The sequence below is a fragment of the Salmo salar genome, chromosome 15, assembly GCF_965601325.2.
Source record: "Salmo salar chromosome 15, fSalSal1, whole genome shotgun sequence".
Classification (NCBI taxonomy): Eukaryota; Metazoa; Chordata; class Actinopteri; order Salmoniformes; family Salmonidae; genus Salmo; species Salmo salar.
Window position 1 is genome coordinate 29,175,281 of NC_138305.1, and position 270,832 is coordinate 29,446,112.

At 44.2% G+C, this 270,832-nt stretch overlaps 3 protein-coding genes, 1 long non-coding RNA gene and 1 other non-coding gene across 8 annotated transcripts; 3 read left to right on the forward strand and 2 right to left on the reverse strand.

The window, feature by feature from the left end:
- Nucleotides 1–2,069: 2,069 nt before the first annotated feature.
- On the forward strand, nucleotides 2,070–2,152 carry trnas-uga (transfer RNA serine (anticodon UGA)). Its single transcript has one exon. It is a non-coding gene; the product is annotated as a tRNA-Ser (tRNA).
- Nucleotides 2,153–26,778: 24,626 nt separating this feature from the next.
- LOC106571109 (cholesterol 24-hydroxylase) lies at nucleotides 26,779–44,814 on the forward strand. Its single transcript, XM_014143787.3, has 15 exons — nucleotides 26,779–27,120; nucleotides 27,375–27,452; nucleotides 27,537–27,618; nucleotides 27,830–27,903; nucleotides 28,122–28,208; nucleotides 28,307–28,445; nucleotides 28,724–28,837; nucleotides 29,118–29,280; nucleotides 29,509–29,574; nucleotides 32,785–32,857; nucleotides 32,951–33,035; nucleotides 34,860–34,970; nucleotides 39,773–39,861; nucleotides 43,946–44,012; nucleotides 44,195–44,814. Exons 1-15 carry the CDS (start codon nucleotides 26,972–26,974, stop codon nucleotides 44,348–44,350), a joined length of 1,533 nt encoding a protein of 510 aa, XP_013999262.3. The 5' UTR covers nucleotides 26,779–26,971; the 3' UTR covers nucleotides 44,351–44,814.
- Nucleotides 44,815–65,495: 20,681 nt separating this feature from the next.
- On the reverse strand, nucleotides 65,496–82,004 carry LOC106571111 (cholesterol 24-hydroxylase). The gene is made up of 15 exons (XM_014143790.3): nucleotides 81,622–82,004; nucleotides 81,290–81,367; nucleotides 81,124–81,205; nucleotides 80,839–80,912; nucleotides 80,534–80,620; nucleotides 80,297–80,435; nucleotides 79,905–80,018; nucleotides 79,462–79,624; nucleotides 79,168–79,233; nucleotides 75,148–75,220; nucleotides 74,970–75,054; nucleotides 73,046–73,156; nucleotides 68,897–68,985; nucleotides 66,307–66,373; nucleotides 65,496–66,127 (listed from the first exon to the last, which is right to left on the reverse strand). Exons 1-15 carry the CDS (start codon nucleotides 81,768–81,770, stop codon nucleotides 65,972–65,974), a joined length of 1,533 nt encoding a protein of 510 aa, XP_013999265.3. The 5' UTR covers nucleotides 81,771–82,004; the 3' UTR covers nucleotides 65,496–65,971.
- Nucleotides 79,967–80,683, forward strand: LOC123727246 (uncharacterized). The gene is made up of 2 exons (XR_006759137.2): nucleotides 79,967–80,069; nucleotides 80,432–80,683. It is a non-coding gene; the product is annotated as an uncharacterized LOC123727246 (long non-coding RNA).
- A 6,388-nt stretch (nucleotides 82,005–88,392) lies between the features above and the next one.
- cdc42bpb (CDC42 binding protein kinase beta (DMPK-like)) lies at nucleotides 88,393–225,287 on the reverse strand. Of its 4 annotated transcripts, XM_014143792.3 has the most exons (39): nucleotides 224,492–225,287; nucleotides 198,935–199,026; nucleotides 180,163–180,246; nucleotides 172,701–172,796; nucleotides 172,461–172,609; nucleotides 161,449–161,542; nucleotides 156,303–156,503; nucleotides 152,982–153,230; nucleotides 152,050–152,308; nucleotides 151,794–151,913; nucleotides 151,101–151,234; nucleotides 149,514–149,756; nucleotides 147,718–147,828; nucleotides 127,560–127,813; nucleotides 126,895–127,000; nucleotides 126,125–126,249; nucleotides 125,838–125,943; nucleotides 120,432–120,580; nucleotides 118,950–119,047; nucleotides 117,801–117,880; nucleotides 116,573–116,623; nucleotides 114,658–114,741; nucleotides 111,556–111,636; nucleotides 110,446–110,551; nucleotides 109,673–109,809; nucleotides 109,194–109,333; nucleotides 107,385–107,466; nucleotides 106,717–106,933; nucleotides 105,812–105,874; nucleotides 104,754–104,995; nucleotides 103,700–104,054; nucleotides 102,791–102,888; nucleotides 102,209–102,293; nucleotides 98,644–98,761; nucleotides 98,043–98,160; nucleotides 96,529–96,771; nucleotides 93,061–93,169; nucleotides 92,706–92,776; nucleotides 88,393–90,151 (listed from the first exon to the last, which is right to left on the reverse strand). In XM_014143792.3, the coding sequence occupies exons 1-39, from the start codon at nucleotides 224,664–224,666 to the stop codon at nucleotides 90,023–90,025; spliced, it is 5,454 nt and encodes a 1,817-aa protein (XP_013999267.1). In that variant the 5' UTR covers nucleotides 224,667–225,287; the 3' UTR covers nucleotides 88,393–90,022. The 4 variants fall into 4 exon arrangements, with proteins under 4 accessions (XP_013999267.1, XP_013999268.1, XP_013999269.1 ...); XM_014143793.3 differs by lacking the exon at nucleotides 116,573–116,623; XM_014143794.3 differs by lacking the exon at nucleotides 96,529–96,771.
- Nucleotides 225,288–270,832: the final 45,545 nt, after the last annotated feature.

Here is a 270,832-nt window from a genome sequence, read left to right on the forward strand (position 1 = left end):
TCTATACACAATACCCCATAATGACGAAGTGAAAACATATTTTTTTATGTATAAGAAATAAAAAACAGAAATACCTTATTTACATAAAAAAACTGAGCTCAGGTGCATCCTGTTTCCATTTATCATCCTTGAGATGTTTCTACAACTTGGAGTCCACCTGTGGTAAATTCTATTGTTTGGACATGATTTGGAAAGGCACACGCCTGTCTATATAAGGTCCCACAGTTGACAGTGCATGTCAGAGCAAAAACCAAGCCATGAGGTTGAAGAAATTGTCCATAGGGCTCAGAGACAGGATTGTGTCAAGGCACAGATCTGGGGAAGAGAACCAAAACATTTCTGCAGCATTGAAGGTCCCCAAGAACACAGTGGCCTCCGTCATTCTTTAATGGAAGAAGTTTGGAACCACCAAGACTCTTCCTAGAGCTGGCCGCCTGACCAAACTGAGAAATCGGGGGAGAAGCGCCTTGGTCAGGGAGGTGACCAAGAACCTGATGGTCACTCTAACAGAGCTCCAGAGTTCCTCTGTGGAGATGAGAGAACCTCCCAGAAGGACAACCATCTCTGCAGTACTCCACCAATCAGGCCTTTATGGTAGAGTGGCCAGACAGAAGCCACTCCTCAGTAAAAGGCACATGACAGCCTTCTTGCAGTTTGCTAAAAGAAAATTAAAGGACTCTGACCATGAGAAACAAGATTCTCTGGTCTGATGAAACCAAGATTGGACTCTTTGGCCTGAATGCCAAGCCCCATGTCTGAGGGAAACCTGGCACCATACCTAATGTGAAGCATGGTGGTGGCAGCATCATGCTGTGGAGATGTTTTTCAGCGGCAGGGACTGGGAGAATAGTCAGGATCAAGGCAAAGTACTGAACGGAGGAAAGTACAGAGAGATCCTTGATGAAAACCTGCTCCAGAGTGCTCAGGACATCAGACTTGGGCAAAGGTTCACCTTCCAACAGGACAACGACCCTAAGCACACATCCAAGACAACACAGGAGTGGCTTTGGGACAAGTGTCTGAATGTCCTTGAGTGGCCTAGCCAGAGCCCAGACTTGAACCGAATCGAAAATCTCTGGAGAGACGTGAAAATAGCTGTGCAGCGACGCTCCCCCTCCAACCTGAAAGAGCTTGAGAGGAACTGCAGAGAAGAATGGGAGAAACTCCCCGAATATGCGTGTGCCACGATTGTAGCGTCATACCCAAGAGGACTCAAGGCGGTAATCGCCGCCAAAGGTGCTTCAACAAAGTACTGAGTAAAGGGTCTGAATACTTATGTAAATGTAATATCAGTTTTCTATTTTTTATAAATGAGCAAACTTTTCATTTTTTTTACTGTTTTTGCTTTGTCATTATGGGGTATTTTGAAAATGTTGGAATAAAGCTGTAACGTAACAATAAAAAAAAGAAGCAAGGGGTTTGAATACTTTCCGAATGCATTGTCCAGGCTGCATCATTTCCGGCCATAATCTGGAATCCCATAGGGCAGCGCACAATTGGCCCAGCGTCGTCCGGGTATGGCCGGATTAGGCCGTCATTGGAAATAAGAATTTGTTCTTAACTGACTTGTCTAGAGTCTAGAGTATAAAGGTTAAATAGATTTTTTTTTTATAACTGTATATCCAAACTTTTGCCAGTAATGTGACATCTGCAAAGGACAAGAACCAAATGTAGCTAGTTGAATGTAACTAGTCGAATGAAGCTAGTCGAAGTTAGCTAGTCAATTCAGCAACTCTAGCCCAGACGTTAGAGTAGCTTTGCAGCTTCCGGTTTCATTTCCCAAATAAAAGTCTAGAGCTTGTTTTTGAACTGTGTTCTATAATGACGTTATACCAGTCGATGGCGTAGTATAGGCTTGGGCCTTCAGCAAATGACTTGTGTGTAAAAGATAGACACAGAAGAGCCTTGTCTAGAATCACCGCCTGAGCTGCAACATAGAAAGTATTCATGATTTAGCCTTGGTCTATTCCACTATCTAAATATGTCATGCTGTTGTGTTATTTAATGACCATATAATTTCATAATATATTTTTATAGCCACGTAGGGATACTGTGGTGATCATGTAAACTTCCCTGTAGCTCAGTTGGTAGAGCATGGTGTTTGAAACGCCAGGGTTGTGGGTTCGATTCCCACGCGGGGCCAGTACAGAAAAAAAAATGTATGAAATGTATGCATTCACTACTGTAAGTCGCTCTGGATAAGAGTGTCTGCTAAATGACTTAAATGTAATCTAATGAATCACACTTTGTCCAATATTTGGGAGCAGGGACTGTAGGGCTTATATTAGGCCTTTTAGACTGTTGTATTTTTTATTTTATTTAAAATTTATTTAACCAGGTAGGCAAGTTGAGAACAAGTTCTCATTTACAATTGCGACCTGACCAAGATAAAGCAAGCAGTTTGACACATACAACAACACAGAGTTACACATGGAGTAAAACAAACATACAGTCAATAATATAGTGGAAAAATAAGTCTATATACAAAGTGAACAAATGAGGTGAGATAAGGGAGGTAAAGGCAAAAAAGGCCATGATGGCGAAGTAAATACAATATAGCAAGTAAAACACTGGAGTGGTAGATTTGCAATGGAAGAAAGTGTAAAGAAGAAATAGAAATAATGGGGTGCAAAGGAGCAAAATAAATAAATACAGTAGGGGAAGAGGTAGTTGTTTGAGCTAAATTATAGATGGGCTATGTACAGGTGCAGTAATCTGTGAGCTGCTCTGACAGCTGGTGCTTAAAGCTAGTGAGGGAGATAAGTGTTTCCAATTTTAGAGGTTTTTGTAGTTCGTTCCAGTCATTGGCAGCAGAGAACTGGAAGGAGAGGGGGCCGAAGGAGGAATTGGCTTTGGGGGTGACCAGAGAGATATACCTGCTGGAGCGCGTGCTACAGGTGGGTGCTGCTATGGTGACCAGCGAGCTGAGATAAGGGGGAACTTTACCTAGCAGGGTCTTGTAGATGACCTGGAGCCAGTGGGATTGGTGACGTGTATGAAGCGAGGGCCAGCCAACAAGAGCGTACAGGTCGCAGTGGTGGGTAGTACAGTGGGGGGAAAAAGTATTTGATCCCCTGCTGATTTTGTACGTTTGCCCACTGACAAAGAAAGGATCAGTCTATAATTTTAATGGTAGGTTTATTTGAACAGTGAGAGACAGAATAACAACAAAAATATCCAGAAAAACACATGTCAAAAATGTTATCAATTGATTTGCATTTTAATGAGGGAAATAAGTATTTGACCCCCTCTCAATCAGAAAGATTTCTGGCTCCCATGTGTCTTTTAAACAGGTAACGAGCTGAGATTAGGAGCACACTCTTAAAGGGAGTGCTCCTAACCGCAGCTTGTTACCTGTATAAAAGACACCTGTCCACAGAAGCAATCAATCAATCAGATTCCAAACTCTCCACCATGGCCAAGACCAAAGAGCTCTCCAAGGATGTCAGGGACAGGATTGTAGACCTACACAAGGCTGGAATGGGCTACAAGACCATCGCCAAGCAGCTTGGTGAGAAGGTGACAACATTTGGTGTGATTATTCGAAAATGGAAGAAACACAAAAGAACTGTCAATATCCCTCGGCCTGGGGCTCCATGCAAGATCTCACCTCGTGGAGTTGCAATGATCATGAGAACGGTGAGGAATCTGCCCAGAACTACACGGGAGGATCTTGTCAATGATCTCAAGGCAGCTGGGACCATAGTCACCAAGAAAACAATTGGTAACACACTACGCCGTGAAGGACTGAAATCCTGCATCGCCCGCAAGGTCCCCCTGCTCAAGAATACATATACATGCCCATCTGAAGTTTGCCAATGAACATCTGAATGACTCAGAGGACAACTGGTGAAAGTGTTGTGGTCAGATGAGACCAAAATGGAGCTCTTTGACATCAACTCAACTCGCCGTGTTTGGAGGAGGAGGAATGCTGCCTATGACCCCAAGAACACCATCTCCACCGTCAAACATGGAGGTGGAAACATTATGCTTTGGGGGTGTTTTTCTGCTAAGGGGACAGGACAACTTCACCGCATCAAAGGGACGATGGACGTGGCCATGTATCATCAAATCTTGAGTGAGAACCTCCTTCCCTCAGCCAGGGCATTGAAAATGGGTCGTGGATGGGTATTCCAGCATGACAATGACCCAAAACACACGGCCTTGGCAACAAAGGAGTGGCTCAAGAAGAAGCACATTAAGGTCCTGGAGTGGCCTAGCCAGTCTCCAGACCTTAATCCCATAGAAAATCTGTGGAGGGAGCTGAAGGTTCGAGTTGCCAAACGTCAGCCACGAAACCTTAATGACTTGGAGAAGATCTGCAAAGAGGAGTGGGACAAAATCCCTCCTGAGATGTGTGCAAACCTGGTGGCCAACTACAAGAAATGTCTGACCTCTGTGATTGCCAACAAGGGTTTTTCCACCAAGTACTAAGTCATGTTTTGCAGAGGGGTCAAATACTTATTTCCCTCATTAAAATGCAAATCATTTTATAACATTTTTGACATGCGTTTTTCTGGATTTTTTGTTGTTATTCTGTTTCTCACTGTTCAAATAAACCTACTATTAAAATTGTAGACTGATAATTTCTTTGTAAGTGGGCAAACGAACAAAATCAGCAGGGGATCAAATACTTTTTCCCCCACTGTATATGGGGCTTTGGTGAAAAAACAGATGGCACTGTGATAGACTGCATCCAATTTATTGAGTAGGGTATTGGAGGCTATTTTGTAAATGACATCGCCGAAGTCGAGGATCGGTAGGATGGTCAGTTTTACGAGGGTATGTTTGGCAGCATGAGTGAAAGATGCTTTGTTGCGAAATAGGAAGCCAATTCTAGATTTAATTTTGGATTGGAGATGTTTGATGTGAGTCTGGAAGGAGAGTTTACAGTCTAACCAGACACCTAGGTATTTGTAGTTGTCCACATATTCTAAGTCAGAACCGTCCAGAGTAGTGATGCTGGACGGGAGGGCAGGTGCAGGCAGCGATTGGTTGAAAAGCATACATTTAGTTTTACTTGTATTTAAGAGCAGTTGGAGGCCACAGAAGGAGTGTTGTATGGCATTGAAGCCCGTCTGGAGGGTAGTTAACACAGTGTCCAAAGAAGGGCCAGAACTATATAGAATGGTGTCGTCTGCATTGAGGTGGATCAGAGACTCACCAGCAGCAAGAGCGACATCATTGATGTATACAGAGAAAAGAGTCGGCCAAAGAATTGAACCCTGTGGCACCCCCATAGAGACTGCCAGAGGCCCGGACAACAGGCCCTCCGATTTGACACACTGAACTCTATCAGACAAGTAGTTGGTGAACCAGGCGAGGCAATCATTTGAGAAACCAAGGCTGTTGAGTCTGCCGATGAGGATGTGGTGATTGACAGAGTTGAAAGCCTTGGCCAGGTCAATAAATATGGCTGCACAGTATTGTTTCTTATCGATGGCGGTTAAGATATCGTTTAGGACCTTGAGCGTGGCTGAGGTGCACCCATGACCAGCTCTGAAACCCGATTGCATAGCGGAGAAGGTGCGGTGGGATTCGAAATGGTCGGTAATCTGTTTGTTGACTTGGCTTTCGAAGAATTTAGAGAGGCAGGGTAGGATAGATATAGGTCTGTAGCAGTTTGGGTCAAGAGTGTCCCCCCCTTTGAAGAGGGGGAGGAACGCAGCTGCTTTCCAATCTTTGGGAATCTCAGACGACACGAAAGAGAGGTTGAACAGGCTAGTAATAGGGGTTGCAACAATTTCGGCAGATAATTTTAGAAAGAAAGGGTCCAGATTGTCTAGCCCGGCTGATTTGTAGGAGTCCAGATTTTGCAGCTCTTTCAGAACATCAGCTGATCGGATTTGGGAGAAGGAGAAATGGGGGAGGCTTGGGCGAGTTGCTGTGGGGGGTGCAGTGCTGTTGACCGGGGTAGGGGTAGCCAGGTGGAAAGCATGGCCAGCCGTAGAAAAATGCTTATTGAAATTCTCAATTATAGTGGATTTATCGGTGGTGAGAGTTTCCTATCCTCAGTGCAGTGGGCAGTTGGGACGAGGTGCTCTTATTCTACAAGGACTTTACAGTGTCCCAGAACTTTTTTGAGTTTGTGTTGCAGGAAGCAAATTTCTGCTTGAAAAAGCTAGCCTTGGCTTTTCTAAGAGCCTGTGTATATTGGTTTCTAACTTCCCTGAAAATCTGCATATCACGGGGGCTGTTCGATGCTAATGCAGAACGCCACAGGATGTTTTTGTGTTAGTTAAGGGCAGTCAGGTCTGGAGAGAACCAAGGGCTATATCTGTTCCTGGTTCAAAATTTCTTGAATGGGGCATGCTTATTTAAGATGGTGAGGAAGGCATTTTTTTTAAATAACCAGGCATCCTCTACTGAAGGGAGGAGGTCAATATCCTTCCAGGATACCCGGGCCAGGTCGATTCATACATAGTGAATTCCACTCTGTATGTAGGCTTGTTAAAGCCATTTGCGTTACACAACCCCATCACACAGAGGCTATATCCATATCAATAAATGAGACAACAACTAAATATCGATTAAGTCTTGGCTATAACCTGTCCTGAGCCAAATAGCCAAGTGGTCCCAAGTGGTCAAGGCTATCTACAACCTATTCTTATTGCCAGATTAGTTTTCCCTATCAGCCACTGCACGTACCTCTTTAACTATTTTGTTAAAAATGTATTTAGAGGCTATATTTAGAGGCCTGTGAGCTAAGGGCTCTTTTTAAGGAGAGCCCTATAATAAAAACTGTTATAAAACACAAATAGAGTTCTAAAATTGTTTCGTAAGACACCAGTCCCCAAAATGATAGCCTAAGTTGCAATGTCTACAAGTTGAGGCCTATTTTTTCATTTGGATAGGCCTAAATTAAACATTGAATTTTTAAAGTGATAGGCTAAAGAACTTTGGGGAATTTAGATAATTTTGAATACGCACATGGATTTCAATAAACAAATGGATGCATGGCTTCAGAAGGACATCTTCTGAGACTGAGGGGTGCTTTTCCAAAGGCGCATGGTGCTGTGGTGCTGCATAGAGATCACAAGCACTTAAACTGGACAGCAGTGTCGAGATGGAGTGAATAGCCTATATGGAGACTTCCTAAGACCACTGCAACAGAGCTTATGCCATACTAGCCTACGTTTAACCTGTCCCTTATGTTCATGACCATATTCACATAAATCATGTCAATTTATTTGTACATTCATTTGAACCCACCTACAGAATATGCTTTGGCAACATTTTGAGTGATGAAATCATATTAAAATATTCTGTAAAACATTTTTAAGAGTGACAAAGACTCCAGTGGTCATACATAATTAATAGATTCACTAAACATTTATTATAATTCTATGTTTCATTATTCCTGGTAGATACTACTTGTTATGATTCATTATTCCTGGTAGATACAGTTGAAGTCGGAAGTTTACATACACCTTAGCCAAAAACATTTAAACTCTGGTTTTCACAATTCCTGACATTTAATCCTAGTAAAAATTCCCTGTTTTAGGTCAGTTAGGATCACCACTTTATTTTCAGAATGTGAAATGTCAGAATAATAGTAGAGAAAATGATTTATTTCAGCTTTCATTTGTTTCATCACATTCCCAGTGGGTCAGAAGTTTACATACACTCAATTAGTATTTGGTAGCATTGCCTTTAAATTGTTAAACTTGGGTCAAGTTGGGTGAATTTTGTCCCATTCCTCCTGACAGAGCTGGTGTAACTGAGTTAGATTTTTAGGCCTCCTTGCTTTCACACGCTTTTTCAGTTCTGCCAACAAATTTTCTGTAGGTTTGAGGTCAGGGCTTTGTGATGGCCACTCCAATACCTTGACTTTGTTGTCCTTAAGCCATTTTGCCACACCTTTGGAAGTATGCTTGGGGTCATTGTCCATTTGGAGGATCCATTTGCGACCAAGCTTTAACTTCCTGACTGATGTCTTGAGATGTTGCTTCAATATATCCACATAATTTTCCTACCTCATGATGGCATCTATTTTGTGAAGTGCACCAGTCCCTCCTGTAGCAAAACACCCCCACAACATGATGCTGCCAGCCTGTGCTTCACGGTTGGGATGGTGTTCTTCGGCTTGCAAGCGTCCCCCTTTTTCTTCCAAACATAACGATGGCCATTATGGCAAACAGTTCTATTTTTATTTCATCAGACCAGAGGACATTTCTACAAAAAGTACGATCTTTGTCCCCATGTCCAGTTGCAAACCGTAGTCTGGCTTTTTTATGCCGGTTTTGGAGCAGTGGCTTCTTCCTTGCTGAGCGGCCTTTCAGGTTACGTCGATATAGGACTCGTTTTACTGTGGATATAGATACTTTTGTACCTGTTTCCTCCAGCATCTTCACAGGGTCTTTTGCTGTTGTTCTGGGATTGATTTGCACTTTTCGCACCAAAGTATGTCCATCTCTAGGAGACAGAATGCGTCTCCTTCCTGAGCAGTATGACGGCTGCGTGGTCCCATGGTGTTTATACTTGCGTACAGATGAACGTGGTACCTTCAGGCGTTTGGAAATTGCTCCCAAGGATGAATCAGACTTGTGGAGGTCTACAATTTTATTTCTGGTTTCTTGGCTGATTTCTTTTGATTTTCCCATGATGTCAACGTTAGAGGCACTGAGTTTGAAGGTAGGCCCTGAAATACATCCACAGGTACACCTCCAATTGACTCAAATTATGTCAATTAGCCTATCAGAAGCTTCTAAAGCCATGACATCATTTTCTGGAATTTTCCAAGCTGTTTAAAAGCACAGTCAACTTCGTGTATGTAAACTTCTGACCCACTGGAATTGTGATACAGTGAATTATAAGTGAACTAATTTGTCTGTAAACAATTGTTGGAAAAATTACTTGTGTCATGCACAAAGTAGATGTCCTAACCGACTTGCCAAAACTATAGTTTGTTAACAAGAATTATGTGGAGTGATTGAAAAACGAGTTTTAATGACTCCAACCTAAGTGTATGTAAACTTCCGACTTCAACTGTAAATATATGGATGAGCGATGGCGTGCGGCATAGGCAAGATGCAGTAGATGGTGTAGAATACAGTATATACATATGAGATTAGTAATGTAGGATGTGTAAACATTATTAACGTGCCGTTATTTAAAGTGACTAGTGATACCTCTATGTAAACAATATTAATGTGGCGTTATTTAAAGTGACTAGTGATACCTCTATGTAAACAATATTAATGTGTCATTATTTAAAGTGACTAGTGATACCTTTATTAAGTCTGTTTATTTAAGTGGCCAGAGATTTGAGTCTGTTTGTTGACAGCAGCCTCTCTATGTTAGTGATGGCTGTTTAACAGTCTGATGGCCTTGAGATAGAAGCTGTTTTTCAGTCTCTTGGTCCCAGCTTTGATGCACCTGTACTGACCTCGCCTTCTGGATGATAGCGGTGTGAACAGGCAGTGGCTCGGGTGGTTGTTGTTCTTGATGATTATTTTTGGCTTTCCTGTGACATTGGGTGCTGTAGGTGTGCTGGAGGGCAGGTAGTTTGCCCCCGGTGATGCGTTGTGCAGAACCCACTAGCCTCTGGAGAGCCTTGCAGAAATTCTTAGTTTGTGCAAACCCACAGTTGCATCAGCAGTCTGGGTGGCTGGTCTCAGACGATCCTGCAGGTGAAGAAGCTGGATGTGGAGATCCTGGACTGGCGTGGTTACACGTGGTCTGCAGTTGTGAGGCAGGTTGGACGTATTCTCTAAAATGATGTTGGAGGCGGCTTATGGTAGAGACATTTTTTTAACATTACATTCTCTGGCAACAGCTCTGGTGGAAATTCCTGCAGTCAGCATGGCATTTGCATGCTCCCTCTAAACTTGAGACATCTGTGGCATTGTGTTGTGTGACAAAATAACACCTTCGTAATGATCATGCTGTTTAATCTTTAATCTTCTTTAATCTTTAAGCTTCTTGATATACCACACCAACGGTCATCCAACTCAGAATTCCAAGTCGGGAACTCGGGCCTCTTTCTAGAGCTCCGACCTGAAGATCAATGACGTCATGATTCAACAGTTCTCAGTTGTCTTGAAAGCACCATAAATCCAGAGAATGCCAGACTTTGATGACAAAATTTGCCCACGAAGAACCATCACACCACCTTCCTTTTCAAGTGAGCACAGCACAACAAGGTGAGTCCAGAAATGTATTGTATGCTGCTGCATAAATGATGTAATATGACAGGGAGATATGTATACTGTAGCTAAGAAAGTAATACTAAGTGTATGTTTGTTACTCATGTGCCTCACCCTAATAATGTGGTCCCTTTTCTCCTCATAACTTAACCTACTGTTCTGACTTGGTGGTGCACAATTAGCCTATAGCCTGTTTTCGAAAAATGTCATCATCGAATATTGTAAGAGCTTTCATTGTCTGCTTATATGCCCCCTTTATTTATCCTTCGGTTCTGACTTGGTGTACAGGGAGAAAACTGTAAGAATGGCCCATGTTCTGAATTCTGTCACTGTACATTTCAAAAGTGCTGAACAAATATTTATATTGACTATTGAAATGGCCAATTATCCGTTTGTCGTCCCTTATGCCATAGTTTGCACCTCTGCATTGTCACATTTGTTTAAGCAAGTCAGTCATATCTGCTATGTTACTGTATTTGTATTTATTATGGATCCCCAGTAGCTGCTGCCAAAGCACCAGCTACTCTTTCTGGGGTCCAGCAAAATTAAGGCAGTTTATACAATTTTTTAACATTACAATACATTCACAGATTTCACAACACACTGTGTGCCCTCAGGCCCCTACTCCACCACTACCACATATCTACAGTACTAAATCCATGTGTATGTACTGTGTGTGTGTGTGTGTGTGTGTGTGTGTGTGTGTGTGTGTGTGTGTGTGTGTGTGTGTGTGTGTGTGTGTGTGTGTGTGTGTGTGTGTGTGTGTGTATGCATGTGTCTGTGACAATGTGTGTGTTGCTTCACAGTCCCCGTTGTTCCATTAGGTGTTTTTTTAATCTGTTTTTTAAATCTAATTTTACTGCTTGCGTCAGTTACTTGATGTGGAATAGAGTTCCATGTAGTCATGGCTCTACTGTGTGCCTCCCACAGTCTGTTCTGGACTTGGGGACTGTGAAGTGACCTCTTGTGGCAAGTCTTGTGGAGTATCCTTGGGTGTCCGAGATGTGTGCCAGTAGTTTAGACAGAAAGCTCGGTGCATTCATGCATTCATGTCAATACCTCTCATAAATAAAAGTAGGGATGAAGTCGATCTCTCCTCTACTTTCAGCCAGTAGAGATTGACATGCATATTATTAATATTAGCTCTCTGTGTACATCCAAGTGCCAGCCGTGCTGCTCTGTTCTGAGCCAATTGCAATTTTCCTAAGTCCTTTTTTGTGGCACCTGACCACACGACTGAACAGTAGTCAAGGTGTGACAAAACTAGGGCCTGTAGGACCTGCCTTGTTGATAGTGTTTTTAAGAAAGTCAGAGCATCACTTAATTACAGACAGACTTCTCCCCATCTTAGCAACTAGTGCATCGATATGTTTTGACCAAGACAGTTTACAATCCAGGTTTACTCCAAGCAGTTTAGTCACGTCAACTTGATCAATTTCCACATTATTTATTACAAGATTTAGTTGAGGTTTAGGGTTTAGTGAGTGTTTTGTTCCAAATACAATGCTTTTAGTTTTAGAAATATTTAGGGCTAACTTATTCCTTGCCACCCACTCTGAAACTAACTGCAGCACTTTGTTGAGTGTTGCAGTCATTTCAGTCGCTGTAGTAGCTGACGTGTATACTGTTGAGTCATCCGCATACATAGAAACTCTGGCTTTACTCAAAGTCAGTGGCATGTCGTTAGTAAAAATGGAAAAAAGCAAGGTCTTATGGGTGTAAACAACAAAGATACAAAACATGAGAATCAATGTTCTTGGTTTGTCTGCAGGTTCACAGCGACACCTTGTGGAGCTCAGTGATGTTTGGTCAATTACTTTATTAAAATATAGTAAATTCAATCCAACAGATGCACTGTGGTAATGTTGGTTAGGAAGTTCATCAAAGAAGTTAATATATACTTTACAAAGCTCTTCATATTATGTGATAAATGGTATACTGCATAGTAACCTTTATATTATGTGATAAATGGTATACTGCATAGTAACCTTTATATTATGTGATAAATGGTATACTGCATAGTAACCTTTATATTATGTGATAAATGGTATACTGCATAGTAACCTTTATATTATGTGATAAATGGTATACTGCATAGTAACAACATGATAAGGGTGCATTAAAAACAAGGAATCGGTACAAATACAAACACTCCTATGTCAAGTCTGTCCTAGTAACTCTCTTCATCACATAGACCCATTATATTTAAGATATTATTTCACCATTGATACAAAAAATAAACATAATTGTTCAAAATGTATTTTCATTAAAAATAGCTCGATTTTTGAATAAGACAGAGGCTATTTGCTCCACTAGGAAGTATAAGGAATAAGACAAGTTATAGAGAAGTCCTAGTCATGTTCAGATCCCAGTCAGGTCAGGCTGCGGGTGTCTGTCCCCTCTGTGTCTGATTTTACACACCACTCCACTCTTTGGTCTCAAAGATCCAGTGTCCAGGATGTCAAAGGACTGGCCAGGCAGCAGGCTGAAGTCAAACCTCTGGAGCAGCTTGGCCATCACTACCTTGGCCTCCATCTGTGAACAACAGATCTGTTTAAAGGATGACAACACTGGTGTGCTCAACTACCTGACTGGTCAACAAAAATAAAATATTAAGATGGGCAAAAGAACACAGACACTAGACAGAGGAAGATTGGAGAAAAGTGTTATGGACAAATGAATCTAAGTTTGAGGTGTTCACATCACAAAGAAGAACATTTGTGAGACGCTGAAAAAATGAAAATATACTGGAGGAGTGCTTGACGTCATCTGTCAAGCATGGTGGAGGCAATGTGTTGGTCTGGGGGTGCTTTGGTGGTGGTAAAGTAGGAGATTTGTACAGGGTAAAAGGGATCTTGAAAGAAGGCTATCACTCCATTTTGTAACGCCATGCCATACCCTGTGGATGGCACTTCATTGGAGCCAATTTCCTCCTACAGCAGGACAATGACCCAAAGCACAGCACCAAACTACAAACTATTTAGGGAAGAAGCAGTCAGCTGGTATTCTGTCTTTAATGGAGTGACCAGCACAGTCACCAGATCTCAACCCTATTGAGCTGTTGTGGGAGCAGCTTGACTTTATGGAACGTAAAAAGTGCCCATCAAGCCAATCCAATTTGTGTGAGGTGCTTCAGGAAGCATGGGGTGAAATCGCTTCAGATTACCTCAACAAACTGACAACTCGAATGCCAAAGGTCTGCAAGGCTGTAATTGCTGCAAATGGAGGATTCTTTGACGAAAGCAAAGTTTGAAGGACACATTATTTCAATTACAAATCATTATATAGAACCTTGTCAATGTCTTGACTATATTTCCTATTCCTTTTGCAACTCATTTCATGTATGTTTTCATGGAAAACAAGGACATTTCTAAGTGACCCCAAACTTTTGAATGGTAGTGTATATCTCAATATACTGACTACATATATTTACCCCAATACACTTACCTACATCTCAAATTTCTCTCTCTCTGTCCGTCCTGCAGAAGGTGACCTGGCCATCCCTGAGACATCTGACAACAGTAAGAAGCTGATGGTGAGAACGCGCAGCAAGAGCAAGTTCCTCTTCAAGGTCCCGGAAGAGGAGAGACTGCAGCAGAGGAGGTAACCTTTTTTTCCCCCACATATCCCCTTTCATACTTTTCTTGACTTTTGGAGTGTACAGCAGTAAAGTAGCGAGGGGAGATAGAATATAGGGGTTTAGATAAGGGAGTCTGAGTCGGGGCTTGAACCCCCGTCGCCAGGGGGGCACCACTCAATCAGACTCCAGCGCCAGTGGAGGTGACATCACTATAACTATACGTCTGACTTAAATGAGGAGATGATTGTCAGAAGTTAGTCTGTTTGTTTATTGTAGTACACTCACCCAGTACAACTTCAGGCGGCAGGTAGCCTAGTGGTTGGGCCAGTAACCGAAAGGTCGCTGGTTCGAATCTCCGGGCAGACTAGGTGAAGAATCTGTCAGTGTCCTTGAGCAAGGCACTTAATCCAAAGTTGCCCTGAATAAGATGTTGCAAAAATGACTAAAATATAACTATTCACAATAATACATACTGACCATTGTAACCATGTGTTTTGTGTTGACAGAGAGATGCTGAGGGACCCTGAGCTGAGGTCCAAGTTGATCTCCAACCCAATCAACTTTAACCACGTGGCACACATGGGCCCCGGCGACGGCATGCAGGTCCTCATGGATTTGCCTCTGGTAAACACAGCTAGAGCCAAAATGGCTGCCTCATACTGTATTCATAACCCATAGGAGATAGTTAAAGGACTCAACTTGGATATAACCCGTTTTAGCATGGACATTGTCATTGAGGCACATTTTCAAACATCAAAAGGAGAAGAAAATGTACTTTAAAATGGAGGTAGCCTTAATGGCGCTGCCCATGCTGTCACAGACGCCATAATGGCACAGATACAAAGAAAGATAGGACCTCTTTCCATCTCTGTCATAACCCAACTGACGTTGCAGGAAGCAAAATGGCTTCCCAACCCCATGATAACCTGACTGATATTGTAGCAGCCAAAGTGGCTGTCTATTGCAAATTAACTGACATTTGCTGTACCCAGGACAGCTACTGCAAATAACCTAACTGATATCGCAGGAACCAAAATGTCCACCCTGTGTTAACCTTCCTGAAATTGCGGATAATAAAATGGCCGCCCCTTAAAACGGGAGCCATAACAGCTGTTTTTTAACGATCGCAAGACACCCGCTGGAGCCAACATGGTGTCTCCTTGCATTTTCTGACACTAGCAGCTCCCACTGCCAACTCCACAGAATAGCACTGCTATCCTACCATCCTAACTCCACAGAATAGCACTGCTATCATACCATCCTAACTCCACAGAATAGCACTGCTATCCTACCTTCTAGATGTCACCTTTCTCTACCTATTTACCACCTCTGTCCCTCTGGTTTTTGAATCTGAGACTGGAGGTCTGGGGTACTGGTTGTTGAATCTGAGCCTGGAGGTCTGGGGTACTGGTTGTTGAATCTGAGCCTGGAGGTCTGGGGTACTGGTTGTTGAATCTGAGCCTGGATGTCTGGGGTACTGGTTGTTGAATCTGAGCCTGGAGGTCTGGGGTACTGGTTGTTGAATCCGAGCCTGGAGGTCTGGGGTACTGGTTGTTGAATCTGAGCCTGGAGGTCTGGGGTACTGGTTGTTGAATCCGAGCCTGGAGGTCTGGGGTACTGGTTGTTGAATCTGAGCCTGGAGGTCTGGGGTACTGGTTGTTGAATCCGAGCCTGGAGGTCTGGGGTACTGGTTGTTGATCGGAGCAAAGTACAGAGAGATCCTTGATGAAAACCTGCTCCAGGGCGCTCGGGACCAGTGTCTCTGTGTGTGTGTGTGTGTCTCTGTGTGTGTGTGTGTGTGTGTGTATGTGTGTGTGTGTGTGTGTGTGTGTGTGTGTGTGTGTGTGTGTGTGTGTGTGTGTGTGTGTGTGTGTGTGTGTGTGTGTGTGTGTGGTGTGTGTGTGGTGTGTGTGTGTTGTGTTTGTGTTTGTGTTTGTGTGTGTGTGTGTGTGTTGTGTGTTGTGTGTGTGTGTGTGTCTCTCTGTGTGTGTGTGTGTGTCTCTCTCTGTGTGTGTGTGTGTGTCTCTCTGTGTGTGTGTGTGTGTGTGTGTGTGTGTGTGTCTCTCTCTGTGTGTGTGTGTCTGTGTGTGTGTGTGTGTGTGTGTCTCTGTGTGTGTGTCTCTCTGTGTGTGTGTCTCTGTGTGTGTGTGTGTGTGTGTGTGTGTCGCTCTGTGTGTCTGTGTGTGTCGCTCTATGTGTCTGTGTGTGTCGCTCTATGTGTCTGTGTGTGTCGCTCTGTGTGTCTGTGTGTGTCTCTCGCTGTGTGTGTGTGTGTGTCTCTCTGTGTGTGTGTCTCTCTATGTCTGTGTGTGTCTCTCTCTCTCTGTGTGTCTGTCATGAAGGAGGTGCAGACTTTGGAGGAGCAGGATCGTCTCGAAACATCTCTGACCCAGACGGGGACTTTGAGAGAGAGGTAAAGACCCCCAACACAGCACACACACACACACACACACACACACACACACACACACACACACACACACACACACACACACACACACACACACACACACACACACACACACACACACACACACACACACCAGGGTTTCCGTTAGGAAAGTGACCGGGAAGATTTTACATTTATCGGACATTTGAGAAATGTACCGGTGGTCCGTATACTTTGGGTGCCGGTGTTTCCCCTATATCGGAATGGTAAAATGTTTTCAGTGTAAACTTGAACAACTAAAACTCTATATAAAATACGTATAAATATAATGGATCTATGTAGTTTAAAATAAGATCATCTTCTACACCTGCATTGCTTGCTGTTTGGGGTTTTAGGCTGGGTTTCTGTACAGCACTTTGAGATATCAGCTGATGTAAGAAGGGCTATATAAATACATTTGATTTGATTTGATTTGACTTTAAGAACTAACAGTCACCAAAATAAAAACTAAACAGTCAGGGAGAATCAAATTCTCAAAATGGCAGTTCTTTAAAGTACTTTAAAGTATTTTTACTTAAGTTGTTTTTGGGGGTATCTGTACTTTTACTTCACTACATTCCTAAAGAGAATAATGTACTTTTTATTCCATACATTTTCCCTGACACGCAAAAGTACATTTTGTCAGAATAATGGTCATTCACGTACTTTTTAAGAGAACATCCCTGGTCATCTACTGCCTCTAAACGGGAGGACTCACTAAACACAAATGCTTTGTTTGTAAATTAATGTAAGTGTTGGAGTGTGCCCCTCGCTATCTGTAAATTAATGTCTAAGTGTTGGAGTGTGCCCCTGGCTATCTGTAAATGAATGTCTAAGTGTTGGAGTGTGCACCTGGCTATCTGTAAATTCATGTCTAAGTGTTGGAGTGTGCACCTGGCTATCTGTAAATTCATGTCTAAGTGTTGGAGTGTGCCCCTGGCTATCTGTAAATTAATGTCTAAGTGTTGGAGTGTGCACCTGGCTATCTGTAAATTCATGTCTAAGTGTTGGAGTGTGCCCCTGGCTATCTGTAAATTAATGTCTAAGTGTTGGAGTGTGCCCCTGGCTATCTGTAAATTAATGTCTAAGTGTTGGAGTGTGCACCTGGCTATCTGTAAATTAATGTCTAAGTGTTGGAGTGTGCCCCTGGCTATCTGTAAATTAATGTCTAAGTGTTGGAGTGTGCCCCTGGCTATCTGTAAATTAATGTCTAAGTGTTGGAATGTGCCCCTGGCTATCTGTAAATTAATGTCTAAGTGTTGGAATGTGCCCCTGGCTATCTGTAAATTAATGACAACACGAAGCAGACAAAACTCTTTGGTCCTTTAAAAACCTGCTGTATGTAAAATATTGTGTGCTATAACTTGGAAAATAAATACATGTGACTCTGGATGACAACATAATGATGTTTGTTTCCAATATTAGGGCTGTTTTCCTAAAGAAGTGTAACGGCTGTCTATGGAAGAAGTGGACCAAAATGCGGCGGAGTTAGGGTTCGTCATATTTAATGTCACGAACACTATGCATTTACAAAAACAACAAAAACTGACAGCCAACACAGTCCTGTCAGGTGCAACCACATTGACAAGCACAATTACCCACGAAACACAAAGGAAACGTAGGCAACTTATGTGTGACTCCCAATCAACCACAACCCTCTACAGCTGTGCTTGATTGGAAGTCACACGGCCAAAATCAATGAAACAATAAAAAACACACACTCCCTTCTGCCACGTCCTGACCCAACTACACCCTCTACTGGTCAGGACGTGACAGTACCCCCCCCTCAAGGTGCAGACCCCGGGATGCACCTAAAAAAAGAACACACAAGAAAATCCCCAACAAAAAGGAACACCTAAACAATAAGGGAGGGAAGGGAGGGTGGCTGCCGTCACCGACGGCACTGTGCTACACCCTCCCTCCCCAACCCACCTATCCTGGAGGTGGCTCAGGTGCAGGACGTGGACCTCGCTCCACCTTCGGCGTCGCCCACTTTGGTGGCGCCGATAGCTGCGCCGGGCAGACGGGCCACTCGGGCTGACCCTGGCAGACAGACCACTCGGGCTGGGCCGGAGGGCAGGAGGGCCCCTCGGGCTGGGCCGGAGGGCAGAAGGGCCACTCGGGCTGGGCCGGAGGGCAGGAGGGCCACTCGGGCTGGGCCGGAGGACAGGCAGGGCACCCTGGCAGATCCTGGCAGGCAGGGAACCTTTTGAAGCTCCGGGCAGTCTGGCCACTCCGGCAGCTCCTGGCAGTTCCGGGCAGTCTGGCCACTCCGGCAGTTCCGGGCAGTCTGGCCACTCCGGCAGTTCCGGGCAGTCTGGCCACTCCGGCAGTTCCGGGCAGTCTGGCCACTCCGGCAGTTCCGGGCAGTCTGGCCACTCCGGCAGTTCCGGGCAGTCTGGCCACTCTGGCAGTTCAGGGCAGTCTGGCCACTCCGGCAGTTCAGGGCAGTCTGGCCACTCCGGCAGTTCAGGGCAGCCTGACGACTGTTGACTGGCGGGCAGCTCTGACGACTGTTGACTGGCGGGCAGCTCTGACGACTGTTGACTGGCGGGCAGCTATGACGACTGTTGACTGGCGGGCAGCTCTGACGACTGTTGACTGGCGGGCAGCTCTGACGACTGTTGACTGGCGGGCAGCTCTGACGACTGTTGACTGGCGGGCAGCTCTGACGACTGTTGACTGGCGGGCAGCTCTGACGACTGTTGACTGGCGGGCAGCTCTGGTGACTGTTGACTGGCGGGCAGCTCTGGTGACTGTGGCAGTTCCGGGCAGTCTGGCCACTCTGGCAGTTCCGGCTCAGGATTCACCAGGCTGGGGAGACATAACAGAGCCCTGGCTCTGGGCGCAGGCCCTGGACTCACCAGTCTGGGAAGACCCGCTGGAGGCCTGGTTTGAGGAGGTGGCACAGGAGAGACCAGGGTGGAGAGACCCACTGGAGGACTGGTCTGCGGAGGAGACACGGGCTTGACCAGGATAGGGAGACCCACTGGAGGACTGGTCCGTGGAGGAGGCACGGGCTTGACCAAGATAGGGAGACCCACTGGAGGACTGGTCTGTGGAGGAGACACGGGCTTGACCAGGATAGGGAGACCCATTGGAGTACTGGTCCGTGGAGGAGACACGGGCTTGACCAGGATAGGAAGACATGCAGGAGGCTTGGTTCTGGGCGTAGGCACAGGACGTGCAGGGCTGGGAAGACATACAGGAGGCCTGTTTCTGGGCGCAGGCACAGTCTTTACCAGACAACCAGCACGCACCTCAGGACGAGTATGGAGAGCTGCCTCAGGTGACATCATTCCCACGACACGCTCATTAGGGCGAATGCCGTACTTAATGCACCATACTAGCAGCTCTCTCATCTCTCTCTCTCCTAATTTCCCCATTAATCCCGTCACAGTCTCTGTCTCATATCCCTCGCTCACCTCCAATGTCATCCCGACTGGCTCTGGTTCCGACCTCAGCTCCACCGACTGTCCCGTGTGCCCCCCCCAAAAAAATTATTGGGGCTGCCTCTCGCGCTCGTTGCGCTCTCTCTCCTCGTAATAGCGCCTCTCCGCTCTCGCCGCTTCAATCTCCCACTGCGGGAGGCGATATTCCCCAGCCTGAGTCCATGGTCCCTCTCCGTCCAGGATCTGTTCCCAAGTCCATTGGTCCATAACGCTATACTCCTGCTGCTCCTTCCTCTTCCGCCGCTTGGTCCGGGTTTGGTGGGTAATTTTGTAACGGCTGTCTATGGAAGAAGTGGACCAAAATGCGGCGGAGTTAGGGTTCGTCATATTTAATGTCACGAACACTATGCATTTACAAAAACAACAAAAACTGACAGCCAACACAGTCCTGTCAGGTGCAACCACATTGACAAGCACAATTACTCACGAAACACAAAGGAAACATAGGCAACTTATGTGTGACTCCCAATCAACCACAACCCTCTACAGCTGTGCTTGATTGGAAGTCACACGGCCAAAATCAATGAAACAATAAAAAACACACACTCCCTTCTGCCACGTCCTGACCCAACTACACCCTCTGCTGGTCAGGACGTGACAAGAAGTTAAATCCGCTTCGTATTCTTGCCACACTACTAACAAGTATCGTGACAGTAGTATCATCCCAGCCTTACTGATTGTACACACACATTCAATCACTCACACTTTACTCAATTTCAGCCCCTCTTCCCCCCCAAATTATCTCAATACAATTTAATTCAACTCGCTTCGTGGGTATGATAAGTTATCTTACATTGCCAAAGCAAACATTAATAATTAAAATGTGTTTGTTTTGTTAAAGAGGCTAAATGTGACTTTTACCTCAGGGGTGGTCTTTATCCAAAACGTCCCCTAAATAGACAGAAATAGTGTCTAAAAATGTTTGATAGAAATGGATACACCTCTCGACACTGATGAGCAAAAGCATATATTGTCTATTTAAAACTAAGGTTATGTGTGGTTTCATGATTAAAAACTAAGATTCATATTTTTATCTTATATGTATATGAATCATCCAGCCAACAGTTGAGCCAAACAATTAGCAACTGAACTTGTTTAATACATCTTTGATGTATAAAAACACTCTCTCTGTATTCCCTCAGCCGGACTCCGACTCCACCAAGCACTCCACCCTCTCCAACAGCTCTGACCCCAGCAGCCCCCCCAGCCCCAACTCCCCCCACCGCAGCCAGCAAACACTGGACGGCCTGGAGCACACCCTGGACGGCTGAGGACCCCCCCCCCCCCCCCCCCCCACACACACACACACCTGACATACGCACACCTTACACACACACACACACACACACACACACACACACACACACACACACACACACCACACACACACACACACACACACACACACACACACACACACACACACACATAATGCGTGCTTAATCACTCAATACCTACATTCGACATAGAACTTGTGTATCGCTGCAAAGTGCCAAGAACAGACTTTGTGGACAAAATGCCACCGCTGAAGCCTTTTCTGCGTGTGACGAGCATAGACCCTCCAAAGAAAGTGAGGGGCACATGGTATTTGAAGCTAACGCTAAAACAACAAATCAGCCAGTATAGATTTGATTTTGTTTTTCTTCATTTCAGGCCATAAATGTTTCCTATGAGTTAAGGTTATTATTACTTAGTTGAAATGATCAATACATAGAGGTGAGATGGGGCTGAACTAAAAACAGAGATTACTGATGGGGGACTCAGTAATCTCAGTAAAGCATTAATGATGAACTGTCCTAATCATAGGTATCAGTTTGTTTAAAAGAAACAAAGACGAGTGTGAAATAAGTGTTGTTTTTAAAGCGTATAGTATTTTACACGGACATGTTGAGCTCGACTTGGCGGACACAAAACAGAACGGTGAAAGAAATGGCAGACTTTCTACAAGAACCATTACCCCTCCCACACACACACTTCCCAGCCCCTTCTATACTGGCGTTGTAATCCTATTGAGCTGTTCCCGGACCATTTTGAGAGCTGTACCTTCCCAGGGGACGAGCTGCCATTCAACTCAACTGACTGCAGGGGTTTTACTGTAAAGCTAAATTAGTGGGCATATTTTACAGCATTTACATCTCCTGCCAGCCTTTAACATGCATTGTTTTTAACTTGGATCTTTTGCCAGAAAACGTATAGTTGGCGCCATAGCAACCAGAAATGGAAGAAGAAATAAAAACAGAATCATGAGACTTTCATTTCTCGATATGCGGTTTTAAGTTGATAAGTGGTGGGAATCTGAACATAGCGAAAAGGACCACATTACTCATAGGATTATTAATAAGAGTCCTTCACAAGCTGCTGCTGCTTTCGTGTGCTATGTTGAAATAAATAAATAGGTATGTGTGTGAAGACCTGCTCACTATAGAGAGAACCCCCCCCGGCCAAGGCCCTCACATTTTAAATCGTTCAATCATGAGAGTGGGAAGCATTAGCGGTGATGTACAGTCATAGCGCCGTACCACCACAGGGAGGTGTCTGAATAGTTTTTCCTCCAGTGTGGGATGTTTCATTGTACAGAAGTATGAGATACAGTACAGGCATGTGTGGCATATCCAGTTTAATCACTCTAGTGTGCCTTCAGTGCCATTTTGTTTTATAGCACCTCGTTCAGATCAATTCCCGAAGTGATTTTAAACCTGCAGGCTATCGGTGAGAGGGGGGTTTTTCCAGAAACACTGTATTAAACTTGCACATGTTTTAGTCCGAGTATCATCTTTTGATTTTGTGTCAGTGATCGTTCTCGTTCCTTTTATTCTTCCCAGACTTCTGTTCATCTCTCTGAAGACGGGACATTTTTTTTCTCTCTTTGAAACACTACTGCTTTTTTTTTCCTCTTAAAAAAAAAAAGATATTAAAATCACCAGTTGGAATCTTTGTAATTATTGAATTGTTAGCAACAAACATTTGAACAGACAATAAAATAGTATCTGTTGTGCTTGTCTTGTCTCGGTGTGCTTTGTGTGTTGTTTTTATATACTCTATTCATTGTTATCAGCTCAGAACACACTGCTGATGCTATGAATGTAGATTTTATTTTTGTGATGCATAAAGTAAAGGATGAGAAATATATAGTGAAAAGTTAAGAATGAGAATTGAATGCAAGAACTTTGCTAGGAAAATGGAATGGTATTCGAAAACAAGAATGCTGCGATTCATGTCATTTTGAAGGGACAGGCTATAGTCACGGCTGATGCCGAAATTAATGACTTACAGTGCATTCGGAAAAGTATTCAGACCCCTTGACTTTTTTCCACATTTTGTTACTTTTACAGCCTTATTTAAAAAAATGTATCATCAATCTACAGTCGTGGCCAAAAGGTTTGAAAATGACACGAATATAAATTTTCACAAAGTCTGCTGCCTCAGTGTCTTTAGATATTTTTGTCAGATGTTACTATGGAATACTGAAGTATAATTACAAGCATTTCATACGTGTCTAAGGCTTTTATTGACAATTACCTGAAGTTGATGCAAAGTGTCAATATTTGCAGTGTTGAACCTTCTTTTTCAAGACCTCTGCAATCGGCCCTGGCATGCTGTCAATTAACTTCTGGGCCACATCCTGACTGATGGCAGCCCATTCTTGCATAATCAATGCTTGAAGTTTCTCAGAATTTGTGGGTTTATGTTTGTCTGCTCGCCTCTTGAGGATTGACCAAAAGTTCTCAATGGGATTAAGGTCTGGGGAGTTTCCTGGCCATGGACTCAAAATATCGATGTTTTGTTCCCCGAGCCACTTAGTTATCACTTTTGCCTTATGGCAAGGTGCTCCATCATGCTGGAAAGGGCATTGTTCGTCACCAAACTGTTCCTGGATGGTTGGGAGAAGTTGCTCTCGGAGGATGTGTTGGTACCATTCTTTATTCATGGCTGTGTTCTTAGGCAAAATTGTGAGTATGCCCACTCCCTTGGCTGAGAAGCAACCCCACACATGAATGGTCTCAGGATGTTTTACTGTTGGCATGACACAGGACTGATGGTAGCGCTCACCTTGTCTTCTCCAGACAAGCTTTTTTCCGGATGCCCCAAACAATCGGAAAGGGGATTCATCAGAGAAAATGACTTTACCCCAGTCCTCAGCAATCCAATCCCTGTACCTTTTGCAGAATATCAGTCTGTCCCTGATGTTTTTCCTAGAGAGAAGTGGCTTCTTTGCTGCCCTTCTTGACACCAGGCCATCCTCATAAAGTCTTCGCCTCACTGTGCGTGGAGATGCACTCACACCTGCCTGTTGCCATTCCTGAGCAAGCTCTGTACTGGTGGTGCCCCGATCCCGCAGCTGAATCAACTTTAGGAGACGGTCCTGGCACTTGCTAGACTTTCTTGGGTGCCCTGAAGCCTTCACAACAATTTAACCGCTCTCCTTGAAGTTCTTGATGATCTGATAAATGGCTGATTGAGGTGAAATCTTACTGGCAGCAATATACTTGCCTATGAAGCCCTTTTTGTGCAAAGCAATGATGACGGCACGTGTTTCCTTGCAGGTAACCATGGTTGACAGAGGAAGAACAATGATTCCAAGCACCACCCTCCTTTTGAAGCTTCCAGTCTGTTATTCAAACTCAGTCAGCATGACAGAGTGATCTCCAGCCTTGTCTTCGTCAACACTCACACCTGTGTTAACGAGAGAATCACTGACATGATGTCAGCTGGTCCTTTTGTGACAGGGCTGAAATGCAGTGGAAATCTTTTTGGGGGATTCAGTTCATTTGTATGGCAAAGAGGGACTTTGCAATTAATTGCAATTGATCTGATCACTCTTCATAACATTCTGGAGTATTTGCAAATCGCCATCATACAAACTGAGGAATAAGACTTTGTACAAATTAATATTTATGTCATTCTCAAAACTTTTGGCCACGACTGTACACATGACAAAGTGAAAACAGGTTTTATAAAAAACAAATACCTTATTTAATACCTGAATCCAATGGAAACAAGATTCACCTGAGCTCAATTTTGAGTCTCATAGCAAAAGGTCTGCAAAAACATTTTTGTTTTTAATACATTTCCAACAATTTCTAAATACCTGTTTTCGCTTTATCCTTGAGGTATTGTATGTAGATTGAGGAAAATGTTTTATTTAATCCATTTTAGAATAGGGATGTAACCTAACAAAATGTGGAAAAAGTCAAGGGGTCTGAATACTTCCCGAATGTAGTGTACATAGGACTGTAATTCACATGAATGGGTACTCTGGGTAAAATACATTATGGCTTTGACATATATTGCCCAGGAGGAAGGCGGGTCAGGGTTTTGCACTCTGAATGATACACCCTATGACGGCTTCCGGTGTGTTGATGGGGCATTTCGGGAAGGCACTATGTTATATACTGATCGCACTATACGTTTTTGTGGGTGTAGATATGGTTGTCCTTGTTCGATAGAGCCATTGGACATCTTTTAGCGACGCTCTTTTTGATGGATTCATTGCTAAATATTGAAGCAGACACATTTCTTTCAGTCTCTGAAAGACTACAACTTGTGTCGGAGGTGCTTTGTGCTCTGGCCCCCGTCCTTCCCCGAAGGCAGGCTTTTTTTGAAAAGCAGGCGGACACTAACAATCCTTTGGGCAAAACTGAAAGAACTTCTCAGACACAATGGCTTCCTCTCATCAACACGAACTCGACCATGGAGCATTTTATGATGCTCTATTAGCTAAATGGTGACATTCATCCATACATGTTTCAACCAGAATATAGCTAAGAGGATTCAAAACAAATGTTTGTTTTTGTACCTTTATTTAACTAGGCAAGTCAGTTACGAACAAATTCTTATTTACAATGACGGCCTACACCAGCCAAATCCAGAAAACACTGGGCCAATTGTGCACCGCCTTATGGGACTCCCAATCACAGCCGGTTGTGATATAGCCGGGATTTGAACCAGGGTCTGTAGTGACGCCTCTAGCACTGAGATGTAGTGTCTTAGACCGTTGCGCCACTCTGGGGCCCTAGTAGGATTTAGCTAACGTTAGAAGCTCAGCTACAGCTGATGCCATCACCAAGAGGGCAGATGACAAATACGGTGCCTAGCTAGCTAAGTAAGTTAAGTTATTTTTCCTGCAAGCCACCTACGTTAGCTAGCTAACTTCAGCTTATTTACTGAAACCCATATTGTGTATTGCTGGCTAATATACTACTGTGTTACAGCGGGGGAAATCAAATAATTATTCTGTTTGTTAATTTAGCTGGTTAACTATGTAGCTAGCTAACTAAACATGTTAAGGTTAAGGGCAGAGAAAGCTTGTTAGACACTAAAAGATTTGTTGTAGAGCTTATAACACAAAATTCAGGCAGGGGCCAGCTGAGTAAAAGACTATCATCTGCTTATAAATGGATGAGAGTTTCCTACAGCCCGAGCTGTGTTGTTGATGTAAATTGAGAAGAGTGTGGGGCCTAGGATTGAGCATTGGGGTACTCCCTTGGTGACAGGCAGTGGCTGAGACAGCGGATGTTCTGACTTTATACACCGCACTCTTTGAGAGAGAGAGAGGTAGTTAGCAAACCAGGCCAAAGACCCCTAAGAGACACCAATACTCCTTAGCCGGCCAACAGGAATGGAATGGTCAACTGTATCAAAAACTTTGGCCCAGTCAAGAAAAATAGCAGCACAACATTGCCCTTGATTCTAAGTACTGTAGCTGCTGTCCACTCTGCTGTTTATGTCGCTTCTGCTCAGTGCTCCCACTGCCACTTCCTTCATCGGGCTGCCTTCAACCGTTTGGCTGCCCAGAGGTTCAACAGGTTGAACTCGTGCGGTACTTGCATGATCATTGAGTGGTTAAAGCGCATATTGTTTTTTTCCCCTTTGCAAAACTTTTTGCAGGAATTCTGGCTAGTGGCTACGATATGGCTGCAACTATAATGAGTAGGCTACATCATCACACAACATTCTATTTTGCCCTGTTCTATCAAAAGTGTTGGAAAAACTTGTCAATAATCATCAGGCTTTCTTAATGTCTATAGTATTCTCTCTGGTATGCAATCTGGTTTCAGCTCAGGTTATGGATGTGTCACTGCAACCTTAAAGGTCATCAATGATGTCAACACAGTACATACAAAAAACATCACGCTCATGCGCAGAAATCTCCGTATCAATAGCCACGGTAATTCAGGTTCCAGAAAATATTGTAAAGCAGCCACTCCATAATAATTAACGATCACATTTGGGGCGTAGTAAACCCTCTCGCTTCGTCTCTTCCGCTCTGCTTCTAGTACTACAGCTGACCGAATTCCGTCCAAAATAAACGACCACATAACTGGTTTGTAGGGTCACTGCGAGATATCTAGTCTTCGGAAATATGACACTTTTTCATTTGATTGCAAGTTGGATCGGTTATTTGCTTATGTGCTTGCTTGGTTTGATTTTGATCGCGTTTCTAATTTTTTGTCTTTACATAAAATATATTCATCTGAAATATGATCACATACCGGGACCACCAAGGGATAGGTGAGTCAGTATTATGTAACTTGAATATTTATTTTAAAATGCTTTAGCTAAATGTTAGTTTCAACTATATTGAGAGACGACATACCGCATCAGATTTGTTGATAAGGAACTACAGTAGGTGAAAGTTGACCTCAACAGCCGTCATGGTCGCTGTTTCACCTGCCTTTTTCCTTTTCACAAGGTGAAGGTATCTCTCATGCCATAACCTCCTTATTTGTCATTTATGGATTAATTCGTCTCTTGTTCTCCCCTAGTTTTTTATTTGGTCATTCCCCAACCTTGCTGAGGGAGATGAGCAATGATCGAGTTGTCCACGACAAATTTCTGGAATGGTTTGTTGAATGCTACACACACACATTGAATCAAGTGTTGTTTATCATGGGACAATAAATAGAGATATATTTTATCTTTGACAGGGCTGAGACATATGGACCGGTCTACCGTATCAACGGTATGCATGTTGTGGTGTTGTGTGTGACCTGTCCTGATACCACCAAGGTAAACCTGAGAAATTACTGTAATTATAATCTCTGATGGACTGACAATGTAAACACCTGACCAAATAAGCAAGATTTTAGTTCTGGGTTAACCAAGATTAGGTGAATTATACATTTTACCATGTTAATTTCTGAAATTAAAGTGCTGTAAAATAACCCATTACCCCAATTCCCCATTCAAACCAAACTGATACTTTGCTTTGTCTCTACAGGAAGTCCTGATGTCACCTAAGTACCCCAAAGACTCACTGGTCTACAAGCATCTCTTCAACCTGTTTGGACAGAGGTGAGTCCTCTGTATAATTAATGTTATCTAAATATACTTCCTACTACAATTTATTGTGTCAATGTTTTGGTTGGTACCAACTCTTTCAACACAATCCCTCCTAATGCTGGTTATCGCCTGCGTAGCCTACAGAGCATATAGACATTCAAACGGGACAACTTGGTCACTGGTCAGTTTATTCAGTCTTAGGGTAAATACTCTGTTGTCCTTCTTCATAGGTTTTTGGGAAGTGGCCTGGTCACAGCACAGAATCATGATGAGTGGTACAAACAGCGAAGAATAATGGACCCTGCCTTCAGCAGTCTGTAAGTCACTTATCCATTTCACATGGTGTAATAATCCATTGATCAATCCATCCAGCCATCCATCTGTTCATCCATCCATCATTGCTGTGTATTGTTAGGTACCTGCGGGGTCAGATGGGTGTGTTCAACGAGAGGGCAGAGAAGCTGATGGATAAACTGGCAGACATGGCTGACTCTAACACAGCTGCCAACATGCACCACATGTTCAACTGTGTGACACTGGATGTCATCACTAAGGTAACGTTCACTTCCTGTTCCCCTCAGATCCCCACACTGCACGTACACTTTATTCTTTCTGTTATAAAGCTACATTTGTTTGTATATCTGACAGTAAAATTGTCATAACAGGCAGTTTTTTGCTTATGACAACTGATAACACACTCATTACCTAAGCTATATACAATTTAGTCTAACCAAGCCAATGTGCTAGCTATAATTAGCATAACTAGAACCAGGAGTTTTACCTTATCATGTTGTAAGATGTTGTCAATCCTCTGTTTTTATATAATCTGTAGGTGGCGTTTGGAGTGGAGCTGGATCTGCTGAATGAGAGTGACTCTCCGTTTCCCAACGCTATAGAGATGTGTCTGAAGGGAATGGTCCACTATCTCAGAGACTCCACCTTCCAGGTAAATAATGCCATCAAGTATGTTAGTGATGCTTCTCGAGAATGATTGCTTATTGAATTTATCTATTTGAAATCCTACAGTTTCATCAGATAAAATCCTATTTCATAGGAAACAAATACAGTTAGAACATTGACACTCATGAACAGTTTGTTCTAGTCTCTTGTTGCCGTCCTTCCAAGTAGGAAGCCTGTAAGATGTGGCTAAATGCACCATAATGCGTTTTACAGAGTCACAGTCCCTAGATGGGGTTTAAATAAATGGTCGGATGTCATATTTCTAGCTCTACCCAAAGAACAAGAAGTTCATCAACGAGGTGAAGAAGTCTTGTCGGCTGCTGCGTTCGACAGGCAGACAGTGGATCAACGACAGGAAAATGGCCGTCCAAAACGGAGAGGACGTTCCAAAAGACATCCTTACACAGATCCTCAAGACGGCTGGCAAAGGCATGTTGTAGTAGCCTGATCCTAGATCTGTTCGTGCTGTTTTGCCAACTCCTGCCACTGTTCAAGACAAGACGGCACAAACAGATCTGGGACCAGGGTAACATTGGAATCCTTTTACCTGTGGCTCTGCATGTAACATTGTGAGACAAGTGTTTGCTAAAACAGTCATGTTATTGATGAGGTTCAGTAGCACTACAATGCTTTAAACTGATATATCCATCATTTCAGAGGAAAACATAGCAAACGATGATGAGGAGCTTATGCTGGACAACTTTGTGACGTTCTTCATTGCCGGTACGTCTCCCTGAAACAAGTGCTATACTTATATATATATATATATATATATACATACATACAGTTGACGTTGGAAACTTACATACACCTTAGCCAAATACATTTAAACTCAGTTTTCACATTTCCTGACATTTAATCCTAGTAAAAAATCCCTGTCTGAGGTCAGTTAGGATCACCACTTTATTTTAAGAATGTGAAATGTCAGAATGATAGTAGAGAGAATGATTTATTTCAGCTTTCATTTCTTTTATCACATTCCCAGTGGGTCAGAAGTTTACATAAACTCAATTAGTATTTGGTAGCATTGCCTTTAAATTGTTTAACTTGGGTCAAACGTTTCGGGTTGCCTTCCACAAGCTTCCCACAATAAGTTGGGTGAATTTTGGCCCATTCCTCCTGACAGAGCTGGTGTAACTGAGTCGGGTTTGTAGGCCTCCTTACTCGCACACACTTTTTCAGTTCTGCCCACAAAGGTTTTATGGGATTGAGATCAGGACTTTGTGATGACCACTCCAATACCTTGACTTTGTTGTCCTTAAGCCATTTTGCCACAACTTTGGAGTATGCTTGGGGTCATTGTCCATTTGGAAGACCCATTTGCGACCAAGCTTTAACTTCCTGACTGATGTCTTGAGATGTTGCTTCAATATATCTGTCAAGTTGTGTATGGTTCACACTGCAGCTCTTTGCCCAAACTTGAAAAAGGCCTCTTTATGGACTGAAGGACGCAAGGGACAACTCAATTCTCTTCTGACTTCTTTTATTTATTTAGTCAGTTAGTTAGTTAGTTTTTTAGGTTAATAACCTTTAAAGGCAAAACACAAACATAAATATACATTACTTCAAGTAAGGTCATTTCAAATTAAATATATAATCTCAATGTAGTCATATTATCTAAATTATACTACCGTAATTTCCGGACTATTAAGCGCACCTGAATATGAGCCGCACCTACTGAATTAAAAAAAATATATTATTTTGAACATAAATAAGCCGCACATGTCTATAAGCTGCAGGTGCCTACCGGTACATTGAAACAAATGAACTTTACACAGGCTTTAACGAAACACGGCTTGCAACAAAAATATATAGGCTTTAACGAAACACGGCTTGTAACAAAAATATATAGGCTTTAACGAAACACGGCTTGTAACAAAAATATATAGGCTTTAACGAAACACGGCTTGTAACAAAAAAAAAGAAAAGAGCAGTAGGCTTTAGTTGTCTTTTTGCACTGAGTCAATTCCTCACGCTGCTGTTTCCAACGTATTATCATCGACTCATTAAGACCAAGCTCCCGTGCAGCAGCTCTATTTCCTTTTCCAACAGCCAGATCAATCGCCTTCAACTTGAAAGCTGCATCATATGCATTTCTCCGTGTCTTTGCCATGATGAGGGTGACAAAATGACTACCGTAATCAGAATGATGGGAAGTTTGAGAGCGCTCGATTTAATCTAAACAGTAAACAAAAAAGTTGTTTGACGTAACCCGTTCGGCAATTTCATTGGTCTAATGAAAGCTTCATGCCGCCAAAAAACTGAGCACGTCACAGAATGTGTTTTAAAAAAAAATTGTATTATTTTTTTTAAAATTGAAACTGGGAAAAATCCATATATTAGCCGCGTCATTGTTTAAGCCGCGAGGTTCAAAGCCTGGGAAAAAAGTGCGGCTTATAGTCCGGAATTTACGGTATACTAAATTAGACAATTGGTCTCAATTCTCAACACAAATAAACACCTAACTGGCAACAATTTTACACAAAAATGTCCATGTCCCTACTGGTTGAGTCTCCAGAATCCTAAATGAGCTGAATGTGTATGAATGAGAATCTCCTCTTCCATGAAGGACTTCCAGTGAAACTCTTTTTCACCAAACATTTCACCACCTGCTATCAAAGGTGCACCAGTATATATGTTCCCCAGGGAAACACAAGCTAATGATGGGTTCCACAATGCATACACTCTTTCGCCCCCCTGCTGGTGTTTTTTCTTTGAAATCAGTTAAAAATGTGAATGCCTTGAATATGAATACCTGTCTTTTGACGCAACAATATCCACATCATTTTCCTACCTCATGATGCCATCTATTTTGTGAAGTGCATCAGTCCCTCCTGCAGCAAAGCACCCCTACAACATGATGCTGCCACCCCCGTGCTTCACGGTTGGGATGGTGTTCTTCGGCTTGCAAGCATCCCCCTTTTTCCTCCAAACATAACAATGGTCAGTATGGCCAAACAGTTCTATTTTTGTTTGATCAGACCAGAGGACATTTCTCCAATAAGTATGATCTTTGTCCCCATGTGCAGTTGCAAACCATAGTCTGGCTTTATTATGGCGGTTTTGGAGCAATGGCTTCTTCCTTGCTGAGCAGACATTCAGGTTATGTCGATATAGGACTCGTTTTACTGTGGATATAGATACTTTTGTACCTGTTTCCTCCCGCATCTTCACAAGTTCCTTTGCTGTTGTTCTGGGATTGATTTGCACTTTTCGCACCAAAGTACGTTCATCTCTAGGAGACAGAACGCGTCTCCTTCCTGAGCGGTATGACAGCTGCATGGTCCCATGGTGTTTATACTTGCGTACTATTGTTTGTACAGATGAACATGGTACCTTCAGGCGTTTGGTTCATACTTGGGAGCAATTTCCAGACTTGTGGAGGTCTACAATTTTTTTTCTGAGGTCTTGGCTGATTTCTTTTGATTTTCCCATGATGTCAAACAAAGAGGCACTGAGTTTGAAGGTAAGCCTTGAAATACATCCACAGGTACATTTCCAATTGACTCAAATGATGTCAATTAGCCTATCAAAAGCGTCTAAAGCCATGACATCCTTTTCTCGAATTTTCCAAGCTCTTTAAAGGCACAGTCAATTTAGTGTTTGTAAACTTCTGACCCACTGGAATTGTGATACAGTGAGTTATAAGTGAAATAATCTGTCTGTAAACAATTGTTGGAAAAATGACTTGTTTCAGTCACAAAGTAGATGTCCTAACCGACTTGTCAAAGCTATTGTTTGTTAACAAGACATTTGTGGAGTGGTTGAAAGTGAGTTTTAATGTCTCCAACCTAAGTGTACGTAAACTTCCGACTTCAACTGTATATATCATATTATATCAATATATCCTTCTTAGTAATATATCTTTTCCCACTCAAGTGAAAGTTGAAGAAACAACAGTGACATTACTTTTGTTTGTTTTAATCATGACAGGGCAAGAGACAACAGCCAATCAACTAGCTTTTGCCGTCATGGAACTGGGAAGGCTGCCAGAGATATTGACGAAGTAGGACTAGTTTTCATCATTTCTATTTTCGGTATTGATCATTTCTGTAATAAAAACAGGTTGGTTGAGTTTGTGTGTCTCTGACCTCTCCAGGGTGAAGCAGGAAGTGGATGACGTCATCGGGATGAAACAGGAAATCAGCTTTGACGACCTGGGGAAAATGACCTACCTGTCTCAGGTAAATGATCTACCGGTCCCAGGTCCGTTTGTGCTGTCTTGTCATTGGCCTGACAGTGACAGCAATGGAGCTACAAACCAGATCCAGGACTCAGAATTGGAACTGACATCTATAAACAGAAACCATATTGTACGTTATACAATGTTGTACGATGGCTGATAGAATGGCACTGGAGGAGATGGCTGTCGTTTTACGGGCTCTCAACGAATTGTGCTACTTTGTACTACTTTGTAGCACAATTACTCCCCTGGAACTGGATGAAGATGTTTTCTTTAACGAGTCGTACGCAAAGGATATAATGCTGATACTCAACACTGAGGCCTCTCAGGGGTGTGTGCTTAGTCCCCTCCTGTACTCCCTGTTCACCCACGATTCCAACACCATTATTACGTTTGCTGACGACACAACAGTGGTAGACCTGATCACTGACATTGATGAGACAGCCTATAGGGAGATCAGATACAACAACCTCTCTCTTAATGTGAGCAAGACAGAGGAGCTGATCGTGGACTAAAGGAAAAGGAGGGCCGTACAAGCCACATAAACATTGACTAGACTGAAGTGGAGCGGGTCGAGAGTTTCCAGTTCCTTGGTGTCCACATCACCAACAAACTATCATGGTCCAAACACACCAAGACAGTTGTGAAGAGGGCACGACAACACCTTTTCTCCCTCAAGCAACTGAAAATATTTGGCATGGGTCCCCAGATCCTCAAAAAGTTCTACAGCTGCACCATCGAGAGCATCCTGACCGGTTGCATTACCGCCTGGTATGGCAATTTCTCAGCATCTGACCAGAAGGCGCTACAGAGGGTAGTGTGTACGGCCCAGTACATCACTAGGGCCAAGCTTCCTGCCATCCAGGACCTCTATACTAGGTAGTATCAGAGGAAGGCCCAAATAATGTTCAAAGACTCCAGTCACCCAAGTCATAGACTGGTCTCTCTGCTACCGCACGGCAAACTGTACCGGAGCACCAAGTTTAGGACCAAAAGGCTCATTAACAGCTTCTAGCCTGAAGCCATAAGACTGCTGAACAACTAAACTAATCAAATGGCCACCCGGACTATTTACATTGACCCGCTGTTTATTAGCTATGCATAGTCACTTTACCCCTACCTACATGTACATATTACCACAATTACCTTGACTAGCCTGTACCCCCACACATTGCCTCTGTACGGTAACCCCTGTATATAGCCTCGTTATCTTATTGTTACTCTTTTGTTTTTTTACTTTAGTTTATTTAGTAAATATTTTCTCAACTCTTATTTTTCTTGACACTAAATTGTTGGTTAAAGACTTGTAAGTAAGCATTTCAAGGTAAGCTGTTGTATTCGGCGCATGTGAAAAATAAAATTTGATTTAAAACTTATTACTAGTATACTAATATACTATTTTATACAATACTTGTACTATATTAACAGCAGTTGTGTGACCAACTGGATGTTAACCCGGTTGGGCTGCAAGACTGTATTAGCCGGCTGAGCTAAAGCCTAGGCATTGCATCACATTATCAACGTTGTTTCCACTTCATTTCAACCAAAAAAATCTATGTGATGACTTGGAAAACTGATTGGTTTTGCAAAAATCCTTTTAACCTAAATCGAATGACATGGTGAAATGTTTTGTTGATTTCAAGTTGAATTTACGTTTACAACTAAATCAAATGTAAATCAAAACTAGATGTTGAATTGACGTCTGTGCCCAGTGTGATTTAGCTCAGGGAGCTAACGCAAGTGTTCAAGTCTCGGGTCAGGTAACTCTTCACATGGTTAATTAATCAGCATGGTGTGTTTGATTCATGTCATCTCCCCACGTTAGGTTTTGAAGGAGACTCTAAGGTTGTACCCTACAGCACCAGGCACTTCTCGCTTCATCCCCAACGACATCGTCATCAACGGCATCCCCATCCCAGCAGGAGTCACATGCTTCGTGAGTAGTCACCTCAAAAACAATGTGATGAGTGATGAGTGTTATTGTATGTTAAAAGGATACATACTAGCAGATACCCATAGACTTCGTCATTGCGCTAACGCTAGTTAGCATTTGCTCGGGAAACTACCTCTAACTTCCTTCATACTGGACACAGAGACATAAAAATAGTATCCAGGAGTTCATCTGACTCTGGAGGAAAAGTATCCCTTTAATATCTCTAAATTTAGTTGTGGTGTTAACATGTGAAACGCTGTGGTACCTCAATGTAGTAAAGGAATGAAGTAGCCTTGTCTAAGCCAGTATGGCTCATACCTCAATGTAGTAAAGGAATGAAGTAGCCTTGTCTAAGCCAGTATGGCTCATACCTCAATGTAGTAAAGGAATGAAGTAGCCTTGTCTAAGCCAGTATGGCTCATACCTCAATGTAGTAAAGGAATGAAGTAGCCTTGTCTAAGCCAGTATGGCTCATACCTCAATGTAGTAAAGGAATGAAGTAGCCTTGTCTAAGCCAGTATGGCTCATACCTCAATGTAGTAAAGGAATGAAGTAGCCTTGTCCAAGCCAGTATGGCTCATACCTCAATGTAGTATCATTGTATCATTGACTTTTTCTCTGTTACACTGTAAACATAGAATGTCTCAAAACACCATGATTGTGTAATGAAACCATGACAGGTAGTGCACCTAAGCTGAGATCTGTGTGTTTGAATGTAAAATGTTAATACACAGAATGTGTTTTAAAACAGAAGTGTAGGAACTCTGAAACACCCAAAGTGGTTCTTCAATCTGAATATGGGTGTTTTTAAGAGAGCGTTGTGAAAACCCATTTTGGGGGTTCAGTGAATGTAAAAGGCTGCATCAAAACTCAAAAATTGTGTTTCTCATACAATCAATGGTTTACAAATGCAAGTCATTTCAATGATTTGTTACTTTAGTAAAATTAAATTAATGTAAATCCAACTGAATATGTTACTCAAAATGTAATTATCTTTTATGAGGATAACCAAAGTGAGAGACAATAGATTGATTGAACTCATTGGAAGTCTTTGGTTTTAATCACGTTGCATTTCTTATCTTGACGCATGACTCTGTTTTTAGAGGATTGTGGGTAATTTAACGTTTTTAGACTATGATTCTTTCACACAATGTTGTTTACATGTTTGAAGAAAGAAGACTATATTTCTATATTGGTATTAAGCAGTTTGTTGTGTAATGGATCATGATGAGCGGATATCAAAACTGTGAGGCAATTTGACGTTCAATGAGGACAGCACCCATTCCCACATAGACAAATGAAATGACACCAAAAGAGAAGGGATCCAATTCTGCACTAAACAGAACTCGAAACACCAAAATAGTGTTTAACCTTTTCTGTTAGTGCTCCCAGTCCCTGGCAAGGTGTTGCACAATATTTGATTTAGGGGTGTTACAACACACCATGTTATGTGTGTCAATACTCCAGCAAAGATAAGGTTTTGTCTCCTTCAAGTTGGTGGCAGCTCAGTTGCAACTAGTTTGTGTTGCAATATTGATGTTACTCATATTGATGTTACACAGGAAACGGACACCAGTTGTTACTTACTTTATTAATGTGCTGGTTGACAACATGCCTAGTAAAGTTAGCTTAACTATATATCTTTGTCTGTCATGACTACAACACAAGGCATATTGAAACATGATGACAGCGGTACTCAAAAGAACCTGGATCTCATTGATGTAAATGAAGAATACATCCCAGGCGGCAGTTTGAAAAAGTGCCGCGTTTACAGGCTAGTCATCGCGCCGAACGTCAACATTAGCTCGCTATCGTGAGTGACTCTGTGCTAAAAACTTAAAGTGATCAATCCACGCAATAAGAAAACCTACCAAGTTGAGTTCATCGTAGTCAACAAGAATGTGCACAGGCCCATTCTAGGCAGTAAGGCTATCCAGGCAATGGAGTTGATTACTGTGCAGCATCACAACATCCTGGCCATCGAGAAAACAACAAGATCCTGGACTAAATAGCAAATTAAACAGGAGTACTCTGATGTAATCCAGGGAAATGGATGCTTACCCGGCAAACTGAAGCTGGAAGTGGATGAGCAAGTGGAGCCCATCCAGCTGCCAAAGAGAAGAATGCCAGTAGCACTATATAAACCACTCAAAGAGGAGCTCAGTGGTCTAGAGAAAAGAAGGATGATAAAAGCAGTTGAAAAAAGCACAGATTGGATTAGCAGCCTGATCGTAGTGAAGAAACCGTCTGGGAAAACTAAGTGTGTATTGATCCGAAGCCTCTCAACAAGGCACTCAAGAGGAGCCATTACCCACTTCTCACTATTGAAGACGTGCTGCCACATCTGAACAGAGCACACGTGTTCTCTGTTTGTGATGTAAAAAATGGATGTTGGCATGGGGAACTGGAGGAGGAATCCAGCTATCTCGCCACGTTCTCTACTCCCATGGGATGCTACAGGTGGCTGCTCATGCCAGTGGGAATCAGTCCAGCACCAGAGATCTTTCAGAGGAAGTTGAACCAGGCAATGGAAGGTCTTCCAGGAGTCAAACTCATTGCAGATGACATCCTGCTTGTGGGAGAAGGAGACAACGATGAAGCGGCGACTCTGGACCATGACAAAAACCTGAAAATGCTCCTGGACGGATGCAGGAAGCTCAATATCAAGCTGAATCCAGAGAAGCTGCAGCTCAGGCTGAAGGAAGTGCCCTACATTGGCCACCTGCTAACATCAGAGGGGTTGAAAGTGGACCCAGGAAAAGTGACAGCCATCAAACAGATACCTAGGCCTACAGATGTGCAGGGGTGCAGCGCTTCCTGGGCATGGCAAACTACCTAGCTAAGTTCTGCAGCCACGCCACGGAGCTCTGCGAGCCACTGCGACAGCTAACACTCAAGGACTCACTGTGGGAGTGGTCAGAGAGACATGAGCAGGCTTTCAATAAAATCAGGGATACCATTGCACAGACCCCTGTGCTGAAATACTACAACCCAACAGAGCAGCTTGTACTACAGTGTGATGCTTCAGAGTGGGTTAGGAGCAGCCTTGGTGCAGGGAGGACAACCAATAGCATACGCCAGCAGAGCGCTGACAGAGACTGAAAAAGGGTATGCACAGATAGAGAAGGAGCTGCTTGCAGTGGTGTTTGGCATGGAGAGGTTCCACCAATTCACATATGGACGAACTATTGCAGTGCAGTCAGATCACAAGCCTCTAGAGAGCATCATGACAAAGCCTCTCCTCAGAGCACCAAAAAGACTACAACGCATGCTCATGAGACTCCAAAACTACGAGGTCAGTCTCCGATACGTTCCAGGAAAGCATGTGGTGCTGGCCGATACCCTGAGCAGGGCGTACCTCACAGAACAAGATAACAGAGGACCTGTGGAGGTCCAAGTGGAATCAATCAATATGATACACTACCTCCCTCTGTCAAGCGAGAGACTAAAGCACATCCAGAGAGCCACTGAGCTGGACCGGGAGCTCCAGACACTGAATAATGTGATCCTGCAGGGGTGGCCTGAAGTGAAAGGAGATGAGCTGAGTGTGCAAAATGGAGTTATCTCCAGCATTGTTGTGCCTACTGCCCTCAGTTCAGAGATAATGGGCTACCTGACATCCTTTACTCAGACAATGGTCCCTAGTACTCTTCAGATGAGTTCCGAAGTTTCAGCAAGGCTTGGGACTTTACACACAAGACATCGTCTCCAGGATACCCGCAAAGTAATGGGAAAGTGGAATCGGCAGTGAAAACGGCCAAAAGACTGATGGCAAAGAGAGCAGGTGCTGACCCATACCTGGCCGTGCTGGATCACAGAAATACCCCGTCACAAGGAACAGACAGCAGCCCTGCAATGGTGCTCATGGGAAAACGTACAAAGACACTAATAATGAGTGAAAATCTTCATAGACCGGGGATGGCGAATTGTCATCTGGAGAAGTTCAAATAAAGACAGCAGAAACAGGCAAAGTACTACAACACCTCTGCTAAGGATCACACAGAGCTGCAACGAGATGACAGGGTGAGAGTTCAGCCACTCACAGGACAGAAACAGTGGTAGCAGAGGACCACAGTAGTCAGACCTGTGGAGCAAAGGTCCTATGAGGTGAAGACAGAACAGGGACAAGTCTTCAGGAGGAACAGGCGACCCCTGAGGAAGAGCAGAGAAATAGAGGAGGATTTCCCCACTGTTGAGGAGCCTGGCACAGAGCCAGTAAACAGAGGACCAGCTGACGCCCAGCAGGGTGCTGAACACAACCTAGAGGTACACGCTGCACCTCAACAAAAAGATCCAAACATCTCAGGTCAAGCACCTCCTGATGTAATCAACACTCCCCACACAAGGTCTGGTAGGGCCATCCGAAGACCTATACACCTGAAAGACTTTGTGCGAAAGTAAAAATAATAATAATTAATGGACAGTCAGAGACAGTAAACAAATATTCAGTTCACATTCCAGTTTTTTGCAGACTACAAGCCAAAGTTAGGTGGAGTCTGCCTTTGTTGTTAAAAAAGAAAAAAGAGAACATGTAGCAATATTGATGTTACACAGGAAATGGAAACCAGTTGTTACTTTATTAATGTGCTGGTTGACAACATGCCTAGTAAAGTTTGCTTAACTATATATCTTTGTCTGTCATGACTATAACACAAAGCATATTGAAAGAGTTTTGGTGTTACAATGCTCTTCATTTTAACAGTGTAGTCAACACCTCATTAACTATTTTGGGTGTGGGTGTACTTATTTTATTTCCTAAACTGTCTTAAATATTTTATGTTTGCCTCTATCTTGTCTGTTTACAGTTCAGTTCGTATGTCTGTGGAAGGTTGGATAAGTTCTTTGAGGACCCGCTGACGTTTGACCCAGAGAGGTTCCATCCAGACGCTGCCAAGTAAGTCACACGATATGTTTTTATTGTTTTATTGTTTCTTTACAACATTTGAATTGATTAAAGTAGAACTTCTCTCGTTGAAACCGGCATACAGTACATTCAGAAAATATTCAGACCACTTCACTTTTTCCACACTTTGTTATGCTACAGCCTTATTCTAACATGAATTTAAAAATCAATTTTCCTCATCGATCTACACACAATACCCCATAATGACGAAGGAAAAAAAGGTTTTTAGACATTTTTGCAAAATTGAGCTCATGTGCATCCTGTTTCTTCCATTGATCATCCTTGAGGTGTTTCTACAACTTGTTTGGAGTCCACCTGTGGAAAATTAAATTGATTGTACATGATTTAGGAAGGCACACACCTGTATATATAAGGTCCCACTGTTGACAGTGCATGTCAGAGAAAAAACCAAGCCATGATGTTGACGGAATTGTCCGTAGAGCTCCGAGACAGGATTGTGTCAATGCATAGATCTGGGGTAGGGTACCAAAAAAATGTCTGCAGCATTGAAGGCCCCCAAGAACACAGTGGCCTCCATCATTCTTAAATGGAAGAAGTTTGGAACCACCAAGACTCTTCCTAGAGCTGACCACCCGGCCAAACTGAGCAATCGGGGGAGAAGGGGCTTGGTCAGGGAGGTGACCAAGAACTCAATGGCCACTCTGACAGAGTTCCAGAGTTCCTCTGTGGAGATGGGAGAACCTTCCAGAAGGACAACCATCTCTGCAGCACTCCACATTTACATTTTTTTACATTTTACATTTAGCAGACGCTCTTATCCAGAGCGACTTACAGTAGTGAATGCATACATTTCATGCATTTTTTTGTACTGGCCCCCCGTGGGAATCGAACCCACAACCCTGGCGTTGCACACACCATGCTGGCGTTGCAAACACCATGCTCTACCAACTGAGCCACAGGCCTTTATGGTAGAGTGGCCAGACGGAAGCCACTCCCCAGTAAAAGGCACATGACAGTGCACTTGGAGTTTGCCAAAAGGCACCTAAAGGACTCTCAGACCATGAGAAACAAGATTCTCTGGTCTGATGAAACCAAGATTGAACTCTTTGGCCTGAATGCCAAGTGTCACGTCTGGAGGAAACCTTGCACCATCCCTACGGTGAAGCATGGTGGTGGCAGCATCATGCTGTGGGGATGTTTTTCAGCGGCAGGGACTGGGAGACTAGTCAGGATCGAGGCAAAGATGAACGGAGCAAAGTACAGAGATCCTTGATTAAAACCTGCTCCAGAGCGCTCAGGGCCTCAGACTGGGCCGAAGGTTCACCTTCCAACAGGACAACGACCCTAAGCACACACAGCCAAGACAACGCAGGAGTGACTTCGGAACAAGTCTCTGAATGTCCTTGAGTGGCCCAGCCAGAGCCTGGACTTGAACCCGATCTAACATCTCTGGAGAGACCTGAAAATAGCTGTGCAGTGACACTCCCCATCCAACCTGACAGAGCTTGAGATGATCTGCGGAGAAGAATGGGAGAAACTACCCAAATACAGATGAGCCAAGCTTATACCCAAGAAGACTCAAGGCTCTAATCGCTGCCAAAGGTGCTTAAACAAAGTACTGAGTAAAGGGTCTGAATACTTATTTAAATGTAATATTTGCAAAAATTTCAAAAAACATTAGCTTTTTTGCTTTGTCATTATGGGGTATTGTGTGTACATTGAGGGGGAAAAAACGAATTAATCCATTTTAAAATAAGGCTGTAACGTAACAAAATGTGGAAAAAGTGAAGGTGTCTGAATACTTTCCAAATGCGCTGTATGTGACATCGATATTAGTCAAACATTTATTCCAGTGCCAAAATTAACTAAAAAGTGCAAGTAGGTTAACCTTTTACTGCAGTTGGCTAGATCAGGGTCACACAGAAGGATTATTGGTAGTATTAAACAAATTTACTTTGAAACAAATGTATACACCTCACACACATGGTTATGGACTTAAACAAAGAAGACACCTGTACCATATCAGATATAGAGTTGAAGTGTATTACATTTTAAGTTTGCAGCCCAATATTGCACTGTATATACATCACAGAAGACTGAAGTATAACATAACATAGAAACACCAGATTAAAAAAACACCAGTCTCAACAGTGAAGAGGCGACTCCTTGATGCTGGCCTTCTAGGCAGAGTTCCTCTGTCCAGTCTCTGTGTTCTTTTGCCCATCTTAATCTTTTCTTTTTATTGGCCAATCTGAGATATGGCTTTTTCTTTGCAACTCTGTCTAGAAGGCCAGCATCCCGGAGTCGCCTCTTCACTGTTGACGTTGAGACTGGTGTTTTGCGGGTACTATTTAATGAAGCTGCCAGTTGAGGACTTGTGAGGTATCCATTTCTCAAACTAGACACTCTAATGTACTTGTCCTCTTGCTCAGTTGTGCACCGGGGCCTCCTGCTCCTCTTTCTATTCTGGTTAGAGCCAATTTGCGCTGTCCTGTGAAGGGGAGTAGTACACAGCGTTGTACGAGATCTTCAGTTTCTTGGCAATCTCTCGCCTTCATTTCTCAGAATGGACTGATGAGTTTCAGAAGGAAGTTATTTGTTTCTGGCCATTTTGAGCCTGTAATCGAACCCACAAATGCTGATGCTCCAGATACTCAACTAGTCTAAAGAAGGCCAGTTTTATTGCGTCTTTAATCAGAACAACAGTTTTCAGCTGTGCTAACATAATTGCAAAAGGGTTTTCTAATGATCAGTTAGCCTTTTAAAATTATAAACTTGGATTAGCTAACACAACATGCCATTGGAACACAGGAGTGATGGTTGCTGATAATTGGCCTCTGTACACCTATGTAGACATTCCATAAAAAATCATCAGTTTCCAGCTTCAATAGTCATTTACAACATTAACAATGTCTACACTGTATTTTTCATTAATTTGATGTTATTTTAATGGACAACAAATGTGCTTTTCTTTCAAAAACAAGGTAATTTCTAAGTGACCCCAAACTTTTGAACGGTAGTGTATATTAATTATGAAACATATTAATAATATTCCACCCGTGAGGCTAAAGACGGCACTTTTGATCAGTGATTCGAGGAAAGGGCTACTTTTGGTCATGAAGTCAAAGTTCGTCATGACTTACATGGTGGTTGGGTTTTGATTTCGCCCACTAACACGGGATAAACAGCTGTGGTGATCACGCTATATCCGATGGCAGAACACAGACAGTGAGACAAACCTGCCCACTAGAGCAGTGGATCGGATAACATGTCGCGCATTTTTTACTTGAGAAATACTGCACTAAACACCTTGGCTAGATGTAAAATTGTGTGACTAAAACCTTGTCAACAAAAAACACAATTAATTACAGATTTCTTGAGTTAACTTGGACTATTTTGAGGAAGTGATACTGCCTTTGTTCCTATGGTGTCTCATGCAGTGGTGGAAAAAGTACCCAATTTTCATACTTGAGTAAAAGTAAAGATACCTTAAAAGAAAATGACTCAAATGTAAAAGTCACCCAGTAAAATAGTACTTGAGTAAAAGTCTAAAAGTATTTGGTTTTGAGTGTCCTTAAGTATCAAAAGTAAAAGTATAAATCATTTAAAATGTCATATTTAGCAAACCAGACGACACGATATTCTTGTTTTTTTTAATTTACGGATAGCCAGGGTCACAGTTCAATACTCCGACATAATTTACAATCAAAGCGTTTGTGTTTAGTGAGTCTGCCCAATTAGAGGCAGTAGGGATGACCAGGGATGTTCTCTTGATAATTGTGTGAATTACACAATTTTCCTGTCCTGCTAAGCATTCAAAATGTAACGAGTATTTTTGGGTGTCAAGGAAAATGTATGGAGTAAAAAGTACATTATTTCCTTTAGGAATGTAGTGGAGTAAAAGTAAAATATAGATACCCCAAAAATTGACTTAAGTAGTAGTTAAATGTATTTTAACTTAAGTTCTTTACACCACCTGGTCTCATGGGGGACAAACATCAGTAACTGTCACATCGAACCACACCCCCAAAAAATACATCTTGTTTTTCTTAATGAGCAACAGAAAAACACATGCGGAACTAACAGACATGTTGTGTTTGTTTCTGTCCTGAAGACCCTATTACTGCTACTACCCCTTCGCCCTGGGACCACGCTCATGTCTGGGACAGAGCTTCGCACAGGTGAGCAGACTGTCCATATGAAATACATTGAAACAACTTTATTTGGGAGTGTTCTCTGCTGATCCTATTATCCATCCTAGTTAGATTACTCCTGGACTTCTGCCTCCAATATAGACTTTTTTTTATTTTTATAGTTGAGCACACCAGATTTGTCATCCTTTAAACAGATCTGTTGTTCACAGATGGAGGCCAAGGTAGTGATGGCCAAGCTGCTCCAGAGGTTTGACTTCAGCCTGCTGCCTGGCCAGTCCTTTGACATCCTGGACACTGGGACTTTGAGACCAAAGAGTGGAGTGGTGTGTAACATCAGACACAGAGGACAGACACCCGCAGCCTGACCTGACTGGGACCTGAACATGACTAGCACTTCTCTATAACTTGTCTTATTCCTTATACTTCCTAGTGGAGCAAATACCCTCTGTCTTATTCAAATATCTAGCTATTTTTTATGAAAATGGATTTTGAACAATTATGTTTCTTTTTTGTATCAATGGTGAAATAATATCTTAAATATAATGTGTCTATGTGGTGAAGAGAGTTACTAGGACAGACTTGACATAGGAGTGTTTGTATTTGTACCGATTCCTTGTTTTTAATGCACCCTTATCATGTTGTTAATCTGCAGTATACCATTTATCACATAATATAAAGGTTACTATGCAGTATACCATTTATCACATAATATAAAGAGCTTTGTAAAGTATATATTAACTTCTTTGATGAACTTCCTAACCAGCATTACCACAGTGCCTCTGTTGGATTGAATTTACTATTTTTTAATAAAGTAATTGACCAAACATCACTGAGCTCCACAAGGTTAGAATACTTTTATCCACAAGGTGTCGCTGTGAACCTGCAGACAAACCAAGAACGTTCATTCTCATGTTTTGTATCTTTGTTGTTTACACCCATAAGACCTTGCTTTTTTCAATTTTTACTAACGACATGCCACTGACTGAGTAAAACCAGAGTTTCTATGTATGCGGATGACTCAACAGTATACACGTCAGCTACTACAGCGACTGAAATGACTGCAACACTCAACAAAGTGCTGCAGTTAGTTTCAGAGTGGGTGGCAAGGAATAAGTTAGCCCTAAATATTTCAAAAACTAAAAGCATTGTATTTGGAACAAAACACTCACTAAACCCTAAACCTCAACTAAATCTTGTAATAAATAATGTGGAAATTGATCAAGTTGATGTGACTAAACTGCTTGGAGTAAACCTGGATTGTAAACTGTCTTGGTCAAAACATATTGATGCACTAGTTGCTAAGATGGGGAGAAGTCTGTCTGTAATTAAGTGATGCTCTGACTTTCTTAAAAACACTAGTTCCCGACTTGGAATTCTGAGTTGGATGACCGTTGGTGTGGTATATCAAGAAGCTTAAAGATTAAAGAAGATTAAAGATTAAACAGCATGATCATTACGAAGGTGTTATTTTGTCACACAACACAATGCCACAGATGTCTCAAGTTTAGAGGGAGCATGCAAATGCCATGCTGACTGCAGGAATTTCCACCAGAGCTGTTGCCAGAGAATGTAATGTTAAAAAAATGTCTCTACCATAAGCCGCCTCCAACATCATTTTAGAGAATACGTCCAACCTGCCTCACAACTGCAGACCACGTGTAACCACGCCAGTCCAGGATCTCCACATCCAGCTTCTTCACCTGCAGGATCGTCTGAGACCAGCCACCCAGACTGCTGATGCAACTGTGGGTTTGCACAAACTAAGAATTTCTGCAAGGCTCTCCAGAGGCTAGTGGGTTCTGCACAACGCATCACCGGGGGCAAACTACCTGCCCTCCAGCACACCTACAGCACCCAATGTCACAGGAAAGCCCCAAAAAAATCATTAGGTACAACAACCACCCGAGCCACTGCCTGTTCACACCGCTATCATCCAGAAGGCGAGGTCAGTACAGGTGCATCAAAGCTGGGACCAAGAGACTGAAAAACAGCTTCTATCTCAAGGCCATCAGACTGTTGAACAGCCATCACTAACATGGAGAGGCTGATGCCAACAAACAGACTCAAATCTCTGGCCACTTAAATAAACAGACTTAATAAAGGTATCACTAGTCACTTTAAATAATGACACATTAATAATGTTTACATAGAGGTATCACTAGTCACTTTAAATAACGGCACTTTAATAATGTTTACATATCCTACATTACTAATCTCATATGTATATACTGTATTCTACACCATTAACTGCATCTTGCCTATGCCGCACGCCATCGCTCATCCATATATTTACAGTTGAAGTCGGAAGTTTACATACACTTAGTTTGGAGTCATTAAAACTCGTTTTTCAACCACTCCACAAATGTCTTGTTAACAAACTATACTTTTGGCAAGTTGGTTAGGACATCTACTTTGTGCATAACACAATACATTTTTCCAACAATTGTTTACAGACAGATTAGTTCACTTATAATTCACTGTATCACAATTCCAGTGGGTTAGAAGTTTACATACACGAAGTTGACTGTGCTTTTAAACAGCTTGGAAAATTCCAGACAATTATGTCATGGCTTTAGAAGCTTCTGATAGGCTAATTGACATCATTTGAGTCAATTGGACGTGTACCTGTGGATGTATTTCAAGGCCTACCTTCAAACTTGGTGCCTCTAAGGTTGACATCATGGGAAAATCAAAAGAAATCAGCAAAGACCCTGTAGACCTCCACAAGTCTGATTCATCCTTGGAAGCAATTTCCAAACACCTGAAGGTACCACGTTCATCTGTACGCAAGTATAAACACCATGGGACCACGCAGCCGTCATACCGCTTAGGAAGGAGACGCGTTCTGTCTCCTAGAGATGAACGTACTTTGGTGCGAAAAGTGCAAATCAATCCCAGAACAACAGCAAAGGACCTTGTGAAGATACTGGAGGAAACAGGTACAAAAGTATCTATATCCACAGTAAAAAGAGTCCTATATCGACGTAACCTGAAAGGCCGGTCAGCAAGGAAGAAGCCATTGCTCCAAACCGCCATAAAAATTGCCAGACTATGGTTTGCAACTGCACATGGGGACAAAGATCATACTTTTTGTAGAAATGTCCTCTGGTCTGATGAAACATAAATAGAACTGTTTGGCCATAATGACCATCGTTATGTTTGGAGGAAATAGGGGGAGGCTTGAAAGCTGAAGAACACCATCCCAACCGTGAAGCACGGGGGTGGCAGCATCATGTTGTGGGGGTGCTTTGCTGCAGGAGGGACTGGTGCACTTCACAAAATAGACAACATCATGAGGTAGAAAAATGATGTGGATATTGTGGTAAACCGTAGGGTGTTGGGTTGAGCATGCAGAGATTGACACAGACTGCGAGGCTTTATTCCGCAAATACAACTTTCTAAGACAGAAAATAAGCATAACAAAGAAAATCACTTAGGTTTGGCTCAGTCCTTCTTCTCTAACTTTGCTTGATGTCGGTCTCTCCCCGTTCTCTCTCGCGGTGTGCCACCGTGCTCCTTTTTTTTGGCCTCCACGGCTGGTTGGCACTTTCCTCTAATTACCTCCACTTAGAGCTGTCCGTGTCGGGGTGCCCAGCTCCCGTATTCCCAGCAAATGGAGCCAACGTCGCCTCACGTACCTCCCCTCTATTACCATCCCCCGGGGAAAACCTCCTGGGATACCACACCCCCCCCCCCCTCCCCCCCTTAGCCTGACTTGGAGGGAGGCATGCTCAGGGCTAGGTTTGCATCCCTCCTGGATAGGGCATCCGCATTGCCGTGCTGGGCCCCCGACCTTCTTCTCCCTCGGGAGGAGCTTGCTGCTGACATACATGATGGGGTGCTCCTCGCCTTCCTGCTCTTGGGACAAAAGGGCCCCTACCCCTGTGTCAGACACATCTGTCTGGACCAGGAGGTTTTTTGAGATGTCCGGGGTGAGGCGTACCGGGTGCGAACATAATGCATCCTTCAGGGCCTGGAATGCCGCCTCTGTGCCCTCCGTCCATCGCACCATCTGGGGTAGTCGTGCCTTCGTTAAGTCTGTGAGGGGAGAAGCTATTGCGGCAAAGTTAGGTACAAATCTACTGTAGTACCCTGCTAACCCAAGGAATGACTTCACCTGCCTCTTGGTTCGGGGGACCAGCCATCCCCTAATGGCAGCAATTTGTTTTTCTTGGGGTTTCACATTTCCCCTCCCAATCTGATAGCCCAGGTACTCCACCTCCGCGTAGCCCAGCTTGCACTTGGGGGGTTTGCGGTCAGACCTGCATCCCTTAGCGCATCAACCACAGCCTGTAACCTACAAAGATGTGACTCTCAACTGTCACTTTGTACAATTATGTCATCCAGATAAGCAGCTGCGTACTCACTGTGCGGCCACAAGACGTGGTCCATGAGTCGCTGAAAGGTCACTGGTGCCACGTGGAGCCCGAAAGGCAGAACCTGGTAGTGGTATAGCCCCCCGGGGTGGAGAAGGCAGTCTTCTCCCGGAAAGCTGCTGCCAGTGGCACCTGCCAGTACCCCCTTCGTCAGGTCCAAGGTGCTGACGTATCTCGCCATCCCCAACCGGTCGATCAGTTCGTCCACCCGGGGCATGGGATAGGCATCGAACTTACTGACCTCGTTCAGTCCCCGGAAGTCATTACAGAAGCGGACGGTTCCGTCCGGTTTCGGAACCAGCCCTATGGGGCTAGACCACTCACTTTGTGACTCCTCCAGTACCCCCCATTTCTAGCATTGTCGTCACTTCCTGCTGGACCTCCACCCTCCGGGCTTCTGGTTTCCGGTATGGTCGTTTACGCACTTTTTCTCACGGACAGGTGTGGATATGATGTTCCACGAGATCTGTGAGCCCCGGAACCTCAGAGAACACGGCTGTATTCCGCTGGACCAAATCTCTGAGCGCTTGTCGTTGGGTCGGATTGAGGTCTTCCCCCATTGCAACTTCGACCGAGGGTGGGCCCTGCTGTGGCTGGGTCCACGTTACGCACAGCACCTTGTGTGCATGCCATTTCTTCAATAAGTTCACATGGTAAAACTGGAGGGGTTTTCTCCGCCCCGGTTTGCGAACCTTATAGTTGACTTTGCCTACCTGCTCAACGATGGCATAGGGCCCATGCCACGTAGCCAGGAATTTACTCTCCGTTGTAGGGATCAGCACCAAGACCTTCTCATCTGGTTGGAACTCTCGTGGTTGGGCCCCCCGGTTGTAGACACGCTCCTGGGCATGTTGCGCCTGGGCCATGTGCTCTCTCACCACTGGCCAAATCGCCATCATCCTCTCCCTCATCTCCTCCACATGTTCTACTACGCTAAAAAGGGGTATCGGCTGCTCTTCCCAGACCTCCTTTGCTAGGTCCAGCAGCCCGCGGGGCCGACGGCCATACAGGAGCTCAAAGGGGGAGTACCCCGTGGATGCCTGGGGTACCTTGCGCACTGGAAACATCAGGTGGGGCAGTAACTGGTCCCAGTTCCTCCCCTCTCTCTCGATGACCTTCTTCAGCATCTGTTTTAGGGTCTTATTGAAGTATTCCACCAGCCTCTCCATTTGTGGATGGTACACACTGGTCCTCACCTGTTTTATTAGTAACATATTTCAGACATCTTTCATGACACGAGACATGAATGCGGTGCCCTGGTCCATCAGGATTTCCCGTGGAATGTCCCCACCCGGCTAAATAAATGGAAGAGCTCCGTAGCGGGATTGCCTCAGGATACCAGGTGGCGTAATCCACGGTTACCAGGATGTATTGGGGTCCCCTCACAGTCTTCACCAACGGACCCACCAGATCCATTGCCACCCGCTCGAATGGCACTCCTATAATGGGCAAGGGAACCAAAGGGTTTCGATAACGCACCCTTGGAGCTGTGATCTTGCACTCCGAGCAACAACAGCAGATTGGGTCTCCTAACTGGGCCTGTCCCGAACTGACCCGTGAGGATTCCTGTGTCGGGAGGTCCGTCTAGGGCCTCCACCTCCATAAAGGGGAGCCTGAGTTCTTCCTCGCACGGTGGCTCGCTTGCCGGAGCTGGGTCGTCTCCCTCCTCTGGGTCCGACTCGGGCCCAGTGGACACCTCTCGTGGTGGGGGTTGTGTTGCACAGGCCACCGTCCTTTTTCCTTTTCTTCCTACCTCCCGTGCTCGCCTCTCCAGGTCCCTGCTCCACAGTGCCTGGAAGAGAGGGGAATCTCGACCGAGGAGAATGCATTTACATTTACATTGAAGTCATTTAGATGACGCTCTTATCCAGAGCGACTTACAAATTGGTGCATTCACCTTATGATATCCAGTGGAACAACCACTTTACAATAGTGCATCTAAATCTTTTAAGGGGGGGGGGGGGGGGGGGTTAGAAGGATTACTTTATCCTATCCTAGGTATTCCTTAAAGAGGTGGGGTTTCAGATGTCTCCGGAAGGTGGTGATTGACTCCGCTGTCCTGGCGTCGTGAGGGAGCTTGTTCCACCATTGGGGTGCCAGAGCAGCGAACAGTTTTGACTGGGCTGAGCGGGAACTGTGCTTCCTCAGAGGTAGGGAGGCGAGCAGGCCAGAGGTGGATGAACGCAGTGCCCTTGTTTGGGTGTAGGGCCTGATCAGAGCCTGAAGGTATGGAGGTGCCGTTCCCCTCACAGCTCCGTAGGCAAGCACCATGGTCTTGTAGCGGATGCGAGCTTCAACTGGAAGCCAGTGGAGAGAGCGGAGGAGCGGGGTGACGTGAGAGAACTTGGGAAGGTTGAACACCAGACGGGCTGCGGCGTTCTGGATGAGTTGTAGGGGTTTAATGGCACAGGCAGGGAGCCCAGCCAACAGCGAGTTGCAGTAATCCAGACGGGAGATGACAAGTGCCTGGATTAGGACCTGCGCCGCTTCCTGTGTGAGGCAGGGTCGTACTCTGTGAATGTTGTAGAGCATGAACCTACAGGATCGGGTCACCACCTTGATGTTAGTGGAGAACGACAGGGTGTTGTCCAGGGTCACGCCAAGGTTCTTAGCACTCTGGGAGGAGGACACAAGGGAGTTGTCAACCGTGATGGCGAGATCATGGAACGGGCAGTCCTTCCCCGGGAGGAAGAGCAGCTCCGTCTTGCCGAGGTTCAGCTTGAGGTGGTGATACGTCATCCACACTGATATGTCTGCCAGACATGCAGAGATGCGATTCGCCACCTGGTTATCAGAAGGGGGAAAGGAGGAGATTAATTGTGTGTCGTCTGCATAGCAATGATAGGAGAGACCATGTGAGGATATGACAGAGCCAAGTGACTTGGTGTATAGCGAGAATAGGAGAGGGCCTAGAACAGAGCCCTGGGGGACACCAGTGGTGAGAGCACATGGTGCGGAGACAGATTCTCGCCACGCCACCTGGTAGGAGCGACCTGTCAGGTAGGACGCAATCCAAGCGTGGGCCGCGCCGGAGATGCCCAACTCGGAGAGGGTGGAGAGGAGGATCTGATGGTTCACAGTATCAAAGGCAGCAGATAGGTCTAGGAGGATGAGAGCAGAGGAGAGAGAGTTAGCTTTAGCAGTGCGGAGAGCCTCCGTGACACAGAGAAGAGCAGTCTCAGTTGAATGACCAGTCTTGAAACCTGACTGATTTGGATCAAGAAGGTCATTCTGAGAGAGATAGCAGGAGAGCTGGCCAAGGACGGCACGTTCAAGAGTTTTGGAGAGAAAAGAAAGAAGGGATACTGGTCTGTAGTTGTTGACATCGGAGGGATCGAATGTAGGTTTTTTCAGAAGGGGTGCAACTCTCGCTCTCTTGAAGACGGAAGGAACGTAGCCAGCGGTCAAGGATGAGTTGATGAGCGAGGTGAGGTAAGGGAGAAGGTCTCCGGAAAATGGTCTGGAGAAGAGAGGAGGGGATAGGGTCAAGCGGGCAGGTTGTTGGGGAGAAAGAGATCAAAGAACAGGGTAGGGCAGTGTGAGCAGGACCAGCGGTGTCGTTTGATTTAGCAAACGAGGATCGGATGTCGTCGACCTTCTTTTCAAAATGGTTGACGAAGTCATCCGCAGAGAGGGAGGAGGGGGGAGGGGGAGGAGGATTCAGGAGGGAGGAGAAGGTGGCAAAGAGCTTCCTAGGGTTAGAGGCAGATGCTTGGAATTTAGAGTGGTAGAAAGTGGCTTTAGCAGCAGAGACAGAAGAGGAAAATGTAGAGAGGAGGGAGTGAAAGGATGCCAGGTCCGCAGGGAGGCGAGTTTTCCTCCATTTCCGCTCGGCTGCCCAGAGCCCTGGACACGGGTATGTTAGTAACAGCTTCCACGTGCATCTGGCACTCCCCCCTTGGGGTGGTTATCCTCACTGGCACCGTTGGGTACCTCTTCATGTCCCCGTGTACACAGAACACTGTCACCTCCTCGTCCACCGGTTCCTCCTTCCCCTCTCGTTTGAGCCACTGCGGGTGGGCCAGGGTCACCATGCTGCCGGAGTCCAGCAGAGTGCTGGTATCAATGCCATCGATTCGTACAGGAACCATCAGAGGGGCCGTCTTGGTGTGCGTCCAACAGGATGTGACGTAACTCGCCATTCAGGTTACCCCAGAGCTGGGGGATGCGGAGGGCATGGCCTCCTCCCGGCCGGGACAGCTCCACGTGAGGTGCCCCGGCTCACCGCACTTATAGCAGCGTCTCTGATCTGGGTCCAGCAGCCGCCGACGTCGTTGGTTTGGGTCACTCTCCAGCTTCACAGCCTCGGTTGGTTCCGTCCGGGCCCCCTTCAGCCCCTTGCCTCTCTTTGTATTGTTCGTCCCCCTCGCCGCGTCTCCTCTCGGGCCCCTCTCAGCAGGTCCTGGGTGTTCCACCGCGGTCAGCAATTCCTCCAGGCTCTGGGGGTTCTGCATGCTCACTGTCTTCTTCATCTCGTATGGCAGGGCCCGAAGGTATTTATCCAGGACGAGCTTGTCGAGCATCGGGAGGGACGGTACTTCCGTCAGTAGCCAGCCCTTCGTCAGGCACACCAGGTCGCTCATCTGAGCACGGGGGGAAAGGGTGGGGTCAAAAGCCCAGTCGTGGACCAGTTGTGCACGGCATTTGAGATTGAACCCATAATGGCTCAATATCCCCCATTTGAGTCCCTCATAATTCGCGGCCTGGTCAGTGTTCAAATCAAAATAGGCCTTCTGGGCCTTCCCACAGAGGTAGGGTGCCAACAGGCTGGCCCACTTGGGCTTGGGCCATCCTTCCCTCTGTGCCGTCCTCTCGAAGCTGCACAAATATGATTCCATGTCATCTTCCTCCCTTAACCTGTTAGGGCTAGGGGGCAGTATTGACACGGCCGGATAAAAAAACGTACCCGATTTAATCTGGTTACTACTCCTGCCCAGTAACTAGAATATGCATATAATTATTGGCTTTGGATAGAATACACCCTAAAGTTTCTAAAACTGTTTGAATGGTGTCTGTGAGTATAACAGAACTCAAATGGCAGGCCAAAACCTGAGAGGATTCCATGCAGGAAGTGGCCTGTCTGACAAGTTGTGTTTCATCTGGGCTCTTTTTATTGAAGACTGAGGATCTTTGCTCTAACGTGACACTTCCTACGGCTCCCATAGGCTCTCAGAGCCCGGGAAAAAGCTGAACGATATCGAGGCAGCCTCTGGCTGAAACACATTATCGCTTTTGGCAAGTGGCCGATCAGAGTACTATAGGCTTAGGCGCGTGCCCGAGTCGACCGAATGCTTTATTTTCTTTCGTCTGTTTACCTAAACGCAGATTCCCGGTCGGAATATTATCACTTTTTTATGAGAAAAATTGCATAAAAATTGATTTTAAACAGAGGTTGACACGCTTCGAAGTACGGTAATGGAATATTTAGAATTTTTTTGTCACAAATTGCGCCATGCTCGTCACCCTTATTTACCCTTTCGGATAGTGTCTTGAACGCACGAACAAAACGCCTCTGTTTGGATATAACTATGGATTATTTTGAACCAAACCAACATTTGTTATTGAAGTAGAAGTCCTGGGAGTGCATTCTGACGAAGAACACCAAAGGTAATAACATTTTTCTTATAGTAAAGCTGACTTTGGTGAGTGCTAAACTTGCTGGGTGTCTAAATAGCTAGCCCTGTGATGCCGGGCTATCTACTGAGAATATTGCAAAATGTGCTTTCACCGAAAAGCTATTTTAAAATCGGACATATCGAGTGCATAGAGGAGTTCTGTATCTATAATTCTTAAAATAATTGTTATGCTTTTTGTGAACGTTTATCGTGAGTAATTTAGTAAATTCACCGGCAGTGTTCGGTGGGAATGCTAGTCACATGCTAGTCACATGCTAATGTAAAAAGCTGGTTTTTGATATAAATATGAACTTGATTGAACAAAACATGCATGTATTGTATAACATAATGTCCTAGGGTTGTCATCTGATGAAGATCATCAAAGGTTAGTGCTGCATTTAGCTGTGGTTTGGGTTTATGTGACATTATATGCTAGCTTGAAAAATGGGTGTCTGATTATTTCTGGCTGGGTACTCTGCTGACATAATCTAATGTTTTGCTTTCGTTGTAAAGCCTTTTTGAAATCGGACAATGTGGTTAGATTAACGAGAGTCTTGTCTTTAAAATGGTGTAAAATAGTCATATGTTTGAAAAATTGAAAAAAGTTTTGCATTTTTGAGGTTTTTGAATAATGCGCCACGGGATTACACTGGCTGTTACGTAGGTGGGACGATTTGGTGCCACCTACCCTAGAGAGGTTAAATGAACCAGGAACTGATTCGGGCCAGACTCCTGAGCCCTCCCAACCTTCAACTGGGCTACCTCCACTACCAGTCTGCGGTTTTGTTGGTGCTGCTCCTCCAGTGCTTGCTCCTGGAGAGCCTGTTGCTTCTGCCGGCTGAGGATGAACTGAGCCACCAGCTCCTCCATGGTAATCTCCGTACGCTCGTGCCCACAGCACCCAAAGCTACTGAGATGCCCACATTTTCCACCATATGTGGTAAACCGTGGGGTGTTGGGTTGAGCGTGCAGAGATTGACAGAGAGACAGGGAGGCTTTAGTCCACAAAAACAACTTTCTAAGACAGAAAATTAGCATAACAAAGAAAATCACTTAGGTTTGGCTCAGTCCTTCTTCTCTAACTTTGCTTGGTGTCGGTCTCTCCCCGTTCTCTCTCGCGGTGTGCCACCGTGCTCCTTTTATTTGACCTCCACGGCTGGTTGGCACTTTCCTCTAATTACCTCCACTTAGAGCTGTCCGTGTCGGGGTGCCCAGCTCCCGTATTCCCAGCAGAGGGAGCCAACATGGCCTCACGTACCTCCCCTCTATTACCATCCCCTGGGGTAGACCTCCTGGGATACCACAATATATTGAAGCAACATCTCAAGACATCAGTCAGGAAGTTAACCTCTATGGGCTAGGTGGGACGTTAGCGTCCCACTCTATTCAACAGCCAGTGGAATCGCGTGGCGTGAAATACAAATACCTCAAAAATGCAATAATTTCAATATTTCAAACATACGACTATTTTACACCATTTGAAAGATAAGACTCTCGTTAATCTAACCACATTGTCCGATTTCAAAAAGGCTTTACAGCGAAAGCAAAACATTAGATTATGTTAGGAGAGTACATAGCCACAAATAATCACACAGCCATTTTTCAAGCAAGCATATATGTCACAAAAACCAAAAACACAGCTAAATGCAGCACTAACCTTTGATGATCTTCATCAGATGACACTCCTAGGACATTATGTTATACAATACATGCATGTTTTGTTCAATCAAGTTCATATTTATATAAAAAAAATGCTTTTTACATTAGCATGTGATGTTCAGAACTAGCATTCCCACCCAAAACTTCCGGTGAATTTACTAAATTACTCATGATAAACATTGACAAAATACATAACAATTATTTAAAGAATTATAGATACAGAACTCCTTTATGCAATTGCTATGTCAGATTTTAAAATAGCTTTTCGGCGAAAGCACATTTTGCAATATTCTGAGTACATAGCTCAGCCATCACGGCTAGCTAATTTGACACCCGCCAAGTACGAGGCAACCTAAACTCAGAATTACTATTAGAAAAATTGGATTACCTTTGCTGTTCTTCATCAGAATGCACTCCCAGGACTGCTACTTCCACAACAAATGTTGTTTTTGTTCCAAATAATCCATAGTTATGTGCAAATACCCCCGTTTTGTTCGTGCGTTCAGGTCACTATCCAAAGGGTAATGCGCGAGCGCATTTCGAGACAAAACATTTCAAAATGTTCCATTACCGTACTTCGAAGCATGTCAAACTCTGTTTAAAATCAATTTTTATGGTATTTTTCTCATAAAATAGCGATAATATTCCAACCGGACAATACTGTATTAATTCAAAGAGGAAAATAAAAAATGGCGCGGTCTCGTGAATGCGCTTTTCCATAGCCTTTGTCCTCAGGCAGACCACTGACAAACTGAGTTACTATACCTTGCCCAGAGACAGGAGACGCCCCAATCCGCTTTCTGGCGGCTTTAGAGAGCCAATGGAAGCCTTAGAAAGTGCAACATAACCCCACAGATACTGTAGTTTTGATAGACAAGCAAAAGGAGAACTACAAATTCGCAGACAGGCCACTTCTACTTGGAATCTTCTCAGGTTTTTGCCTGCCATATGAGTTCTGTTATACTCACAGACACCATTCAAACAGTTTTAGAAACTGTAGAGTGTTTTCTATCCAAATCTACTAATAATATGCATATTCTCATTTTTGGGCAAGAGTAGTAACCAGTTTAAATCGGGTACGTTTTTTATCCGGCCGTGAAAATACTGCCCCCTAGCCCAGACAGGTTAATTAAAGCTTGGTCGCAAATGGGTCTTCCAAATGGACAATGACCCCAAACATACTTCCAAAATTGTGGAAAAATGGCTTAAGGACAACAAAGTCAAGGTATTGGAGTGGCCATCACAAAGCCCTGACCTCAATCCCATAGAACATTTGTGGGCAGAACTGAAAAAGCGTGTGTGAGCAAGTGTAACAGGGTTGGTTATGTTTCTACTTGCCTCTAAAGAAATGTGTATTTAATGTTCAAGCATTCTTATTGGTTGTTTCAACTCTGATGACAATAAGGTGTGTTGTGATTGGCCCCGCTTGCAGATAGGGGGAGATCGCGAACGTCAGGTCTTCCCAGTATGAAAATGTGATGCAAGGGGTAGGTCACATTCTGAATACTGTTTCATATTTTACATTGTGTACAAGTTTGCTGTACGTTACTGATTTATACATGTGTGGGTATATGGTACCTGTTAGGGATTAAGGGGCTTTCTGGGATGTGCTTTGGCATATAATTGCTGTAAATAAGTGTGTTAGCTAGCATACACCGACGTAATGGTCACATAAGCCCAATGCTAACACAGTTGTCTTCATGCTACGGATTTTGTCATCGACAGCCATCAATATCGTTAAGCCCTGCACAACTAACGTGCTGTTTCCCATTTAATTAACAACAGGTATTTACACGTTATATTTTGTATTGTATTTTTGTATTTTGTTCGCCCAGTATGAAAATGCGATGAAGGGATTTTGCCATCGACGGCCATCAATATCGTTAAGCCCTGCACAACTAACGTGCTGTTTCCCATTTAACAACAGAAATAAATGATGCTCAACTGGGACCACTGGCTGGTGTGATTTATTAGGAGAAAACACAACGCAATGAGAGTACGATATACATCTGTTACACAAGGAGGCCAAAAATTGGCCAAAATTCACCCAACTTATTGAGGGAAGCTTATGGAAGGCTAACTGAAACATTTGACCCAAGTTAAACAATTGAAAGGCAATGCTCCCAAATACTAATTGAGTGTATGTAAACTTCTGACCCACTGGGAATGTGATGAAAGAAATAAAAGCTGAAATAAACAATTCTCTCTACTAGTATTCTGACAAATCAAATCAAAGTTTATTTGTCACGTGCGCCGAATACAACAGGTGTAGACCTTGCAGTGAAATGCTTACTTACAGGCTCTAACCAATAGTGCAAAAAAGGTATTAGGTGAACAACAGGCAGGTAAAGAAATAAAACAACAGTAAAAAGACAGGCTATATACAGTAGCGAGGCTATAAAAGTAGCGAGGCTACATACAGACACCGGTTAGTCAGGCTGATTGAGGTAGTATGTACATGTAGATATGGTGAAAGTGACTATGCATATATAATGAACAGAGAGTAGCAGTGGCGTAAAAGAGGGGTTGGCGGGTGGGACACAATGCAGACAGCCCGGTTAGCCAATGTGCGGGAGCACTGGTTGGTCGGCCCAATTGAGGTAGTATGTACATGAATGTATAGTTAAAGTGACTATGCATATATGATAAACAGAGTAGCAGCAGCGTAAAAAGAGGGGTTGGGGGGTAGCCATTTGATTACCTGTTCAGGGGTCTTATGGCTTGGGGGTAAAAATTGTTGAGAAGCCTTTTTGTCCTAGACTTGGCACTCCGGTACCGCTTACCATGTGGTAGTAGAGAGAACAGTCTATGACTGGGGTGGCTGGGGTCTTTGACAATGTTTATGGCCTTCCTCTGACACCGCCTGGTGTAGAGGTCCTGGATGGCAGGCAGCTTAGCCCCAGTGATGTACTGGGCCGTACGCACTACCCTCTGTAGTGCCTTGCGGTCAGAGGCCAATTTTGGTACCAGGCAGTGATGCAACCAGTCAGGATGCTCTCGATGTTGCAGCTGTAGAACCTTTTGAGGATCTCAGGACCCATGCCAAATCTTTTTAGTTTCCTGAGGGGGAATAGGCTTTGTTGTGCCCTCTTCACAACTGTCTTGGTGTGTTTGGACCATTCTAGTTTGTTGTTGATGTGGACACCAAGGAACTTGAAGCACTCAACCTGCTCCACTACAGCCCCGCCGATGAGAATGGGGGCGTGCTCGGTCCTCCTTTTCCTGTAGTCCACAATCATCTCCTTAGTCCTGGTTACGTTGAGGGATAGGTTGTTATTTTGGCACCACCCAGCCAGGTCTCTGACATCCTCCCTATAGGCTGTCTCGTCGTTGTCGTTGATCAGGCCTACCACTGTTGTGTCGTCTGCAAACTTAATGATGGTTTTTGCAGTCGTGCCTGCCATGCAGTCGTGGGTGAACAGGGAGTACAGGAGGGGACTGAGCACGCACCCCTGGGGAGCTCCAGTGTTTAGGATCAGCGTGGCAGATGTGTTGCTACCTACCCTCACCCCCTGGGGGTGGCCCGTCAGGAAGTCCAGGATCCAGTTGCAGAGGGAGGTATTTAGTCCCAGGTTCCTTAGCTTAGTGATGAGCTTTGAGGGTACTATGGTGTTGAACGCTGAGCTGTAGTCAATGAATAGCATTCTCACATAAGTGTTCCTTTTGTCCAGGTGGGAAAGGGCAGTGTGGAGTGCAATAGAGATTGCATCATCTGTGGATCTGTTTGGGCGGTATGCAAATTGGAGTGGGTCTAGTGTTTCTGGGATAATGGTGTTGATGTGAGCCATTACCAACCTTTCAAAGCACTTCATGGCTACGGACACTTCATGGCTACGGGTCTGTAGTCATTTAGGCAGGTTGAATTTGTGTTCTTGGGCACAGGGACTATGGAGGTCTGTTTGAAACATGTTGGTATTACAGACTCAATCAGGGACATGTTGAAAATGTCAATGAAGACACCTGCCAGTTGGTCAGCACATGCCCGGAGCACACGTCCTGGTAATCCATCTGGCCCCCAGCCTTGTGTATGTTGACCTGTTTAAAGGTCTTACACACGTCGGCTACGGAGAGCGTGATCACACAGTCGTCCGGAACAGTTGATGCTCTCATGCATGCCTCAGAATTGCTTGCCTCGAAGCGAGCATAGAAGTGAATTAGCTCGTCTGGTAGACTTGTGTCACTGGGCAGCACGCGGCTGTGCTTCCCTTTGTAGTCTGTAATAGTTTGCAAGCCCTGCCACATAAGACGAGCATCGGAGCCGGTGTAGTATGATTCAATCTTAGCCCTGTATTGACGCTTTGCCTGTTTGATGGTTCGTCGCAGGGCATAGCAGGATTTCTTGTAAGCTTCTGGGTTAGAGTCCCGCACCTTGAAAGCAGCAGCTCTACCCTTTAGCTCAGTGCAAATGTTGCCTGTAATCCATGACTTCTGGTTAGGGAATGTACGTACAGTCACTGTGGGGACGACGTCCTCGATGCACTTATTGATAAAGCCAGTGACTGATGTGGTGTACCCCTCAATGCCATCGGAAGAATCCCGGAACATGTTCCAGTCTGTGATAGCAAAACAGTCCTGTAGTTTAGCATCTGCTAAACATTTCCCATTCTTAAAATAATGTGGTGGTCCTAACTGACCTAAAACAGGGAATATTTACTAGGATTAAATGTCAGGAATTTAAATGTAGTTTAAATGTAGTTGGCTAAGGTGTATGTAAATTTCCCACTTCAACTGTACAGTGGGGGGAAAAAGTATTTGATCCCCTGCTGATTTTGTACGTTTGCCCACTTACAAAGAAATGATCAGTCTATAGTTTTAATGGTAGGTTTATTTCAACAGTGAGAGACAGAATAACAACAAAAAAATCCAGAAAAACGCATGTCAAAAATGTTATAAAATGATTTGCATTTTAATGGGGGAAATAAGTATTTGACCCCTCTGCAAAACATGACTTAGTACTTGGTGGCAAAACCCTTGTTGGCAATCACAGAGGTCAGACATTTCTTGTAGTTGGCCACCAGGTTTGCACACATCTCAGGAGGGATTTTGTCCCACTCCTCTTTGCAGATCTTCTCCAAGTCATTAAAGTTTCGAGACTGACGTTTGGCAACTCGAACCTTCAGCTCCCTCCACAGATTTTCTATGGGATTAAGGTCTGGAGACTGGCTAGGCCACTCCAGGACCTTAATGTGCTTCTTCTTGAGCCACTCCTTTGTTGCCTTGGCCGTGTGTTTTGGGTCATTGTCATGCTGGAATACCCATCCACGACCCATTTTCAATGCCCTGGCTGAGGGAAGGATGTTCTCACCCAAGATTAGACGGTACATGGCCCCGTCCATCGTCCCTTTGATGTGGTGAAGTTGTCCTGTCCACTTAGCAGAAAAACACCCCCAAAGCATAATGTTTTCACCTCCATATTTGACGGTGGAGATGGCGTTCTTGGGGTCATAGGCAGCATTCCTCCTCCTCCAAACACGGCGAGTTGAGTTGATGCCAAAGAGCTCCATTTTGGTCTCATCTGACCACAACACTTTCACCAGTTGTCCTCTGAATCATTCAGATGTTCATTGGCAAACTTCAGATGGGCATGTATATGTATTCTTGAGCAGGGGGACCTTGTGGGCACTGCAGGATTTCAGTCCTTCACGGCGTAGTGTGTTACCAATTGTTTTCTTGGTGACTATGGTCCCAGCTGCCTTGAGATCATTGACAAGATCCCCCCGTGTAGTTCTGGGCTGATTCCTCACCGTTCTCATGATCATTGCAACCCCACGAGGTGAGATCTTGCATGGAGCCCCATGCCGATGGATATTGACAGTTCTTTTGTGTTTCTTCCATTTGCGAATAATCGCACCAAATGTTGTCACCTTCTCACCAAGCTGCTTGGCGATGGTCTTGTAGCCCATTCTAGGCTTGTGTAGGTCTACAATCTTGTCCCTGACATCCTTGGAGAGCTCTTTGGTCTTGGCCATGGTGGAGAGTTTGGAATCTGATTGATTGATTGCTTCTGTGGACAGGTGTCTTTTTTACAGGTAACAAGCTGCGGTTAGGAGCACTCCCTTTGAGAGTGTGCTCCTAATCTCAGCTGGTTACCTGTATTAAAGACACCTGGGAGCCAGAAATCTTTCTGATTGAGGGGGGGTCAAATACTTATTTCCCTCATTAAAATGCAAATCAATTTATAACATTTTTGACATGCGTTTTTCTGGATATTTTTTGTTGTTATTCTGTCTCTCACTGTTCAAATAAACCTACCATTAAAATTATAGGCTGATCCTTTCTTTATCAGTGGGCAAACGTACAAAATTGGCAGGGGATCAAATACTTTTTTCCCCCACTGTATATGTACATATTCTTATTCATCCCTTTACATTCACTGCATAGTCGGAACTAGAAGCACAAACATTTCGCTACACTAACATTAACATCTTCTAACCATGTGTATGTGACCAATACAATTTGATTTGATTTGATGAGGCTAGCATAGCACCTTCTCTGTTGAAATTCGAGATGGTCTATACATGTACATGAGGCTAGTAGCATAGCATCTCACTCTCTACCGAATACTGGTGGTGACATCAATACCTCACATCGGATATTTAAAAACGTATTAAAATAACGAGATGTATCCACCAAACCAAAGATAGGAATAGGAGGGAGCTTCACAGCCGCCGTTCCGCCCTGTGGACAACGAATCCCATTGTTAGAGCGGAGATGCAAGCATCTCATCACTATATCCAGTATCTATGCTACTAGTCTACTTGTCCACTTTTAAAGCTGCAATATGTCACTTTTTGGGCGACTCGACCAAATTCACATAGAAATGTGAGTTATAGATCTGTCATTCTCATTGTCTAAAATGACCCATCTAGAGGTATTTTGTATTTGTGTTTATTATGGATCCCCATTAGCTGCTGCCAAAGCAGCAGCTACTCTTCCTGGGGTCCAGCAAAATTAAGGCAGATTATACCATTTTTAAACATTACAATACATTCACAGATTGCACAACACACTGTGTGCCCTCAGGCCCCTACTCCACCACTACCACATATCTACAGTACTAAATCCATGTGTATGTATAGTGCGTATGTTAACGTGTGTGTGTGTGTGTGTGTGTGTGTGTGTGTGTGTGTGTGTGTGTGTGCATGTGTCTGTGCCAATGTTTGCATTGCTTCACAGTCCCCGTTGTTCCATAAGGTGTTTTTTTAATCTGTTTCTAAAATCTAATTTTACTGCTTGCGTCAGTTACTTGATGTGGAATAGAGTTCCATGTAGTCATGGCTCTACTGTGTGCTTCCCACAGTCTGTTCTGGACTTGGGGACTGTGAAGAGACCTCTTGTTGCATGTCTAGTGGGGTATGCATGGGTGTCCGAGCTCTGTGCCAGTAGTTTAGACAGACAGCTCGGTGCATTCAACATGTCAATACCTCTCATAAATAAAAGTAGAGATGAAGTCAATCTCTCCTCCACTTTCAGACAGTAGAGATTGACATGCATATCATTAATATTAGCTCTCTGTGTACATCCAAGGGCCAGCCGTGCTGCTCTGTTCTGAGCCAATTGTAATTTTCCTTTATTGTGGCACCTGACCACTCAACTGAACAGTAGTCAAAGTGCGACAAAACTAGGGCCTGTAGGACCTGCCTTGTTGATAGTGCTGTTAAGAAGGCAGAGCATCGCTTTATTATAGACAGACTTCTCCCCATCTCAGCAACTAGTGCATCAATATGTTTTGACCAAGACAGTTTACAATCTAGTGTTACTCCAAGTAGTTTAGTTTTTTACATTTAGCAGACGCTCTTATCCAGAGCGACTTACAAATTGGTGCATTCACCTTATGATATCCAGTGGAACAACCACTTTACAATAGTACATCTATATCTTTTTTGGTGGGAGAGTGGGGGGGTTAGAAGGATAACTTAATCGCATCCCAGGTATTCCTTAAAGAGGTGGGGTTTCAGGTTTCTCCGGAAGGTGGGGATTGACTCCGCTGTCCTGGCGTCGTGAGGGAGCTTGTTCCACCATTGGGGTGCCAGAGCAGCGAACAGTTTTGACTGGGCTGAGCGGGAACTGTGCTTCCGCAAAGGTAGGGAGGCGAGCTGGCCAGAGGTGGATGAACGCAGTGCCCTTCTTTGGGTGTATGGACTGATCAGGGCCTGAAGGTACGGAGGTGCCGTTCCCCTCACAGCTCCGTAGGCAAGCACCATGGTCTTGTAGCAGATGCGAGCTTCAACTGGAAGCCAGTGGAGTGTGCGGAGGAGCGGGGTGACGTGAGAGAACTTGGGAAGGTTGAACACCAGACCGGCTGCGGCGTTCTGGATGAATTGTAGGGGTTTGATGGCACAGGCAGGGAGCCCCGCCAACAGCGAGTTGCAGTAATCCAGACGGGAGATGACAAGTGCCTGGATAGTTACCTTTGTTCGAACTATCAAAGAACCATACCCACCCGGCTAAATAAATGTAAGGGAATACCCCCCTGAAATGGACAAAAATGAATGGGATCTTATTGGCACTGTACGAAACATATACACGATGTGCAATACCACTCAAATGGATGCCATTTCATTCAAAACTTATTGCAAATGTCATATGGCAAATGTCAAGTGTCACACAGCAAAAATCCAATAGATGGTGAGCGAGCTCCATGGTAAATTGTCACAATGCAAATGCACATCAAGTCAATACCCCAGAGACAAATTTTGAAAATGTGATTTTTTTTCTCAAAAACGTATCACCCCCTTAATTAAAGTTCTTTCTGGACCATTTATTGAAATTCTTTTGATTATTATTATTTTAAAAAAAAAAATGGGGGGGGGGGGGGCAATTATACATGTATAAGAACTGTATGAACATACTTTTGTCATATTTATTTTACTGGTCCATAAGGCATATGTTTTGTCCATTTGCAATATGATTTCATAGGAAGTCAAAAGTCGAAGTCAAAAGTCAGTGAACCATTGCCAAATGCCATAAGAAATGTCCAAATGCAATATGAAAGTATTGAAAGTGCCAAATCAGGATGTTATGTCCATTTGCCATGTACGATCGATCATAGGAAGTTGGTTTCCAAACCCAAAAGTCAGTGAACCATGTCCAAATGGCATTTAAACTGCCAAAATGATATATAGCACTATGTTAAGCCATGAATCAACCCAACCGTAGACCCCTTGCACCCCCCCAAAGGCATTAAAAACCATTTTAAAAATGTGCTCCTGGTAACCAGTTCCAATCACCAGGTGCCCGGCTGTCCATTTGCAATATGTTTCAATGGGCATTTACCATCACGGACTTGACATGCTCAAAAAACTGCAGGAATGTGAAATTGACTGGCCCGATGCACTCGGGATGGCGGGGCAGTGATTCTGGTTCCTCTCCATCGCTCGTTGGTGTTGATTTCAGAATGTCATTTTGGTGATGGTCTATCACTGTTTAAACATATTGCAAATGGACAAAAGTCAGCCAGCAAGTCACCGTTCATCAGTCAATTAGATATCATTCTGACACCAAACTGATACCATCTGACACCACACCCACTTTTTCCAACTCGTTTAGAAGCCAACTATCACATATTTCAGAGCAGGCCCAAAATTCACAGCGCCTTCTGTTTAAACCATAATAAAAACATAAAACACGTAGTTACGTTCTGTAGTAGCTAACGTGTATACTGTTGAGTCATCCGCATACATAGAAACTCTGGCTTTACTCAAAGTCAGTGGCATGTCGTTAGTAAAAATTGAAAAAAGCAAGGTCTTATGGGTGTAAAAAACAAAGATACAAAACATGAGAATCAATGTTCTTGGTTTGCCTGCAGGTTCACAGTGATGACCTTGTGGACAAAAGTATTCTAACCTTCTGGAGCTCAGTGATGTTTGGTCAATTATTTTATTAAAATATAGTCAATTCACTCCAACAGAGGCACTGTGGTAATGTTCATCAAAGAAGTTAATATATTACTTTATAAATCTCTTAATATTATGTGATAAATGGTACACTGCAGAGCAACAACATGATAAGGGTGCATTAACAACAAGGAATCAGTACAAATACAAACACTCCTATGTCAAGTCTGTCCTAGTAACTCTCTTCATCACATAGACCCATTATATTTAAGATATTATTTCACCATTGATACAAAAAATAAACAATTGTTCAAGATCCATTTTCATTAAAAATAGCTAGATATTTGATACTTGCAACCTTTCGGTTACTAGTCCAACGCTCTAACCACTAGGCTACGCTGCCACCCCATTGAAAGAAAGAGGTAATTTGCTCCACTAGGAAGTAGAAGGAATAAGACAAGTTATGGAGAAGTGCTAGTCATGTTCAGGTCCCAGTCAGGTCAGGCTGCGGGTGTCTGTCCTCTGTGTCTGATGTTACACACCACTCCACTCTTTGGTCTCAAAGTCCCAGTGTCCAGGATGTCAAAGGACTGGCCAGGCAGCAGGCTGAAGTCAAACCTCTGGAGCAGCTTGGCCATCACTACCTTGGCCTCCATCTGTGAACAACAGATCTGTTTAAAGGATGACAAATCTGGTGTGCTCAACTATAAAAAAAAAAAGTCTATATTGGAGGCAGAAGTCCAGGAGTAATCTAACTAGGATGGATAATAGGATCAGCAGAGAACACTCCCAAATAAAGTTGTTTCAATGCATTTCATATGGACAGTCTGCTCACCTGTGCGAAGCTCTGTCCCAGACATGAGCGTGATCCCAGGGCGAAGGGGTAGTAGCAGTAATAGGGTCTTCAGGACAGAAACAAACACAACATGTCTGTTAGTTCCGCATGTGTTTTTCTGTTGCTCATTAAGAAAAACAAGATGTATTTTTTGGGGGTGTGGTTCGATGTGACAGTTACTGATGTTTGTCCCCCATGAGACCAGGTGGTGTAAAGAACTTAAGTTAAAATACATTTAACTACTACTTAAGTCAATTTTTGGGGTATCTATATTTTACTTTTACTCCACTACATTCCTAAAGGAAATAATGTACTTTTTACTCCATACATTTTCCTTGACACCCAAAAATACTCGTTACATTTTGAATGCTTAGCAGGACAGGAAAATTGTGTAATTCACACAATTATCAAGAGAACATCCCTGGTCATCCCTACTGCCTCTAATTGGGCAGACTCACTAAACACAAAGCTTTGATTGTAAATTATGTCGGAGTATTGAACTGTGACCCTGGCTATCCGTAAATTAAAAAAACAAGAATATCGTGTCGTCTGGTTTGCTTAATATAAGAAATTTTAAATGATTTATACTTTTACTTTTGATACTTAAGGACACTCAAAACCAAATACTTTTAGACTTTTATTCAAGTACTATTTTACTGGGTGACTTTGACTTGTTTTTGAAAGAAAAGTACATTTGTTGTCCATTAAAATAACATCAAATTGATCAGAAATACAGTGTAGACATTGTTAATGTTGTAAATGACTATTGAAGCTGGAAACTACAGATTTTTAATGGAATATCTACATAGGTGTACAGAGGCCCATTATCAGCAACCATCACTCCTGTGTTCCAATGGCACGTTGTGTTAGCTAATCCAAGTTGATCATTTTAATAGGCTAATTGATCATTAGAAAACCCTTTTGCAATTATGTTAGCACAGCTGAAACTGCAATAAAACTGGGCTTCTTTAGACTAGTTGAGTATCTGGAGCATCAGCATTTGTGGGTTCGATTACAGGCTCAAAATGGCCAGAAACAAATAACTTTCTTCTAAAACTCATCAGTCCATTCTTGTTCTGAGAAATTAAGGCTATTCCATGCGAGAAATTGCCAAGAAACTGAAGATCTCGTACAACGCTGTGTACTACTCCCTTCACAGCGCAAATTGGCTCTAACCAGAATAGAAGGAGTGGGAGGCCCCGGTGCATAACTGAGCAAGAGGACAAGTACATTAGAGTGTCTAGTTTGAGAAAAAGACGCCTCACAAGTCCTCAACTGGCAGCTTCATTAAATAGTACCCGCAAAACACCAGTCTCAATGTCAAGAGTGAAGAGGCGACTCTGGGATGCTGGACTTCTAGGCAGAGTTGCAAAGAAAAAGCCATATCTCAGACTGGCCAATAAAAATAAAAGATTAAGATGGGCATAATAACACAGAGACTGGACAGAGGAACTCTGCCTAGAAGGCCAGCATCAAGGAGTCGCCTTGTAAATTTGTTTAATACTACCAAGAATCATTCTGTGTGACCCTGATCTAGCCAACTGCAGTAAAAGGTTAACCGACTTGCACTTTTTAGTTAATTTTGGCACTGGAATAAATGTTTGACTAATATCGATGTCACATACAGCGCATTTGGAAAGTATTCAGACGCCTTCACTTTTTCCACATTTTGTTACGTTACAGCCTTATTTTAAAATGGATTAATTCGTTTTTTCCCCCTCAATGTACACACAATACCCCATAATGACAAAGCAAAAAAGCAAAGGTTTTTAGAATTTTTTGTAAATATTACATTTAAATAAGTATTCAGACCCTTAATCAGTACTTTGTTTAAGCAGCTTTGGCAGCGATTAGAGCCTTGAGTCTTCTTGGGTATAAGCTTGGCACATCTGTATTTGGGTAGTTTCTCCCATTCTTCTCTGCAGATCCTCTCAAGCTCTGTCAGGTTGGATGGGGAGCGTTGCTGCACAGCTATTTTCAGGTCTCTCTAGAGATGTTAGATCAGGTTCAAATCCAGGCTCTGGCTGGGCCACTCAAGGACATTCAGAGACTTGTCCCGAAGTCACTCCTGCGTTGTCTTGGCTGTGTGCTTAGGGTCATTGTCCTGTTGGAAGGTGAACCTTTGCCCCAGTCTGAGGCCCTGAGCGCTCTGGAGCAGGTTTTAATCAAGGATCTCTCTGTACTTTGGTCCGTTCATCTTTGCCTCGATTATATATACAGGTGTGTGCCTTCCTAAATCATGTCCAATCAATTTCATTTACCACAGGTGGACTCCAAACAAGTTGTAGAAACACCTCAAGGATGATCAATGGAAGAAACAGGATGCACCTGAGCTCAATTTTGCAAAAATGTCTAAAAACCTTTTTTCCTTCGTCATTATGGGGTATTGTGTGTAGATCGATGAGGAAAATTGATTTTTAAATACATGTTAGAATAAGGCTGTAACATAACATAAGTGTGGAAAAAGTGAAGTGGTGTGAATATTTTCTGAATGTACTGTATGCCGGTTTCAACGAGAGAAGTTCTGCTTTAATCAATTCAAATGTTGTAAAGAAACAATAAAACAATAAAAACATATCGTGTGACTTACTTGGCAGCGTCTGGATGGAACCTCTCTGGGTCAAACGTCAGCGGGTCCTCAAAGAACTTATCCAACCTTCCACAGACATACGAACTGAACTGTAAACAGACAAGATAGAGGCAAACATAAAATATTTAAGACAGTTTAGGAAATAAAATAAGTACACCCACACCCAAAATAGTTAATGAGGTGTTGACTACACTGTTAAAATGAAGAGCATTGTAACACCAAAACTCTTTCAATATGCTTTGTGTTATAGTCATGACAGACAAAGATATATAGTTAAGCAAACTTTACTAGGCATGTTGTCAACCAGCACATTAATAAAGTAACAACTGGTTTCCATTTCCTGTGTAACATCAATATTGCTACATGTTCTCTTTTTTCTTTTTTAACAACAAAGGCAGACTCCACCTAACTTTGGCTTGTAGTCTGCAAAAAACTGGAATGTGAACTGAATATTTGTTTACTGTCTCTGACTGTCCATTAATTATTATTATTTTTACTTTCGCACAAAGTCTTTCAGGTGTATAGGTCTTCGGATGGCCCTACCAGACCTTGTGTGGGGAGTGTTGATTACATCAGGAGGTGCTTGACCTGAGATGTTTGGATCTTTTTGTTGAGGTGCAGCGTGTACCTCTAGGTTGTGTTCAGCACCCTGCTGGGCGTCAGCTGGTCCTCTGTTTACTGGCTCTGTGCCAGGCTCCTCAACAGTGGGGAAATCCTCCTCTATTTCTCTGCTCTTCCTCAGGGGTCGCCTGTTCCTCCTGAAGACTTGTCCCTGTTCTGTCTTCACCTCATAGGACCTTTGCTCCACAGGTCTGACTACTGTGGTCCTCTGCTACCACTGTTTCTGTCCTGTGAGTGGCTGAACTCACACCCTGTCATCTCGTTGCAGCTCTGTGTGATCCTTAGCAGAGGTGTTGTAGTACTTTGCCTGTTTCTGCTGTCTTTATTTGAACTTCTCCAGCTGACAGTTTGCCATCCCCGGTCTCAGAAGTTTCACTCATTATAAGTAGTGTCTTTGTACGTTTTCCCATGAGCACCATTGCAGGGCTGCTGTCTGTTCCTTGTGACGGGGTATTTCTGTGATCCAGCACGGCCAGGTATGGGTCAGCACCTGCTCTCTTTGCCATCAGTCTTTTGGCTGTTTTCACTGCCGATTCCACTTTCCCATTACTCTGTCAGGGCTCTGCTGGCGTATGCTATTGGTTGTCCTCCCTGCACCAAGGCTGCTCCTAACCCACTCTCTGAAGCATCACACTGTAGTACAAGCTGCTCTGTTGGGTTGTAGTATTTCAGCACAGGGGTCTGTCCAATGGTATCCCTGATTTTATTGAAAGCCTGCTCATGTCTCTCTGACCACTCCCACAGTGAGTCCTTGTGTGTTAGCTGTCGCTGTGGCTCGCAGAGCTCCGTGGCGTGGCTGCAGAACTTGGCTATGTAGTTTACCATGCCCAGGAAGCGCTGCACCCACTGTACATCTGTAGGCCTAGGTATCTGTTTGATGGCTGTCACTTTTCCTGGTTCCACTTTCAACCCCTCTGATGTTAGCAGGTGGCCAATGTAGCGCACTTCCTTCAGCCTGAGCTGCAGCTTCTCTGGATTCAGCTTGATATTGAGCTTCCTGCATCCGTCCAGGAGCATTTTCAGGTTTTTGTCATGGTCCAGAGTCGCCGCTTCATCGTTGTCTCCTTCTCCCACAAGCAGGATGTCATCTGCAATGAGTTTGACTCCTGGAAGACCTTCCATTGCCTGGTTCAACTTCCTCTGAAAGATCTCTGGTGCTGGACTGATTCCCACTGGCATGAGCAGCCACCTGTAGCATCCCATGGGAGTAGAGAACGTGGCGAGATAGCTGGATTCCTCCTCCAGTTCCCCATGCCAACATCCATTTTTTACATCACAAACAGAGAACACGTGTGCTCTGTTCAGATGTGGCAGCACGTCTTCAATAGTGAGAAGTGGGTAATGGCTCCTCTTGAGTGCCTTGTTGAGAGGCTTCGGATCAATACACACTTAGTTTTCCCAGACGGTTTCTTCACTACGATCAGGCTGCTAATCTAATCTGTGCTTTTTTCAACTGCTTTTATCATCCTTCTTTTCTCTAGACCACTGAGCTCCTCTTTGAGTGGTTTATATAGTGCTACTGGCATTCTTCTCTTTGGCAGCTGGATGGGCTCCACTTGCTCATCCACTTCCAGCTTCAGTTTGCCGGGTAAGCATCCATTTCCCTGGATTACATCAGAGTACTCCTGTTTAATTTGCTCTTTAGTCCAGGATCCTGTTGTTTTCTCGATGGCCAGGATGTTGTGATGCTGCACAGTAATCAACTCCATTGCCTGTATAGCCTTACTGCCTAGAATGGGCCTGTGCACATTCTTGTTGACTATGATGAACTCAACTTGGTAGGTTTTCTTATTGCGTGGATTGATCACTTTAAGTTTTTAGCACAGAGTCACTCACGATAGCTAGCGTTGACGTTCGGCGCTATGACTAGCCTGTAAACGCGGCACTTTTTCAAACTGCCGCCTGGGATGTATTCTTCATTTACATCAATGAGATCCAGGTTCTTTTGAGTACCGCTGTCACCATGTTTCAATATGCCTTGTGTTGTAGTCACGACAGACAAAGATATATAGTTAAGCTAACTTTACTAGGCATGTTGTCAACCAGCACATTAATAAAGTAAGTAACAACTGGTGTCCGTTTCCTGTGTAACATCAATATGAGTAACATCAATATTGCAACACAAACTAGTTGCAACTGAGCTGCCACCAACTTGAAGGAGACAAAACCTTATCTTTGCTGGAGTATTGACACACATAACATGGTGTGTTGTAACACCACTAAATCAAATATTGTCCAAAACCTTGCCAGGGACTGGGAGCACTAACAGAAAAGGTTAAACACTATTTTGGAGATTCAAGTTCTGTTTAGAGCAGAATTACATCCATTCTCTTTTGGTGTCATTTCCTTTGTCTATGTGGGAATGGGTGCTGTCCTCATTGAACGTCAAATTGCCTGACAGTTTTGATATCCGCTCATCATGATCCATTACACAACAAACTGCTTAATACCAATATAGAAATATAGTCTTCTTTCTTTAAACATGTAAACAACATTGTGTGAAAGAATCATAGTCTAAAAATGTTGAATTACCCACAATCCTCTAAAAACAGAGTCATGCGTCAAGATAAGAAATGCAACGTGATTAAAACCAAAGACTTCCAATGAGTTCAATCAATCTATTGTCTCTCACTTTGATTATCCTCATAAAAGATAATTACATTTTGAGTAACATATTCAGTTGGATTTACATTACTTTAGTAAAATTAAATTAACAAATAATTGAAATGACTTGCATTTGTAAACCATTGATTGTATGAGAAACACCATTTTAGAGTTTTGATGCAGCCTTTTACATTCACTGAACCCCCAAAATGGGTTTTCACAACGCTCTCTTAAAAACACCCATATTCAGATTTAAGAACCACTTTGGGTGTTTCAGAGTTCCTACACTTCTGTTTTAAAACACATTCTGTGTATTAACATTTTACATTCAAACACACAGATCTCAGCTTAGGTGCACTACCTGTCATGGTTTCATTACACAATCATGGTGTTTTGAGACATTCTATGTTTACAGTGTAACAGAGAAAAAGTCAATGATACTACATTGAGGTATGAGCCATACTGGCTTAGACAAGGCTACTTCATTCCTTTACTACATTGAGGTATGAGCCATACTGGCTTAGACAAGGCTACTTCATTCCTTTACTACATTGAGGTATGAGCCATACTGGCTTAGACAAGGCTACTTCATTCCTTTACTACATTGAGGTATGAGCCATACTGGCTTAGACAAGGCTACTTCATTCCTTTACTACATTGAGGTACCACAGCGTATCACATGTTAACACCACAACTAAATTTAGAGATATTAAAGGGATACTTTTCCTCCAGAGTCAGATGAACTCCTGGATACTATTTTTATGTCTCTGTGTCCAGTATGAAGGAAGTTAGAGGTAGTTTCCCGAGCAAATGCTAACTAGCGTTAGCGCAATGACGAAGTCTATGGGTATCTGCTAGTATGTATCCTTTTAACATACAATAACACTCATCACTCATCACATTGTTTTTGAGGTGACTACTCACGACGCATGAGACTCCTGCTGGGATGGGGATGCCGTTGATGACGATGTCGTTGGGGATGAAGCGAGAAGTGCCTGGTGCTGTAGGGTACAACCTTAGAGTCTCCTTCAAAACCTAACGTGGGGAGATGATATGAATCAAACACACCATGCTGATTAATTAACCATGTGAAGAGTTACCTGACCCAAGACTTGAACACTTGCGTTAGCTCCCTGAGCTAAATCACACTGGGCACAGACGTCAATTCAACATCTAGTTTTGATTTACATTTGATTTAGTTGTAAACGTAAATTCAACTTGAAATCAATAAAAATTGTCAATAAAAATTGTCACCATGTCATTCGATTTAGGTTAAAAGGATTTTTGCAAAACCAATCAGTTTTCCAAGTCATCACATAGATTTTTTTGGTTGAAATGAAGTGGAAACAACGTTGATAATGGGATGCAATGCCTAGGCTTTAGCTCAGCCGGCTAATACAGTCTTGCAGCCCAACCAGGTTAACATCCAGTTGGTCACACAACTGCTGTTAATATAGTACAAGTATTGTATAAAATAGTATATTAGTATACTAGTAATAAGTTTTAAATCAAATTTAATTTTTCACATGCGCCGAATACAACAGCTTACCTTGAAATGCTTACAAGTCTTTAACCAACAATTTAGTTTCAAGAAAAATAAGAGTTGAGAAAATATTTACTAAATAAACTAAAGTAAAAAAACAAAAGAGTAACAATAAGATAACGAGGCTATATACAGGGGTTACCGTACAGAGGCAATGTGTGGGGGTACAGGCTAGTCAAGGTAATTGTGGTAATATGTACATGTAGGTAGGGGTAAAGTGACTATGCATAGCTAATAAACAGCGGGTCAATGTAAATAGTCCGGATGGCCATTTGATTAGTTTAGTTGTTCAGCAGTCTTATGGCTTGGGGGTAGAACCTGTTAAGGAGCCTTTTGGTCATAAACTTGGTGCTCCGGTACCGTTTGCCGTGCGGTAGCAGAGATGACTATGGCTGGAGTCTTTGAATTTTTTGGGGGCCTTCCTCTGATACTACCTAGTATATAGATCCTGGATGGCAGGAAGCTTGGCCCCAGTGATCTACTGGGCCGTACACACTACCCTCTGTAGCGCCTTCTGGTCAGATGCCGAGAAATTGCCATACCAGGCGGTAATGCAACCGGTCAGGATGCTCTCGATGGTGCAGCTGTAGAACTTTTTGAGGATCTGGGGACCCATGCCAAATATTTTCAGTCTCTTGATGGGGAAAAGGTGTTGTCGTGCCCTATTCACAACTGTCTTGGTGTGTTTGGACCATGATAGTTTGTTGGTGATGTGGACACCAAGGAACTTGAAACTCTCGACCCGCTCCACTTCAGTCTAGTCAATGTTTATGTGGCCTGTACGGCCCTCCTTTTCCTTTAGTCCACAATCAGCTCCTTTGTCTTGCTCACATTGAGAGAGAGGTTGTTGTCTCTGACCTCCTCCCTATAGGCTGTCTCATCGTTGTCAGTGACACTGTTGTGTCGTCAGCAAACGTAATAATGGTGTTGGAGTCGTGGGTGATCAGGGAGTACAGGAGGGGACTAAGCACACACCCCTGAGAGGCCTCAGTGTTGAGTATCAGCATTATATCCTTTGCGTACGACTCGTTAAAGAAAACATCTTCATCCAGTTCCAGGGGAGTAATTGTGCTACAAAGTAGTACAAAGTAGCACAATTCGTTGAGAGCCCGTAAAACGACAGCCATCTCCTCCAGTGCCATTCTATCAGCCATCGTACAACATTGTATAACGTACAATATGGTTTCTGTTTATAGATGTCAGTTCCAATTCTGAGTCCTGGATCTGGTTTGTAGCTCCATTGCTGTCACTGTCAGGCCAATGACAAGACAGCACAAACGGACCTGGGACCGGTAGATCATTTACCTGAGACAGGTAGGTCATTTTCCCCAGGTCGTCAAAGCTGATTTCCTGTTTCATCCCGATGACGTCATCCACTTCCTGCTTCACCCTGGAGAGGTCAGAGACACACAAACTAAACCAACCTGTTTTTATTACAGAAATGATCAATACCGAAAATAGAAATGATGAAAACTAGTCCTACTTCGTCAATATCTCTGGCAGCCTTCCCAGTTCCATGACGGCAAAAGCTAGTTGATTGGCTGTTGTCTCTTGCCCTGTCATGATTAAAACAAACAAAAGTAATGTCACTGTTGTTTCTTCAAATTTCACTTGAGCGGGAAAAATTATATTACGAAGATGGATTTATATATATATATATATATATATATATACAGTTGAAGTCGGAAAATTACAAGCACTTAGGTTGGAGTCATTAAAACTCGTTTTTCAACCACTCCACAAATGTCTTGTTAACAAACTATACTTTTGGCAAGTTGGTTAGGACATCTACTTTGTGCATGACACAAGTAATTTTTCCAACAATTGTTTACAGACAGATTATTTCACTTATAACTCACTGTATCACAATTCCAGTGGGTCAGAAGGTTACATACACTAAGTTGACTGTGCCTTTAAACAGCTTGGGAAATTCCAGAAAATGATGTCATGGCTTTAGAAGCTTCTGATAGGCTAATTGACATCATTTGAGTCAATTGGAGGTGTACCTGTGGATGTATTTCAAGGCCGACCTTTAAACTTAGTGCCTCTTTGTTTGACATCATGGGAAAATCAAAAGAAATCAGCCAAGACCTCAGAAAAAAATTGTAGACCTCCACAAGTCTGGTTCATCCTTGGGAGCAATTTCCAAACGCCTGAAGGTGCCAAGTACATCTGTATAAACAATAGTACGCAAGTATAAATACCATGGGACCATCCAGCTGTCATACCACTTAGGAAGGAGACGCGTTCTGTCTACTAGAGATGGACATACTTTGGTGCGAAAAGTGCAAATCAATCCCAGAATAACAGCAAAGGACCTTGTGAAGATGCTGGAGCAAACAGGTACAAGAGTATCTATATCCACAGTAAAACGAGTCTTATATCGACACAACCTGAATGGCCGCTCAGCAAGGAAGAAGCCATTGCTCCAAAACTACCATAAAAAAGCCAGACTATGGTTTGCAACTGCACATGGGGACAAAGATCATACTTTTCGGGGGAAATGTCCTCTGGTCTGATGAAACAAAAATAGAACTGTTTGGGCATAATGACCATCGTTATGTTTGGAGGAAAAAGGGGGATGCTTTCAAGCTGAAGAACACCATCCCAACCGTGAAGCACGGGGGTGGTAGCATCATGTTGCGGTGGTGCTTTGCTGCAGGAGGGACTGGTGTACTTCACAAAATACATGTCATCATGAGTTAGGAAAATTATGTGAATATATTGAAGCGACATCTCAAGACATCAGTCAGGAAGTTAAAGCTTGGTCGCAAATGGGTCTTCCAAATGGACAATGACCCCAAGCATACTTCCAAAGTTGTGGCAAAATGGCTTAAGGACAACAAAGTCAAGGTATTGGAGTGGCCATCACAAAGCCCTGATCTCAATCCAATAAAAACTTGGTGGGCAGAACTGAAAAAGTGTGTGCGAGTAAGGAGGCCTACAAACCTGACTCGGTTACACCAGCTCTGTCAGGAGGAATGGGCCAAAATTCACCCAACTTATTGTGGGAAGCTTGTGGAAGGCTACCCAAAACGTTTGACCCAAGTTAAACAATTTAAAGGCAATGCTACCAAATATTAATTGAGTGTATGTAAACTTCTGACCCACTGGGAATGTGATGAAAGAAATGAAAGATGAAATAAATCATTCTCTCTACTATCATTCTGACATTTCACATTCTTAAAATAAAGTGGTGATCCTAACTGACCTAAAACAAGGAATTTTAACTAAGATTAAATGTCAGGAATTGTGAAAACTGAGTTTAAATGTATTTGGCTAAGGTGTATGTAAACTTCCGAATTCAACTGTATGTATGTATGTATATATATATATATATATATATTTAAATATATATACTGCTCAAAAAAATAAAGGGAACACTAAAATAACACATCCTAGGTCTGAATGAAAGAAATCATCTTATTAAATACTTTTTTCTTTACATAGTTGAATGTGCTGACAACAAAATCACACAAAAATAATCAATGGAAATCCAATTTATCAACCCATGGAGGTCTGGATTTGGAGTCACACTCAAAATTAAAGTGGAAAACCACACTACAGGCTGATCCAACTTTGATGTAATATCCTTAAAACAAGTCAAAATGAGGCTCAGTAGTGTGTGTGGCCTCCACGTGCCTGTATGACCTCCCTACAACGCCTGGGCATGCTCCTGATGAGGTGGCGGATGGTCTCCTGAGGGATCTCCTCCCAGACCTGGACTAAAGCATCCGCCAACTCCTGGACAGTCTGTGGTGCAACGTGGCGTTGGTGGATGGAGCGAGACATGATGTCCCAGATGTGCTCAATTGGATTCAGGTCTGGGGAACGGAAGGGCCAGTCCATAGCATCAATGCCTTCCTCTTGCAGGAACTGCTGACACACTCCAGCCACACGAGGTCTAGCATTGTCTTGCATTAGGAGGAACCCAGGGCCAACCGCACCAGCATATGGTCTCACAAGGGGTCTGAGGATCTCATCTCGGTACCTAATGGCAGTCAGGCTACCTCTGGCGAGCACATGGAGGGCTGTGCGGCCCCCCAAAGAAATGCCACCCCACACCATGACTGACCCACCACCAAACCGGTCATGCTGGAGGATGTTGCAGGCAGCAGAACGTTCTCCACGGCGTCTCCAGACTCTATCACATGTGCTCAGTGTGAACCTGCTTTCATCTGTGAAGAGCACAGGGCGCCAGTGGCGAATTTGCCAATCTTGGTGTTCTCTGGCAAATGCCAAACGTCCTGCACGGTGTTGGGCTGTAAGCACAACCCCCACCTGTGGACGTCGGGCCCTCATACCACCCTCATGGAGTCTGTTTCTGACCGTTTGAGCAGACACATGCACATTTGTGGCCTGCTGGAGGTCATTTTGCAGGGCTCTGGCAGTGCTCCTCCTGCTCCTCCTTGCACAAAGGCGGAGGTAGCGGTCCTGCTGCTTGGTTGTTGCCCTCCTACGGCCTCCTCCACGTCTCCTGATGTACTGGCCTGTCTCCTGGTAGCGCCTCCATGCTCTGGACACTACGCTGACAGACACAGCAAACCTTCTTGCCACAGCTCGCATTGATGTGCCATCCTGGATGAGCTGCACTACCTGAGCCACTTGTGTGGGTTGTAGACTCCGTCTCATGCTACCACTAGAGTGAAAGCACCGCCAGCATTCAAAAGTGACAAAAACATCAGCCAGGAAGCATAGGAACTGAGAAGTGGTCTGTGGTCACCACCTGCAGAACCACTCCTTTATTGGGGGTGTCTTGCTAATTGCCTATAATTTCCACCTGTTGTCTATTACATTTGCACAACAGCATGTGAAATTTATTGTCAATCAGTGTTGCTTCCTAAGTGGACAGTTTGATTTCACAGAAGTGTGATTGACTTGGAGTTACATTGTGTTGTTTAAGTGTTCCCTTTATTTTTTGGAGCAGTGTATATATGTATATATATATTAAGGGATTTATATGTTTGAATGTAATGATTAAATAATTCTACCCTGAAACTTAACTATTAGGGATATGGTCTATATAGCATGTAGAATGGGTAACTAAAGGGTTAAGCATAAGTCTAACGAGGTTGGACTAGGATAAGAGAGGCATGAGTGTCTGTGTGTTTAAGTAAACACCAAGAACTGTTAAACTGTGGTTGACCTGACCTAGCTAGAACTCTGAGGGTTTATGATATGGGAGGGAGTACCCCTAATCTCAGAGGAATGAAACTGTCGGCTGGGTAATGATCTACAGTGTTAAGAGATCTGGGGCCTTAATGTTTGTGTGTGCGTAAATACGGAGCCTGGTATATAATGATGTCTCTGTACAAAGTACATCAGAACGTTCTCGTGAATAAACATTCTGCCTCTTGTATGCTGGGACTCTGTCTGTTTCATTCAACCAGAATCTTACAAAATTCCGGGTTGCAGACTGAGTATTTTAATTGAAGGTAACATTGAGAACATAATTCTCCTAACATTATATAAAAAGTATAGCACTTTTTTCAGGGAGACGTACCGGCAATGAAGAACGTCACAAAGTTGTCCAGCATAAGCTCCTCATCATCGTTTGCTATGTTTTCCTCTGAAATGATGGATATATCAGTTTACAGCATTGTAGTGCTACTGAACCTCATCAATAACATGACTGTTTTAGCAAACACTTGTCTCACAATGTTACATGCAGAGCCACAGGTAAAAGGATTCCAATGTTACCCTGGTCCCAGATCTGTTTGTGCCGTCTTGTCTTGAACAGTGGCAGGAGTTGGCAAAACAGCACGAACAGATCTAGGATCAGGCTACTACAACATGCCTTTGCCAGCCGTCTTGAGGATCTGTGTGAGGATGTCTTTTGGAACGTCCTCTCCGTTTTGGACGGCCATTTTCCTCTCGTTGATCCACTGTCTGCCTGTCGAACGCAGCAGCCGACAAGACTTCTTCACCTCGTTGATGAACTTCTTGTTCTTTGGGTAGAGCTAGAAATATGACATCCGACCATTTATTTAAACCCCATCTAGGGACTGTGACTCTGTAAAACGCATTATGGTGCATTTAGCCACATCTTACAGGCTTCCTACTTGGAAGGACGGCAACAAGAGACTAGAACAAACTGTTCATGAGTGTCAATGTTCTAACTGTATTTGTTTCCTATGAAATAGGATTTTATCTGATGAAACTGTAGGATTTCAAATAGATAAATTCAATAAGCAATCATTCTCGAGAAGCATCACTAACATACTTGATGTCATTATTTACCTGGAAGGTGGAGTCTCTGAGATAGTGGACCATTCCCTTCAGACACATCTCTATAGCTTTGGGAAACGGAGAGTCACTCTCATTCAGCAGATCCAGCTCCACTCCAAACGCCACCTACAGATGATATAAAAACAGAGGATTGACAACATCTTACAACATGATAAGGTAAAACTCCTGGTTCTAGTTATGCTAATTATAGCTAGCACTTTGTCTTGGTTAGACTAAATTGTATATAGCTTAGGTAATGAGTGTGTTATCAGTTGTCATAAGCAAAAAACTGCCTGTTATGACAATTTTACTGTCAGATATACAAACAAATGTAGCTTTATAACAGAGAGAATAAAGTGTAAGTGCAGTGTGGGGATCTGAGGGGAACAGGAAGTGAACGTTACCTTAGCGATGACATCCAGTGTCACACAGTTTAACATGTGGTGCATGTTGGCAGCTGTGTTGGTGTCAGCCATGTCTGCCAGTTTATCCATCAGCTTCTCTGCCCTCTCGTTGAACACACCCATCTGACCCCGCAGGTACCTAACAATACACAGCAATGATGGATGGATGAACAGATGGATGGCTGGATGGATAGATCAATGGATTATTACACCATGTGAAATGGATAAGTGACTTACAGACTGCTGAAGGCAGGGTCCATTATTCTTCGCTGTTTGTACCACTCATCATGATTCTGTGCTGTGATCAGGCCATTTCCAAAAAACCTATGAAGAAGGACAACAGAGTATTTACCCTAAGACTGAATAAACTGACCAGTGACCAAGTTGTCCCGTTTGAATGTCTATATGCTCTGTAGGCTACGCAGGCGATAACCAGCATTAGGAGGGATTGTGTTGAAAGAGTTGGTACCAACAAAAACATTGACACAATAAATAGTAGTAGGAAGTATATTTAGATAACATTAATTATACAGAGGATTCACCTCTGTCCAAACAGGTTGAAGAGACGCTTGTAGACCAGTGAGTCTTTAGGGTACTTAGGTGACATCAGGACTTCCTGTGGAGACAAAGCAAATTGTCAATTTGGTTTGAAGGGGGAATTGGGGTAATGGATTATTTTACAGCACTTTAATTTCAGAAATTAACATGGTAAAATGTATAATTAACCTAATCTTGGTTAACCCAGAACTAAAATCTTGCTTATTTGGTCAGGTGTTTACGTAGTCAGTCAATCAGAGATTATAATTACAGTAATTTCTCAGGTTTACCTTGGTGGTATCAGGACAGGTCACACACAACACCACAACATGCATACCGTTGATACGGTAGACCGGTCCATATGTCTCAGCCCTGTCAAAGATAAAATATATCTCTATTTATTGTCCCATGATAAACAACACTTGATTCAATGTGTGTGTGTAGCATTCAACAAACCATTCCAGAAATTTGTCGTGGACAAATCGATCATTGCTCATCTCCCTCAGCAAGGTTGGGGAATGACCAAATAAAAAACTAGGGGAGAACAAGAGACGAATTAATCCATAAATGACAAATAAGGAGGTTATGGCATGAGAGATACCTTCACCTTGTGAAAAGGAAAAAGGCAGGTGAAACAGCGACCATGACGGCTGTTGAGGTCAACTTTCACCTACTGTAGTTCCTTATCAACAAATCTGATGCGGTATGTCGTCTCTCAATATAGTTGAAACTAACATTTAGCTAAAGCATTTTAAAATAAATATTCAAGTTACATAATACTGACTCACCTATCCCTTGGTGGTCCCGGTATGTGATCATATTTCAGATGAATATATTTTATGTAAAGACAAAAAATTAGAAACGCGATCAAAATCAAACCAAGCAAGCACATAAGCAAATAACCGATCCAACTTGCAATCAAATGAAAAAGTGTCATATTTCCGAAGACTAGATATCTCGCAGTGACCCTACAAACCAGTTATGTGGTCGTTTATTTTGGACGGAATTCGGTCAGCTGTAGTACTAGAAGCAGAGCGGAAGAGACGAAGCGAGAGGGTTTACTACGCCCCAAATGTGATCGTTAATTATTATGGAGTGGCTGCTTTACAATATTTTCTGGAACCTGAATTACCGTGGCTATTGATACGGAGATTTCTGCGCATGAGCGTGATGTTTTTTGTATGTACTCTAGCTGCTGTCCACTCTGCTGTTTACGTCGCTTCTGCTCAGTGCTCCCACTGCCGCTTCCTTCATCGGGCTGCCTTCAACCGTTCGGCTGCCCAGAGGTTCAACAGGTTGAACTCGTGCGGTACTTGCATGATCATTGAGTGGTTAAAGCGCATATTGTTTTTTGCCCCTTTGCAAAACTTTTTGCAGAAATTCTGGCTAGTGGCTACGATATGGCTGCAACTATAATGAGTAGCCTACATCATCACACAACATTCTATTTTGACCTGTTCTATCAAAAGTGTTGGAAAAACTTGTCAATAATCATCAGGCTTTCTTGATGTCTATAGTATTCTCTCTGGTATGCAATCTGGTTTCAGCTCAGGTTATGGATGTGTCACTGCAACCTTAAAGGTCATCAATGATGTCAACATTGCCCTTGATTCTAAACAATGTTGTGCGGCTATTTTTATTGACTTGGCCAAAGTTTTTGATACAGTAGACCATTCCATTCCTGTTGGCCGGCTAAGGAGTATTGGTGTCTCTGATGGGTCTTTGGCCTGGTTTGCTAACTACCTCTCTCTCTCTCAAAGAGTGCAGTGTATAAAGTCAGAACATCCGCTGTCTCAGCCACTGCCTGTCACCAAGGGAGTACCCCAATGCTCAATCCTAGGACACCTCCAAAACAAAGGTCATGTGGTTTGGTAAGAAGAATGCCCCTCACCCTACCTGTGTGATTACTACCTCTGAGGGTTTAGAGCTTGGGAGTATGGCTAGATGGTACACTGTCCCTCTCTCAGCACATGTCAAAGCTGCAGGCTAAAGTTACATCTAGACTTGGTTTCCTCTATCGTAATCGCTCCTCTTTCACCCCAGCTGTCAAACTAACCCTGATTCAGATGACCATGCTAGATTGCTAGATACATGCTAGATACGTCATTTATAGATCTGCAGGTGTGTGTTAGATATTCTTTACCATTCAGCCATCAGATTTGACACCAATGCTCCTTATAGGACACATCACTGCACTCTATTGTCCTCTCTAAACTGGTAATCTCTGTATACCTGTCGCAAGACCTACTGGTTGATGCTTATCTATAAAACCCCCTTAGGCCTCACTCCCCCCTATCTGAGATATCTACTGCAGCCCTCATCCTCCACATACAACACCCGTTCTGCCAGTCACATTCTGTTAAAGGTCCCCAAAGCACACACATCCCTGGGTCAGTCCTCTTTTCAGTTCGCTGCAGCTAGCGACTGGAACGAGCTGCAACAAACACTCAAACTGGACAGTTTTATCTCCATCTCTTCATTCAAAGACTCAATCATGGACACACTTACTGACAGTTGTGGCTGCTTTGCGTGATGTATTGCTGTCTCTACCTTCTTGCCCTTTGTGCTGTTGTCTGTGCCCAACAATGTTTCTACCATGTTTTGTGCTGCCGCCATGTTGTGTTGCTAGCATGTTGTTGTCATGTTGTGCTGCTGCCATGTTGTGTTGCTAGCATGTTGTTGTCCTGTTGTGCTGCTACCATGTTATGCTGTTGCCATCATGTTGTGTTGCTAGGATGTTGTGTTGTTAACATGTTGTCATGTTGTACTGCTGCCATGTTGTGTTGCTAGCATGTTGTCATGTTGTGCTGTTGCCATGTTGTGTTGCTACCATGCTCTGCCCCACCTACACAGAATGATGAGTTGCCACTGACAGGCACAGAGATTACATTTACGCCAAGATCTAGCCTAATAAAAAGAAACCCTCAACCTTTGCACAGTGACCAGACTGTACAAATGTACCTAGGTAGGTAGGTAGGTAGGTAGACAGTATCTACCTACAGCCATTTCTATCAGGCATGCTTAGGCACATATTTTTATAGTAAAACCAGCTTCAGTTTCAGATTTACATCAGTAAATAGTTGTATTAATGTTTCTCCTCACTGTTTTTTGTAAATTTAGCTAGTTTGCTGGATGTGCAATACTTGTTATTGACATCTGTTTGGTATCTTATCTTGCATCACACCTATAATTTAGTGAGATTGGAATGCATCCCAGGTGTTTGGAATCCTATCTGGCTTCATGGCCATAATTTAGTGAGATTGGAATGCATCCCAGGTGTTTGGAATCCTATCTGGCTTCATGGCCATAATTTAGTGAGATTGGAATGCATCCCAGGTGTTTGGAATCCTATCTGGCTTCATGGCCATCATTTAGTGAGATTGGAATGCATCCCAGGTCATAATCATAACTGTCAATCATCGTAAATGATGTTACATAGCTAACCAGTAAAATTATTTACAGTTGCTGAAGTTACACGTTTGCTAACAAGTTACAAATGTGAGGCGTGGCACATAACATGTTAGCAGACTAGTTAGCCAACTCCAGTCATGTGCTAACGTTTGCTGGTAAACCTAGCTTTAGGTGGTTGGTTGTAATGTTGTAGCTTGCTGTTCCGTAGCCATATCTATGACTAAAAAGAAAACAGGTTTTACAATCAAGATACAAAAAGATCTCTGATTGTAAAACCTCTTCCATTTTTAGTTAGCTAGCTACATAGTTAACCAGCTAAGTTAGCAAACAGAAAAATTATTTGATTTCCCCCACTGTAACGCAGTAGTATATTAGCCAGCAATACACAATATGGGTTTCAGTAAATAAGCTGAAGTTAGCTAGCTAGCTAACCTAGGTGGCTTGCAGGAAAAATACATTACGGTGCCTAGCTAGCTAAGTAGGTTAAATATTTGTCATCTGCCCTCTTGGTGCTGGCATCAGCTGTAGCTGAGCTTCTAACGTTAGCTAAATCCTACTAGGGCCCCAGAGTGGCGCAATGGTCTAAGACACTACATCTCAGTGCTAGAGGTGTCACTACAGACCCTGGTTCAAATCCAGGCTATATCACAACCGGCCATGATTGGGAGTCCCATAAGGCGGTGCTGTTACGTTAATTAAGTTATCAATGTTCTTAAACCGAACTTAGATTAAACTACTCAGTCTGCCCCCCCCAGAGTGTGTAAGATTCTGGTTGAATGAAGCAGACGGAGAACCAGCCTACAAGGGTCAAAACATTTATTTCAGCTCTGAAATCCTTACAATGTACAAAGCCTTTTATATTAAAACACACACACACACACACACACACACACACACACACACCACACACACACACACTTACATCAGTAGAGAACTCCACCCCGCTTTAGGCGGCTGTATTTTTCCACAGTACACATACATTCCTTATCAAACCTTGCCACCTGTTTTCTAATCTCCTGCCAACTAAGCAGTTCCCAGGCCATGGTTTCTCTCCATAACTTAGGGAGGCATCTTCTCCTGTTCCTTTCCCAAGGTCGTCTTATCAACTCTGCCCTGCTCATTTTGAAGTGGTAACAGTGTCTTAGTTTTAAACAGTCTACTCACCCACAGCCATAGCCTTTATAATTTCTAATACATTTCAACAGGTTATATGGTTTCTGAGTGAAATCATTTAGTCAAAGCTTTAATCATATAATTTCCATTACAGGTGCACAATTGGCCCAGCGTCGTCTGGGTTTGGCTGGTGTAGGCCGTCATTGTAAATAAGAATTTGTTCTTAACTGACTTGCCTAGTTAAATAAAGGTACAAAAAAAAAATGTTTTGAATCCTCTTAGCTATATTCTGGTTGAAACATGTATGGATGAATGTCACCATTTAGCTAATAGAGCATCATAAAATGCTCCATGGTCGAGTTCGTGTTGATGAGAGGAATCATTTGAAGCCATTGTGTCTGGGAAGTTCTTTCAGTTTTGCCCAAAGGATTGTTTTTAGTGTCCGCCTGATTTTCAAAAAAGCCTGCCTTCGGGAAGCGACGGGGGCCAGAGCACAAAGCACCTCCGACACAAGTTGTAGTCTTTCAGAGACTGAAAGAAATGTCTGCTTGTATATTTAGCAATGAATCCACCAAAAAGAGCATCGCTAAAAGATGTCCAATGGCTCTATCGAACAAGGACAACCATATCTACACCCACAAAAACGTATAGTGCGATCAGTATATAACATAGTGCCTTCCCAAAATGCCCCATCAACACACCGGAAGCCGTCATAGGGTGTATCATTCAGCGTGCAAAACCCTGACCCGCCTTCCTCCTGGGCAATATATGTCAAAGCCACAATGTATTTTACCCAGAGTACCCATTCATGTGAATTACAGTCCTATGTACACTGCATTCGGGAAGTATTCAGACCCCTTGACTTTTTCCAAATTTTGTTAGGTTACATGCTTATTCTAAAATGGATTAAATAAAACATTTTCCTCAATCTACACACAATACCTCAAGGATAAAGCGAAAACAGGTATTTAGAAATTGTTGGAAATGTATTAAAAACAAAAATGTTTTTGCAGACCTTTTGCTATGAGACTCGAAATTGAGCTCAGGTGAATCTTGTTTCCATTAGATTCAGGTATTAAATAAGGTATTTGTTTTTTATAAAACCTGTTTTCGCTTTGTCATGTGTACAGTCGTGGCCAAAAGTTTTGAGAATGACATAAATATTAATTTGTACAAAGTCTTATGCCTCAGTTTGTATGATGGCGATTTGCAAATACTCCAGAATGTTATGAAGAGTGATCAGATGAATTGCAATTAATTGCAAAGTCCCTCTTTGCCATACAAATGAACTGAATCCCCCCAAAAGATTTCCACTGCATTTCAGCCCTGCCACAAAAGGACCAGCTGACATCATGTCAGTGATTCTCTCGTTAACACAGCTGTGAGTGTTGACGAAGACAAGGCTGGAGATCGCTCTGTCATGCTGATTGAGTTTGAATAACAGACTGGAAGCTTCAAAAGGAGGGTAGTGCTTGGAATCATTGTTCTTCCTCTGTCAACCATGGTTACCTGCAAGGAAACACGTGCCGTCATCATTGCTTTGCACAAAAAGGGCTTCATAGGCAAGGATATTGCTGCCAGTAAGATTTCACCTAAATCAGCCATTTATCAGATCATCAAGAACTTCAAGGAGAGCGGTTAAATTGTTGTGAAGGCTTCAGGGCGCCCAAGAAAGTCTAGCAAGCGCCAGGACCGCCTCCTAAAGTTGATTCAGCTGCGGGATCGGGGCACCACCAGTACAGAGCTTGCTCAGGAATGGCAACAGGCAGGTGTGAGTGCATCTCCACGCACAGTGAGGCGAAGACTTTTGGAGGATGGCCTGGTGTCAAGAAGGGCAGCAAAGAAGCCACTTCTCTCTAGGAAAAACATCAGGAACAAATTGATATTCTGCAAAAGGTACAGGGATTGGATTGCTGAGGACTGGGGTAAAGTCATTTTCTCTGATGAATCCTCTTTCCTATTGTTTGGGGCATCCGGAAAAAAGCTGGTCTGGAGAAGACAAGGTGAGCGCTACCATCAGTCCTGTGTCATGCCAACAGTAAAGCATCCTGAGACCATTCATGTGTGGGGTTGCTTCTCAGCCAAGGGAGTGGGCATACTCACAATTTTGCCTAAGAACACAGCCATGAATAAAGAATGGTACCAACACATCCTCCGAGAGAAACTTCTCCCAACCATCCAGGAACAATTTGGTGACGAACAATGCCCTTTCCAGCATGATGGAGCACCTTGCCATAAGGCAAAAGTGATAACTAAGTGGCTCGGGGAACAAAACATCGATATTTTGGGTCCATGGCCAGGAAACTCCCCAGACCTTAATCCCATTGAGAACTTTTGGTCAATCCTCAAGAGGCGGGCAGACAAACATAAACCCACAAATTCTGACAAACTTCAAGCATTGATTATGCAAGAATGGGCTGCCATCAGTCAGGATGTGGCCCAGAAGTTAATTGACAGCATGCCAGGGCCGATTGCAGAGGTCTTGAAAAAGAAGGTTCAACACTGCAAATACTGACACTTTGCATCAACTTCATGTAATTGACATGTATGGAATGCTTGTAATTATACTTCAGTATTCTATAGTAACATCTGACAAAAATATCTAAAGACACTGAGGCAGCAGACTTTGTGAAAATTAATATTTGTGTCATTTTCAAACCTTTTGGCCACGACTGTAGATTGATGATACATTTTTTTAATAAGGCTGTAAAAGTAACAATATGTGGAAAAAAGTCATGGGGTCTGAATACTTTTCCGAATGCACTGTAAGTCATTAATTTCGGCATCAGCCGTGACTATAGCCTCTCCCTGCAAAATGACATGAATCGCAGCATTCTTGTTTTCCAATACCATTCCATTTTCCTAGCAAAGTTCTTGCATTAAATTCTCATTCTTAACTTTTCACTATAAATTTCTCATTCTTTACTTTATGCATCACAAAAATAAAATCTACATTCATAGCATCAACAGTGTGTTCTGAGCTGATAACAATGAATAGAGTATATAAAAACAACACAAAGCACACCGAGACAAGACAAGCACAACAGATACTATTTTATTGTCTGTTCAAATGTTTGTTGCTAACAATTCAATAATTACAAAGATTCCAACTGGTGATTTTAATATCTTTTTTTTTTTAAGAGGAAAAAAAAAGCAGTAGTGTTTCAAAGAGAGAAAAAAAATGTCCCGTCTTCGGAGAGATGAACAGAAGTCTGGGAAGAATAAAAGGAACGAGAACGATCACTGACACAAAATCAAAAGATGATACTCGGACTAAAACATGTGCAAGTTTAATACAGTGTTTCTGGAAAACCCCCCCTCTCACCGATAGCCTGCAGGTTTAAAATCACTTCGGGAATTGATCTGAACGAGGTGCTATAAAACAAAATGGCACTGAAGGCACACTAGAGTGATTAAACTGGATATGCCACACATGCCTGTACTGTATCTCATACTTCTGTACAATGAAACATCCCACACTGGAGGAAAAACTATTCAGACACCCCCCTGTGGTGGTACGGCGCTATGACTGTACACCACCGCTAATGCTTCCCACTCTCATGATTGAACGATTTAAAATGTGAGGGCCTTGGCCGGGGGGGGTTCTCTCTATAGTGAGCAGGTCTTCACACACATACCTATTTATTTATTTCAACATAGCACACGAAAGCAGCAGCAGCTTGTGAAGGACTCTTATTAATAATCCTATGAGTAATGTGGTCCTTTTCGCTATGTTCAGATTCCCACCACTTATCAACTTAAAACCGCATATCGAGAAATGAAAGTCTCATGATTCTGTTTTTATTTCTTCTTCCATTTCTGGTTGCTATGGCGCCAACTATACGTTTTCTGGCAAAAGATCCAAGTTAAAAACAATGCATGTTAAAGGCTGGCAGGAGATGTAAATGCTGTAAAATATGCCCACTAATTTAGCTTTACAGTAAAACCCCTGCAGTCAATTGAGTTGAATGGCAGCTCGTCCCCTGGGAAGGTACAGCTCTCAAAATGGTCCGGGAACAGCTCAATAGGATTACAACGCCAATACAGAAGGGGCTGGGAAGTGTGTGTGTGGGAGGGGTAATGGTTCTTGTAGAAAGTCTGCCATTTCTTTCACCGTTCTGTTTTGTGTCCGCCAAGTCGAGCTCAACATGTCCGTGTAAAATACTATACGCTTTAAAAACAACAGTTATTTCACACTCGTCTTTGTTTCTTTTAAACAAACTGATACCTATGATTAGGACAGTTCATCATTAATGCTTTACTGAGATTACTGAGTCCCCCATCAGTAATCTCTGTTTTTAGTTCAGCCCCATCTCACCTCTATGTATTGATCATTTCAACTAAGTAATAATAACCTTAACTCATAGGAAACATTTATGGCCTGAAATGAAGAAAAACAAAATCAAATCTATACTGGCTGATTTGTTGTTTTAGCGTTAGCTTCAAATACCATGTGCCCCTCACTTTCTTTGGAGGGTCTATGCTCGTCACACGCAGAAAAGGCTTCAGCGGTGGCATTTTGTCCACAAAGTCTGTTCTTGGCACTTTGCAGCGATACACAAGTTCTATGTCGAATGTAGGTATTGAGTGATTAAGCACGCATTGTGTGTGTGTGTGTAAGGTGTGCGTATGTCAGGTGTGTGTGTGTGTGTGGGGGGGGGGTCCTCAGCCGTCCAGGGTGTGCTCCAGGCCGTCCAGTGTTTGCTGGCTGCGGTGGGGGGAGTTGGGGCTGGGGGGGCTGCTGGGGTCAGAGCTGTTGGAGAGGGTGGAGTGCTTGGTGGAGTCGGAGTCCGGCTGAGGGAATACAGAGAGAGTGTTTTTATATATCAAAGATGTATTAAACAAGTTCAGTTGCTAATTGTTTGGCTCAACTGTTGGCTGGATGGTTCATATACATAAGATAAAAATATGAATCTTAGTTTTTAAATCATGAAACCACACATATCCTTAGTTTTAAATAGACAATATATGCTTTTGCTCATCAGTGTCGAGAGGTGTATCCATTTCTATCAAACATTTTTAGACAATATTTCTGTCTATTTAGGGGACGATTTGGATAAAGACCACCCCTGAGGTAAACGTTCCATTTAGCCTCTTTTACAATACAAACACATTTTAATTATTAATGTTTGCTTTGGCAATGTAAGATAACTTATCATACCCACGAAGCGAGTTGAATTAAATTGTATTGAGATAATTTTTGGGGGAAGAGGGGCTGAAATTGAGTAAAGTGTGAGTGATTGAATGTGTGTGTACAATCAGTAAGGCTGGGATGATACTACTGTCACGATACTTGTTAGTAGTGTGGCAAGAACACGAAGCGGATTTAACGTTTTTAGGAAAACAGCCCTAATATTGGAAACAAACATCATTATGTTGTCATCCAGAGTCACATGTATTTATTTTCCAAGTTATAGCACACAATATTTTACATACAGCAGGTTTTTAAAAGGACCAAAGAGTTCTGTCTGCTTCATGTTGTCAAAAAAATATTACAATACTGCTATCGTCACAACCCTTACAGTCAGTGTGTGTATCAGGGTTTCTGTTAGCCGGTAATTAACAGCTTTTGGTCGCTAAATAAAATTGGAGACGATTTCGCTCTTCAACATTCTCTCACTACTTGTGCCTGATGCTGAGGAGAGAGCTACTGTGAAGTAATACTAAAGTTATAGAATATGCCTCTAAGTGAAAAGGGTCATGTCCTACTTATGGAGAAGTGTTTATATTGAATTGGACAAAGATGAGAAGAAAGTTGGCCCGGCCAAACGCAGGCTACTGTGCAACTTGTTATTGAGGTAGGATGCAATTTTTTTTAATCACTATTATTATTGTATATCATTTATTATTATAGACCTATTTATTAATTTAAACAAGTTTTTTAAATATGCAAAACGTGTGGTTTCATTCAGTTGAGAAATTTTCATTGGATACATGAAGTTTGATCTGTGCGCTTTGGTTTAAGATAGTCTTTTGAAAAATAAATATATATATAATTAGCCTATAGCTGTCATCTGTTGGGTACAGTAGGCCCTAACTTTTCTTGATAATTGCTGCAATATAGTCTGTTCAAACCTTTTGTGAAGGTTTAAACCAGTTTGCAGTGTTTTGTTTTATTCTGTTCCAACTGTAATGTTGCGTTTGCTGCAATATAATATCTTGCTCGTATCTTCCCTATAAACAATGGCTTGACTTACTTTTTATATTACACTAATAAAGTTTAAACTTTTGTGAAGGTTTGGTGTCGCTATTAACCTATTACACTGGCGAGACAACTGACTCAGACAGTTGAACTTGAGGTGAAGAAAAATGTTTTAGGCTTACCAGAGTTACTCCTATAATATCTAACAATATAATGCTTATCTTTCAAAAAACAATCTGATATAAAATGTACAAATTAGCCTCCTTCTGTATGCCTATATGGGTATAGCAGGCGATGTAGCCTACCTTAACAGAAAATGACTCAAGTAAAAGTGAAAGTTAGCCAGTAAAATACAAAAAAAAGTCTAAAAGTATTTGGTTTTAAATATACCTAAGTATCAAAAGTAAATGGAATTGGTAAAATATACTTAAGTATCAAAAGTAAAAGTATTCATCATTTCAAATTCCTCATATTATGCAAACCAGACAACACAATTATATATATATATATATTTTTTTTAATTGACGGTTAGCCAGGTGCACACTCCAACACTTGGACATTAATTTACAAACAAAGCATTTGTGTTTAGTGAGTCCTCCAGTTTAGAGGCAGTAGATGACCAGGGATGTTCTCTTGATAAGTGCGTGAATGACCATTTTTCTGTCAAAATGTAATGAGTACTTTTGGGTGTCAGGGAAAATGTATGAAGTAAAAAGTACATTATTCTCTTTAGGAAGGTAGAAGTAAAAGTACAGATACCCCAAAAAACTACTTTAAAGAACTGCCATTTTGAGAATTTGATTCTCCCTGACTGTTTAGTTTTTATTTTGGTGACTGTTAGTTCTTAAAGTCATCAAATCAAATCAAATGTATTTATATAGCCCTTCTTACATCAGCTGATATCTCAAAGTGCTGTACAGAAACCCAGCCTAAAACCCCAAACAGCAAGCAATGCAGGTGTAGAAGATGATCTTATTTTAAACTACATAGATCCATTATATTTATACGTATTTTATATAGAGTTTTAGTTGTTCAAGTTTACACTGAAAACATTTTACCATTCCGATATAGGGGAAACACCGGCACCCAAAGTATACGGACCACCGGTACATTTCTCAAATGTCCGATAAATGTAAAATCTTCCCGGTCACTTTCCTAACGGAAACCCTGGTGTGTGTGTGTGTGTGCTGTGTTGGGTGTCTTTACCTCTCTCTCAAAGTCCCCGTCTGGGTCAGAGATGTTTCGAGACGATCCTGCTCCTCCAAAGTCTGCACCTCCTTCATGACACACACACACAGAGAGACACACACACACAGAGAGAGAGACACACACACAGACATAGAGAGACACACACACAGAGAGACACACACAGCGAGAGACACACACACAGAGAGACACACACAGAGAGACACACACAGAGAGAGACACACACAGAGAGAGACACACACAGAGAGAGACACACAGAGCATTAGCATCAATGACAGAGAGAGAATGGAGTTACTAAAGTGTGTGTTGTAACCAGTGTTCACATGTGGAAGCTGTGCGCTCGGGGTCCTCTCACCAGAGGCCGTGCGGGTGATGTGGGTCATGCTCCTCTGTTGCCGGGAGATACTGGAGAGTGGGCGGGGCTTGTCCTTGGCCGGGTCATCCTGAGAAGAATGCATCACACTCTGTACCCCCACGCAGTCGCCAAGACACACACACACACACACACACACACACATACAGTAAGACAATGACACATATGTGACTATATGGGTGAACAGGTGTGTGTTCATTAGGATACACAACGGAAAACATTTGTAAAAAATGTCATTGGTTGCCTAATGAACACAACCCAGGTACATGATTGGACACGGTCAAGACATTTAGATGGATGCTTATGCACACACATGAAACCAACAGCCTTGTACACGATCACACGTACAGTGATAAACTCCACAGCAAGTCACTCATTTGACTGAAACAAGTCACACTCACGCTGGTATGTTTTTGCAAAATTCAATGGGAGAAAATAGTCATGGATAAGTCTCTACATGACTTTTGGTGGCCGTCTACTAATAGAATAAACCTTCTAGGGAGCTTTTCCAATTTGCTGTGCCCCATTTTTAAAAAGCTCTCTCTCCATTGAACCCTATAGGAAGCTTATCAAAGCGTGTTGCCCTGTTTTAACATGACAAATAAGCAGAGATCACACAAAGCATAACCACACTGCAGCCAGTACAGAAAAACACACTCACTATGACGTCAGCCGAAATAAAACCACCCCAGCTTCCGAAAAACTCACTGCACTCGAGAAAATGTAAGAAAGGAACCGTGAGGAAGAATGGGAAGGAGAGAAAAAGGGGGGAAGGAGAGAGAAAGGGGGGAAGGAGAGAAAAAGGGGTGAAAGGGGGGGGCTGGAAATATGACCAATCCCAAGTCGACCCAAGCACCTGCTCCCTATTCACTGGTGGAGATGGAAGAGTAACGGTTAAATATAGACACCTCCATTATTATTGGCACCCTTGATAAAGATGAGCAAAAAATACTATAACATTTATACAAATACTGAGCTATATTGTATGCACATTTGGGGGGGGGGGGGGTTGTTTTATACAATTATTTATTTCCTCAAAAAGAATAGCACTGTTTTTAATACTTTTTGCACCTTCTCCTAGCTAGGATAATGGCACCTAGCCTTTATCATGCGTTTTTTATTTGTATTTTTTAGAGAACACATCGGGAGGGATCTTAGACCATTCCTCTGTCCAGATAATTGATCTCCTTTGGTCTGATCTAACTGCCCTCTTCAATTCAAACCATGGGTTCAAGTCCGGAGACCGACGTGGCCAAACCACAGGTTTTGAATGGGGTTCAAGTCCGGAGACCGACGTGGCCAAACCATAGGTTTTGAATGGGGTTCAAGTCCGGAGACAGACATGACCAAACCACAGGTTTTGAATGGGGTTCAAGTCCGGAGACTGACGTGGCCATTGCAACATTTGTATTTTGTGGTCAATTAACCATTTCATTGTCTTGCTGGAAGCTCTACAGTTAATTCGGAAAGTATTCAGACCCCTTGACTTTTTCCACATTTTGTTAAGTTACAGCCTTACACAAATGGAATCGTTTTTTCCCCTCATTAATCTACACACAATAACCCATAATGACAAAACAAAAGCAGATTTTTGATTTCTTTGCCAATTTATATTTTTTTAAACCCGAAAATATTGCATTTACATAAGCATTCAGACCCTTGACTCAGTACGTTGTTGAAGCACCTTTGGCAGCGATTACAGCCTTGAGTCTTCTTGGGTATGACGCTACAAGCTTGGCACATCTGTATCTGGGGAGTTTCTCTCGTTCCTCTGAAGCTCTGTCAGGTTGGATGGGGAGCGTTGCTGCACAGCTATTTTCAGGTCTCTCCAGAGATGTTAGATCGGGTTCAAGTCCAGGCTCTGGCTGGGCCACTCAAGGACATTCAGAGACTTGTCCCAAAGTCACTCCGGCATTGTCTTGGCGAACCTTCGCCCCAGTCAGAGGTCCTGAGCGCCCTGGAGCAGGTTTTCATCAAGGATCTCTGTGTACTGCTCCGTTCATCTTTGCCTCGATCCTGACTAGTCTCCCAGTCCCTGCCACTGAAAAACATTCCCACAGCATGATGCTGCCACCACCATGCTTTATCGTAGGGATGGTGCCAGGTTTCCTCCAGACGTGACGCTTAGCATTCAGGCCAAAGAGTTAAATCTTGGTTCATCAGACCAGAGAATCCTGTTTCGCATGGTCTGAAAGTCTTTAGCGGGCTGTCATGTGCCTTTAATTTAACTGAGGAGTGGATTCCATCTGGCCACTCTACCATAAAGGCCTGATTGGTGGAGTGCTGTTTATAGACATCTCAAGGATGATCAATGGAAACAGGATGCAACTGAGCTCAATTTCGAGTCTCATAGCAAAGGGTCTGAACACATGAAAATAATGTGTTTTTTATTTGTAATAAATTTGCTAAAATTTCTAAAAAAGTGTTTTCCTTTGTCATTATGGGGTATTGTGTGTAGATTGAATAAGAAAACAATTATTCAATCCATTTAAGAACAAGGCTGTAACGTAACAAAATTTGGAAAAAGGCAAGGGGTCTGAATATTTTGAAGACGAACTGTAGGCCCAAGGGTAGAAGTACCGCCGATCTTTATCCTTTACCTTTAACCATGGACTGATTCAGACCTGGGACACCAGGTGAATCGCTGTCCAATTAAAAAAATAACATGAATTAATCCAGTTAACAACCAGAGAGAAAAAGAAATCACCAGTACCCCAGACCCCCAGGCTCAGATTCAACAACCAGTACCCCAGACCTCCAGGCTCAGATTCAACAACCAGTACCCCAGACCTCCAGGCTCAGATTCAACAACCAGTACCCCAGACCTCCAGGCTCAGATTCAACAACCAGTACCCCAGACCTCCAGGCTCAGATTCAACAACCAGTACCCCAGACCTCCAGGCTCAGATTCAACAACCAGTACCCCAGACCTCCAGGCTCAGATTCAACAACCAGTACCCCAGACCTCCAGGCTCAGATTCAACAACCAGTACCCCAGACCTCCAGGCTCAGATTCAACAACCAGTACCCCAGACCTCCAGGCTCAGATTCAACAACCAGTACCCCAGACCTCCAGGCTCAGATTCAACAACCAGTACCCCAGACCTCCAGGCTCAGATTCAACAACCAGTACCCCAGACCTCCAGGCTCAGATTCAACAACCAGTACCCCAGACCTCCAGGCTCAGATTCAACAACCAGTACCCCAGACCTCCAGGATCAGATTCAACAACCAGTACCCCAGACCTCCAGGCTCAGATTCAACAACCAGTACCCCAGACCTCCAGGCTCAGATTCAACAACCAGTACCCCAGGAATAGAGGCTAGATCACTAGGAGACGAGGGCTACTGCGGGTGTCGATTTGGGATTGTGCAAAAGAGGTGGTGGTGGTGTCAAAAGGAGGAGAGTGGGGGAAGGAGGGGGAGAGGGGAAGCGTCAGGTCAGGCCTACCCTTCCTAGGGAGGAGGTGGAGGGAGAGGAGGAGGAGGAGGATGAGAGCTGGGGCATGCTGCAGTGCTGCAGCGAGGAGGTGGAGGAGGAGGTGGCGGAGGAAGAGGCGGGTTCTTTCTGCAGGTAGAGGCCGGCCGACACGAGGCTCATGTGATAGACGTGCTCAAAGTTGCTCGGTGGGGAGATCAGGGCGTGGTGGCGGGAGGATGAGGGGGAGGGGGTGGTGGCGGCGCTCTCGCTCTGCTGCCGGGCCGGGCGGGGAGGGGGGGGGGTGAGAAGGAAAGAGAGAGCGGAAACAAAGGACACCAACAAGACACAGATGAAAAAAAAGAGAGGGAGGGGAGGAGAAAGTGAAAGAGGGCGTGAGGGAGGGACTACAGGGTCATTCTCAAAAGAGAGATGGAAGAGGGGCAGAGGTGGTAAATAGGTAGAGAAAGGTGACATCTAGAAGGTAGGATAGCAGTGCTATTCTGTGGAGTTAGGATGGTATGATAGCAGTGCTATTCTGTGGAGTTAGGATGGTATGATAGCAGTGCTATTCTGTGGAGTTAGGATGGTAGGATAGCAGTGCTATTCTGTGGAGTTAGGATGGTATGATAGCAGTGCTATTCTGTGGAGTTAGGATGGTAGGATAGCAGTGCTATTCTGTGGAGTTAGGATGGTAGGATAGCAGTGCTATTCTGTGGAGTTAGGATGGTATGATAGCAGTGCTATTCTGTGGAGTTAGGATGGTAGGATAGCAGTGCTATTCTGTGGAGTTAGGATGGTATGATAGCAGTGCTATTCTGTGGAGTTAGGATGGTAGGATAGCAGTGCTATTCTGTGGAGTTAGGATGGTATGATAGCAGTGCTATTCTGTGGAGTTAGGATGGTATGATAGCAGTGCTATTCTGTGGAGTTAGGATGGTAGGATAGCAGTGCTATTCTGTGGAGTTGGCAGTGGGAGCTGCTAGTGTCAGAAAATGCAAGGAGACACCATGTTGGCTCCAGCGGGTGTCTTGCGATCGTTAAAAAACAGCTGTTATGGCTCCTGTTTTGTTACGTTTTAAGGGGCGGCCATTTTATTATCCGCAATTTCAGGAAGGTTAACACAGGGTGGACATTTTGGTTCCTGCGATATCAGTTAGGTTATTTGCAGTAGCTGTCCTGGGTACAGCAAATGTCAGTTAATTTGCAATAGACAGCCACTTTGGCTGCTACAATATCAGTCAGGTTATCATGGGGTTGGGAAGCCATTTTGCTTCCTGCAACGTCAGTTGGGTTATGACAGAGATGGAAAGAGGTCCTATCTTTCTTTGTATCTGTGCCATTATGGCGTCTGTGACAGCATGGGCAGCGCCATTAAGGCTACCTCCATTTTAAAGTACATTTTCTTCTCCTTTTGATGTTTGAAAATGTGCCTCAATGACAATGTCCATGCTAAAACGGGTTATATCCAAGTTGAGTCCTTTAACTATCTCCTATGGGTTATGAATACAGTATGAGGCAGCCATTTTGGCTCTAGCTGTGTTTACCAGAGGCAAATCCATGAGGACCTGCATGCCGTCGCCGGGGCCCATGTGTGCCACGTGGTTAAAGTTGATTGGGTTGGAGATCAACTTGGACCTCAGCTCAGGGTCCCTCAGCATTTCTCTGTCAACACAAAACACATGGTTACAATGGTCAGTATGTATTATTGTGAATAGTTATATTTTAGTCATTTTTGCAACATCTTATTCAGAGCAACTTTGGGTTAAGTGCCTTGCTCAAGGACACTGACAGATTCTTCACCTAGTCGGCCCGGAGATTCGAACCAGCGACCTTTCGGTTACAGGCCCAACCACTAGGCTACCTGCCGCCTGAAGTTGTACTGGGTGAGTGTACTACAATAAACAAACAGACTAACTTCTGACAATCATCTCCTCATTTAAGTCAGACGTATAGTTATAGTGATGTCACCTCCACTGGCGCTGGAGTCTGATTGAGTGGTGCCCCCCTGGCGACGGGGGTTCAAGCCCCGACTCAGACTCCCTTATCTAAACCCCTATATTCTATCTCCCCTCGCTACTTTACTGCTGTACAGTCCAAAAGTCAAGAAAAGTATGAAAGGGGATTGTGGGGGGGAAAAAAGGTTACCTCCTCTGCTGCAGTCTCTCCTCTTCCGGGACCTTGAAGAGGAACTTCCTCTTGCTGCGCGTTCTCACCATCAGCTTCTTACTGTTGTCAGATGTCTCAGGGATGGCCAGGTCACCTTCTGCAGGACGGACAGAGAGAGAGAGAAATTTGAGATGTAGGTAAGTGTATTGGGGTATATACATGTAGTGAGTATATTGAGATATACACTACCGTTCAAAAGTTTGGGGTCACTTAGAAATGTCCTTGTTTTCCATGAAAACATACATGAAATGAGTTGCAAAATGAATAGGAAATATAGTCAAGACATTGACAAGGTTATAAATAATGATTTGTAATTGAAATAATAATTGTGTCCTTCAAACTTTGCTTCCGTCAAAGAATCCTCCATTTGTAGCAATTACAGCCTTGCAGACCTTTGGCATTCAATTTGTTGAGGTAATCTGAAGCGATTTCACCCCATGCTTCCTGAAGCACCTCACACAAATTGGATTGGCTTGATGGGCACTTCTTACGTAGCATAAAGTCAAGCTGCACCCACAACAGCTCAATAGGGTTGAGATCTGGTGACTGTGCTGGTCACTCCATTATAGACAGAATACCAGCTGACTGCTTCTTCCCTAAATAGTTCTTGCATAGTTTGGTGTGGGCTTTGGGTCATTGTCCTGCTGTAGGAGGAAATTGGCTCCAATGAAGTGCCATCCACAGGGTATGGCATGGCGTTACAAAATGGAGTGATAGCCTTCTTTCAAGATCCTTTTAACCCTGTACAAATCTCCTACTTTACCACCACCAAAGCACCCCCAGACCAACACATTGCCTCCACCATGCTTGACAGATGACGTCAAGCACTCCTCCAGTATATTTTCATTTTTTCAGCGTCTCACAAATGTTCTTCTTTGTGATGTGAACACCTCAAACTTAGATTCATTTGTCCATAACGCTTTTCTCCAATCTTCCTCTATCTAGTGTCTGTGTTCTTTTGCCCATCTTAATCTTTTCTTTTTGTTCCCCAGTCAGGTATGGCTTTTCTTTGCAACTCTGCCTAGAAGGCCAGTATCCCGGAGTAGTCTCTTCACTGCTGACGTTGAGACTGGTGTTTTGCGCGTACTATTTAATGAAGCTGCCAGTTGAGGACTTGTGAGGTGTCTGTCAAGTATGAGAAACTCTCACATGGAATAGCCTTCATTTCTCAGAACAAGAATAGACTGACGAGTTTCATAAGAAAGTTCTTTGTTTGTGGACATTTTGAGCCTGTAATCGAACCCACAAATGCTGATGCTCCAGATACTCAACTAGTCTAAAGAAGGCCAGTTTTATTGCATCTTTAATCAGAACAACAGTTTTCAGCTGTGCTAACATAATTGCAAAAGAGGTTTCTAATGATCAATTAGCCTTTTAAAATGATAAACTTGGATTAGCTAACACAACGTGCCATTGGAACACAGGAGTGATGGTTGCTGATAATGGGCCTCTGTACACCTATGTAGATATTTTATTTTAAAAAAAAATCAGTTTACAGCTTCAATAGTCATTTACAACATTAACAATGTCTACACTGCATTTCTGATCAATTTGATGTTATTTTAATGGACAAAAAATGTGCTTTTCTTTCCAAAACAAGGACATTTCTAAGTGACCCCAAACTTTTGAACGGTAGTGTATGTAGTGAGTATATTGTGGTATTGGTGAGTGTATTGGGATATATGTAGTCAGTATAGTGTTGTATAGGTGAGTGTAGTGTGTATATTGTTGTATAGGTGAGTGTAGTGTGGTATATGTAGTCAGTATATTGAGGTATAGGTGAGTGTATTGGGGTATATATGTAGTCAGTATATTGTTGTATAGGTGATTGTATAGTGTATTGGTGTATATGTAGTCAGTATATTGAGGTATAGGTGAGTGCATTAGGGTATATGTAGTCAGTATATTGAGGTATAGGTGAGTGCATTGGGGTATATGTAGTCAGTATATTGTGGTATAGGTGAGTGTATTGGGGTATATGTAGTCAGTATATTGTGGTATAGGTGAGTACACTGGGGTATATGTAGTCAGTATACTGTTGTATAGGTCAGTATATTGTGGTACAGGTGAGTGCATTGTGGTATATGTAGTCAGTATATTGTGGTATAGGTGAGTGCATTGTGGTATATGTGAGTGTATAGTGTATTGGGGTATACGTAGTCAGTATATTGTGGTATAGGTGAGTGTATTGGGGTATATGTAGTCAGTATATTGTGGTATAGGTGAGTGTATTGGGATATATATAGTCAGTATATTGTGGTATAGGTGAGTATATTGGGGTATATAGTCAGTATATTGTGGTATAGGTGAGTGTATTGGGGTATATAGTCAGTATATTGTGGTATAGGTGAGTGTATTGGGTTATATATAGTCAGTATATTGTGGTATAGGTGAGTGTATAGTGTATTGGGGTATATGTAGTCAGTATATTGTGGTATAGGTGAGTGCATTGGGGTATATATAGTCAGTATATTGAGGTATAGGTGAGTAGTGTGTATTGGGGTATATGTAGTCAGTATATTGTGGGATAGGTGAGTGCATTGGGGTATATATAGTCAGTATATTGAGGTATAGGTGAGTGTAGTGTGTATTGGGGTATATGTAGTCAGTATATTGAGGTATAGGTGAGTGTATAGTGTATTGGGGTATATATAGTCAGTATATTGTGGTATAGGTGAGTGCATTGGGGTATATATAGTCAGTATATTGTTGTATAGGTGAGTGTATTGGGGTATATGTAGTCAGTATATTGTTGTATAGGTGAGTGTATTGTGGAACAGGTGAGTGCATTGTGGTATATGTAGTCAGTATATTGTGGTATAGGTGAGTGTATTGGGGTATATGTAGTCAGTATATTGAGGTATAGGTAAGTGTATTGGGGTATATGTAGTCAGTATATTGAGGTATAGGTGAGTGCATTGTGGTATATGCAGTCAGTATATTGAGGTATAGGTGAGTGTAGTGTGTATTGGGGTATATGTAGTCAGTATATTGAGGTATAGGTGAGTGTATAGTGTATTGGGGTATATGTAGTCAGTATATTGTGGTATAGGTGAGTGCATTGTGGTATATGTAGTCAGTATATTGTTGTATAGGTATTGGGGTATATGTAGTCAGTATATTGTGGTATAGGTGAGTGCATTGGGGTATATATAGTCAGTATATTGAGGTATAGGTGAGTAGTGCGTATTGGGGTATATGTAGTCAGTATATTGTGGTATAGGTGAGTGCATTGTGGTATATGTAGTCAGTATATTGTTGTATAGGTGAGTGTATTGGGGTATATGTAGTCAGTACATTGTGGGATAGGTGAGTGCATTGGGGTATATGTAGTCAGTACATTGTGGGATAGGTGAGTGCATTGGGGTATATATAGTCAGTATATTGAGGTATAGGTGAGTGTAGTGTGTATTGGGGTATATGTAGTCAGTATATTGAGGTATAGGTGAGTGTATTGTGTATTAGGGTATATGTAGTCAGTATATTGTGGTATAGGTGAGTGTATTGTGGTATATGTAGTCAGTATATTGTGGTGTATTTGTACCTGTGGAGTTGTTGCTGAAGTAGATGAGGCGTGGTTGTTCAGAGCCCAGCAGGTTCAAACTGCCCTCCACATTCAGAGGTCTTAACTGAGGGGCAGAGACATGGGTTACACCAATCCACTCTACAGATCAGGGGCATATATACACACATGCACACAGACACTCCTTTCATTCATTCATGCACTTTGTAACATTCACACACACAGATTAGAACGTGCATCCTCACATTCACCAAGACACCCCTTTATGGCTTGTTAGACTGAACCCAGACTGTTGTCCCAAGACACCCCATTATGGCTTGTTAGACTGAACCCAGACTGTTGTCCCAAGACACCCCATTATGGCTTGTTAGACTGAACCCAGACTGTTGTCCCAAGACACCCCATTATGGCTTGTTAGACTGAACCCAGACTGTTGTCCCAAGACACCCCATTATGGCTTGTTAGACTGAACCCAGACTGTTGTCCCAAGACACCCCTTTATGGCTTGTTAGACTGAACCCAGACTGTTGTACCAAGACACCCCATTATGGCTTGTTAGACTGAACTCAGACTGTTATATGGGCGGGACAGCCCTGCTTTTACCTTCCTCAGTGAAATTGTCTGGACCCACTCAGTGGTGTGTATGTCAAACACATCCACCCCATACTCGCTGTACACCGTAAGGTAGGAGAAGTTGGAGCCTGGCGGACACACAGGAAAGACACGCTGAGCAATCACAGAGGCCTCCACAGCTTGATACATTTGTAGGATACAATATACTAGATACAGTTTATGTTAGCTTCTTTTAAAAAGTTAACAATATTGAATTTGTCTTTCAGTACCCCTTCAAAAAATATTGTGCATGCAGCACTTACCAGAAGGCCTTCAGAGTTGGATAGCTAACAGTTTCTGGGTGTAAAGGATCCTAGTGGGGCGGCAGGTAGCCTAGTGGTTAGAGCAGGTGGCCTAGTGGTTAGAGCGTTGGGCCAGTAACCGGAAGGTTGCTAGATCGAATCCCTGAGCTGACAAGGTAGAAATCTGTCGTTCTGCCCCTGAACAAGGCTGTTCCCCAGTGGGCCGTCATTGTAATAAGAATTTGTTCTTAACTGACTTGCCTAGTTAAATAAAGGTACAAAAAAAAAAAATATATATATATATATGTTTTTTTAAATGTATTGTGAATGTATTCACTTCCAATGACAGAGATTGTTAGGGTTGGGCTGTATGCAGATTTTAACACCGTCATACCGTTTCTGTACCCTCCCGGGGTATACAGTATTACATGAAGTGCACACAGGGGGCGCTATTTAAACAATAACAACAAAAACCCACACAGAGCATGCAAGTCGGGGTTGCCAACCTATGAAAGACAGAGAGATGTTGTGGCCAAGGACAGTAGGCTGAATTCCAACCTATTCCGACATGTGCCGGCATTACCGCTAGACCAGCCGCATTTCTTCTCCAAAACTTGCCTAACTCAACCACTCAAAACAAAACCAAAGCGTGACATACTGCAGGCGAGCGGCGTGGCGGGCCACATCAGCTCCTGGGCCCTGCTCCTCTTCCCCGTGGGGTCCACATAGATACCCAGCTGGCTGAAGCAGAGTAACAGCTCGGTCGTGCCCACCTCCAGGGCGTGCAGCGCATCTAGGGGCTGCTGGGCCAGGAAGGCTAGCGACGGGTCCCCGGGGCTCACCAGGCTGACGGGCGACGACTCGCCCTGGAGGGCAAGCAGGGCAAAACCTGAGGGGTAGCCCATGCACAGGCGCTCACGCACCATGCCCAGCCACTGGGCCACCCCCGGGGCCTGCACCTCCCACAGCTTGCGGTGGTGCGGCTTGGCCCGGGTGATCTCATAGCACAGAACCTGGTGAAGGGGGAGAGAGAGGAGACGTTACTACTGACATTCTGGCAAAGCAGCAAACGGAAAGGACCTTTTAAAATCAGCCTTGATGTAGCTAGCAGGAGTTTGAAAGGACCTTTATAAATCAGCCTTGATGTAACTAGCAGGAGTTTGAAAGGATCTTTATAATCAGCCTTGATGTAGCTAGCAGGAGTTTGAAAGGATCTTTATAATCAGCCATGATGTAACTGGCAGAAGTTTGAAAGGACCTTTATAAATCAGCCTTGATGTAACTAGCAGGAGTTTGCTTGGGCTCCCGAGTGGCACAGCAGTCTAAGGCACTGCATCTCAGTACTAGAGGCGTCACTACAGACACCCTGGTTTGAATCCAGGCTGTATCACAACCGGACGTGATTGGGAGTCCCATAGGGTGGCACATAATTGGCCCAGCGTCGTCCGGGTTTGGCCGGTGTAGGCCGTCATTGTAAATAAGAATTCTTAACTGACTTGCCTAGTTAATTAAAGGTTACAGTGATTATGAAGACTTCACGAATGCTCCCTTTATAAGTTGTTTGTTTTGAAATGGGGTCGATATGAGATTTATTCTGATTTAAGTCACATAACTTCAACTACACGAGTCATTTGACATGTATTGTATTGGAACTCTTACTTGTATTTTTGGCATCGTTTTGTAAATAGGTAAATCAATAAATGAATAGTGACCTGGCGCTTGACGGCGGCCAGCAGGCAGGCGGGTCCCCCGGGGCGTAGCACGCCCGTGGTCAGTGCCTGGCAACCCTTGGTCTCTGTCAGCTTGATGTCGAAGCCCGCCTCGGCCCCCTCCAGCACCCCCCAGGGGTGCAGGTGCACGTGCCGGTTGCGTCCACACAGCAGGGCCACCATCTTCTCTTTGGGGATCAGCTCCATCTGGTGCACCTTCTTGCAGTCGGCCGCCCGCACGATCACTGAAGGGGGGAAGAGAAGGAGTAGTCAACAGGGGCAAATGACACAGAGAATGGTAGTGTTTTGAAAGAAATCACAAATTATGATTTGTGAGTCAATAGGTAAGATAGTTGCTTTCCGAATTGTCGAAACACTTTCTCTCCTCGATTTCAAACACCCCCCCTTGAAAAACCAAATGGAGAAGGTACGATGAAAGGGACCTTGGATTCTCCAATGCATTTTTAGAAGGAACCGAAGAGAGAGGACGCGAGGAGGCGAGGAATCGAGGAAAGACCATGGAGAAATAGTATTAGGATGAAGAAAGAAATCGGAGACAATATACCACAAAAGAAAATATGACATGTTGATCGCACATAAGAAACATGTTGGAAATGACAGAAATCTAAAAACTTGACCTTTGTTCTGCATGGAAGAGTCTGCATGTTGTTATGTATCATATGAGCCTCTATGGGGGCTGTCACATATCCCTGTATGTTCCAGATCCAGGGGCATTTGGTACCCTGATGATCTGCACTACAGAGCATTTGTGAAACGTAAACAAACCCTGGCTGAAACAAATCTTGGACCCTGGCCAGGTGGTGGGTCTAAGATCCAGGACCTGAGAACCATGTATTGTGACAATTCAGCGCAAGTCGCATGGAACTTTCTTGCCCATTGTAAAAAAGCTAGTTGGCTAACGTCATGTGGAAAGTGAATATTTGAAAAAATGTTAAGGCAAAATATGTTTGAATTTCAGAACCATATCGGGGTACCGAATGTCATATGTGAAAATGCCCTATGAGTGGATATGACCAGACGTGGGATAGGTGTGTTCTTACCATCTCTGGTGACCTCCACTACAAACAGGCCTTCCTCTGTTCCCAGGGCGATACGCTCTCGATCTGCAGGGAGACAAAGGAGCAGTCAACAGAGTCTTCTCTCTCTCACTGCCATCCTCCACACACACACAACAACACCTCTCGCAAACACACACACACACACACACTGAGTAAACGCACCATAACATTTTAAGTAATTGGAGATCTCAAACAGCAATTTGCAATTGCATTCTGTGTTTTGCGTGTTTTTTACATTTATTTAACCTTTATTTAACCTTTATTTAACCAGGTAGGCTAGTTGAGAACAAGTTCTCATTAGTAATGTATCCACTACAAAAACAACAAAACTTCCTCCTCACGGAAATTGTCACAGAAAAGCTACAACATTACTTACACCGCAGATTATAATTTCACTCATCCAGTACAGATTATAATTTCACTCACCCAGTACAGATTATAATGTCACTCATCCAGTACAGATTATAATGTCACTCATCCAGTACAGATTATAATTTCACTCATCCAGTACAGATTATAATTTCACTCATCCAGTACAGATTATAATTTCACTCACCCAGTACAGATTATAATGTCACTCATCCAGTACAGATTATAATGTCACTCATCCAGTACAGATTATAATGTCACTCATCCAGTACAGATTATAATTTCACTCATCCAGTACAGATTATAATTTCACTCATCCAGTACAGATTATAATGTCACTCATCCAGTACAGATTATAATTTCACTCATCCAGTACAGATTATAATTTCACTCATCAAGTACAGATTATAATTTCACTCATTCGGTCTGAAATGTTACGGTGCGTTTGCTGACAGCACAGGTGTGTGTTTGCGAGAGGGAAAACGCCCCACATTCTCTTCAGTAGTTCCCCAACTCACCGACGATGGCGGCACAGAGCGTGGTCTTGATGGCGGGCAGCGAGGAGTCGTAGGCCTCGTGCAGGACGTGCACTACGCGGTTTCTCAGGCGGTTCTTGGCCAGGATGCTCTGCAGGCTCTCCAGGATGCCCATCCACTTCTTCTTCTCTGCCTCGCTCTCAGCCAGCACCAGCAGGGAGACGGCACCCGCCGGCGAGCTCAGCAGGGACGACGTCACCTGACGGAGGTTTATAATGCGTTATGATACGTTTCTGTGTCGTTACTCCCGTGTCAATGAGGAAGGGCTTGGGTTAATAATAATTGCAACTTTATTAAGTCTCTTTGGGTCCTTAAAGTGCTATATAAAACCCATGTATAGTTATTATTTCATGTTTCTCACATAGGAAACATCATCCCGTAGTAGCAATAGACTGTAATAAAAAACAACAGTAGTCAATATAACATTTTTCACATAAAGGGTTATAATGCGTTATGATACACCATAACTTTTCGTAGTAACTCACAAATATTTTTTACATCCATTAGATGTAACTTTATTTCAAGATCATTTATTGGGTTCTCTCACATAAGAAACATCATATTAGGAATAGATTACAATTAAATAATACATGGGTCAATATAATAACTTTAGTCACATGGTATTTTTCATACAGCAGTTCAAAGCTCACCCTGAATATGCAGGGCACGTCTTTGCGGGTGGCGTGGATGACGTCCGAGGCCAGGACAGAGCTGACGGAAAACTCCTCATCTCTGTGGACATACACAGAGCACAGTGTTACAAACACCCCCACACCAAACACACACACACACACACCCCCCCAAACCCACACACCCCCACCCCAAACACACACCCCAAACCCCCACCCCAAACACCCCCACCCCAAACACCCCCACACACACACACACACACACACACACACACATCCCCACCCCAAACACACACATCCCCACCCCAAACACACCCCCCACCCCAAACACACCCCCCACCCCAAACACACACACACACACCCCAAACACACACACACACCGCAAACACACACACACACACCCCCAAACACACACACACACACCCCAAACACACACACACACCCCAAACACACACACACACACACACCCCAAACACACACACACACACACCCCCACCCCAAACACACACACCCACCCCCCAAACACACACCCCCACCCCAAACACACCCACCCCCACCCCAAACACACACACACACCCCCACCCCAAACCCCCACCCCAAACACACCCACCCCACCCCAAACCCCCACCCCAAACACACACACCCACCCACCCCACCCCAAACCCCCACCCCAAACACACACACCCACCCCACCCCAAACCCCCACCCCAAACACACACACCCACCCCCACCCCAAACACACACACCCACCCCCACCCCAAACACACACCCCCACCCCAAACCCCCACCCCAAACACACACACCCACCCCCACCCCAAACACACACACACACACACACCCACCCCCACCCCAAACACACACACCCACCCCCACCCCAAACACACACACACCCCCCCACCCCAAACACACACACACACCCCCCCACCCCAAACACACACACACACACACCCCCCCAAACCCCAAACACACACACCCCCCCAAACCCCAAACACACACACACACCCCCCCCAAACCCCAAACCCACACACACACCCCCAAACCCCAAACACACACACCCCCCAAACCCCAAACACACACACCCCCAAACCCCAAACACACACACACCCCCAAACCCCAAACACACACACACCCCCCAAACCCCAAACCCACACACACCCCCAAACCCCCACCCACCCCCCAAACCCCAAACACCCACCCACCCCAACCCAAACACCTACCACTCCCTAACACCCACCACTCCCTAACACCCACCACTCCCTAACACCCACCACTCCCTAACACCCACCACTCCCTAACACCCACCACTCCCTAACACCCACCACTCCCTAACACCCACCACTCCCTAACACCCACCACTCCCTAACACCCACCACTCCCTAACACCCCCACCCCTCACCCCCCTCCCTAACACCCACCACTCCCTAACACCCACCTCTCCTAACACCCACCACTCCCTAACACCCACCACTCCCTAACACCCACCACTCCCTAACACCCACCACCCCTACCCCCCTAACACCCACCACTCCCTAACACCCACCACTCCCTAACACCCACCACTCCCTAACACCCTTCTCACCTACCACTCCCAAACACCCTTCTCACCTACCACTCCCTAACACCCTTCTCACCTACCACTCCCTAACACCCTTCTCACCTACCACTCCCTAACACCCTTCTCACCTACCACTCCCTAACACCCTTCTCACCTACCACTCCCTAACACCCTTCTCACCTACCACTCCCTAACACCCTTCTCACCTACCACTCCCTAACACCCTTCTCACCTACCACTCCCTAACACCCTTCACCCCAACATAGTGGTCTTACCTCAGGTCCAGGACCTGACTGGTCACCACACCTGGCTGGGTGGACTTGCCCTCAGGCACCTCGTACAGGAAGAGTTTACAATCACACACCACGGCGTACGCCCGCTGCCAGCCCTTCTTTACCCCCGTGGGCTTGGGGATCTGATGGAGAGGGCAAAGCAGCAACCTTTCATTTCAGAGGTCTGTTCTTGTTGTTCATTTCCAATAAACTGGACATCACACGTTCCCATCTTGTTAAGATGAACAGAATTGCAATGTCTTGATTACATCAAAGCAACAACATTCAAGGAAGATATTAGCGTATCACCATGAAAAGACCACGATGTAATCATAGAACTATAAGGACTAGAATGGGTGGGAAATAAAAAAAGAAAAACTTGGCAGCACACTTAAGGGTACACTCAATATGGCCGCAGGAACGCAAACTGTAGTCATTCTATTTCCACGGTGATAACCTGTTACTAAGTGTGTGGTGCTCACCCTGACGAAGCCCTTGTAGGCGGTGCCGATGCCCCTCTGTACGTCGATGCCCAGAGGCCTCTTGGCCTGCTCAGGGGGGATGGGGCACACCTGGGGGGCATTGTCCTTACAGGATACATGGCAGATGAAGGAGCACACTGGAGAAAAAGAGGGATAGAGAGAAAGAGGGAGAGAATATTCATATACACAAGGAAACATGCAGTCCAATCATAAGGTGCAGTTTCAGATCTCCCGTTCAGTCAAAACATTACAGTCCATTTATAGTGAGCGAGTGGTGTGTCTGCGGGAGGAAAATGCTGCACCCAACTAGCCCGGCACAATCTCCCCAGTCCCCCCAACTAGCCCGGCACAATCTCCCCAGTCCCCCCAACTAGCCCGGCACAATCTCCCCAGTCCCCCCAACTAGCCCGGCACAATCTCCCCAGTCCCCCCAACTAGCCCGGCACAATCTCCCCAGTCCCCCCAACTAGCCCGGCACAATCTCCCCAGTCCCCCCAACTAGCCCGGCACAATCTCCCCAGTCCCCCCAACTAGCCCGGCACAATCTCCCCAGTCCCCCCAACTAGCCCGGCACAATCTCCCCAGTCCCCCCAACTAGCCCGGCACAATCTCCCCAGTCCCCCCAACTAACCCGGCACAATCTCCCCAGTCCCCCCAACTAGCCCGGCACAATCTCCCCAGTCCCCCCCAACTAACCCGGCACAATCTCCCCAGTCCCCCCAACTAGCTGACACCGGCGACAGAGAGCGTGGTCGTGTGTGTCTGGCGCTCACCTTCGCAGGCGTAGCCCTGGCGGATGAGACCCACCATCAAGGAGGTGCAGTGCGTGCACTGGGTGGGGCTAGAGAAGGTCTTGATGCTCAGCTGGTGAGCTTTGGGCTGCCCCCCCCCCCCCCCCCCCCCACACACACACACACACACACACACGAAGAGAGAGATAAGAACACAGAACACTTAGCCAAGTGTTACAGACTAGCTGACAGCGTGTGTGTGTGTCAAATTATTCTATGAGTATGAGTGGTAGCACATATGCGGGAGCATGTTGTTTTCATTGTGTGAGAGCGGTGTGTGTGTGAGTGTGTGAGAGCGGTGTGTGTGTGAGTGTGTGAGAGCGGTGTGTGTGTGAGTGTGTGAGAGCGGTGTGTGTGTGAGTGTGTGAGAGCGGTGTGTGTGTGAGTGTGTGAGAGCGGTGTGTGTGTGAGTGTGTGAGAGCGGTGTGTGTGTGAGTGTGTGAGAGCGGTGTGTGTGTGAGTGTGTGAGAGCGGTGTGTGTGTGAGTGTGTGAGAGCGGTGTGTGTGTGAGTGTGTGAGAGCGGTGTGTGTGAGAGTGTGTGAGAGCGGTGTGTGTGAGAGTGTGTGAGAGCGGTGTGTGTGTGAGTGTGTGAGAGCGGTGTGTGTGAGTGTGAGAGAGCGGTGTGTGTGTGTGTAAGAGAGCGGTGTGTGTGTGTGTAAGAGAGCGGTGTGTGTGTGTGTAAGAGAGCGGTGTGTGTGTGTGTGAGAGAGCGGTGTGTGTGTGTGTGAGAGAGCGGTGTGTGTGTGTGAGAGAGAGCGGTGTGTGTGTGTGTGAGAGAGCGGTGTGTGTGTGTGAGAGAGCGGTGTGTGTGTGTGAGAGAGCGGTGTGTGTGTGTGAGAGAGCGGTGTGTGTGTGTGAGAGAGCGGTGTGTGTGTGTGAGAGAGCGGGGTGTGTGTGTGAGAGAGCGGGGTGTGTGTGTGAGAGAGCGGTGTGTGTGTGTGAGAGAGCGGTGTGTGTGTGAGAGAGCGGTGTGTGTGTGAGAGCGGTGTGTGTGTGTGAGAGCGGTGTGTGTGTGAGAGCGGTGTGTGTGTGAGAGCGGTGTGTGAGAGCATTGTGTGAGAGCGCTGTGTGTGTGTGGGGCCAGGCGGTACCTTTGGTGTGGTCAGCAGCGATGTTGGATAGACAGGGGAGGGGACGGTAGGGGTAACAGCAGGGGGCTTGGGGACTGGCTCCTGTGGGAGAGGGGTCAAAGTTTAAAGGTCAACAGGTCAGACTGGGGAGAGGAAAGCGCTGGGTTCATTAGGCACCAAATGGAAGAACATTTACTAAAGCAGGGAGGGACTACATTGAGTTATCCGATAAGAAACAAATTGTTTTCCGTTGCAAAACGTTTTCCCTTGCGTACCTTAATGAACGTGACCCTGGTTCTATAATGTAAAAACATGCACTGTACTTTACTGGGATAAGAGTCATTTAATTAGCTAACAATCAGGAAGGGGGTCAAGAGAGTCATTTAATTAGCTAACAATCAGGAAGGGGGTCAAGAGAGTCATTTAATTAGCTAACAATCAGGAAGGGGGTCAAGAGAGTCATTTAATTAGCTAACAATCAGGAAGGGGGTCAAGAGAGTCATTTAATTAGCTAACAATCAGGAAGGGGGTCAAGAGAGTCATTTAATTAGCTAACAATCAGGAAGGGGGTCAAGAGAGTCATTTAATTAGCTAACAATCAGGAAGGAGGTCAATTGTTACTCCTGAAGATACATTTAATTCATTCATTGGAAAAATTGCCCTGCATTTCACCTCTTCTCCTATATTGACAGTGACTTTCAACCAATGATGTGTATAAACCCTGGATTGCTGATGCTATGTATTGGCCATTGAGAGGTTTTCAATTAAATGTTTCAAGGACCATATTACATCTATTTGTGTTGTAGTGAGGACAGTAACATTTGTAATCTTAAAACAATTATACTTTAAGGAAATATGATTGTTGAATGTTTATGTTGAGTTCACATTAGGGGTGGCAGGTAGGTTACTGGTTAGTGTTGGGCCAGTAACCGAAAGGTTGCTAGATCGAATCCCCGAGCTGACAAGGTAAAAATCTGTCGTTCTGCCCCTGAACAAGGCAGTTAACCCACTGTTCCTAGGCCGTCATTGTAAATAAGAATTTGTTCTTAATAACTGACTTGCCTAGTAAAATAAAAGGTTAAATAAAATAATAATATTATAATTTAAAAGTGTGCATTAAGATCTCTGTAATAGCATAAATATGGCAAAGATATATATTTTTCTACAATGGTGGGGGAGGTAGTGCCAAAGTGGAGGCACCATGACTTCAACACAGTGCCACCTACCAGTTATCTAGTGTATATACACTGCTCAAAAAAATAAAGGGAACACTTAAACAACACAATGTAACTCCAAGTCAATCACACTTCTGTGAAATCAAACTGTCCACTTAGGAAGCAACACTGATTGACAATACATTTCACATGCTGTTGTGCAAATGGAATAGACAACAGGTGGAAATTATAGGCAATTAGCAAGACACCCCCAATAAAGGAGTGGTTCTGAAGGTGGGGACCACAGACCACTCAGTTCCTATGCTTCCTGGCTGATGTTTTGGTCACTTTTGAATGCTGGCGGTGCTTTCACTCTAGTGGTAGCATGAGACGGAGTCTACAACCCACACAAGTGGTACAGGTAGTGCAGCTCATCCAGGATGGCACATCAATGCGAGCTGTGGCAAGAAGGTTTGCTGTGTCTGTCAGCGTAGTGTGCAGAGCATGGAGGCGCTACCAGGAGACAGGCCAGTACATCAGGAGACGTGGAGGAGGCCGTAGGAGGGCAACAACCAAGCAGCAGGACCGCTACCTCCGCCTTTGTGCAAGGAGGAGCAGGAGAAGCACTGCCAGAGCCCTGCAAAATGACCTCCAGCAGGCCACAAATGTGCATGTGTCTGCTCAAACGGTCAGAAACGGACTCCATGAGGGTGGTATGAGGGCCCGACATCCACAGGTGGGTTTGTGGTTACAGACCAACACCGTGCAGAATGTTTGGCATTTGCCAGAGAACACCAAGATTGGCAAATTCACCACTGGCTCCCTGTGCTCTTCACAGATGAAAGCAGGTTCACACTGAGCACGTGACAGACGTGACAGAGTCTGGAGACGCCGTGGAGAACGTTCTGCTGCCTGCAACATCCTCCAGCATGACCGGTTTGGCGGTGGGTCAGTCATGGTGTGGGGTGGCATTTCTTTGGGGGGCCGCACAGCCCTCCATGTGCTCGCCAGAGGTAGCCTGACTGCCATTAGGTACCGAGCTGAGATCCTCAGACCCCTTGTGAGACCATATGCTGGTGCGGTTGGCCCTGACAATGCTAGACCTCATGTGGCTGGAGTGTGTCAGCAGTTCCTGCAAGAGGAAGGCATTGATGCTATGGACTGGCCCGCCCGTTCCCCAGACCTGAATCCAATTGAGCACATCTGGGACATCATGTCTTGCTCCATCCACCAACGCCACGTTGCACCACAGACTGTCCAGGAGTTGGCGGATGCTTTAGTCCAGGTCTGGGAGGAGATCCCTCAGGAGACCATCCGCCACCTCATCAGGAGCATGCCCAGGCGTTGTAGGGAGGTCATACAGGCACGTGGAGGCCACACACACTACTGAGCCTCATTTTGACTTGTTTTAAGGACATTACATCAAAGTTGGATCAGCCTGTAGTGTGGTTTTCCACTTTAATTTTGAGTGTGACTCCAAATCCAGACCTCCATGGGTTGATAAATTGGATTTCCATTGATTATTTTGTGTGATTTTGTTGTCAGCACATTCAACTATGTAAAGAAAAAAGTATTTAATAAGATTATTTCTTTCATTCAGATCTAGGATGTGTTGTTTAAGTGTTCCCTTTATTTTTTTGAGCAGTATATAAATCATTGGTTACAATGCACCTAAATCCTGTTACAATGAACAATAGGCATTGTGAATCATAGCATACATTAAAATATTAAATTGTACAATGGTGACTAATAATTTATTATTATTTATGACATGTTATTATTTCTCTCTAAATTGTTGGGAAGGACCCGTAAGTAAGCATTTCACTGTTAGTCTACACCTGTTGTTTACCAAGCATGTAACAAATAAAATGTGAACTGGGATGAGACAGGGTACGTCTGGAGAAAGGATGTCTGGGAGGGATGTGCGATATGGACGGAAGTGTGTGTGTGCGCGCAATAGAACACTCACATCCTGCTCAGAGGCCACGGAGGGCGACGAGGAAGGGACGTCTGACTTCTGGGGCGTGGCATCTATCTCGCTGACAGAGCTGGTCTGGAGGAGGGAGAGGGATGATGAAATAGAGGAGTTTGTGTGTACTGGGCGGAAATGTTTGCGTTTGCTATAGGCTGAGACATATACACTAGGGTCACTAGCACTAGGAGGCATGCTTGAGGTTGCACTTATCCACAGCTCTAGAATCAGACTAGTCAATCTCCAATCCATTAGGGAGTTAAAATATAGCTGACCCTGTATCAGTGATAATTTCTATCTGAAGGGAGCATTAGGCAGCCAGTAGGTGGTGCTAAGTGCCCATCTCTCGATGCCTCCTTGAATATTTGCGTTCCCCATGTACAAAATTGTCTCAGTATCTGAGGAAGGAAACACATCTGAACAACACCTGCATCAACTCATATACATAGGAACTGCCTATGCTATATTTAAGCAATAAGGCACGAGGGGGTGTGGTATATGGCCAATATACCACAGGGCTAAGGGCTGTTCTTGGACACATACCACAAACCCCCGAGGTGCCTTATTGCTATTATAAACTGGTTACCAACATAATTAGAGCAGTAAAAATACATGTTTTGTCATACCCGTGGTATACGATCTGATATACCACGGCTGTCAGCCAATCAGCATTCAGGGCTTGAACCCCCCAGTTTATAATATAATATATATGCCATTTTGCAGACGCATAGTATTTCACCATCATGAAGGCATACTCGGAACAGGTATCGAGCTGAAGTGGTTTTGTGAATAAAACTAAAATACAAAACAAGCCCACTTAACATGTCACAATCCTAATACGAGCAGTATACTGCGTTACACACAAACCATTTAATCATTCAGTATTTTCATGGTCTACTAGACCGTGTTGAGTAGACCATGTGTACGGTCCACTTAAGAGTCTAACAATGAGTGACACATTGAAATGATAAACAATACTTACCATATAAACTGTTATTTTAAATGTGATTCTTTACATCGACTCAAATGTTATGTAGCCTACATCAAACACTTATAGCCTGACAATGATACTGAAAAGTTTTTTTTACAACAACAAAAAAAATACAACAAAAAAAGATTGACAAAATTAGGAGAAATCATGGGAGGTAATTTGGGATCCAACGCTAATCATCTTTTAATTAAACTAAAAATGAAGGCAGGTACTACATCCTCCTAACCAATCACTGGATAAAGACACACACACTGAAAAGGTCTAGCTCATCAATATTCTCTGTGTGCTGTCGTAGGGTTAGTTTGTTTTGTTTCTTCGTTAGTCGTGTAGGCAGATAACAAATATGCTAATGGTTAACAGGGTTTTGTGAGGTGACTGGTTATACTACTGAGGAATTCTGACGGACGTTAGCAGTATTGGCGGTTAGAGGGGGGGTTAACGCTAACATTGGGGATGCTAATGCAGAAGCACGTTCTAGAGAAGATGCCCGCAAACCTTTTAGCGCCCAACATAAGCTAATGCTAACATAGGGGAAGGTTAACTACAGGAAGAGAGTGCCACCAGCTGTGAAAAGGTCTATTTTAGCAAAACTTTAATCCTTCTAGGTAAATTAGCATTAGCTACAATCTGTGCTAATCACAGTCATTTTATTCAACTAAAAGTGTAGCCTGTTCACAATAGTAAGAATAGAAATACTAGGAACAGTTTAAACTACCATGCACACTGCCATAAGAGACAAGAAGCTAAAGTATTAGCCCATATTAGCATGCTAATGGGTAACTGCTAATTGGTAAAAACAGGGCAACACACGTGGAGAAAGCTCTATTTTCTCCCAACCTTTTTGTATGCTGGCAGCACAACCCCCCTGGGTTAGGGATTAACTGATAAAATGGGGGAAGGAGCTCTGAGGAAACCACTTACTTCATCCCAAAACGCTAGCAGAGAGGACGCGGACGAGGAAGAGACCGATTCCTTTTTTGGAAGGGTGACACACGAGAGGGACAAAAAAAAGCACAGGTTTTTGGGGGTTTATGGTTTATTTTTCGGGGGTTTATGGGGTTCTTTTGCAGAACAAGAACACAATGGGGGCCAGAGTTGATAAGGTCATTCAACAGGGTTTACTGCGAGGACATGCTTAGACCACCGCTTCCGATGGTTTTTATCCTGTGTCAATTTATGGCCCTGAGAAAATTGAGGGAACTAAGACAAAATGGCCCCTTCACCACAAGCCGTTTCCTCTGAAACAACACTGAATCAGGTCTTCTGGGGCCTTTACGCTGACCTAGTGGCTTCAACGCTGACTAATCCCTATTTTTACAACCTCGAGGTAGCCAGGTGCTGAAAAACCCCCAGGTTCACGGTTGCGCTGAGCAGCAAGATCTTTCGACCACAAAGCAGCTTGTGCTAGTGGTGTTGAAAGTGAGAAGCAGTTAGCAGCTGATAGTTTTGTCCATCTTTTCCCTCTCATTAAGTTCAGGTCATGGCAAGCTTTCTTGTAACTCTACTTACTCCGTTGCAGTTCCTTTGTGGCCTTGAGCCCTTCTTATAACATTGGTCCATTAGCTGCAGATCCTGTCCAAACCTTGGTAGCTGCATCAGGTTACCGTGTGCGGATGGGTAAAATTACCCCGATTTTTTTCCCATGGGTTGGAGGGTCAAGAGGTATTTTTCTGCTTGCGCCCCCCTCTCCGTACCTTTGAAGTTCTTTGTGGTGATGACGTGATTGAGCACATCAGAGGGCATGGTGATATAAACTCCGGAGCTTGGCCCTTTCGCACATTGAACTGTGTACCTCAATCCGGGTCTCTCTTTTTAAGGATTTCAGTGTAAGTATATATGTGGGCATGTCTGTTTATAAATTGTGTGACTATGCGAGTGTGACAACAGCACTAGCCAGCCAGTCTGTGTGTGTCTCTGTATGCATTTAACCGCAGGGGTGCCATTTGCAATGCCGTCTCCATTGTGACTCCTGTCTAGCAGGGTGCTCTGTGGGACACCAGCCATGCCAAGTCCTCCACCCTCTGAAATCAATATATCAACTCCCACCGGCCTGTCACCACCGATACACACAGAGACTGCGAGAAAGTGGCTGTTAATGTTTGTTACGGACATGTGACGGGGAGAGAAAGGTGTGCAGAGAGACACTCACTCTGAACGTCAGGTCGTGGGCCAGTGGAGAGGTGTTGAAGTACTCGAAAATGGAGTCCTGGAAATCGGGCAGTTTCAGACCTGTATTTAGAAGACAAGGACAGCCTGAGCATAGCCTGCATTTATACTATTCTAAAGAGGAATACTGTTCATATAAGTACAGTTGAAGGGAAAGATGTAACTGCCAATAGTAGAGAATGAAATGTCCCGTTTCTATATGAGAGGTAATCATTAGTAGTTATGGATGAATGGACTAAAAGGCTAATCAACAGCTTCTACCCTCAACAATTAATCAAATCGCCACCGGACAATTTACATTGACCACCCCCCTCCCTTTTGTACACTGCTGCTACTTGCTGTTTATTATCTATGCATAGTCACTTAACCCCCACCTACATGTACAAATTACCTCAACTAACTTGTACCTCCGCACACTGACTCGGTACCGGTGCCCCCTGTTTATAGCCTCGTTATTGTGTTACTTTTCATTATTACGTTATATTTTAATCTACTTGATAAAAATGTTCTTACCTCTTCTTGAACTGCACTGTTGAACTGCACTGTTGGTTAATGGCTTGTAAGTAAGCATTTCATGGTAAAGTCTACACATGTTGTATTCGGCGCATGTGACAAATAAAGTTTGATTTGATGAATGTGCATCTCCAATGATCAAATAAAACCAAACAAACGTTTCGTATCCGTACGACCAACACCAATTACACGTGTTAGTTTCTCTACCTAACAACCTATTTCAGTTCGTTGACATTTGCCAGGGACAGTTGAGAGCAGGGATAATCAACTAGATCGTGGGCCGATTCTTTCTTGAGCGGATGGTTAGGGAGCCGGAACATAATTACAAATCATTTGCAAATTGACCACAAGAAGCCCAAACATATATATCCGACTAAAACATAACAATTTCAAACCTTGTTTACAGTTGTATATGTTTACATATATCTGCCTATATTATGCGAATACTTTTAAAAAATGACTTTGAGCTGATTAGCTGGTGTTTTTACAGTCTTATGTGAAGAAAAAAATAATTGTGGGACAAATAAAATCACCCGTGGGCAAAGATCGGCTCGTAGGCCGCCAGCTGTGGAACCCTGTTTTAGGGTAAGAACAAGAGTTAAGAGTATGGTCAACCAACCTTTGTCCGAGCGGGAACGGCTCTCCTCCAAGTCCTTCTTCATGATCTCCAGCTGCTCCACCATATCCCTGCTCCTGGACTCTGAATCCTTCAGTTTGCTGTGTGTGTGTGTGTGTGTGTGTGTGTGTGTGTGTGTGTGTGTGTGTGTGTGTGTGTGTGTGTGTGTGTGTGTGTGTGTGTGTGTGTCAAGGAGAGAAAGAGAGGAAAAAAGTGGGTTATGATTCATCCTCCTCCCTCTTTCCCATTCATGCCCACTTAAAATCAAAATAAAACTCCACCTTTGCATCAATAAGCATGTAGCTAGCTAGCTAACCTGCACAAGCTCTTTCACGTTTGACCCTTTGAAAAGACAGAAGATAGACTTAAAAGGTCAAACGCTAGGGGCCAACCGTGTGGGGTGGGGAAAGTTTGCGTCTAGGTATGTGGGGTCAGCGTCTAGGTATGTGGGGTCAGCGTCTAGGTATGTGGGGTCAGCGTCTAGGTATGTGGGGTCAGGGTCTAGGTATGTGGGGTCAGGGTCTAGGTATGTGGGGTCAGGGTCTAGGTATGTGGGGTCAGGGTCTAGGTATGTGGGGTTAAGGTCAGGTTCTAGGTATGTGGGGTTAAGGTCAGGTTCTAGGTATGTGGGGTTAAGGTCAGGTTCTAGGTATGTGGGGTTAGCTCATCTGGTAAGCTTGGGTCACTGAGCAGCTCGCGGCTGGGTTTCTCTTACCGATTACAAGCATACCCATAACATGATGCAACCACCATGCTTGAAAACATGAAGTGTGTTTGTATTGGTTGTATTGGCACCAAACACTTTGTATTTAGGACCAAAAGTGAATTGCTTTGACACATTTTTTTGCAATATTACTTTAGTGACTTTTTGCAAACAGGACACATGTTTTGGAATATTTTTATGCTGTACAGGCTTCCTTTTCACTCTGTCAATTAGGTTAGTATTGTGGAGTAACTACAATGGTGTTGATCTGTCCTCAGTTGTCTCCCATCACAGCCATTAAACTCGGTTTCCTCCCTCTCCGGCAACGGCGTTAAGCAGGATGCCTGTTTCTTTGTGGTGACTGGGTGTATTGATACACCATCCAAATGTAATTAATAACTTCACCATGCTCAAAACGGATATACAATATATATTTTTTTACCCATCTACTAACAGGTCCCCTTTATTTCGAGGCATTGGAAAAACTCCCTGGTCTTTGTGGTTGAATCATTGTGTGAAATGTACTGATCGACTGAGGGACCTTACAGATAATTGTAATGTGTGGGGTACAGAGATGAGGTAGTCATTCAAAAATCATGTTAAACACTATTTTTAGTCCATGCAACTTATTATGTGATTTGTTAAGCAAATTTGAACTCCTGAACTTATTTAGGCTTGCCATTACAAAGGGGTTGAATACTTATTGGCTCAAGACATTTCAGCTTCTCATTTTAAATTGATTTGTAAGAATAAACGGGTGGAGTTGTGGGGGCAGGGCTGACCTTTCGAAGGAGATGTTGGAGGCCTTGACCTTGCGAAGCTCCTCCTGGACCAGCTGCTTGGCCCGTATCTCGGCGTCCAGGGCAGACTGCAGCTCCAAACGGGCCGACATGTCCAGCTTCTGGCTGCGTCGCACCTTCCACAGGGGGTCCTGGGGACGAGAGCAGGGTTAACTGTATTGTATTCAGGGTGGGGGGGAGGGGGAAGGGATTGATGTGATAACATTCATCAGTGGCCAATTATTGGGTGTGATCGATTGAAGATGCTCTGAACATGGGGTGTAAACGGTGCAGGCAACGCCAGGAACATGGTTTGGATTCACCGATTAACAGGAATCAGTTGAGTGATTTGTGGCCAGAGGTGAGTGGCAACTGGCCAATGCAGTTAGTTCCACTGTTTGTTGAATCTGCTTCTGTATTGGTATGCTCTCCTATGGATCGTCTTGTGACTGTCAAGCTGTGATGTAATAGTCCCTGTGTAGTGCAATAGAGTGTATAAGATGTAGGAATCCATTCAACTAGAAAAAAAAGCTAACTGAACATGCCCTCAAGAAAATGGCTGTCCAATCATGTCAGCTAAACCTCAAATACAATTCAGCAGGTGCTAAAAATATTTGAGATTTCATCAACTCCTCCGTACCCTCCCTTACACACACACACACACACACACACACACACACACACACAATGGACATCTTTTATCGAGCGAATGAGGGAGCCAATGACAAATGGACTTTTCAGGAAGCTGAGATGACATTCCGCGGATGCTGGCAGATCGCGTGACATCACTGCCCAACAGGACAGGAAATGAGATGAGGCATCATATCCTCTAACCCAGCCCGACCCCCTACGCCCCCCCCCCCCCCATACCTAATACTTACTCCCCCAGACAGTCTGACAAATTCTAGCCAGTCTCATACGTTACAGGAGAGAGAGAGGAAACAGAGCGAGAGAGAAGAGAGACCGAGAGAAGACAGAGCAAGAGAGACCGCAAAAGGAGAGCGTGAGAAAAGAGAGAGGATCCATAGTGCTCCTGCACAGCACAAATGTGGAGCTCTTTGTACTCTAAGGAGCTCCCTACCCCCCATCCTAAACTTAACCATTAGGGTGATGGAAGAATATCTGAATATCTATCAGTATTTAAGGGCAACTTCTACTAACCCCCTCCCCTGAAATGTATTCCTAGGTTCTTGGATCTTGTAAGCAATGGAAGCATCTTATAGTATCAGTCTTGTCTGAAACACGTGGCCCCTTCAAACTCCGAATCCAATTTTGCTTTCTAGGTCTCCGAATGCTTCAAAGCAGTGCCAGTATTTTTAAATACTCACTATCTGGGGACATCAAACCCACTTTCAAACAGGCCTAAAATATCATGTTAGAATTCAGATCACACTGGCTATTCCAGGTCATTTTTTCTCAAGGAACTCAAATCACCAATCGGTATTAAATGGGCCATATGAGTGACAGACTGGCGACGCTATCAGCATGAGAACAGTCCTCTGCACTGCCTACGGCGGAGCGTCACATCCGCAGTGATTGGAGGCTGGCTTTGATTGAAGGACACACTCACCCTCTTGTCCCCCCCAGCTGAGGGAACGGGCTTCAGGGGAGGAGTGGCCACTCCTGAGCCTTGCTGGGGGCGGGAGGTTAAAACAGAAGAGCACTCAACGCAACTCACACACACTTCACCAGAGTACACCAACACAGGAAGCAAATGATTGGCAACCAAAATATTTTTCTACAATTTCTCCATCATTGGAGAGTTTAATGCTTTCCCTCCTACTCTCCCCCCCCCCCCCCCCTTTTTTGATTGCTTGAGTAAATCTACTACTATGTAGGGAACAGGGTGCCATTTGGGATGAATACAATGTTACTCCACTCTTAAAACAGTATCAGCAACAACAGCGGGCATAGCCTTTCTCTGTCTGGTGAGCACTATGCTTCCAAAAGTACCCAGACAGACACCAGGAGCTAATATCATTAAGCTAACGCTACTAATGCTAAGTCTGCCGTAAATAGCCCTGTCTAATGGGAATGGATGGAGGGGAGATGACAGGTGTGCCAACGTTGCTGCTAACGCTAGCTAAATAGCCCTGTCTAATGGGAATGGACGGAGGGGAGATGACAAGTGTGCTAACGCTAGCTAGCTAAGGGAGCGGAGGGAACTGCACTCAAGGTCACGTTTGATGTAATATTCCTCTCCCTGTAACCAGGTTAAGGCTGAAAATAAGAGGAAGATGGACTCCCTACACATACAGAATGAACTATAGAGTTATATCTAGAGATTATAATGGCGCCAGACAGACGATCTCTCAACACTAATGTCGCTCTGTAGATTAACAGGTGACTAATCATATATTGATACAAATGCATTGTGAAATATAGTAGATATGGAATATTTAAGAACAAATTACGTGATTTCTAATTCATTTCACATTGATTGCTAAAACCAATTTGAAGTAAAGACTACCATGTCTGATACAACACCTTTCCATCCATAGAAAGTACTGCACAAGGCCCAAGGCTTTGTAGAAAGATATCGTGGCGTCGGGAGGCTACAGTGGGGCCCGGGAGGGGAAAGGCTACAGTGGGGCCCGGGAGGGGAAAGGCTACAGTGGGGAAAGGCTACAGTGGGGAAAGGCTACAGTGGGGAAAGGCTACAGTGGGGCGCCGGGAGGGTAAAGGCTACAGTGGGGAAAGGCTACAGTGGGGAAAGGCTACAGTGGGGAAAGGCTACAGTGGGGAAAGGCTACAGTGGGGAAAGGCTACAGTGGGGAAAGGCTACAGTGGGGAAAGGCTACAGTGGGGAAAGGCTACAGTGGGGCGCCGGGAGGGTAAAGGCTACAGTGGGGAAAGGCTACAGTGGGGAAAGGCTACAGTGGGGAAAGGCTACAGTGGGGAAAGGCTACAGTGGGGCGCCGGGAGGGTAAAGGCTACAGTGGGGAAAGGCTACAGTGGGGAAAGGCTACAGTGGGGAAAGGCTACAGTGGGGAAAGGCTACAGTGGGGAAAGGCTACAGTGGGGCGCCGGGAGGGTAAAGGCTACAGTGGGGAAAGGCTACAGTGGGGAAAGGCTACAGTGGGGAAAGGCTACAGTGGGGAAAGGCTACAGTGGGGCGCCGGGAGGGTAAAGGCTACAGTGGGGAAAGGCTACAGTGGGGAAAGGCTACAGTGGGGAAAGGCTACAGTGGGGCGCCGGGAGGGTAAAGGCTACAGTGGGGAAAGGCTACAGTGGGGCGCCGGGAGGGGAAAGGCTACAGTGGGGAAAGGCTACAGTGGGGCGCCGGGAGGGGAAAGGCTACAGTGGGGAAAGGCTACAGTGGGGAAAGGCTACAGTGGGGAAAGGCTACAGTGGGGCGCCGGGAGGGTAAAGGCTACAGTGGGGAAAGGCTACAGTGGGGAAAGGCTACAGTGGGGAAAGGCTACAGTGGGGAAAGGCTACAGTGGGGCGCCGGGAGGGTAAAGGCTACAGTGGGGAAAGGCTACAGTGGGGAAAGGCTACAGTGGGGAAAGGCTACAGTGGGGAAAGGCTACAGTGGGGAAAGGCTACAGTGGGGAAAGGCTACAGTGGGGAAAGGCTACAGTGGGGAAAGGCTACAGTGGGGCGCCGGGAGGGTAAAGGCTACAGTGGGGAAAGGCTACAGTGGGGAAAGGCTACAGTGGGGAAAGGCTACAGTGGGGAAAGGCTACAGTGGGGAAAGGCTACAGTGGGGAAAGGCTACAGTGGGGAAAGGCTACAGTGGGGAAAGGCTACAGTGGGGAAAGGCTACAGTGGGGCGCCGGGAGGGTAAAGGCTACAGTGGGGAAAGGCTACAGTGGGGAAAGGCTACAGTGGGGAAAGGCTACAGTGGGGAAAGGCTACAGTGGGGCGCCGGGAGGGTAAAGGCTACAGTGGGGAAAGGCTACAGTGGGGCGCCGGGAGGGGAAAGGCTACAGTGGGGAAAGGCTACAGTGGGGCGCCGGGAGGGGAAAGGCTACAGTGGGGAAAGGCTACAGTGGGGCGCCGGGAGGGGAAAGGCTACAGTGGGGAAAGGCTACAGTGGGGCGCCGGGAGGGGAAAGGCTACAGTGGGGAGCCGGGAGGGGAAAGGCTACAGTGGGGAGCCGGGAGGGGAAAGGCTACAGTGGGGAAAGGCTACAGTGGGGTGCCGGGAGGGGAAAGGCTACAGTGGGGTGCCGGGAGGGGAAAGGCTACAGTGGGGAGCCGGGAGGGGAAAGGCTACAGTGGGGAAAGGCTACAGTGGGGAAAGGCTACAGTGGGGCGCCGGGAGGGGAAAGGCTACAGTGGGGAGCCGGGAGGGGAAAGGCTACAGTGGGGAGCCGGGAGGGGAAAGGCTACAGTGGGGAGCCGGGAGGGGAAAGGCTACAGTGGGGAAAGGCTACAGTGGGGCGCCGGGAGGGGAAAGGCTACAGTGGGGAGCCGGGAGGGGAAAGGCTACAGTGGGGAGCCGGGAGGGGAAAGGCTACAGTGGGGAGCCGGGAGGGGAAAGGCTACAGTGGGGAAAGGCTACAGTGGGGTGCCGGGAGGGGAAAGGCTACAGTGGGGAAAGGCTACAGTGGGGAAAGGCTACAGTGGGGTGCCGGGAGGGGAAAGGCTACAGTGGGGAAAGGCTACAGTGGGGAAAGGCTACAGTGGGGAAAGGCTACAGTGGGGCGCCGGGAGGGGAAAGGCTACAGTGGGGCATCGGGAACATTTTTGGTTTTTAGCTGCTACACTGGAAGTGTAATTTTTTGCCGGAGTGAGCAAAGCGCAATCCACTTCAAGTGTTCTCGGGTGTGAGCCACGTTCAGATTTCTTGAAAATAGAACCAGAGCGTAATTGTACGCTTACACCCAGGTTCCATTGAAATGAATAGGAGTTTCTCTCCCTCGGCCAACTACATGTCCAGTGTAGCAGACTTGTCTGGCTGATTGCCTGATACAAAGTCCATAGGAATGAATGGGACTCCATTTTCATGACTTGGTGTAGTTATTATATAATTCTATGATATTGCACCTTGGCAGAAATGCCTTAGGGTGAAATGAGTAGACTGGGTGCTGCCTCTACACAGCTTGTGGGGCATGGCCTATATACAGCTGCTGTCCCCTCCAGGTCAGGCACCCGACCTGGATCTCTTCAATTTACATCCAGCTGCACTGTGTCAATGGACTGTGTGCAATGTGGGATAAAAGTAATGTGTTCAGCAGAGGAACATTAGAATCATCACAACAAGGGAAGTACCGTGTGATGTGATGGTATCCCCTAGTTACGCCTGTGCTCAGACCAGGGGCCCTAATTTGACAGTTGGACTCCGTTGATGCCAACAAACACACCTCGGAGGGGATGGGGCCAAGGTTTGTATACGTCTAAGTTTGCGTGTGTTTGTTGGATTAGTATACGTTTAAGTGTGTGTGTCTGTAGTGTATCTTACCAGGGGTCGTGGGCCCAGGCTGGAGCTGCGGAGAGACTCCAGCTCCTCAGTCATCTTGGAGGCCAGGGCCTGCAGGTAGCCACGGGCATCCTTCTCATCGCTCACCCTACGGGTTCACACACACACAGACCAGTTTAGGAAAGGTTTCATAAGCATCTATACAGGCCTTACACAGTTCATATTCACTTGGGCACACCATGGCAAAACATTCTACAACGGAAATGGAAAACAAGCTATCCCATTGGACAAGTCCTCGGCCCTGTATAGCTAGCTGCCTTTGCACTGACCACTGGATGATCTCAGCGATCTGGGCCTCCCAGTGAGCCACGCTCTCCTTCTTAGAGGCCAAGTCTTGCAGCTCATCCTCCAGCTGGCGGTTCTGAGCGCTCAGCTTGTCCACAAACGTACACAGCTGAGAGAGAGAGAGAGAGAGAGAGAGAGAGAGAGAGAGAGAGAGAGAGAGAGAGAGAGAGAGAGAGAGAGCGAGAGAGCGAGAGAGCGAGAGAGCGAGAGAGCGAGAGAGCGAGAGAGCGAGAGAGCGAGAGAGCGAGAGAGCGAGAGAGCGAGAGAGCGAGAGAGCGAGAGAGCGAGAGAGCGAGAGAGCGAGAGAGCGAGAGAGCGAGAGAGCGAGAGAGCGAGAGAGCGCGAGAGCGCGAGAGCGAGAGCGAGAGCGAGAGCGAGAGAGAGAGAGAGAGAGAGAGAGAGAGAGACATACGGAGGGGGGAGAGGCAGATAGGGAGGGGGGGAGAGGGAAATAGGGAGAGGAGGGGGGAGAGGCAGATAGGGAGAGGAGGGGGGAGAGGCAGATAGGGAGAGGAGGGGGGAGAGGCAGATAGGGAGAGGAGGGGGAGAGGCAGATAGGGAGAGGAGGGGGAGAGGCAGATAGGGAGAGGAGGGGGGAGAGGCAGATAGGGAGAGGAGGGGGGAGAGGCAGATAGGGAGAGAGGGGGGAGAGGCAGATAGGGAGAGGGGGAAAGAGAGCGAGATAGCGGTTAAGAGTCCATTCGCAACACCTGTCTTTCCCACAGTGTGTAAACTCTACCTGTGTGGTCCTTACCCTGTCAGCCTCTGTGGTCAGCTTGCGGTTGTCCTCGGTCAGCATGCTGCGCTCACGCTCGTACTTGTCCTTTAGAGCGCCCACTGCCTCGTCCGTCTCGGTTTGTCTGCGCGCACACACACACACACACACACACACAAAGAATGAGATCTCAAGTCTGCAGTTCAAACAATAACACAGGCACCCCACCACCTTTTTGGGTAAACAGCTTAAGGATGGGGCAGGAGAAATGTAGCCACTCTAACTCATAGACGGTTCATGGATGAGAGGACTGACCAGCCATGAGATATCTAAATGAGTTTTAACCGAGCTATACAGCCTTTGTTCACAATTATGAGTAAAACAAGCTTATATTTTGGGTTCTGATGGGGATCGACAGTTGAACTAGGCTCATGAGGCATTTATAAGTTATATTCTTCAAGAATCAAAAATGGGTTATTCATCATTCAAGTCCAAAAATGGATGTAGCAATCGGACAAGGTCTGGACAATTCTCTGAAGAAAAGCTCCCCCTAATCCTGAAGAGATACTCATACTTGACCTCGTACCTCAAGTCTTCCATTAATGGGTAGTTACGCCATTTTAACTTTAGCCACATAGTGGATGCTAGCCTAACCCACCTCTCAATCTTGGCAAAAGCCTAAACCTGTCCTATCCTAAACCCACCTCTCTCTCTTGGCTTTCTCCAGCTTGTCCTTGAGCATGAGCAGCTCCTTGTGGAGGGAGAGCTGCTGACCCTCTGAGTCGTGGAGCTCCTTCCGGAGGCCCTTGAGCTCACTGGTGTGGGAGGCCTCGCGGCGCACCAGCTCCTCCTCGTAGAACAGCACCTTCTTGTCCAGCTCGGACTTCACCTTGGACAGTTCCTGCTGCAGCTCTGGGCTGCTGCTTCCGGCCCCACGCCCGCTACCCTGCTGCTTCACCTGGGGGGAGAAAGACAGTATTGTTTCTATAGGGGTTTTAATTGTGTTTTTAAATCATGAGTTAGAAATGAGCATCATTTTTTTTTTATAATCTCAAATGGCAAATGAACTGAAAACTTTCAACATGAAAGACAGAAGGTGAGAGAGCGAAATTACCAAGAAATAAAACTAACTTGAAAACGAGATGAGGAGGAGGGAGTGGGGAGAGAAAGGTGAGAGAATAAAAATAAACAAACAACGTACATGACGTTTATTTATTTACACACACACACACACACACACACACAGCATATTATTATTATATTATTACTAGTAGGGATATAATAATAATAATAAGGAAACAGTTAAGGAATCCTGATGCAGAGGAAAGAGGCATAGAATAACAGGAGTATGTTACAGGGAGGAGAGTGGGAGGGGGAAGGAGGTGAAGAAAGGGTAACAAGGGTTTCAAGGAGGACAGACGACAGAAACAGTGAGTGGGGAAAAAGAAAAAACAAAAAAAATCTGCAAAAAAGGAAGACAAACTGACAGACAGGCTAGTAACCTCACAAAAACAGCAAACAAGAAAACGTCTTAAAACGTTTCTCTTATTTCTGCTCTTATCATTATAGCCAAGGGACCTCCCAAACCAGCCCTCACTGAGACTCAGCCTGCCCTGGTTTAGAGAAGATGGGAAGGAGGGAGGGGAATGGGAGGGAGGTGGTGGTGGTGGGGAGAAAGAGAATGTAGAGGCAGGGGAGCATAGAAGGAGAAAGTAGGAAACAGGTGAAGGAGAGGAGAGAGGTTGGAGACAGGAGAGATACTAGTAGGGCTAGGTAGAGGAGAGATACTAGTAGGGCTAGGTAGAGGAGAGATACTAGTAGGGCTAGGTAGAGGAGAGATACTAGTAGGGCTAGGTAGAGGAGAGATACTAGTAGGGCTAGGTAGAGGAGAGATACTAGTAGGGCTAGGTAGAGGAGAGATACTAGTAGGGCTAGGTAGAGGAGAGATACTAGTAGGGCTAGGTAGAGGAGAGATACTACTAGGGCTAGGTAGAGGAGAGATACTACTAGGGCTAGGTAGAGGAGAGATACTACTAGGGCTAGGTAGAGGAGAGATACTACTAGGGCTAGGTAGAGGAGAGATACTAGTAGGGCTAGGTAGAGGAGGGTAGAGAGAGGAGAGATACTAGTAGGGCTAGGTAGAGGAGAGATACTAGTAGGGCTAGGTAGAGGAGAGATACTACTAGGGCTAGGTAGAGGAGAGATACTACTAGGGCTAGGTAGAGGAGAGATACTAGTAGGGCTAGGTAGAGGAGGGTAGAGAGAGGAGAGATACTAGTAGGGCTAGGTAGAGGAGGGTAGAGAGAGGAGAGATACTAGTAGGGCTAGGTAGAGGAGAGATACTAGTAGGGCCAGGTAGAGGAGAGATACTAGTAGGGCTAGGTAGAGGAGAGATACTAGTAGGGCTAGGTAGAGGAGAGATACTAGTAGGGCTAGGTAGAGGAGAGATACTAGTAGGGCTAGGTAGAGGAGAGATACTAGTAGGGCTAGGTAGAGGAGGGTGGAGAGAGGAGAGATACTAGTAGGGCTAGGTAGAGGAGGGTAGAGAGAGGAGAGATACTAGTAGGGCTAGGTAGAGGAGAGATACTAGCAGGGCTAGGTAGAGGAGGGTAGACAGAAGAGATATACTAGCAGGGCTAGGTAGAGGAGAGATACTAGTAGGGCTAGGTAGAGGAGGGTGGAGAGAGGAGAGATACTAGTAGGGCTAGGTAGGAGGGTAGACAGAGGAGAGATACTAGCAGGGCTAGGTAGAGGAGGGTAGACAGAGGAGAGATACTAGCAGGGCTAGGTAGAGGAAGGTAGACAGAGGAGAGATACTAGCAGGGCTAGGTAGAGGAGGGTAGACAGAGGAGAGATACTAGTGGGGCTAGGTAGAGGAGAGATACTAGTGGGGCTAGGTAGAGGAGAGATACTAGTGGGGCTAGGTAGAGGAGAGATACTAGTGGGGCTAGGTAGAGGAGAGATACTAGTGGGGCTAGGTAGAGGAGAGATACTAGTGGGGCTAGGTAGAGGAGAGATACTAGTGGGGCTAGGTAGAGGAGAGATACTAGTGGGGCTAGGTAGAGGAGAGATACTAGTAGGGCTAGGTAGAGGAGAGATACTAGTAGGGCTAGATAGAGGAGAGATACTAGTAGGGCTAGGTAGAGGAGAGATACTAGTAGGGCTAGGTAGAGGAGGGTGGAGAGAGGAGAGATACTAGTCGGGCTAGGTAGAGGAGAGATACTAGTAGGGCTAGGTAGAGGAGAGATACTAGTAGGGCTAGGTAGAGGAGGGAGGACAGAGGAGAGATACTAGTAGGGCTAGGTAGAGGAGGGTAGACAGAGGAGAGATACTAGTAGGGCTAGGTAGAGGAGGGTAGAGAGAGGAGAGATACTAGTAGGGCTAGGTAGAGGAGGGTAGAGAGAGGAGAGATACAAGTAGGGCTAGGTAGAGGAGGGTAGAGAGAGGAGAGATACTAGTAGGGCTAGGTAGAGGAGAGATACTAGTAGGGCTAGGTAGAGGAGAGGTGCTAGTAGAGGCTAGAGATACTAGGAGGGCTAGAGTACAGGAGAGATACTAGTAGGGCTAGGTATAGGAGGGTAGAGACAGGAGAGATACTAGTAGGGCTAGGTAGAGGAGGGTGGAGAGAGGAGAGATACTAGCAGGGCTAGGTAGAGGAGGGTAGACAGAGGAGAGATACTAGTAGGGCTAGGTAGAGGAGAGATACTAGTAGGGCTAGGTAGAGGAGAGATACTAGTAGGGCTAGGTAGAGGAGAGATACTAGTAGGGCTAGGTAGAGGAGGGTGGAGAGAGGAGAGATACTAGTAGGGCTGGGTAGAGGAGAGATACTAGTAGGGCTAGGTAGAGGAGAGATACTAGTAGGGCTAGGTAGAGGAGAGATACTAGCAAGGCTAGGTAGAGGAGGGTAGACAGAGGAGAGATACTAGCAAGGCTAGGTAGAGGAGGGTAGACAGAGGAGAGATACTAGTAGGGCTAGGTAGAGGAGGGTAGACAGAGGAGAGATACTACTAGGGCTAGGTAGAGGAGAGATACTACTAGGGCTAGGTAGAGGAGAGATACTACTAGGGCTAGGTAGAGGAGAGATACTACTAGGGCTAGGTAGAGGAGAGATACTACTAGGGCTAGGTAGAGGAGAGATACTACTAGGGCTAGGTAGAGGAGAGATACTACTAGGGCTAGGTAGAGGAGAGATACTACTAGGGCTAGGTAGAGGAGAGATACTACTAGGGCTAGGTAGAGGAGAGATACTACTAGGGCTAGGTAGAGGAGAGATACTAGTTGGGCTAGGTAGAGGAGAGATACTAGTTGGGCTAGGTAGAGGAGAGATACTAGTTGGGCTAGGTAGAGGAGAGATACTAGTTGGGCTAGGTAGAGGAGAGATACTAGTAGAGCTAGGTAGAGGAGAGATACTAGTAGGGCTAGGTAGAGGAGGGTGGAGAGAGGACAGATACTAGTAAGGCTAGGTAGAGGAGAGATACTAGTAGGGCTAGGTAGAGGAGGGTGTAGAGAGGAGAGATACTAGTAGGGCTAGGTATAGGAGGGTAGAGACAGGAGAGATACTAGTAGGGCTAGGTAGAGGAGGGTGGAGAGAGGAGAGATACTAGCAGGGCTAGGTAGAGGAGGGTGGAGAGAGGAGAGATACTAGCAGGGCTAGGTGGGAGGGAGCGAGGGGCTAGAGGGCGGAGAGGAGAGATACTAGTAGGGCTAGGTAGAGGAGAGATACTAGTAGGGCTAGGTAGAGGAGAGATACTAGTAGGGCTAGGTAGAGGAGGGTGGAGAGAGGAGAGATACTAGTAGGGCTGGGTAGAGGAGAGATACTAGTAGGGCTAGGTAGAGGAGAGATACTAGTAGGGCTAGGTAGAGGAGAGATACTACTAGGGCTAGGTAGAGGAGAGATACTACTAGGGCTAGGTAGAGGAGAGATACTACTAGGGCTAGGTAGAGGAGAGATACTACTAGGGCTAGGTAGAGGAGAGATACTACTAGGGCTAGGTAGAGGAGAGATACTACTAGGGCTAGGTAGAGGAGAGATACTACTAGGGCTAGGTAGAGGAGAGATACTACTAGGGCTAGGTAGAGGAGAGATACTACTAGGGCTAGGTAGAGGAGAGATACTACTAGGGCTGGGTAGAGGAGAGATACTACTAGGGCTAGGTAGAGGAGAGATACTAGTTGGGCTAGGTAGAGGAGAGATACTAGTTGGGCTAGGTAGAGGAGAGATACTAGTAGAGCTAGGTAGAGGAGAGATACTAGTAGGGCTAGGTAGAGGAGGGTGGAGAGAGGACAGATACTAGTAAGGCTAGGTAGAGGAGAGATACTAGTAGGGCTAGGTAGAGAGAGATACTAGTTGGGCTAGGTAGAGGAGAGATACTAGTAGGGCTAGGTAGAGGAGAGATACTAGTAGGGCTAGGTAGAGGAGGGTGGAGAGAGGACAGATACTAGTAAGGCTAGGTAGAGGAGAGATACTAGTAGGGCTAGGTAGAGGAGGGTGGAGAGAGGAGAGATACTAGTAGGGCTAGGTAGAGGAGAGATACTAGCAGGGCTAGGTAGAGGAGGGTAGACAGAGGAGAGATACTAGTAGGGCTAGGTAGAGGAGAGATACTAGTAGGGCTAGGTAGAGGAGAGATACTAGTAGGGCTAGGTAGAGGAGAGATACTAGTAGGGCTAGGTAGAGGAGAGATACTACTAGGGCTAGGTAGAGGAGAGATACTAGTGGGGCTAGGTAGAGGAGAGATACTAGTGGGGCTAGGTAAAGGAGAGATACTAGTAGAGCTAGGTAGAGGAGAGATACTAGTAGGGCTAGGTAGAGGAGGGTGAAGAGAGGACAGATACTAGTAAGGCTAGGTAGAGGAGAGATACTAGTAGGGCTAGGTAGAGGAGGGTAGACAGAGGAGAGATACTAGTAGGGCTAGGTAGAGGAGAGATACTAGTAGGGATAGGTAGAGGAGAGATACTAGTAGGGCTAGGTAGAGGAGGTTGGAGAGATGCTAGTAGGGCTGGGTAGAGGAGAGATACTAGCAGGGCTAGGTAGAGGAGAGATACTAGCAAGGCTAGGTAGAGGAGGGTAGACAGAGGAGAGATACTAGCAAGGCTAGGTAGAGGAGGGTAGACAGAGGAGAGATACTAGCAAGGCTAGGTAGAGGAGGGTAGACAGAGGAGAGATACTAGTAGGGCTAGGTAGAGGAGAGATACTAGTAGGGCTAGGTAGAGGAGAGATACTACTAGGGCTAGGTAGAGGAGAGATACTACTAGGGCTAGGTAGAGGAGAGATACTACTAGGGCTAGGTAGAGGAGAGATACTACTAGGGCTAGGTAGAGGAGAGATACTACTAGGGCTAGGTAGAGGAGAGATACTACTAGGGCTAGGTAGAGGAGAGATACTACTAGGGCTAGGTAGAGGAGAGATACTACTAGGGCTAGGTAGAGGAGAGATACTACTAGGGCTAGGTAGAGGAGAAATACTACTAGGGCTAGGTAGAGGAGAGATACTAGTTGGGCTAGGTAGAGGAGAGATACTAGTAGGGCTAGGTAGAGGAGAGATACTAGTGGCGCTAGGTATAGGAGGGTGGAGAGAGGACAGATACTAGTAAGGCTAGGTAGAGGAGAGATACTAGTAGGGCTAGGTAGAGGAGGGTGGAGAGAGGAGAGATACTAGTAGGGCTAGGTAGAGGAGGGTGGAGAGAGGACAGATACTAGTAAGGCTAGGTAGAGGAGAGATACTAGTAGGGCTAGGTAGAGGAGGGTGGAGAGAGGAGAGATACTAGTAGGGCTAGGTAGAGGAGGTTGGAGAGATACTAGTAGGGCTGGGTAGAGGAGAGATACTAGCAGGGCTAGGTAGAGGAGGGTGGACAGAGGAGAGATACTAGTAGGGCTAGGTAGAGGAGGGTAGACAGAGGAGAGATACTAGTAGGGCTAGGTAGAGGAGGGTAGAGAGAGGAGAGATACTAGTAGGGCTAGGTAGAGGAGGGTAGAGAGAGGAGAGATACAAGTAGGGCTAGGTAGAGGAGGGTAGAGAGAGGAGAGATACTAGTAGGGCTAGGTAGAGGAGGGTAGAGAGAGGAGAGATACAAGTAGGGCTAGGTAGAGGAGGGTAGAGAGAGGAGAGATACTAGTAGGGCTAGGTAGAGGAGAGATACTAGTAGGGCTAGGTAGAGGAGGGTGTAGAGAGGAGAGATACTAGTAGGGCTAGGTAGAGGAGAGATACTAGTAGGGCTAGGTATAGGAGGGTAGAGACAGGAGAGATACTAGTAGGGCTAGGTAGAGGAGGGTGGAGAGAGGAGAGATACTAGCAGGGCTAGGTAGAGGAGGGTAGACAGAGGAGAGATACTAGTAGGGCTAGGTAGAGGAGAGATACTAGTAGGGCTAGGTAGAGGAGAGATACTAGTAGGGCTAGGTAGAGGAGAGATACTAGTAGGGCTAGGTAGAGGAGAGATACTAGTAGGGCTAGGTAGAGGAGAGATACTAGTAGGGCTAGGTAGAGGAGGGTGGAGAGAGGAGAGATACTAGTAGGGCTGGGTAGAGGAGAGATACTAGTAGGGCTAGGTAGAGGAGAGATACTAGTAGGGCTAGGTAGAGGAGAGATACTAGCAAGGCTAGGTAGAGGAGGGTAGACAGAGGAGAGATACTAGCAAGGCTAGGTAGAGGAGGGTAGACAGAGGAGAGATACTAGTAGGGCTAGGTAGAGGAGGGTAGACAGAGGAGAGATACTACTAGGGCTAGGTAGAGGAGAGATACTACTAGGGCTAGGTAGAGGAGAGATACTACTAGGGCTAGGTAGAGGAGAGATACTACTAGGGCTAGGTAGAGGAGAGATACTACTAGGGCTAGGTAGAGGAGAGATACTACTAGGGCTAGGTAGAGGAGAGATACTACTAGGGCTAGGTAGAGGAGAGATACTACTAGGGCTAGGTAGAGGAGAGATACTACTAGGGCTAGGTAGAGGAGAGATACTACTAGGGCTAGGTAGAGGAGAGATACTAGTTGGGCTAGGTAGAGGAGAGATACTAGTTGGGCTAGGTAGAGGAGAGATACTAGTAGAGCTAGGTAGAGGAGAGATACTAGTAGGGCTAGGTAGAGGAGGGTGGAGAGAGGACAGATACTAGTAAGGCTAGGTAGAGGAGAGATACTAGTAGGGCTAGGTAGAGTAGGGTGGAGAGAGGAGAGATACTAGCAGGGCTAGGTAGAGGAGGGTGGAGAGAGGAGAGATACTAGCAGGGCTAGGTAGAGGAGGGTAGACAGAGGAGAGATACTAGTAGGGCTAGGTAGAGGAGAGATACTAGTAGGGCTAGGTAGAGGAGAGATACTAGTAGGGCTAGGTAGAGGAGAGATACTACTAGGGCTAGGTAGAGGAGAGATACTACTAGGGCTAGGTAGAGGAGAGATACTACTAGGGCTAGGTAGAGGAGAGATACTACTAGGGCTAGGTAGAGGAGAGATACTACTAGGGCTAGGTAGAGGAGAGATACTACTAGGGCTAGGTAGAGGAGAGATACTACTAGGGCTAGGTAGAGGAGAGATACTAGTTGGGCTAGGTAGAGGAGAGATACTAGTAGGGCTAGGTAGAGGAGAGATACTAGTGGCGCTAGGTATAGGAGGGTGGAGAGAGGACAGATACTAGTAAGGCTAGGTAGAGGAGAGATACTAGTAGGGCTAGGTAGAGGAGGGTGGAGAGAGGAGAGATACTAGTAGGGCTAGGTAGAGGAGGGTGGAGAGAGGACAGATACTAGTAAGGCTAGGTAGAGGAGAGATACTAGTAGGGCTAGGTAGAGGAGGGTGGAGAGAGGAGAGATACTAGTAGGGCTAGGTAGAGGAGGTTGGAGAGATACTAGTAGGGCTGGGTAGAGGAGAGATACTAGCAGGGCTAGGTAGAGGAGGGTGGACAGAGGAGAGATACTAGTAGGGCTAGGTAGAGGAGGGTAGACAGAGGAGAGATACTAGTAGGGCTAGGTAGAGGAGGGTAGAGAGAGGAGAGATACTAGTAGGGCTAGGTAGAGGAGGGTAGAGAGAGGAGAGATACAAGTAGGGCTAGGTAGAGGAGGGTAGAGAGAGGAGAGATACTAGTAGGGCTAGGTAGAGGAGAGATACTAGTAGGGCTAGGTAGAGGAGGGTGTAGAGAGGAGAGATACTAGTAGGGCTAGGTAGAGGAGAGATACTAGTAGGGCTAGGTATAGGAGGGTAGAGACAGGAGAGATACTAGTAGGGCTAGGTAGAGGAGGGTGGAGAGAGGAGAGATACTAGCAGGGCTAGGTAGAGGAGGGTAGACAGAGGAGAGATACTAGTAGGGCTAGGTAGAGGAGAGATACTAGTAGGGCTAGGTAGAGGAGAGATACTAGTAGGGCTAGGTAGAGGAGAGATACTAGTAGGGCTAGGTAGAGGAGGGTGGAGAGAGGAGAGATACTAGTAGGGCTGGGTAGAGGAGAGATACTAGTAGGGCTAGGTAGAGGAGAGATACTAGTAGGGCTAGGTAGAGGAGAGATACTAGCAAGGCTAGGTAGAGGAGGGTAGACAGAGGAGAGATACTAGCAAGGCTAGGTAGAGGAGGGTAGACAGAGGAGAGATACTAGCAAGGCTAGGTAGAGGAGGGTAGACAGAGGAGAGATACTAGTAGGGCTAGGTAGAGGAGGGTAGACAGAGGAGAGATACTACTAGGGCTAGGTAGAGGAGAGATACTACTAGGGCTAGGTAGAGGAGAGATACTACTAGGGCTAGGTAGAGGAGAGATACTACTAGGGCTAGGTAGAGGAGAGATACTACTAGGGCTAGGTAGAGGAGAGATACTACTAGGGCTAGGTAGAGGAGAGATACTACTAGGGCTAGGTAGAGGAGAGATACTACTAGGGCTAGGTAGAGGAGAGATACTACTAGGGCTAGGTAGAGGAGAGATACTAGTTGGGCTAGGTAGAGGAGAGATACTAGTTGGGCTAGGTAGAGGAGAGATACTAGTAGAGCTAGGTAGAGGAGAGATACTAGTAGGGCTAGGTAGAGGAGGGTGGAGAGAGGACAGATACTAGTAAGGCTAGGTAGAGGAGAGATACTAGTAGGGCTAGGTAGAGGAGGGTGTAGAGAGGAGAGATACTAGTAGGGCTAGGTATAGGAGGGTAGAGACAGGAGAGATACTAGTAGGGCTAGGTAGAGGAGGGTGGAGAGAGGAGAGATACTAGCAGGGCTAGGTAGAGGAGGGTGGAGAGAGGAGAGATACTAGCAGGGCTAGGTAGAGGAGGGTGGAGAGAGGAGAGATACTAGCAGGGCTAGGTAGAGAAGGGTAGACAGAGGAGAGATACTAGTAGGGCTAGGTAGAGGAGAGATACTAGTAGGGCTAGGTAGAGGAGGGTGGAGAGAGGAGAGATACTAGTAGGGCTGGGTAGAGGAGAGATACTAGTAGGGCTGGGTAGAGGAGAGATACTAGTAGGGCTAGGTAGAGGAGAGATACTACTAGGGCTAGGTAGAGGAGAGATACTACTAGGGCTAGGTAGAGGAGAGATACTACTAGGGCTAGGTAGAGGAGAGATACTACTAGGGCTAGGAAGAGGAGAGATACTACTAGGGCTAGGTAGAGGAGAGATACTACTAGGGCTAGGTAGAGGAGAGATACTACTAGGGCTAGGTAGAGGAGAGATACTACTAGGGCTAGGTAGAGGAGAGATACTACTAGGGCTAGGTAGAGGAGAGATACTACTAGGGCTGGGTAGAGGAGAGATACTACTAGGGCTAGGTAGAGGAGAGATACTAGTTGGGCTAGGTAGAGGAGAGATACTAGTTGGGCTAGGTAGAGGAGAGATACTAGTAGAGCTAGGTAGAGGAGAGATACTAGTAGGACTAGGTAGAGGAGGGTGGAGAGAGGACAGATACTAGTAAGGCTAGGTAGAGGAGAGATACTAGTAGGGCTAGGTAGAGGAGGTTGGAGAGATGCTAGTAGGGCTGGGTAGAGGAGAGATACTAGCAGGGCTAGGTAGAGGAGAGATACTAGCAGGGCTAGGTAGAGGAGAGATACTAGTAGGGCTAGGTAGAGGAGAGATACTAGCAAGGCTAGGTAGAGGAGGGTAGACAGAGGAGAGATACTAGCAAGGCTAGGTAGAGGAGGGTAGACAGAGGAGAGATACTAGTAGGGCTAGGTAGAGGAGAGATACTAGTAGGGCTAGGTAGAGGAGAGATACTACTAGGGCTAGGTAGAGGAGAGATACTACTAGGGCTAGGTAGAGGAGAGATACTACTAGGGCTAGGTAGAGGAGAGATACTACTAGGGCTAGGTAGAGGAGAGATACTACTAGGGCTAGGTAGAGGAGAGATACTACTAGGGCTAGGTAGAGGAGAGATACTACTAGGGCTAGGTAGAGGAGAGATACTACTAGGGCTAGGTAGAGGAGAGATACTACTAGGGCTAGGTAGAGGAGAGATACTACTAGGGCTAGGTAGAGGAGAGATACTACTAGGGCTAGGTAGAGGAGAGATACTAGTTGGGCTAGGTAGAGGAGAGATACTAGTTGGGCTAGGTAGAGGAGAGATACTAGTAGGGCTAGGTAGAGGAGAGATACTAGTGGCGCTAGGTATAGGAGGGTGGAGAGAGGACAGATACTAGTAAGGCTAGGTAGAGGAGAGATACTAGTAGGGCTAGGTAGAGGAGGGTGGAGAGAGGAGAGATACTAGTAGGGCTAGGTAGAGGAGGGTGGAGAGAGGACAGATACTAGTAAGGCTAGGTAGAGGAGAGATACTAGTAGGGCTAGGTAGAGGAGGGTGGAGAGAGGAGAGATACTAGTAGGGCTAGGTAGAGGAGGTTGGAGAGATACTAGTAGGGCTGGGTAGAGGAGAGATACTAGCAGGGCTAGGTAGAGGAGGGTGGACAGAGGAGAGATACTAGCAGGGCTAGGTAGAGGAGGGTGGAGAGAGGAGAGATACTAGTAGGGCTGGGTAGAGGAGAGATACTAGCAGGGCTAGGTAGAGGAGGGTAGACAGAGGAGAGATACTAGTAGGGCTGGGTAGAGGAGAGATACTACTAGGGCTAGGTAGAGGAGAGATACTACTAGGGCTGGGTAGAGGAGAGATACTACTAGGGCTAGGTAGAGGAGAGATACTACTAGGGCTAGGTAGATGAGAGATACTACTAGGGCTAGGTAGAGGAGAGATACTACTAGGGCTAGGTAGAGGAGAGATACTACTAGGGCTAGGTAGAGGAGAGATACTACTAGGGCTAGGTAGAGGAGAGATACTACTAGGGCTAGGTAGAGGAGAGATACTACTAGGGCTAGGTAGAGGAGAGATACTAGTTGGGCTAGGTAGAGGAGAGATACTAGTTGGGCTAGGTAGAGGAGAGATACTAGTTGGGCTAGGTAGAGGAGAGATACTAGTTGGGCTAGGTAGAGGAGAGATACTAGTAGGGCTAGGTAGAGGAGAGATACTAGTAGGGCTAGGTAGAGGAGAGATACTAGTAGGGCTAGGTAGAGGAGGGTGGAGAGAGGACAGATACTAGTAAGGCTAGGTAGAGGAGAGATACTAGTAGGGCTAGGTAGAGGAGGGTGGAGAGAGGAGAGATACTAGTAGGGCTAGGTAGAGGAGAGATACTAGCAGGGCTAGGTATAGGAGGGTGGAGAGAGGACAGATACTAGTAAGGCTAGGTAGAGGAGAGATACTAGTAGGGCTAGGTAGAGGAGGGTGGAGAGAGGAGAGATACTAGTAGGGCTAGGTAGAGGAGGGTGGAGAGAGGACAGATACTAGTAAGGCTAGGTAGAGCAGAGATACTAGTAGGGCTAGGTAGAGGAGGGTGGAGAGAGGAGAGATACTAGTAGGGCTAGGTAGAGGAGGTTGGAGAGATACTAGTAGGGCTGGGTAGAGGAGAGATACTAGCAGGGCTAGGTAGAGGAGGGTGGACAGAGGAGAGATACTAGTAGGGCTAGGTAGAGGAGAGATACTAGCAGGGCTAGGTAGAGGAGGGTGGAGAGAGGAAAGATACTAGTAGGGCTGGGTAGAGGAGAGATACTAGCAGGGCTAGGTAGAGGAGGGTAGACAGAGGAGAGATACTAGTAGGGCTGGGTAGAGGAGAGATACTACTAGGGCTAGGTAGAGGAGAGATACTACTAGGGCTGGGTAGAGGAGAGATACTACTAGGGCTAGGTAGAGGAGAGATACTACTAGGGCTAGGTAGAGGAGAGATACTACTAGGGCTAGGTAGAGGAGAGATACTACTAGGGCTAGGTAGAGGAGAGATACTACTAGGGCTAGGTAGAGGAGAGATACTACTAGGGCTAGGTAGAGGAGAGATACTACTAGGGCTAGGTAGAGGAGAAATACTAGTTGGGCTAAGTAGAGGAGAGATACTAGTTGGACTAGGTAGAGGAGAGATACTAGTTGGGCTAGGTAGAGGAGAGATACTAGTTGGGCTAGGTAGAGGAGAGATACTAGTAGGGCTAGGTAGAGGAGAGATACTAGTAGGGCTAGGTAGAGGAGGGTGGAGAGAGGACAGATACTAGTAAGGCTAGGTAGAGGAGAGATACTAGTAGGGCTAGGTAGAGGAGGGTGGAGAGAGGAGAGATACTAGTAGGGCTAGGTAGAGGAGAGATACTAGCAGGGCTAGGTAGAGGAGGTTGGAGAGATACTAGTAGGGCTGGGTAGAGGAGAGATACTAGCAGGGCTAGGTAGAGGAGGGTGGACAGAGGAGAGATACTAGTAGGGCTAGGTAGAGGAGAGATACTAGCAGGGCTAGGTAGAGGAGGGTGGAGAGAGGAAAGATACTAGTAGGGCTAGGTAGAGGAGGTTGGAGAGATACTAGTAGGGCTGGGTAGAGGAGAGATACTAGCAGGGCTAGGTAGAGGAGGGTGGACAGAGGAGAGATACTAGTAGGGCTAGGTAGAGGAGAGATACTACTAGGGCTAGGTAGAGGAGAGATACTACTAGGGCTAGGTAGAGGAGAGATACTAGTAGGGCTAGGTAGAGGAGGGTGGAGAGAGGACAGATACTAGTAAGGCTAGGTAGAGGAGAGATACTAGTAGGGCTAGGTAGAGGAGGGTGGAGAGAGGAGAGATACTAGTAGGGCTAGGTAGAGGAGAGATACTAGCAGGGCTAGGTAGAGGAGGGTAGACAGAGGAGAGATACTAGTAGGGCTAGGTAGAGGAGAGATACTAGCAGGGCTAGGTAGAGGAGGGTAGAGAGAGGAAAGATACTAGTAGGGCTAGGTAGAGGAGGTTGGAGAGATACTAGTAGGGCTGGGTAGAGGAGAGATACTAGCAGGGCTAGGTAGAGGAGGGTGGAGAGAGGAGAGATACTAGTTGGGCTAGGTAGAGGAGAGATACTAGTTGGGCTAGGTAGAGGAGAGATACTAGTTGGGCTAGGTAGAGGAGAGATACTAGTAGGGCTAGGTAGAGGAGAGATACTAGTAGGGCTAGGTAGAGGAGGGTGGAGAGAGGACAGATACTAGTAAGGCTAGGTAGAGGAGAGATACTAGTAGGGCTAGGTAGAGGAGGGTGGAGAGAGGAGAGATACTAGTAGGGCTAGGTAGAGGAGAGATACTAGCAGGGCTAGGTATAGGAGGGTGGAGAGAGGACAGATACTAGTAAGGCTAGGTAGAGGAGAGATACTAGTAGGGCTAGGTAGAGGAGGGTGGAGAGAGGAGAGATACTAGTAGGGCTAGGTAGAGGAGGGTGGAGAGAGGACAGATACTAGTAAGGCTAGGTAGAGGAGAGATACTAGTAGGGCTAGGTAGAGGAGGGTGGAGAGAGGAGAGATACTAGTAGGGCTAGGTAGAGGAGGTTGGAGAGATACTAGTAGGGCTGGGTAGAGGAGAGATACTAGCAGGGCTAGGTAGAGGAGGGTGGACAGAGGAGAGATACTAGTAGGGCTAGGTAGAGGAGAGATACTAGCAGGGCTAGGTAGAGGAGGGTGGAGAGAGGAAAGATACTAGTAGGGCTGGGTAGAGGAGAGATACTAGCAGGGCTAGGTAGAGGAGGGTAGACAGAGGAGAGATACTAGTAGGGCTGGGTAGAGGAGAGATACTACTAGGGCTAGGTAGAGGAGAGATACTACTAGGGCTGGGTAGAGGAGAGATACTACTAGGGCTAGGTAGAGGAGAGATACTACTAGGGCTAGGTAGAGGAGAGATACTACTAGGGCTAGGTAGAGGAGAGATACTACTAGGGCTAGGTAGAGGAGAGATACTACTAGGGCTAGGTAGAGGAGAGATACTACTAGGGCTAGGTAGAGGAGAGATACTACTAGGGCTAGGTAGAGGAGAAATACTAGTTGGGCTAAGTAGAGGAGAGATACTAGTTGGACTAGGTAGAGGAGAGATACTAGTTGGGCTAGGTAGAGGAGAGATACTAGTTGGGCTAGGTAGAGGAGAGATACTAGTAGGGCTAGGTAGAGGAGAGATACTAGTAGGGCTAGGTAGAGGAGGGTGGAGAGAGGACAGATACTAGTAAGGCTAGGTAGAGGAGAGATACTAGTAGGGCTAGGTAGAGGAGGGTGGAGAGAGGAGAGATACTAGTAGGGCTAGGTAGAGGAGAGATACTAGCAGGGCTAGGTAGAGGAGGTTGGAGAGATACTAGTAGGGCTGGGTAGAGGAGAGATACTAGCAGGGCTAGGTAGAGGAGGGTGGACAGAGGAGAGATACTAGTAGGGCTAGGTAGAGGAGAGATACTAGCAGGGCTAGGTAGAGGAGGGTGGAGAGAGGAAAGATACTAGTAGGGCTAGGTAGAGGAGGTTGGAGAGATACTAGTAGGGCTGGGTAGAGGAGAGATACTAGCAGGGCTAGGTAGAGGAGGGTGGACAGAGGAGAGATACTAGTAGGGCTAGGTAGAGGAGAGATACTACTAGGGCTAGGTAGAGGAGAGATACTACTAGGGCTAGGTAGAGGAGAGATACTAGTAGGGCTAGGTAGAGGAGGGTGGAGAGAGGACAGATACTAGTAAGGCTAGGTAGAGGAGAGATACTAGTAGGGCTAGGTAGAGGAGGGTGGAGAGAGGAGAGATACTAGTAGGGCTAGGTAGAGGAGAGATACTAGCAGGGCTAGGTAGAGGAGGGTAGACAGAGGAGAGATACTAGTAGGGCTAGGTAGAGGAGAGATACTAGCAGGGCTAGGTAGAGGAGGGTAGAGAGAGGAAAGATACTAGTAGGGCTAGGTAGAGGAGGTTGGAGAGATACTAGTAGGGCTGGGTAGAGGAGAGATACTAGCAGGGCTAGGTAGAGGAGGGTGGACAGAGGAGAGATACTAGTAGGGCTAGGTAGAGGAGAGATACTAGCAGGGCTAGGTAGAGGAGGGTGGAGAGAGGAAAGATACTAGTAGGGCTGGGTAGAGGAGAGATACTAGCAGGGCTAGGTAGAGGAGGGTAGACAGAGGAGAGATACTAGTAGGGCTGGGTAGAGGAGAGATACTACTAGGGCTAGGTAGAGGAGAGATACTACTAGGGCTAGGTAGAGGAGAGATACTACTAGGGCTAGGTAGAGGAGAGATACTACTAGGGCTAGGTAGAGGAGAGATACTACTAGGGCTAGGTAGAGGAGAGATACTACTAGAGCTAGGTAGAGGAGAGATACTACTAGGGCTAGGTAGAGGAGAGATACTACTAGGGCTAGGTAGAGGAGAGATACTACTAGGGCTAGGTAGAGGAGAAATACTAGTTGGGCTAAGTAGAGGAGAGATACTAGTTGGACTAGGTAGAGGAGAGATACTAGTTGGGCTAGGTAGAGGAGAGATACTAGTTGGGCTAGGTAGAGGAGAGATACTAGTAGGGCTAGGTAGAGGAGAGATACTAGTAGGGCTAGGTAGAGGAGGGTGGAGAGAGGACAGATACTAGTAAGGCTAGGTAGAGGAGAGATACTAGTAGGGCTAGGTAGAGGAGGGTGGAGAGAGGAGAGATACTAGTAGGGCTAGGTAGAGGAGAGATACTAGCAGGGCTAGGTAGAGGAGGGTAGACAGAGGAGAGATACTAGTAGGGCTAGGTAGAGGAGAGATACTAGTAGGGCTAGGTAGAGGAGAGATACTAGTAGGGCTAGGTAGAGGAGAGATACTAGTAGGGCTAGGTAGAGGAGAGATACTACTAGGGCTAGGTAGAGGAGAGATACTAGTGGGGCTAGGTAGAGGAGAGATACTAGTAGAGCTAGGTAGAGGAGAGATACTAGTAGGGCTAGGTAGAGGAGGGTGAAGAGAGGACAGATACTAGTAAGGCTAGGTAGAGGAGAGATACTAGTAGGGCTAGGTAGAGGAGGGTAGACAGAGGAGAGATACTAGTAGGGCTAGGTAGAGGAGAGATACTAGTAGGGATAGGTAGAGGAGAGATACTAGTAGGGCTAGGTAGAGGAGGTTGGAGAGATGCTAGTAGGGCTGGGTAGAGGAGAGATACTAGCAGGGCTAGGTAGAGGAGAGATACTAGCAAGGCTAGGTAGAGGAGGGTAGACAGAGGAGAGATACTAGCAAGGCTAGGTAGAGGAGGGTAGACAGAGGAGAGATACTAGCAAGGCTAGGTAGAGGAGGGTAGACAGAGGAGAGATACTAGTAGGGCTAGGTAGAGGAGAGATACTAGTAGGGCTAGGTAGAGGAGAGATACTAGTAGGGCTAGGTATAGGAGGGTAGAGACAAGAGAGATACTAGTAGGGCTAGGTAGAGGAGGGTGGAGAGAGGAGAGATACTAGCAGGGCTAGGTAGAGGAGGGTAGACAGAGGAGAGATACTAGTAGGGCTAGGTAGAGGAGAGATACTAGTAGGGCTAGGTAGAGGAGAGATACTAGTAGGGCTAGGTAGAGGAGGGTGGAGAGAGGAGAGATACTAGTAGGGCTGGGTAGAGGAGAGATACTAGTAGGGCTAGGTAGAGGAGAGATACTAGTAGGGCTAGGTAGAGGAGAGATACTAGCAGGGCTAGGTAGAGGAGGGTAGACAGAGGAGAGATACTAGCAAGGCTAGGTAGAGGAGGGTAGACAGAGGAGAGATACTAGTAGGGCTAGGTAGAGGAGGGTAGACAGAGGAGAGATACTAGTAGGGCTAGGTAGAGGAGAGATACTACTAGGGCTAGGTAGAGGAGAGATACTACTAGGGCTAGGTAGAGGCGAGATACTACTAGGGCTAGGTAGAGGAGAGATACTACTAGGGCTAGGTAGAGGAGAGATACTACTAGGGCTAGGTAGAGGAGAGATACTACTAGGGCTAGGTAGAGGAGAGATACTAGTTGGGCTAGGTAGAGGAGAGATACTAGTTGGGCTAGGTAGAGGAGAGATACTAGTTGGGCTAGGTAGAGGAGAGATACTAGTAGGGCTAGGTAGAGGAGAGATACTAGTAGGGCTAGGTAGAGGAGGGTGGAGAGAGGACAGATACTAGTAAGGCTAGGTAGAGGAGAGATACTAGTAGGGCTAGGTAGAGGAGGGTGTAGAGAGGAGAGATACTAGTAGGGCTAGGTAGAGGAGAGATACTAGTAGGGCTAGGTATAGGAGGGTAGAGACAGGAGAGATACTAGTAGGGCTAGGTAGAGGAGGGTGGAGAGAGGAGAGATACTAGCAGGGCTAGGTAGAGGAGGGTAGACAGAGGAGAGATACTAGTAGGGCTAGGTAGAGGAGAGATACTAGTAGGGCTAGGTAGAGGAGAGATACTAGTAGGGCTAGGTAGAGGAGGGTGGAGAGAGGAGAGATACTAGTAGGGCTGGGTAGAGGAGAGATACTAGTAGGGCTAGGTAGAGGAGAGATACTAGTAGGGCTAGGTAGAGGAGAGATACTAGCAAGGCTAGGTAGAGGAGGGTAGACAGAGGAGAGATACTAGCAAGGCTAGGTAGAGGAGGGTAGACAGAGGAGACATACTAGTAGGGCTAGGTAGAGGAGGGTAGACAGAGGAGAGATACTACTAGGGCTAGGTAGAGGAGAGATACTACTAGGGCTAGGTAGAGGAGAGATACTACTAGGGCTAGGTAAAGGAGAGATACTAGTAGGGCTAGGTAGAGGAGGGTACACAGAGGAGAGATACTAGTAGGGCTAGGTAGAGGAGAGATACTAGTAGGGCTAGGTAGAGGAGAGATACTAGTAGGGCTAGGTAGAGGAGAGATACTACTAGGGCTAGGTAGAGGAGAGATACTACTAGGGCTAGGTAGAGGAGAGATACTACTAGGGCTAGGTAGAGGAGAGATACTACTAGGGCTAGGTAGAGGAGAGATACTACTAGGGCTAGGTAGAGGAGAGATACTACTAGGGCTAGGTAGAGGAGAGATACTACTAGGGCTAGGTAGAGGAGAGATACTACTAGGGCTAGGTAGAGGAGAGATACTACTAGGGCTAGGTAGAGGAGAGATACTACTAGGGCTAGGTAGAGGAGAGATACTACTAGGGCTAGGTAGAGGAGAGATACTAGTTGGGCTAGGTAAAGGAGAGATACTAGTTGGGCTAGGTAGAGGAGAGATACTAGTAGAGCTAGGTAGAGGAGAGATACTAGTAGGGCTAGGTAGAGGAGGGTGGAGAGAGGACAGATACTAGTAAGGCTAGGTAGAGGAGAGATACTAGTAGGGCTAGGTAGAGGAGGGTAGACAGAGGAGAGATACTAGTAGGGCTAGGTAGAGGAGAGATACTAGTAGGGCTAGGTAGAGGAGAGATACTAGCAGGGCTAGGTAGAGGAGAGATACTAGTAGGGCTAGGTAGAGGAGAGATACTAGCAAGGCTAGGTAGAGGAGGGTAGACAGAGGAGAGATACTAGCAAGGCTAGGTAGAGGAGGGTAGACAGAGGAGAGATACTAGCAAGGCTAGGTAGAGGAGGGTAGACAGAGGAGAGATACTAGCAAGGCTAGGTAGAGGAGGGTAGACAGAGGAGAGATACTACTAGGGCTAGGTAGAGGAGAGATACTACTAGGGCTAGGTAGAGGAGAGATACTACTAGGGCTAGGTAGAGGAGAGATACTACTAGGGCTAGGTAGAGGAGAGATACTACTAGGGCTAGGTAGAGGAGAGATACTACTAGGGCTAGGTAGAGGAGAGATACTACTAGGGCTAGGTAGAGGAGAGATACTACTAGGGCTAGGTAGAGGAGAGATACTACTAGGGCTAGGTAGAGGAGAGATACTACTAGGGCTAGGTAGAGGAGAGATACTAGTTGGGCTAGGTAGAGGAGAGATACTAGTAGGGCTAGGTAGAGGAGAGATACTAGTAGGGCTAGGTAGAGGAGAGATACTAGTGGCGCTAGGTATAGGAGGGTGGAGAGAGGACAGATACTAGTAAGGCTAGGTAGAGGAGAGATACTAGTAGGGCTAGGTAGAGGAGGTTGGAGAGATACTAGTAGGGCTGGGTAGAGGAGAGATACTAGCAGGGCTAGGTAGAGGAGGGTGGACAGAGGAGAGATACTAGCAGGGCTAGGTAGAGGAGGGTGGAGAGAGGAGAGATACTAGCAGGGCTAGGCAGAGGAGGGTAGACAGAGGAGAGATACTAGTAGGGCTAGGTAGAGGAGGGTGGAGAGAGGAGAGAGTAGTAGGGCTAGGTAGAGGAGAGATAGTAGTAGGGCTAGGTAGAGGAGAGATACTAGTAGGGCTAGGTAGAGGAGAGATACTAGTAGGGCTAGGTAGAGGAGAGATACTAGTAGGGCTAGGTAGAGGAGAGATACTAGTAGGGCTAGGTAGAGGAGAGATACTAGTAGGACTAGGTAGAGGAGAGATACTAGTAGGGCTAGGTAGAGGAGAGATACTAGTAGGGCTCGGTAGAGAGAGAGGAGAGGAGGAGGATGAGAGGATGAGAGAAGAGGGGAAGATGGAGAGAAGAGAATGGAATGGAAAGGGGGAGAATAGAAAGGGCAGAGAGGAGACAGGAGGATGGAGAAAGGAGAGAAGGCTGAAGAGAGGAGGACGGAGACAGAGGAGGATGGAGAGGGGAAGGGAACGCGAACTGGAAGATGAGTAGGAAAGTAGTGTGTGTGACCTCTAACCTTGAGGGTCTCAAGCTCCATCTCCAGCTGTTTAGAATAGACTTCGCTGTGGTCGCGCAGCTTTCGCTCCTTAGACGCCTCTGCCTTGGCATCCTCCAACTGAGCCTCCAACTAACAAACACACGGAGACAAAGCAGAGGTCAACATCACACACTAAAGTTTCATAGCCCTTTACCAGGATAGATTTACCCATGCATATAACACGTTTGGGTAAATCTATCATCTATGAACGTTTGAATATCTGACCATGTTCTGTTATAATCTCCACCGGGCACAGCCAGAAGAAGACTGGCCATCCCTCAGAGCCTGCTTCCTCTCTAGGTTTCTACCTAGGTTCTGGCCTTTCTAGGGAGTTTTTCCTAGCCACTGTGCTTCTACACCTGCATTACTTGCTGTTTGGGGTTTTAGGCTGGGTTTCTGTACAGCACTTTGAGATATTAGCTGATGTAAGAAGGGCTTTATAAATACATTTGATTGATTGATTCTCACTCTGAAACACATTTATTCATTAGTATGCATTGTGTCAATATGTGTATTACCATTATGCATACCAGTATTGCATATATGAATTAACAGTGAGGAGATAACATTGGCTTATCACCCTGCCATCATTGAGATACTAGTACTCTCTCTTCCTTTACTAGAGTCCCCATCACTGGCCCCATGAACTTTAGCTGGGGTCACCAACAACCATCTGGACCCTGTTAGCACTTAGCTCTGGGGTCACCAACAACCATCTGGACCCTGTTAGCACTTAGCATTTAGCTCTGGGGTCACCAACAACCATCTGGACCCTGTTAGCACTTAGCATTTAGCTCTGGGGTCACAAACAACCATCTGGACCCTGTTAGCATTTAGCTGAGGTCACCAACGACCATCTGGACCCTGTTAGCAATTAGCATTTAGCTGGGGTCACCAACAACCATCTGGACCCTGTTAGCACTTAGCGTTTAGCTCTGGGGTCAATAACAACCATCTGGACCCTGTTAGCACTTAGCTCTGGGGTCACCAACAATCATCTGGACCCTGTTAGCGCTTAGCGTTTAGCTCTGGGGAAGGATAGAGGAGGGTTTGGGGTTGTAGGCCTGGGGTGCATCTCAATAGTCTCAAGTGGCCTCCATTCCTTGTTCAGATTAGAGCAGACGAGGGAGAGGAGACACTAGAGCAATATGGAGAATGCCTACTAGGAATTTGCGTTCAACTGCCTAGCGACAATGCAGACAGCACCAGACAGGCGAGGCCCTCAAGGGAATACTGGCATTCAAATTGAGAAATGAATGAATGGATAACAAGAGAAGTTGTTCTGTGCTATCTGAATGACAGGAGAAGCCATAGCACCAAAACTGGTTGTGTGTTGAGGTTGAAAGTCTGGAATTGTTATACATACATAGACACACTCATATAGGCAGACACACACACAGAAATGTAATATAGATATGCCCTCATCACAGAACGCTAAAGTAGCTAAACGTTGCTAACACACTGCCACTTTGCCTCCAGCTTTGACAGCCCCTGCGGCTTGCTAACTTCACGATTGTTAGCACGCAAAGTGTTAGCAAACTTAATGTTGGCAAGCTAAATGTTGGCAAGCTATGTGTTATAAAGCTAAGTGTTATAAACGCTGAGTGTTATAAACGCTGAGTGATATAAACGCTGAGTGATATACAGCTAAGTATAACCCAAGCAAAGTGTTAGTTAGCTAAATATTAGCAAGCTAAGTGGTTAGTTAGCAAGCTAAATGTTAGCACGTTACGTGTTAGCGAGCTACACTCTGCTAGACAACTTTTACAACTCACCTCCTTGCGGGCCTTCTCGGTCTTGCGGATGTCCTGGCGCATGGCGTCCACCTTCTGCACAGCAGCGTCCATCTCCTCCTCCTTGTCGCGGAGCTGGCGTGAGAGGCGTTGCTTGGTGGAGCGCAGCTCGGCCATGCGCTCGCTCAGCTCAGAGAACTCCTGTAGGGCCAGCTTCCGCTGGCTGTGGGCCTCCTTCAGCTCCTTGGTCTGGGACTTGAGGCGCTCCAGGGACTCCACCAGTTGCTGTTGGTGGTGATAGGAGAGGGAAGGAGAGAGCGGATGAGGGAGGGGAGAGAGAGACAAAGAGAGAGGGGGGGCGAGAGAGTGGGCGAGGGAGGGGGGAGAGAGTAGAGAGTAGATGAGGGAGAGGGGGGTAGGTGAGAGTGGATGACGGAGGGGGGAGAGAGAGAGGGGAGAGTGGATGACGGAGGGGGGAGAGAGAGAGGGGAGAGTGGATGAGGTGGGGGAGAGAGAGAGGGGAGAGTGGATGAGGTGGGGGAGAGAGAGGGGGGTAGGCGAGATAGGCGTGGGAAGGTAGAGAAAGGAGGAAGGGTGAGGGAGGGAGAGAGAGAGAGAAGCAGCGAAATAAAAGAGCAGAAGAGGCACGAGACATGGGGAGAGGGAAAGACAGAATGACAGGCGCAGAAATTAAATGAGAGGGAGAGAGAAAGGAGGACAGCAAGAGTGACAGACACGAGGGGAGGGAGGAAGGAGACAAAGAAAACAAAACAAATCAGTAAACTACCAATTCTACCCTTTTCAACATTAAATACATTATCTCCAGCACCACCCCAACGTGTGAAAATTATGGGTTTCTATGGCCATGTCCGAGAGCATCAAATCCTTGATGCATTGTGGGTAAATGGTGACTGACTGCTCTACAAATAATAATGAGCAGTTGTTTATGACACAAGGTGATTTGTATATCAGTCAAACAAGCCCTTTGTTGTGAAGTAAACAAGATACAAGACAAGTATTTCTGATGACATCATCCGGACACACTGATGACATCATCTGATTTGAACAACTACGAGCAGGCAACGGTTTTGTATAGTCAACTAAACACAAACACTATCCCAGGGTAAAAGAAAGAGGATGGGGTCAAATAGTTTTGCTAATGGAATTAGACAGAAATGTGGCGTTTCTGTCCAGAACCCTGACTCCAGCTAACCCATGACATGATGGAATTAATCACAAGAAAAAGGTCCCAGTGTTTACACACCGCGGTGATCCAATGATCTGAGGATATTAGGTTAGGCTGTGTGTGTGTGTGTGTGTGTGTGTGTGTGTTAAAGCCTAATGCGTCATGAATGATAAAATGAGACCTGACATAGAGAGACAACCTCTATGCCGTGAATAGACAACGGTGAACTAACATTGGTCCTTGAGAGTTACAGTGTGTCCTGTGAATCATGTCAGCTCTAGTTATGCATTCACTTGACTGAATACACCCCTACGTTGTATTCACTAGACACCAAACAGAAGGAAGCAGACCGGAACGGGAAGGGACTGCCAGAACTTGTCCAATAACAAATGCTTGTTTTCATTTTCCTTTGCAAAAATAGGGGGGGGGGGGGGGGGTGTTACCTTGTGAATATCCTCCTTCTCCTGTCTCAGGGCTTTAACCTGTTTGTCCAGGGCCTTCAGCTTGGAGGAGGAGCTCTCGTAGTCCTGGCGCAGAGTCACCGCCTCCTCTAGCTGGTGCTCCAACCTATCAGAGTCTGAGTGGGGGCGAGAAGGGGAGGGACTTACTGGTTAGTGGGATGGTGATAGGTACTTGTGCTGCGCTGGAACAGCCCCAAAAGTGCAAACTGTGTGTTCGACCCAGACCCGGTTTAAATGATCTGTGTGTTCGAATCAGACCTGGTTTAAATGATCTGTGTGTTCGAATCAGACCTGGTTTAAATGATCTGTGTGTTCGAATCAGACCTGGTTTAAATGATCTGTGTGTTCGAATCAGACCTGGTTTAAATGATCTGTGTGTTCGAATCAGACCTGGTTTAAATGATCTGTGTGTTCGAATCAGACCTGGTTTAAATGATCTGTGTGTTCGAATCAGACCTGGTTTAAATGATCTGTGTGTTCGAATCAGACCTGGTTTAAATGATCTGTGTGTTCGAATCAGACCTGGTTTAAATGATCTGTGTGTTCAAATCAGACCTGGTTTAAATGATCTGTGTGTTCGAATCAGACCTGGTTTAAATGCCCAGACAGTGTTGGGTTGCCAGACGAGCCAACTAGCGGTGCGTTGCCAGATTGGGTTGCACAGAGAGCACTGACCTGCCAGTTTCTTCTTGAGCCGGTCGATCTCCTCGTTGAGCTTCTTCATCTCCTTGTCCCGGCCCAGGGTGCTGGCCCCGCGGCCCGGCCCGTGGAGAGACTGCACTGCTTGAGTGGACTCTGGAGGGGCCAGAAGGGGAAACACACAGGTTAAGGGTCAGAGATCATGTCCAAATTTACACTCAGGGTCACAGAGGTTGTTTATGTGTACATGTTGTCTATGTGTGTCTTTGTCCTCTACCGCCCCCTAGCTCACCCTGCAGTTTGCGGTTCAGCTCCTGCTTCTCCTGCTCCAGCCGGCGGATCCTCCTCTCAAAGGCTTCCACCTCCAGCCCCCCCTCCTGGTCCGGGGGAACCCCCTCTTCTCCTCCCCCATCCTGGGAGCTCCCATCGGACAGGCCGGCCCTGTTGACGCTGCCGCGGTCCGAGAAGCAGCTGTCCGTGGTGTAGGTGAAGCCCACGAAGGGCAGATGCTGGCCGGTGAAGCCACTGTGTGTGACTGGAGGAGCGATGTCCTGTTGGGTGGGGGGTGAGAGAAAGACACACAGAGACAGAGAGAAAGCCAAGGGGGGGGCATCAGATTAGTTAGAGTGGAACAGTCAAACATACCAAGAAAACAGCCAAGTAAAATGTTTACAACAGTAAACACCAGTTAGCTCTGGGCCGTTCAACTGAAGAACTGGAGGGCCCAAACAATTCAGTTTTTTATTCTTCCCTTCTAATCAGAGACCTAATCAAAGATCAGAGATTGATCTATTACTATCTGTTAAAAAAGAAAAACAGAAGTATTTTGGTTCTCCATGGCTGGAAGTTGAATAGTCAGCATTAGCTTGCTGGTTTCCCGGTAGTGTTAGCCAGCTAGCTGTTTTCTAGTTAGCCATCTAGCTAAGTTTTTATTATTTTAATTAGTGCTTGCTAGTCAGCTCATTTCCAGTTAGCTAGCCAGCTGGTTTCCAGGTAACATTAGCTAGCGAGCTGGTTTCCAGGTAACATTAGCTAGCTAGCGAGCTGGTTTCCAGGTAACATTAGCTAGCTAGCGAGCTGGTTTCCAGGTAACATTAGCTAGCTAGCGAGCTGGTTTCCAGGTAACATTAGCTAGCTAGCGAGCTGGTTTCCAGGTAACATTAGCTAGCGAGCTGGTTTCCAGGTAACATTAGCTAGCGAGCTCGTTTCCCCCAGTACACCCACCGGGTTTTTAAGAATATCGTCGTCCACGTCAAAGTTGGAGGTGTCAGATGGGGAGCTGACGTCGGGGATGTAGGGCGCCTCAGTGGAGCGGATGTGTTCCCAGTCGATGCCGGCGAAGAAGGGGTGATCCTTGAAGTCGCCGATGCCATTCTGGCCCAGGCGACGCTCGCGGCCGCAGATTAGGCGCGAGATCAGGTCCTTGGCGTCCTCCGACACGTCACAGATGTTTGAGGGGAACTGGAAACGCTCCTGTGAGAGAGAAGGGTGGAGAGAGGGAGAAGAAGAAGGGGATGAGAATTTGATTTTCTTTTTTAAAGTTCCTTTAATTGGGTCATTAGCACACATTACACAAACATCACATTTCCCCCCTAACACACACACCAGCAAAATAATCAGGACGTGGGGGGTGTGTGTGTGAGAGTGAGTGAGTGAGTGAGTGAGTGAGTGAGTGAGTGAGTGAGTGAGTGAGTGAGTGAGTGAGTGAGTGAGAGAGAGAGAGAGAGAGAGACGGACGGGGGAGGAGCGAGAGATGGGGGGGTGAGCTAGAGAGACGGGGGGAGAGAGACAGAGAGACGGGGGGAGAGAGACAGAGAGACAGAGAGACGGGGGGAGAGAGACAGAGAGACGGGGGGAGAGAGACAGAGAGACGGGGGGAGAGAGACAGAGAGACGGGGGGAGAGAGACAGAGAGACGGGGGGGAGAGAGACAGAGAGACGGGGGGGAGAGAGACAGAGACGGGGGGGGGAGAGAGAGAGAGACGGGGGGGAGAGAGACAGAGAGACGGGGGGGAGAGAGACAGAGAGACGGGGGGAGAGAGACAGAGAGACGGGGGGAGAGAGACAGAGAGACGGGGGGAGAGAGACAGAGAGACGGGGGGAGAGAGACAGAGAGACGGGGGGAGAGAGACAGAGAGACGGGGGGAGAGAGACAGAGAGACGGGGGGAGAGAGACAGAGAGACGGGGGGAGAGAGACAGAGAGACGGGTGTTTGACAGAGACGGGTGTTTGACAGAGACGGGGGTTTGACAGAGACGGGGGTTTGACAGAGACGGGGGTTTGACAGAGACGGGGGTTTGACAGAGACGGGGGTTTGACAGAGACGGGGGTTTGACAGAGACGGGGGTTTGACAGAGACGGGGGTTTGACAGAGACGGGGGTTTGACAGAGACGGGGGTTTGACAGAGACGGGCTATAAACAAGTAATAGCTGAGAATGAGACAGAACCAGAGACAGAACCAGAGACAGGGAGAACGTGTTTGATAACGCATGACAAGCACCAGTTTAGATACTGACAGAGACTTTGATGAAAATAGCTGTTAGAAAGTAGGCTAGTGTTTCAGGAACTGGACCCTTGAGAAGGAGCATTAACCTGGATAGCAACACCCGTTGCTGACAGGTGTATAAAATCGAGCACACTGCCATGCAATCTCCATAGACAAACATTGCCAGTATAATGGCCTTACTGAAGAGCTCTGTGATTATCGACATGGCACCGTCATAGGATGCCACCTTTCCAACAAATCATCTAGGAGCAACAACAGCTCAGCCGCGAAGTGGTAGGCCACACAAGCTAACAGAACAGAACCGGCGAGTGCTGAAGCGCATAAAAATAGCCTGTCCTCGGTTGCAATACTCAATGCCGAGTTCCAAAGTGCCTCTGGAAGCAACGTCAGCACAAGAACTGTTAGTCGGGAGCTTCATGAAATGGGTTTCCATGGCCGAGCAGCCGCACACAAGCCTAAGATCACCATGCTCAATTCCAAGCGTTGGCTGGAGTGGTTTAAAGCTCGCCACCATTGGAAACGCATTCTCTGGGGTGATGAATCACGCTTCCCCATCTGGCAGTCCGAAGGACTAATCTAGGTTTGGCGGATGCCAGGAGAACACTTTGTCTGAATACATAGTGCTAATTGTAAAGCTTGGTGGAGGAGGAATAATGGTCTAGGGCTGTTTTTCATGGTTCTGGCTCCTTAGATCCAGTGAAGGGAAATCTTAACACTACAGCATAGATTCTAGACGATTCTGTGCTTCCAACTTTGCGGCAACAGTTTGGGGAAGGCCCTTTCCTGTTTCAGCATGACTATGCCCCCGTGCACAAAGCGAGGTCCATACAGAACTGGTTTGTCGAGATCGGTGTGTGGAAGAATTTGACTGGCCTGCACAGAACCCTGACCTCAACCCAATCGAACACCTGGGTTGAATTGGAACACTGACTGCGAGCCAGGCCGAATCGCCCAACATCAGTTCCTGACCTCACGAATGCTGTTGTGGCTGAATGGAAGCAAGTCCCTGCAGCAATAATATTTTTTAAACGTAACCTTTATTTAACTAGGCAAGTCAGTTATGAACAAATTCTTATTTAGAATGACAGCCTACCGGGGAACAGTAGGTTAACTGTCTTGTTCAAGGGCAGAACGACAGATTTTTACCTTGTCAGCTCGGGGATTTAAACCTTTCAGTTACTGGCCCAACGCTCTAACCACTAGGCTACCTGCCACCCCAATGTTCCAACATCTAGTGGAAAGCCTTCACAGAAGAGTGGAGGCTGTTATAGCAGCAAATGGGGAACCAACTCCATATTAATGCCCATGACATTGAAATGAGATGTTCGACGAGCAGGTATCCAGATACATTTGGTCATGTAGTGTATCTTGAACTAAACAATCCATTAAACATTATCAACTATTTCAACCGATTAATAATCCAAAAGGTTTGTTATATTTAATAAGTGTAGCATATAATTAACTGTGAAATACTGTACATTTGGAAGCAAACAATCAATAAATCATGAATCAAAATCATTAATTATTAAAATGTTTGGAATATTTAGCACTTATTGCTGGCCCATAGATCTGGTATAGACTAGCTCTTCTGGTCGTTTTGAGTCTGAAGATCGTTGTCAGTTTGCGGAGCATTCCTTCTTTTGACATGCATAATAGAATATATGTATATTGCTTGTTACCAAGGCAGTTTGGATGCTGATGACACACACACAAGCTAAATTCCCTACATCGACATTGTTGCAAGCTAGGCACCAGGGACCCCTGGCTTTGTTCTGCCTCAGAGGTACACTACATGCTTGTCCCTACACCCGGACCTATGATCACATTTCCCTATCCATACCTGTGGCTAGTGGCGCTCTCCCAATTCTCTTGCATGACATCCTATCCTTGTTTCCTTTCCTTAATGACTACTGTTTTCATGAATGGACGCTAATTAAAATGGTAGACTTCTGAGACTCGTTTTCCACTTTCCCTCGCAAGGTTGTCACCACAACCTAAAAACTTTTCACCTAAATGTCAGCCAGTTTCCTCAAGTTTACCTCGTGGTTCATGATCTTGCCGTAGGTCTCCACCAGGGACTCTGCATAGAAGGGCGTCTCCCCGTAGAGCATCTCGTACATACATACCCCCAGCGACCACCAGTCACACTCTGGACCGTACTTCCCCATGCCGTCCTCCATGGCCTGCAGGATCTCAGGGGAAATGTAGTCCGGAGTGCCTACAGCCACAGATGACTGGACCTGGAAGAGTGAGGTTAGGAACTACAAATGAGAGGGTTGAAGTAAAGTGAACTCAGAGAAACACTTTACGTTGTACATGTAAAAAACGATCCAAATCAAATCGTATTTGTCACATGCTTGGTAAACAACAGGTGTAGACTAACAGTGAAATGCTTACTGACGGGCCCTTCCCAACAATGCAGAGAGAGAAAGAGAAATAGTAGAAAGTATATTTCTGTTTTGAAAATAATAACACCAGGAATACATAGAAAAATAATAACTGACATGAGGTGTGTGTGTGTTTTCATAATAAGAGTATTAACTTATTAAAAACCGATTGAGTTTGCTTTGACCTGGATTCAAATATTTTGAGTCGTTGCTCTAGCCTGTATAGAGTGTCAGATGGGCGGGTTTGGAGTTTTGAGACTATTCTATTGGTCCATTAAGCCAGGCAAGCTCAATCAAGCACAGATTAAGTATTTTAAATTATTTCAAATAGTATCTGAACCCAGGTCAGGAGATGAGGAATATAGTGAATCTTGCTATACTCCCCCTTAGAATTTGATGAAGTGATTGAAGGCCTAACGGTTGGGCTATACATTTGACATCACTATCAGACCCCTTTCACTAAAACCCTGAACCTCCATACATCTGACAAATCACCTTGAACCTCGGGTCAATTTCTGTCTCAGACGAAAATTCATTTTCTTTCACACAAACAGCTGAGTAGTACAAAGGGGCTCTGTGGTAGAATCTCTGAGCGATGAAAAAACGAATGAAAACTTAGCACGAGAGAGCAGAAAAGGAGTTGAGCCATAAAGTTATTTAATAAAACAGTGTGAACCCTCTATTAATTCACACTATAAAAACCATTAGGATCCATGAGAGCCCTTGAATGAGTCCCAAATGGCACCCTATTCTCTAGACCAGGGCTGCCCAACCCTCTTCCTGGAGATGTACTGTCCTGTAGGTTCAGTCCAACCTTAATTTAGCATATCTGATTCAGCTAGTTAAGGTCTTGTTGAGCAGCTAATTAGTAGAATCAGGTGTGTTAATTTAGGGTTGGACTGAAAACCCAGAGGACAGTACATCTCCAGGATGAGGGTTGGGCAGCCCTGCTCTAGATAGGGCTCTGGTCAAAAGTAGTGCACTACGTTACCCATAGGGCTCTGGTCAAAAGTAGTGCACTACTTTTGACCAGAGCCCTATGGGTAACGTAGTGCACTGTAACAAATAGGGTGCCATTTGGGATTTTACTGCCCTTCTTTACATTTTACACCCGCTGAATTCAGATGGCATATCATGTCGTTTACTTTCTTTATTTTCATTTTCTATTTACAGTAGTGCAATAAGGATGGGGGTAAATTTGAGCTGGAGTAAAACAGATTAAGCCTAGAGATGATAAGTTGGTGTCGAAGGCCTGGACTGTCCTTAATCTTTGTGTAAGAAGTTTAAAATCACAGACTATAGACATCCAGTCAATGCTGATTACAAATCTAAATGTTACTTCATGACTAAACCCTAATTGACCATATTTATTTTTGTCATTTAATCAGGGTCTGTGAAAAGGCCACAGTGAATCAAATCGTTTGATCATCAACAGCCAACTGTGAGACCGAACTCTGATTATATAGCCAGCATTATTATTTGAATCCACTAAAACTAGGTAATGATGGTGATAACGATAGCTGTTGTGTAATCTGTTGTGTAGACATTTCCTCGTTATTGAGCATTGGTTTAAAGCTGCTGTTATTGCTACTACTGGAGTGGGTTGAAATTGCCCTTGACGCTGATCTGGGTAAGTTCTTAATTTCCCCCACTAATAGTTAAGGTTAGGATTGGGGCAGGAGATTTGTTCCTAGTGGAAACTTCACCCCCAGAGCACGGCCGTTGTATGAATGTTGGTTTCACTTCTGCTAGTCATTCTCTTTACCGTTGTTCAGTTCCTTGTTGTACGGATAGAATTAGAATATTAAAATGTCAAGTCATTGTATTTCTATAGTTGTATGTATTTACTCTAAGTCACTCATCATTGACCTGAGTAAAGTGTGGGAGAGCCTCCTATTGGCCACTGACTGACACTGCATCCCAAATGGCACCCTATTCCCTATGTAGTGTACTACTTTGGACCAGAACCATATGGGTCCTGGCTAAAAGTAGTGTACTAGAGAATTGGGTGCCATGTCCGCTATTTTAGCGGTTGTGACAAACAGAGTGGGTCTCTGTTTTCGTCCTACAAATGTGGCTCTAAATCTTTGAACGGTTGGAGCTACTTGCTATTATGATTGAAATGCTCACCGGCCGTGTAGGAAACGTTACAAGGGACCGTGACAAAACCACAATTGAAAGCAATGCAGATCTTCTCTACACAAACAATTGCTAGGCCTACCTGATGAGCTTACCTGACGTTTTCCTGAACTTTCCAATACTTTTCTGATGCATTTCAGATACATACTGATGCAACCACAAATCTGTAAAACTTTCACGTAGGCTACTCAAGTGATTTGACATCTTTTCTTATTAGCCTTTATGAATATAAAAACTTGGTGCAGTTTATGCTACAACCAGGTAAAAAAAAGGACATTATTTATATTACAATATAAAGTGCCTTGAGAAACTATTCATATCACTTGATTCTATATTTTGTGGTGTTACCTTCCTGAATTCAAAATGGATTAAATATATTTTTCATTCATCTACACACAATATCCCACAATGACTAAGTGAAAACATGTTTAGACATTTTAGCACATTTATTGAAAATGAAATCTAGAAATATCTGATTTACATAAGTATTGACACCCCTGAATCAATACATGTTTGAATCTCCTTTGGCAGTGATTATAGCTGTGAGTATTTCTGGGTAAGTCTCTAAGAGCTTTCCACACCTGGATTGTGCAACATTTGCCTATTATTCTTTAAGCTCTGTCAAGTTGGTTGTTGATCATTGCTAGACAGCCATTTTCACAATAGATTTTCAAGCCGATTTAAGTCAAAACTGTAACTAGGCCATTCAGGAACATCCAATGTCATCTTAGGTTATTTTCCTGCTGAAAGGTGAATTTTCAGTTTCTTTTTATCAACAAAAGAAAACTCCCTAGTCCTTGCCGATGACAAGCATACCCATAACATGATGCAGCCATTACCATGCTTGAAAATATGAAGAGTGGCCGTCAGTGATGTTTTTGTCCCCAAGCGTAACGCTCTCTTTTCAGGACATAGAGTTAATTTCGATGTAACACATTTGCAGTTTTACCTTATTGCAACTGTCATTTAGGTTAGTATTGAGGAGTAACTACGATGTTGTTGATCCATCCACAGTTTTCTCCCATCACAGCCATAAATAAATGTAAATGCTGTAAATGTTCTAAAGTCACCATTTCCTTCCTCTCCGGCAACAGTTATAGGAAGGACGCCTATGTCATTGTAGTGACTGGGTGTATTGATACACCATCCAAAGTGTAATTAATAACTTCACCATGTTCAAAGGGATATTCAATGTCTGTCTCTTGTTTTTGACCCATCTACCAATAGGCGCCCTTCTTCGCGACAGGCACTGGAAAACCTCCTTGGTCTGTGGTCGAATCTGTGTTTGAAATTCACTACTCGACTGAGGGACCTTACAGATACTGTAACTGTATGTGTGGGGTACAGAGATGAGGTAGTCGTTCACAAATCATGTTAAACCCCATTATTGCACACACAGTGTCCATGAGTCATTGCAACGTTGTATTTGATTTGTTAGGCAAATCTTTACTCCTGAATTTATTTAGGCCTGCCATAACAAAAGGGGTTAAATACTTAGATTTAAATAGTTTATTAATTTGTAAAAAAAAAAAAAAAAAAATTCAACATCACTGACATTATGGTGTATTGTGTGTAGGCCAGTGAGACAAAAAAAAATGCGATTTAATACATTTTTAAATTCATGCTGTAAAATCAAAAAGTGGAAAAAGTAAATTGGTGTGAATACATTCTGAAGGCACTGTAGGTAAAACCACTATCGGCGAAACAGAGATCAGATATAGGCTTGTTGGGGCGGCAGCATAGCCTAGTGGTTAGAGCATTGGACTAGTAACCGAAAGGTTGCAAGTTCAAATCCCCGAGCTGACAAGGTACAAATCTGTCGTTCTGCCCCTGAACAAGGAGCGAGGCAGACAGAGCGTCCAAGGCCGTAATTGAAAATAAGAATTTGTTTTTAACTGGTAAAAAGATTTTAAAAAAATGTCGATAGATTATTCTAAATATTATTGTAGTAGTAGGCCTACCTACCCAACAACCTCATTCCATGGGGTTACTGACCACCATCCACTGAATTAATAACAAGAAGTACTGATTATTTGGCCTTAGGGAAAAGAAAAAATAGCCATGGAAGAGGTGCTGCAGATCAATTTAAATACATCTGCAAAATGTATAGAATTACTCCTATCTGAAATAGACCAGGAATAATGAGGACTATTTTATTTATTTTTTATATCTTTTTTAAAAATGTTGTGGGTTGTGTTTTATCACGACTAGTGCATGTAGGACTACAGTTGCGGAGCCAATTGGGCAGCAGGCCTGGTAAATATCAAACCCCTGATTGTTGAGTAGTGGCTGTCAGTGAACAGCAGGCAGCAGCTTTCGCAATATTTCAAAATACTATTGCTGGAAAAACAGTTTGAAAAGCAAATGGCTACTCTAATCTGTGTAGGCTGTAATGTTGGTCATTTGTGTGGTATTAAAAAATATACATTTTGTGGGGCGTGTGTGGGGGGGGCGTGTGAGGCATGTGGGGCGTGTGTGGCATGTGGGGGGGCGTGTGGGGAGTGGGGGGCGAGGGGCGTGTCTGGTGCGTGTGTGGTGCGTGGGGGGTCTGGGGTGTGTATGGGGTGTGATGTCTGGGGTGGGTGTGGGGTCTGGTGCGTGGGGGGTCTGGGGTGTGTATGGGGTGTGATGTCTGGGGTGTGGGGTCTGTGTTGCTCACCGTGCCGTCCTGCATCATTTTCAGGCAGGAGCCAAAGTCGGCCAGACGGATATGACCCTTCATGTCTAACAGCACGTTGTCTGGTTTGATATCTCTGGAGGGAGAGAGAGAGACAGAGAGAGACAGAGAGAGAGAGCGAGAGAGAGCGAGAGAGAGCGAGAGAGAGCGAGAGAGAGCGAGAGAGAGAGAGAGAGAGAGAGAGCGAGCCAGACAGACAGCGAGCGAGCCAGAGAGAGAGAGCGAGCCAGAGAGAGCGAGCGAGGAGCGAGCCAGACAGCCAGACAGCGAGAGAGCGAGCGAGGAGCGAGGCAGACAGCGAGAGAGCGAGCGAGGAGCGAGGCAGACAGCGAGAGAGCGAGCGAGGAGCGAGGCAGACAGCGAGAGAGCGAGCGAGGAGCGAGCCAGACAGCGAGAGAGCGAGCGAGGAGCGAGGCAGACAGAGCGAGGAGCGAGGCAGACAGAGCGAGGAGCGAGTCAGACAGAGCGAGGAGCGAGGCAGACAGAGCGAGGAGCGAGGCAGACAGAGCGAGGAGCGAGGCAGACAGAGCGAGGAGCGAGGCAGACAGAGCGAGGCAGACAGAGCGAGGAGCGAGGCAGACAGAGCGAGGAGCGAGGCAGACAGAGCGAGGAGCGAGGCAGACAGAGCCGAGGAGCGAGGCAGCAGCGAGCGAGGAGCGAGGCAGACAGAGCGAGCGAGGAGCGAGGCAGACAGAGCGAGCGAGGAGCGAGGCAGACAGAGCGAGCGAGGAGCGAGGCAGACAGAGCGAGCGAGGAGCGAGGCAGACAGAGCGAGCGAGGAGCGAGGCAGACAGAGCGAGCGAGGAGCGAGGCAGACAGAGCGAGCGAGGAGCGAGGCAGACAGAGCGAGCGAGGAGCGAGGCAGACAGAGCGAGCGAGGAGCGAGGCAGACAGAGCGAGCGAGGAGCGAGGCAGACAGAGCGAGCGAGGAGCGAGGCAGACAGAGCGAGCGAGGAGCGAGGCAGACAGAGCGAGCGAGGAGCGAGGCAGACAGAGCGAGCGAGGAGCGAGGCAGACAGAGCGAGCGAGGAGCGAGGCAGACAGAGCGAGCGAGGAGCGAGGCAGACAGAGCGAGCGAGGAGCGAGGCAGACAGAGCGAGCGAGGAGCGAGGCAGACCGAGCGAGCGAGGAGCGAGGCAGACCGAGCGAGCGAGGAGCGAGGCAGACCGAGCGAGCGAGGAGCGAGGCAGACAGAGCGAGCGAGGAGCGAGGCAGACAGAGCGAGCGAGGAGCGAGGCAGACAGAGCGAGCGAGGAGCGAGGCAGACAGAGCGAGCGAGGAGCGAGGCAGACAGAGCGAGCGAGGAGCGAGGCAGACAGAGCGAGCGAGGCAGACAGAGAGAGAGAGCGAGCGAGGCAGACAGAGAGAGAGAGCGAGCGAGGCAGACAGAGAGAGAGAGCGAGCGAGGCAGACAGAGAGAGAGAGCGAGCGAGGCAGACAGAGAGAGAGAGAGCGAGCGAGGCAGACAGAGAGAGAGAGCGAGCGAGGCAGACAGAGAGAGAGAGCGAGCGAGGCAGACAGAGAGAGAGAGCGAGCGAGGCAGACAGAGAGAGAGAGCGAGCGAGGCAGACAGAGAGAGAGAGCGAGCGAGGCAGACAGAGAGAGAGAGCGAGCGAGGCAGACAGAGAGAGAGAGCGAGCGAGGCAGACAGAGAGAGAGAGCGAGCGAGGCAGACAGAGAGAGAGAGCGAGCGAGGCAGACAGAGAGAGAGAGCGAGCGAGGCAGACAGAGAGAGAGAGCGAGCGAGGCAGACAGAGAGCGAGCGAGGCAGACAGAGAGAGAGAGCGAGGCAGACAGAGAGAAGAGAGCGAGGCAGACAGAGAGAGAGAGCGAGCGAGGCAGACAGAGAGAGAGAGCGAGCGAGGCAGACAGAGAGAGAGCGAGCGAGGCAGACGAGAGAGAGAGAGAGAGAGAGCGAGCGAGGCAGACAGAGAGAGAGAGAGAGCGAGCGAGGCAGACAGAGAGAGAGAGAGAGCGAGGCAGACAGAGAGAGAGAGCGAGCGAGGCAGACAGAGAGAGAGAGCGAGGCAGACAGAGAGAGCGAGCGAGGCAGACAGAGAGAGCGAGCGAGGCAGACAGAGAGAGCGAGAGAGAGCGAGCGAGGCAGACAGAGAGAGAGCGAGCGAGCGAGGCAGACAGAGAGAGAGAGAGCGAGCGAGGCAGACAGAGAGAGAGAGAGCGAGCGAGGCAGACAGAGAGAGAGAGAGCGAGCGAGGCAGACAGAGAGAGAGAGAGAGAGAGCGAGGCAGACAGAGAGAGAGAGAGAGCGAGCGAGGCAGACAGAGAGAGAGAGAGAGCGAGCGAGGCAGACAGAGAGAGAGAGAAAGCGAGCGAGGCAGACAGAGAGAGAGAGAGAGCGAGCGAGGCAGACAGAGAGAGAGAGAGAGAGCGAGGCAGACAGAGAGAGAGAGAGAGCGAGCGAGGCAGACAGAGAGAGAGAGAGAGCGAGCGAGGCAGACAGAGAGAGAGAGAGCGAGCGAGGCAGACGGAGAGAGAGAGAGCGAGCGAGGCAGACAGAGAGAGAGAGAGAGCGAGGCAGACAGAGAGAGAGAGAGCGAGGCAGACAGAGAGAGAGAGAGCGAGGCAGACAGAGAGAGAGCGAGCGAGGCAGACGAGAGAGAGAGCGAGCGAGGCAGACAGAGAGAGAGCGAGCGAGGCAGACAGAGAGAGAGAGAGCGAGGCAGACAGAGAGAGAGCGAGCGAGGCAGACAGAGAGAGAGCGAGCGAGGCAGACAGAGAGAGAGCGAGCGAGGCAGACAGAGAGAGAGCGAGCGAGGCAGACAGAGAGAGAGCGAGCGAGGCAGACAGAGAGCGAGCGAGGCAGACAGAGAGCGAGCGAGGCAGACAGAGAGCGAGCGAGGCAGACAGAGAGCGAGCGAGGCAGAGAGAGGCAGACAGACAGAGACAGGTGGACGGGCAGACAGAGGGGCAGACAGAGGGGCAGACAGAGGGGCAGACAGAGGGGCAGACAGAGGGGCAGACAGAGGGGCAGACAGAGGGGCAGACAGAGAAACAGACAGAGAGACAGAAACGGGTTAGGATAAGGTAAGTGCATAAAACCAACCTCTCCACCAATATAAAGCCCTGTTTATCACTATGTGACATTGTATCGGATTCACTCTGAGAATGTACAGTTCAATAACACACAGCACACACACACACACACCATATACACAGCCCTCCGCTCCTTCCCCCTTAACATTTCTCTCCCGGGTGGTTCTCTGAGCTGAACAGCTTGTCATTGTTCATCTACCCTCCCTCTCCTTTCCCTCTCTCCCGATCCCCCTCTCCTCACGCTCCCTGGCTTGACGCAGGCCACACACACTGTGCCCTCTGTTGTACTAACCCTGGCACCACACTGGGCACAGCGGGCACGGAGTAAACACCTAAACACACCCAGCCCAACGCAAAGTAACAGGCCACACACACACACACACACACACACACGAGTCATTTACAATATCACAACCACACACAGAACATTTCATTCATAAGTCTCTCTCTCATACAGGAGACCCACACACACACACATACAAACACACACCCATTTGTTTATACATTTCTCTTTACTCACACAAACTCCCAACCACTAGAGTAAGATGTGTTTGTCAATCAGTGCACTGAACCAATCTACCAAGGCTAATTTCAGACAAGATTTCTCATCCATCCTTACACCTTTCTTAGCTTCATTGCTTCCTTCCTTGATTAATTCACTGATCAGCTACTTCTGAGATGGAAACCATCCAAACATATACAGATCAGTGTTGACTTCAAGGAAGGAAGGAAAGAAAGATAGAAAGCTGTATACAAAATATTGGAACAGGGCCGCAATGCTGTTTTGATATATAGACTTGTCTCTGTGTTTTGTTAGGCACTGGGCTTGAGTACAACCAGACTATAAACACTGTCAGTGTGTGTGTTTGTGTGTCAGAGTACGTGTGCCTCAGAGAGAAAGTAGGCTTCCCAACTCTTTCGTTCTGTTGCTCCGTCTCTCTTGTTCACACTCCATCTCTCTCATCAATTCCCTTCTATCCCATCCTCCATCTCTCTCTCTGTCGATTCATCTCGTCTCTCTCCCTCAATCTCTCCCCTATTTCGCTACAGTGCATCCCAGAAGGCCCTGTTCCATTTCGGCTCCTAGCCCCTTCCCTAGCCCCCTGTCCAGTGTTCCCAAATGTGAAAGGATGCCATAAGGTAGGGCGTTCACTCCCTGCTGTACAATGTAGAGAAAAACAGGACAATTCAAGGTGCTATGAAATGAAAGTCAAAACGTAATGAATCATTAGATTGTTCTCTACAATATTATAACCCTAATATACTTCTACTTGACAGTGTTGATGAAATTAAAATGTATATTTGCTGTGACCGTCACTGGCTTAGACTTTCGGCCACATTGTTGGCAATTACGCCTGATCCATCCCATTCAGATGGGGTAGGCACTGATGGGGTAGGCACTGATGGAAAGGGACTGTAGGTCAAAATGGTACCAGACTCTTCCGTCCTCTGTCTGCGGTCCAATTCTCTCCCTGTTCCATTCCTTCTCAAGGATTCCTAAGCATTAGATTGCTGTAAGCATGGGGGCTTAGAGGGAGTGTTCACCACATTCATCAAATAAGTCCTTCCTTTCCCTATTAAATCCATGAGGGGGAGTGAACAAGTGAACACTTCAGGAAGAAGGGTACTAGAGAATTGGAGAGCAGCCCTGGTCTGTGGCTAGAGCAGGAAGGAAACAGGCAGGATTGCTGGCCAGGACTCCGTTTCCCAGGGGGCATTGCTGCCAGGAAGAGGCCCCTCCATTATCCCACATCCACACAAGGCTGGCTGGTCAGTCATCTGGGTACAGGGTCAGTGACGTGGGGAGGGACTCCCTAACACACACATCAAACCTGCCAACCTTTTATGAGTATCACTTCAGCACGGCGACAGCACCCACTGCGCCCACACTACTCAAATCATATGCAAATGAAAATGTTTTAGACGAATAACAATGTTGGTAGAAGACTGGCTCAGTATTATCGGTAGGTTACAGACTTATGTATACATGGGGGGGAAAACGTATTCTAATTGGCTGGTCGGGCTGGATCCCAAGTGGGTGGGCCTATGCTCTCCCAAGCCCACCCTTGGCTGTGCCCCTGCCCAGTCTTAGATTAGGGCCTAATTTATTTCAATTAACTGATTTCCTTACATGAACTGTAACTCTGCAAAATCTTTGAAATTGCTTAATGTTGCGTTTATATTTTAATTCAGTATAAATGTACAATCAGGGCTCTGCCTAGGATTTTCTGACAAGGTGGTGTTGATGTAGGCCTAAGGTTGGGGGGGGGGGTCAGTCAAATTCCCCCTCAGGAAGTTGGAGCATTTAGACATTTTGAAAAACCTGTAACTGCCATTTCCTGAAACCTAGAGCCATAAATTATATTAAGTAATGTAGTGACGACTGAAGTGCTGGGTTTGATCCTAAATCAAATGGAGGTGGTCTCAATTACATTTTTCTAGAACATGCAACTACTGTCAAAGGACAACAGGGCTCTAAAAGACATCAGCCATTTCAGGTGACAGAGATAGAAAGAGGGAAAATGTAAATATGCAACGGCTAGGATGGGCTGTTACGACGACTAGGATGGGCTGTTACGACGACTAGGATGGGCTGTTACTAGGATGGGCTGTTACTAGGATGGGCTGTTACTAGGATGGGCTGTTACAATGACTAGGATGGGTTGTGACTAGGATGGGTTGTGACTAGGATGGGTTGTTACTACAACTAGGATGGGGTGTTACTAGGATGGGTTGTTACTACGACTAGGATGGGGTGTTACTAGGATGGGTTGTTACTAGGATGGGGTGTTACTAGGATGGGGTGTTACTACGACTAGGATGGGCTGTTACTAGGATGGGCTGTTACTAGGATGGGCTGTTACTAGGATGGGCTGTTACTACGACTAGGATGGGCTGTTACGACGACTAGGATGGGCTGTTACTAGGATGGGCTGTTACGACGACTAGGATGGGCTGTTACTAGGATGGGCTGTTACGACGACTAGGATGGGCTGTTACTAGGATGGGCTGTTACGACGACTAGGATGGGCTGTTACTAGGATGGGCTGTTACGACGACTAGGATGGGCTGTTACTAGGATGGGCTGTTACGACGACTAGGATGGGCTGTTACTAGGATGGGCTGTTACGACGACTAGGATGGGCTGTTACTAGGATGGGCTGTTACGACGACTAGGATGGGCTGTTACTAGGATGGGCTGTTACGACGACTAGGATGGGCTGTTACTAGGATGGGCTGTTACGACGACTAGGATGGGCTGTTACTAGGATGGGCTGTTACGACGACTAGGATGGGCTGTTACTAGGATGGGCTGTTACGACGACTAGGATGGGCTGTTACTAGGATGGGTTGTTACAATGACTAGGATGGGTTGTTACTAGGATGGGTTGTTACTACAACTAGGATGGGTTGTTACTACAACTAGGATGGGGTGTTACTAGGATGGGTTGTTACTACGACTAGGATGGGGTGTTAGTAGGATGGGGTGTTACTACGACTAGGATGGGGTGTTACTACGACTAGGATGGGGTGTTACTAGGATGGGTTGTTACTACGACTAGGATGGGTTGTTACTACGACTAGGATGGGTTGTTACTACGACTAGGATGGGTTGTTACTACGACTAGGATGGGTTGTTACTACGACTAGGATGGGTTGTTACTACGACTAGGATGGGGTGTTACTAGGATGGGGTGTTACTACGACTAGGATGGGGTGTGACTAGGATGGGCTGTTACTACGACTAGGATGGGCTGTTACTACGACTAGGATGGGCTGTTACTACGACTAGGATGGGCTGTTACTACGACTAGGATGGGCTGTTACTACGACTAGGATGGGCTGTTACTACGACTAGGATGGGCTGTTACGACGATGGGCTGTTACGACGATGGGCTGTTACGACGATGGGCTGTTACGACGATGGGCTGTTACGACGATGGGCTGTTACGACGATGGGCTGTTACGACGATGGGCTGTTACGACGATGGGCTGTTACGACGATGGGCTGTTACGACGATGGGCTGTTACGACGATGGGCTGTTACGACGATGGGCTGTTACGACGATGGGCTGTTACGACGATGGGCTGTTACGACGATGGGCTGTTACGACGATGGGCTGTTACGACGATGGGCTGTTACGACGATGGGCTGTTACGACGATGGGCTGTTACGACTAGGATGGGCTGTTACGACTAGGATGGGCTGTTACGACGATGGGCTGTTACGACGACTAGGATGGGCTGTTACGACGACTAGGATGGGCTGTTACGACGACTAGGATGGGCTGTTACGACGACTAGGATGGGCTGTTACGACGACTAGGATGGGCTGTTACTAGGATGGGCTGTTACGACGACTAGGATGGGCTGTTACTAGGATGGGCTGTTACGACGACTAGGATGGGCTGTTACTAGGATGGGCTGTTACGACGACTAGGATGGGCTGTTACTAGGATGGGCTGTTACGACGACTAGGATGGGCTGTTACTAGGATGGGCTGTTACGACGACTAGGATGGGCTGTTACTAGGATGGGCTGTTACGACGACTAGGATGGGCTGTTACTAGGATGGGCTGTTACGACGACTAGGATGGGCTGTTACTAGGATGGGCTGTTACGACGACTAGGATGGGCTGTTACTAGGATGGGCTGTTACGACGACTAGGATGGGCTGTTACTAGGATGGGCTGTTACGACGACTAGGATGGGCTGTTACTAGGATGGGCTGTTACGACGACTAGGATGGGCTGTTACTAGGATGGGCTGTTACGACGACTAGGATGGGCTGTTACGACGACTAGGATGGGCTGTTACGACGACTAGGATGGGCTGTTACGACGACTAGGATGGGCTGTTACGACGACTAGGATGGGCTGTTACGACGACTAGGATGGGCTGTTACGACGACTAGGATGGGCTGTTACGACGACTAGGATGGGCTGTTACTAGGATGGGCTGTTACGACGACTAGGATGGGCTGTTACTAGGATGGGTTGTTACGACGACTAGGATGGGCTGTTACTAGGATGGGCTGTTACAATGACTAGGATGGGTTGTTCCTACAACTAGGATGGGGTGTTACTAGGATGGGTTGTTACTACGACTAGGATGGGTTGTTACTACGATGGGTTGTTACTACGACTAGGATGGGTTGTTACTATGACTAGGATGGGTTGTTACTAGGATGGGTTGTTACTACGATGGGTTGTTACTACGATGGGTTGTTACTACGATGGGTTGTTACTACGATGGGTTGTTACTACGACTAGGATGGGTTGTTACTACGACTAGGATGGGTTGTTACTACGATGGGTTGTTACTACGACTAGGATGGGTTGTTACTACGATGGGTTGTTACTACGACTAGTATGGGTTGTTAATGACTTCTGGACAACGAAAGAAAGTTGAAAACCAGTAGAACACGAGAGAAAGACAAACATTTTTTGGGGGGGGTTGCTAGCTTAGCTGTTAGCTGCTGCTCCTCCCTCCACACACACCTCTCCCTCCACACACACCTCTCCCTCCACACACACACACACACCTCTCCCTCCACACACACACACACCTACCTACCTCTTCACACACCCCCTCTCTTTACGCACAACTTCACACACTCAGAGCAAGATCTGCCTATTATAGATCAGTCACAGACACACCAATCACGGTTAACCCAGAACTAAAGTCTTGCGTAATTGGTCAGCTGCTCAACTAAGTTCAGGGTCCATAAGAGAAGAGATTTAGAGATGTTAGAACGAGGAGCTCCCCCACCCACCTCTCTCCCTCCCCAAAAGTCTCCTCACTAATTCGAAAGACGCGAACACCTGGGAAATTGTGATTTGTCCAAATAAACCCAAGCAGCGGAAACTATTGTTGCTCGTTAGCCATCACTGCCCATAGCATAAAGACTGTTATAAACTGGATGGTTTCGAGGCCCTGAATGCTGATTGGCTGACAGCCATAGTATATCAGACCGTATACCATGCGATTTACAAAACATGTATTTTTAACAGCTCTAATTACATTGGTAACCAGTTTATAATAGCAATAAGGCACCTCGGGGGTTTATTACCAATATACCACAGCTGTGAATATACCGAGAATGTGAAATGTCAGAATAATAGTACAGAGAATTATTTATTTCAGCTTTTATTTCTTTCATCACATTCACAGTGGGTCAGAAGTTTACATACACTCAATTAGTATTTGGTAGCATTGCATTTAAATTGTTTAACTTGGGTCAATGTTTCGGGTAGACTTCCACAAGCTTCCCATAATAAGTTGGGTGAATTTTGTCCCATTCCTCCTGACAGAGCAGGTGTAACTGAGTCAGGTTTGTAGGCCTCCTTGCTCGCACACACTTTTTCAGTTCTGCCCACAAATTTTCTATAGGATTGAGGTCAGGGCTTTGTGATGGCCACTCCAATACCTTGACTGTGTTGTCCTTAAGCCATTTCTCCAAAACTTTGGAATATGTTTGGAGTCATTGAGCATTTGGAAGACCCACTTGCGACTAAGCTTTAACTTTGACTGATGTCTTGAGATGTTGCTTCAACATATCCACATCATTTTCCTACCTCATGATGCCATCGATTTTGTGAAGTGCACCAGTCCCTCCTGCAGCAAAGCACCCCCACAACATGATGCTGCCACCCCCGTGCTTCACGGTCGGGATGGTGTTCTTCGGCTTGCAAGCGTCCCCCTTTTTCCTCCAAACATAACGATGGTCATTATGGCCAAACAGTTCTATTTTTGTTTCATCAGACCATTTCACCAAAAAGTACGATCTTTGTCCCCATGTGCAGTTGCAAACCGGCGGTTTTGTAGCAGTGGTTTCCTTCCTGAGCGGCCTTAAGGTTATGTCGATATAGAACTAGTTTTACTGTGGATATAGAAACTTTTGTACCTGTTTCCTCCAGCATCTACACAAGGTCCTTTGCTGTTGTTCTGAGATTGATTTGCACTTTTTGCAACAAAGTACGTTCATCTCTAGGAGACAGAACGCGTCTCCTTCCTGAGCGGTATGACGGCTGCGTGGTCCCATGGTGTTTATACTTGCGTACAATTGTTTGTACAGATGAACGTGGTACCTTCAGGCATTTGGAAATTGCTCCCAAGGATGAATCAGACTTGTCAAGGTCTACCATTTTTTTTGAGGTCTTAGCTGATTTATTTTGATTTTCCCATGATGTCAAGCAAAGAGGCACTGAGTTTGAAGGTAGGCCTTGAAATACATCCACAGGTACACCTCCAATTGACTCAAATGATGTCATTTAGCTTATCAGAAGCTTCTAAAGCCATGACATCATTTTCAGGAATTTTCCAAGCTGTTTAAAGACACAGTCAACTTAGACACAGTCACTCCCAGACAGTCCTAGCAAAATTCTTGCTTGAGAAATTGCTCTTTGCTTAAGTAGCTCTTTTTATTTATTAAACTTCTGACCCACTGGAATTGTGATACAGTGAATTATAAGTGAAATAATCTGTCTGTAAACAATTCTTGAAAAAATGACTTGTGTCATGCAAAGTAGATGTCCTAACCGACTTGCCAAAACTATAGTTTGTTAACAAGAAATTTGTGGAGTGGTTGAAAAACGAGTTTTAATGACTCCAACCTAAGTGTATGTAAAATTCTGACTTCAACTGTATATGTTGAAGAGGGTGGGGCTTAAGCTGCACCCGTCTCACCCCCTGGCTCTGTGGAAAGAAGTGTTTTTTGCCAAATTTAACCTCACACTTGTTGTCTACATGGATTATATAATGTCGTATGTTTTTCCCCCAATACCACTTTCCATCAATTTGTATAGCAGACCCTCATGCCAAATTGAATCGAAAGCTTTTCTGAAATCAACAAAGCATGAGAAGACTTTGCCTTTGTTTGTCAATTAGGTTGTGCAGGGTGAGTTCTCACTCACCTCACTCACCTCACTCACCCTTACCTGTGGACGTAGTGTTGTTGGTGTATAGAGTGGATGGCCAGCACCATCTCAGCCACATAGAACTTGGACATGTCCTCTGGGAGACGGTCCTCGAACTTACTGAGCAGGGTCAAGAGGTCACCGCCCACATAGTAGTCCATCACCAGGTACTGCAGAGACAGGGTTATACTGTGGGTTATACTGTGTACACACACCCACACACAGAGTATACACAAGAGTGTGTGCGTGTAAAGCTGTTACCAGGAAGTTGTCGTCCTGGAAGGCATAGTGTAGGGTTGTGATCCACTGGCAGTCTCCGTTCACCAGAACATTCCTCTCCTCGCGGAAACACGCCGTCTGAGGGGCAAACAATGGTATCAACTATAACATACTCCCCCACACACACAGGCTACAACCTCAATACACACACACTCTCAGTAAAAAACACTTTAAAAAAAAAAAGGTCAATTTCATTCAGGTTACATTGAACTTAGAATTCTTGATAAATCACCAAAAACAACATCTTTGTCCCTCCTCATCTCAGTCACTGGTTTGCCGTACCCTTAATCTCACTCCAGTAGTCTGTCCCTGGCATACAAACCATCATTCATAGTCCCCCCCCCTCGCAACCTCTCACTCACGCTCCCTATTAGATGACAAGACTGACGTCATGTTTGAAAACTGGACTAGCGGTATGTTGCTGTTTGCTACTCCCAACTGATTTCAGGAATCCTCCAACCAGTATTTCCGAAAAACCTGGAAACTTTGGGAAAGCTTCCAGAAATGTTGCAACCCTACTTGGAATGTGTCTAAAAAGACTCAGCATTTATAATTCCCTACTCTGTAAATTTAGTCCATATTATCAAAATAGTTCACCAAATCATTTACGTTAAATGCCAACATTGTAAAGCAAAAGTTGCAGCAAACATTTTTATATTTTATGGGAAGGTACTACCTAAACTAAGAACTCAGTGGCCTTGTGGTTTAAGTATGGAAGGTTGGGAGTTTGATCCCCGGGACGAGTCATACCAAAGACTGTAAAAATGGCACCTGATGAGTCTTTGCTTGGCACTCAGCGTTAAGGAGATAAATTGGGGAGGTGAGGTCCAGGAGGTGTACTTGTACATCAAGCTGCCACCCGCTACAGAAACAAGAGCCATTCCAGCTCGCACAAGCCAATGATCGTACAAGGTTACTTACAGTGCATTCGGAGAGTATTCAGACCCCTTGACTTTTTCTACACTTCATTACGTAACAGCCTTATTCTAAAATTGATTCAATTGTTGTTTTTCCCCACATCAATCCACACACAACACCCAATAATGACAAGGCAAAAACAGGTTAATTTTTTTACAGATTTATTCAAATATAACTGAAATATCACATTTATTCAGACCCTTTACTCAGTACTTTGTTGAAGCACCTTTGGCAGCAATTACAGCCTCGAGTCCTCTTGGGTATAACGCTACAAGCTTGGCACACCTGCATTTGGAGAGTTTCTCTCATTCTTCTCTGCAGATCCTCTCAAGCTCCATCAGGTTGGAAGGGGAGCATCGCTGCACAGCTATTTTCAGGTCTCTCCAGAGATGTTTGAACAGGTTCAAGTCCGGGCTCTGGCTGGGCCCTCAAGGACATCGAGACTTATCCCGAAGCCACTCCTGCAATGTCTTGGCTGTGTGCTTAGGGTTGTTGTCATGTTGGAAGGTGAACCTTCACCCCAGTCTGAGTTCCTGAGCTCTTTGGAGCAGGTATTCATCAAGGATTTCTTTGTACTTTGCCCCATTCATCTTTTCCTCGATCCTGACTAGTCTCCCAGTCCCTGTGGCTGAAAAACATCCCCACAGCATGATGCTGCCTCCACCAAGCTTTACGGTAGGGACGGTGCCAGGGTTCTTCCAGACGTGAAGCTTGGCATTCAGGTCAAAGAATTCAATCTTGGTTTCATCAGACCAGAGAATTTTGTTTCTCATGTTCTTAGTCCTTTAGGTGCCTTCTGGCAAACTCCAAGCAGGCTGTCATGTGTCTTTTACTGAGGAGTGGCTTCTGGCTGGTCTCTCTACCATAAAGGCCTGATTGGTGGACTGCTGCAGAGATGGTTGTCCTTCTGGAAGGTTCTCACATCTCCACAGAGGAGCTCTGGAGCTCTGTCAGACTGACCATCGGGTTCTTGGTGAAGTCACTGACCAAGGCCCTTCTCCCCCGATTACTCTGTTTGGCCAGGCGGCCAGCTCTAGGAAGAGCCTTGGTGGTTCCAAACTTCTTCCATTTCAGAATGATTGAGGCTACTGTGTTCTTGGGGTCCTTCAATGCTGCAGACATTTGTTGGTACCCTTCCCCAGATCTGTGCCTCGACACAATCCTGTCTCAGAGCTCTATGGGCAATTCCTTCGACCTCATGGCTTGGTTTTTACTCTGACATGCACTGTCAACTGTGGGACCTTACATAGACAGGTGTGTGCCTTTCCAAATCATGCCCAATCAATTTCATTTACCACAGGTGGATTCCAAACAAGTTGTAGAATCAAAGATAATCAATGGAAACAGGATGCACCCGAGCTCAATTTCGAGTCTCATAGCCAAGGGTCTGAAAATGTATGTTGTTTTCTTTTGTCGCTTTGCCATATTTTGTGTAGATTGATGAGGATGTTTTATTTATTTAATGCATTTTAGAATAAGGCTGTAACGTAACAAAATATGGAAAAAGTGAAGGGGTCTGAATACTTTCCGAACGCACTGTAGTTTACTACCTGAACTTGACCAATAAGAAAACAGATTTTAGTTTTCCATTGCAAAACATTTTGCTACAGTCTGCCATACTGAACACGTCCCTGGTGTTTCTACCTTCACTTTTCCTTAGTTTTATTTGCTGTGGAACAGAAATGTTTAATAGCTTTATTAAATATATTTCTTTATTCCCCCTTGTAAACTAACTTTGAACAGGTTCAGATGCATACTATGCTCTATCCCTAGATTTACAAAAACTAAAAAAAACTATTGGGAAATGGGCATACTCACAACATATTGTTGTGACAGTATATTTACCATCTACGATCTAAATACCAATTTATTTACCTCTCCATCTAGCTGTTCATCTATAAAGACTGAACATTCCTCCTCCGCTGCTGGTTGGAATGCCATGCTGCAGTGCTGTATGTAACAGTAGAGTCTAGTCCAGGGGTACTCAACTACTATTGGAGAAGGTCCAGTGACACAAATTTCCTAGGTGGCAAAGGTCCGGATGGATTTCATCCTTTATCGGCGTTGTGGTACAGCATAGTAACAAACAGTCGTCTACGACTTAGGAAACATGTTATATAAAATGTATATTCAAATATACTGCTCAAAAGAATAAAGGGAACACTTAAACAACACATCCTAGATCTGAATGAAATAAATAATCTTATTAAATACTTTTGTCTTTACATAGTTGAATGTGCTGACAACAAAATCACACAAAAATAATCAATGGAAATCCAATTTATCAACCCATGGAGGTCTGGATTTGGAGTCACACTCAAAATTAAAGTGGAAAACCACACTACAGGCTGATCCAACTTTGATGTAATGTCCTTAAAACAAGTCAAAATGAGGCTCAGCAGTGTGTATGGCCTCCACGTGCCTGTATGACCTCCCTACAATGCCTGGGCATGCTCCTGATGAGGTGGCGGATGGTCTCCTGAGGGATCTCCTCCCAGACCTGGACTAAAGCATCCGCCAACTCCTGGACAGTCTGTGGTGCAACGTGGCGTTGGTGGATGGAGCGAGACATGATGTCCCATATGTGCTCAATTGGATTCAGGTCTGGGGAACATAGTTTGTCTTGCATTAGGAGGAACCCAGGGCCAACCGCACCAGCATATGGTCTCACAAGGGGTCTGAGGATCTCATCTCGGTACCTAATGGCAATCAGGCTACCTCTGGCGAGCACATGGAGGGCTGTGCGGCCCCCCAAAGAAATGCCACCCCACACCATGACTGACCCACCGCCAAACCGGTCATGCTGGAGGATGTTGCAGGCAGCAGAACGTTCTCCACGGCGTCTCCAGACTCTGTCACGTCTGTCACATGTGTTTAGTGTGAACCTGCTTTCATCTGTGAAAAGCACAGGGCGCCGGTGGCTAATTTGCCATTCTTGGTGTTCTCTGGCAAATGCCAAACGTCCTGCACGGTGTTGGGCTGTAAGCACAACCCCCACCTGTGGACGTCGGGCCCTCATACCATCCTCATGGAGTCTGTTTCTGACCGTTTGAGCAGACACATGCACATTTGTGGCCTGCTGGAGGTCATTTTGCAGGGCTCTGGCAGTGCTTCTCCTGCTCCTCCTTGCACAAAGGCGGAGGTAGCGGTCCTGCTGCTGGGTTGTTGTCCTCCTACGGCCTCCTCCACGTCTCCTGATGTACTGGCCTGTCTCCTGGTAGCGCCTCCATGCTCTGGACACTACGCTGACAGACACAGCAAACCTTCTTGCCACAGCTCGCATTGATGTGCCATCCTGGATGAGCTGCACTACCTGAGCCACTTGTGTGGGTTGTAGACTCCGTCTCATGCTACCACTAGAGTGAAAGCACCGCCAGCATTCAAGTGACCAAAACATCAGCCAGGAAGCATAGGAACTGAGAAGTGGTCTGTGGTCCCCACCTGCAGAACCACTCCTTTATTGGGGGTGTCTTGCTAATTGCCTATAATTTCCACCTGTTGTCTATTCCATTTGCACAACAGCATGTGAAATGTATTGGCAATCAGTGTTGCTTCCTAAGTGGACAGTTTGATTTCACAGAAGTGTGATTGACTTGGAGTTACATTGTGTTGTTTAAGTGTTCCCTTTATTTTTTTGAGCAGTGTATATTAAATGAGACTAAGAATTTTAATTATTTACAACTTCTTGAATGTAAACACATGCAACATTGCATCAACATGGCAGAAGAACAAAAGTGGTTGCATGATTGTTTATGCAAAAAGTGCACTGTGAACAACTGTACATGGGTCATGATTTTTTACATTTTTAATAAAATAACGTTTACTTGAGAACAAAGGAGAGATGAACAGAAATAATAATCTGAATGCCCAGAACGTCACTGTGGGCCGTGCAACATCCATGTATCAGTCACTGTGGGCCGTGCAACATCCATGTATCAGTCACTGTGGGCCGTGCAACATCCATGTATCAGTCACTGTGGGCCGTGCAATATTCATGTATCTGACCTTGCCCTGCATTAATGACCCCTCTTTTACACTGCTGCTACTCTGTTTATTATCTATGCATAGTAACTTTAACTCTCCCTACATTTACATATTACCTCGACTAACTGGTGCCCCCACACATTGACTCTGTACCGGTACCCCCTGTATATAGCCTCACTATTGTTATTTTACTGCTGCTCTTTAATTATTTGCTACTTTTCTATTTTTACATAACACTTATTTTTCTTTAAACTGCATTGTTGGTTATGTGTTTGTAAGTAAGCATTTCACTCTAAGGTCTACAGCTGTTGTATTCGGCGCAGGTGACAATTAACATTTGAATTGATTTCATGAGAGAAATGACAGAAATTAGTGTTTTCCAAAAACCCAGGCTGTCCTCAGTGAAGAATCCATTGCACGTTGTTGGGCTATCAGGGAATTGATAAGGACTTTGGTGGACCTCTCATATTGGGATTTTAGTTGGTTAATCTTGTTTGTTCTCACCTCAGTGTTGAGGGGATATGTCCGATTGAATTTACTATATCTGGTGTCAAAATTGCACTTTTCACGAGAGCTACGAACACCCTGCATATCAGGCACATTGGTTTTGTGCTAGTTGCGGGGAGAATTAATAAATACTGTTCCATTGACTCGTCTTTGAACATAGTTTTCAGAGTCAACTTTTTTTTTTAAACATTTTAACAAGCCATATTAACAAAGATACTGGTAACTAAGCTCCTATCTGTAATATTTACAGTTGAAACCACGGTCAAATCTTTGTTTCTTTCTGTCTGCTTGTCCCAAGGTTCCGCGGAGGATATTTGGATTAATGTGATTGGGTAAGTTAATGTGATTGGTGCTGCGTTAAAGGGGCCGCTGCGCCCGGTTGATTATTTAAAAGCTGTCTAAAAATAATGTATTGACTTTAATATAACAAAATGCAATGTTGTCGGGTCCGGAATGACCCTTCTCTGGGTCCGGACCAAGACTGCAATCCGCCAGTTGAGTTTGGCTGGTCGAGCTATCCGTCTGTCCGTCCGTCTGTCTATACATCTATCCATTCATCTTTAAAGACTGCTTTCCTCCTCCGCTGCTGGTTGGAATGCCATGCTGCAGGCAGTGCTGTGTGTACAGTAGAGTCGTAAACGCCTCCCCTCTGTACTGCCCAGGCTGCACACACACTGAGGGATTGTGGGATGGGGATTACTGACCATTACTGACAAAAGCTCTGGCGACGCGGCGTGCCAGGCCTCAGGCCACTGTCAGAGCCCATTGGGCTAAAACTAGGTCAAGAGGTAGAGAACAGCATAATAAAAGAAGATGGCCGTCCTGCCCTGCAGTCAGTCAGTCAGTCAGTCTCCACTCTCCAGCTAGAATACCGGTGTACGGTAAACTAAACGTTTCCCCTATATGCTGATCTTGGATCTGCTTCTCCTCCAATACAAATCTTAACCATTACCGGGGAAAATGCAAAACTGACCCAAGATCAGCATCTAGGAGAAAATTCACACAACACCAGAATATCTCCAGAGGCTGACCAGGACTAGGTTCAGCTCAATTTCCTTCATCACAGGTCTAGGATCAGTTGTTTAGGATCAATCCTAACCTTAAGCATTTCAGGGATGAATTAACATGTGACCCTGGGTCATTGGTTAGGGGCAGCGTTGCGGACTATACTAAGGGGCAGTAGTATTATACTAAAGCCAATCCTCTAAGGGTAGTCCGCGGTACCGTGAAACCCATTTCCCTTCAAAACAGTTGCAAGGGATGCAACAAAATAAAACTGATTCCCACAAAGTGCCCAGGTTTTTCAGAAATACAGGTTGGAGGATTCCCGGAACAACAAGCAGGGAATAACCAGCGAGGGAAACCTTCCTGGAACCAGGAGCAGGGAATAACCAGCGAGGGAAACCTTCCTGGAACCAGGAGCAGGGAATAACCAGCGAGGGAAACCTTCCTGGAACCAGGAGCAGGGAATAACCAGCGAGGGAAACCTTCCTGGAACCAGGAGCAGGGAATAACCAGCGAGGGAAACCTTCCTGGAACCAGGAACAGGGAATAACCAGCGAGGGAAACCTTCCTGGAACCAGGAGCAGGGAATAACCAGCGAGGGAAACCTTCCTGGAACCAGGAGCAGGGAATAACCAGCGAGGGAAACCTTCCTGGAACCAGGAGCAGGGAATTAAAATCATCCAACCAGGATTTGAAAAAAAAATAAAAAAAAATAAATCTTTGGAACGTCGGGAACGTTTCTGGAACTATGCCTAACCGGGGAATTTGGTCTGGGCTGTATTTAGGTACGTAGGAAATCTCATGAGTGGATAGGTGATCGTGCACGTCTGGGTGAGCGTGGCTGACAACTATTGTCGACCATGCAAATGAAGCCTTGAGCACTTTTTGGCAGCAAAGTCAGACGGGTATGGTTCTTCTCTACGGCATAGAAATAGAACATCCAACCTTGACTTGAGCAGGAGTGTACGCTCTAGAATTTATATTTCTTTGTGTGAAATGGTAGATTCTACAGTCGCATTATGATCCTTACCTCGGCTCTCTTCAACATCTCCCACTTGTTCAGGATCTTCATGGCGTACACGCGTTCCGTATTTTTCATCTTCACCACCGCAACCTAGAGGGAGAGGGATGGAGGGTGAGATGAAAAAAGGGAGAGGAAGGAGAAAGGGAGAAAGAGATGGGGAGAGATGGAGGGGGGAGAGATTATTACACAATTAAAATGCAGCGTAATTAAGAGAGCTGGGAATTGCGGACTTTTCCTTATTGATGTTTCCATCCCCCTCCTACTAGCCTAGTTACTGTAAGCCCGCAGCAGTCTCCCCTAGGACCCGCTGCTTTCTATGATAGTGGATATGTCTCACTTAGCACCTAGTCAAAAGTATAGGGTGCCTTTTGAGACGCAGGCAGTGCTGTGATCCTTAACCCTCATGTACATACATCAACATCCAGCATGTATTGGGTGAATACAGGCTTGTGTTCATTAGTTACCAAACGGAAGAAACCAGACTGAAAAAGGAAGGGACTTAACATTAAGTAGACTGTGTAATAAGAAACACTCATTTTGGGTTTTCGTTGCAAAACATTAAAATAAAAAAGTGTGCAGTTGCGTGCCCTAATGAACATGACCCTCTGTTCCCCCTAGATTATTTTCCAGGCGGGGTGCAATTACGCCTCAAATCAACATCCAAAATGTTGAAGTCAAATAATTTTAGATGGGGGGGGGGGCAGAGCTTATTGGGAGAGCCCACCGCCCTACTTGAACAACGGTAGGGGAAACACTGTAGTACGCTGGTTTGTGATTCTGGTCGGTAAAATAGTTCTGGGCCTAGACATGTATATGAGAGCCGTCACTGAGCTATGATTATAATGCATTATAAACTAAGGCTTTTAGATGCACATTCAAAACCGTACACGTATTTCTTAGAGGCCAAATACAGCTAAGCCAGCAGTAACGGTGCTTCAGACACACCCCAGGACAGGGCTTAGTGAAAGGGATAATCCACCCAAAACCACTCATTCCTATAATTTACTGTGAAATACCACTAATATGTGAGAACAATACTGACCTACCAAGCAAAAAAGGCAGTAACTGCTCATAGCGTGGAACTGAGAAAAACTGCTTTTATTTACCTTGGTTTCACAGTAGCTTTAAGCAGTACCTGCTAACATGACCACCATTTTCTCCAAAACACAATAGAGGCAGGATACTTGTACATGATTAAGCATGTATTTAATGAAGCAAAAATGACTAACTAATTTTCAACCAAATGAGCAGTTACTGCCTTTTTGCTTGGTAGGGAACAAATGTTTCATTTTGACTTATAATACGGTTGGTAGCAAATCGACAACGCAATGCTTTCTCTATGGGCTGGCTGGCTGGCTAGCAAACGTAGCTACACACAATAATACCAAAGTCAATATCAGCATGTGAAGTAGCAACTTAGTGCAGTTGGTTTAGGAGATTTTAGAGCTATCCATTTAGGAGTCTACAATCTCACCATGTTGAACATGCAGCTCGATGTGCCTCGCAGAGTGGAGGTATGCAACTGCACCATGCAACTGCACCATGCAACTGCACCCTGGACTGAAGAGGCAGACATTTCTCAAAAGGTAGGAATACCGCAAAAAATATGATCAATGGCTCAATCGTGAGAAGTCAACGTCCCGCATTATGACGTCAGCCAGTATTGTAATCTGACATGTATGATAGACGTTTTCACCATCTAAAAGTCATATTCCTATGAACTTCCAGTGTAGTGAGAGAGACTACACAGTGCTACGTGATACCGGCCGAATTTCTGCCTGCACCAACGGATATAGCTCCGATACACGTGAAATGACCCAGGAATCGATAGAACATTACTCAGAGATGCACAAAAACAAATCTAACATTGAAAATGGGTGAATCTTTCCTTTAATGAGAAAATATTTTCCAGGGCAACTGAGGCACTAATACATAATACGGCAAAGGATCACATGTGTGTTTGTGTTTGCTGAACCTTGGCTTACTCCACGCCACAAGTGACATGGGGTGTGTATACCCAAGTGAACTGCCAGAGAGGAGGTGCGTCAGAGGGACATACCTGACTGGATTGGAGGCCGGTATGCTGCCTAAGCAGGCCAGGAGACCAGACAATCACACACACACACACACGGGCAGGCACACACACACACACACACACACGGGCAGGCAGACATACACACACACACGGGCAGGCAGACACACACACGGGCGGGCAGGCAGACACACACACGGGCAGGCAGACATACACACACCAGGGCAGATACACAGGCGCACACACAAAAATCCCACACTTGTGCAGAGAGAGGGACAGAGAGACCCCCATCCACCACACACACACAATATTTCCCATCTCCAGACCTGTGTTCAAATATTACTGGAAATATTTTCAAATATTTTATCTGTGCTTGATTGAGCGTGCCTGGCTTAATGAACCAATAGAGAGAAGGGGGAAAAAAAGTGGCAAAACTGACCAATCTGGCAGACTCAAAGACTTCAAATGTTATTTTAACCCAGATCTGTCTCACAATAACAGCAAGATACCACACAGCCAGTAGTCAGTCAATGTAAACAGATCAAAACCCCACAGTCAGTAGTCAGTCAATGTAAACAGATCAAAACCCCACAGCCAGTAGTCAGTCAATGTAAACAGATCAAAACCCCACAGCCAGTAGTCAGTCAATGTAAACAGATCAAAACCCCACAGTCAGTAGTCAGTCAATGTAAACAGATCAAAACCCCACAGCCAGTAGTCAGTCAATGTAAACAGATCAAAACCCCACAGCCAGTAGTCAGTCAATGTAAACAGATCAAAACCCCACAGTCAGTAGTCAGTCAATGTAAACAGATCAAAACCCCACAGCCAGTAGTCAGTCAATGTAAACAGATCAAAACCCCACAGCCAGTAGTCAGTCAATGTAAACAGATCAAAACCCCACAGCCAGTAGTCAGTCAATGTAAACAGATCAAAACCCCACAGTCAGTAGTCAGTCAATGTAAACAGATCAAAACCCCACAGTCAGTAGTCAGTCAATGTAAACAGATCAAAACCCCACAGCCAGTAGTCAGTCAATGTAAACAGATCAAAACCCCACAGTCAGTAGTCAGTCAATGTAAACAGATCAAAACCCCACAGTCAGTAGTCAGTCAATGTAAACAGATCAAAACCCCACAGTCAGTAGTCAGTCAATGTAAACAGATCAAAACCCCACAGCCAGTAGTCAGTCAATGTAAACAGATCAAAACCCCACAGTCAGTAGTCAGTCAATGTAAACAGATCAAAACCCCACAGCCAGTAGTCAGTCAATGTAAACAGATCAAAACCCCACAGTCAGTAGTCAGTCAATGTAAACAGATCAAAACCCCACAGTCAGTAGTCAGTCAATGTAAACAGATCAAAACCCCACAGTCAGTAGTCAGTCAATGTAAACAGATCAAAACCCCACAGCCAGTAGTCAGTCAATGTAAACAGATCAAAACCCCACAGCCAGTAGTCAGTCAATGTAAAACAGATCAGATAAGAAGCGGAGAGGAAAGAGAGGACAGAACATACATTCACACAAACATAAACAAACACAGAGTACAAGATATACTAACTAGCAAACACACAATCAGGTTAGGCTACAACACAGGGACATATAGACATAGGTTGTATACACTGAGTGTATACAGGACTGGTTAGAACACAGTGATAAACCAAACTGCGCACTCTTTATCACTCCTCCCGACCACACCAGATACCTGACCTCTGATCTAGAAAAACAAACCCAACCCATGGTGCTCTGAATCCTTATCCCCCCCCCCCTGTCCTATTTCCTCCTCTCCTTTTTTAGACACAGATTTAGAAGGAGGCAGTCAGGCTGACCTGATTCTACAGCAGGAGGGAGATGGTGGGAGGCGTGCGACGGCAGGGCCTCACACACACACACACACACATCACTGGAGCTCTTTGACATTTTGCCGAGAGCTTGTCAAGCGCACACACCCCCACACAGCCACCGTGGACATGGTCACACTTCCAGGGTACATCGCGTATTCAAAAGATTCAGGATTTAACTCCTATATGGAAGGACATGCGTCGCTACATATCCAGAGAGAAAAGCTGTGTGTGTGTTGAGATCAAGGAGTAAGAGACTTGACAAGGGCCTTTCAATACATTCTAATAGAATTCGCATCAAGTCCCTCAATGATTGACTGGGTGGAAGCTGAGGGGAGCGGAGAGCTTCCATTGGGTCTGCTGTCTATGATTGACTGGGTGGAAGCTGAGGGGAGCGGAGGGTCTGCTGCCCGGGTTACTAATTGACTAGAGGGTACAGAATCCCTCTGTGCCCTCCAGCTATAGGGCTGGAGGTGTGGAGTATTTGGGTACGAGGTTCTCTCCTCTGTTAGTAGCAGCAGCAGCCCTGTCGGTGAATGTGCGCGCGTGTGGTGGGGCGGAAAGTATTCAGATGCCTTAACTTTTTGTTACGTTAGAGCCTTATTCTAAAACGGATTAAATCCTTTTTTCCACCTCATCAATCTACACACAATACCCCATAATTACAAAGAGAAAACATGTAAAAATGGAAATAATACATTTACATAAGTATTCAGACCGTTTACTCAGTACTTTGTTGAAGCACCTTTGGCAGCAATTACAGCCTCAAGTATTCTTGGGTGTGACGCCATGAGCTTGGCACACCTGCATTTGGGGACTTTCTCCCATTCTTCTCAGCAGATACTCTCAAGCTCTGTCAGGTTGGATGGGGAGCGTCGTTCCACAGCTATTTCCTGGTCATCAAGAGATGTTCGATCGAGTCCAGGCTCTGGCTGGTCCACTCAAGGACATTCAGAGACTTGTCCCAAAGCCACTTCTGCTTTGTCTTGGCTGTGTGCCCCAGTCTGAGGTCCTGAGTGCTCTGGAGCAGGTTTTTATCAAGAATCTTTCTACACTTTGCGCCGTTCATCTTTCCCGCAATCCTGACTAGTATCCATCAGGTTCTTGGTCACCTCCCTGACCAAGGCCCTTCTCTCACGACTGGTCAGTTTGGCCGGGCAGCCAGCTCTCCGAAGAGTGTTGGTGATTCCAAACTTCTTCCATTTAAGAATAATGGAGGCCACTGTGTTCTTGGGGACCTTCAATGCTGCAGAAATTTGTTGGTAGCAGATCTGTGCCGACACAATCCTGTCGTCTCTGAGCTCTACAGACAATTTCTTCAACCTCATGGCTTGGTTTTTGCTCTGACATGCACTGTCAACTGTGGGACCTCATATAGACAGGTATGTGCCTTTCCAAATCATGTCCAATCAATTGAATTTACCACAGCTGGATTCCAATCAAGTTGTAGAAACATCTCAAGGAGGATCAATGGAAACAGGACACACCTGAGCTCAATTTCGAGTCCCATAGCAAAGGGTCTGAATACTTATGTAAATAAGTTCTGTTTAATATTTTTATTAGAAATGCTCAAAAACCTGTTCACTTTGTCATTATGGGGTAGTGTGTAGATTGATGAGGGAAAAAAAATAATTGAATACATTATAGAATAAGGCTGTAACGTAAACAATGTGGAAAAAGTCAAGGGGTCCGAATACGTTCCAAATGCCCTCTATATACTGTATGTGTGAAAAATGGCTACAAAATGGGATATAGTCTAGGGCCTACAGTGAGGGAAAAAAGTATTTGATCCCCTGCTGATTTTGTACGTTTGCCCACCGACGAAAAAAATGATCGGTCTACAATTTTAATGCTAGGTTTATTTGAACAGTGAGAGACAGAATAACAACAAAAGAATCCAGAAAAATGCATGTCAAAAATGTTATAAATTGATTTGCATTTTAATGAGGGAAATAAGTATTTATTTCAACGATCTGTCTCGTATCAGTCGCATATAGGGCTGGGCGGTATATCGTATTTTACTATATACCGGTATTGATGCAGGGACCGATTTGGGTTTTTACTTTACCTTCTGTACCGGTATTTGAATGTTTGGTTTGTTAAATTGTGATACGCCATGTGTAATGTCAATTTTTATAGTTTACTTTGCTACTCTAGAGTCATCTCTCTCCCTGTTCTTTCTCTCCATGCCATTTTCCACACAGACCTAGCCACGCCCCCTGTCACTCAAGGAGCGCATCTGATGTTACTCAACCAGGAGACACTTGCTTTCTGTCTGCATGGTCAATGCAGCACATACAACAATGTTGATGACAACAATGTTGTTTTCACTTTAATCTTAATATAAATCCACTGGCGTTCTATAATGACACTATTAGTTTGTGTTCCTTATCTCAGCAAACAGCTAGTTTGTCTTTTCTTAGCAAGTTGCCCTGAATCTTGTTAGCCGCTAATGCTAATAAATGTACTGAGTAAGAGCAAACGTAGCTAGCTAATACAGCCTGATAATTCCAGTAACGGTGTAGACCTAAATCGGCATGTTGTTTGTGCAACAGTATCTTCTAAATCAGAGGAATATGCAAAGCAAGAATATGCTAGCTACATGAAGTAGCTAAGAGAAAACATGCAATGTAGCCAAAGCTTATTGGGTCCCCTAGGAAACACTTTAGTACCTACCCTGTCACAATAACTCCTTCCTGGCATTTTAATAAGTTGTCATCTCAAACACTATTCAAAGTGCCCACTATTATATTCTAACTATAGAATTAGAATAGTCATTCTATTTCCATGATTCCAACAGTTTTGCTCTTAATGCGCGAGTCAAATCTCAATTGCAACATTTGGTTAAAAATAAGTCCTACATTATTTGCCCATATCGTGCAGCCCTACGTGGCAGTGTGGAAATTCTCTTCTGAGCAGTGGTGTAAAGTACTTAAGTAAAAATACTTTCAAGTACTACTTAAGTTTTTTTTTTTTTTTTATCTGTACTTTACTAATTTTTATTTTTGACAACTTTTACTTCACTACATTCCTCAAGAGAATACTGTACTTTTTACTCCATACATTTTCCCTGACACCTAAAAGTACTCGTTACATTTTGAATGCTTAGCAGGACAGGAAAATGGTCCAATTCACACATTTGTCAAGAGAACATCCCTGGTCATCGACTGCCTCTAAACTGGAGGACTCACTAAACACAAATGCTTTGTTTGTAAATTAATATCTAAGTGTTGGAGTGTGCCCTGGCTATCCGTAAATAAAATAAAATGGTGCCGTCTGGTTTGCTTAATATAAGGAATTTGAAATGATTTATACTTTTTCTTTTGATACTTAAGACTTTTACTGAAGTAGTATTTTACTGGGTGATTTTCACTTTTACTTGAGTCATTTTCTATTAAAGTATCTTTAATTTTACTCAAGTATGACAATTGTTTACTTTTTCCACCACTACAATTGAGTGCAGGAAAGGCAGAAATGATAAATGTGCTGAAATTTGTTGTTTTGGTTGAATTGAACAGTCTAAAAAAATCAGAATGGAGAAAGACTCATTGAAATCACTGAGAATGTGTGTTGCCACCCCTAGGATCACTCCCTACTCATAAATCACCCTGGGATCACTCCCTACTCATAAAGCACCCTGGGATCACTCCCTACTCATAAAGCACCCTGGGATCACTCCCTACTCATAAAGCACCCTGGGATCACTCCCTACTCATAAAGCACCCTGGGATCCCTCCCTACTCATAAAGCACCCTGGGATCCCTCCCTACTCATAAAGCACCCTGGAATCCCTCCCTACTCATAAAGAACCCTGGGATCCCTCCCTACTCATACTCATAAAGCACCCTGGGATCACTCCCTACTCATACTCATAAAGCACCCTGGGATCACTCCCTACTCATAAAGAACCCTGGGATCCCTCCCTACGCATAAAGCACCCTGGGATCCCTCCCTACGCATAAAGCACCCTGGGATCCCTCCCTACTCATAAAGCACCCTGGGATCCCTCCCTACTCATAAAGCACCCTGGGATCCCTCCCTAATCATAAAGTACCCTGGCATCACTCCCTACTCATAAAGCACCCTGGGATCCCTCCCTACTCATAAAGCACCCTGGGATCCCTCCCTACTCATAAAGAACCCTGGGATCACTCCCTACTCATAAAGCACCCTGGGATCCCTCCCTAGTCATAAAGCACCCTGGGATCCCTCCCTACTCATAAAGCACCCTGGGATCCCTCCCTACTCATAAAGCACCCTGGGATCCCTCCCTACTCATAAAGCACCCTGGGATCCCTCCCTACTCATAAAGCACCCTGGGATCCCTCCCTACTCATAAAGCACCCTGGGATCCCTCCCTACTCATAAAGCACCCTGGGATCACTCACTACTCATAAAGCAAATGTAGAACTTTTATTATTTAAAAACAAAAAATACCGTCATACCGGCCAAAAAATGTTAAATAACGTGATGTAATATTTTGGCCATATCGCCCAGCCCGTCTCGTGTCAGTCTCGTATCTCGCAAAGGGTAATGCGATAGATCAAAAGTAGTTTGGCTACAATGTGCTGTCTAAACATTAGAAAATATTACGTTATTAACATCAGCCACTTGAACCACACTTCTGCCTCAAAATAAATCTGAATTAATTAATCTAAACTAGAACTAATGTTTTTCTGTTGAGGAAGTCTTAGTCCCACCATTTTACATCTAGCTAAGGATTTGTGTGTTTCATGGGGCAGTATTTCTAAAGTTACGCACAAAAGCTAGCAGAAATGTATCCAACATTCAGCTTGCTAGCTGAGCCAGTAACTGAAACGATGCTGACTAACTAGCTACCTACTTAGCTAGTGCTGCACACACACACACACACAATAGTGAATGCTTCCAAACTAAAGCTAGCTAGTAAGCTAATGTAGTAGTGCTATTGCTATAACATTACTATGAGTTTTCATGAAGCAGCTGTTTTTCTGCGAGTCATTGCGGTAGCCTCCCGAGTCAGCCGCTGTACTCAGCTGACAACGATACCAACTTACACGTTTGCGATAGGAGAAACAAGCCAATACACGGAGAGATTTCTGATAACAGTTCCTCCTAACTTTAGGGCTGCATATCGACAACTTCAGGGCAAGGTTTCCGTTAGCTGGTAATCGCTTGCTTTTTGCCGATAAAATAAATGAAAAGCCAACAAATAAAATTGTAGCTGGACAAATTATCCGGGGCTGCCCTGCTGCTGTGGAGAGCGAGAAAGCCTTGGCCTAGGCTACTGTTGATTGCGAAGATGGGAGAGGCCTTTTTCATTGAAGTAAAAGGAAAGTTGGAGAGTATGTCCATAGTGAAAATCCTATAAGACACGGCTCCAGACTGCGACCCTTTGACTTGGCTGTACAGTTGCATCGGTGTGGGCTGCACGTTCATTCACCTCAATAGGAGGCTAACACCATGATTTGGTCAAACAGTAAAGTACATTATCCTCATGATTCCTGTATTAAAAGTGTCTGCATGCCTGCCCCTGTTTCGCTAGGACCTGGGAGAAAACAGCTCTGGGAGAAAGAAAAGTGTTCTGATTGTATAACATTTTAAAATCTGGTAAAACACAGCTATCGATCTGTTGTCACAGACGTAGAGAGGATGTTCTCAGTTTTCTGTAGGTATACTTTTTAATTTCTCAACTATCAGTTATGAGCTCAATAACAACTATTTAACAAAGATGTCTGGATATGACTAAGATACGGAGAGATATAGACCGTTCAAAACATTTTGTTAAGGTTTAAACCAGTTTGCAGTGTTTTGTTTTATTCTGTTCCAACTGTAATGTTGCGTTTGCCGCAATATAATATCTTGCTCGTATCTTCCCTATAAACAATGGCTTGACTTACTTTTTATATTACACTAATAAAGTTTAAACTTTTGTGAAGGTTTGGTGTCGCTATTAACCTATTACACTGGCGAGACAACTGACTCAGAAAAGGTTTTAGTCTATAATATCTAGCAATATAATGCTTATCTTCATAAAACATATTTGAATTTAAAATGAACCTCCTTATGTACGCCTATATCTGTATAGCAGACGCAGTAGCCTATCAAACAAATATAAAGAAATTCATGTCGGTGTCGTGGCTCAATATTACTACAATACAGTGGACGCCTAAGCTTTTAGGCCTATGCATGCAATGCCCTGATGTATTTAGTGCTCAAACCTCCGACAGCTGAACCGTGAGGTGGTCAATATACCTAGTTTACCTCATGGGTTATACACCCAATGCATAAGAATGACTGTTATATTTCTCAAAATGTCAGATAGATTAAAATCTTCCCAGTCACGTGTCCTGTGGCAAATTTTTCTGAAGGAAAACCTGCTTCAAAACAGGCTTAGTAAGCTTTTAATATCTGTTAAAAGGTAGTGTTAGTTAACTAACTTTAGCTATGTCAGTTAGCAAAAGATGCTCATCAAATCACTGCGTTGTCGACCGACGTCCTTGCACACAGTGCATGTAATAGCCATTACTTGTTTTTTTTATTTTCTCTCAATTGCAAACTATTAAAATCAGTCAAAGTTTTTCATAATTTTGCTAGTTATTCTGCCTATTTCATGGAGAGTTTTATGAGAGCGCAGTGATATAAAAAGGACCGAGCTCTGCGTAGGAGTGACACCATCTGATGTAAGAGTGGTCGGTGCCACTAACTGTTATGCGTTGATAAACTCATAAATGAACAAAACTAACAAATTTGAGCCAAGATGGTAACATGGTGAAATGTGACAGCTAGTAACGTTTTCAGACACACTCTTCCGTCCATCTCACTTCACCTTCTCCCCCCTCTACCGTCCATCACACGTCACCTTCTCCCCCCTCTACCGTCCATCACACGTCACCTTCTCCCCCCTCTACCGTCCATCACACGTCACCTTCTCCCCCCTCTACCGTCCATCACACGTCACCTTCTCCCCCCTCTACCGTCCATCACACGTCACCTTCTCCCCCCCTCTACCGTCCATCACACGTCACCTTCTCCCCCCCTCTACCGTCCATCACACGTCACCTTCTCCCCCTCTACCGTCCATCACACGTCACCTTCTCCCCCCTCTACCGTCCATCACACGTCACCTTCTCCCCCCTCTACCGTCCATCACACGTCACCTTCTCCCCCCTCTACCGTCCATCACACGTCACCTTCTCCCCCCTCTACCGTCCATCACACGTCACCTTCTCCCCCCTCTACCGTCCATCACACGTCACCTTCTCCCCCCTCTACCGTCCATCACACGTCACCTTCTCCCCCCTCTACCGTCCATCACACTTCACCTTCTCCCCCTCTACCGTCCATCACACGTCACCTTCTCCCCCCTCTACCGTCCATCACACGTCACCTTCTCCCCCCTCTACCGTCCATCACACGTCACCTTCTCCCCCCTCTACCGTCCATCACACGTCACCTTCTCCCCCTCTACCGTCCATCACACGTCACCTTCTCCCCCCTCTACCGTCCATCACACGTCACCTTCTCCCCCTCTACCGTCCATCACACGTCACCTTCTCCCCCCTCTACCGTCCATCACACGTCACCTTCTCCCCCCCTCTACCGTCCATCACACGTCACCTTCTCCCCCCTCTACCGTCCATCTCACTTCACCTTCTCCCCCTCTACCGTCCATCACACGTCACCTTCTCCCCCCTCTACCGTCCATCACACTTCACCTTCTCCCCCCCTCTACCGTCCATCACACTTCACCTTCTCCCCCCTCTACCGTCCATCTCACTTCACCTTCTCCCCCTCTACCGTCCATCACACGTCACCTTCTCCCCCCTCTACCGTCCATCACACGTCACCTTCTCCCCCCTCTACCGTCCATCTCACTTCACCTTCTCCCCCCTCTACCCTCCATCACACGTCACCTTCTCCCCCCTCTACCGTCCATCACACTTCACCTTCTCCCCCCTCTACCGTCCATCACACGTCACCTTCTCCCCCCTCTACCGTCCATCACACGTCACCTTCTCCCCCCTCTACCGTCCATCACACGTCACCTTCTCCCCCTCTACCGTCCATCACACGTCACCTTCTCCCCCCTCTACCGTCCATCACACGTCACCTTCTCCCCCTCTACCGTCCATCTCACGTCACCTTCTCCCCCTCTACCGTCCATCACACGTCACCTTCTCCCCCTCTACCGTCCATCTCACGTCACCTTCTCCCCCCCTCTACCGTCCATCACACGTCACCTTCTCCCCCCTCTACCGTCCATCACACGTCACCTTCTCCCCCTCTACCGTCCATCACACTTCACCTTCTCCCCCTCTACCGTCCATCTCACGTCACCTTCTCCCCCCCTCTACCGTCCATCACACTTCACCTTCTCCCCCTCTACCGTCCATCTCACGTCACCTTCTCCCCCCTCTACCGTCCATCACACTTCACCTTCTCCCCCTCTACCGTCCATCTCACGTCACCTTCTCCCCCCCTCTACCGTCCATCACACGTCACCTTCTCCCCCTCTACCGTCCATCACACTTCACCTTCTCCCCCTCTACCGTCCATCTCACGTCACCTTCTCCCCCCCTCTACCGTCCATCACACTTCACCTTCTCCCCCTCTACCGTCCATCTCACGTCACCTTCTCCCCCCTCTACCGTCCATCACACGTCACCTTCTGCCCCCCTCTACCGTCCATCTCACGTCACCTTCTCCCCCTCTACCGTCCATCTCACGTCACCTTCTCCCCCCTCTACCGTCCATCACACGTCACCTTCTCCCCCCTCTACCGTCCATCACACGTCACCTTCTCCCCCTCTACCGTCCATCACACGTCACCTTCTCCCCCTCTACCGTCCATCACACGTCACCTTCTCCCCCCTCTACCGTCCATCACACGTCACCTTCTCCCCCCTCTACCGTCCATCACACGTCACCTTCTCCCCCTCTACCGTCCATCTCACGTCACCTTCTCCCCCTCTACCGTCCATCACACGTCACCTTCTCCCCCCTCTACCGTCCATCACACTTCACCTTCTCCCCCCTCTACCGTCCATCACACGTCACCTTCTCCCCCCCTCTACCGTCCATCACACGTCACCTTCTCCCCCCTCTACCGTCCATCACACTTCACCTTCTCCCCCCTCTACCGTCCATCACACGTCACCTTCTCCCCCCCTCTACCGTCCATCTCACTTCACCTTCTCCCCCCTCTACCGTCCATCACACGTCACCTTCCCCCCCCCTCTACCGTCCATCACACTTCACCTTCTCCCCCCCTCTACCGTCCATCTCACTTCACCTTCTCCCCCCTCTACCGTCCATCACACGTCACCTTCTCCCCCCCTCTACCGTCCATCACACGTCACCTTCTCCCCCTCTACCGTCCATCACACGTCACCTTCTCCCCCCTCTACCGTCCATCACACGTCACCTTCTCCCCCCTCTACCGTCCATCACACGTCACCTTCTCCCCCCTCTACCGTCCATCACACGTCACCTTCTCCCCCCTCTACCGTCCATCACACGTCACCTTCTCCCCCCTCTACCGTCCATCACACGTCACCTTCTCCCCCCCTCTACCGTCCATCACACGTCACCTTCTCCCCCCTCTACCGTCCATCACACGTCACCTTCTCCCCCCCTCTACCGTCCATCACACTTCACCTTCTCCCCCCTCTACCGTCCATCACACTTCACCTTCTCCCCCCTCTACCGTCCATCACACTTCACCTTCTCCCCCTCTACCGTCCATCACACGTCACCTTCTCCCCCTCTACCGTCCATCACACTTCACCTTCTCCCCCCTCTACCGTCCATCTCACGTCACCTTCTCCCCCCCTCTACCGTCCATCACACGTCACCTTCTCCCCCTCTACCGTCCATCACACTTCACCTTCTCCCCCCTCTACCGTCCATCACACTTCACCTTCTCCCCCCTCTACCGTCCATCACACTTCACCTTCTCCCCCTCTACCGTCCATCACACTTCACCTTCTCCCCCCTCTACCGTCCATCACACGTCACCTTCTCCCCCTCTACCGTCCATCTCACGTCACCTTCTCCCCCTCTACCGTCCATCACACGTCACCTTCTCCCCCCCTCTACCGTCCATCACACTTCACCTTCTCCCCCCTCTACCGTCCATCACACTTCACCTTCTCCCCCTCTACCGTCCATCACACGTCACCTTCTCCCCCTCTACCGTCCATCACACTTCACCTTCTCCCCCTCTACCGTCCATCACACGTCACCTTCTCCCCCTCTACCGTCCATCACACTTCACCTTCTCCCCCTCTACCGTCCATCACACTTCACCTTCTCCCCCCTCTACCGTCCATCACACGTCACCTTCTCCCCCTCTACCGTCCATCACACGTCACCTTCTCCCCCCTCTACCGTCCATCACACGTCACCTTCTCCCCCCTCTACCGTCCATCACACGTCACCTTCTCCCCCCTCTACCGTCCATCACACGTCACCTTCTCCCCCTCTACCGTCCATCACACGTCACCTTCTCCCCCCTCTACCGTCCATCACACGTCACCTTCTCCCCCCTCTACCGTCCATCACACGTCACCTTCTCCCCCCTCTACCGTCCATCACACGTCACCTTCTCCCCCCTCTACCGTCCATCACACGTCACCTTCTCCCCCCTCTACCGTCCATCACACGTCACCTTCTCCCCCCTCTACCGTCCATCACACGTCACCTTCTCCCCCCTCTACCGTCCATCACACGTCACCTTCTCCCCCCTCTACCGTCCATCACACGTCACCTTCTCCCCCCTCTACCGTCCATCACACGTCACCTTCTCCCCCCTCTACCGTCCATCACACGTCACCTTCTCCCCCCTCTACCGTCCATCACACTTCACCTTCTCCCCCCTCTACCGTCCATCACACTTCACCTTCTCCCCCCTCTACCGTCCATCACACGTCACCTTCTCCCCCTCTACCGTCCATCACACGTCACCTTCTCCCCCTCTACCGTCCATCACACTTCACCTTCTCCCCCCTCTACCGTCCATCACACGTCACCTTCTCCCCCCTCTACCGTCCATCACACGTCACCTTCTCCCCCCTCTACCGTCCATCACACGTCACCTTCTCCCCCCTCTACCGTCCATCACACGTCACCTTCTCCCCCCTCTACCGTCCATCACACGTCACCTTCTCCCCCCTCTACCGTCCATCACACTTCACCTTCTCCCCCCCTCTACCTTCCATCTCACTTCACCTTCTCCCCCCTCTACCGTCCATCACACGTCACCTTCTCCCCCCTCTACCGTCCATCACACGTCACCTTCTCCCCCCCTCTACCGTCCATCACACGTCACCTTCTCCCCCTCTACCGTCCATCACACGTCACCTTCTCCCCCCTCTACCGTCCATCACACGTCACCTTCTCCCCCCTCTACCGTCCATCTCACTTCACCTTCTCCCCCCTCTACCGTCCATCACACTTCACCTTCTCCCCCCTCTCTACCGTCCATCACACTTCACCTTCTCCCCCTCTACCGTCCATCACACGTCACCTTCTCCCCCTCTACCGTCCATCACACGTCACCTTCTCCCCCTCTACCGTCCATCACACGTCACCTTCTCCCCCCTCTACCGTCCATCACACTTCACCTTCTCCCCCCTCTACCGTCCATCACACTTCACCTTCTCCCCCCTCTACCGTCCATCACACGTCACCTTCTCCCCCTCTACCGTCCATCACACTTCACCTTCTCCCCCCTCTACCGTCCATCACACTTCACCTTCTCCCCCCTCTACCGTCCATCACACGTCACCTTCTCCCCCCTCTACCGTCCATCTCACGTCACCTCTCCCCCCTCTACCGTCCATCTACACGTCACCTTCTCCCCCCTCTACCGTCCATCACACGTCACCTTCTCCCCCCTCTACCGTCCATCACACGTCACCTTCTCCCCCCCTCTACCGTCCATCACACGTCACCTTCTCCCCCTCTACCGTCCATCACACGTCACCTTCTCCCCCCTCTACCGTCCATCACACCTCATCTTCTCCCCTCTCCCCCTCTACCTACCGTCCATCTCACCTCATCTTCTCCCCTCTCCCCCTCTACCGTCCATCTCATCTCTCAGTCTATCATTCATCTCATCCTTTATTCTCTCTCCAATCATCTCGCTCCCTCTCATTTTTAAATCGCCCTTGTTATTGCTCTCCCTTGCTTTCTAAGTCCAGCGAGGGTGAGTTTCTGGGGGGTGAGCTTTTTGACAGCGAGCCAAGGTCCAAGGCGTAGTTGTCTGGAACAGTCTGTACTCGGAGAGGGACGGTTCTCCAGCAGTCCCTCAACCTCCCTTTCTCCCCGAAAAGGATTTTGTTGAGTGAGGAGAGAGTAGGGGAGAGGAGAGAGAGAGAGACACCACCCATCATAAACAGGAAATGCAGGCCCAACACTTATCTGGAAAGGCATCCTGTAACTTAAGAGCCCACAGGAAACTGCAGAGGGAGCAAGGGAGGGCTGAGTCGACAGCAACAATGGCTAACAGGACGTAGCTGGAGAGTCGCAGTCTTGTTCACACACACAAACACACAATGAGAAAACTCAAAGTAGCAAGTATGTGTGCGTGCGAGTGACCAAGCTATTAGAATTAGGCCTAATTTGTTGAAATCGACAATAACAATGATTATGTTGAATTAATTGTGTGAATTTAGCAAAAACCGACATGGAGCATTGGTTTCACACAGTATGATATCAAAGTTAGAATTTTTTTGCAGAGTCACCACCCTGAAACCAAACAAACCACATCCTAGCTACCAGTTAAAGCACTGAACTGAACCCAAGAAGCAGAACAAGTGGCCCTGCCCAGTTTGCAGGAAATGGCACATTCTCGGTGTCTGTGTGTCTGGTGAGTAACACCAAGTAATAGTCCAAAACCAAGGAGGTCTAGGTATACCACAGACAGGGATACACACAGACACTGCTGGCTCAGACTCTCGGTCTCTCAGTCTCCATCTGAGGGACAGAGCAGCTAACGGTCTGACCATTGATCAACTTCGTGCCTCGTTGATCAGTTCTGCTTCATTACGTGGAGGCCCTCACCTCATTAGACCACAATCACTTCACTGATGGGGAAACGTTACGGGAATGTTCCCGAGAACGTTTGTGGAGGTGAACCAACTTCACACAATGTCGTGTTAAATCACAACGATGTAATGGCAAGCAATGACTGATGACACCTATCATCAAAACGATAAATGGGGAATGTTCAGAAGTATGCAACGTTACAAAGGTTCAGAAATACATTCATTCTGTAGAACAGATACGATTCCCTGTCATGTAGAATTGGGCATCATGTCATTACATATGTTCAATGTTCTGAACGTTTCAGATCACTACAAACCTGGTCTTTGCGTTTCGAGTTATTATTTGACAGTATATCTGACAAGGACAGCCATTTTCCTAATCCAGATTGACACAGCATCACAACGCATATGTTTTTTAACCTTACGATCATCAGACATTTGATCATCTCTCTGTTCACCTTGTGTTGACATCTGGAATTAAATGGGAAACATTGCGTTAAAACAAAACGACGGACACAAAAACATACGTTTTCTTTTCTAGGAATGGCCCCATACAGAGGGGCTGGCAGTTGGATCCGCATGAAGATCTGATATAATTCACTTTAAAAAAAGAACAGAACGACAAGGCCATCTTTACAACAGAAATTACTTGACGATTTCAGTCTTTTAAGGACACCGTCATTTCTGGTAATTAAAAAAAAGTTGAAATATTGACGCATAAGGACTGCAGGCAGAGCTGTACGTTGAACAGACTAAAGTGTGTGTGTGTGTGCATTTGTGCACTTTTGTGAACCACAGTCAGGGGACAAAGCAGATGCAGATTGCACCTTTATTAAGGAGTCAAAGCGGAGGAGACAGTCAGAGCCACTGACATTGTCGTCAGGACAGAACTTGTTAGTAATGTGGTAACATGCACATACCACACGTAAAAAAAACAAAAAACGCCCTGATTTGTCCAGGCCCAAAATGGCACATCTTTACCAGACCAACACCCTTCAGGGACTTGGAGGAGAAAGCACTAGAAGACAGGGAGGATGAAGGAGAGAGATAAATTACTATTTTCGGGAAGGAGAGAAGACGGTTTGAGGGTAGCTGAAGGTCACATCTCTCTTCACCATGCCGACTTTGAACAGCTGAATTATAGTTGAATTAAACTTTGATGCATAGAGCCGTAAAGATACTTCTACTATAAGCATTTTATTTTTATTTATTTAACCAGGCAAGTCAGTTAAGATTATTTTATTTTTTTACAATGACGGCCTACCCGGGCCAAACCTGGACGACGCTGGGCCAATTGTGCGCCGCCCTATGGAACTCCCAATCACGGCCGGATGTGATACAGCTTGGATTCAAACCAGGGACTGTAGTGACACCTTGCACTGAGATGCAGCGGTATAAGGCACCGCGTCACTCGGGAGCCAAATTATTTACAACGTACACTTGAGCCAAGTGCAACAAGTACTACTGAATACTGTTACATCTCAGGATATTATTTTTGTGCTAACTGTTATCAGCACTTTTATTTCCATGACTGATCAAAACTCCTTTTCTCATGGTTTGCTCTTGTCCCTGTGCAGGAGACGTTTGGGACATCGAACCGCAATACATATAGAATTGCGAGAATTAAAGTATCATGATATCGTGAGGTCCCTGGCAACTCCCAGCCCTAATGTAATATCTACAAAATGGCCCTGGGACTTCTCTCAACACATAACCACTCTTGACGTCTGAAAACATTTCACAAACTTTGGCATACCTCTTCTCTGGCTCTCAGGTTTTCCACTCAGTATAGTGGGAGATTAACCCATGTATTTAATGCCAAGAAAGCTCTATACTGAATTGAAGAGTGAACGGAGGGTTCAGGCAGTCTTACCTCGCCAAACGCTCCCCTGCCGATCACCTTGAGCATCTCGAAGTCGTCCCTGTGCAGACGCATCTCCTTCACGGTAGTGGTGAACGGCTTCACTGCAAGAAACAAACAGGAACCAAGAAACGTTAGGCCTACGTCCACAATATCTCACATTACACCATGATATAATGTCCCTAGTTTTTCATATATTAGGTTTTAGCCTGAAGGTTATGTCACGAGACTTGCTACCATGTGTATGAAGCACGAGCAGTAGGTCTGTGTCCCTCAAAGGTTCTCAAACATAGGATGAACCTGTCCACGCTTGTTGTTACACAATCATATCAAAAGACCATGATGTTTCTTACTGCCATTAGTCAACACTATCCAATGAATTGAAGGTGTCAACTTCCAGGAAAACATGTGTGTGTTATACTGATGTGTTCCGTACAGTGTGATCAAGGAGGGTCTGCAGCAATGTTAGTACCGGCACAGAAAGTTTTACTTAGGGTTTTAAGTGCTGCCACTTTATTTTGTTTATATGCCTGAACTCCATCATAAACTATTTGGGCAAGGGCAGCCAAGTGTATTTGTGTATGTTTATTTACAAAATAAACCTGTCTCCACCGTGCACTGGTCAAGAGAGAGGAACCAAACAGCATGTTGGTCGTAAGGCAGTATGGCTGGACAATAGACCTTACAACAGAGCCATAGACTGAGCGCTATATTCCATCCCTCCTCCCTATTTTACAAGGCTCTGCGGGGGGCTGGGGGCTGGCATGGCCTGCGAGTTGCCGAGCAGCAGCACTCCTCGCCATATGAGGACATGCAGATTGTCCTCCCTGAGCCTGTGAAGAGGGTGTTTATCACTCCCAAGGTGATAAACTCTAAAACACACAAGAGAGAGACGTGTGTTCCCCCTCCATGGGTGGAAAGGGGGGGGGGGTGGTAACGGTGTGGGTCGGGCATCAGCTGCTCTCACTGGGCAGATCCTTCAAACGCCTACACACAGACTGACGGGTTTATGACTCTGCGATGGGGCTCACGAAAGGGTCGCGATACGCCCATGACGTGTGTTGTAATGGCTACCGCAAAATGTTCGAGAAACGTGCATGCTAAAATATGTGGAGAATTATCATCGATGATTTGACGGCAACTTAAGAGCACTCTTTGCCTTCAGATCAATGTTCGTCAAAAAAATAAAAATAATCCCTGATGTGATTGATCCGGCAGGTAGCCTAGTGGTTAAGAAGTTAGGCCAGTAACCAAAATGTTGCTGGTTCGAATCCCTCTGTCGATGTGCCCTCGAGCAAGGCACTTAACCCTAATTGCTCCAGATCAGATGTCTAAAAACGAAGAAGAAAAAAAATAGTCTTTTTTGGTTTTTTACAAAATGTACTGTTCAACTGAAGCCTCACAGCACGCAAGACACATTGGGTGAGGTGTTGAGGATTTCCTTAACCCATACAAATGTGTGTAGGCATTGTCCCCTTGACAGAGCAAGTAACTGTGGGCCAAGCGACCACCCACCCATCACCCACAATCTAAAGCTGGTCACGCAACAAACACCTCGAAAAAGTCTATGGGTCACGTTCTATTAACGAAAGGCAAGAATTACTCACAAAAACCACTTAAACAGCATTCAAGAAACCAAGTGATGCAGAATTCATTAAGGGAGTCTATCATACAATGATAGGGGAAACACATTCAATAACAAAATGGCATAACTATGGGTGGGAAGGACCATTGAGGACTGGCTCAGCCATGCAGTCTGACCATATGACTCTGGTTTCACTAGCTTGTGTAGGCTCAGTGCACTGGGAGGATATGGCATTGATGGCTCGAAAGATTACGTAAACCAGCATTCCGAAATGAGAGCCGATTATAAATCCTATTTGATGCCCTGCATATAAGCATACCAAGAAGAACGACAGCGATAGGCCTACATGGTGGCCTTGGTAGAATAAGGAAAGACAACCAAAATGATTGACACACACTAGTGTCTTTGTACAAGCATCAGGCATCCCATGTCGACTGAAGAGCCAACCTTGTTACTCCAACAAAGCCCCTTAGAGACAAAGACCCGTCTTTCATATTCTGTGTCGCAGGGGGGTTTCATATGTGTAATCTGATAATCCTCTCAGCCTAAATAACGTGGCATTTCTATAATTCACAAACGCCCAGTCTTCTCAATTACAATAAAATCCCTCTGAATGATTACGTGCCGAAAGTGAGGGGGGGAAAAAAAGGTGCAGAAGCTTTGTCTGGACATTTGATTAACGTACTTTTTATACGATTCCTGTTCCACTGCAAATTTAGCACCTCATTTCTGCGACTGAAACGAGTGGTGTTTATCTATAAAAGTACTTGCAGTTTTTTTTCCACAAACATCACAACGGCGTGAATGGAATTGTAAAGCGCTGCTCATGACTTTTTCATTCATAGCTCAAACTCTAATTAGGCTTACAGACCGAGCGCGGCTTTGGCAGAGGTCTTCAGCACATATAGTAGGCTACTTCGACAATTCTATCAGCCAGTGTCTGTCTATTTGAGTAGTTGGGAGTTCCTTTGGCCACAGAATGCTCAGTATTCAGTTGGTGATCCACGTTCTTCTGGCTCACATCTGCCAAATGGGATGCAGTAGGAGCCTGCAGCTTTGACAGCTGCTTTAAGCTCCCTTACAGATCCAGAGGGTATCCGCTTGGCACAGCACGGCGTGCCACTTGGAGAAGGGGCAGGGAGCAGTAAGAGGCATCAGCTGCTCACACTAATGGAAAGAAGAGCCATTGTCTTTTAATTAAATAGATGACCGTTAGCCCTAAATGAATGCCATTCATGTCAATGCAATGACGATTTGTGGACATGCAGTGCAAGATGTTAAAAAAGGACGCTTGAATTTTAGGTTATTGAATATTAATAGTTCTAAATATGCCTTATGAGTAGTGTGTGACCCTAGGGGTGGCAACACACACATTCTAACTGTTTTTAATGGGTCTTTCTTCATTCTGATTGTTTTATACTGTTCAATCACACCAAAATTTGGAATACAGTGGGCACTTTGAATACAGTGTTGCTAGGCATGACAACGAATGAAAAAAGCCAGGGAGGGGTTATTGTGACAGGTTAGGAACAAAAGTGTTGGTTAGTGTTTCCAAGTGGACCCTAATTAGATGTTACATTAACATTTTATCTTACTTGACGTAGCAAAAATATTTAGGCCTCGCCTATTTCTCCGATTTAGAATTGACCATTGCGCAAACATGCTGATCTAGGCATACATCAGCACTGGTATCATGCTGTATTTGCGAGCTATGTTTGCACTGACTAAGTACATTTAGCTAGCTAGCCAGCTAACTAGCAAGTAGCATCTAATACGATTTATTTTAGCCACAACTTGCTAAGAAAACAAACTGTTTGCAGCCAAGATACACAAACTAATAGTGTAATTATAGAAAGCTCGCCAACAATTTTTCAGTGGGAATCGCTTTTGGCTCCTCGATTTGTCGCTAGATAACGTTCTGCAGTTGTTGTGAGGACACCGCTGCGGTCCCCCCAACGAAGACTTTTCGCCCCCCTCTCCTGCCGCAGACCCCCTCTCCTGCCGCAGACCCCCTCCCCTTGTGCTTTTCAGCCTGTGTGTGCACCGTTGCTATGACATCTGTAGCAGACAGCTTCTCCCACTCTCATTTGCGGCAGAAGAGTAGGAAAGGTCACTAAAAGCTATCAAAACCATCCAAGCTCTGACAAAACTCCAAAGGCAGCCTGAAATGTAGATTAATTTGTCGCTAGCCTCTTTCACCAAAGTTGCTAAATTGGCAACACTATGCGAGTGAACAGCAAAAAGTGGTTGTGACTTGTGGTATCCTTCAGTGACGGGGTGGGGCTTGGTGTGTGTGGAAGGAGAGAGACGACTCAAGTACCAAACGGATTAAACTATAAAAATGAACAATTACACAAGGCGGAATGGCGTAACATAACAAACATTGAAATACCATTATACAAGTTAAAGTAAAACACAAACTGATCTGTACGGTATACCTCCCAGCCATAATTTCAAGTGAAAACATGTTGTTTTTCCTTGATTCCCCTGACATGTATTTTTTTGCTATATGAACCATTAGCCTAAATTGTGTATGTTTTCTTATTAGGACAGGACAGAGTGGGCGGAGGTAATAAATCACTGATGTCTCACAATAATATAGCCTAGAGCAGGTATTCCCAAACTGGGGCAACACCGTCGGTGGTACGCCAAATACATTTTTTAAATATATTTGTTTTTTTCTTCACATTTTCAAACAGTCCATTTATATTTTCCACGAAGCTATACATTTGGGTGAGGTTTTTTTCCTCGCATGAATAGCCTCGTTTCACTGCCAAAAATAAAATGAAACCATCAAGTGTACAACGAAATAACAACACAAGGTCAAATACAGGTAGCCTAGTCAAATAATTAACATCCAATCACATTAACCGTTACTCTCTCGCGGGAATTCCACTAATGGTCCGTATGTAGCCAAACGTAGCTGCTGCTCATTCCGTTTGCACGAAAATTCATAACTGGTAAAAAAAAAGTAAGGCCCGCGACGAGACACATACCAGCTCTACTGGTAGTACTGCTACTACCAGCAGTACTACACCTGCACCTGTCGACGACAAGTTGTTCTGCTTCCACAAGCACATCCAATGCTAGCATCAGCAATTCTACATTTGTTGTTAGCCCAGCTAGCATTGACACTGACAGTTGTGAATCTGATGCAGCCGGAGAGCTACTGCCCCTTACCCGGGTAAGCACCGAACAGACAGGGTCCAACAGGACCACGAAAGAGGCGCAAATATGATGAGAACTACATTGATTTGGGGTTCACTTATATTGGGAGTAGTGCCTTTCCTCAGCCACAAGGTGTTATACGTGCAAAAGTACACACACACACACACACAAACTCAATGAAACCTTCACTCTTGCGCAGACATTTAGAAACAAAACATGCCAATTTGAAAAATAAGCCACAAGAGTTTGAGCGAGAATTAAGACAACTTTCGAGTAATAAGACATAAGAGCATCAGATACCATTAATAAGAAGGGGCTAGAGGCATCTTATATGGTGAGCTACCGAATGTCTGGGACAGGTAAGCCCCTACTATTGTGGAGGACTTAATTCTTCCTGCTGCTGCGGATATGGGTGGAACTATGCTGGGGGGAAAAGGCCCCAAAAAACTATACAGACAATGTCTTCATTAAACAACACTGTTTCATGACGCATCAGTGACACGGCAGGTGATGTTTTGAAACAATTACTGCTTCGCATACAAGCCAGTGAATTCTATGTGTTACAGCTGGATGAGTCAACAGACGTGGCAGGCCTGGCACAGCTCCTGGTATATGTCTGTTATGTTTATGCGGGGTCAATTAAGGAAGACATCCTCTTCTGCAAACCAATGGAAACCAGGACAACAGGAGAGGATACTTTGTGACATCAAATGGACTTTGGTGGTCAAGATGTGTTGGTATCTGTACTGATGGCGCAAAAGCCATGACAGGGAGACATAGTGGAGTGGTAACGCGCGTACAAGCAGTTGCTCCCGACGCTACTTGGGTACACTGCAGCATCCACGAGAGGTTCTTGCTGCCAAAGGCATGCCTGACAGCTTGAAATATGTTTTGGACACTACAGTGAAAAATGGTTAACTTTGTTAAAGCAAGTCCCCTAAACTCTAGTGTATTTTCTGCACTATGCAATGATATGGGTAGCAACCATCTAACGCTTTTACAACATACAGAAGTGCGCTGGTTATCAACGGGCAAAGTATTGACACATTTTTTTGAATTGAGAGATGAGCTTAAAAGTTATTTACTGACCACCTGTCTGACCGCTTGACTGATGACGAGTTTCTCACACGACTGGACTATCTGGGTGATGTTTTTTCTTGCCTGAATGATCTGAATCTAGGATTACAGGGACTCTCCGCAACTATATTCAATGTGCAGGACAAAATTGAGGCTATGACTAAAAAGTTGGAGCTGTTCTCTGTCTGCATTAACAAGGACAACAAACAGGTCTTTCCATCATTGCATGATTTGTTGTGTGCAAATGAACTCAAGCTTACGGACAATGTTAAATGCAATATAGCGAAGCACCTGAGTGAGCTGGATGCGCAACTACGTAGGTACTTTTCCGAAACGGACGACACAAACAACTGGATTCGTTATCCCTTTCATGCCCTGCCTCCAGTCCACTTACCGATATCTGAACAAGAGCCTCATCGAAATTGCAACAAGCGGTTCTGTGAAAATTGAATTTAAAATCAGAAGCCACTGGTAGATTTCTGGATTGGGCTGCACTCAGTATCCTGCCTTGGAAAATTGGGCTGTTAAGACACTGATGCCCTTTGCAACCACGTACCTATGTGAGTTTGGATTCTCGGCCCTCACTAGCATGAAAACTAAATACAGGCACAGACTGTGTGTGGAAAATGATTTAAGACAGACTCTCTCCAATACAACCCAACATTGCAGAGTTATGCGCATCCTTTCAAGCACACCCTTCTCATTAACCTGTGGTGAGTTATTCACAAATTTCGATGAACAAAAAGTTTATGTAAGATGGCTAAATAAAGAGCAAAATTTGATTTTTATTATTAAATTGTGCCCTGGTCCTATAAGAGCTCTTTGTCACTTCCCACAAGCCGGGCTGTGACAAAAACTCACACTCATTCTTATGTTTAATAAATGTATTGTATAGTGTGTGTGTGGCAGGCTTACAATGATGGCAAAAAACAACATTTGAGAGTGCGCTGACCCCGGTGCTAGAGGGGGTACGCAGCTGGAGGTTGAATGTTTGAAGGGGTATGGTACTATAAAAAGTTTTGAAACCACTGGCCTAGATAGAGGGAATGACAAAAGTCAGCCAGTGCTGTATGACACGGGAGTAATGACAAAGGCTACCGGTGACGGAGCACAGACGTGAGGACACAGACGTGAGGACACAGACGTGAGGACAGAGTCCACAGGGTTTAGATTGGGACTGGCAGCCCTATTCAGAGTCCGACCCTGACGGATGTGCAGCACTACCCAAAGTGAACTCAATAATCTACAGCAGTAAGTCTCTCCCCTGTTCCCCCGCAGTATGCGCCAGACTGTCCAGCCCCATTCATCATCATTACCAAAGCATGGGTTCTCAGACGGAATACTTTCACACAATAAGCTGGGTCAGATATGTCATTTTGAGGACAGAGTGCTGTCCCGAAATAGAATCGTCCATCAGAGATATTTCTAGGACTTTGTTATACCTAAAGACTCTAGTTAGTGGAAAATCTTCAGTTAAGTCTTTACGATATCTTCAACCCTTGTACATGGCACTATTTTACAGTCTTAACACTTGCCTCAGTTTGAATGAATGGCTCTTTATGTAAATACTTATCAGAATTAAACTGAATAACCTTTCATCAAATGGCAAACGACTTCCTGTGTTTTGCTCAACGTACAAAACAGCCACCAGTGGCACTCGCTCTCAGCTCACATCAAGTCTGGGACTGGGTGGATGTGATCCAACAACACTTCACCCTGAATCACTAGATATAAATATATGTCTCCAAAACAGCCGTTTCCCCAGAGGCTCAGGGCAGACATTATTACAGACAGACATTGAGCAGGAGACCACAAGAGAGAGAATGGTGCTCACTGTTTTCAACTGCCATTCAAATTACACCCCTGGTTCAACCATGGTGGGATTTGAATAAAAATGCATTAATAACTGAATATCTGTGATAGAGAGTGGATGATAAGGCCCCTTTTGTCCTGAACTCGTCAGGGGGAAAAGTCAGTGGTCGCTGGTACTGTGTTAACACTGCACACACTGTTCATCTGTCCACATAGGGTCAGTCATGGAAACCAAGGGCACCATCGTTTGGCTTGGGGCTGGGACAATGTTGTTGACCATGTTGTGCATTTGGACCACTCCTGAGGGCCATGTTAGGTCAGCGTTGTTAACATTGGCAGTTTGTCGGAGGCTTGAGGGGTAGGAGGAGGGAGAGGAATGCATTATAGACCAAGGAGGACAGTCTGAGCTCAGTTCCAGGCACTGAGACGTAAAAAAAAAATAACTTCATTCATTCAGATGAAATGCAGCAGTGCATTTCCTCAGCCTCCATACTTGTTTCACTATCTATTATGTCTCTGCTCTGCAAGCTGTGCCAACATTAAATGGATGCCACTGCTAATGCAGAATACACTAATTCAACAGAATGGCTGATGGGTTCCTGACTACTTATCATAAGTAGCATTCATACTTTACATTTTATTTTCCACTTTGCAGTTAAGTCAGAGCTTTAAATCCGTTCATATCCTGTTCCGACTTGTAGCCTAAACAGATCAGTGAATACACCAGACACTAAAACCATGCAAATGGCAACCCAGCTCCAGTGGCTGCTTCTTCCTTGTGAAACAGTCAAAAACATTCTATTCATCTTTTATTTATCAGTTTGCTTGGCAGGCGCCATTATCTAGGGCGACTTGGTCTACATTTTGATACACTGTGCTGCTCTAGCATGATAGGCTTTCCCATGCTTCCCTTGCTTCCTGGCACATGGCTCTCAAGACAAACCAACTGAAACGGCAAGACTAAGCACTTCTGTGCAGGCATATGGAATACTACCCCTGACACGCGATTTTGAAACCGATTATTTGTAAGTAAGGGAATTGCATGGAGACTCCATCTGAATTCCCGACATGTCCGCAGTGATTGGCAGGGTATCTGAGGTCCTGTAGAGCTTGCTGAGAAATGCTTGGGAATGAGTGACATGGGAAGGGGTTCCATAGCTGAGACTGCGAGGCCAGCGGAGGGGGGTGATGTGGTGTCGCCATGAAAACGTGTCTGATACAAACTCACAAAGTATGCATGAGCAGATGTTCATGTCACTCCCAGGTTCACAGCCAGATGCAGATTGGTTTCCATCTTAGGCAGTGGGGCAGTTGAAGGCACTAAGATTAAGGCTTTTACACGTTCCAAAAATTATAATTTTCCTTTCCCTTAGCCTCGAGTAAGAAACCTCTGCTGTTTGCATTACACTTTGTGCCATCACTTCTGACTTAGATGTTTGCGAAGAGCCCTTTTCCATCTGTTTGAACAGAAATCAAAGCCGTCGCTTATTCCTAATATTTAGGATTGAAAATGGTTGAAAAATGTACACCTTAAAAAAAGTTAGGAAGCATAAACATAACCACACGTAACATATGGATTGCAAAGTTACCTCAAGTTTTATGTAATAACTCGATAAATAGAAAAGTATCAGAATTCCGAAGAATATGTGATGTAATACAGAGGACCCGGCAAGCCAGCCTATTCCCTATAATGTAAACTTCAACAGAAATAACTTCAAAAAGTACAACTTCAAATTAAACCAAATTATTTGCACTCATGACTACTGATTTCAATTACATTTTCAGCCAACTTACAAGTAAATACTTTATGAATGTATTGTTACAAATCAGCTTGCAAGGTTGCTAGCCAACTAGCCTGCTAACATTAGCCCTACTAGCACTGCATGAGTCAGCCAGTTGCTATCAACACCTAGCTTACATCAACGGACTTTTACTGCAGTGGGCTAAATCAGGGCCACACAGAGTGTTTCTTGTTAGTCTTAAATCTACTTTGAAATTAAAGTATACACCTCACACACACATGGTTATGGGCTCCAAAACAACCTGTACCATATCAGATAGAGTTGAAATGTATTACACTGAGTTTGCATCCCAATATTACACTTTATATCCATCACAGAAGACTGCCATAAACATTATTTCTATGGCAAATTATTTCTATTAATTATAAAATTATGAAAAATATTCATAACATTCCACCCATGACGCCACTATTGATTTGACTGCAGGAAAGGGCTACAGTAAACCAAAGTTTTAGAAATACATAACGCCATTAACCAATAATCAAAAACAAATACTGGTATATGCAGTTCTCTTAGCCAGCAAGCCAACCAGCTAAATGTAGTTATTTTAGCCTGCTAGCTACCATAGCCAGCTAACTAGCCTAGCCAGCCAACTACCACGGTCAACATAGCGAAGTAGTTGAAGGCTGAGTTAGCTACCAAAGTCAAAGAAGATTCAAGAACAACCCTTCAGGAGGGAGTCAGCTAGCTAATCCAATAGCGATAGTGAGGCAAATTCACATTGAATTTACCCGGTTTATCGCCATCACTGCTGACATTCATGATGTACCGATAGGTCGGTAGGAAATAGAGGAAGCAAGCTTGGCACAGCACCTGGTTTCAGTCAGTCTCTCATTCCAAATCCCCACTTCCAAGCTATCAAAGTACTCCGAGGTGAAATGCGCACCGCATACAGTAGACGTGTGCATAGTTCCCATACTCCAATCTCCTTGCGTCAACCAGAAAAAAACATTCCAACTTCAAAACTTGCTTCTCATTTTTGGGCCACACACTGGTCGTAAGCCCATCCTAGTGGGTATTACTGCACTAGCTACAAATGACAGAAAAAAACGGGGGGGGGAAACAACTTGAGTGCCAAAAACACAGGACTTGCAGTTTCTTGCATTAATTTAGATGGTTTCTTCTTCGTGGATGCTCACCAGTGCCAACACTTGGTTTGAAATGTAATTACATGCTAGCATGGCTAATAGCTAACTTTAGCCAGCTGGAACTAGCTAGGTAGCAATAGTGCATTGTGGGTAGCTCCAAATATATCCGGAATTAAGTTAATATGTAAAAATGCTAAAACATAACTATGTTTGTAGTTATAGGTAACCAGACCGCTCATCCACATACTTACATGTACATATTCTCATTCACCCCTTTAGATTTGTGTGTATTAGGTAGTTGTTGTGGAATTTTAGATTACTTGTTAGATATTACTGCACTGTCAGAACTAGAAGCACAAGCATTTCGCTACACTCGCATTAACATCTGCTAACCATGAGTATATGACAAATACAATTTTATTTGACTAATACTAAGTTAACATTTTTGACCACACAGTTGTTACTTTGGTGAGTAACCTTTAATAAAAAAATATATATACAATCTTGGCTTTCATTTGACATGCTCCTGTAAACTACACAGTGGTGCTCATCGGTCCTTTTTACATGGAAATGCCTGAATACATATTTTTTTTTTTAAAGATGCAAATATGCTACATAAAATATTCACACATTTAAATTGATATATTGGAAGATACCTTATATAAATTCCCCAACGCCATTGAAAACCCCAGCTGTTCCTCCAGCAGCATCAGGTCATGAGAAAACTCTATCTAGGAGGGAGCAGTCACTCAAAAACTGCACTTGTCATATTGGAGTACTGACCCTGATGACTCGCACAAGCCTGTCTGGATGCATTGCCACTCACTTCACCAGCCATGCCATCAAAAGCATTCAACCCCAGTTAACCATCTCCTTCCCTTACCAGCCAATGATTCTGGCAGACACAACATGGCTAACAAACATTGGTGGGGTTGTCTAATTGAGACAGCAATGCCAGGAGCAGGGCCTAATCTGTGTTTCAAGGCCCAGTGCAGTCAACAATATTTCCTATATGTTTCCACGCTATAAGTTTGGAATAATACTATAATGCCATTTTAGTTTAAGAGCTGTTTGAAAAGACCGCCTGAAATAGCTGCCTGTTTTGGTGGGATGGAGTTTGCCTTCCATGGTGACATCATCATGCAGTAAATTAGTTAATAGACCAAGAAGAAAGAGAGTTCCAAACATATAATTAGGAATTTGAATACAAATTGAACAGGATCTCTATGGTTCCAAACCTCTCTGCCAATAACAGATAGTTCAGTGTCACTCTCCACTTGGACCACTCCGACAGCCCTAGCAAAATACTTACTTCAGAAATTTGCCATTGCTAATAAGCCGTTGTTTCTTTATGATTATTTTAATTGAAAACAATCACAGAAAGGTAATTGTTAACCAGAAATTATTTGATTTAATTAAAATTATTTGAATTAGATTTTTAAAACGGCTGCATTGGACTTTTAAGCAGAGGGTGGGTGGGGAGAAGGTGGCTGGTTGCAGGAGGTTAAACAATCAGGGCTCCTCCCAGGGTTAATCTATTATCCAGCACCAGCTGCCACACATCCCCCTGCCCCCACCACACCAGCCATTTACAAGCGGCTCCATGCTTGGCCCACTGCTCGCTGTGCGCTCGGCTAAGCCACTGGGACCGTAGCACCAGGCATCTCGGTGTACCCTACTGGGGAGCATCCAGGCCCAGGGATCAGGACACAGGTAGGGTGTCACGGAAGATAAAGCCGCTGTGACGAAGAAGGACACGCAGCAGGGACCTCCAAGACTCAGTGGGATTTGCCTCAGGGTTCTGTGAGGGATAGCTGCTATGTTGCAAGGTGAGCTTCAGAACGTTGAGAGACCATGAAAACCTGGTCTGTTCTCTTTCTTTGCAACATTTTGAATTTATATTTCATCAAGTCCTCGACAGCACTGTCCCAGCCCTGAAATGTTGTCTTGAAGGTGACTGTAGGTTCATGGGTTCAATTTGGTACCATCCTTCAGGCCTTGATCCATCTTGACACCTTGGCAAAGGATGACAAATGGCCACAGCCCTTCCTGGACAGGCCTCTTACCCAGCAGGCCTTTAAACCTCCATTAACCCACTTCCTCCATTGTGGCCTTTAAGACGCCAATTGTTTCTTATGTGGTTCTCTCTTCTTCGTCTGCACTGATAGAAAAAAATAATAATAATCTAATTCCCAGCTGGCATCCACCAAATTGCATTTACAGATCAGTGCAGATGAATGAGAGGGAACAGAGGGAGGAACAGAAGTGAACAGCCCTGAACAAACAGGAAACTGAGGTGACAAGGTTCCCTATGACCTGGACCATCTATGGGCATGGTCTCCACAAATTTGCCTGCATGAATAGTCACATGACGCTTTGAAGATTATAATTATAAGGCCCTGAGATTGTGTTCAGATTTGTATTCGTGTTACTCGCATACTCTTGCTATATAACAAAAGACAAGGACAGCAGGTCAATGGCAGCTTTACGCAGCCATTGTTGTGGTAGTCATAGATACAGGGATAAGCACACATGCGCACAACGAAAACGAAACTTAACATGTTCATATCACATGACTGATTCACTAATTTCTCTCTTGTTATCAGGTAAGTAATAGTGAGTGTTTCAATTAGGGCAATAAAGCAACATTCTGAAATTGTGGTAGTCATAGATACAGTTGAAGTTGGAAGTTTACATACACCTTAGCCAAATACATTTAAACTCAGTTTCACAATTCCTGACATTTAATCCTAGTAACAATTCCCTGTCATTAGGTCAGTTAGGATCAGCACTTTATTTTAAGAAAGTCAAATGTCAGAATAATAGTAGAGAATGATTTATTTCAGCTTTTATTTCTTTCATCAAATTCCCAGTGAGTCAGAAGTTTACATACTAATTGAGTGTATTTGGTAGCATTGTCTTAAAATTGTTTAACCTGTTAGGGCTAGGGGGCAGTATTGACACGGCTGGATAAAAAACGTACCCGATTTAATCTGGTTACCACTCCTACCCAGTAACTAGAATATGCATATACTTATTACATATGGATAGAAAACACCCTAAAGTTTCTAAAACTGTTTGAATGGTGTCTGTGAGTATAACAGAACTCAAATGGCAGGTCAAAACCTGAGAGATTCCTTTACAGGAAGTGGCCTGTCTGACCATTTCTGGAACTTCTTTGCCATCTCTATCTTTTACTAAGGATCTCTGCTCTAACGTGACACTTCCTACGTCGTCCATAGGCGCTCAGAGCCCGGGAAAAACCTGAATGTCGTCATCCCAGCCCCAGGCTGAAACACATTATCGCCTTTCTCAAGTGGCCGATCAAGGGACTCTGGGCTTAGGCGCGTGACCTGACCGCCCCCGTCTTTGTGATTTTTTCCTCTGTTTGCCGAAAAGGAGATTCCCGGTCGGAATATTATCGCTTTTCTACGAGAAAAATGGCATAAAAATGTATTTTAAACAGCGGTTGACATGCTTCGAAGTACGGTAATGGAATATTTAGAATTTTTTTGTCACGAATTGCGCGCGACCCTTCTTTACCATTTCGGATAGTGTCTGGAACGCACGAACAAAACGCCGCTATTCGGATATAACGATGGATTATTTTGGACCAAACCAACATTTGTTATTGAAGTAGCAGTCCTGGGAGTGCATTCTGACGAAGACAACAAAAGGTAATCAAACTTTTATAATAGTAAATATGATTATGGTGAGTGCTAAACTTGCCGGGTGTCTAAATAGCTAGCCCGTGATGCCAGGGCTATGTACTTAGAATATTGCAAAATGTGCTTTCACCAAAAAGCTATTTTAAAATCGGACATATCGAGTGCATAGAGGAGGTCTGTATCTATAATTCTTAAAATAATTGTTATGCTTTCTGTGAACGTTTATCGTGAGTAATATAGTAAAATGTTAGCGAATTCCCCGGAAGTTTGCGGGGGGTATGGTAGTTCTGAACGTCACATGCTAATGTAAAAAGCTGGTTTTTGATATAAATATTAACTTGATTGAACAAAACATGCATGTATTGTATAACATAATGTCCTAGGGTTGTCATCTGATGAAGATCATCAAAGGTTAGTGTTGCATTTAGCTGTCTTCTGGGTTTTTGTGACATTATATGCTAGCTTGAAAAATGGGTGTCTGATTATTTCTGGCTTGGTACTCTGCTGACATAATCTAATGTTTTGCTTTCGTTGTAAAGCCTTTTTGAAATCGGACAGTGTGGTTAGATTAACGAGAGTCTTGTCTTTAAATAGCTGTAAAATAGTCATATGTTTGAGAAATTGAAGTAATAGGATTTTTAAGGTTTTGAAAATCGCGCCACAGGCTTCAAGTGGCTGTTACGTAGGTGGGACGAATTCGTCCAGCCTAGCCCATAGAGGTTAACTTGGGTCAAACGTTTCCGGTAGCCTTCCACAAGCTTCCCACAACAAGTTGGGTGAATTTGGCCCATTCCTTCTGACAGAGCTGGTTGTAACAGGTTTATAGGCCTCCTTGCTCACACACACTTTTTCAATTCTGCCCACAAATTTTCTATGGGATTGAGGTCAGGGCTTTGTGATGGCCACTCCAATACCTTGACTTTGTTGTCCTTAAGCCATTTTGCCACAACTTTGGAAGTATGCTTGGGGTCATTGTCCATTTGGAAGACCCATTTGTGACCAAGCTTTTAACTTCCTGACTGATGTCTTGAGATGTTGCTTCAATATATTCACATAATTTTCCTACCTCATGATGCCATCGATTTTGCGAAGTTCACCAGGACCTCCTGCAGCAAAGCACCCCCACAACATGATGCTGCCACCCCTGTGCTTCACGGTTGGGATGGTGTTCTTCGGCATGCAGGCCCCCACCCTTTTTCCTCCAAACATAACAATGGTCATTATGGACAAACAGTTATATTTATGTTTCATCAGACCAGAGGACATTTGTCCAAAAAGTACGATCTTTGTCCCCATGTGCAGTGCAAACCGTAGTCTGGCTTTTTAATAGCGGTTTTGGAGCAGTGGCTTCTTCCTTGCTGAGCGGCCTTTCAGTTTATGTCGATATAGGACTCTTTTTACTGTGGATATAGATACTTTTGTACCTGTTTCCTGCAGCATCTTCACAAGGTCCTTTGCTGTTGTTCTGGGATTAATTTGCACTTTTCGCACCAAAGTACGTTCATCTCTAGGAGACAGAACCCGTCTCCTTTCTGAGCGGTATGACGGCTGCGTGGTCACATGGTGTTTATACTTGCGTATAATTGTTTGTACAGATGAACGTGGTACCTTCAGGCATTTAGAAATTGCTCCCAAGGATGAAGACTTGTGGAGGTCTACCATTTTGAGGTCTTGGCTGATTTCGTTTGATTTTCCCATGATGTCAAGCAAAGAGGCACTAAGTTTGAAGGTCGGCCTTGAAATAAATCCACAGGTACACCTCCAATTGACTCAAATGTCGTCATTAACCTATCAGAAGCTTCTAAAGCCATGACATCATTTTCGGGAATTTTCCAAGCTGTTTAAAGGCACAGTCAACTTAGTGTATGTAAACTTCTGACCCACTGGAATTGTGAAACAGTGAATTATAAGTGAAATAATCTGTCTGTAAACAATTGTTGGAAAAATTACTTGTGTCATGCACAAAGTAGATGTCCTAACCGACTTGCCAAAACTATAGTTTGTTAACAAGAAATTTGTGGAGTGGTTGAAAAATGAGTTTTAATGACTCCAACCTAAGTGTATGTAAACGTCCAACTTCAACTGTACATGGATAAACTGGTAGATATATCACATGACTGATTCACTCTTGTTTCTCTCAAGTTGTAAGTAATAGTGAGCGTTTTCAATTAAGGGAATAAAGCAACATTCTAAAAAGTAGCCTAGTATCTTTCAGCAAAGGTTACCCTTCACACAACACCTTAGACAGAAGTGAAACTGCCTACAACAAACTTCTTAATCTCAGACTTTCACTAGCTAGCACAGTTCCCACAGCTTCCATTTCGCAAGAGTGGCATTCACACTTCCTTTTCCTGTGGGCTTGTGAGAAACCTCAGATGAGACCACAGAGTTCCACGTCACCCTGGCTTGTCCCACCAGTTGCAGACACAGAGTGCCCTTTGGGTGGGTTGTCATCCGAGATGGGGGGGGAGGGGGTGTAGTGTGACCTCACTAGGGGCTGCAGCACTTAAGGTTGACAATACCAGTATCTTTATTTTTTTATTTAACTAGGCAAGTCAAACACGGACGACGCTGGACCAATTGTGCGCCGTCCTATGGGACTCCCAATCACGGCCGGATGTGATATAGCCTGGATTCAAACCAGGGACTGTAGTGACACCTCTTGCACTGAGATGCAGTGCCTTACACCGCTGCGCCACTCGTGATACTCGTTATTAGTATCGTGGCAAGGAAACAAAACAAGAAGCGGATTGGAAACAAAACACTATTGTTCAGAGGCACATTTATTTATTTTCCAAGCTATAGTGAACAATGGGTATTTACTCATGCTCCGAGTGCATTCAACAACAACATTGGTAGCTAGTAATTCTTCGTGGCTAGCTAGTTATCCAGATAACCCTACTGACTTAATATGGACTTATTCACTGAACTGTCTTCAAGCCAGGACAATGGCAATAGAGACAAAACAATACACAAAGCAACTATTTTACTTCACAACTATCAGCTAGCTCTATGAGAATTGTAATAATGTAGCTAACCAGATAGTTTTTGCCCGTTAAACTGTTGTAGTTTTTTTTTTAACATGGTATACATATTTTTTTGCATACTTTCCGTTGAAGCTTGCACGCTTCAACATATGTACAAACGGAGTAAAGCATTCAAGAATGGCCCTCTGTGCTCCATTTTGCAAACTTTGATTTGGACTCATACACCGACCCTCCCGTGCTCTAATTTGCGTGCTTGGAGCACAGTAGTATGCATTTTGATTAACAAAATACACACAGCAGGTTTTTAAAAAGGACCAAAGAGTATGGTCTGCTTTGTGTTACAATTTTTGACATGGAAAAAAATTATTGCGTTACTGGACAACAATGTTGTCACAGCCCTTGTTGACAACATTGTTCTAATGGACCAGTGGAGCGGAAATGTATCGGGGGACCCACATTTTTGTTGTGGTGCTGAGGTGGTTTAGGTATTTCTTTGATGTTCCAAAGGTTGTCAAAGTTAGTGACTGCTGTGTTTCAGTGTTATTTTCACCCCAATAAATGTGGAAACAGCTCAACTACCAAGTGAAATGTGATACGCCGACTCCTTCAGCTTTGTAGCCAAGAGGGTTGAGTTGACCTTAATCAGGAAGTACGCGAGTTTCTGCCTATAGGAAGGGAAGGGAACGGAGTCGTGATCTGATTTGCCGAAGAGAGGGCAGGGTCTTGTAACCATCCTGGAAGGGCGAGTGAAAATGGTCGAGAGTTTTTGAAGCGCGAGTACCCTTTAGATTTGCTTTATTAATAACCAACATTTCAGTTAAATCATTCAGCACTACAGCCTACATTTTCAATACATTTGGTAGAAATATGTAAGGGTGCAACAGCAAATCTGTAAAAGTCATGGGGCACAGCTAAGTTTATAGCTACGTTTTTAAGCTGCCACCATGTGACCATTAGGTTTCAATTCAGAAATGAGAGGGTATTGACTATTACATGTAAAGGTCTCTCCCCTGGAGAGTCAGAATATCCAGTGGGCCCTGATATTACAACAGATATGTGAAAAAATGTGTCCACACCACATTGGACATTTATTTACAGCGTTAGTATTTATTTTTAATTACCGTTTAATTTACTTCCCACTTCCTTCCTCCTATGGACATTCCCAAACTGACTCTTACCCTGCGCACACGACTGTACATATTATTATTTACTTTGTCTAATTAAATGTGATTTATTTTACTTTTTCATTTGACCTGCTCTGTTATAATTTCAGGGTACAGTGAAAATGATATGCCTCCCTGTAACTAATAAACTATCACTGTGAAATTCCAAAAGAATGCCAAAACCCTGTTCATCAACTATTCCTCACTGCTACACAGAGTCGTCACACACAGGGCCAGTTGAACAGCTGAGAGGCCAAACCAAAACGATGGTAATCAATGTCGCTGGGGCACCGGGTGTGACGGATCCAAATGTGTGTGGCACGTGGTGACCTTGAGCAAGGTCCCATCATCCCACCAGCATCGCTTAGCAACAGGGCCACAAACGCAACAGAACTACATTACCCATCCAGGCGCGTGTGGATGTTAATACCACACTGAGCCATTTTCCACTGTGGAGGCCTCATGCCTGTGAGGAAGGCTTTGAGGGAAATGCTTGGGAGCCAAACGGCTAGGCCTAATCTGTGTCATGCCTGCGGCCTAGCGCCTGGGAGCAGAGGAGGGGAGAACGCCCACACGTCTGGTGTTGGGGGAGGATATTAGCAGGAATGAATGGAATTCTCTATGGTCATGCCATGGCTGCAAGCCAGGAGACTCCTGTTCCCCTGTGACATTAACTTTGCAAAACAGACCTTAGCTCAACAAGTAAGATTCCATTTCAAACTTGCCAAATATCTCATTAGTAAGCAAAAAGACAGGGCAATAAAGTAAGAATGAAAGACAGAGGAATCCCTTTCCAAACACTGCCTTTGTTCCAGTAACATCACTCCTCTTGTTTAGCTGCATCAATGGGAGTTAGCGCTTGAATATCCTCCATTCTGAGAGGCATTCCTGAATCCTGACAAGCCCCATCCTGTCTCTGTTCAGTCTGCCTGTGAAGAGTGGGGTGTACGCGTGTGATGCAACAGCCCTGTTGTGAGGTGTGTTTTGAGTCAGGGTGGCCCTGGGAGAGAAGATGCCTCATGCAATAAACACACCGAGCCAGTCGGGCAAATGGGAGTTGTCAGGGAGCAAAAACTAAACATGGAGAACAGAGGACATACCAGACATATCCTCAGTAATAGGAGTCGCCGCCTCCCTTTCTGCAGATTCCTTATGAAGTACTGACCTCCTAAGCTCAACCATTATAAAGAAGCAGACACGGAAAAAAGCACCTTCATTTCCCTGAGATTGGGCTTCAAGTCTTAAATATGTCAGTGTTGTAAGTCATTGTATGAAATGGATCATTATGGATAGGCACCTCAAAATGTAATAATGATCATGGGCTAGGTCTATGATGAGAGTTGCTCCAGAGTGACTGACTGATAGGAATGATGATCCTATCCTGGCTCTGAGTAGCTGCAGTAAGAGGGAGGGGCCTGTTAACGTTTGGCTTGGCGTGCTGGCACAGCAGGAATGAATTCTGAAAGGTAAGCAAGAAACCACACTTAACAATACTACCCCTCCCCAGGACATCCACAACGAGTGTGGTCACAATATTTAACGGATCATTAAAAAGTGGAAAACAGCACGTGTTACACAATATCTTGATTGAATTGAGGCTTATAAAAGTAAAGGTATTCTGAAAGTGGGTGAGGCAAGTACGGTTAATGGCAGTCTAACGAGGCATGTTTTAATTATTATTATTATTATGGTATCAGTTATTGTTATTATTGTTATGTATTAGTTATTAGTATTATGTTATTATTATTATGATTTTATTACGATATTATTATTATGTTGTATGGATGTATAGATGTTGATGCAATGTAAACTGTAGTAACACTTCCAGAGTGTAAAGGGCTATAGGGAGCAGCTGTTCCACAGAAGGGGGACTAAGAATGAGAAACTCAGGATGTGTAGTGCAATCATGATTTTCAGAAGGCCATCACCGACTATTATGTTGGCCTATGCCTAAATTAAAAACAACCCTAGTTTAAATAAAATCATCCATTTGAACTCCAAATCAAAAAGGTGATGCTTATTGTGTGTGAGAGCAAAACTACCTCCAACGTCCTTCATACTGGACACAGACATAGAAATGGTATCCAGGAGTTCATATGACTGGTGAACTAACTATACCCTTTTTGCGTCTCAACTCCTCGAATTGCAGGAAGAGCAGAACCTAGTAAAAATGAGAGCGTCAATTAACATTGATTGTGGAAAATGTATGCCGAGTTTGACAAGCTCAGCATTTACGATACCTCATACCACTAGCAGCTTTTTAGCCAAAGACTGTTACACCAGCTGTCTAGCCTGTTGTATAAATGTGCAATGATAATCATTAAAAAAAACTAGTATATAAGGAATGGGCAACTAATTCTCATTCAGAAATAAGGTTGGCCACTTGATTTCAACATCTGAACAAAGTGGACAGGCTAGCATGCTGTTCAAACAGTTGGAGATGGACAGAAGGGTGTGTACAATTCAACTGTTCTACCTTGTTAGTTAGCAAATAGCTCCAAGTTTGCTAGACTTTAAATATAAAGATTAGCTTGCTACTCACTAGCATGTGGGGTTGTGCTTAAGAGATTGTTTATGAGACCTTGCTGTGTTAATTTTCTATAATGCCTCCTACAAAAAGTTACTCATTATTAGTGTATACACATTATACATGGTTCTGGTTCAATTTGTAACAAAAAGTGCATTTTAATAGACTGCCCTGAAAGCACTGATGATTGCAAAAAAAGGTTCAACTATTTTGATAAAATAATACAATTATTAGCGGGTCTTGTGATTGTAGAAGACTTATATTTAGCCTAGGTATAATTTCACAAACCCTGAATTCATTATTGCTGACAGTTTGAAATGCAGTGTATTTTACCTTTAAATTGAACAACAAAGCTTAGAGAAAACATTTATGAAAAGAACTAGGGAGAGGATACACTGAACAAAAATATAAAACATGTAAAGTGATGGTCCCATGTTTCATGAGCCGAAATAAAAGATCCCAGAAATGTTCCGTACGCACAAAAAGCATCATTTTCTCAAATGTTGTGCACAAATTTGTTTACATCTGTTAGTGAGCATTTATCCTTTGCCAAGATAACCCATTCAACTGACCTGTGTGACATATCAAGAAGCTGATTAAACAGGATGGTTATTACACAGGTGCACCTTTTGCCTGGGACAATAAAAGGCCTCTCTAAAATATGCAGTTTTGTCACAACACAATGCCACAGATGTCTCAAGTTTAGGGAGCATGCAATTGGTATGCTGACTGCTGGAATGTCCACCAGAGCTGTTGCCAAATAATTGAATGTTCATTTCTCTACCATAAGCTGCCTCCAGTGTAATTCTTTATTATTTGGCAGTACTTCCAAACAGCCTCACAACCGCAGACCACGTGTAACCACGCAAGCCCAGGACCTCCACATCCGGCTTCTTCACCTGCGGGATCGTCTGAGACCAGCCACCCGGAGAGCTGATGAAACTGTGGGTTTGCACAACCAAAGAATTTCTGCACAAAGTGCCCCATGGTGGCAGTGGGTTATGGTACGGGCAGGCATAAGCTACGGACAACAAACACAATTATATTTTATCGATGGCAGTTTGAATGCACAGAGATACTGTAACAAGATCTTGAGGCCCATTCTCGTGCCATTCACCCGCCTCCATCACCTCATATTTCAGCATGATAATGCACAGCCCCATCTCACAAGGATCTGTACATAATTCCTGGAAGCTGAAAATGTCCCAATTCTTCCATGGCCTGCATACTCAGACATGTTATTCATTGAGCATGTTTGGGATGCTCTGGTTAGACGTGTGTGACAGCATGTTCCAGTTACAGCCAATATCCAGAAACTTTGCACAGCAATTGAAGGGGTGTGAGACAACATTCCACAGGCCAATATCAACAGTCAGATCAACTGTGAAGGAGATGTGTCGCACTGCATGGTGGTCACAACAGATAGGGACTGTTTTTCTGATCCACGCCCATAATTTTTTTTTAAGGTATCTGTGACCAACAGATGCTTATCTGTATTCCCAGTCATGTGAAATACATAGATTAGGGCATAATGATTTTATTTCAATTGACCGATTTCCTGACATGAACTGTAACTCAGTAAAAACGTTTAAATTGTTGCATATTGCGTTTACATTTTTGTTCAGTGTAGATAGATAATCGCACATAAGTTGGAGAAAATAATCGCCCAGCCCTAGTAGGAACCAAAGTTGTGGTCAGTGTTTCCCAGGGGACCCTTTAGTCTTCTTCCTAAAATGTATTATTTTACTTAATGTAGCTAACATATTCATGCTTTGCCTATTCCTCTCTGATTTAGAATATACTTGCACAAACATGATGATTGAGCCCTACACCAGCAATTGTATCAGACTGTATTAGCTACCTACGTTTGCTACGACTCAGTACATTTATTAGCTAGCCAGGGGTAAACTAATAAAAAAAATGGACGTTACAGACAGCGAAGTGGCGTATCACATTTAACATACCAAACATTGAAATACTGTGCATCGACCGGTCCGTGTATCAATATGCTTTATATTGTAAAATATGGTATAAGCTTAGCGCCCAGCCCTAGTTTGGAACTGGCAAAGATAAACTAGCACCGCTCCCAAGGGTGCTTGCTGGAAATCAAGTCGCCGCAGAATCCTATGCAGATACTCCCCACTGAGTGCAAATATTCAGATTTTTATACCGTCTTATCCTCCATGGAGTTGGCTGCAATAGCCCTCTTGTCCGAGTGGCAGTGGGGCAATAAACACCTGCACAGCAGTCTCCTTCTCTCACTGACCTTGGCAGCTAATTCACTCAGCTACAGTTCTTGCAGCACAGGTGCACAGGAATCTGGGCTCTTCCTGGGTATACTAATGGGAGAAGGCCAGTTCAAGCATATCAATTTAATAACGCTATCGATATACAACACACAGGTTGGTGGTTGTAAACTGTGTACATCTGTTGAACACAGAACATTCACAAGCCCTGAATTTCAAAGAAAATTGTTGGTGAAGCAAACTGCAATTCATCAACATCTGCTATTCAGCAATTCTTCAAGGGGACTTTTAGGCTAAATATGTGATGTGGCCACTGGAATTAGGGGAGTGGAATAGAGGCTGCCAGAAGGTTACAGTGATGGACTGTGAACTTGCTGCACTGGTCAATATTAGAGGGTGAGGCGCGGTCAATATGTCTATCACTGATAATGAGGGACAGATCACACGGCTGCTCTTCAGTGAACTTGCTAGATTCCCATAGACGCTCAGCCCTTGACCAATGTATTTTCTGAGATCAAACGTTGCTTTGTCAGTGCCAGAGTAATAAATATATGAACCTTGGTGGATATCAAAGGTCCAATACACTTATCTTAACATGGCGGTGTAAAAGGATGGGAGGCCTGAAAAACCACAAACCTCCACTAAGGTATTTAGCCTGTTGGGCAGATGACAGCCTCCTTTTGACGGAGTAGAATCTTCATGGTTCGTGTTAAATAGGACAAGAGAGTGGGCAAAACATTTGCTACAGAAAACTAAAATAAGTATTTTTCTAGGACAACTTTGAGAAGCCTAGTAAGCTAGCCTAGTAAGCTAGCCTAGTAAGCTAGCCTAGTAAGCTAGTCTAGTAAGCTAGTCTACCTCCCCATTTGAAAACACTTTTAGCCATTTTGTGTGGACTTAACACAACCCTGATGTGTTGGATCAAACCAAAACCACAGAGACAGAGATCATTCTCATGGACCTGCCTGTCACAAATCATGTGTAGGACTTTGGGGACTGTTCGTTATGCTAGTGTCATTTGGCGGTCCTAGTTGAGTTCCAAAAGGACCATTCACACACAGGCCAAGGCTGAACCAAACGAGCCCAGAGGTTAGGCAGGTAAATGTGTAGGTTAGGCTAGAGGAGGTTTGGTCCTTGGACAGTCAAAACTGAGTTGTGGCACCTGTTGACCATAGCTCCGAGTACAGCAACAGTCTTACATTTGACATTATAGTAATTTTGCAGACGGTCTTATTCAGAGCAATTTACAGGAGCAATTAGGGGTAAGTGCCTTGCTCAAGGGCACAATGAGAGATTTTCACCTAGTCGGCTCAGGGATTCGAACCAGTGACCTTTCGGTTATGGACCAATGCTCTTAACAACCTGCCGCCCTACATCGTTTCGGGAGCAGACACACTGGGGTGTAATCTCATTACTGACGTCAATGAAATGCCCAGGGAAGAGAATCCTCTCATTGTGTTGGATGACTGCAGCCCAAAGGCCAGGTTGGACTACGTGTCTGGATTGGAGCAGATTGTGTGTGTGGGGGGGAGGTACTGTGAGCAGCCTAGGTGAGCTATGGTGCATAATAGTACAGACTGTTTCACAAGTTAGGTCCTGATATAAAACACGAGGAATTCTGACACTAAGAAAAGGTTGCTTTTTCAGAATGAATGTTATTCATTCTGAAAAATAACAAGTAGCCTAGTAGGCTAAATTAATAACTTTAGCCTCAAATTGGAACAGTTCTCCATTAACCTCGACCTGGAAAGTATTAACCCGAGGTTATGAGCCCCATCACCTGATTCTAAACACCAGTCCTTAGGCTCAACCTGGAGATGGTTACATTTGTATAACAGCTCCGACAAGCAAAAAGTAAACATTGCCTGATAGGACAGAAGAAATGACAAAAATAGGCAACTGGTTTCTTTAACAAACCCAATCTTTTTGAGTTGCACACTGTCTGTAATCTGAGTGCAAGCACTGAGTCACAGTAGATACAGTCCAATAAACAGTACATTCACCTCTGTAAGAGAATATTAACCAGGCAACAGTTCAGAAACCACTGTTTAGTGTTAAGAGGTTTCAGGAACAAGGAATTGTAATGAAGGTATTGGTTATTTCACAAAGTATATGCACAAGGTATCATTAGTTGTAATATAAGTAGGTAGGCTAACTTGGTTTATTGGTTAATGTGAGAGAGAGAGCATGTTAAAATAACTTTAGAATTGATTCATGGAAATGTTGCTGTTTGCTGTCATTTCATTGTTGCAAATGATTGACTAACGTTACTAGGCCATCCCATTTTCAGAAATGGGGTGAACTAGTCAGCTAGCTATCTGTCTACTGTACATACCTAGCATAGCTAGGATTACAAGTAATGGATCATTGCACAGATAGATTGCACGGGCTGTGACCGCTCGTTACTGTCATATAACTTGTTATAAAATCTAACAATTGAACTTACCCCATTCCAGAAAGTCTGTCACGTGCTTCTCCCGTTTTAAAGGAGAGTTGCTGCATTCGTTGTACAAACATATCAATATATCCAGAAGGGTCTCGACGCTCAGTGAACTTGCATTATTTGGTGTTCCGTCCACGAGCAATTGCTCCAACTTCTTCAGGCGCACCTTCGCTGACATTTTTCTATCAATTAGCTACCACTCCCTTCGCCGAAGAATCGCTCCCCGAGTTAGTATGGGAGAAGAAATCGAGCTAACCCTGCCCCCTTCAAGCGCAACCGAAAAATACTTATTTGGCCAATATTGGAGCACTGATGTCCCAGTCTCCAACTTGCTATCTAGACGTGTACTAGTAGCTAGCAAGCTAAAAAAAACAAGACCGACATGTTGTATAGAAAATGCTTTGTTTTTAGCGTCGCCACTGTGTTCCCTTCACTCAGACTCGAGGCCCAGTGCGTCCCATTTGCTTTAATCCCGACAAAATCTGTACTTTCTATCTAGAAAATGGGATGTCGGGTTTCCCCCAGTCGAATCTCAGGTTGACCGGTCGTCCATTCTCTCCTTCGGATTATCTGCTCGCTCGCATGCCCGATATATGTTCTTCAACACTGCTAAATAGAGGTATGTCCACCAAAATTGGGGAGTGGCTGTCTTTTCGTAGATGAATCCTTTTTTCTTACTAGCTTCTACTAGTAGCTAGCTGGTGTCTCTCACTATTGAGCGTAATATGGCAAAATTCGTGTCCAGCCTTGTCTCTCCCTACCTTGCAAAAGAATCCAGACCGGGGACTATGGAGTACCCGCCTACCCACACCGGAAACGCTATGGATAGGTGACGTCATTCGATGATTGACAGACACTGGGAGTAAACTGGCACTGACCTCACCAGCAGAACACAATCATTATTATAATACCGGCACAAATATTAGAAAAATAAGTTGAAGGATGTGTGTTAAAAGCATACCATACCAAAAACGAACGATATATAAAGATTGTAGTGAAATTGTCTATTTGCACATTCACATATATATATGTGAATGTGCAAATAGACAATTTCACTACAATCTTTCTACCAATAGTATTTATGCTTTGGGAATTGCTAAACATTTTTAGTATTTGAATGACAGGACAAAAACATAATGAATAAAGTCATCCTCATCCTATAGCTGTGTGGTTGACTGGAGAGTATAATGGACATGTTGGGGTGGTAGTGGCGGAGGAGGAGAGGGACATGTTGGGGTGGTAGTGGTGGAGGAGGAGAGGGACATGTTGGGGTGGTAGTGGTGGAGGAGGAGAGGGACATGTTGGGGTGGTAGTGGTGGAGGAGAGGGACATGTTGGGGTGGTAGTGGTGGAGGAGGAGAGGGACATGTTGGGGTGGTAGTGGTGGAGGAGGAGAGGGACATGTTGGGGTGGTAGTGGTGGAGGAGGAGAGGGACAGGACATGTTAGGATGGTAGTGGTGGAGGAGGAGAGGGACAGGACATGTTGGGGTGGTAGTGGTGGAGGAGGAGAGGGACATGTTAGGATGGTAGTGGTGGGGGAGGAGAGGGACAGGACATATTAGGGTGGTAGTGTTGGAGGAGGAGAGGGACAGGACATTTAGGGTGGTAGTGGTGGAGGTGGAGAGGGACATGTTGGGTGGTAGTGGTGGAGGAGGAGAGGGACAGGACATGTTAGGGTGGTAGTGGCGGAGGTGGAGAGGGACATGTTAGGGTGGTAGTGGTGGAGGTCGAGAGGGACAGGACATGTTAGGGTGGTAGTGGTGGAGGTGGAGAGGGACATGTTAGGGTGGTAGTGGTGGAGGAGGAGACGGACATGTTGGGGTGGTAGTGGTGGAGGAGGAGAGGGACATGTTGGGGTGGTAGTGGTGGAGTAGGAGAGGGACATGTTGGGGTGGTAGTGGTGGAGGAGGAGAGGGACATGTTGGGGTGGTAGTGGTGGAGGAGGAGAGGGACATGTTGGGGTGGTAGTGGTGGAGGAGGAGAGGGACATGTTGGGGTGGTAGTGGTGGGGGAGGAGAGGGACAGGACATGCTAGGATGGTAGTGCTGGAGGAGGAGAGGGACATGTTACGGTGGTAGTGGTGGAGGAGGAGAGGGACAGGACATGCTTGGGTGGTAGTGGTGGGGGAGGAGAGGGACATGTTACGGTGGTAGTGGTGGAGGAGGAGAGGGACAGGACATGCTTGGGTGGTAGTGGTGGATGAGGAGAGGGACATATTTTGTTGGTAGTGGTGGGGTAGGAGAGGGACATGTTGGGGTGGTAGTGGTGGAGGAGGAGAGGGACAGGACATGTTAGGATGGTAGTGGTGGAGGAGGAGATGGACAGGACATGTTTGGGTGGTAGCGGTGGGGGAGGAGAGGGACATGTTTGGGTGGTAGTGGTGGGGGGGAGAGGGACAGGACATGTTATGGTGGTAGTGGTGGGTTAGGAGAGGGACAGGACATGTTAGGGTGGTAGTGGTGGAGGAGGAGAGGGACAGGACACGTTAGGTTGGTAGTGGTGGAGGAGGAGAGGGACAGGACACGTTAGGTTGGTAGTGGTGGGGTAGGAGAGGGACAGGACATGTTTGGATGGTAGTGGTGGGGGAGGATAGGGACAGAACATGTTAGGTTGGTAGTGGTGGGGTAGGAGAGGGACAGGACATCGCGGCCCTCCACTGGACAGCTCCCATAGTTGTCTCTCCCAGATTATGTACGCAGCTGCATTATTCACAGCCTTAGCTTGCATGCATTAAATACATACACACACGCACGCACACACACACACACACACACACACACACACACACACACACGCACACGCACACGCACACGTACACGCACACAAAGAAATGGAAAGGGCAACGAAACGTCACAAACACAAATGTAGAGAACATGTACTGTATTATGTATTTACGGTGCATTCGGAAAGCACTCAGACCCCTTGATTTTTTCCCACATTTTATTACGTTACAGCCTTATTCTAAAATTGATTAAATCGTTTTTTTCCCTCATCAATCTAAACACAATACCCCATAATGACAAAGCGAAAATAGGATTTTATTATTTTTAGCAAAGGCACATGACAGCCAGCTTGAATGCCTAGATTCACGTCTGGAGGAAACCTGGCACCATCCCTACGGTGAACCATGGTGGTGGCAGTATCATGCTGTGGGGAAATTTTTCAGCAGCAGGGACTGGGAGACTAGTCAGAATCGAGGGAAAGATTAATGAAGCAAAGTACAGAGAGATCCTTGATGAAAACCTGCTCCAGAGTGCTCAGGACATCAGACTGGGGCGAAGGTTCACCTTCCAACAAGATAATGACCCTAACCACACAGCCAAGACAATGCATGAGTGGCTTCGGGACAAGTCTTTGAATGTCATTGACTGCCCCAGCCAAAGCCCGGACTTGGACCCGATCGAACATCTCTGACAGAGCTTGAGAGGATCTGCAGATAAAAACGGGAGAAACTCCCCAAATACAGGTGTGCCATGCTTGCAGCGTCATACCCAAGAAGACTTTATTTATTTATTAATTTTTATTTCACCTTTATTTAACCAGGTAGGCAAGTTGAGAACAAGTTCTCATTTACAATTGGGACCTGGCCAAGATAAAGCAAAGCAGTTCGACAACATACAAAAAACACAGAGTTACACATGGAGTAAAACAACATACAATCAATGATACAGTAGAAAAAAATAAGACTATATACAATGTGAGCAAATGATGTGAGATAAGGGAGGTAAAGGCAAAAAAGGCCATGGTGGCAAAGTAAATAAAGTATGGAAAGTAAAACACTGGAATGGTAGATTTGTAATTTGAAGAAAGTTCAAAGTTCAAATATAAATAATATTGTGCAAAGGAGCAAAATAAATAAAATAAATAAATACAGTAGGGGGAGAGGTAGTAGTTTGGGCTGAATTATAGATGGGCTATGTACAGGTGCAGTGATCTGGGAGCTGCTCTGATAGCTGGTGCTTAAAGCTAGTGAGGGAGATAAGTGTTTCCAGTTTCAGAGATTTTTGTAGTTCGTTCCAGTCATTGGCAGCAGAGAACTGGAAGGAGAGACGACCAAAGGAGGAGTTGGCTTTAGGGGTGACCAGAGAGATATACCTGCTGGAGCGTGTGCTACAGGTGGGTGCTGCTATGGTGACCAGTGAGCGGAGATAAGGTGGGACTTTACCTAGCATGGTCTTGTAGATGACCTGGAGCCAATGTGTTTGGCGACGATTATGAAGCGAAGGCCAGCCAACGAGAGCGTACAGGTCGCAGTGGTGGGTAGTACATGGGGCTTTGGTGACAAAACGGATGGCACTGTGATAGACTGCATCCAGCTTGTTGAGTAGGGTATTGGAGGCTATTTTGTAAATGACATCGCCGAAGTCGAGGATTGGTAGGATGGTCAGTTTTACGAGGTTATGTTTGGCAGCATGAGTGAAGGATGCTTTGTTGCGAAATAGGAAGCCAATTCTAGATTTAACTTTGGATTGGAGATGATTGATGTGAGTCTGGAAGGAGAGTTTACAGTCTAACCAGACACCTAGGTATTTGTAGTTGTCCACAAATTCTAAGTCAGAACCGTCCAGAGAAGTGATGCTGGACAGGCGGGCAGGTGCAGGCAGCGATCGGTTGAAGAGCATGCATTTAGTTTTACTTGTATTTAGGAGCAGTTGGAGACCACGGAAGGAGAGTTGTATGGCATTGAAGCTCGTCTGGAGTGTTGTTAACACAGTGTCCAAAGAAGGGCCAGAAGTATACAGAATGGTGTCGTCTGCGTACAGGTGGATCAGAGATTCACCAGCAGCAAGAGCGACATCATTGATGTATACAGAGAAAAGAGTTGGCCCAAGAATTGAACCCTGTTGTACCCCCATAGAGACTGCCAGAGGTCCGGACAGCAGGCCCTCCGATTTGACACACTGAACTCTATCAGAGAAGTAGTTGGTGAACCAGGCGACGCAATCGTTTGAGAAACCGAGGCTACTGAGTCTGCCGATGAGGATGTGGTGATTAACAGAGTCAAAAGCTTTGGCCAGGTCAATGAATACGGCAGCACAGTATTGTTTCTTATCGATGGCAGTTACGATGTCGTTTAGGACCTTGAGCGTGGCTGAGGTGCACCCATGACCAGCTCTGAAACCAGATTGCATAGTGGAGAGGGTGCGGTGGGATTCGAAATGGTCGGTAATCTGTTTGTTGACTTGGCTTTCGAAGACCTTAGAAAGGCAGGGTAGGATGGATATAGGTCTGTAGCAATTTGGGTCAAGAGTGTCACCTCCTTTGAAGAGGGGGATGACAGCAGCTGCTTTCCAATCTATGGGAATCTCAGACGACACGAAAGAGAGGTTGAACAGGCTAGTAATAGGGGTTGCAATAATTTCGGCAGATCATTTTAGAAAGATTGTCAAGCCCAGTTGATTTGTAGGGGTCCAGATTTTGCAGCTCTTTCAGAACATCAGCTGAATGGATTTGGGAGAAGGAGAAATGGGGGAGGCTTGGGCGAGTAGCTGTGGGGGGTGCAGTGCTGTTGAATGCAGTAGGGGTAGTTAGGTGGAAAGCATGGCTAGCCGTAGAAAAATGCTTATTGAAATTCTCAATTATAGTGGGCTTATCGGTGGTGACAGAGTTTCCTATCCTCAGTGCAGTGGGCAGTTGGGAGGAGGTGTTCTTATTCTCCATGGACTTTACAATGTCCCAGAACTTTTTAGAGTTTGAGTTGCAGGAAGCAAATTTCTGTTTGAAAAAGCTAGCCTTGGCGTTTCTAACTGCCTGTGTGAATTGGTTTCTAACTTCCCTGAAAAGTTGCATATCGCGGGGGCAGTTCGATGCTAATGCAGAACGCCACAGGATATTTCTGTGTTGGTTAAGGGCAGTCAGGTCTGGGGAGAACCAAGGGCTATATCTGTTCCTGGTTCTAAATTTCTTGAAAGGGGCATGCTTATTTAAGATGGTGAGGAAGGCATTTAAAAAAAAATAACCAGGCATCCTCTACTGACGGGATGAGGTCAATATCCTTCCAGGATACCAGGGTCAGGTCGATTAGAAAGGCTTGCTCGTTGAAATGTTTCAGGGAGCGTTTGACAGTGATGAGTGGAGGTCGTTTGACCGCTGACCCATTACGGGTGCAGGCAATGATGCAGTGATCGCTGAGATCTTGGTTGAAAACAGCAGAGGTGTATTTAGAGGGCACGTTGGTTAGGATGATATCTATGAGGGTGCCAGTGTTTGCGGCTTTGGGGTTGTACCTGGTGGGTTCATTAATAATTTGTGTGAGATTGAGGGCATCAAGCTTGGATTGTAGGATGGCTGGGGTGTTAAGCATGTCCCAGTTTAGGTCACCTAGTAGCACGAGCTCTGAAGATAGATGGGGGGCAATCAGTTCACATATGGTGTCCAGAGCACAGCTAGGGGCCGAGGGGGGTCTATAGCAGGCGGCAACGGTGAGAGACTTGTTTTTGGAGAGGTGGATTTTTAAAAGTAGAAGTTCAAATTGTTTGGGTACAGACCTGGATAGCAGGACAGAACTCTGCAGGCTTGAGGCTTGAGACTTGAGGCTGTAATCGCTGCCAAAGGTGCTTCAACAAAGTACTGAGTAAATGGGTCTGAATACTTATGGAAATGTGATATTTCAATTTTATTTTATTTATTTTTTGTGAGAATTTTTTTTTAAACTTGCTTTTGCTTTGTCATTATGGGGAATTTCATTTAGATTGATAAGGGAAAAAAACAATTCCATTCATTTTAGAATAAGGCTGTAACAAAATGTGGAAAAAGTCAAGGAGTCTGAATACTTTCCGAATGCACTGTATGAATGCATGTACTGTACGTGTGTACATTCAGGTAACTTCCAAAATAATGGACTACAAAGTATACTACAAAGTATACTGAGTGCAGGGGCTTCCACACAGGTGTGGTTCCTCAGTTAAGTAGTGTCCCTTTCCTGCACTCAAATGACTAAATCTCCCTCTAGTGGCCTCATGGGTGGAATGTTATTATAATTTTTCAAAATGTCATGATTAATCGACTGTCACGGTTGTCGTAGGAAGGAGCGGACCAAAATGCAGCTTGTGTGTCGTTCCACATTTTATTTTCACTGTGAAACTAAGCAATACATACACGGGTGGGAATACATACCCAGGTGGGAAAAACACCTACTTAAGTATGATCTCCAATTAGAGACAACGATGACCAGCTGCCTCTAATTGGAGATCATCCCAAACAAAACCCAACATAGAAATACAAAACTAGAACACAACAACATAGAAAATCTAAACTAGAAAAAAAAACCTGTCACGCCCTGACCTACTCTACCATAGAAAATAACAGCTTTCTATGGTCAGGACTTGACATCGACATTATACAATTAAAAAAATATACACTACAGTTCAAAAGTTTGGGGTCACTTAGAAATGTCCTTGTTTTTGAAAGAAAATCAACAACAAAAATTGTCCTTTAAAATAACATCAAATTGATCAGAAATACAGTGTACACATTGTTAATGTTGTAAATGACTATTGTAGCTGGAAACAGCATATTTTTTTATGGAATATCTACATAGGCGTACAGAGGCCCTTTATCAGCAAACATCAATCCTGTGTTCCTTCCAATGGCAATTAACATCCCATCATGCAAAGGGCCATGTATAAAATGCCAGGCAGGCCATTATTTTGTCTATCATGGCTATGCCCCCATAGGATGAAAATTCCCCAATCCAGAGGGTACAAGTGGTCACTGAATGATTTAATGAGCATGAAAACAATGTAAAGCCAAATGCCATGGCCGTCTCAGTCACCAGATCTCAACCCAATTGAACACTTATGGGAGACTCTGGTGGGGCGCCTGAGACAGCGTTTTCCACCACCATCAACAAAACACCAAATTATGGAATTTCTCATGGAAGAATGGTGTTACATCCCTCCAATAGAGTTCCAGACACTTGTAGAATAAATGACAAGGTGTATTGAAGCTGTTCTGGCTTGTGGTGGCCCAACGCCCTAGTAGGACAATTGATGTTGGTGTGTCCTTTATTTTGGCAGTTACCTGTATGTATAGTGCCCCCCCCCACACACACACCACACACACACACACACACACACACACACACACACACACACACCACACACCACACACACACACACACACACACACACACACACACACACACACACACACACGAGAGACAGACACAGAGACAGACACACACAGAGACAGACACACACGCACGCACGCACGCACGCACGCACGCACGCACGCACGCACGCACACACACACACACACACACACACACACACACACACACACACACACACACAAGAGCCTATAGTGTAACCCTTATGGAAAAGTCCTATGGGAATCCCATGAGAGAAATCCCAACAGTCAATACATTACTGGACACAACATTACAGACAGGTTTATTGTGCGTTTTAGTAAAATAATATTACCTGAAATATGGACAGAGAAAGATCATGTTGTTTCTACATTATGTCTGAGCAATTTCATTTCAATCACTTGTGACTGGACATTTTTTCAAACAGCAACCAGAACAATGGAACCAATCCTCAAGCTATTCAGTCTTACAGTATTTGTATTCAACCAATGCATGCAATATTGTAACAAAAAGATTAGTTGGGTCTGAACATTAAGAACAGGGAGGGAGAACAGCCCTAACTCGACCGGTGTTGCAGGAAGTTCCTGCCTGCTCGCCAGACATTCCTTCACTGACAGGGAGGGGAGGGGGGAGAACATGAGCACCAGAAGATCTGACTCAACATGCCCATGCCTGAGGTTGACTGTGTGTTTGTATGTCTGTGTTAGTGTATGTTGCATTATTGTGCTTTGGTTGTGGTGGTGGAGGGGGGATATCTGTGTGCCGGGGGGGGGGGGGGGGGTGTGTGTGTGTGTGTGTGTGTGTGTGTGTGTGTGGTGTGTGTGTGTGTGTGTGTGTGGTGTGTGTGCTGTGTGTGTGTGTGTGTGTGTGTGTGTGTGTGTGTGTGTGTGTGTGTGTGTGTGTGTGTGTGTGTGGTGTGTGGGTGCGTGTGTGCGTGTGTGTGGGTGTGTGTGTGGGTGGGTGTTCTTGTGTGTGGAAAGGTGTTGGTTGTAAATAGCCTTTTAAGGGCAAAAAGCTTGGTGGAAGAATTAGTTAAGCATCAGTCTTTGAAGAAGCCTGCAGTGATTGACAACTACTCAACAGACAAATACTCAACAGACAACTACTGATAACTACTTTAATAACAAATACTCTACTGACAACAACTCTACAGACAACTACTCTACTGACAACTAATTTAATAACAACTACTCTACTGACAACTACTCTACTGACAACTACTCTACTGACAACTACTTTAATAACAAATACTCTACTGACAACTACTTTAATAACAAAAACTATACTGACAACTACTCTAATAACAACTACTCTACTGACAACTACTCTACTCACAACTACTCTACTGACAACTACTTTAATAACAAATACTCTACTGACAACTACTCTACAGACAACTACTCTAATAACAACTACTCTACTGACAACTACTCTACTGACAACTACTCTACTGACAACTACTCTACTGACAACTACTCTAATAACAACTACTCTACTGACAACTACTCTACTGACAACTACTCTACTGACAACTACTCTACTGACAACTACTCTACTGACAACTACTCTACTAACAACTACTCTACAGACAACTACTTTAATAACAAATACTCTACTGACAACTACTCTACAGACAACTACATTAATAACAAATACTATACTAAAAACTACTCTACAGACAACTACTCTAATAACAACTACTCTACTGACAACTACTCTACAGACAACTACTTTAATAACAAATACTCTACTAACAACTACTCTACAGACAACTACTCTACTGACAACTACTCTACTGACAACTACTCTACTGACAACTACTTTAATAACAACTACTCTACTGACAACTACTTTAATAACAAATACTCTACTAAAAACTACTCTACTAACAACTACTCTACAGACAACTACTTTAATAACAAATACTCTACTGACAAATACTCTACTGACAACTACTCTACTAACAACTACTCTACTTACAACTACTCTACTGACAACTATTCTACTAACAAATACTCTACTGACAACTACTCTACTGACACCTATTCTACTAACAACTACTCTACTTATAACTAATCTACTGATAACTACTCTACTGACAACTACTCTACTGACAACTACTCTACTAACAACTACTCTACTGACAAGTACTCTACTGACAACTACTCTACTAACAAATTCTCTACTGACAACTACTCTACTGACAACTACTCTACATAACAACTACTCTACTGACAACTACTTCTAATAACAAACTACTCTACTAGACAACTACTCTACTAGACAACTACTCTACTGACAACTACTCTACTGACAACTACTCTACTGACAACTACTTTAATAACAACTACTCTACTGACAACTACTTTAATAACAAATACTCTACTAAAAACTACTCTACTCACAACTACTCTACAGACAACTACTTTAATAACAAATACTCTACTGACAAATACTCTACTGACAACTATTCTACTAACAACTACTCTACTGACAACTACTCTACTGACAACTATTCTACTAACAAATACTCTACTGACAACTACTCTACTGACAACTATTCTACTAACAACTACTCTACTTATAACTAATCTACTGACTAACTACTCTACTGACAACTACTCTACTGACAACTACTCTACTGACAAGTACTCTACTGACAACTACTCTACTAACAAATTCTCTACTGACAACTACTCTACTGACAACTACTCTAATAACAACTACTCTACTAACAACTACTCAACTGACAACAACTCTACTGACAACTACTCTAATAACAAATACTCTACTGACAACTACTCTACTGACAACTACTCTAATAACAACTACTCTACTGACAACTACTCTACTGACAACTTCTCTACTGACAACTTCTCTACTGACAACTACTTTAATAACAGATACTCTACTGACAACTACTCTACTGACAACTACTCTACTGACAACTACTCTACTGACAAATACTCTAATAACAAATACTCTACTGACAACTACTCTACTGACAACTACTCTAATAACAACTACTCTACTGACAACTACTCTACTGACAACTTCTCTACTGACAACTTCTCTACTGACAACTACTTTAATAACAGATACTCTACTGACAACTACTCTACTGACAACTACTCTACTGACAAATACTCTACTAACAAATACTCTACTGACAACTACTCTACTGACAACTACTTTAATAACAACTACTCTACTGACAACTACTTTAATAACAAATACTCTACTAAAAACTACTCTACTGACAACTACTTTAATAACAAATACTCTACTGACAAATACTCTACTGACAACTATTCTACTAACAACTACTCTACTTACAACTACTCTACTGACAACTATTCTACTAACAAATACTCTACTGACAACTACTCTACTGACAACTATTCTACTAACAACTACTCTACTTATAACTAATCTACTGATAACTACTCTACTAACAACTACTCTACTAACAACTACTCTACTGACAAGTACATTACTGACAACTACTCTACTAACAAATTCTCTACTGACAACTACTCTACTGACAACTACTCTAATAACAACTACTCTACTGACAACTACTCTACTGACAACTACTCTACTGACAACTACTCTACTGACAACTACTTTAATAACAAATACTCTACTGACAACTACTCTACAGACAACTACTCTAATAACAAATACTCTACTAACAACTACTCTACAGACAACTACTCTACTGACAACTACTCTACTGACAACTACTCTACTGACAACTACTCTACTAACAACTACTTTAATAACAACTACTCTACTGACAACTACTTTAATAACAAATACTCTACTAAAAACTACTCTACTAACAACTACTCTACAGACAACTACTTTACTAACAAATACTCTACTGACAAATACTCTACTGACAACTATTCTACTAACAACTACTCTACTTACAACTACTCTACTGACAACTACTCTACTAACAAATACTCTACTGACAACTACTCTACTGACAACTACTCTACTGACAACTACTCTACAGACAACTACATTAATAAAGAATACTATACTAAAAACTACTCTACAGACAACTACTCTAATAACAACTACTCTACTGACAACTACTCTACAGACAACTACTTTAATAACAAATACTCTACTAACAACTACTCTACAGACAACTACTCTACTGACAACTACTCTACTGACAACTACTCTACTGACAACTACTTTAATAACAACTACTCTACTGACAACTACTTTAATAACAAATACTCTACTAAAAACTACTCTACTAACAACTACTCTACAGACAACTACTTTAATAACAAATACTCTACTGACAACTACTCTACTAACAACTACTCTACTTACAAGTACTCTACTGACAACTATTCTACTAACAAATACTCTACTGACAACTACTCTACTGACACCTATTCTACTAACAACTACTCTACTTATAACTAATCTACTGATAACTACTCTACTGACAACTACTCTACTGACAACTACTCTACTAACAACTACTCTACTGACAAGTACTCTACTGACAACTACTCTACTAACAAATTCTCTACTGACAACTACTCTACTGACAACTACTCTAATAACAACTACTCTACTGACAACTACTCTACTGACAACTACTCTACTGACAACTTCTCTACTGACAACTACTCTACTGACAACTACTCTACTGACAACTACTCTACTGACAACTACTCTACTGACAACTACTCTACTAGACAACTACTCTACTGACAACTACTCTACTGACAACTACTTTAATAACAACTACTCTACTGACAACTACTTTAATAACAAATACTCTACTAAAAACTACTCTACATGACAACTACTTTAATAACAAATACTCTACTGACAAATACTCTACTGACAACTGCTCTACTAACAACTACTCTACTTACAACTACTCTACTGACAACTATTCTACTAACAAATACTCTACTGACAACTACTCTACTGACAACTATTCTACTAACAACTACTCTACTTATAACTAATCTACTGACAACTACTCTACTGACAACTACTCTACTAACAACTACTCTACTGACAACTACTCTACTGACAACTACTCTACTAACAAATACTCTACTGACAACTACTCTACTGACAACTACTCTACTGACAACTACTCTACAGACAACTACTCTACTGACAACTACTCTACTGACAACTACTCTACTGACAACTACTTTAATAACAAATACTCTACTGACAACTACTCTACAGACAACTACTCTAATAACAAATACTCTACTAACAACTACTCTACAGACAACTACTCTACTGACAACTACTCTACTGACAACTACTCTACTGACAACTACTTTAATAACAACTACTCTACTGACAACTACTTTAATAACAAATACTCTACTAAAAACTACTCTACTAACAACTACTCTACAGACAACTACTTTAATAACAAATACTCTACTGACAAATACTCTACTGACAACTATTCTACTAACAACTACTCTACTTACAACTACTCTACTGACAACTATTCTACTAACAAATACTCTACTGACAACTACTCTACTGACAACTATTCTACTAACAACTACTCTACTTATAACTAATCTACTGATAACTACTCTACTGACAACTACTCTACTGACAACTACTCTACTAACAACTACTCTACTGACAAGTACTCTACTGACAACTACTCTACTAACAAATTCTCTACTGACAACTACTCTACTGACAACTACTCTAATAACAACTACTCTACTGACAACTACTCTACTGACAACTACTCTACTGACAACTACTCTACTAACAACTACTCTACTGACAACTACTCTACTGACAACTACTCCAATAACAAATACTCTACTGACAACTACTCTACTGACAACTACTCTAATAACAACTACTCTACTGACAACTACTCTACTGACAACTACTCTACTAACAACTACTCTACTGACAACTACTCTACTGACAACTACTCTAATAACAAATACTCTACTGACAACTACTCTACTGACAACTACTCTACTGACAACTACTCTAATAACAACTACTCTACTGACAACTACTCTTCTGACAACTACTCTACTGACCAAATACTCTACTGACAACTACTCTACTGTCAACTACTCTAATAACAAATACTCTACTGACAACTACTCTACTGACAACTACTCTACTGACAACTACTCTAATAACAACTACTCTACTGACAACTACTCTACTGACAACTACTCTACTAACAACTACTCTACTGACAACTACTCTACTGACAACTACTCTACTGACAACTACTCTACAGACAACTACATCTAATAACAAATACTCTACTGACAACTATTCTACTAACAACTACTCTACTTACAACTACTCTACTGACAACTATTCTACTAACAAATACTCTACTGACAACTACTCTACTGACAACTATTCTACTAACAAATACTCTACTTATAACTAATCTACTGATAACTACTCTACTGACAACTACTCTACTGACAACTACTTTAATAACAACTACTCTACTGACAACTACTTTAATAACAAATACTCTACTAAAAACTACTCTACTGACAACTACTCTACAGACAACTACTTTAATAACAAATACTCTACTGACAAATACTCTACTGACAACTATTCTACTAACAACTACTCTACTTACAACTACTCTACTGACAACTATTCAACTAACAAATACTCTACTGACAACTACTCTACTGACAACTATTCTACTAACAACTACTCTACTTACAACTAATCTACTGATAACTACTCTACTGACAACTACTCTACTGACAACTACTCTACTAACAACTACTCTACTGACAAGTACTCTACTGACAACTACTCTACTAACAAATTCTCTACTGACAACTACTCTACTGACAACTACTCTAATAACAACTACTCTACTGACAACTACTCTACTGACAACTACTCTACTGGCAACTACTTTAATAACAAATACTCTACTGACAACTACTCTACAGACAACTACTCTAATAACAAATACTCTACTAACAACTACTCTACAGACAACTACTCTACTGACAACTACTCTACTGACAACTACTTTAATAACAACTACTCTACTGACAACTACTTTAATAACAAATACTCTACTAAAAACTACTCTACTAACAACTACTCTACAGACAACTACTTTAATAACAAATACTCTACTGACAAATACTCTACTGACAACTATTCTATTAACAACTACTCTACTTACAACTACTCTACTGACAACTATTCTACTAACATATACTCTACTGACAACTACTCTACTGACAACTATTCTACTAACAACTACTCTACTTATAACTAATCTACTGATAACTACTCTACTGACAACTACTCTACTGACAACTACTCTACTAACAACTACTCTACTGACAAGTACTCTACTGACAACTACTCTACTAACAAATTCTCTACTGACAACTACTCTACTGACAACTACTCTAATAACAACTACTCTACTGACAACTACTCTACTGACAACTACTCTACTAACAACTACTCTACTGACAACAACTCTACTGACAACTACTCCAATAACAAATACTCTACTGACAACTACTCTACTGACAACTACTCTAATAACAACTACTCTACTGACAACTACTCTACTGACAACTTCTCTACTGACAACTTCTCTACTGACAACTACTTTAATAACAGATACTCTACTGACAACTACTCTACTGACAACTACTCTACTGACAAATACTCTACTAACAAATACTCTACTGACAATTACTCTACTGACAACTACTCTAATAGCAAATACTCTACTAACAACTACTCTACTGACAACTACTCTAATAACAACTTCTTTACTGACAACTACTCTTCTGACAACTACTCTACTACCAAATACTCTACTGACAACTACTCTACTGACAACTACTCTAATAACAAATACTCTACTGACAACTACTCTACTGACAACTACTCTACTGACAACTACTCTACTGACAACTACTCTAATAACAACTACTCTACTGACAACTACTCTACTGACAACTACTCTACTGACAACTACTCTACTACCAAATACTCTACTGACAACTACTCTACTGACAACTACTCTAATAACAAATACTCTACTGACAACTACTCTACTGACAACTACTCTACTGACAACTACTCTAATAACAACTACTCTACTGACAACTACTCTACTGACAACTACTCTACTGACAACTACTCTACTAACAACTACTCTACTGACAACTACTCTACTGACAACTACTCTACAGACAACTACTTTAATAACAAATACTCTACTGACAAATACTCTACTGACAACTACTCTACTAACAACTACTCTACTTACAACTACTCTACTGACAACTATTCTACTAACAAATACTCTACTGACAACTACTCTACTGACAACTATTCTACTAACAACTACTCTACTTATAACTAATCTACTGATAACTACTCTACTGACAACTACTCTACTGACAACTACTCTACTGACAACTACTTTAATAACAACTACTCTACTGACAACTACTTTAATAACAAATACTCTACTAAAAACTACTCTACTAACAACTACTCTACAGACAACTACTTTAATAACAAATACTCTACTGACAAATACTCTACTGACAACTATTCTATTAACAACTACTCTACTTACAACTACTCTACTGACAACTATTCTACTAACAAATACTCTACTGACAACTACTCTACTGACAACTATTCTACTAACAACTACTCTACTTATAACTAATCTACTGATAACTAATCTACTGACAACTACTCTACTGACAACTACTCTACTAACAACTACTCTACTGACAAGTACTCTACTGACAACTACTCTACTAACAAATTCTCTACTGACAACTACTCTACTGACAACTACTCTACTGACAACTACTCTACTGACAACTACTCTACTAACAACTACTCTACTGACAACAACTCTACTGACAACTACTCCAATAACAAATACTCTACTGACAACTACTCTACTGACAACTACTCTAATAACAACTACTCTACTGACAACTACTCTACTGACAACTTCTCTACTGACAACTTCTCTACTGACAACTTCTCTACTGACAACTTCTCTACTGACAACTACTTTAATAACAGATACTCTACTGACAACTACTCTACTGACAACTACTCTACTGACAACTACTCTACTGACAAATACTCTACTAACAAATACTCTACTGACAACTACTCTACTGACAACTACTCTAATAACAAATACTCTACTAACAACTACTCTACTGACAACTACTCTAATAACAACTTCTCTACTGACAACTACTCTTCTGACAACTACTCTACTACCAAATACTCTACTGACAACTACTCTACTGACAACTACTCTAATAACAAATACTCTACTGACAACTACTCTACTGACAACTACTCTACTGACAACTACTCTACTAACAACTACTCTACTGACAACTACTCTACTGACAACTACTCTACTGACAACTACTCTACTGACAACTACTCTACTGACAACTACTCTACAGACAACTACATCTAATAACAACTACTCTACTGACAACTACTCTACTGACAACTACTCTACTAACAACTACTCTACTGACAACTACTTTAATAACAAATACTCTACTGACAACTACTCTACTGACAACTACTCTAATAACAACTACTCTACTAACAACTACTCTACTGACAACTACTCTACTGACAACTACTCTACTAACAACTACTCTACTGACAACTACTCTACTGACAACTACTCTACTGACAACTACTCTACTGACAACTACTCTACTAACAAATACTCTACTGACAACTACTCTACTGACAACTACTCTAATAACAACTACTCTACTGACAACTACTCTACTGACAACTACTCTACTGACAACTACTCTACTGACAACTACTTTAATAACAAATACTCTACTGACAACTACTCTACTGACAACTACTCTACTGACAAATACTCTACTAACAACTACTCTACTGACAACTACTCTACTGACAACTACTCTAATAACAAATACTCTACTGACAACTACTCTACTGACAACTACTCTACTAACAACTACTCTACTGACAACTACTCTAATAACAACTACTCTACTGACAACTACTCTACTGACAACTACTCTACTGACAACTACTCTACTGACAACTACTCTACTAACAACTACTCTACTGACAACTACTCTACTGACAACTACTCTACTAACAACTACTCTACTGACAACTACTCTACTGACAACTACTCTACTAACAACTACTCTACTAACAACTACTCTACTGACAACTACTCTACTGACAACTACTCTACTAACAAATACTCTACTGACAACTACTCTACTGACAACTACTCTACTGACAACTACTCTACTGACAACTACTCTACTGACAACTACTCTACTGACAACTACTCTACTAACAACTACTCTACTGACAACTACTCTACTGACAACTACTCTACTAACAACTACTCTACTGACAACTACTCTACTAACAACTACTCTACTGACAACTACTCTACTGACAACTACTCTACTAACAAATACTCTACTGACAACTACTCTACTGACAACTACTCTAATAACAACTACTCTACTGACAACTACTCTACTGACAACTACTCTACTGACAACTACTCTACTGACAACTACTCTACTGACAACTACTCTACTGACAACTACTCTACTGACAACTACTCTACTGACAACTACTCTACTAACAACTACTCTACTGACAACTACTCTACTAACAACTACTCTACTGACAACTACTCTACAGACAACTACTCTAATAACAAATACTCTACTAACAACTACTCTACTGACAACTACTCTACTGACAACTACTCTACTAACAACTACTCTACTGACAACTACTCTACTGACAACTACTCTACTGACAACTACTCTACTGACAACTACTTTAATAACAACTACTCTACTGACAACTACTCTACTAACAACTACTCTACTGACAACTACTCTACTAACAACTACTCTACTGACAACTACTCTACTGACAACTACTCTACTAACAATACTCTACTACAACTACTCTACTGACAACTACTCTACTGACAACTACTCTACTGACAACTACTCTACTGACAACTACTCTACTGACAACTACTCTAATAACAAATACTCTACTAACAACTACTCTACTGACAACTACTCTACTGACAACTACTCTACTGACAACTACTCTACTGACAACTACTCTACTGACAACTACTCTATGACAACTACTCTACTGACAACTACTCTACTGACAACTATTCTACTAACAACTACTCTACTGACAACTACTCTACTGACAACTATTCTACTAACAACTACTCTACTGACAACTACTCTACTGACAACTACTCTACTGACAACTACTCTACTAACAACTACTCTACTGACAACTACTCTACTGACAACTACTCTACTGACAACTACTCTACTGACAACTACTCTACTGACAACTACTCTACTAACAACTACTCTACTGACAACTACTCTACTGACAACTACTCTACTGACAACTACTCTACTAACAACTACTCTACTGACAACTACTCTACTGACAACTACTCTAATAACAAATACTCTACTGACAACTACTCTACTGACAACTACTCTAATAACAACTACTCTACTGACAACTACTCTACTGACAACTACTCTACTGACAACTACTCTACTGACAACTACTCTACTAACAACTACTCTACTGACAACTACTCTACTGACAACTACTCTACTGACAACTACTTTAATAACAAATACTCTACTAACAACTACTCTACTAACAACTACTCTACAGACAACTACTTTAATAACAAATACTCTACTGACAAATACTCTACTGACAACTATTCTACTAACAACTACTCTACTTACAACTACTCTACTGACAACTACTCTACTAACAACTACTCTACTGACAACTACTCTACTAACAACTACTCTACTGACAACTACTCTACTAACAACTACTCTACTAACAACTACTCTACTAACAACTACTCTACTGACAACTACTTTAATAACAACTACTCTACTGACAACTACTCTACTGACAACTACTCTACTAACAACTACTCTATGACAACTACTCTACTGACAAATACTCTACTGACAACTACTCTACTAACAAATACTCTACTAACAACTACTCTACTGACAACTACTCTACTAACAACTACTCTACTGACAACTACTCTACTGACAACTACTCTACTGACAACTACTCTACTAACAAATACTCTACTGACAACTACTCTACTGACAACTACTCTACTGACAACTACTCTACTGACAACTACTCTACTGACAACTACTCTAATAACAACTACTCTACTGACAACTACTTTAATAACAAATACTCTACTGACAACTACTCTACTGACAACTACTCTACTAACAACTACTCTACTGACAACTACTCTACTGACAACTACTCTACTGACAACTACTCTACTGACAACTACTCTACTAACAACTACTCTACTGACAACTACTCTACTGACAACTACTCTACTAACAACTACTCTACTAACAACTACTCTACTGACAACTACTCTAATAACAAATACTCTACTGACAACTACTCTACTGACAACTACTCTACTAACAACTACTCTACTGACAACTACTCTACTGACAACTACTCTACTGACAACTACTCTAATAACAAATACTCTACTGACAAATACTCTACTGACAACTACTCTACTGACAACTACTCTACTGACAACTACTCTACTAACAACTACTCTAATAACAACTACTCTACTGACAACTACTCTACTGACAACTACTCTAATAACAAATACTCTACTAACAACTACTCTACTGACAACTACTCTACTGACAACTACTCTACTGACAACTACTCTACTGACAACTACTCTAATAACAACTACTCTACTGACAACTACTCTACTAACAACTACTCTACTGACAACTACTCTAATAACAAATACTCTACTAACAACTACTCTACTGACAACTACTCTAATAACAACTACTCTACTGACAACTACTCTACTGACAACTACTCTAATAACAAATACTCTACTAACAACTACTCTACTGACAACTACTCTATAACAACTACTCTACTGACAACTACTCTACTGACAACTACTCTACTGACAACTACTCTACTGACAACTACTCTACTGACAACTACTCTACTGACAACTACTCTACTGACAACTACTCTACTGACAACTACTCTAATAACAACTACTCTACTGACAACTACTCTACTGACAACTACTCTACTGACAACTACTCTACTGACAACTACTCTACTAACAACTACTCTACTGACAACTACTCTACTGACAACTACTCTACTGACAACTACTCTACTGACAACTACTCTACTGACAACTACTCTACTGACAACTACTCTACTGACAACTACTCTACTAACAAATACTCTACTAACAACTACTCTACTGACAACTACTCTACTAACAACTACTCTACTGACAACTACTCTACTGACAACTACTCTACTGACAACTACTCTACTGACAACTACTTTAATAACAAATACTCTACTGACAACTACTCTACTGACAACTACTCTACTGACAACTAGTATCCTGACAACTACTCTACTGACAACTACTCTAATAACAACTACTCTACTGACAACTACTCTACAGACAACTACTTTTATTAACAAATACTCTACTAACAACTACTCTACAGACAACTGCTCTACTGACAACTACTTTAATAACAAATACTCTACTAAAAACTACTCTACTAACAACTACTCTAAAAACAACTACTCTACAGACAACTACTTATAACAATACTCTACTGACAATACTCTACTGACAACTACTCTACTGACAACTACTCTACTGAAACTACTCTGACAACTACTCTACAATACTCTACTACAACTACTCTAATAACACTACTCTACTGACAACTACTCTAATAACAACTACTCTAATAACAACTACTCTACTGACAACTACTCTAATAACAAATACTCTACTAACAACTACTCTACTGACAACTACTCTAATAACAACTACTCTACTGACAACTACTCTACTGACAACTACTCTACTGACAACTACTCTACAGACAACTACTTTAATAACAAATACTCTACTGACAAATACTCTACTGACAACTACTCTACTGACAACTACTCTACTAACAACTACTCTACTGACAACTACTCTACTAACAAATACTCTACTGACAACTACTCTACTGACAACTACTCTAATAACAAATACTCTACTAACAACTACTCTACTGACAACTACTCTACTGACAACTACTCTACTGACAACTACTCTACTGACAACTACTCTAATAACAACTACTCTACTGACAACTACTCTACTGACAACTACTCTAATAACAACTACTCTACTGACAACTACTCTAATAACAACTACTCTACTGACAACTACTCTAATAACAAATACTCTACTAACAACTACTCTACTGACAACTACTCTATAACAACTTCTCTACTGACAACTACTCTACTGACAACTACTCTAATAACAAATACTCTACTAACAACTACTCTACTGACAACTACTCTAATAACAACTACTCTACTGACAACTACTCTACTGACAACTACTCTACTAACAACTACTCTACTAACAACTACTCTACTGACAACTACTCTACTGACAACTACTCTACTAACAACTACTCTACTGACAACTACTCTAATAACAACTACTCTACTGACAACTACTCTACTGACAACTACTCTACTGACAACTACTCTACTGACAACTACTCTACTAACAACTACTCTACTTACAACTACTCTACTGACAACTACTCTACCGACAACTACTCTACTGACAACTACTCTACTAACAACTACTCTACTGACAACTACTCTACTGACAACTACTCTACTAACAACTACTCTACTAACAACTACTCTACTGACAACTACTCTACTAACAACTACTCTACTGACAACTACTCTACTGACAACTACTCTACTGACAACTACTCTACTGACAACTACTTTAATAACAAATACTCTACTGACAACTACTCTACTGACAACTACTCTACTGACAACTAGTATCCTGACAACTACTCTACTGACAACTACTCTAATAACAACTACTCTACTGACAACTACTCTACAGACAACTACTTTTATTAACAAATACTCTACTAACAACTACTCTACAGACAACTGCTCTACTGACAAATACTTTAATAACAAATACTCTACTAAAAACGACTCTACTAACAACTACTCTAAAAACAACTACTCTACAGACAACTACTTTAATAACAAATACTCTACTGACAAATACTCTACTGACAACTACTCTACTGACAACTACTCTACTGACAACTACTCTACTGACAACTACTCTACAGACAACTACTCTAATAACAAATACTCTACTAACAACTACTCTAATAACAACTACTCTACTGACAACTACTCTAATAACAACTACTCTAATAACAACTACTCTACTGACAACTACTCTAATAACAAATACTCTACTAACAACTACTCTACTGACAACTACTCTAATAACAACTACTCTAATAACAACTTCTCTACTGACAACTACTCTACTGACAACTACTCTACAGACAACTACTTTAATAACAAATAATCTACTGACAAATACTCTACTGACAACTACTCTACTGACAACTAGTGTCCTGACAACTACTCTACTGACAACTACTCTATTAACAACTACTCTACTGACAACTACTCTACAGACAACTACTCTAATAACAAATACTCTACTAACAACTACTCTACTGACAACTACTCTACTGACAACTACTCTACTGACAACTACTCTACTGACAACTACTCTAATAACAACTACTCTACTGACAACTACTCTACTGACAACTACTCTATTAACAACTACTCTACTGACAACTACTCTAATAACAACTACTCTACTGACAACTACTCTAATAACAAATACTCTACTAACAACTACTCTACTGACAACTACTGTGATAACAACTACTCTACTGACAAGTACTCTACTGACAACTACTCTAATAACAAATACTCTACTAACAACTACTCTACTGACAACTACTCTAATAACAACTACTCTACTGACAACTACTCTACTGGCAACTACTCTACTAACAACTACTCTACTACAACTACTCTACTGACAACTACTCTACTGACAACTACTCTAATAACAAATACTCTACTGACAACTACTCTAATAACAACTTCTCTACTGACAACTACTCTACTGACAACTACTCTACTGACAACTACTCTACTGACAACTACTCTACTAACAACTACTCTACTTACAACTACTCTACTGACAACTACTCTACTAACAACTACTCTACTGACAACTACTCTACTAACAACTACTCTACTTACAACTACTCTACTGACAACTACTCTACTAACAACTACTCTACTTACAACTACTCTACTGACAACTACTCTACTAACAACTACTCTACTGACAACTACTCTACTGACAACTACTCTACTGACAACTACTCTACTGACAAGTACTTTAATAACAAATACTCTAAAGACAACTACTCTACTGACAAGTACTCTACTGACAACTAGTATCCTGACAACTACTCTACTGACAACTACTCTAATAACAACTACTCTACTGACAACTACTCTACTGACAACTACTCTAATAACAAATACTCTACTAACAACTACTCTACTGACAACTACTCTACTGACAACTACTCTACAGACAACTACTCTAATAACAAATACTCTACTAACAACTACTCTAATAACAACTACTCTACTGACAACTACTCTACTAACAACTACTCTAATAACAACTACTCTACTGACAACTACTCTAATAACAAATACTCTACTAACAACTACTCTACTGACAACTACTCTAATAACAACTACTCTAATAACAACTTCTCTACTGACAACTACTCTACTGACAACTACTCTACAGACAACTACTTTAATAACAAATAATCTACTGACAAATACTCTACTGACAACTACTCTACTGACAACTAGTGTCCTGACAACTACTCTTCTGACAACTACTCTATTAACAACTACTCTACTGACAACTACTCTACAGACAACTACTCTAATAACAAATACTCTACTAACAACTACTCTACTGACAACTACTCTACTGACAACTACTCTACTGACAACTACTCTAATAACAACTACTCTACTGACAACTACTCTACTGACAACTACTCTGTTAACAACTACTCTACTGACAACTACTCTAATAACAACTACTCTACTGACAACTAGTCTAATAACAAATACTCTACTAACAACTACTCTACTGACAACTACTGTGATAACAACTTCTCTACTGACAAGTACTCTACTGACAACTACTCTAATAACAAATACTCTACTAACAACTACTCTACTGACAACTACTGTGATAACAACTTCTCTACTGACAACTACTCTACTGGCAACTACTCTACTAACAACTACTCTACTACCAAATACTCTACTGAGAACTACTCTACTGACAACTACTCTAATAACAAATACTCTACTGACAACTACTCTAATAACATCTTCTCTACTGACAACTACTCTACTGACAGATACTCTACTGACAAATACTCTACTGACAACTATTCTACTAACAACTACTCTACTTTCAACTACTCTACTGACAACTATTCTACCAACAACTACTCTACTGACAACTATTCTACTAACAACTACTCTACTTTCAACTACTCTACTGACAACTATTCTACCAACAACTACTCTACTTTCAACTACTCTACTGACAACTATTCTACCAACAACTACTCTACTGACAACTACTCTACTGACATCTACTATACTGACAACTACTCTACTGACAAGTACTTTAATAACAAATACTCTAAAGACAACTACTCTACTGACAAGTACTCTACTGACAACTAGTATCCTGACAACTACTCTACTGACAACTACTCTAATAACAACTACTCTACTGACAACTACTCGACAGACAACTACTTTTATTAACAAATACTCTACTAACAACTACTCTACAGACAACATGCTCTACTGACAAATACTTTAATAACAAATACTCTACTAAAAACGACTCTACTAACAACTACTCTAAAAACAACTACTCTACAGACAACTACTTTAATAACAAATACTCTACTGACAAATACTCTACTGACAACTACTCTACTGACAACTACTCTACAGACAACTACTCTAATAACAAATACTCTACTAACAACTACTCTAATAACATCTACTCTACTGACAACTACTCTAATAACAACTACTCTAATAACAACTACTCTACTGACAACTACTCTAATAACAAATACTCTCCTAACAACTACTCTACTGACAACTACTCTAATAACAACTACTCTAATAACAACTTCTCTACTGACAACTACTCTACTGACAACTACTCTACAGACAACTACTTTAATAACAAATAATCTACTGACAAATACTCTACTGACAACTACTCTACTGACAACTAGTGTCCTGACAACTACTCTTCTGACAACTACTCTATTAACAACTACTCTACTGACAACTACTCTACAGACAACTACTCTAATAACAAATACTCTACTAACAACTACTCTACTGACAACTACTCTACTGACAACTACTCTACTGACAACTACTCTACTGACAACTACTCTAATAACAACTACTCTACTGACAACTACTCTACTGACAACTACTCTGTTAACAACTACTCTACTGACAACTACTCTAATAACAACTACTCTACTGACAACTAGTCTAATAACAAATACTCTACTAACAACTACTCTACTGACAGATACTCTACTACCAAATACTCTACTGAGAACTACTCTACTGACAACTACTCTAATAACAAATACTCTACTGACAACTACTCTAATAACATCTTCTCTACTGACAACTACTCTACTGACAGATACTCTACTGACAAATACTCTACTGACAACTATTCTACTAACAACTACTCTACTTTCAACTACTCTACTGACAACTATTCTACCAACAACTACTCTACTGACAACTATTCTACTAACAACTACTCTACTTTCAACTACTCTACTGACAACTATTCTACCAACAACTACTCTACTTTCAACTACTCTACTGACAACTATTCTACCAACAACTACTCTACTGACAACTACTCTACTGACATCTACTATACTGACAACTACTCTACTGACAAGTACTTTAATAACAAATACTCTAAAGACAACTACTCTACTGACAAGTACTCTACTGACAACTAGTATCCTGACAACTACTCTACTGACAACTACTCTAATAACAACTACTCTACTGACAACTACTCGACAGACAACTACTTTTATTAACAAATACTCTACTAACAACTACTCTACAGACAACTGCTCTACTGACAAATACTTTAATAACAAATACTCTACTAAAAACGACTCTACTAACAACTACTCTAAAAACAACTACTCTACAGACAACTACTTTAATAACAAATACTCTACTGAGAAATACTCTACTGACAACTACTCTACTGACAACTACTCTACTGACAACTACTCTACTGACAACTACTCTACAGACAACTACTCTAATAACAAATACTCTACTAACAACTACTCTAATAACATCTACTCTACTGACAACTACTCTACTGACAAGTACTCTACTGACAACTACTCTACAGACAACTACTTTAATAACAAATAATCTACTGACAACTACTTTAACAATAACTACTCTACTGACAACTACTCTACTAACAACTACTCTACTGACAACTACTCTAATAACAACTACTCTACTGACAACTACTCTACTGACAACTACTCTGTTAACAACTACTCTACTGACAACTACTCTAATAACAACTACTCTACTGACAACTAGTCTAATAACAAATACTCTACTAACAACTACTCTACTGACAACTACTGTGATAACAACTTCTCTACGGACAAGTACTCTACTGACAACTACTCTAATAACAAATACTCTACTAACAACTACTCTACTGACAACTACTGTGATAAGAACTTCTCTACTTACAACTACTCTACTGGCAACTACTCTACTAACAACTACTCTACTACCAAATACTCTACTGAGAACTACTCTACTGAACTCTACTCTAATAACAAATACTCTACTGACAACTACTCTAATAACATCTTCTCTACTGACAACTACTCTACTGACAGATACTCTACTGACAAATACTCTACTGACAACTATTCTACTAACAACTACTCTACTTTCAACTACTCTACTGACAACTATTCTACCAACAACTACTCTACTGACAACTACTCTATTGACATGTACTCTACTGACAACTACTCTACTGACAAGTACTCTACTGACAACTACTCTACAGACAACTACTTTAATAACAAATAATCTACTGACAACTACTTTAACAATAACTACTCTACTGACAACTACTCTACTAACAACTACTCTACTGACAACTACTCTAATAACAACTACTCTACTGACAACTACTCTACTGACAACTACTCTGTTAACAACTACTCTACTGACAACTACTCTAATAACAACTACTCTACTGACAACTAGTCTAATAACAAATACTCTACTAACAACTACTCTACTGACAACTACTGTGATAACAACTTCTCTACTGACAAGTACTCTACTGACAACTACTCTAATAACAACTACTCTACTGACAACTACTCTAATAACAACTACTCTAATAACAACTTCTCTACTGACAACTACTCTACTGACAACTACTCTACAGACAACTACTTTAATATCAAATAATCTACTGACAAATACTCTACTGACAACTACTCTACTGACAACTAGTGTCCTGACAACTACTCTTCTGACAACTACTCTATTAACAACTACTCTACTGACAACTACTCTACAGACAACTACTCTAATAACAAATACTCTACTAACAACTACTCTACTGACAACTACTCTACTGACAACTACTCTACTGACAACTACTCTAATAACAACTACTCTACTGACAACTACTCTACTGACAACTACTCTGTTAACAACTACTCTACTGACAACTACTCTAATAACAACTACTCTACTGACAACTAGTCTAATAACAAATACTCTACTAACAACTACTCTACTGACAACTACTGTGATAACAACTTCTCTACTGACAAGTACTCTACTGACAACTACTCTAATAACAAATACTCTACTAACAACTACTCTACTGACAACTACTGTGATAACAACTTCTCTACTGACAACTACTCTACTGGCAACTACTCTACTAACAACTACTCTACTACCAAATACTCTACTGAGAACTACTCTACTGACAACTACTCTAATAACAAATACTCTACTGACAACTACTCTAATAACATCTTCTCTACTGACAACTACTCTACTGACAGATACTCTACTGACAAATACTCTACTGACAACTATTCTACTAACAACTACTCTACTTTCAACTACTCTACTGACAACTATTCTACCAACAACTACTCTACTGACAACTATTCTACTAACAACTACTCTACTTTCAACTACTCTACTGACAACTATTCTACCAACAACTACTCTACTTTCAACTACTCTACTGACAACTATTCTACCAACAACTACTCTACTGACAACTACTCTACTGACATCTACTATACTGACAACTACTCTACTGACAAGTACTTTAATAACAAATACTCTAAAGACAACTACTCTACTGACAAGTACTCTACTGACAACTAGTATCCTGACAACTACTCTACTGACAACTACTCTAATAACAACTACTCTACTGACAACTACTCGACAGACAACTACTTTTATTAACAAATACTCTACTAACAACTACTCTACAGACAACATCTCTACTGACAAATACTTTAATAACAAATACTCTACTAAAAACGACTCTACTAACAACTACTCTAAAAACAACTACTCTACAGACAACTACTTTAATAACAAATACTCTACTGACAAATACTCTACTGACAACTACTCTACTGACAACTACTCTACTGACAACTACTCTACTGACAACTACTCTACAGACAACTACTCTAATAACAAATACTCTACTAACAACTACTCTAATAACATCTACTCTACTGACAACTACTCTAATAACAACTACTCTAATAACAACTACTCTACTGACAACTACTCTAATAACAAATACTCGCCTAACAACTACTCTACTGACAACTACTCTAATAACAACTACTCTAATAACAACTTCTCTACTGACAACTACTCTACTGACAACTACTCTACAGACAACTACTTTAATAACAAATAATCTACTGACAAATACTCTACTGACAACTACTCTACTGACAACTAGTGTCCTGACAACTACTCTTCTGACAACTACTCTATTAACAACTACTCTACTGACAACTACTCTACAGACAACTACTCTAATAACAAATACTCTACTAACAACTACTCTACTGACAACTACTCTACTGACAACTACTCTACTGACAACTACTCTAATAACAACTACTCTACTGACAACTACTCTACTGACAACTACTCTGTTAACAACTACTCTACTGACAACTACTCTAATAACAACTACTCTACTGACAACTAGTCTAATAACAAATACTCTACTAACAACTACTCTACTGACAACTACTGTGATAACAACTTCTCTACTGACAAGTACTCTACTGACAACTACTCTAATAACAAATACTCTACTAACAACTACTCTACTGACAACTACTGTGATAACAACTTCTCTACTGACAACTACTCTACTGGCAACTACTCTACTAACAACTACTCTACTACCAAATACTCTACTGAGAACTACTCTACTGACAACTACTCTAATAACAAATACTCTACTGACAACTACTCTAATAACATCTTCTCTACTGACAACTACTCTACTGACAGATACTCTACTGACAAATACTCTACTGACAACTATTCTACTAACAACTACTCTACTTTCAACTACTCTACTGACAACTATTCTACCAACAACTACTCTACTGACAACTATTCTACTAACAACTACTCTACTTTCAACTACTCTACTGACAACTATTCTACCAACAACTACTCTACTTTCAACTACTCTACTGACAACTATTCTACCAACAACTACTCTACTGACAACTACTCTACTGACATCTACTATACTGACAACTACTCTACTGACAAGTACTTTAATAACAAATACTCTAAAGACAACTACTCTACTGACAAGTACTCTACTGACAACTAGTATCCTGACAACTACTCTACTGACAACTACTCTAATAACAACTACTCTACTGACAACTACTCGACAGACAACTACTTTTATTAACAAATACTCTACTAACAACTACTCTACTGACAACTATTCTACCAACAACTACTCTACTGACAACTACTCTACTGACATGTACTCTACTGACAACTACTCTACTAACAAATTCTCTACTGACAACTACTCTACAGACAACTACTCTAATAACAACTATTCTACTGACAACTACTCTACTGACAACTGCTCTTCTGACAACTACTTTAAAACAGATACTCTACTGACAACTACTCTACTGACAACTACTCTACTGACAAGTACTCTACTGACAACTACTCTACTGACATCTACTCTACTAACAAATACTCTACTAACAACTACTCTTCTGACAACTACTCTACTATCAAATACTCTACTGACAACTTCTCTACTGACAACTACTCTAATAACAAATACTCTACTAACAACTACTCTACTGACAACTACTCTAATAACAGCAACTCTAATAACAACTACTCTACTGACAACTACTCTACTGACAACTACTCTACTGACAACTACTCTATTGACAACAACTCTTTTGACAACTACTCTACTGACAACTACACTACTGACAACTGCTCTTCTGACAACTACTCTACTGACAACTACTCTAATAACAACTACTCTAATAACAACTACTCTACTGACAACTACTCTAATAACAAATACTCTACTAACAACTACTCTACTGACAACTACTCTAATAACAACTACTCTAATAACAACTTCTCTACTGACAACTACTCTACTGACAACTACTCTACAGACAACTACTTTAATAACAAATAATCTACTGACAAATACTCTACTGACAACTACTCTACTGACAACTAGTGTCCTGACAACTACTCTACTGACAACTACTCTAATAACAACTACTCTACTGACAACTAGTCTAATAACAAATACTCTACTAACAACTACTCTACTGACAACTACTGTGATAACAACTTCTCTACTGACAAGTACTCTACTGACAACTACTCTAATAACAAATACTCTACTAACAACTACTCTACTGACAACTACTGTGATAAGAACTTCTCTACTGACAACTACTCTACTGGCAACTACTCTACTAACAACTACTCTACTACCAAATACTCTACTGAGAACTACTCTACTGACAACTACTCTAATAACAAATACTCTACTGACAACTACTCTAATAACATCTTCTCTACTGACAACTACTCTACTGACAGATACTCTACTGACAAATACTCTACTGACAACTATTCTACTAACAACTACTCTACTTTCAACTACTCTACTGACAACTATTCTACCAACAACTACTCTACTGACAACTACTCTACTGACATGTACTCTACTGACAACTACTCTACTAACAAATTCTCTACTGACAACTACTCTACAGACAACTACTCTAATAACAACTATTCTACTGACAACTACTCTACTGACAACTGCTCTTCTGACAACTACTTTAAAACAGATACTCTACTGACAACTACTCTACTGACAACTACTCTACTGACAAGTACTCTACTGACAACTACTCTACTGACATCTACTCTACTAACAAATACTCTACTAACAACTACTCTTCTGACAACTACTCTACTATCAAATACTCTACTGACAACTTCTCTACTGACAACTACTCTAATAACAAATACTCTACTAACAACTACTCTACTGACAACTACTCTAATAACAGCAACTCTAATAACAACTACTCTACTGACAACTACTCTACTGACAACTACTCTACTGACAACTACTCTATTGACAACAACTCTTTTGACAACTACTCTACTGACAACTACACTACTGACAACTGCTCTTCTGACAACTACTCTACTGACAACTACTCTAATAACAACTACTCTAATAACAACTACTCTACTGACAACTACTCTAATAACAAATACTCTACTAACAACTACTCTACTGACAACTACTCTAATAACAACTACTCTAATAACAACTTCTCTACTGACAACTACTCTACTGACAACTACTCTACAGACAACTACTTTAATAACAAATAATCTACTGACAAATACTCTACTGACAACTACTCTACTGACAACTAGTGTCCTGACAACTACTCTACTGACAACTACTCTATTAACAACTACTCTACTGACAACTACTCTACAGACAACTACTCTAATAACAAATACTCTACTAACAACTACTCTACTGACAACTACTCTACTGACAACTACTCTACTGACAACTACTCTACTGACAAGTACTTTAATAACAAATTCTCTACTGACAACTACTCTACTGACATCTACTATACTGACAACTACTCTACTGACAAGTACTTTAATAACAAATACTCTAAAGACAACTACTCTACTGACAAGTACTCTACTGACAACTACTCTAATAACAAATACTCTACTAACAACTACTCTACTGAAAACTACTGTAATAACTACTTCTCTACTGACAGCTACTCTACTGACAACTACTCTACTACCAAATACTCTACTGACAACTACTCTACTGACAACTACTCTAATAACAAATACTCTACTGACAACTACTCTAATAACAACTTCTCTACTGACAACTACTCTACTGACAGATACTCTACTGACAACTACTCTACTGACAACTACTTTAATAACAAATACTCTACTGACAAATACTCTACTGGCAACTGTTCTACTAACAACTACTCTACTTACAACTACTCTACTGACAACTATTCTACTAACAAATACTCTACTGACAACTATTCTACTGACAACTATTCTACTAACAACTACTCTACTTATAACTAATCTACTGATAACTACTCTACTGACAACTACTCTACTGACAACTACTCTACTAACAACTACTCTACTGACAAGTACTCTACTGACAACTACTCTACTAACAAATTCTCTACTGACAACTACTCTACTGACAACTACTTTAATAACAGATACTCTACTGACAACTACTCTACTGACAACTACTTTAATAACAAATACTCTACTGACAACTACTCTACTGACAACTACTCTATTAACAACTAATCAATTGACAACTACTCTACTGACAACTACTCTGCTAACAACTACTCTACTGACAACTACTCTAATAACAAATACTCTAATAACAAATACTCTACTGACAAGTACTCTACTGACAACTACTTTAATAACAAATAATCTACTGCTACCTACTTTAACAATAAATTCTCTACTGAGAACTAGTCTGCTGACAACTACTCTACTGACAACCACTAATAACAAATACTCTACTGACAACTACTCTACTGACAACTACTCTACTGACAACTACTCTACTAACAACTACTCTATTGAAAACTACTTTAATAACAAATACTCTACTGACAAGTACTCTACTGACAACTACTCGAATAACAACTACTCTATAGACAACCACTCTTCTGACAACTACTCTCCTAACAACTTTTCTACTGACAACTACTCTACTGTGTGTGTGTGTGTGTGTGTGTGTGTGTGTGTGTGTGTGTGTGTGTGTGTGTGTGTGTGTGTGTGTGTGTGTGTGTGTGTGTGTGTGTGTGAACCTGGTGATAGTTATTGTGTACAACATTTCAAGCAGCAATGGAAATAGTACATGTCTTTATATGCATTTCCTATGTACAAATATCCAGTATTTCAAAGGTAATATAGTCAGTCCTCTGTTTCTTGCTGTATGCGTAGTATTGAAGTAGTTTTGGGTTATTTTTAAATTTGCAAACAGCACCTTCTGCTGTGTCTACATGGTATTACAACCATTTATCTCAACTCTCTATTGCCCCCTTACAGAGCGTGTTCATTCGGTGAGTTGCAAGCTTTTGTCAGGGTGGTGAAGTGTGTCAGTGACTGCTAAATCCTTTATGAGTTGTGAAGCCCCCAGGTCGATGTGGAGCTTTGGCTGGAAAAGGAAACATTGTGCATGAAAATTAGTTATTAATTGCACTGTCTGTCCTTTTTTTTTAATCACTTAAACCCCACAAACACATTGACAGATATCTCAGAGAGAGAGTGAAAGAGAGAGATGAGAAAGGGTTTGTTTATAATCTCCCAATACTCTCCCTTTCATTTGATTGACAGCCCGGGGGGGGAGTGGGGTTCTGCCATTTCACCACTCACTTTCTTCAGTACGCTTCCCTCCAATCAGCTCTGTGCTGGTCTACCAGACGGTGTTGCTGGTTGATAGAACTCCAAGATATTCAATTTAGTGAATGTGGAAGTATACTGTGTATAGGAGACGAAGTAAGAGCTTTGTGATTTTGGTGATGGATTCACTACTGAATTGCAAAATTAAAGTAGCTTTCACAAAATTCCCATATTTTCCAGAAATCATGGTTGGGAGTATTTTGGAATACTTGCTTTTTTCCCCTCCTGATTCCTGGAATCTTCCAAGCGGGATTTCTGGAAAACATGGGTTATCTGGGATAGGTTTACAACCCTAGATTGATGAATAAACATCTAGTTGAACTGAGTATACTAGAACAGATATGTGTTTCTTATAGTGACATTATGATGGCTATACTGTATGTATGGGAGATGAGTATAGATTGTATTCAAATTGATTTGACTTGTGCTCCTCCTTATCAGTTGTGACTTATCCCATATGACTAATAGGAGGCATGTTGGATGACAGTTCTGTGACTGTGTGAGAAACCAAATCTGTCATAAACAGCATGTGAGCTGTAACACAGTCCCAACATAGATGTTATATCATCTGTGGTTCCAATTACAGATTAGAACATTGAATGTCAATTTAGATAGATTTTTTTTACTTTTCATGTTTATGATTATACAGATAATACAGACAGAACAGGTAGACAGCAAAACACACATGGTTCCCCTACCAAATCAACCCCACCCCAACCCTCCCATGCTCCAACAGAATACACACGGATCCCCTACCAAATCAAACCCACCCCAACCCCCCCTATGCTCCAACAGAATACACACGGATCCCCTACCAAATCAAACCCACCCCAACCCTCCCATGCTCCAACAGAATACACACGGTTCCCCTACCAAATCAAACCCACCCCAACCCTCCCATGCTCCAACAGAATACACACGGATCCCCTACCAAATCAAACCCACCCCAACCCCCCCTATGCTCCAACAGAATACACACGGTTCCCCTACCAAATCAACCCCACCCCAACCCTCCCATGCTCCAACAGAATACACACGGTTCCCCTACCAAATCAAACCCACCCCAACCCTCCCATGCTCCAACAGAATACACACGGATCCCCTACCAAATCAAACCCACCCCAACCCTCCCATGCTACAACAGAGCACCAACCCAAAACCAGACATAAAGTAGGCATGATATACAATTTGAGTAATATAATCAAACAAGAAGTAAAGAAGAGTAAAAATAGTCATACAGATTCTAATTTGAGTTGGAAGAATAGTAAATGCCAGTATGTTGCCATAGAACTGTTTAGAGGGGCTTCCTGTGGTGTCATTCCATAGAACTGTTTAGAGGGGCTTCCTGTGGTGCCACTCCATATAACTGTTTAGAGGGGCTTCCTGTGGTGCCATTCCATAGAACTGTTTAGAGGGGCCTCCTGTGGTGCCACTCCATAGAACTGTTTAGAGGGGCTTCCTGTGGTGCCACTCCATAGAACTGTTTAGAGGGGCCTCCTGTGGTGCCACTCCATATAACTGTTTAGAGGGGCCAGTCCATAGAACTGTTTAGAGGTGCTTCCTGTGGTGCCACTCCATAGAACTGTTTAGAGGTGCTTCCTGTGGGGCCACTCCATAGAACTGTTTAGAGGAGCTTCCTGTGGTGCCACTCCATAGAACTGTTTAGAGGGGCCTCCTGTGGTGCCACTCCATAGAGCTGTTTAGAGGGGCTTCCTGTGGTGCCACTCCATATAACTGCTTAGAGGGGCTTCCTGTGGTGCCACTCCATAGAACTGTTTAGAGGGGCCACTCCATAGAACTGTTTAGAGGGGCTTCCTGTGGTACCACTCCATAGAACTGTTTAGAGGGGCCCCTCCATATAACTGTTTAGAGGGGCTTCCTGTGGGGCCACTCCATAGAACTGTTTAGAGGGGCCTCCTGTGGTGCCACTCCATAGAACTGTTTAGATTGGCTTCCTGTGGTGCCACTCCATAGAACTGTTTAGAGGGGCTTCCTGTGGTGCCACTCCATAGAACTGTTTTGAGGTGCTTCCTGTGGTGCCACTCCATAGAACTGTTTAGAGGGGCTTCCTGTGGTGCCACTCCATAGAACTGTTTAGAGGGGCTTCCTGTGGTGCCACTCCATAGAACTGTTTAGAGGGGTGGTGCCACTCTGAATGATGCAATAAAGGTAGAAGGTTCTATAGGTCTCTCCAGTATCTTAGAAAACATCTAAAAAATGTATATCCAGAAATCTGGCAATTTCGGGCATGTCCAACACATGGCAATAAAGTAGCAGGAGCCTGCTTACATCAGTCACAAGTGGGATCTAGTTCTGCAGCCGATAAACTATTTTAAATTGAATTACAACATGTCTTAGACATATAGATGAAGAATGTATTCTCTGAAGCATACTCTGCCAATTTAATCTGAAAGTTGTTCACCTAAATCCTCTTCCCATTGGTTCTTAAGCAAATTCAGGGATTCCAGATTGTGGGAGTTTAATAACGTATAGACTAAGTTTATGTTCCTTTTGATATAAGGGTTAACTATACGGGAGGTAAGTTGGCATGATGGGAGGTGGCTACAGTATTTAAGATACAAAACTACGCAGTTGTAGGTACCTAAAGAAATGGGATGTAGGAATATTTGCCTTTTGTACTTAACTGTTCAAAAGATGTAAAACCCATATCAATGTACACTGCTCAAAAAAATAAAGGGAACACTTAAACAACACAATGTAACTCCAAGTCAATCACACTTCTGTGAAATCAAACTGTCCACTTAGAAAGCAACACTGATTGACAATACATTTCACATGCTGTTGTGCAAATGGAATAGACAACAGGTGGAAATTATAGGCAATTAGCAAGACACCCCCAATAAAGGAGTGGTTTGGCAGGTGGTGACCACAGACCACTTCTCAGTTCTTATGCTTCCTGGCTGATGTTTTGGTCACTTTTGAATGCTGGCGGTGCTTTCACTCTAGTGGTAGCATGAGACGGAGTCTACAACCCACATAAGTGGCTCAGGTAGTGCAGCTCATCCAGGATGGCACATCAATGCGAGCTGTGGCAAGAAGGTTTGCTGTGTCTGTCAGCGTAGTGTGCAGAGCATGGAGGCGCTACCAGGAGACAGGCCAGTACATCAGGAGACGTTGAGGAGGCCGTAGGAGGGCAACAACCCAGCAGCAGGACCGCAACCTCCGCCTTTGTGCAAGGAGGAGCAGGAGGAGTACTGCCAGAGCCCTGCAAAATGACCTCCAACAGGCCACAAATGTTTATGTGTCTGCTCAAACGGTCAGAAACAGACTCCATGAGGGTGGTATGAGGGCCCGACGTCCACAGGTGGGGGTTGTGCTTACAGCCCAACACCGTGCAGGACGTTTGGCATTTGCCAGAGAACACCAAGATTGGCAAATTCGCCACTGGCGCCCTGTGCTCTTCACAGATGAAGCAGGTTCACACTGAGCACATGTGACAGACGTGACAGAGTCTGGAGACGCCGTGGAGAACGTCCTGCTGCCTGCAACATCCTCCAGCATGACTGGTTTGGCGGTGGGTCAGTCATGGTGTGCTCGCCAGAGGTAGCCTGCCTGCCATTAGGTACCGAGATGAGATCCTCAGACCCCTTGTGAGACCATATGCTGGTGCGGTTGGCCCTGGGTTCCTCCTAATGCAAGACAATGCTAGACCTCATGTGGCTGGAGTGTGTCAGCAGTTCCTGCAAGAGGAAGGCATTGATGCAATGGACTGGCCCGCCCGTTCCCCAGACCTGAATCCAATTGAGTACATCTGGGACATCATGTCTCACTCCATCCACCAACGCCACGTTGCACCACAGACTGTCCAGGAGTTGGCGGATGCTTTAGTCCAGGTCTGGGAGGGGATCCCTCAGGAGACCATCTGCCACCTCATCAGGAGCATGCCCAGGCGTTGTAGGGAGGTCATACAGGCACGTAGAGGCCACACACACTACTGAGCCTCATTTTGACTTGTTTTAAGGACATTACATCAAAGTTGGATCAGCCTGTAGTGTGGTTTTCCACTTTAATTTTGAGTGTGACTCCAAATCCAGACCTCCATGGGTTGATAAATTGGATTTCCATTGATTATTTTTGTGTGATTTTGTTGTCAGCACATTCAACTATGTAAAGAAAAAAGTATTTAATAAGATTATTTCATTCATTCAGATCTAGGATGTGTTATTTTAGTGTTCCCTTTATTTTTTGAGCAGTATAGTTCAGTAAGGAGATCCCATTTTCAGATCAGATAGGAAACACCTTGTCTAATAATGATAGAGAGAATGTATGGTCATTTAACCCTTGTGTGGTGTTTGGGTCTGTGGGACCCATTTTCAATGTTTACTAAAATAAAAATAATACAATTAATTATTTTTTTCAACCTGAGACTCATTGGCCTTGGCTCATTTGCTGTGAAGAACATGTAAAATAAGCACACTGTGCACCCCTCTACACATTTATATTACATATGTGTATAAGGGCACAAGGCGAGACCCAAATGCAGACACAGGAGGCGGATGGTAGAGCGCCGATATTTATTATAACAAAGGGAGTAGGCAAAGGCAGGTCGGGGACAGGCAAGACTTCATAAACCAGGTCAGAGTCTGAACAGTATCAGACGATAGGCAGTCTCGAAGTCAGGCCAGGCAGGGGTCAGAAACCAGATCTGAGTCCAAAACAGTACAAGGGGATAGGCAGACTGGTAGTCAGAACATGCAGAGTGGTCAGGCAGCCAGGTTCGGAGTCAGAACAGGCAAGGGTCAAAACCAGGAGGACTAGAAACCAACAGAGACTGGGAAAAATAGGAGCAAGGAAAACCGCTGGTTGACTTGGCAAACAAGACAAACTGCCACAGAGAGACAGGAAACACAGGGATATATACATCGGGGAATAATAAGCGACACCTGGAGGGGGTGGAGACAATCACAAGGACAGGTGAACCAGATCACGGTGTGACAATGTGGTGTTCGGGTCCACCTGTCTGTCTCCCTGCCTGTCTGCCTGTCTCACGCTTTTTTCGTGCTCTTTACCCTTTGTAGTGTGTGAAACTACACAATGTCTTGTGGGAACCTGCACAAGGTTATTACAATACATTATTTTGACACATTATTTCGATACATTGTAACAAATGCAGTATTTTCCCACACTCTACCCCAGCCAGGAGCAAATTGGGGGAGGTACACAACAAATAAATAGCTTTGCATGTGTGGCTCCTTACCACATTCAATCAGTATGGCAAGACTAATCTCTGCACAGAGGGCCTTAGAAATAATTTTTGCGGAGAGAAGCTAGTGTGGCAGGAGCGTCTTCCACTTTGAAAGATAAAGGATTTTCTGAATATCAGGATCATGTCTGTCAATTCGGAGTCTGACAGTGAGTTGGAAGAAGAGGATGAAATTGACCCTCAGCCACTCTCAGGACCAGCCCATAAGCAACCAGCAAATCTCCAGCCTGCAGGAGGAGAAATATGGATGTCAAAAAATTGTGAAATTGATTGCTCTTCTTGCCCAAGGAATGAGCCACCCCGCATGGCTACCAACGTGATAAGGATACAACCAGGGCCAACGTGGATTGCGCTTACTCATGTGCAGGACATAGTCTTCTTTTGAACTGTTCATCCCAGACACCATCCAGAAAATCATTCTGAACTGCACTCATTTGGAGGGAAGGCGTGTTTTTGGAGAGAGATGGAAGGAGATGGACCAAACTCATTTACATGCATACTTTGGGGTTCTTATCCTTGCTGGTGTTTTCAGATCCAATGGGGAATCCACAGTATCCCTCTGGGATGCAGAAACTGGCAGAGAACCTTTCCGTGCAACAATGTCTCTGGAAAACTTCCACATTATTTCCAGGATTATCCGCTTCGATAACCGAGACCCTAGACCAGCTCGGCGGCAGAGAGACAAGCTAGCTGCAATCAGGTCAGTATGGGACAAGTGGGTGGACCGCCTTCCACTGTTTTATAACCATGGGCCCAACGTTACTGTTGATGAGAAGCTTATGCCATTTAGGGTCCGCTGCCCCTTCAGGCAGTACATACCGTCTAAACCCACAAAATATGGAATTAAGATCTGGGCTGCCTGTGATGGTACGTCATCATATGCGTGGAACTTGCAAGTGTATACGGGGAAGCCAGATGGAGGAACCCCTTAGAAGAACCAAGGGATGCGGGTTGTCCTGGACGTGACACAGGGACTCCATGGCCACAACATCACATGCGATAACTTTTTTACTTCGAACAAACTGGGACAGGAGCTCCTCAAGAGGAAGCTGACGATGGTAGGAACAGTACAAAAAACAAGCCAGAGCTCCCACCTCAGCTATTGAATACACAGAACAGGCCTAACAATTCCTCTAAGTTTGTGTTCATGGCCGACACGTCCCTAGTGTCCTACATGCCAAAGAAAGGCAAAACTGTGGTACTCATGATTACTCTGCATAGGGATGGGAGAATCTGTGGCTAGGAACATCAAAAGCCAGAAATCATAATGGATTACAATGCCACAAAAGGAGGAGTGGACAATTTAGACAAGCTGGTGACTGGCTACATGTGCAAAGGAAGAACCCTATGCTGGACACTTGTGATATTCTTCAACATCTTGGACATCTCGGCGTACAACACGTTTGTCATCTGGATGGCTTTGAACCCAGATTGGAACAGAAGGAAGCTCCAGAGGAGACAAATCTTTTTCAAGGAGCTGGGCAAGGCATTGGTAAGACCTCAAATCCAGAGGAGGCAACATATCCCAAGGACCCCAGCTTCTACAGCCATCGTGAGCAGGATTCGGGAGGAGGATGCTGGTTCCCCATCCTCCCGACCCACAGAACCAACAGCTCCAATACCGGAAGTAAGTGTGAGTGATGTTGTTGCATGTGAGTGTGTCTGACTCTCCTACCTTGGCCTGCTGTAACTATATATGTGAGTGAGTGAGATATTAGTAAAATTGCTGAACTAAGTGTTTTCATCCTTCTAGATTGCAGCCGGTAGCAACAAGAAGAAGCGATGTGTGTGGACACAGAAGAAACAGTACACATGCATCAAGTGTAAGAAATACAGGAACACACAGTACACATGCATCTAGTGCAAGAAATACAGGAACACACAGTACACATGCATCTAGTGCAAGAAATACAGGAACACACAGTACACATGCATCTAGTGCAAGAAATACAGGAACACACAGTACACATGCATCTAGTGCAAGAAATACATTTGGAACACACACACAGTAAAACTCTGTCCCTCATGTGGTGTGTAGACTGGCCATCATTTGTGTTCAATGGGGCTCATTTATCATTTCCATAAAATACTGTATCTAAAATGTGTCCTTCAATTTGCTCAGTTCAGAGCAATAAACATCAATAGTGATGAAAACGTTGTTTCATTTATATTTGTTGGAGATAGAATGAAAGGTTATTATTTGTGCGCACTGCAGCCACAGGGGAGGAGTAAAGGACTTTGATCCAAGATATAAAATTGGGACCAAATCCAAATTCTTTGAGAGTATAGAAAAGTTAATCCCACTCCACCCGATCAAACGCCTTCTCAGCATCAAGTGATAACAGTATCTCTGGACTGTCAGATGAAGAGGGATTATAAAGTATACTATAAAGATGTTGAAAAAATGATGATTATTTTTAATGAAACCAGTTTGATCTGTAGAGCTAGTGGAAGGAAGGACTGACTTCCTAGGGAGATTTTCCTAGCCACCGTGCTTCTACACCTGCATTGCTTGCTGTTTGTGGTTTTAGGCTGGGTTTCTGTACAGCACTTTGTGACATCAGCTGATGTAAGAAGGGCTTTATAATTACATTTGATTGATTGATTGACTGACTCAAAATGGCGGGCAAGCATTTTAATAAAGAAATTAGCCTTCCTTTTTTCAGAATAAGTGAAATACAGTACATTCCTGTCTCATTGTTTAGGTTAAAGAGTTCGAGGAGAAGGATTCCTTCAATACGGAAAGCAAGAGAGGACAAAGTTGATCTGAGAATAATTTTTTTAATTCACTCTGAAATCCGTCGGGCCCAGAGGATTTACCACACCGCATAGATTTAATTGCCAACACAATCTCTTCTACAGAGAACTCTTCTTCCAATTCAGCAGCTATCTCAGGTTTTGTAGGAATATCTAAGTTCTTAAAGAAGTTGTCGAATAAGGTAGCGTTACCAACGGATTCCGTAGTGTGCAATCGTGAGTAAACGTTATGAAAGCATCAATTGATCTCTAAATGATCAATACATGTGTTACCCAGCTCGTCAGTTATCTCAGCTATGGTTTGACTTGCACTTCTCTGACGCAGCTGGTGTGCTAACATTTTCCCTGATTTCTCTCTATTTTCATAATTCTGGTATCGAAATTTACAAAGATTTTCAGCTTGTCGAGTTAAAAGAAGATCAAACTCTGTCTGTCTGAGTGTCAAACGTTGTTTTAGTAGGTCTGCGGATGAAGAGTGTGAATATGCCATATTCAAATCCAATATTTTATTTGTAAATTCCCCAAGGCGTTGAGTATTGGACTTCCTTAATCTTGCACTGTACAAAATAATTTGGCCCCTTAGATAAGCCTTCATTGATTCCCATACTGTTGTAGGTGTTTGATTAAGCTCAAGAAACAGCTCAATTTGAGATGATGTCAATTTAAATACAATTGAAATGAATGTGTGCTCAATGCACCCAGCAGATGGGGCTGCTAGATGCTATTTAGCCTGCAGCTAAACCATGGGAGAATCTCAATTGCATTTCCTTGATTCCTCACATCTTTACAAATATAGGCAAGGACCTTGAGCGTTCTCTCTTTGTTATTGGAGGTAGGAGGTATGTCTATATTAAAGAAAAAAATGATTAGATAATGACACCCTTTTAGTATGTCATTGAGATTCTCCCCATGAGAATTATGGTACTATTTGGTATTTCTTGTGCTGAATGACACAGTCAAATTTCCTCACAAAGGATGACATCAGAAGGGATGCACAGGAATCCACCAATACTCCTCACCCCCACCAATCACAGTGCAGTTCATTAACGACTTCCCGTAAACGAGAGATTTTCCCAGAATCTACTGGGGCTCATTACCCTCTCCCGGGGAGCCAATAGGGCGACAGTACAAACAACAACAGGACAGGATGTGATGTTGACCTATTGACGCAGGTCCCTTTTACATGGGCTGCCTGCAACAACAAAAAAAGTTTCTTTTAAAATCCACTGAGCTCAATTAGCCAACGGCTATAACCTCCTGAGGTGTAAACTGAGAGAGAAGTAGAGAAATCACACATCCTTAATTGTTCGGTTGAGACAGCTTTTCCGTGTGCCTGACAAAACTTCTACATGGTTGTTGATAGCACTGAACAATCACAGATTGTATACTATACTCACTTTATTCATGTCCAGAATATTAAACACTAACACCAGCAGCATAATATAGTAAGTACCCTTATAGTGAAGTACAGCCATACTAGCATCAATGTAATATTCTGCTATAGAATAGTACACTTTCATATCCCACATTTCAAATTTCCTCATGGGATATGCTATACTATTCTATACTATGCTATGCTATGCTACACTATACTATACTATACTGACATTGATGCTAGTGTCGCTATGGTCCCATCCGACTGAAATGTTTTGTCTTGATCTGCTTTGGCTGTTGAAGCCTGTGCTTGGCTAGTGTTTATGTGATCATCATGGTAAAAGCCTTTTGGGATGGCCCTTGTCATTTTCCCAGCCATGTAATCTGCTTAGGATCATAACGTCTGATGGTTAATGTAATCTCTCTCTCACATGCACTCTCTCTTCCTCCCTCTCCCTGTCATAAACAGTCCCCCCCTCTGTCATATGTCATTACACTCTCTCTCTAGTACTTTAACATACGAGTGGGATACATAGCCTACTAATTTGCTTTGACAGCCTGTGGCACTCACTCACTCTCTCCCTTTCTCGTTATTTTTCTCTCTCTTTCTTGCTCTCTCTCTCATGCGTTAGAATGTATGTTGGCAAGTCAAGAGAAAACATAGATCACTCACTAATAGTCCAAGCTCACCTCTTTCTTGTTATTTTCTTTACATATACATTTTATTCATTACTAAACTCTGTAATATGAGCACTTTTATCTTTGTATGCAATGTTTTTTCTTTTGGGTGGTGTAACGTTCGTCGTATGGAGTGGACCAAACTGCAGCGGGTATATTGAACATCTTCTTTTATTCGAAGGAAAAACAAACCACTTACACAAAACAAACGACGAAAACAGTCCCGTAAGGTGCTCAGACTATACAAGGAAACAACCACCCACAAACACAAGAGAAAACTAACCCACTTAAATATGGCCTCCAATTAGAGGCAACGACAACCAGCTGCCTCTAATTGGAGGTCCTACCAAAACCCAAAATAGAAATAGAAAAACTAGATAAACCACATAGAAATAGAAAACATAGAACATAAACAAAAACCCCCGAAACACACTAAACAAACACCCCCTGCCACGCCCTGACCAAACTACACTAACAAACAACCCATTTTACTGGTCAGGACGTGACAGTGGGAGCCCACAGGTACAGTACAACAAGAATATTATGTGAAAATATGTGAATGGAAAAATACAATGTGAACCTGTCACCCCCCCAAAAGAAAATTACAAACAAAATAAAAAGTTGGTCACAAAAAAAGGAAGGAATTTGGAAAACATGCACTGACTTAAATCACAACAACATTTGAGAACTATTTAAAATCAGAGATACAGTATTCATAAGTTGCATGTTTTGTCACAATATTGTTTTGAACATTCATTTTATGACTGATGCCCAACTGAGCATTCTACTCAATGCATCG

Bases quoted from the DNA above. Each gene is read 5' to 3' on its own strand.
- LOC106571109 (XM_014143787.3), top strand. From the start codon at position 26,972: ATGACACTTTTTCATTTGATTGCAAGTTGGATCGGTTATTTGCTTATG. The intron at 27,121-27,374 runs GTGAGTCAGTAT...GTTCTCCCCTAG, and splicing joins CCGGGACCACCAAGGGATAG to TTTTTTATTTGGTCATTCCC. The intron at 28,838-29,117 runs GTAAATAATGCC...TCATATTTCTAG, and splicing joins TCAGAGACTCCACCTTCCAG to CTCTACCCAAAGAACAAGAA.
- LOC106571111 (XM_014143790.3), bottom strand. From the start codon at position 81,770: ATGACACTTTTTCATTTGATTGCAAGTTGGATCGGTTATTTGCTTATG. The intron at 80,019-80,296 runs GTAACGTTCACT...TATCATCTGTAG, and splicing joins CACTGGATGTCATCGCTAAG to GTGGCGTTTGGAGTGGAGCT. The intron at 79,234-79,461 runs GCATGTTGTAGT...CCATCATTTCAG, and splicing joins CCTCAAGACGGCTGGCAAAG to AGGAAAACATAGCAAACGAT.
- cdc42bpb (XM_014143792.3), bottom strand. From the start codon at position 224,666: ATGTCAGCGAAGGTGCGCCTGAAGAAGTTGGAGCAATTGCTCGTGGAC. The intron at 172,797-180,162 runs GTAAGGATCATA...TTTGCCCCTCAG, and splicing joins AGATGTTGAAGAGAGCCGAG to ACGGCGTGTTTCCGCGAGGA. The intron at 156,504-161,448 runs GTGAGCAACACA...TCACTCTTCCAG, and splicing joins AAATGATGCAGGACGGCACG to GTCCAGTCATCTGTGGCTGT.